The following is a 288,358-nucleotide window of genomic DNA, read 5'->3' on the forward strand; positions in this document are numbered from 1 at the left end:
GATCCATCCTATAGTGGGCCTGAATCCGGAGGTGATGGTTTGGTTTGCCGCTTCACCCCCTCGGACAAAGGTTGTTTTCTGTGCTAAGGTAGTCTGGGCAAAGAGAGGCAAGGCCTTGGTGGCTACTCTCTTTGTTGTTGCACCAGGTATATCTTCCTTAAATTAACTGGTCTTCCACCCGACCACGACGGGTTTGAGGTTTGACCAGTAACTCACAAGAAACAGGCCAGGTCCCCTCATTACTAAATATGCCGGCTGATTGGAGAGGGCAGGACATCAAATGTGGTTCTAATGATAAAGGATATCCATTAGTCTCTGTATTCCACGGCTCGTAATTTACCCTACCTGTGAGGAAGTAGTGGTCAATGCAGGGAGCCTCCCTAAGCCCTCTCAGGCATCTTTTCCTGCCCTGGTGGTTAAGACCCTTCTCTGAAGAATCATTTTCCGGCCACAGATACAGCTTTTGAACAGTTTCCTGAAATAACTTATATTTGTCAGTTGGTGGTCACTGATTTGGACACCAGATATCAGAATTCCCAATAAATAATAAATAATGTTGTTAAATATCCTTAAATAAAAAGAAACAAAAAAAGTTTGAGTTTGAGTTTTCATCTAGGGTGGTTTTAGGCACCAGGGTCATTCATTGCCAGTATCACGACATTGATTCTACATTTTTAAATTTTCATTGGGTCTTTGTGCCCTCTTGATTCTGATGAAGTTGAATCTCTTGTGGGCCACATAAACTGAGCTGGCAGTCCAGATTTTACATTCCCCCAAGAAACTAGATGTTCTTTTAGATGACGTGCGGATGATTGATGAACCCTCCGCAGCTCACTGTAGCTTAACACAAAATCAGAAGTCCTCAAGCAAAATAAGCAAGTGTTAATAACTCTTAAGTGTTAATAACAAAGGTTCAGAATTTCATGTGTTTTAATAGTTTGTACATCCCAGCCACAGCAGTTTTGAGATGTTGAGGTGAACAAAAGAACACATATCCAGGCAGTGTCAGCCGCAGGTTTCTGAGCAAGCTAGCTTGACTGATAAAAAAAAAGAAGTTCCTCCTACAAGGCTGTAAAAAAGTAAAAATTCACTAAAATGCACGTCCACATGCTAAAATAGAGGCTGTTTCGCCGACACTGAGACATCTATGTTTAAGATCACCACATGTGGAAGAACCAGGCTCCAAGTCCGAGTCTCTTTGTAGTTCAGAGGGTGAGTCGGTCGCAGACATAACATGTGTAATGTACCATGACTCGGCCCAGATTAGAAAACACTTGGCTACGGTCTCGATATCAACTTGAGCTTTGCAAAGGTGTATTTATGTGTGTCCATGTGTGTCTTGGGCATCATCCAGACACCAGATCGTTCTTTCAGACTTCTACCGACTGCAGCCTGAAATCATGAGCCGTCTCGGTTAGTCAACAGCAGCTGCTCGGAGACTCAGACGTTGTACTTGTAACATATTTATAGCTCGGTATTTCCCCGCTCGCTGTCCTGTAACGTTTCTATTGTCGTGCTGTTAAGCAGAACTCTGGTGTTTACTCACTTCACAGCAGACATGGAAGATAATCATTGACCTGACAAATGAGACCAGTCAGTGACAGAAGTACAGGCTTTTTCAAATGGAAATAAAAGATTAAAAAAAGTTTGATACACAACATTGTGGTTTGGGAAACAAAGATTCTTGTGTGTGAAACATTTTAGTTGTAAAGACCAGCCAAGAACATTTTGAGTGGCCTAATCTGTACTTAAGCAGAAAAATGATTTAGTGGTCCATCGTTTTTTTCCACCTCTCACTAGTTTTGCACAAAACATAACTGGACAAATTATCAATATTGAGAGTGCGCCTTAGACTGGTGGCAAGAGAAAGGTATAGACGAAACGTTTGTTTATCAAAAAGTTCCAAGAAATCCCCACCAATATTGTCTTGGTTTATAAATGTAAAAAAAAACATTCTACCAGCAATACTATTCTGACACACTACAAGAAGAGAACGTTTATTTGTACTAAACAAGTTGTGTAACTGAGAGGCATGTTTTGAAGATGTTTTTCATTTTGTGTGTGTAAGAAGCTGAAGTAAATAAAAGCTCTTCACCACAGTTTCAGCCACTTTCAATCAGTGGACAAATCCACAAGGCTTTGAAATATTCCACTTGTGAAATCATCAGGAGGAATGTTGCACAAACACAAACTCTGAGAACCCTGAGAACATCATTGAGTTTCTCTGTAGATTTTATTCACATTTTTGATCTCAGGTAATTTATTATTTCGCTTTTTCCACCCAAAATTCTTCCTCAAACAACTTTCCGGCCTCATCAGCTCTCGTCTCCTCTTGACCTGTTGTCCCAGTATCAAGTTCTGTGTCTCATTTCCTCTCGCGGCCTCTCCCTCATTCTGTCTTCCAACGAACTCAGAACAGGACTGATCAGAACTGGACCTCTGATACACACTTTCTTACAGCTGATCCAACAAATTCTTCCATTTATCAAACCCTTCTGCATCATTATGATCCCATCTTTCTTCTTTACACAAATACTTTTGTTAAAAGGGATTCTGTGGTGGTCTAGCAGCTTCTGAATGTGTTGATAGTCATTTTGATCATGTGACCAGCTTGGAATTTTTAGAAAAGGGATAAAATCAGAGATTGAGGTTTTATATCCCCAAAAATATATTCATTTAGCTTTGTTCCTTTGGGACACACACATGTTCCTATTTTGACCAATCTTCCTCATGGTTACTTGAGACTGTTAATTCAATATTTGATACCATACTTATAATGTACTCAGCCACTGTGATAAGCATTCAGGTCAGATTTGATTGTCTTTTTATTGAACAACAAACGTGACTGTGAGTAGTTCAAGAGTCATTTATTGTCTGCAGCAGGTAAAATAACTTGTTTGTGTCCAGACAGGTCATGAGTTTGTCACCATCACAAGTTTACGTTCTATTCTCGGCCTGGAAACAAGTCCTGTACATTTTTAAACATCTAAATAAAACAATATTGAAAATAACTGAAGTCTGGAAGATGACTTCTCCTCATTAACCCTCGGCACTCCAGCACTCGACTGACTCTACTTATCCTGTAACGAGACAAAAACTAAAAATGAAGTCTCTGATCTTCTGTCTCCCTCTGATTCTCAAAATTATACATTTCATATCTTCAAGCTGGTGCTTTGTTTTTGTGTCAATGAAAAAAACCCCATCTCAAAGTGTGTTAGTAAATTAATGTGACACTGAAGAGAGGACTGATTTTCAGTCCACTAGATGGCGGTATCCACTTTGTTTTGAATGATTGTTCTAATGAATTATCGCATCATTTTAAACTAATGGCGCCACCTACTGACCTCTAAACAACATGACACTGCTTCATGAAGCCATCACTGCCTACGAGAGAATATTAGCTGAGACACAGGTCAACAAAGGTCCACTGAAGCCAGTAAACAGTTTGTTTCCAGATGTTCCTTACTGCAGCTGAAGTTAAAATACTTCTCTAGTCATTTGTAAGACTCTTAAACAGTCACCACAACGACACCTCAGGTCAGAATTTGTGGCGCTTGTCTTGAATTATCGAGGGACGCAGTTGTACATTTTGAAGTTTAGCCAGAAGGAACCCTTGAGAGGGCAGCACGAGTCAGAAGACTATTGTGACGGAAACATAAGTTAAAAAAGAGGACCTATACACATGTACACACGCAAACAAACACACACAAAAGTAAAAGCACACACCAACATGCACGTAAAAAAACACACACAAATACATTAACACAAAAGCATGCATTAACACACGTACACAAACACCAACACACATGCATATACATGAACACAAAAGCATGCACTGACACGTACACAAACACCCACACACATTCACATAGATGAACACAAAAGCATGCATTGACACACATACAGAAACACCCACACACATGCACATACATGAACACAAAAGCATGCACTGACACACATGACACATACATGGACACACACACACAAACTCATGCACACATCAACCCACTTACTTAGAAAAACACTCACATACAGAAATACAAAAACATGTGCACACACACACTCATATCCATATACACAAACACAAACAAACACACTCACATAATTGAACACACACATACATGAAGAAACACATGCACACACAAACTTCAAACACACACACTGATGACTGCTGCGTCTTCCTGAATCCAACGTTTCCTCTAATTAAATCTCCATATTTAGCTGCTGTAATGAGTTTACTGTCTTAATGTCGCTGCACATATTCCCAGATCAGGAGAATAATGAAGTTCCTCATCCAGACACGTCCATCCTCTGCTATTGTTTGAACTGCAGCTCAGCAGAGAAGATCCCCAACTGGTTCATTACGGCTCTCACAAGGTAGAGAGGAAGCACGAGTCTGCTGACACACACAGATCCTGGACCTGAAGACACACCTGGAACACTCAGGTCATCCAAAAATGATTCAGACACACTGCTGACACACACACAAATGCACTGTTGAAGGACCACCCCATCAACATTTTGTATATTAAATAAACCTTGGAAACACAACATGGCTGAGGAACCTCTCGTGAGGCTCAGAGAAACAACGTGTTAACTCAGCCGGTGTCAACACTGAACTAAACATTGTGTGTAGAAACAATTTGTAGTAAAGTAGGACAGATGTGTTCATGGTGTTTCTATCTCAGCATCACGTCTGTAGATAAATGGCTAATGGTGGAGTGTGTGTGTGTGTGTGTGTAGGGCTGATAACATCTGTGTTGGTCTGCTGCTCTCTTGTGGTGCTCAGCTGCCACGTCTCTCTCTCTCTCTGCAGATAAGAGCTGCTGGCTCCACAGAGGCGAGATTGAATCTCTGGCTTTTTACTGGATAAAGGATTACGTCATGTTTACGCGCCGCCCGGCTGTGTGCACGAGGTCATGGAAAGATGGGTCAGAGGTGTCAGGAAGTGATCAGTTATTTACTCCGACTCATAAACACATGATGAGACCAACTACTGATTTACTTACCTGAAGCGTTAGTGGTTTACTGTGTAACTGAGTGAAGCAACAGGGATGAGGATCAGCAACTCCATTATTCAATCAAGGATATTATATTTTTGAGTTTAAGGTTTCATGAACACCAGCATAATTTTTCAAAGGCCACTAGATGGCACTCTCTGTTCTATAATCTTTGTCAAAAACCACTTGATTTACACTATTTAAAAAAAAAAGAAAGCTTCCTACTGAGGTCCCGCCTAGTGATTTAATGTGACCCGTATATTTATAAAAGAATGCCAAGATAAGTGATGTAGATGAATTAAGATTAATGATGTCAACAATTATAAGGAAATTTACCAACAGAACTAGCTCAAGCAGCTTGTTGCTAATGCTAGCACACACACAAAAAAACCCACAATGTGTTAAAAGATGCACTTATAGAACGTCCAGAAAACGTTTTATTTGTTTTGTGATTTAGTTTGACCGCCCTGATCCAAACTATTTAAGATTGTCTGAAATCCGAGAGATCAGATCAGTGATAGCGGAGCGTCGGGTGAAATACTTTGCCTGACGGTTGCACACCTCCATGAGGTGCGTTCACACCAAACACGTAACAAACAAGTGACACGTTTCAGGTGACACCTGAAGTAACAAAGCAAGAGAGAGGTCTAAGATTTTCATGTAGAAAAAAGCAAAGAGGAAAGAAGCGTACGGAGTAGATAACGGAGAATCTGATGGACCTGTCAAAGTTTCTTTATACTTCCACATCAGGTTATTCCTTTCAAGGCTTGATTTTCAACTAACTTTAGACCCCTTATTGGCCTACTTTGTAGATGAATGTAATTTTGTCAAAAACTAACAAATTGGTAGTCAGTTGCATTCACATCGACAGTGAACATGTTTCAGATTGAAATATAAATCAATCAAGAAATCATTGTTTGAACAATTCCTCATGTCGAGGCTTCAATACGAGATGCACATTACAGACGAGTACCATAGAGGTATTTAAATTTTTTTAAGTGTCTTCTTGGACAAGGATGAATACACTACATTTAAATGGACCAAACGTTTTGCCTTTTACCTTAAAAAGAAACAAATTACTCTGGAAATAATCTCGACCCTTATTCAACATGAGAGTGAGTAGAAAATGATTTTTTTTTTTGAATTGAAACATTCATTTAACACTGTTCAACAACCTTCACGGCGGTTCCACTGCAGACACAATGAAATAGTATTCTTCCAAAAATGAAATTGATCTACACCTTACAAATGGTTTGTGTCTTCTAATGGAGTCTCCGTGTTAAGTGTGGTCAATACTTCACCTGCTCAGGCCTTTTGTTGTGGTCTCGTTCCCTCCCAGTTGTTGGAAACTTGGCGGCGGTGTGACAGCGACGGTCCTGGAGTCCCCGGGAGGCGACAAGGACAGCAATTGATTAGGCTTAAATGAGAGTGAAGAGGCAGATTGATCGCCATCGATCCGCTCCCTCCTCCGGCAGCCTCCTCCATCTTTGATTAAGACCACTTTACACCCAATCAAGTGTGCGAGAGCCGCGGTTCGGGGAATCCCATCGAGGGGTATTAGCTCCATTTGGACAGGCTGTAATTATGCCAGGAAGCGAAGGCCCAAGGTCAGGCTCAGCAGGTGCTGCGAGGCGGAATAATAATAACAAGACTTCCGTTCGCTTCCCGCTGCTGTTTGGAGGTGTGATGATAGGAGTGTGCACGTGTGAGCGTCACACACACACGCAACACTGCATTTCTCTATATTTTTATTAAGAAGCTTTATTACACAAACACACACACAGGAGAGTTAGAAAGTGATGCAAACAAAAAGTGCCAAAAGAAACCCATGATTGCACAAAGTCATTTTACTTCTTTGATCAAAATTTTACATTTAAGAAAGATGTGTGAGAATATTTAAGAATATTAATATTTAGACCGGGATTTATTTTGGATAATTAATTCACAGTTAAGGGGTTTATAAATGTAAGTTTTCATTTTTTTTACCATATTATTTACATCAAATAAATACATTGAAAGTGCAGAATTTAAGTCAATTTGAATTAATTTCACCACTCAATCATTCAGTGATTATCTGTAAAACTCTGGCTGTCACAATAAATATGTGTCGAATTCACAACAGTCTCTGACCAGAGGAAGTCTGGGGCGTACACAAACAATTCGTCTCTGGTTTCCTGGAGATGGCAGGATTAATTCCGTCCGTGCAGGCAGTTTGAACTGGTGCAGGGCGGCGATGGTTGGCCCAGCTCCAGGGTCTGTGTGGCCAATCGATAGCTCTCATCAAAGGTGAACCCGAGCATCAATTAAAAAGCAGGGCCTCGCTCTTGTGGGGGAGAGAAGGAGCAATTTTCCCACCGCGATGTGTGTGTGTGTGTGTGTGAGATGAGTTATTGAGCTGCACCTCCGAGTGAGGGACGGCCTGCAAGAGTAACTCTGGAACTACTGTTTTTCTTACACGCCTGGATCAATACTGGACGGCTTTGTGCCTCGCGAGGAGGAGGATCCAGGAACACATGACGAGGACCAGCGATGACATGTAATAGATCTAATGAGGCGACTGTGTGCAGAGACGGAGGGAGGCGGTTAGAAAGGCTCACATAATACCGCCTTGCCTTCAAAGGATTGAACTGGTTTAATCCGGAACCGTGGGAGCCATCACAAGATCGGCCTCACTCCGAAGAGACTCAGCTTTTCCACCGGAATGACGTAAACAAAACTGTTGTTTGTGTCTCAACAAGTCGATGACTGTAGCTCCAGCAGGAAGTGCTCTTCACTGCAGCAACAACACAGATCCAAAATATCCTAAGAATCTTTTTAAGCCACCAAACATCCACACTAGATGACAATTTAATCTGCAGGAACTACACAACAATCAGCAAACCACAAGCTGCTGTAAAAGCTTCCTTGTTCCAGTCTGTGGTGTCGGATCATCTCATCCTTTGATTTCTCTGTAGTTTATATTTTTTCTAGATTTAATGCCTTAATGTGTTTATGAACACACACTTACAGCTTCTACCTTAATGCCTTACCCTTGTGTTGACATTTGAATAGGCTAGCATTGTGTTTTTTTCATTTAAGATTTCTTTCCTCATGAGTTTTCTGACTGTGATTATGGACAGTTTTTTTAAATTTCTGGTTTAACATGTGTTTTACATTTGTTAGTTCTGGGTAGACACCACACTCACTTGAGTTCTTACATCAATAACTGTGACATAGTTTTAAAAAAACATTCAATGTTTTCTCTTCTGTCTGATCATCATATTATGTAAAAAGGAGATTGATGACCATTGTTTAAAGAATTAAGAAGCTTCTCTAATAATTCTTTACATAACTAGTGATTTATAATTTTAAGATTCCGTTTTTCTCTAAAGCAATATAATTCAATTGAAAAAAAAAAAAAATCAAAACGGTGTTATTTTTCTTTAATTCTTAAAACTACTGATGTTTTTTATTTCATTTCCAATCGTTAAAATAACTGAACTTTCAGGAATATTTAATGTCTGAAATAAAATCCTTCATTTTCCATGTTTATTTCTGAAATATGTCACACATCCAATGTTGACTCTTTTAGATATTTTTACAGACTCCTCAGTCACAATATAAATGTTATTTACCTGTTCCTGGAGATCATTTCAGGACACAAAGGCTGCTCAGGTTTTACCCCACATGCCCCCCCCCCAAAAAAAACCCCTCACCTGAGCTCTTTCAAAACAAACACATTTATATTCCCATCATTTCAACTAAAGTCATGTATTTTTCTTGACAATGTTCTGAGTCACTCTGATGGAAAAGTTCCTTTCTTTGTAGCCAGCTTCCTTATTTTTCATTTCCTACAACTCCATTAGCGAAATGATATACTTTGTTGTGCATTTGACCACATTCTCTCAGCTTTTTTTTGAGAACCAATTTGCAATAATGCCATTACGTCTGAATCTGAGACCGTCTGTTGTGTTGTTTCGCAAAAAATAATCCACATCAAAGCTATTACGCTCAATAATAACGTCTGGAGAGTTCTGCTCGCCGCACTAATACAAACACTCTGTACTCTGACACTTAACCAAAAAGGCTTTAAACAGCTTTTTTTCAGCAGATGTTTCATCTCAGGACCGTTTCAGCAACTGAGTTAATTTACTTTTGGTTAAATATCAGTAACTAGTGTTCCTGCTGTGGTTGAATCCAACGTGAAAGCAAAGCAGATTATCGTATTTATCGTTGAGATTTGAAAAAATATGAAGTGATTTATTGTTACAATCAAGTGTTATTCCGTTTTTCAGGTATTTGGTGAGCGTGGTGTATCTATGCTAGCTATGTTGGTGCTGTCATTGTATTTACCCGGACTTCCTTGTTTATTTTAATATTTGACCAGTTCTTCTTTAAGCTAACTTTGCGTGATACCAAGACAGACAATTATAGTAAATAGCAAACCATACTGTGGTACCAAGCTTACTATAAGCTAGTAGCTAGCACCCTTTTTGTTTGTAGAATAATCAAGAATTTAGTTAAATTACGCATGAATAAAGCTAACAAATGAAGCCTGTATGCATTATCTAGTCTTGATGTTGAGTCTAGCTTTAATGACGGTTTATCTTTTACAGGGAAACGTACTGAAATAAAAGTCTCTTGATAACTAAAGAAAAAATAAAGTGATGCTTCATCTGCGAGTCTCTTTAAGTGAGCCTTCATTTCTTGGAGAGGTTAGCTATCATTCGAGCAGCATAAACACAAGAGAAGCAAAGAGAATCCCTGTTATAGTTTGGATGTTGCTAATAGCTCATCGGGGACCATCATCGGGTGCTTACTTTCGTCTTCAGCACCAGTTCATCAGCTTTATGTGGAGCGTCACAGTGACTTACACAAGCGTGTCCGGGTGCTTCTGAGGCCCTTATTGAAGCTTTATTCCGTGTTCATCAAAATCCTTGGGTTACTTGACGAGACTGTGATGTCCATCAGCCCCAGAAACACTTGTGTCGGAGCGACTTAGATCAGGAGCCAAAGCTCAATTACAATTGTCACCAAACAAAAACCTCCCCTTCTGTCAGGGGGAATGGGTATTTTGAGGGACACTCAAGTGGATCCTATTGCCCCCGAGGGAGACAAATTGAGACCGTCAAGCCTCATTGGGAGAGTGACTGAAATTGGTTTGTGGTTCTGCTTCTGCGCCATGCAATAAAGAGAAGAAACCTCGGCGAAAGCTTGAGAGAAGTGGAGGGGGGCAGGGCGGTAGGGGGAAATGAGAGCAAAGGATCTCAGCCCGGCCATGGCACATTAATGTTGCCAGTGAAGCTGGAAAAAAGGTTGTTTCTGTGCTTTAGCACCACTTTGGTGGAGGGCCAGTCAACAGAATGCAGCAGACACACCACGCTGCGAGCACACACACTAGCTGCTGTAATGATGGCAGGAATGTCCGCAGTCTCATGACAACAATCTTCAGCGCTGGAGTCATTGAATCCTCGCGCAGCTCGAGGGCAGAAGGACCGGATGAGGGGATGTTTGTGCTACAAACTGGGACATGAGCGGTGGAACAGAGCGCTGATAGCGTTCGTCACAGATGCTCAGCGGCCACGACGGTTCTGAAACAGGTTGTGAGCCCGATCATGTGCAAGAGAAACCTTTTAACCGGGCTTCTGTACCAACGACAAGACAGATGAGATCATTTACGACCCGCCAGTCGGTCGTCACGCTGCGTTTGCTAGAGCCAAACTCTCAACAGAAGAGTCAAAACAAATCATCTCTACCACTTGATCACTGCTTTTGTAGGTCAATTCGTCTCCAAACCTTCAGTCCTCACACGATAGATGGCGTTGGCAACCGCATTTCGCCGACTCGGATAAGTCTGGCCGTGATCTGCCGCCGTTCCAGACCACATCCTGAGTTGGGTGACTCATAGCAGATCTGTTTTCTGTCCGGAGGGTGATCATTTTGGTCTCCTCAATTTGCTCAATCACATTATCCTTGTGAAATTAGGTAGTTTTGGCTTTTGTGGCCACCATTGTTCAATTGCCGGGACATTTCTTTGGGCCTTCATTAACCTTTGACCTTGTTATATTCTGTCGATATAATTGAATTAACAACTTTTTTGATAATTCGTAAACAAAATGAGTCTGTCCTCCATCGATTTTATGGAAAATTGCTGCCTAAACATGATAATAATAAGTTATTCTTCTTTTTAAAATATCTTCAAGAAATTATTTATAATACTATTTTGGAAAGATTTGACAAACATATGTCCCTTATAACTAGGGGTGAGAGGACTTAGGGTTAGGGTCAAACATGTATGAACAGAGCATGAGCCTGCCTAGACTCTGCTGAAAGAAATTAAATTGAATTGGAAACAATTCAAAGTGACAAAAAAGTGTTTTGGTGTGTGTATGTGTTTTTTCGTAAAAATTCACTCAGACGTGGAAAAAAAAGAGCTTTAATCAGTGAACAGAAGGAGTGAAGAAGGATAGTAAAGGACTGGTCCGGCCATTAAAGGTCAAATGTAAAAAGAAAAATGACGACAACAGCAACAACAACAACAATATCAACATTAACATCAACAACAGCAACATCATCAACAACAAAAACCAAACAAAAAAATGCAAAAAGGAGAAAAGTAAACCCTCTGGTTCAGAGCGTCTGTTCATCTTTGGTATAAAAATGGCCATCCTTGGGCTGCATTTGATCCACAACTAGGAAAAAAAAACTACAGAAATTGTCAACAATTTCTTCTATTGCTTTTGCACAGATTGATTTTAAACCGTAAGCTCCTATTTATCTACTGTATTTGTTTCACTGCCAGATTTTTTTGTCTTTATTTTCTCCTGTTTGTCGCAGTGTGATAAGCAAAGCGGGCTGAAACATCTCGGAAAAGAAGTAAAACGTGGCAGATAAAAAGCACGAATGTCAACTTCCTCGTGAAATAATAACATGATCACAAAGATGGAGCAGCTTCCCACAGCGGAAACGCAGCACTTTTTCTTTTGTTGTCTTTTTTTTCCTCATAGTGAAAAATCTCTTCAAAGCTTTACCCCCCTCCCCCCAGCCCCGCCCCAACAGACATTAGTTTTTTTCTCACATAGTTTTTTTTGTATTTTTTCTTCTTTACCTCTGACAATATTATCAAAGTTATCTTCTAATGACAAACAGAAAAAAGCTCTTTCTATTAAACCTGTACAGCGAAAATGATAGATTCTTTTTGTCTCCTCTCCAGAACAACAAGTCCAGTGTCTCGCACTCACCGAACCGTCCGAAAGACTGGATTTTTTTTTAACAGCCGTCAGACTGTAAGAGTTTCTTCCGCCCTTCAAATTAAGGCCATGATGATTCTGGAAAGAAAACACTTCCAAATATATCTAGAAAACTAAAAGACAAAAGTGAAAAGAAACTGTAGCTTAATATCTGAGGAAGACAATCTCTGTGTTTCTCATCTTGACTCCCCGTTTCTAAATGACAAAATAAACTTCATCACCTACCATAGCATTCATCTTTTCTATTTGTTTTTTTTGTTTTTATTTTTTTGTAGTTTTTTTCGATTGTTTTGAGAATTTTCTTCTGCCTGGAACAAAGGCTAGAACATTTCTTCCCGCCTCAGCACTTCTTATGTCCTTCATTTGTTCTCTCCAAAGGCCAGGTAGAAAATGAAAAATGTTTTGTTTTTTTTAGTGCCAGGGCAATCTGGAAGTAATCTTTTTTCGTTTCCTCACACTCACAGTGCAGCTAGCTTCTGTCTCAAGGCAACACTGTCACAGGAACACTTGCTCAGGCCACTGCTATCTGATGAGAGAGGAGACACAGACAGAAGTGTTCAGGTGAGATCACGATGCAGTGTAAGGAACACAGGAAATGTAAGTAAGTAATAATTATTTGTAAAGCGCCTTTCTAGACCAGGGTCACAAAGCGCTTTAACAATCACAAAAAATACACAGTTAAAATATATACTTTAAAAGGTCAAGACACATGTGAAAAAAAACACAAGAGTCCCAGAAAATCAGGGAAAAGGCTGCAAAAATAAAATGGTCTCAAGATGTTTTTGAAGGAGTCAGTAGATCCATCAAGAGAGAGAGATGGTTTTAAATCTCAGGAGCAAGTGTGTGCGAGGAACCATAAGCAGATTCTGATCCACAGACCTCAGAGCCCGAGCTGGGGTGTAAGGCTGGATCGATTTACTGATGTAAGGTGAGGCGTGACCGTGAATAGCTGTGAAAGTAAGAACCATCATTTTAAGTGAAGAGTTCAGGTCAGAATTCTGGCTGCAGAGTTTTGTATTAACTGCATGCGAGACAGCTTCTTCTTGTTTAGACACGGAAGAGGAGTTATCAACAACCTAAGTTTGATTCTAACAAATCAGACTATTCCTTGGATCCGGATCATCTTTTAAGTTAAATACAACGCAAAAGAAAATGTTAACATGGTTGAAAGATCTCAAGTGTCTCTGGGGTCTCTGTCATCTTATTTTAATTTTTATTTGTTGTATTTTATTTCATCAATCTTTTTTTTATTGTATTCATATTATTTAATTGTTTCTTCTTTCTTTCAAATTCTTGTGTTGCGTTTTGCAACACTGGCTATTTTTGCTTCTGATCATTGGTCATGAAGAAAGAGCTGAGCCAAAAGGCATTTACCATCTATTTTTCCTTTCTTATCTGTGGTCGGCAACTTTGTGACTCAAACAACCAAATACTTCTGGAAGCGTCCCAAATTACTTTATCTGAACAGCTGTAGATGAGTTCACTGAGGGGTAACAGGCAGGGGTGAGATTGGGATTGATACGCAATTTGTAGTAAGTTTGGTTATGAGTCAAAAGTAATTTTATTTTCGTAAGAAAGCTGATGAATAAATCAAAGTGCTTAGTAGTAAACTAAACATAAACGACCAGGCAGGAAACTTTCATCATTAGTTTGTATTGGTTAAAATGTATAATTTTTTATTACTTGTGTCAAATTTCCGTTATTACTATGTTTTTTTTAATCAATTATTTAGCCATGAACTCTACAGGTGACCAAAGTGACCTGAAGGTCATGGTAAAGAGTTTATTAGAAGTGAGTATTTCCTGTCAACGGTGTGTGTGTGACTTACTTGGACTGGTAGGAGTAAGCAGGAACGTGATCAGCAGCACTGTCCACCTGAATCTGTTGCTGCTGAGCGGCCACTTCCTGTGACGAGGGAGCCACTGTCTGTGAGGAAGTGTCGGCCACCACACCCTGGACACACAAGCGACAGCTGTATCAGGTCTACACCTCGGACTGAGACCACATGATCAGACTGACAAAAAATAATTCCAGAAACTGACTGAACTTCGTGAGGGCAGCAGTCGAGGAAATGAGTCTCAGACTTATCTGAGGAAGACACAGGAGCACGGAGAGACTACACCCATATAAGTCGGAGACATGCCTGGAACACTTCCTGTCATGTGGGCATGGTCATGTGACCGCCACTGACCTCTTTTTGGATACAGATATTGGCTTTACCCTCACTCCATCATGGATGACCAAGCTTAGTAAATGAGGAAGTGGGTGATGCTAGGAAAAAAGGGGGGTTTTGCCTTTTGGCTCAGCTCTGTCTTGACCAGGATGCCCTTACTGGTCTCTCTTTGGAAACGCACCATTTCCCCCACAATGACGTCAAAGTCTCGCCCGAAAACAAGGCAAAAACACCCCCTAACAAAACCCTCATTAGTTATTTAAATACATAGAAAGAGAAAACAACAAGTTACAATACACAACATGATAAAATATACAGATATAAAAAAACTCCTCAGCAGGTAAAGAAGGTTTAGAAATAAAGGTCATGTGTGGGGTTCTAAACCCAGTTGGGTTCACAGCTGGTCAGTTTCAGGTCAAAATTCTTTGCTAAAATTCTAAAATAATGTAAGTAAAGTTTTATTAATCTTGAAATAATGAGCATTGTTTTACAGCATATAAAAATCCCTTTAAAATAAAGGCACTGTGAACTTGTGTTTGCAATCCACTGTTGAGTCGTGACCCACCAGTTGAGAACCACCTCTGTAGAAAATAAGTATTTTCCAACACTTGACACTTCATTTTGTCTTTTTAAATGATATTCAATGAGAAATGTTTGCTTGTATTCAGGTGTTTTCACCGACAGCGACCCCTAATAAACACCGGTAGGACAGCAAGAGTGACGATAGTTTGTAGTTCAAGTATTTCCGCGGTAACTCTCCCTGTTTGATGAAGGGATGCTTGAATCCTCTCAATCACGGCTAACAAGCGCTCAAGGATGTGACCCGTCTATTTGTCAAGCTGCAGGCACGACTGATTCACTGGAACACACTCGGCTGCTGACGCCAGCATTCAGACGCCGCCGCCTTCACGGAGGCGCTCCGAGGCACGTCTTCACTCTTCCCCCCGACTTGGGGAGGGCGACGACTTTAAGAAAAGGGATACAAGTGATGGTCCTGTCAGAGGGAACTGCCATCATCCGTAGCTGGTGGGCTAACGGGACCTCCGCGGCTGACGGATGTTCAAGTTAACCAGCAGCTCAAACCGGCTGAGAGAAAAATGGCCGCCGGCTCGGTGTCTCACTTCAGCTGCTGTCATCTGATTCACGGACGATAGTCCATCTGAGGGCGAGCGCACCGTCAGCTGCCAGACAGACGGGTTCTCGGGCTGCCTGCTGCTTTATGATTTCTCAGGCTGGACCGAGCTCAGACAGCTGCTGAAGCGACAAAGTAGCCAATGCACTTGAGGAGTCGCTGCCTGGGACGCTGACCAACCTTTGAGTCGGATGGTTTTGTAGCGTCAGACTTTATTTTGGGCACAAATGTATATAAGATACATAAGATACAGATAACTCTGTTTGTGTCCCTTCGTAGGTTACTATGTGTGTGTATGTTTCTGTGTGGGTGTGTATGTTTGTGTGTATGTTAGTATGAGTGTGTATGGTTGCGTCTTTCTATCTGTGTGTGTATTTTAGTATGTGTGCGTAGGTGTGCGTGTTTGTCTGTGTCTAAGTGTATATGTGTGTGTGTCTGTCAGTGTGTATGTTTCTACGGGTGAGTTTATGTTAGTATGTGTGTGTATGGTTGCGCGTTTCTATGTGTGTGTATGTTAGTATGTGTGTGTAGGTGTGTATCTTTGTGTCTTTTTATGTGTGTGTGTATTTTGGTATGTGTGTGTAGGTGTGCGTGTTTGTCTGTGTCTATGTGTATGTGTGTGTGTGTCTGTCAGTGTGTGTATGTTTCTACGGGTGAGTTTATGTTAGTATTTGTGTGGTTGTGTTTATGATCGTGTGTCTGCGTGTGTATGTATGTTAGTTAGCATGTGTGCATGTGTGTGTGTCTACATGTGTGAGTGACCATGAAGGCAAGGGACAATTACAAAACAGTGCCGAAACATAACCCTAATGTGTGCGTCACAGCAGATGCACGGTTCTGCTGTAAGTGAATGCAGTCGTGCTGTTGGTTTGATCTTCAGGGCCACCGTAGCATTAGACTTCAAATGATCTGAGAGAGAGTCCAGGCTTCATAGAGGTCTATAAAAAATACTTGGAAATTACTTCATGAATCTTCCTTGAAAATCATCCCTAACATCGTTCAAGCAAGTTTATTGATTTTTTAAAAAAGGGCAAAAATAGTAATTGTGACGCACTTAACCTTTAAATTCTTCCTTGTTACAATGTGACATTATGAGCAAAATATAGATATTATGGACATTCAACACCCTCACTTTCAGATGTGTTACTTTATTTATTCAACATGAAAAATACTTACTTCGACAGGGACGGCTGTTGGAGGCACCGGAGTGTACTGGGGGATGTAGGTCCCTTGCATAGGCGCTGCAGCAGCAGCTGTCATGTACTGAAACACAAACCAAAGACACATCTTCAGTATCAGGAATGATGGGGAAAAAACACAAGCACAATGGTTCCTGATAATTACATATATATAAAACACAGAAAGTCAACTTGAACTGTGGCGGTAACATGTAGGATGCAATACAGTTTTTATCCTTCGGGGGGCGCTAGGTGAATATTAGTGCTTGCTCAGCAGAGCAGGCGAGAGTATCGGAGGAAAACCGAGCAAAAGAGGGAAGTCAAGGCGTCTTGTTGTTTCACTTCACAGATGAGCAGAAGCATCAAGGCCACACGGAGAACGAGACGATGAAATATGGAAGAGGATAAATGGAGACAGCAAAGGGGTGTCTTGCCGGTGGCTCGTGTTGTGTGGTTGACTCTGATCTATGAAGGCTGTTTAATAGAAGTGAGAGGTGTCCTGGTGAAATTACACACTTATTATTGTTACAGACGAGCATGTATTGATACTTAAATGTTATATCTGTGCACGATACTCATGTTCAAAAGTACCAAAAATACTCAAATAACCCCTCAAAAACTGGTAACACACTGGTGAGTAATATTGAACATGTGGTTCTTTTAATGGTTTTTGCATTTTTCTTATTAATAAACATTTTTTTAATTATTATTATTTGGGGCGTCTTTTTTAATCCTTGTGGTACCCAAATATGAATTCAATATTATATGTGGAGTTAAAAATTTGAGTCTGAAGCTTGTGCTTGAGAAGTTCTAAGGCCCTCCCTCTGATCTTAAATTGATCACTACATGTTTCCTCAACTTCCTGCTGCGTCCAAGTAAGAGGGAAGTGGATTTCTTTCCTCTCAGTTTTACTTCAAAAAACAAAAGGCGGCGTCTCACAGTGCTAAAAAAAAAAAAACAGTGTGTGAGAGGCAGCAATACAGCCGGACTGCCTTCCTTGGCTCAGGGCCCGATGATGCCGGTGAAGTGTCATTACCGGCAGCGTCGCTAATGGATTGGGTCCGGCTCCACCGCACACTGCTAATGAGAGCAGCTAAAGGCCACAGACATGGGTGATTAACTCCCCCGCTGCCGCCGCGAGATCGCCCCTGGATGGATGTTAGCATGTGCAAGTCTGAGCATGTGAAAGGTTATCACACCTTCAGGGCTGTCATGCGCCCGGACAGGGTGAGGAGGCACATCCAGACATCCTGACACTCTTTGTCATCCCTTCATCCTCCTCGACTGCCACCCCTCCCCCCCTCCTCCTCCTCCGCTCCCTCCTACCGCATTTCCTAAAAGAGCCTGAGATGGTTGAAGTGACCTTCTCCCTGCTGAAATGAAACCATGCATACCAATTTTTTCACAGACTTTTTGGCTTCACCTCTCGGCCTCCTTTCACTTATGCAGCCGGCTCACCTGCGAGAGCGCAAATGAAGGGGAGCGGGAGATAATTAGGGGTATCAAAATAGTCCTGACTGTCCATTTGAAGTGTTATATCAGCCCACAATTGGAATTTGAATTAGGCATGAGAAGATTTAATAAGCCAGGGTTTTGCGCTTCAGCTGTGACCACCGACTGCAGGTGACAAACTTAATCTTTTCTTTCAGATCATTTGAGGCCTTTTGATTTTATTCTGTGCCAGGAAAGAATATTTAACACCTGTTAAGTATAAACAAGCCTGAGAAAAACATTGACTTGAATTTTTTGATGCTCACTTTGATGATCTGATGACCTTTCCTGGCGCCCTTCACCTCTCAAACGCTCTCTCTCTTGTAAAACCACAATTTTAAGAGACACTTATTAAAAACGTGACTGAGTAGACGACCTCTCCAATGTGTTTTCCGTCTTCCCACACATCCGTGACGCCCGTGCACGCCTGCTGTGACGGGCGAGACGAGAGAACCTAACCCCTCAGAGCCCTTTATTAATGGTCTAGCTGTGCAGCCAGGACAAGTATTGTAGCGCTTGTCGATATTTCATAGATACGACATAAACACAAAGTACAATATCTTTTTCTATATAGAAATAGAAGCTTTAAGATTAAAAGGGGTGAAAATGTGGCTCTAACTATCAATGCTAATGAGAAAAAAACAGAATAAGAAGATCACTGGAGTGAAAACACTAAACATGGGGGACATAACCAAACCAATTATGGGTGACAAGAAAATGTATTCAATGGATTAACTTTAACAAATACAAAGTCAATAAAAATAAATTATAAAACATTAACAATCACGGCATCAATAACAACACAGAGAAAACAGTATAGTTACACAACTAACCATCTTCTCTGTGAAATTACATACAGTATATGTGAATAATGGTTCACATAAACAGTAAAAGCATTTACAAGAGTTAACATAACTAGAAAATAACAATAGAAAATAGTAAAATTAGCGCTTGGTGATAGTCTGGAGTTCCATCTGGATTAAGGAAGCCTTTGAAGGTATTGTCATGGACTTGTATGGCTGTTTGTTGCTGCTGCTGCACACACATCCTGATCCAGTAAGAATTGAGGAATTAAAAGAATTTGAAAACACTTTACTTTATTATAGGATGCCGGTGCCAAACATTGAAACGATGGTGGTGCTTCACCGGTGCTCAAAGAAAGTTGAATTAACCATAACATTTGAAATACATTGAATGACAACATTTGAATCAGGTACAAAGACACCTGAAAGGAACTGAAATCCACTTATGTTTTTGTCCGGTAACTATGTTTAATTCGGAACTGGTGCCAATTTTGTACCAATTATTGATGTCCCTCACATTTGTTGAAAAATGTAAATTGTTATTTTGATTTTATTGTTGCCATTTTCATAAAGTCACGTAAAGTATGTGCTTTCTCTCTGCTTTTCTAGTTCGACACGAGCCAGAACACATTTCAATTCAGGTTTAAATTCAGTAATGAGTGAAGCAGGAGGAAGTAAACGTACACACACCGATGTCTCCAGGAGTGTGAGCGTCTAGTCAAGCGTCTCTGGGTGAGTAAAGGTTAACTACGAGCGTACACAGCTCAGGAAATGTAACATCCTGTTTGTGTATTCCCCATCGGAAAACCTGAAGAATCCGGCAGATAATAGAGGAAAGAGCTTCACACAAATCTGTCTTTCCGTGACACAGACTGTGTCAATCACCGCTGTCACCATGACAACATGGGCTTGGGTTCTACATGCGATGACAGGAATAGGATGGCAAACACAGAGGGAAGGTCACCTCCTGTCATGTCAAACACTGCCATGCTCTCACACACACGTCGTGGCTGACACGCATGTGTTGCAGAGGAAATAATAGGGCGCACATCTGCACACAAACACGGCGCTGATAGACTTCGGCTAAGTGGCGAGAGCCTAAAGATGATAAATAAGCCAGAGGAGTAAACATCAGAGCCCGTAAAATAACTCAGCCGGTAGCACGGATGGCAGGTTTATGTCGGCCATCAATAAACCACAGGCCAGATGTTCCTCGTGGAGGTTGGGAAGAATTAAACACTTGCAGGTCAGCGGAATGAATGAGTCAGCATCACTAATTTTCTGTCACAACTTAACACGACGGCCCATTAAGTCACCTAAGTGACATGCAGTTATAGTTCAGTCTCGGAGGTCAATAAACTGAATCACTTCTTCAGTCAGTCAATGTACTTAAACTGTGCTCAGGTGGTTTTATTTGTGGCGCTCTATTGGCTGACGGATGAAACCAGACATTCTTAATACCGGCTCAGTATCCTGGGAGTTCACTGAGGTCACATCAATCCATGTTTTTTTTTTTTTATCAATCTGATGAATTGTGTTAATAGCCAAGATCAATCCCTTCCTGTTTACACAACAAAAATAGATCTGATTCAGAGTAAATGTTCTATAATATCCAGAATGAATTGTCACACGAACAAAATCTCCACTTAACTTTCGTTGCTGTTTGAACTTGGCAACATCTCCTAGTTAACTTTAGTATTGACATTTAAAAAAAAAATGTAAGTCATTTTTTTTTACTTTGAAACAAACAAGAATATGTCATGTCCCATGGTGGAAACATGCAGGGTGACAAACTACATTTTCAAAATAAAAAATATATATTTATATTTATTCCTAGTTTAAATTTAATTAATAAAAATGTTAATATCATTTTGCCACCAGAAAATGATGCATTCAGGCTGGAATGTTTTGATTTATTGGAATAATAATATCAAACTTTATGTTTCATTTGGAAAATAATACAATTTCTTAATTTAATAATTTAACAAGAAAATAAATGTAAATTTAACTTCAAATTTAATTGTTGCATAAAAAAAATCCTCAAAACAACAATGAAAAGTAAATAATTACTTAAAATGTTAAATGTAATATTAAATATTCTGAAGGCACTGATCTGACAGAGACCTGATAATCCACCACTTCATTCTGGAAACCTGTTTCCATTTTGCAAAATGAATATTTTTTCTTCTGGTTCCTCTGAAGAAAAACATTTATTTTCTTTCTCTTTTTTCATTAGGAAATGAAGGTTGTTTTAGTGGCAATGCTGTTATATATCGGCCAGTTTAGGAAGGTTGATCAGGTTTAACGTCTAAGGGACTCAGATCTCACTGACTACCTCTTTTCCACGACTAACTTTCCAGTTCAATTGTATACATTTTATGATTTGACACAACCTTTGATAGATGACTTCAGAACATCCCAGATGTGTAGTTGACCTCAGCAGACACGAGACAGGTGGCTAGATTCACATCAAGTAGACTAGGGATCTTTTTGAACCATGGACCAGTTCAATGTAGACGATAAAAAAGCATAATAGGGATAAAAAGACACACTTTAGATACATCAAGTCCTAATTTTGGACTTGTTTGTTTACAACAAAATGGTCTCATATATACATTATTTAAACTTATTTCTACTTATCTAATGTATTTTTTCAGTGAAAAAAAACTTCTTGACGTGTCAAGAGTTACAACCTAATGTTAACTTGGAGAGTTTCTTCAGAATAAAACACCATTTGGACCGTGATAATGAAAAAATACATACATTTGTAAATTATTTTCTCTTTTTCAGCAGTTTGAAATGCTTAATGGGCTTGTACTGAGCCCCAACACTTTTATTTCATCATAACACATTCCTGTGCGCTGGAGAAAACTCATGTGTGTGTCGTACCACAGAATACTATCATGGAAAACATTTCCCTGAATAAAAACTGAAAGTTGATTTTCCACGTGTGGAGTAGATCTTGAAAGAGCGTCTCAAGAAAGCCGAGCAGGCGGAAGAGAAAACCAGGAATGAAAGCGCCGTCACCCACTTTCCCCATCAAACATGAGACGCCATCATTGCAGATTACTCTGTCTCTAATCCGACCTGTTAGCACAGCTGGGGCAGATTAGGGAGGGGTCATACCTGACAGGGCAACGTGGCATTATAGGCGCTGACAGCTCACCTGGAAACACATGGATAACTGTACAATGCAGCACTGTTTCAATCACTCTGACACACACACACACACACCCACGTCGCTGCACATCAAGCACGCCTCAGCAAAGCTAGTGGCCCTCAGGTGTGTGTGTGTGTGTGTGTGGGGGGGGGGGGCATAGAGTCAGGCTCAGCGCTGAGCGACACCTCTAAGTACAACCGATCCTTAAACAGGGGAGTCCCTGGTTCAGAGGGGTGCACGTGTGGAACAAAGTGTGTTGATAGAGCGCGTCTGTGATTTAAGGCTGAGAAAATGTGTGTGTGGAAAAAAAGCGAGTGGAACAAAACGTGGTGTCAGGCTGGTGAGCTGCACAGGAAATCTGGTAAATACGGAGAGATGAGGAAGGAAATATACTTCTCCGGGGAATACATGGAGGTGTCAAGAAAATGATACGAGAGCTGCCAAGTGATGATGGGAAATCAGCTGAATATGTTTTCAAGAATTTATTTTTATATTATGAACTACATCGAATATCAGAATATGTGATGCTTCACCAGAATAACACGTTTGTAACCAAGTGAAAATAAATGAAACATTTGGATCTTATTTTCAAAAATCAATATATTTACTGTATTTTATGAAGTAGTAATTACCTTCATTGAAATTATGTCTTAAGTATTTTGAACAAATGTATGTACAAATTGTTGCATATTTATATGTTAAAAACATTTTTGTATCTGGTTTATGGTACCCATGTGATAAACCATGGGAAAAAAGTCTAAAGAAAGACAATTATTATATAATAATGAACTTTATCAACTTGTAATTTCATGAAAATTACTCTAGAGAACCACTTGCTTTATTGATTTTTCACGTCCAACTACTATGCTGCGTTCAAGGACCCCTAGTGAACATAGAGAAGAAAATTGTCACTAGAAGCAACCATGGACAACTCTAAAGTATTTTTAAGGAGCAAATGGAACCTGAGCACCACCAGAAGATACTAAAAGGGTGAATCTAGAGCAGGCCAGAAATGCCTCAGAAGTAGTATTTATCGCGCACCTCTTACAGTTGTGTCAACACAGTCAAAACAATCCATAAATGCAATAAACCCATCTAACCCACAGTGTACTAGTCAGCACTCCAAGCAGCAGATTGACCTCTTGCAAGCGTCTTTTTGGAGTGAAGAAGAAGAAAACCTTCTCTGTGTCTCTCTTCCACGGATGACTTTCATAGTTCCGAAGAATGTACTCACACTTCCCGTTGTGCCGAGGGACAGGTGGTTCATCTGCTGCGTGAGAGGACCCATCATGCTGGCAGGCTGCATGGACATAGTGTGGTCCATCGCTGGAGTGATCACTGCACCCTGGGGGAGGAAGAGGAGGATACAACATTTATCAGTTAACACAGAAAAAAGAACTCCCGTCAGGTTGGTCATGTGACTCTCAGTATAAGATTATTTTTTGCTAAATGTATTCTTCACAAACCTTTTGATGATGAATTAACTTTAAACTTAAGCAGCTACTTGAGGCAGTAAACCTGCTTGAGAAGCTGCCAGTTGATATTGATGGACGACTGCACACGTGTCTATGCTAATCCCCGAGTTAGCTTGTTGGCCGTGTTGTTGTAACGCCGCAGCACCGTGTTGTTCACATAAGCCAGGGGTCTCAGACTCAACTGGCCGGGGGCCACAGGAGGTGAGTTGTTGTTGACTGAGCAGCAGACTCTTTTAACTGTTATTTCTGCAGATCCTGGATCCAAATTTGGTTTGTATTTTGTTGTTGAATGTATTGTTGTTCTCACTGTGTATTTAGGCTTCTTGCTTTTTATTTATTTTATATAATCAAAGATAAATGAGGAGAAACGAGTAACCTGAGGATGTCTTCATAGGAGTTTTGGACAATAAATTAAACTCAATCAAACTAAATATTCTTGAATTATTATTTTTTCGTTTTTCATGCAACTTTATATAAAATAGAATGTTTATATTCGTTTTTCTAAAGTGATAATAAATGCTGATAAAAACAAATCCTTTATTCCAATTTTTTAAATAATTTATATTTAAAGACTCTTTAATGAATATTATGAATAAATACAAAATAAAACGGTCACGTGACCTCAAGAGGGCCACATAAATACAGTCAAAGGACCACAGTTTGTCCAGGTCTGACTTTTATTATATATTACAATAAGCGTGAAGCTGCACTCACACACACCCATACACCTACAAGGACACACACACACTCAAGCGAGTGAGCAAAGGTAGCAGAACGTGGTTAAAAAGAAGAAGATGTAAGTTTGAGACGAGCGGGACAGACTCTAATAAAAAAAGCAGATTCAGCTAGAACACAGCGTTGCTGGAGAGAAAACAGAAGGTTGAAGAAACGTCAGGCTGAATGCAGATAAAAGAACAAACAGATCAGAGAGACTTTTGAGGATCAATACACTTCTATCTTCCAATACAAGTGGCGATAGCTTTCCGGCGAGGATGCGCCCTCGCTCACTTCCCGCTCTCTTCACCAGTTTGCCTTCAGGTGTTAAACTCGCCAGGTTTCCCCTTAAGGCTGACAAGAATCTTCTCTTCTATGCGGCTGCGAAAGTCAAGGGAAAGTGATGAAACTAAACTCTCATCTTCCATCGCTCTCATGATGGCTACACTTCCCAAGCCGCCGCGAGCTCCGGAGCGACACGCCGACACATGAACACTCTGGTGTCCCTGCTTGCTGGTGTGCCCCCTACTGGTCCAAGAACAAAGAGTGTGTCAGATCTCCTCGCCCCCCCACCAACATTACTCACTCTATACAGACGAGTGTCATTCTATCCTTTCTTCAACGCAGAGGAGCAGACAATCACTGTGATGGAATCAAGAGGGAGCGACGTCACGAGTCACACAGTGTGACATCAGATCTTTCCTAGATCAACATTCAGATGAAGGAATCCACGACTACACATGAATCAAGTGGCTAGCTAAAGCCCATGTGATCTCACTTTGCATTAAGAGCATGGAGGACAAGCCATTAAAGAGATCCATAAACGGACGTTAGACCTGCTCAAATATCTTCCCACCTCAGGAATGAATCCCATAAACATGTATCCTGAAGGACGATTAAATTATCCGTCACTATTCAATCAGCAGTATTTAAGATAAGGAAATTATTTGTTGATATATTTTCTGCATTGATGGTTTTGAATTTGAACACGGGTGAGTCATTATGTTAATGATGCTCTTCACTACTTTGTCTGGATAGTCTGTGTCATGTGACAAAAAAACGACTTAACGTCACAAATACTCTACTGTACTGAAGTGGCACAGAATTAGCAATGGAGAAAATTATAATTTATAACATTGCAGTAACACTACTCAGACACTAAAATAAATGTCTGGCCTTTCTAAACACACACAGACTTCATGAATTTGTGGTGAAGTTTAATCCATGTGTCTTGGTTTGGAGATTATGGGTCAAATTGAGCAATCACAGTTGGTCAAAAACCACCAATCATCATCGTCCAAAAAGTGGTTAAAGGGGGAGATTTAAATGGCGACGAAAGAGAGTGTAGTTGTGGCTTGTTTGCCCTTTTTTAAGAGGACCTTATTAAACTCTTATTTTGAGATTGCCTGAGGTGAAGGATCATCTGTGAAGGTCACGGTTTGCAACTGGAAATTATCATTTATATTGTGACAAAAAGTAATTTGCCACAGGTATTATTGGTTACACAGTAATGAGGTATTTGTGCTTTGTTACTCTCCTCCTCTGTAAAATAGACAGCCAAAGAGGAGCGTTTAATGAAAACTCAGTTCAGATGTGCACACCATCTAGTCCATCATCGTTTCCTGGCGGCAAGAAGGAAAGAAATGGGAAGTGAGAAGTGAAGGTCTTTGTGAGGACGGGAGTACGATGATTAAGGAGAAAGCCGATGGAGGTCACGAGTAAGACGGGAAGCAGGGAGAGTCGCTGGAGGGAGAGAGAAAGGGGGGAGAGAACGAGGGAGACAAAGCGAAAAGGAAACAGTCAAAGAAGGAGAGGAGCAGGAGCTATGGGCTTCCTGATACTGATTCAGCCCCTGACAAGGCTTTTATAATAGGAAAGGGAGAGCAACGGAAAAGCTTAATTCACAGACGTGTCAGGGAGAGTTAAGCCGATTTGTGATTTCGATTTTCTGTGTTTGCGAGACTGAGTGTCTGTGAGAGCGGGATTTCTGTGGTGTGTGTTTTTGTGTGTGTCAACAGATGATAGAGGACAGAAAATGAAAATGGACTGCACAAATAGACAATATCTTTTGATTTGTGTGGCACATGTGTGTGAGAAAGGCAGGAGGATAATGAATGCTGCTGATGTTCCTGCCACTTACACGTGTCCTCATGTGTGCTCATGTTTTAGGGAAGGTGTGTGTGTGTGTGTGTCTGCAGGGACCTGTGTGTTTTGACTTCATGTTATTGTCGCTCCAAATAAGACTAGAATAACATCAGGCTGTGAAAAGTCAGGGATCCAAATGCCTTTCCTATTGTTGACTAAAACACTAAATAGGAATAGTTTTATTTCTACCACCAATCATCAACCTTTCAATGTCCATCCATCCGTCTGCCAAATAACTCAAAAACATTTGAGAGAGTTTCAGTTAGTCATCTTCTGGATCTGGATCCACAAATCTTATGAAGTCAAGACAAGAGCTGTGGCAGAAGCTCAAATCACGCTTACCGTATTTTCCAGACTATAAGTCGCTCCGGAGTACAAGTTGCACCAGCCATAAAATGCATAATAAAGAAGGAAAAAACATATATACTGTATGTCGCACTGAAGTATAAGTCGCATTTTTGGGGGATATTTATTTGATAAAATCCAACACCAAGAACAGACATGTCATCTTGAAAGGCAATTTAAAATAGAAATAGAATAGAGGCAACAACAGGCTGAATAATTGTACGGTTTGCTTACGTTACATGACACAACTGAGAACGTGCCTGGTATGTTAACATAACATATTAAGAGTTATTCAGATAACTATAGCATAAATAACATGCTAAGAAGTTTACCAAACCATCCGTGTAATTCCAAATAACTAAAATCCAATGAAATCTTCATCCTCGGTGTCACTTTTAAACAACTCCGCTAACTCCGGAGGTAGAAGGCGCTTCCTCTTCTACATCAAAATTATCAACACAGGCCTAGAGCGCCCTCTTTCGGTTTAGTGTGAAAATAACATGTGAAATGATATACCAGAAATAATGTGTTAATAATTTCACACATAAGTCGCTTCCCCGGCCAAACTATGAAAAAAACTGCGACTTATAGTCCGGAAAATACGGTACTTACTTTACTTTGTATGTTGTGGAGGCAAGTATTGTAACTCCACTGCCACCTGCTGTCCAAACCAGCTCATTCGAATTTTAACTATTAGTGATTTCTCAAATAAACACATTGGCACATGGATGAAATAAATATAGGGCGATGACATCAGGTGAAAAAAGCTTTCATGAGCTGCTTGGCAGAGGTCTGCGTTTTTCCAGTCGTGAATGTATGTATTTTCAAAACTTGTTAAATAGTTAATTTGACAAAAATGGACACCATATGTGTTTTATAGTAGTTCTTACTCTTTACACTGATCAGTGGTTTGATCATAATTATAACTGTTACAGGTACTAATACCTGTTAAAAAAGCATCACACGCCCGACACCGTCTCCTGCTCTCAGCTCTTGCAATGCTTTTGTAGAGAGACTCCAGCCAGAGGGCAAACAGAGACGCTCTGACACCGACCATCACATGACACAGACAGTTGATGTTTTACTGCCCTTGGTAATGAAATTTACATGAGGAGAGAGGAAGCTCCACACTCTGCCTCTACTGGTAACAAATACTCTCGAAGTTGGAGCTTTCTAGTGCTTCTGGATGGAAAGAGGCGGAACACATTAAAACCCTCCACCAGGGAACACAGCTGGTCCAGACGTCTTCACTCCCATCAAGACGTTTCTCTTGGCAGGAGACAGCTGCAGGCTAGCAGGTAAAGGTTTGTGGTTTAGAAGTGAGCTATAAATCAATCCCTTCACATCTAGGACGACTTCTAACTCAAATCAGGGTAGAGTTTGAAGTCCAGTAAGGTAGCATGGTTGTTCTGAAGCCTTGAAGCACGTTGGTAAAGCTAGTTTTTGTAAATGTTAGGATCTAAATCAAAAATAAATGAATAATAGAATAAATAAAGAACAAAATACAATGAAGAATACAAAATCTAAAAAGTATTATTATGACATTTTTAAGTATATCTATCTATCATTCAAATGGTTTGGGTCAGGTTATTGGTGAGGTTTTGGTTTTGGGTGAAAGTTCTCCTGACAAATACATGTTGGGACCACTGCAACAAATGCATGGAGCTTCTTTGTCCATTCAATTATCCTCAATAATAATTGATGGTAACCAAAATGTTTCTCAAACTCAGACTGCATTATCTGGGCAATTGCTCAAGAACGACTGGCGAAGGAATCAATAGATGAGATGAGACCGACTCACCTCTGAATTGACCTTAATCCATAACAAGCAAATAAATGATCTCTTATAAAACACAGGTTTCCTCCTCAAGACTCATTAAAAAGAAGCTTGTTTGCACAGTTATGATATATATATATTTAAAGTTAAGACTGGAGGTTATGACCCCTGCCCCAAAAGTTGGATGTAACAATTGGATGCTTCATCAGAAAAATTTGGAAGATATTTGCGTTTTTGAGAGTAATGTCGATTTAAAATCGAACACTGGTGGGATAAAAACAAGCTGTAAAAACAATGGGTAAAACAAGATTTACTGGTGTGGTGGAGAAATCAAGCTCCCTGTGTGTTAACCACAAGTCTGCAATGAACTCTTGCGACACAATAAAACAATACAATTATCTTGCATTCAACTCACATAATAAATCTTAGCATAAGTTTAAGTCACCACGGCCGGGACTGTTTCCAGTTGTAGTGTTTGCACGCTCCCATTTTGGTAAACTTGTTACAGTAGGTGTAAGCAGGATCAGAATTTAGTCAGATTCAGTCGTGCAAATGGTTTCTTAGAGACTGAATCAGAATGGGAATCATTTTATTAATTATTTTTTATAAAACTGTATTTTAATTCATTTATTTTCTACCAGTGTTTGCCTCTCCAAGTGGGAGATGGGCCCCCCCTAAATGAAGGACTATAACAAATATACTGACAGTTAGTGAGAAGATCATTGTAAAAAGACAAAATGAAAAGGAAATTAATATAAAAAAACACATCGTCGATTTATAGAAACTGCCTGGAATAGAATTAAGACTCAAAAATGGGAAAAGGTTTACATTGCACACCAAGCTGGAGAGAACAGAGCGAGCCTGACACCAGAAGGATTTGGGAATAAAAGATGGAAAAGGGAGGGACAGAGACAGCCCGGAAAAGCCACTCAAGGGCAATTGTAGCGCCGGCTTAAATTCTGCTTCGCCAGTCAAATCCGCAAGAGCAACAAAACTTCCATTTAAGAAGCTGCAGAGAGTTTTTAATGTGGAGTCTGGAGATGGGTATCACACAGCGCTCTGATTCATGCCCACATGACGGGGGCAGATGGTTCTGGTTCAGGATTAAGATGCCCGGTAAGCACACATTCAAAGCTGGAGTGAGGAAGAACTGGCGAGAGTGCAACACAGAGGAATTCAATAATTCAAGAGCGTGAAGACGGTGCAAACACGAGCTTGTGGAAGGTAAAAAGAAAAGAAGAGGTTTGAGTAAGAAGCTAATGGTGCGCTTGGCTGCTTCTGCTCCTTGACAGTGTGAAGTGTGTGATTGATGATGCGTTTGCGAGAGAGATGTACCCTCATGGAAGTGCGTCTGCACATAAAGAATCAGTGTTTGGTGTGCGTTTATTTTTCATTGGGGCCAAAGTTATTTTTCCTATTTGGAAAGCTTGACTGACTTCAGAAGCGAGTGAAAGCAGTCGTGTTGTTCTGACATCTCATGTCTTTTTCCCAAGCAACGACATGAAAGGAAATCGTCATTTTCTGCTGTTTACAGATGAAAACAGTAATTCTATGGAAGATCCACTGGGTCCAGAGACCACCCACGACCTTCTCCTGTATGTATGTGACGAGCACCGTCTACAATCCTTCCGTGACTCTTTGAAAAGCTTCCTGAAATTACTTTTTGACAAGAGATCTTGGCCTTGACTGCCAGTACAATACCACACATAGGGGTAAACATCCCTTTAACTATTTTTAACCATGTTTATGTTTTTCCAACTGTCATCCATCATCATCGATGTTTGGCTGAACTCTGTTGCCTTTTATTCTTCTTGCACTTATTAAGGCAGACAAACATATTCTGAAGGCTCTGCTTCGACCATCCGTGTTCATTATAACTTAAAAAGTGACGCCTCCGCGGCAGGAGTTCAGTTTCATACTGATCAGCTTGTCAGGCGTAATCTGGTCTGATTAAACAAACTCTGCTGAAGCTGCAATATCACAACTTATCTTCAGAGCCGTCGTGCTGTGTTTTTGTTTTATTTGCAGGCTCTGCTGATATTCATGTGCAACACCAGGAGATTAGCAATGAAGCTAGAATAGAAATGAAAGACAGAATTAAAACAGTTTTCCCAAGTTGTTTTTCAAGAACAAAATAATGATGTTACTTTGACAAAATACAAATGATTTTAAACTACAACTTATCTAAATCTTAATTAATTGTAAATACTATTCAACTTCTTCTAGATTATAGTTTTACTCATATAAAACTCAAGTTGCCATATATACGCAACTGAACACATGTTCAGTTGAATTCTTCTGCTCCCAGAACACTCATCTCTACCTTCTCATATCCTGGACAGCAGCATCACACAACGCATCATTGGTTTAACACGCAACACGATGGGAGCTGCCAAATTGTGACACAATCGATGGAGTTTTAATGTTTGGAGGGCCACCGAGCTCCTGCAGCCACCACGCTTGACTGATCAGGTTGTGCGTGTGTGTGTCGGTGTGTGTGCTTGTTTGAGTTTGTTTTTTTGCGTAGGTGTGTGTGTGTATTTGTAGTTTTGTGGATTTTCGCACGTGTGTGTTTGTGCATGTGTATTCATCGGTTTTTTGAGATTTTCACATTTTTGCCAGTGGGTGTGTATGTGTGTGTGTAAGTATATGCAGTATATGTTTGTTTTGGTGCATGTGTATGAGATCGTGTCAGTGCGTGAATTTGTGTGCGTTGGTGAGTGTGTGAGTATATACAGTATTTGAGTGTGTTGTTCTATGTGTATGAGTGTGTGTGAGTATATACAGTATATGTGTGTGTTAGTGCATGTGTATGACTGTGTCTCAGTATAAACAGTATGAATGTGTGTTGTGTACATGTTTGAGTATGTGTCTGAGTGTGTGTCAGTATAAACAGAATGACTGTGTGTTTGTGCACGTGTATCTGTGTGTGTCCTTGTGTGACTATGTGTGTGTTAGTGTAAGTATGCTTGAGTATATACAGTATGTGTGTGCGTTGATGCATATGTATGAGTGTCTGTTAGTGCGTGAATATGCGTGTGTAAGAATGTGCGAGTATATACATTATGTGTGTGTGTGCGTTGATGCATGTGTAAGAGTGTGTGTCAGTGCATGTATATGCGTGTGTACGTATGTTTTAGTATATACAATACGTGTTGATGCATGTGTGTGAGTGTGTGTGAGTATATACAGTGTGTAGGTGTGTGTTTGTGCATGTGTATGAGTGTGTGTCAGTGCAAGAACATATGTGTGTGTGTGTAAGTATGTATGAGTATATACAGTGTGTGTCTGTTGGTGCCTGTGTATTAGTGTGTGTGAGTATATACAATGTGTAGATGTGTGTTTGTGCATGTGTATGAGTGTGTGTCAATGCACGAACATATGTGTGTGTGTAAGTATGTATGAGTATATACAGTGTGTGTCTGTTGGTGCCTGTGTATTAGTGTGTGTGAGTATATACAGTGTGTAGGTGTGTGTTTGTTCATGTGTATGAGTGTGTGTCAGTGCAAGAACATATGTGTGCATGTAAGTATGTATGAGTATATACAGTATGAATATGAGTGTGTGTGTTAGTATGTTTGAGTATAAACAGTATGAATGTGTTGGTGCACGTGTATGAGTGTGTGTCCGTGTGTGAGTGTGTGTGTGTTGCCCAGATGATGTACTGAGGGAGCACAGAGCTAATAGGAGGGAGGAGCTGAACGTGAGACTGATGAGTAGGTGTGACCAGAGCAGCCAGATAATGACTAGAGTCCAGCTGTCTGTTTACAGAGTCGTGGCTGGAGACGTCCACACGGAGACTTGTGGCAACAGTGAGATATAAACAACAGAGCTAAGTGTGTGTGACAGGAGGCGGACGGATGCACTTTGTACTGGTCACATCACAAAGGGATCTAACACGGCGGACAGACGAGAGGAATGAACAAAAAAATTCCAAATGTCACATATTTTTCTGCTCAAACCTTCACAGTTAATTAATTTTGAAAAAACAGAAAAGAACCAGCACAATTATCTTTCAAAGTCTGGCTCTCTTTTTTTTGACCATTTCTTTTCCCTCAACCTGATGAATACAAAACATATTGAAGTAGTTTTCTTCAGTATAGATCTATTGAAAAATTCCTAGAATATGTCTAATAATGAATTAATTAATTTAATTCGATTTTATTATTTGCTTTTCCTTTTTCAGGTGAAGTCACTTGAATAACAACAATATTCATTGAAAAAAAGGAAGATAATTAGAGTTATTGAAGCTTAAAACCACAATTATGGTTACCAAAGAAAGAACAAAGTCATTTGTATTTTCAAGTAAATGCTATATTGTTTTTTGTGTTAAAGGTGAAAACACTAATTTGAAAAATAAAGCAATTTAACTCAATTTCACAATTATCTAATGATGATTTTGTCATCTTGTAGTTAGTTTAACAACATTTCCAGATAAACATTTTTCAATTCTTTTATGTTTTGTATTTGTTTTGTTACATTGTGTCTCATCGACATATAAATAATAGTTATTAGGTATTTATTTACTCGCTCTATTAGATGCTATTGCATGTGTTTGTTACATTGTATAAAATTATATAAAAAATAAATTATGTTGGGTATTAGTTTAATTATTGTGATTTAACACACAAAGCAAGACATATTTGATCAGAATAGCCTGTAGAGCGCCACCTTGAGCCTGAATTGAGCACTATAATGAACAAGTGAGTAGCAAAATGCATCCACTCCAGCAGGGGTCTCTCATCCCTTTCTACTGCGGAGGAAAGTTCCACTTTGACCATCAGGGAACATAAATCACAGGTCAAATGTTTTTCTTGATATTCTCTACTGGGGGGGGGGGGGCAGCGAGCGAGCGGTAAGCAGCGCTCAAACAGGCGACGTCAAGAAGAAGGTGACCTGCTGTTACTAGATTACATATTCAGTGTCCTGCAGCGAGGGTGGAAATGAGATGAGTGGAAATGGGTGGTAAGTGACCAGGGTTGGGGGGGCTACACGGCTGGTCGTTGTGGATTCAACACACGAGCTGGTTTCATCACACCCAGCTTCCAAAAAGTCAAGGTGAAGGATAGAGAAAATACATTAACAATAATGAAATATAGAACGATAATAAAAACATCCAGAGCATTCTATAATAATGAATGGATTCATTTGTGGTGTGCGAAATTGAGGGACCCTTTCCTTATTATTTATAAAAACAACACTATTTTGTCATTACATTACCATATCTGTTGATGAAAGTACTTAAGTGGTTATTATCAAGAAATCAATGGGAAATGTCTAAAGATCAGTTCCTAAATAAGAACCTGAATGATATATTCTTTTTTCTTCTTATCATTATATGTTTACAGACAAATGTACCTTTAAGAGAACAAGGTACTGAAATAATTTCTAACACGACGTTCGATCCGTACAAAAGGACACTCGTGCTCGGATATGCAGGTAAGTAATCAGTAGAGCAGCGACTTGTGTTCTCGATCGTACACAAGACATCTCTCACATCAGCGAGAACCGCAAGATTAAACACGACTGCTTTCTCTGCAGACAATCTAATGAATATTGTTTCCTCGGATCTGCTGTCTCCGCCTGGTCACCCAGACCGCCAGTGAGTCTGTGATCGATACTTTCTGAGAACTGGTGCTGATTCCGGTCATAAATGGTCGACAGCCCGGGACAGAATGCTCAATACAGACGGATTCAACTTAACTGTCACATGTTTAAATACAAACGCACTCACTGTTGGTTGCATAACATATTGTTGATGAGGCATCCATGATGTGCTCTGGACCTGAGGAGGACAAGAAAATAACAAGTTTAGCTTCATTCACAGATTTAATGATGAAGAACACATTTGTATTTTCCGTGGGGCAGAAGGTTATGGGTTAGGCCTGGGGAAACATATATATTTTTTGTGCACACGCCTGCTGACTCTACAAATACATTAAGACATAAACAAATGTATTACATAAAAAATATATACAATAAAGAACGATCAGTCAAATAAATGTTAAATTAAGCTCTACCTTATGAAAAGTAAACACAAATGAGTACATTTTTCGTAGAACAATAATGGAGCAAATGATGTGACAGTTTCAAGGTGAAAACAAAATGCTAATCCAGCGTTCGTAATTAAAACGTACCTCCACTTAGTGAGAAAACAACGTAAGTAAATAAGGAGGATGAAGACGGGAACAATGGGCGACAGACATGGCAGAAGAAGAGGAACAAACAGAGCTGTGAGATTTGCTGGAGAGACGCATTAGACAGCTTGTAGCAGACAAACACACAGGCTGGCCACTGATCCTGGTAAAATGATTAGATTAAACAAAGACAAACATTGAATAATCTGCTCTAAGAGCAATCAAGCCGCGGAGCCAACCCAAACCCCACATTTGGATTTGCACCCAAACAAGCTCAATATTCTATAATATCAAGCCAAGCACGCTGCTCTGTGACGACAATATTTGTTTTCTCCCGCTCAAGTGGAGAGAGCACACACACTCACACACACACACACACACTCACACACACAAAGGAGGAGCTGATTTTTAATTACCCTTTTTAAACCAGGATTCAACCTGACAGACAGGGAATTTAATGAACAGGCAACAGATCTGGGAGTTCCAATCTTTTTTTCTTTCTCTCAAATAACAACAATGCTTAATCCACTAAATGAGATCTGAGATTAAAAGAGAGTATTTCACATCACTTCAGGACTAAATTTGATTCAGCATCAAACAAAATAAAACAGATTCATTCGGCACAGGTAGACATTGAATAATTAAATATCAAACAAGTACCCGACGTTGCCCGGGTATTTTTATAGAGTCACTACTGACTTACTTAAAAGGATGCTATTGCAACTTTTGGCTAATCGCATCAGATTTCGAAAAATGACCCTGAAGCTACTATGGTAGAAATGAAGGCAAAAATGTTGGAGGACTTGCTGAGTATTAGAGCTACAGAGCTCTGGCACTTGGAATGGGACTTTAAATAAGGGAGTAGTTAGCGCACCACTGTTTTCCACCTTTTTGGCATCTTCGGAAGAATAAAAAAATTAAAATCAGGCCTATTCCAAGCGTTTTAACGTTTAGCTGAAGTTAAAAACACAAGTTAAATGGATTTTTTCGTTTGCAAAACATGTGGAAGCAGTGTCAGTGACCTCTGCCGGATTTGAAGCTAGTCTGTGGTTGTGGCCATCATGGAAAAGCAGTCCTCCGGTACAGCTAGACTCGGCTCAAGAGGCGGGGCTAAGACGGTTTAAATTCTGATTGGCCATAACCATTATTATGCACATGTCTACTTTTAATTATAGATATTTATTGTCAGTATAATTATCGGCTAACCACCAATAAATTATCTGTTAACCACCAAACAGTGTAACAATAACCCTATGAATTAGAGAGACGTGAAGAGTTCACGAGCAAATAAAAAATAAACATTTAGCTTTATTTTGGACTCCATCTTTAAGGGTTGGCTCCTGACAGACAGAGTCCTTTTGTTCATACCTGCCGCCACAACTAGCTCCAATCAGACTCTCTACCTCTGGCTGAACCTCACCACTCGCACCGCCATTTAAGACTGCCTGTTAAACCAATCAACCCAGAAGAACAGTCAGTCAGTTGGCCGGCCACTCGATTCAGACGCCAAAAAAACAGCCAGTTAGTTACTCAGCCAACCAGCCGTGGATCCAAACTGCAAGCTGCAAACGTAGTGGGCCAGAGCGGTGTTCTGTGGAGCCAGAAGCCGGTGATATAAACCAGGCCGTGGTTGGTTTCGCCAGCAACGATCTATGTTCGCGATCTGGCCCAGTTTTACTTCCTGTCGTGTGTATCATCAAAGCTGCTCGTGCGATCGCCAAAACAAATGGAAACCCGTCGAGACTGAAGCAGACATGAGAACATTGAACCGTCAAGTGGACAAAAATCCAGATAAAAAGACACAGTTGAGAACAAAGTACAGATCCAGAATGTCCTGGACTGTACCGTGTGTTAACATCCCTGCATGCCTCACAAATGAAGCGCCCCTGCAGGTTACTGGGACAGTGAAAGCAATTACGCTCTGAAAGGTCGTAGACAGCGACCTCTGCTAACTTTGAAGCCGTCGATACAAACTTTATAAAGGAGTGATTTTCCTTTGTGTGGCACTCTGGCAGCCTGGTTAGTCTTGTCTATTCCTCTTCCCTTTGTGTCTTTGTACTTGAACAGAAGATGAAGGATTCACCTCTCTGCTGTGACTGGCTGAAGGGCAATCACAGTGGCAGAGCAGCTCGATATTGAAACGGCAAGGATTAATATTCCTCAAAAGATCGGCCATTGTTTTTGATAAATCAATTTGGGAAGCCTTCCGAGAGCAGATTAGACGTGCCCTGGCCCACTTCTCTCCCCTCCCCCCGAGCCTTTTTATGCCCCCGCCACAGGTACTAGACCGGTTTTAATCAAGAATACCGCAATGACGGGCAAGACAACCTTCAGAACGCCGCTCCCTAGCTTACCAGAGGCAACGCCTCCACGTCATACTCCATCTTCTGTCGAGTTATCGTTGCTTCCATCATTACTTGTTCAATTCCTTCATCATTATGATGTCTGCATAGTGAAGATGACTGATGGCCAATGATATTTTCAATGAGGAACATTTGTTTCTAACCTCCTGTGGATCTGGATTTTAAGGTTTTTCATGGTTTAGTTTTTTAGTTACAAATCGAAGGAAATTAACTGTGGGAGCTGATGTTCAAAAGTAAATGTGCACTGGCAATTTAGCAAGCTCTCTTCACCTCTTTTAAAGTCTGTATTATCCTCTATCTCTGGGAGAACTGCTGCAGAAAGAGCAGCAGTTCTGTACGCAACCACTTAACCGTATTAAAAACCCTTTTACAACGTCTTTAAAAAAGTACCATGGGTGTTAGACACTCATTTAACCATCAGTACACACTGTAAAGAGTGTTAACTTTCTTTCTCATGTTACCCTTTCATTATATTCCAGTTTCACTGAATTTGCGTGATAAATATCGCCCAATCATAATTCAGCCTCTTGACCACAGTCAGGCTAAACTAGCATTTCTATGATGACCACATCCATGGATTGAATTTAACTGTATTTTTCCCTTCATTTTTGTTATCTTTATATCACAATTTTGTAAATAAAAAAGACCTCAACATGTCAGAAGGTGGCAGTGGCATTCCAGAACATCTCAGATCCACCTGGTTAAATAGTAAAATCAACACTTAAAAAGCAACTAACATGAATACCCAACTCTCCTGACTCACTCACTTATTTGAAATGTTGAAGTCTTCCTCTCCAAGATGCACTAAGTCATCATGAAAATGTGTTAAAGTTATTACTTTAAAAAGTTCTCCTCCCATCTAAAATCTTAGCGAACGAGAGGTTACAAGAGCAAACTCCATTATGACGTAATATTGGATTCACTCCAGCCAGCTGTAATCACAACCTGCTTTGTTCATACAACAACTCCCTTGGAGGTGGAGACTTCCGAGATTGATAAAGCAAGGAGACAAACCTCAGTGTTTGACCAATCACAGCCGACTGGGTGTGGTTATGGTAAACAAGATTCCATCTCCAGAAAAAAAGTATTTTCAGTGGTTAAGTACATTTTCTAATGTAATTTTTTTTATTAAAATAGAGTTTTGTACTAACAGACACATACTGATGAGTACAATAGAGGTCCAACATCTATTTAAGATTTAATCGTCTTAAAAGTTTCAGACGGTCAGAGATGATGACTCCTTGGCAGTGGTAATAACAGTCTCAATATACACGTCTTCTGAGTGGTTCAAGGTCTTAATGTTAAATCTGTGATATAATGGGTTTTAGGAAACTGGACAAGCAGGTCCTGCCTTCACTGTTGGGTGACTATTTTGATAAAGTTACTGCGGTCAACTGGTCTCAACACTCCACTGTATAAATGTACTCTGAAAAATGACGTGTTGGTGTAAGTAAAAGCCTAGAACGATCCGTGGCTGTAGTTGGTACGCTTAAGAAAACCATCAATCTCTTCATTCTCGAAGAGCGACACCCTTTTCTTCTCCAGCAGCCTCGTAAACTCACACATTTTCTCAAGGCTGTTTTGTTCTCTCCCCGCGGAAACAAATGTGAGCACAGCAGGAGCGGCAAGAAGATGATTAGAGCAGAGTCATCCACTGTAGACCTCAAACTGTTCCACAGGCCTCTCCATCCTCCATCTCAACAACCCTGGACCACACAACACAATGTCCCAGCGCTGAGTTTGAAAGCCCACCTGATATGTGGAGACGGGGGAAGCAGCGATGAATGGCGTGATGGAGGTCTGTGCGATCATGCGGTTGGTGGCGATGCTGTAAGGCGAGGAGTAGAACCTGCGACGAGGCAAGAATACAACATTATACAGTAGATCTACAGTGCTTTTACTGGTATTCATAATTCACATTTCAACTTATTTTCCTTTTGCTGTTTGGCTATATCATGTCCTGTTCTTGAGTAGGGCCACTTCACGATACTTGTGAGTGTGTGTGTGAATGGTTGTTTGTCTTTGTGTGTGACAGATTGTCCTACTGTTCAGGGTGTCCCCCGGCTATTGCCCTGTGCAGCTTGGATAGACTATTTTAAAGATTAGTAGTGATTGGCTGATGAAGCTTCATGAAGCAGTATCATGTTGTTTAGAGGTCAGTAGGTGGCACTATCAGTCTAAAAATGATGTGATGTTTCATTAGAGCAGTTAAACAAAGTTTAATAGGGCAGAGACCGCCATCTAGTGGACTCTGAAAATAATGACTCTGCTTCATGAAGCTTCATCAGACTATCTCTACCAATAAGGGTGAAAAAAATGAGTGAATGAAAGTTTAATTTAATGGTTAAGTAGATTATGTGAATTATATTTCCAAATATTTGAAATATAATTCACATAATCTGTGATCAAGATTGGGTCCTTATTAAGTCTTTCATCACAGGTTGAAATACACTCGGCGAGTCAATGAGCAAGACCTGGATGTTGGAGTGAAAGTATCTCACAGATATTTACTTGAACTTAATCGTCACCTCGTGGTGCAGGATTATTAGATTTCAGTGTCATGGGAGAAAATGTGTCCTGGTGGGTTTGTTGATCTCATGGGGATTATAATTTTGCTCAGTCGATGATGCCATTTATCCAGTTTTTGGGCTGCCATTGTCGCAGAGTCACTGAGGGATAATCGGTTTAGTGAGCAGAGAAGCAAGACGCTTCCTGAGCGAGGCCAGAGAGATAGAGGGAGCGTCAGCAGGTCCAGTGTCGTTCCTCAACGCCATTAAAGGTGTTCGGGTGCAAATGCTACCGGACAACTGTCGGGTGGAAATAAATGAACAGAAAATACTTACCCATTCTGCATCGCAGTCGGGTCATATGTTAACGCCATGCCAGTCTGAAAGAGAGCAAATAAAACCCCTGTCAGAGATGTTTTGTTTGTTTGAACTTTAACAACACATTCTTTATAAAACCATTTCTGCATCGCCGTCATCTTTAATTTTGTATTGTCTCTCTTTAAAGTATGTCGCAAATTGAATCAGTAAACTTTTTTTTTGCCATGACGACCAACAATTAACATATTGGAACAACAACTCTTCAGTTCTAATCAGACTTAATATGAATTTAGTCCAAAATGGAGACTTGTAGTCAAACATCTTCAGGCGAGACCAGGACAGTATCAATACCAGAGAATATCCAGACAAATACAAAATGGAAACAAAGGTTTGCACCACTGTCATTTTTGGCTTTTTAATTTAAGTCTAGACTTTTTCAATAAGTACTGCTGGTCTGATGAAGCTTCATGAAGCAGTGTCATTATTTTCAGAGTCCACTAGATGGCGGTCTCTGCACTATTTTCCTTTGTTTTGAACAATTGTTCTAATGAAACATCAAATCTTTTTTTTAAATGATGGCGCCACCTACTGACCTCTAAACAACATGACACTGTTTCATGAAGCTTCATCAGACCATCACTACTGATAAAGCTATAAATATGTATATATTGTTTATATAAAATGTATAATAAAACAAATCCCATGCTGTGTTCTGTTTAGTTGAATTTAATCCAGTAAACTCTTGTTTTTCTGTCCACTTTATTTGACCCACGCTACTGAATGCCCTATAGCCATTTCTAATTTTAATCACCCTCACATGGGTCAATAACATGCTGTACAAGTTTATTCTTGTCGTTAACACATTTGTCTCTTCTCATTTTGTCAATAAAAAGGCATTTAGGCGTAGTTTAGATTTGATTCATTATCATTAATGTTGCCTTCTTTATTCAATTAAAGTTATGACAAGCATTTAAGTTGAGTCTTTCCTCCTTAAGTTACATGATGAAGGCCTGTTGAAGTTAGAGTTAATACAAATAATCGAAGAAATAATCCTAGACCAACAAACTGGGGAGAACACAATTTCAAGACAAGTCAAGACCACGACTAAGTAGTCTTGAGAACAAAACAGGTCTTGAGAACTACAGCACTACAAAAAAGGATAAAATTATGTCAACTAGAGCTTTAGCTTATAAAGGGGTTTTCCACCCAAACATTCAAACAAAAATAATTTTTCTTATTGTTTTTTAAACTTTGATTTAAATGTTTGCTGATATTGCATAATGAAATATAAGTAAACATCAACAGTTCCAAAAAATCATACAAACATTCCTCAATAATCAAATATCCTGCAACAATCAAAACCTTCATATAACTAAACTAATGTTTCACCAAAAATAAAATCAATCAAAAGTTAATTCAAATGAATGTATCTACAGTATAGAACCTGTTGGCTAAAGTTTGCTTCCTGAGCTCCCACTGCTCTGGACATACACATTTGATTATACACAATTAAACACTCCGAAAGTTGAACTTTAATTTATATATTCAATATTTTTTTTAATGATGTAGCCGTGTTCATTGAGTGAACCATAAGGTAGGAGAAGGACATTTTGTTCCTTTTTCTTTTGCCAAACTCTCAGTCGAATCCAGACGGTCTGTGCTCTACTTCCTCCTTCCTCACACAAAGAAGAGCCTTGTGTGATGGCATGTCGCCAAAAGTTGTATCAAAATGGGAAAAGCCTCCAATGACATAATCCATGTGAGAAAGGAGTGATCGATCGGGGACAGATCTTCTCATTTCCGTCACGTACGATCATGTTTTTATGAATGAGAGCAGAAGATGCTCTTTGAGGCCAGGAAGTGAACGGAAGTCTGCTCTCTCACTCCGGACAGCCTTGTGTGGCGGGAAGTGTGCGAACAAGTCCGGGAGGGAAAACCTGTGCACCACAATCCATCATCTGCATTCCTGAAGGTTTCCTCCTGGAGGAGAGCTAATCCGATTTCTGTTCACCGTGGGCTGCTGAGGACGGCAGATTTCATCAGCACACACACACAAACACACACACTACTCTTGTCCTTCCTATCCCTTACTACATTCTTCCAACTACTTTCATAGCGTTTCTTCTGCTCAGTCTTTCTTTCCAAGTCATCCCTCAACCCCTCCCCCCCGCACTTATCCCTTAATCTACCCCCTCTCCATCCCCGCGGATCACTTTTTTGCCCTTGTTCCTTGCAGAGTCCACCTACACAGACCAGGGTTGTTTGGGGAATAATGGCTCGGAGGCACAGAGGGATCTGTGAGCCCGGGTCAATTCTACGAGTGAGCGAAAAGAGGAGATATCCACTGAATGAATAAACCTTTATTGGCACAGGGGTTACATGGAGTTTATGCGCTCACACATGGTGTCCGGCCGACGCTAGCGTGCCACAGTGTTTGCTCGACGACTGAAGCCAGTTACTGAATGTAAATCTGCCAACAGGCGTGTACAGCGTTTGTTCAATAGAAGTGGTGGGCGGCATGACGAAGACATTTGCAACAGTGCTCTTTGCTGTAGGCATTTGCATTTTTAGTCTTTGCAATGTTTCACTCTCATTGTAAAGCCTTGCTGGAGCAAGGGTGTTCACCAGGTAAGTTCCTGCCCAATGTGATACCATTTATCTAATATTCTGGTAGTTATGCAGGTTCTGCCAGGCTCACTTCACCCCCCAGTTAGAAGAAGTCCACTAGATGGCGGTCTGCACCAAAGGTATGCACCACTGTCATTTTTGGCTTTTTAATTTAAGTATAGTCTTTGTCTCTAAGTAATAATGGTCTGATGAAGCTTCATGAAGCAGTGTCATTATTTTCAGAGTCCACTAGATGGCGGTCTCTGCACTATTTTCCTTTGTTTTGAACAACTGTGCTAATGAATCCTGTCATCATTTTTAAACTGATGGCGCCACCTACTGACCTCTAAACAACATGACACTGCTTCATGAAGCTTCATCAGACCATCACTACTTATCGAGAACTGATGACTTGCGGATATTGATTACGGCAACTTGAATTATGTCCATGTTTGGATCAAAATCTCTTGATATTTATCTTGAAGAATCCAAACTGAGGTCAATACAGCCTGACATCAAACCAGTCAACGTAAAAGCTTGACCTGGTTCAACGGCTCCTCTCGGTGTGACAGTGAGGGTTCCTCCTGGTCATCTGTCACTTTACTCCCTGCTCCGGGCTCCACACATCACATCCATCAAAATCTGTCGCCATTCACACAAACTCCATCTAAACTTTTCCCATTTCAGATGGCCTCATGCATCATCTCCTAAGTCCTTCACAAAGGTGTCAATCATTCCCTTGGTGTGTGATTGTGACGGCCTTGAAATGCACCAGGTCTAGTGTCCGTAAGCTGGTGTGTGAACCAACTACTACAACGAGTATCACAGTGTTTCTAATTAGAAATAAATAGACTTTTACCATAACATTATAAAATGTAATTTCTTCTTTGTAAATATCAAAATCTGATCCAGTGATTTAGACAAAATACTGTACTGTAGATTGAAATCGTTTTTTTTATTTAACTTGAGTATCTTGGATTTAGTTTTAGTGTGTAAGTGTAAAGTTTAGCGTGTGTGTGTGTTTTTTTTAACACTAAGCAACTGACAAGTGTACACTACACAATGAAATGTAAAGTAACACACTCAATTAGAATTTAAAATTTAGAAATTGATATTAGTAATTGTATTATTATTAGTATTGGTTAGTTTGTTTTAGTTTAACTCTAGTGCGTTACAGTTCCCTTATTGTGTTATTGTTCACTCAAATGTGTTAATGTTCATTTTATTGTATTAATGTTCATTTTATGCTGACTTAAATGTGTTAATGTTCATTTTATTTTGTTAATTTTTACTTAAATATATTAATGTTCATTTAATTGTGTTAGTGTAGACTTACATTTGTTATTGTTTATTTTATTGTGTTAGTGTACACTTAAATGTGTTAATGTATATTGAACTGCATTAGTGTACACTCTAGTGTGTCAGCGTAAATGTTAGCGTAACACAATAAGGCAGTGGTTTGTTAGAATGCCGCTGAATCTACTGATGGTCATTTCCCTCACACCGTCAGAGGCTCTGCAGGAGGTGAGAGGTGAACTGGAGGGCTCTCTCAAGCTGAACCAGATAAAAAACATGGGTTTGATAAACCACAGAGTGAGGTCACATCCATATGTAAGGACACCTGTGAAGCCTCCTCCTGCACACTGACCAATTCCCTTGTTGTATTTTTTAACGAACACGTTCTCTCCATCCCTTCGTCCTGCCTCGTGGCCACACACACACCGGCTCGGACATCTGTCAGCCTTTCACATGGAGAGGAGAGGAGCCGGATGTTTTTTTCCCAGCTACATTCATTCCCCAGAGAAGGAGCTGGAGACGTGTGACTTTGAAAGTTTGTTCAGGAGTGTAAGAGGGGGAAAAAAAAGAAGAGAGAAGAAACTGAAGCACACTGACTAATATGTTTATCAGCTCAAACGCGCTTAACAAGACAGTCTGTCACAAATTTTCCGCTGATCGGGCCTGTAGCATCGACCCAGTGTTCCTTCTGACTGATCATTAAATGTGTTTGCTCTTCTTGTTTCGCTCCGTCTCTGTTAATCACACGCTTCCCTCTCCCACCATATGTTGCAGGTTCAAGGAAGACGTGAGAGAAAAAAAGACGAAACCATCAAACAGAAGGAAGAGTTGATGAAGAGAATGAAGCCTGAAACACTCTCCTCATTCATGTGACCACAGATGTATTTACTTAAAGAATAATGTGGCACATTTTTTTTCTTTCTTAAATAAATAAAAATTGGAATTGAAAACAAAAAAGGAAGGGGTTCCAAAACGCTCTCAAAACAGGCAGATTTATGAGAGCAGTCAGACCAAATACATTTTTAAGATAATATATCTTAAGAAAATAACCCTAAACACCTCATCACATGAGCTCTTCTTCAAGATGATCTAGTTCGCCCGAGTAAGCAGCCTTAACTTGCAGATTAAATGCTACGTTTACTTCAGGATCTGGGCTCTTAGGTGATCCTACTGACTAATGGAGTGCAGAAAACTTTACATTTTTGTAATCACTGTTCGGCTCCGAACTTGAAAACCTTTAAAATGATATTCATTAAAAATTCATGTGGCTATGACCATGATGGAAAAGGTGCTTTCTCTCTAAATATCACTCTCATTCTTCACTTCCTGTCAGCTAATAAAGGTGTGGAGACGCCACATCTTCAAACTGTGAGCACTCCTGAATCACTCCAGGGACGTCAAGGAAGGGTATGCGCTGAGTGTTTGGAGGCGGCAACACAGACCTTTGTCGTTTCAGCACATACATCAGCCAGTTTGAAGGTGTTTACTTGTGTCCACAGCTACGGCATATATATTTATATATATATATATATATATATATATATATATATATATATATATATATATATATATATATATCTCCTCCTCCTCGTCTCCTCTACATGTCCTTCCCCGCGAAGCTGCTTGTGGGACTAAGAGTGTAACCTTGCCTCCACATGTTGCTGATGAATCTGTTTCCAGAGCTGAGTATCCAATTGCAGGCTTCCCAGCATCCTGATGTATGGCGAGAATTTACGTACTCAGTGAGGCGTTTGTCTAGGGATGCAATTTATGTGACAGCCGCGATACATCTGGGAGCACTTTGATCGATATGGAGAGTATTTTTTTAGCAGCTCCGTGGCTTAGCGTAAAATGGCAGGAAGTGACTGTTCCTAAAAAGAGGCTGATCGAATGGCCAACCTTTCAAAGTGTTCTCAGAGGGATGGCTCATCTGAGCATGCAGAAAACCTCGGCAGCAAACGCCAGGTTGTACACATGTTTGTGTGAAGAAGTGCTTTGATCTTTGAGGTGAAATAAGCATGACATCTGTATAAATAACAATAGAAACACTCAGGTTTGACTGAGGACAAATATCACAATAAAGTTATCAACTAGGAAAGCACTGAGAAAGCCCGTACTGCTGCCAATGACCACATATCACTCAACAAGATCACTTAAACAATTGAATAATAATTTGAGAATTGTTTTGATCAACACAACAAGGTTGCATTTGTGGGATTTCAAACTCTTGATCAGGCAGATTTAACCATAGCCTGTGAGCATTGTAGAGTCCTTTGTCCATTACTGTCTTTGTAACATAAAAAACAACCTATTTTAAGATTATACGTTTTTGTTTCTTGTTTTTCACCATATCGGAATGTGATGCATTGAGGCCAACTCCGAATAATACAAAATAATCCCCTAAAATCTGGTCAATTTTAGACGAGCATATTTCTTACAAATCCTACAAATATAATAATAATATTAATTAAAAATGTTTAAACCACAGCCCCCATAAGGAATTAAGCAGCACAGAAAATGAATGAATGACAATATTTACAATAAACAATAACCTTCATTTAATAGTTTTTCTAAGTTAAAATAAATAAATTAACAAAACAAAACAAATGGAACCCCCTTGTTGGTGGAACCACAAATATGCCTTTCTAATTGGGATTTAAAAAAAGGAAGTTTATGACCATAAACAATTGAAAATTATAATTTCACAATATAATTTTGCAAAATGTCCTCTCTGGGTTACTTCCAAACTAATGGCTTTTTTCATAGAAGAGAGAAACACAATAGTATAATAAGTGAAATAAACATCTTGAATAAAAGAAAGAATGCCCCAAAACTCAGAATTAAACAATCTAATAGCACAAGGAATGAATGAGTCCCTGAGTCTTTTAGTGTTGCATCATGGGAGGAGCATTCGTGTACGTCATCTGCTTCTCTGCTCACTGATGACAGTGCTCAGAGGATGACTGTCAGAGGATGACTATCATGATATCATGATATAACTGTCCTCAACTGCTTCAGAAATCATTTCCTCTACTACTAGAGAAGGCAAGGACAATCCAAATGTAATATCAAAATCATTTACTACGGTTACTGTCGTCCTCACATCAAGTGCCAACGTGCGATCATGGACATACCTCCCCATCTCGATGCCACGGCCTGCCATTCTGAGGGTACTTGCTCTGGCTCTGGCGCTTCTTCTGTCCTCCATCCGCGAATTTACACAGCAAGGGCTCCGTGGGAGCTGCAGAGAAAGATAGAGAAGATCAGGTGAGAAGGTTGACATCTGTAAAGCAAACAGCCGTTGCAACTTTGTTGTAGTCCTCCTCATCCGTCTCTGTGCCCTCCTGTGGAGCTGCACAAATTCCCAGACGGTGGATGTTGGCAGGCCTTCCCTGCCACAGCCCCGGCTGGCAGCTCATGAAAGAGCATTGCAAGGTATTGTTGAAATAATAATCACTGTAATCGCTCTTGTAAATACCTCAGAAATGATTATACAGCAGCGCACCGTCAGCCAAAGCTCATTTCTAGAAGGCGTTCCTCTTGCCTGCTCATAATCCGTCCGTGATTTACTTCACAACCATCTAATTTTATTTGACATTTTACGGCTTTTTTTTTTACTCCGTGACCATCAAAGAGGATATCTCGGTGGGCTGTTGTTTGAATAGAGGGCTTTCTGGGATTTCAGTGTTCTCTGGGTCAACGCCAGTGGTCGTGTAAGAGCTTCTGTCACGTTGATAACAACAGAACAGAGGAAGGAAGGAAAGACCTTTTGAACAGGATTTTGAATGGCACTTGAAAAAGCAGCCATGTTAACTTTAAATAACATCTCTTATGTTGTCATCCATTTCTTGTGCTGTTCAGGAAAGAGCTGCGTAAACGAAGCTAAACTCATAGAAGAACAAGTGGAGTGTGTTTCAACATTACCTGGAGCACATTTGAACCAAAGTTTAGGGACAAAAACCTGATTTATAAAAATGTAAAAAACAAACATTACACGCGTTTACAAGGAAATTTGCAAGCGAGACAGATGGCTAATCTGTGACCACACTCAGTCATGATTTTTGCTCATCACAGAATCTTTTTTTAAGGTTTAGAACCACCAACTGTTAAGGATGGTGACATTTGAAAACACTGGGAAGAGGCAGGGAAGCAGAAAATGAAATAACATTTGAATAAAAAATTCTGTAATTCTGTAAATGACAATATAAAAAATTGTCACCATGCCATGATTTTATACGATATATATAAATTGATTTTGCATTTGCTTTATTTTATACATTAACAAATATTGATTAAGATAATATCCGGTTAAAGACATGATATGTCACTAAATACATTTTTTTTTAAACCAATTCATTTAACACATAAAGAAGAATATCCTTCCATAAATAAGTTATGTTTGTAATTAAAAGGGAATGAAAGAAAACAAACAGCAGCAGCAGGGCTTTGAGTTTTATTGTATTTAACTGAATTATTTTATAGTTTCACCTTTAACAAGAGCATCTTCATGTTAAAGAGACTCAACTTGAAGTCTGAATCCTTCTGATTGGAATTCGTACGTTCTCCCTGAGGGTCTGTGATATTATGGAAAAAGCTTTATTTTAAAAAAAAAACCTCGACAGGTCCAAAAATAACTACAAACATGTTTCTCACGATCAAACTTCATGTGTTCTATGGGAAAATGGTCACGGTAATGAAGACATGACAGAGGCGGAGAAGATCCCAGGAGAGATCAAAGGACGGACTCATCAGAATTGGAATTGCTGGCTGGGAGTCATGTGTCAGTCCTCCATGGGAAAGTCTCCCAGAGAAAGACAGTGGAGACAGAAACATGGCACAGACACCCAGACCTGAGATGGGTGAAAAGTGAGGTATATTCTCAGAGGCAGAAACAGTGGAGAGACAAACGAGAGGAAGTTAGATTGACCGGACTTGAGCTCTGGTACAGGACAAGCTCAGATATTGTCCAACCATTGGAGCGATGTCGTCCAGCAGCTGCTGCCTCATAAAGAACTTGACAGATCTGCTGTCATCACGTTCGCATTACAGGCAGGGCACTTGGTGACACCGGGGCTCTGTGACGACACAAATCTGTGATGAGTTTGCCTGCAGGAGGTGTGCAGCAGGACCTCTCATCGTGATGTGCCAGAGAGAACACCCACAGTGAGCCTCCACTCCGCCTCCCTCCTATAAAGAACATTAACTCCACTTTTGCAGCAGATGCTTAAATGTCGTCAATGTGGGGAAAATAACGGTTTAACAAATATACAGAAAAGAGTGAAGTATTTGGAAATCACTATTAGCTCTTGATTGAACTGTCTCATTATTGAAGAAAACAAACTTGATGAACAAAAAACAGGAACTACATTGTTTTAGGCAGAAATGAAAAATAGCATTTTCCGTAGGATTTAGGTAGTTAATAAGATGTTCTATAAAACGTGTGCCTTTTTCGTCTGGTCCGTTTCATGAACTCTCCCAAAGGTAATACAAGTTTCCAACATGTACATTTTTGTGTTGTGTATGATATACTTGATGTTGCAATGTCATTCAGGAGAGATTTAAAGTAGAAACCCTGGTCCTCCATAAGGACGAATGAATAGATAGATGATGCATGGATGAGAGATGTATTAATGACTGGATGATGGATGGATGGATGGATGGATGGATGGATGGGTGATGGCTGTATGGGATGGAAGAATTGATTGGAATATTGATGGATGGTTGACCTATGGAAGGATGAAATGATTAATGGATGGATGATGGCTGAATGGGATGGACAAATAGATTGGACGATTGAGCAATGGATGGATGAATTGATGGATGAATTATGGCTGAATGGGATGGAAGAATTGATTGGAATGATTGATGGATGGTTGAGCGATGGATGGATAAATTCTTTAGTGGATGAATGGTGGCTGAATGTATGGAATAATGGATAAATCAATGGATAGATAAATGGGTGAAGATTGATGGATGGTTAAATTATGGGTGGATAGATGGATGAATGCATTAATGGATGAGGGTAGATGTATGAATGGATAAATGAATAGAGATGGATGGATGAGTGGGGGGAAGCTTGAGAAGATTATCTGAATCTGAAGAGATTGGGGAGCTGGTCTTGGATTTAGGGAGTACACATCCAGTGTCCATCAGAGGTGACGAGGTGGAGATAGTTCACAACTATAAGTACCTCGGCGTGTGGCTGGACAGTAAACTGGACTGGTCCTGCGACACAGACCATGTATATAAGAAAGTTCAGAGTAGACTGTACTTTCTGAGGAGGCTCTGATCATTTAACATCTGCAGGAAACTCCTCTGCATGTTCTACCAGTCTGTGGCGGCCAGTGTTCTGAGCTGTGGTGTGTTGGGGTGGAAATGTGTCCAAGAGGAGTGTCAACAGGTTGGACAGGTTGATCAGGAGGGCTGGCTCTGTGGTTGAAGCTGGACTCACTGGTGACAGTTGCTGAGAGGAGATCTCTGGACAAACTACTGTCCATCATGGACGATGACAGTCATCCTCTCAACACTGTCATCAGTGAGCAGAGAAGCAGATGGAGCACGAATGCTCCTCCAATGATCCAACACTAATAGACTCAGGGACTCATTCATTCCTCGTGCTATTAGACTTTTGGGGTAGAAGTGGAGTCAAAGTCTGATGTTATTCAATGTTTGTATCCATCTGGGTCATTGTGCTTTATATTTGCACTTTATCTCTTTTTTATCTTTTTTATTTGCATTTCAGCTCTGACTCAATGTCTCACAATTTTATTGCTCTTTATTTTCTTTACTCCTAGTGTATAAAAACTTACAGTAAATGAAAAGAAGAAAAGGTGATGGTTTTGTTGAATCAAAATAGTAACTGTTTCATGAGACATATAAGGATTACAATTGATGCTGCTCCATATGAAGAATTATGGCTTTGAACACGATCAGTCAATGTTGTCATGTGAACACGGATGATGAAGTCTCACAGCTACAAGGAGGGAAGAGTCTCTACTACCCACAACACTCCTGTGTCAGTCACTGAGGGAGTAGCTCAGTCGTGAGAATGCAGGTTCTCCACGAGTCTAGCTAACCCTCTGTATCATGTCTGTGTCAATCTTATTTGCATTACACTGTATTGTAGGCAACGCATGCAATAAGACGAGATATCGCCTGAAAATGACATGCAATTAAAATTCTTCACGGCATGTTGTCCAAGTCAACAGATAGAGAAAGGCGTTAATGAAGCGAGATGCTAATCCTCTTGTTTATTTGTTTCAACTTCCTGCTATAAGACCATAAGACTTCACCAGGGATCCTGGCAAGAGAAGAAGAAGCCAAGGAAATTGTTCGCTACTGCAGCCCAAGATCAACAGCTTAATGTCGACCACCATATCAACATGAAAGTACAATGGAAAAAGAGACTTTTCATTTGCTTATATCAAGTATGATTTTTCCCATTGAATATGATGATATTTTTGTATCTTAATGCTTTATGCGTTTGACTTTTTTTTACCAAGGTTGTGATCATTAAACACATCAACAGCAGTGGGTCTGTGACTGATGTTGCATTTATTTCCATCAAGGCTGAGGTACTGAAATTACTTTTTGAAGCTTCCAGATATAGAAAATGTGAAACTGATCCAAAAAGCGATTTAATGGTATTTGTTTTAAAAAAGAAAATGCAGTCTTTGGCACTGGATTTAAAGACCTTCAAGAGCAATAGAAAAACATTTTCAATCCTCTGAACTTTTGCCTTTACATCTTTACACAAGCTCACATTATTCTGCGCCAGTGATCTCCAACCAATAGGCCTGTGTGTTTCCTGGACATACAAAGAGGAATCATTTTGGTTGAATTTATTATTCCTGTAGAAGAAAATAACAAAAAGATTTTCTAAATCACATTAGCTTTTGAATCTCAATACATAAAGACACTTGTTTTGTTCAAGTTTATTCAAAATGTTTACTTGCAAACTAGTTAGGTTGAAGTAAAACCTCTTCTTATCTTGTTAAAAAACTATATATATCATTATTGAAAATAATTTTTCTATGTTTTCTATGTACAGTGCAATTGTGTAAAAGATTTGATAACAAACCCATCATGGTGGTTAGGATTCTGTGTCATATCCATCGCTTCCATGTCCAAATTTCACAAGCAAGTCTTTTCCATTAAACTCAAATTCAGCTACACAGCCACAACTTCGCCGTCAAGGATGTTGCGATAACTAGCCCTCTAATTACCTTTAATGTGTTTCACACCAAGGACGTATTTGAAAGGGACAGTAAAAAGAAAGCTGAGAGTGTTTTATTGGAATTCAGCTCCTCTCCGACATTGCTGGAGGAATCCTCTAATTGGATCAGCAACTGTCTGATTCCCATCAACCAGCTTGACCCGTCTGCCCGCACCGGGGAGGCCGTGTCTTTGGGGAAAGAGAAAAAGAGATGTGGTGACACTCAGCGGAAGAGGGAAGGAAGACGAGGGGACAGTATTTACTTAATCCACTTGAAGACGAAAGAGGAGTCTGCGTTAAAAGGTGAAGACCAGAGACTGGACGACAGCAACTCGTACCACAGTTTAGTGTTTTTGTTACTTTTATTCTTATTTAAATTGTTGTATTTGTTTTTGCTTTAGAATATTTGCAGTGCATGTTTATTATATTGTATCAAGAATAAATCCGTTGTCAGTTTGCTGCTGTGACTACTCAAATTTCCCCACTGTGGGAAGAATAAATGAATATTTTATCTTAATAAGTAAAAATCAGTCAGTCAGTTAAAAGAAGTCAGTTCACGATACTAGGTAACCTTTTCTGGATGACTTTTCTACTGTTGTGGAACACGTCTACTCAGAGTCAATGACAGACATTCTTAAAAAAAACAACAATTACCGAGTCTTCTTCAAAACCCAATGTGGTTCTGAAGAAATCAAAGTTTATGGTCTGAAGTAGCAGCTAAAAGTTAACAACCTCTAAAATCCATGAATACTGATGAAAATAAAAACGAGAACAAAGATAAAGAGCTTGACACGTTCAGCAGTTACAAGTTAGTTCCAAAGAGATTGACAAAAAGCTGAAGTGAGTTTTTGTTTTACAATTTCTATATGTATATATATAACCCAAAACAAGACCCTGCGCCAGAATCTTGCTTCTGATCATGTTTCATTGAGGGTCAATTCGAAAGACGATGTATTAAATCACTTTTTGTTTTACAAAAAACATGAACCATATTGAGAACATCCAAGCCATTGATGGTTGAGCCTCATGTCCTGAGAGTTAAAAGCTTTGATGATAAAACATTTTTTCTTCATAACTGTTAATAATGTTGTTTTGTTTGTAACTGTGCCGTCACTGGTACTGATCAAAGACATAGAAACCCAAACAGAATTAATTTGTTGTATTGATTTCAAGAGTAAAAAAAGGATTAAGATCGGCTGTTATCTCTTACAGTCAATTTAAATGAAAATACATAAATAATAATAACTTGCTAAAAGAAATGTGTTATATACTTGTTAATGCGTTTGTATTTTTTATGCCCTTTTTTGCGGCGTCTTCTATCCGCCACATCTTGAAGGTCAGTCCTTGAATAATAATGCCGTCATTAAACCCGCCCGTGGTACAAGAAAGGTCAGGGACCCCTGAAATAAATAACTCATCAGATCATTTCATCTCTTTGATTAAGTCTAAATTGTGTGACGGTGGTGCAGCAAAATACAAGATTAGAACCATAGACTGAATAGGATATAGACGTAGTATCTGTAGGCTTTGGCGTTTAACCCCTTGTTTTATCTCAGGGTCAATCTTTTTGACAACACAAGTGATACTGAAAACCCTTTTTTTTTTCTTGACCCTGAAATAACACAAGGGTATAAATACGCTCTGACTGGTAAGTCAAGGGTACATGTTAAAATGATCAGTGTAGTATTAATACATATAGATTCATTCCTTTTGACTGGGTTTGTATGTAAGTTCCGATTGTTATGCAGCCAAGTGGACACTGGATGAACTGCAGCTTTTTGTACTTATGCACTGCATCTCTAATAGTGGATTTTGCCCCTTAATCTGAATTTGTGAAAGAGAAATCTGATTTTATGAAGACAACCATGATGGCATACACGATTTTCCAACTGTCCGCCACACGATGAAGAATTCACTTTTTGGTTGCAGCTGAAAGACTCAAAACTACGTGGCCAGACTGCAGGTATCAATGGTCCAGCCTAAAAAGCTCTAGAGGCAGGATAGGTACCATATGGTGTTTTCATCTTATTTGACTCTTGCTACTTTGTACAGCATTTTGTCGGGTGAGGGAAAAAAATGTGATTTGATCTAATATTAATTATTAAAAAACTTCCCACTCAGTTCCAACGCCAGCAGGCAGAAGGTCCCTCACAGGCAGGACTTTGACGGATCACAGAGGACCGCTCCCACAGCTGCCTCTCTGGCCTCTCATCCTTCAGCATGGAAATGAAGACGGCCTGCCAGCAGTTCTGCTGACAGGGACAGCACACATGACTCAATGCCAAGGCCACATAAGTGGAGCAGGCATCGAGGCAGAGGAGAAGAAGAGCGGGACAGGATGGAGGGAAAGATACAGTGTCAGGGACAGACGTATGCATGGCGGGGACAAAAAGACATTGAGTGACAAGTTGCAGTCAAGTTTGTCCTCTCATGTAATCCCCACACACACACAGAGGCCAGATGTATGGCGGTCGGACAGGAGGGTGGACGTCAACATCACTTTCACATGCTCGATATGACTATTGATTTGCTTTAACTCAGACCTTCCATCGCACGATCCTCCAGCACACACGCCCGGATCGACGTGAGATGATATCGGGGATTACGGGAGGAGAAGCAGAAGAGCTCTGGATGCGGGTGGTGGACGCCTGATCGATGAGCCATCGCACACTTCACATGAGTAATGTTATGTAGAGGCGGCCTGACATGCTAATCCATCTCTCCATGTCTGCCTTCATCTATAACAAGGCAGCTCCTCCACCGTCCACCATTGCTGTTACCTCTCGCTGAGAAATGTTGCTTCATTAGTGACACTTTTCATCGTCGGATAAACAAGATGGAGAGTTTCATGTTCGAGAACTAAAACGTTTAACCCTACATATCAACTTTGATCAAAAAAATCGGCTCATTTCAGGGACTTGTTTCCGCTCTTTGGACCGGCTGCAGCACTTTAGTTGCCATGGTGAGAGCAAACCTACAGACAGCCAGGAAAATGAAAGAGTGGGAGAACGTCTGCCTACTCTAATGAAGTGCTCCACAATGCGTGGCAAATTAAAACAGCATTAATGAAGCATGCTATATAAAATGGCATACTTGAGTCTTGAAGCAATAACATCACAGGTTGATGGAAAGTACTACTGAAAAGTAAAATAGTTTTAAAAAACTACTACTGAAAAGTAAAATACAACATTCGTTCTGCTGCATTTAATCAAAGAGCATCAGCTATTTGTCACTTAAATAATCACATATTAAAGGCTTGTTACAGCAGTTCAGCTCTCCTCCACAAACACCACATCACTCATGTTCTGCAGCACCAGCCCCTAGTTCAGCACTACCTTCAAGGTCGTGCACAACTTCCCCCGGCTACCCCTTTAAATCCTTTAAGAAATATTGGCTGCAGAGTCAATGACATAAGGAAACAAATACATTTTACATACATTTGTTTGTCCTCCTATTTATTTACAAGATAGTTTATCACACAATTAAATTCTTTACTTATATTTTAAGCAAAATAAAATGCATAATATTCAAATTTTTCGATGTGTAAAATAATTCTCAAGATTGTTTCAATAAAACAAGTAATAAGTTAATGCATTTATTTAATAGGTGGTGATCAACATCTTCATTTTTACACTGTTTTTGTACAGCTGGTGTGTCCATACATTTTGTTGTGTTTCCTTCTCTTTGCCCATTCTTTCTGTGTCTCCCTGGAAAGGTTATTGACAACCAATCACAAGCATCCCGGTTCCAGTCCGCAGTGTCATGTTGCAAATTGATGCTGATGAATTTGACCTAATTATTATGCCAAAATTGGATCTTTTTTCCCTGGTGGATTTTAACTTTTTTTTCTGTTTCAATTTTTTTTTCCCCCTTTCATTCAATTCAATTTCGAAATTGGCAAAATAACAGGCGTGGTTAACTTGACTGACAGCTGAGCATGTATTAGCCACTGTAGTTTTGACTGAATGGGCATGATTTTATCTCCGATCAAAATTCAGCCCATCCTACTACATTCATATTATATACAATCTATGGTTGACAGCTATTATTTCCTTTCTGGTTGATCTTACAATTTTCTTGTGTGTTTTCTCACAGTTCATAACCACTTTTTGTTCCTTATTTGGATTTATTGTTTATGAATTAAAATGAAATGCAACAACTTATTTTCTACCTTGAGTGTGTGGCATCAAAGGTTTGGAGCGTCATAACACAGTTCAACTCTTTATAAAAACTTTTTCGAACAATTGATCTAGAGCTAGCATGACCACACACACACACCCACACATTAAATAAATAACGTTAGAATAATGCATTTGTCTTCATGACGGTTTTATCTTCTGGCTCGTCTGAACTAGTGTGGTTAACTCAGGGGAGCAGTTCTGCTGCCTGTGGGGGTCGACCGGTGCAGCAACTGTCTGTGTCACTGCATGTGTGGGCGAATGCTGGAGCACACTGTGTCGCTGTTAGCAAGGTATTATAACTCTGCTGGCGCCGTCAGTGACCTGTGAAAACTCCCATCTATAGGGATGAATCACACCGGTGGACGCTTTGTAATTCCACATAAACTGCTCAACCACCTGACCTGCAGCAAACACCTCCAACGATATATGACCTGGACGCAGAATAAATCCCATCTGGAGGTACAACATGAACAGAAGCACAGACTTTATTGTTCTTGGAAAAGCTGAAAACAACCTTAGAACTGTTGTTGTTATTGAAACTGAGCACAGAAGGATACTTTAATGGAGAGATTTTGGTCAATGATGACAAACAATCCATGATGTCAGAACAGTTATCGTCACAGTTAAACCCTTTTGCCTTCAAGAACAACGAGGTAATGTTAATGTTCAGGCCTCACAAAAACAATGGTTTGATTCCAGCTCCAGGAAACTCATGGGGTTCGTTCAAATGTCAGCAAAGTAACCTGGGGACAAAAATTGAATCCTAAATTGGAGCTGGGAATATTTTCATTGCTGTTATGTTCTCATAAGTTTAGTTTGAGTTGACATATCCTTGGAGAAGTCCTGCCTTATAGCAGCCCTGGTGAACGTATGTGTCTGAGTCTATGTTGAGGATAGATGGCAGCGTAATCCCTGAGACCTGCAGCAGGAGCAAGAAGAATGAAAAATAAAAATTGGATTCTTTAATCAGGCAGGGCTCAGCTTCTCGGAGAGAATGAAATTAGGCAGTTAAATAGGAGATTTACAGTTTGAGTCCATTTGTATTCAGAACTTTTGCCTCCTTTAAATGTCATAAAGTTACTCACCGAATAAATCAACTTTTGGACGCAACGTAAATCATATTCTACATTCAGCCAGCAGAATCCAACACACAAAGGTTGTGCGTCCATTTAGTCGACAACATGAAGACTTCCAGTAACGACGTTATAAATGAAGGAGAAAATGAAATTACAGCACAATAAATGAATTATCAATAAAGAGCCCTTGATACTGTATCTGAGGGGTGATCAATACGCCACAGCCGGGTTACGATGTGGACTCAGGGCAAGCTTGTAGCTAGGGAGCGAGCCGGATCAATAAAGTCTCCGAGAATGATTGACGATCAATGTTGCCTCTGACGTTGATGTATAGTCAATGAAAGCGGGGCGCCTGCCTAATAACGAGGGGCTGGACGTGCACGCGAGGAGGGATTTCAAAGTGTTGTCTTTACTGTTACTGATCCGGGATCGAGGAAGAGGGGCACGCTGACCTGTTACGGATCAGGTGACCGTGAGTGGGAGGAACTGGTCATGTGAAGGCCGGTCTGTCTGAGCTCCACAGTTGGTAATTAAGAGTGTGTTGAAAGAAGCCTTCCACTGGTTAAAAGAAGCTGCAGGTGCAGCTTTACTGCTCTTTCACCCTGCACGCTGCAGACGTATAACCCACACACATACATACAACAACACACAAATACTTGTGATAACACATTAACGTCATTGTGAGAAGACTTTCCTGTAGCTGATCCATGTCAATGAAAAACATCTCAGATAATTTCAACCATTAATAAGAAACACTGGTGGCAGATGTGAATGTAATCAATCACAAAAGATTATTTTCAAATATGAAGTTCAGAAAACAACCGACAAATATGGTAACTATGGTCTGTACTGTACACATCATTTTACTGAAGACACTTTTGAAGAGTTATACAGGAATCTTTACATAGTTTTTTCATACAAAAACTTTGGAATGACGACCATACCAACCAAACCAACAACTCAATAAGATGTCAAAATAAAATCAACAAAACAACAGAGCAGCAACAGTGTTGGAACCGAAGTTTTGCTGTGCGATCAAAGTCAGTGTACACATGAGATAAACAAACAATTGTGTGTTAAGTTACAAGTTGAAAACAAGAGACAAATGATGGATATATTTTCCTTATCATTGGCTCTATAGCTTTAAGCTATTGATGGGCTTATGACGCTTCATGAAGCAGTGTCATGTTGTTTAGAGGTCAGTAGGTGGTGCCATCAGTTTAAAAATGATGTGATGTTTGATTTGAACAGTTGTTAAAAACAAAAAAAAATGCAGAGAACGCCATCTAGTGGGCTCTGGATATAATGACACTGCTTCATAAAACCTCACATCACAACCTGTAAAGCAGGTAAAAAGCACTCTTATTTGTTTACCTGCTTACCTTAAACTATCCTGTTTAGGTGAGTTTAATGTACATATGGTTAATGTAAACATTTCTTCGGTCCTTTGTTAGAATCATTTGGTTCTTTTTTATTACTACAACTTTTTCTTCAAGAGCGGTCCACAAATGGCTCAAATCTTCACTTCAATTTCTTCCTCAACTTCACTTTACTCAGAAGCACTTGCTGACACCTGTGATTCAGTCCTTACGTCGCAAAATGTTAGTCACTCTTATGACAACCTAACATTGCAATGCTGCATTATGATGTAGTTAAGGGTAATACCTTCTTTTTTTTTACGTCAGCAATTTCTTCTTTCTTTTGTGTATTCGTGACCGAGTGTTCTTCACTCCGTTATTACTCACTGGGATGTTCAGCACCTCTGAGCTCCAGCTTGTTTCAGTTCATTTGTCTCAGCACATATGTTAGCTGATGAAACAACGCTGCAGTCTTACTGGAGCTGATAACGCCGTTATTTGGGCCTAAAACTGAAAAGGTAAGGCAGAAGTAAAATGGCACTCATCTGCACTTTGTGAGACAGACTGTTCTACTTCTGATTCACTTCAAAAGAAGCCTGAAAACTCCCAAGGTTCATAATTCATTCATTCTCAGGTATTCTCTTTGTTCTGGGGCCGCATTGACAGTAATTTCTCTTTGTCTTTAAACAAAAAAAACAAAAAACCGCTGACAACAAATCAGTGCCTTCTTTGTGCTTGCTGAGTAAATACACAAAACATTTCCAGACTGGGAATTTGACATAACAGCAATCAAGTGAAGGTATACATTTATAAGTTATCTATTGTTCAGAGACTGAAATTACAGAAGACAAAGGTGACAAAAGTAATAGTATGTTCTCCGTATTTCCATTCATCTCGCTCTTTTTATCAAGTTTGAGGTCAAGGAAACCCTCCTGAAATAGCACTTTCCTCTGCCTCTTGCCCCAAGTAGCTGGGATTTACTAAAGCCCTGCAATAAGGAACTGAATAGTAAAAAAAAATGATCGAAATGATCTACAAGCACTTATTCAACTGCGGCTGTTTGATGCACTTCATTGGCCTTGATAGAACAAATATTCTCTTCTCTCCACGTTTCAGACGTCATAAAAAGTCTTTGTTTTTCTCCGTCTGCATTAATGGACCTCAATCAATGCTGGAGAGCCATGTTTCTTTCCTTCATGCCTCTCTTCTCTGGGGGAAACACGGGGAGGTAATACGGGAGGGATGAGATATCGACACATGACATCAATATCTGTGGCGATCCCAAGTATCAGCAGGCTGAGAGTAACTCCTTCTGATTTAAGAGCCGGGCTATCAGGGAATCATCAATAAAGCAACAAGGACAATAAAAAGAGTGTGAACTATGTCTCAATTAAAGGGTCTACGCTATGTGTTGGGGAAAAAATGTCCTCTAAAACCTCACGAGCAAAGGTATAGTTGAAAATTAAAGATAGCAGGAAACAAGAATCATTAGATTCAGGTGGTCTGCAACCTTCAGCAAAAATACATGGATCGTTACAGAGAACCTTATTCACACCGAACACAGCTTGGTATTACATTTATACAGCCATTCACAACAGTCTATCACATCGTGCAAATAGTTGGACTAAGAGTAAAAATAGAGGCAATAAATATTATTAATCAATTACAATTAAAAAAAAGGTTTTGTCTGACTTTGTTTCTGCATAAATGTTACGGCTATTGATGCAAGAAATAGTGGTTACTATCAAGAAAACATTGAAATGTGTATCAAATCATACAACAAATATTTGTACCAAGTAATTGAAGTAAATTGTAGCTTTGCAAGTTTGCTAAATTGCAACTAAAGATGACTAAAATTATACTGACTTGGTTGAATTAGCTAAATTTAGTGCAACAAATAAACTAAAAAACAACAATATTTGGTATTAAATTAGCATTAAAAGGGTTATTTAATGTCTTCCTTCCCATCTGGTGACACTTAACCCTCAGCACTGGTTGAGTTATTTAAGAGATGAATGTAAAGGACACAGAGATATTCAACTGGGGGGAACTACAAAGTAAGTTACTGTTAGCCTGAAAGCTAATAATGTAATGCTAGATACAAGTGGATTTACAACAAGTTTCATTATTTGTCTTTGTTTGCTCATGATCAATTTTACCAGCTTGTTTACCCAAATATGCATAGAAATATAAATAACCCTATATAAATAAGGCAATGTGATTACAAAAAACATTTCACATTATGCACAGCAACTCGTCTTTAGTCTTACACAGCCTCTTGGACCGGGTTGTGAGGGCACCACAGGACTCGGCGTCTCAGATTTGCTTTTTATCTGTCACCAACGGCAACCGTTCCAGCAGCCGTCATGACAAGCAGCTTAATTGGGGAGCTGATGAGGACCGTTGGTTATTGAATTCCTTGCTCTGTTATTAAGATAATGCTGCAAAAGAGCTCCCTTCATTCTTCTATTTATTCTTCTCCTTTCGCTGTCCTCAGTGGGGGTCCTAGTTAATACACCCCTGCTTGGAAATTTTCTTCAAGGCAAAGAATGTCGGTTTCTCTTCTTCGCAGCTTGGTTTTAACAAGTCCCACTGTTGACTTTTGCCAGTTATTGGCCTATTTGACGTGTTAAAATAATCCCGTGGCAGCATCGGAACCATTTTTTTTCGCCTACTTAGGGAAAAGCACCATTCAATCATTTATTATTCATCTTGAGGACGTAATTTCTTTTTTTAAATCCGGCAATAGCACAATTCAAGAGTGATGCGGTCCATGGTTGACAAGAATCTAATATTTCTAATCATTGATTATGGCAAAAAAAGGATTGGATGGTGCAGTCTGCGTAGTTTGGATCCCACCAGTAAAAATCTATAAATAATATGCCTTTAAAAGTACTAAGGTGTTGAAACTACTTTCAATGTGGATTTCTAAAGCTCCTACTACTTTCCTGATGTGTTTGTCTCGATACAAGCTGCTCTCAGGGAATAACAGAATGTGTGATATTGTTTTGAACAGATTGTTTTCCTTAAATCTAAAAGCACCTGATCAATAAGAAACTACTGCAAATGATACGCCAACTCACACCACACTCAGATAACCTTCAAAATAAATACATTTCCTAAGCATACACATTTTTGTTTGAGTACACAAACATGATAAAAGTAAAGAAAGTTTTACAACAGATGGTCAAATGACAGACAACAAACTTCTCTCTTTTCGCTGCCTCACAGCAGCAGGTAGATTGCGAAACCACAAAGTGCTCTACAGTGTGGAACAACACCTCACCAGATATTAGAAGTGATTGTGCGTCTAGTGATTACATCACAGAATGTGAATCTCGAGTGTCGATGGAAAACAGAATATCAGTGTCTGGGTGGCCACGTTCATCAGAACCAGCTGCAGTGTGGAGAGAGTCCAACAAAGCCTATTCTTTGAGACAAAGACTGCCAGAGGTAGAAAAAAAACATGTAAATAACAGACTATTGTGCTGATGGGGAAAGATGTCTTCAAAATATCCACGGAAAACAACAAGAATTGCTTCTCAGATAGTTTAATTGGTAGTTTATTTTAGCGCTAGCACTGGACCGAATCCTAAATCAGTTTGTTTTCTAATTGAGAGATCAATAATCCTTTTTTTGGTCCGTACATTTCCTTCCATTTATTCCCTTAATGGGGTCACTGGGGGGCTGGAGACTATGCTGGCTACTTAGGGCAATAGTCAAAGTCCCTCTGGAGATCATAAGTAGCGTAAAAACACCATGTTTATCAGGGTCAGTTGTCACAGACTTGTGTAGCACCGGTGGTCCTGACGAGGCAGCACCATTTAAAAGCTTACATCCAGAAGGTACAACACAGGGTTCACCAGGGGCAGAGCGAATCAATACCGGCTCGACTCAGAAATCTGCTGTATAATCCTTGATCTCCAAGGCCATTTGCTTTGCTGCTTGAAATTGGATACACCCTGACGGCAGGTCTCGTTCAACCCCCCCCACTCATCCCCTGCTATTGCGAGCTTGCCGCTCACTCTACAAATAAGACATCCTGAAAAATTGATCTGGATGCATCAGTGGCAGGATTAGGTCTACAGCTAAACGACAGATACGACTCACTCGCAGTAATTCATAAAAATGTGTGTGTGTAAGTGGATCAAGTACAACGAACAGAATTCAATGACAACTATGCTGCTTCCTCTCAAAAAGTAGCTTTAAATGCATGGAAATAAACTTTTTTTTTTTTGGTAAATTCTGCTACAAAATCTTTGTAATTATTACTTGGTGTAAGATTGTAACAAAGTTATAATAAAGTGTAACACTAATTCCAATTATCAAAAGTCATAACTAAAGTAGCATGCTAGGCTAACTAACACTTGAGCTTGAAATGATAAAACTAGCATTAGCTCAGAGAGAAATTTATGGCGGTAGACCATCTCAACTACCAACAAACGTACAGTACAAGTGAGTCTCAAAAATGCTAAAGTAGTTGATGTAGTATAATTGATATAGCCAGGTGCTACAGATGCTAGCTAATGTGATGTATTATCTATGGAATAGAAGAACATACCTTGTTTGAAGGAAAGGTCCAGCATGATGTCGGAGAAGATACTTTACTATATGCCTTGAAACTTCCTTCACAACTTGATAAACTAATGAATTGAGAGGTTCAAAGCAAACAAACACATAATTTACATTCAACAAACAATCGACAACTAGTAACTTGATCTTTGTAACAACTCAGCACCAATTTCAGAGCATTATATGTGAACAAAATGCAAAACCTGATATGGAAAATGCTATGTTTGTCTGTTTACAATTAGTACTTTCTTTAACAGGGCCAAGAAAAGCCCCTGTGGGTTGAAACTGGCCATTAAACCCTGTAATAATAACAGCAGGATATGCTGAATACAGTTTATGAAAGTACCGCAAACTCACATCACAAGTGATTTCAGCATGTGGAATAAAAAATATTAATGGTTTTCACGGAACACTGCTCTTGAGGTAACACATTCATCTAATACACACTAGTACATGTAGCTTGTTTATTGCTGTTAGTTTGCTGCAGCTTTACAATTGTTTAATGAGAAAAAGATAGTGTTGCTTAAGTGGTACAACTGTTAGGAGGAGTGCTATACTTAAATAAAGAGGTCTGATAAGGTCTAAGAATGCAGTAAGGTAAGGGAACGATAAGGGTAGCTTACAGAGAAACTAATGTCAATGTTAATGCCAATAGTTAAGGTGCTTGAAAAGGTACAAGTCCCGTGCAAAACCCAAAAAGTCCTCAAGCGAAACCAAATTGAAATAGAAAATTACTTGTTATTTATTAAAGCTTAAATTGTTTTTATTTTTTTTATTTGTTTAACCTTTATTGAACCAGGAAAGTCGCATTCCTTTTCCAGGAATTTCTGGCCAAGAGGCAATTTACAAACAACTTAGTTTCCTAGTCCACAGTTCATGCTAAATTAAAATACTAAAAAATAAGTTCTAAGTTCAAATGTCAAATGACATATTATTTAAAAGAAACATTTCCACATTGATCATTTTGATTTCAGGTCGTTATAAATCTGGAAGTGAAGATCTGAAGAGCTAAATGAAACAAAATACTGGTCGAACTTACACAGCGTTGCATGTGGTCCATACGATTGCAATATATTTTAAATATATATTTAATGCACTGTATCATGGGATTTTAATTTCAGACATAGGTTTTTTGCTCCACTTTTGGCCACTTCCCCTTAACTTGACAGAGAGGTTCTCCCTCCTACAACCTTGACTGAGAGGTCAATAGTCTACATGTTTATTTTCAAGCCATTTTGTTAAACTGTTTAAAGTCTATAAGACATAAATATCCGGCAGACACAGAACATACACACGCAGACACACATACCCCTTCATTTAAATGTATGGATAATGGAGTCAATTCAATGTGAGTAAATTGTGTTGATTATTTATAAAACAGTTCTATTTTTGGTTGAAAAACTGAAGGGGTTAATACATGTCAAGGAAAAGACAGAGTGAATTTAAACTTAATATGTTACAGTACTGTGACTGCTATCTGTGCTGTGATCCAATGATATCATTCACAACCAGCTTCAACTATTTTTGCCATGCTGGTCTTCTTCATAACAGTCTTCTTCAACTGAGAGCCTCTCTGTTGTTGGTGTGAGCGACATGTTTTTTCCCTCACTCCCCTGGTGGTGTGTATTGTTTGAGTAGCAGTTGTTAGACTATCTCAGGCCTTAAAGCTCTCTGTTTTTCCTCCTTTTACTTGTGCACGGTAGGGGTGAGGGTGGGGGGGCAGTTGTAGCGAGATGTGGCGCGACGCAGCAGGGGTGGTCCCCCGGCGCCACAGATTCATACTTTCCACCTGTCGCCTAGGACAGAGGGAACAGAACTGGCAATTACCACACTTCCCCTGCTATATATACTGCGGCTCCGGCCCTGCTACGCTGTGCTCCACTCCGACGCCTGTCTCAGGGCCAAGCTGGAGGTAATGAAAGCAACACGCTCCTAATGGACTATTGATGCATGAGTATTTTCCTGTGCATATGAGGCACTGGAGAAAAAGACTGACTATGATAATCTACAGTCTTTTGGTGCAGTGCACATTCACTTGTTTGTACATAAATAATCCATCATCGCAGTATTAATAGTTTTTAAGTGATCCATTCATCTATTTTACCCTGGTCTCCTTCTGGGATGCAGGGGTTGGATAGTTTCCCAGATACTTTGCGCAACACGCCGGGACCCCCCACGGTGTTGCCACTGATGGCTATTTGTCTGATGGTTTCTTTTAATTATAACACAAAAACTTATTATTTACTGTGAAAAACATGTTTTAATTAAGTGCTTTGGATAGGAATTGATAGCGAATTCAGGTGGACGTTAACAACAAACCAAATTAAGCTCCCAGAGGCATCATATCTGACTCCCAACAATTGTCAGGGCATGGAAGTGCGTATGCATTTTTCTCTGTTTGTCCCCTGTACTCTGGCAGGCTATCAGATGAATGAATGGGCGTTCATTCCTGGAGGTCTGGTATTGCTACCGAAATAACTCGTGCTGACCACGGTGACCTCCACTTGTTCCCACACAGCCTGTGTCCTGTTCTATTGGAAGTGTTGCGCTCTATTTTTGGGGGGCAGGATCTAGATTTATCTCCCTGCCCTCTGTGTCCTGGGATGGCGACGGTGACATGACTTAATGTTACTGACGTCCTTAGTCTTGTGACATCACCGACACAAACACAGGAAATGTGATATCTTTGGTCTATTTTAGGTAAGTCATAAGTCAGTGAGCCTTTTTTCCTATTTCCTTTTTCTGTTGATGTTAATAACTGTTTTTCGTTCATGCGTTTAATTTTGCTTTAATGTTGAATTTGTAAAAGATATGTAAGGGAAAAAAAACAGACTATCTGCAGATCCTCGCAGTTCAACTCTGATCGACAGTTTTTATTGATGTCGGTGTATGTACAAAAAGGGTTTGGTGAGTTCAATGAGTCATAAAAAAATGTTTCTAAAAGATCTTTATTATACAATGGAACCTTAAATAATGGAATTGAGGAAACTTTGTTTCCAGACATCAGATAATTTATAACTTTTTTCCTGATCTGACAACATTTTGTAAGCACAGTCACAGAACTACCAGATACAAATAAGTCAACATTAATTCCAAAAATCAATCCATCCATCCATCCATCCATCCATCCATCCATCCATCCATCCATCCATCCATCCATCCATCCATCCATCCATCCATCCATCCATCCATCCATCCATCCATCCATCCATCCATCCATCCATCCATCCATCCATCCATCCATCCATCCATCCATCCATCCATCCATCCATCCATCCATCCATCCATCCATCCATCCATCCATCCATCCATCCATCCATCCATCCATCCATCCATCCAACCATCCATCCATCCATCCATCCATCCATCCATCCATCCATCCATCCATCCATCCATCCATCCATCCATCCATCCATCCATCCATCCATCCCTCCATCCCTCCATCCCTCCATCCATCTATAGTAAGGATAATTATTTCCTTTATTTGAAGTATCACAACTGTAAAAATATCTTTACATAACTGCAGGATGTAACATCATTACCAGTCGACACCCTGTAAAAAATACTTCATAGTTTTTCCTCAGTGACTTTCAAATAAGACACGTTACAGCTGCAGTTGAATTTTATTTCACTCATCGCTCAGAATTATTCACCTCAGTCCAGTTTAATGGCAAAAATATATTCTTGGTAGTACCGTAATGAGACTCGCTAACACTATATAAGCCGATTTCAAAAAGGGCCCCATTCCTGGAGAATCTCGAAACCTAATATCAGTCAGAGAACGTAACAGATCAAATTTCTGGCCTGGACTAGCTGCCGCTACACTTCAAAGAATAAATAATGTAGTTGTGAAAAACAAGAGAATAAACTACTGTCATTACTCTTAGATAGCCAGGCAGTGTGTGTATCTTCAATATCAAAGAGGAGGCGTACTCGGAACAGGCGGAAGAGTCAAACAATGAAAGGAAATTGTTCTTCATAAACAAAAGCAGCCTCAGGTGCTTTGCACTAATAATGTGTGCACTCAGCTATAGTATATCGAGCTACAGAGAAGAGCGCTGAGGGGGGTCGACGGAGGAACTGAGCCGTGGGTATCTTCAGGGAAGATGTGCAGAGATAGTGGGGGATATCTGCCTATCTGTCCCTCCATCTGTCCGTCCATTCAAATTGACTGTGGTTGTATAAAAGTGTGACCCTCAAAGCCGACAGAAAGAGGAACCTCTTGGTGCACATCTGGGTGAGGTGGACCAGGTCGCACTCAGGAAGCTGGTGTGAGTCAATGTCATCCCATATGATCCTGGCAGAGACAGTGACACCTCTAAAGTTAACCTTCCCACAGAAAAAGATGATCAAACATTCTCTCTCTTCTCTCCCTTTACTCAGTGTCGCCTATCATCCCTCCTTTCCTAGTTGCAAAATTCCATCTGTTCTCCTTTGACTCCTTCTCTAACTTAGCTACTTATCAATTTGTACCTTACAGTGACATTCAAAAGAAAACTGGTTGTGTTGTTTGTATCAACATAAGCCTTCAATTCTGATCACCAAAATAAATCCAAGCGCACAGCTCTAAAATGAGTCATTATGTCAAGCCTACTTAACCGCCTGGACAAACTTGGAGAAGAGCCGATGAGCTTCTCCGTGCACGCAGATGCCAGCAGGTGAATCCTTAAATTTGCCTCACAGATCCCCTCAAAGCAGATCCTCTTCCTCTATCCTCTTTTCCTCCTCTGCTTACCGCGGGTCTCGCTCATGATTGATACAGTTCAGTGGCGAAACAAACAAAGCATGACAAATCCAGATTATTGTCTGTGGGCGAGATAAGGTTATAATGAGAAAGTGCATCGGGGGAAATTGATCCTTTTTCAGGAAGCTGTCTGATTTACTGGGGCCTCCAATAACGGCTTCCTGTCTCTGGAGACTCTAACAGGAGGTGCCTCAGTCTGACGCAAACATTTTCCTATATGATGATGTGTTTATATAATAAATTAATATACATTAAAAGGGTACCTTTAAAAGCTGTCTGATGGTAATTGAATTTTTTGGAAATGGCTGACCCTAATGATTTAAAAAATAAAATAATAATCTTTCTTCTACCTGCTTCTAGGGTCAAAGAACAAAAAAAGCACTGAAAACAAAGTAACCAAAACTAGAATAATACATTGATTGTAAATAATCCGCCTTTAATATGTTTTAAATGTGGTATTAATTGAATTTGAATTGGACCTATGTGACTTTTTTTAGGATTCTTTCTCCACCATTCGCTACCCCTTACAATTGAAAGAAGGAGCTACCTTTCTGGAAATCACTTTGTATTGAAAATATATGGTTTTAATTTAATTAAAAATTATACATATATGTATTTGTGCCCCTTTTCCCTTTACCTGATCATTTTACCCTCCCTTCTAAGGCCTTCACTGAGAGGTCAAAGTTGGTTTCGGAACGGTATAAGACATAAAGAATCAGGGCAACACAAACCTACACACGCATGCAAGAACACACAAAGAGCTACTTATGTATATATATATTTACATACTTGGCTACACCTCATATATGTGGTCCACCAGGGAGAGAAATGGGCTGTTTGACAGACCCGATGTGAGCCAGGGGAACGTGGGAGAGAAATGAACATGGATTACTCAAGTATGACTGACAGTTTCAGAAGGGCTTTTTCTGACTTACCAAGTAATTTGTGACTGGCTTTAATTCATCAAGGGACGTTTTAATACGAAGGCCTGTCTTTGCTTTGTTGGCACCGTTGCCTTGGTGAGGATGCCAATGGGGGAAGAAATCGTTTTCTGCAACAGCACCCCTGGCAACAGCTCCCTCCACAGAAGTGGCTGAGCCCTCGTGACCGGCAAATAATGGTGAAGTGGCCATGGGGCAGCCCTGGTCCTGAGCCCCCTTTGTTGCTGCCCTCAAGTGACATTTGCCAAAGCTTAGATGAAAGTTTGAGGTGGGATGAGGGGATTGTTGGGGAGAACATTGCTTTTGTCGTGTGCTGCTATGAAGTCTTCTCAATTTATAATTAATAAAAAATATATATTGGCAAAATTTACAAAAGTGACACATTAAGATACTAAAAATAATAGCCAATAACCATAAATCAAACCATTTACTGTAACAAGACAGTAAAGACATAGATGACACTATTTAAAAGCGATTTTCAAAAGAAAGCTAATTATTTTGGCATGAAACCTGATTGATTGTGAAGTTTAAATTACACCTCTGACTAATCGTACTTGGTTAAGTTAGTCAGATATCCATGTATCCATTTAGAAAGATACTTTATTCGGACATTCACTCAGATACAGGAGTATTAAACACAAGATCAGAAGAAGATTGTTTATGTTGAAGGTACACTTAGTGATTGAACCATTCAATAAAAAGAAAGAAAACATATTCTGACCTTTATCTCCAAACAATAAATACAACTATTTTAATAGAATCAATAAATATAAGTTCTCTAATCCAAGAATTGTGTTGTCTCACGGCACAAAGGGAGTATTATGTGTATTACTATTACTAGGTTTTAATGTAGTGGCGATGTTCAGTCGCGAGTACGACACGTCATCAGTTTTTTCAAATTGTCGTTATGCTATTAAAATCATTAATGTTTTGAAGGGTAATCGAGCATTGGGCAACGGGGCCGACCTAAAAGGAAAGTGGGTCATTTACTCGTCCTTCTGTTTGACACCTAATAGAGGATGTCATGTTCCTCTGGCTTGTATTACATTTGCCGCGAGATGCCATCTCTAAGCTGGTAAATGCATAGTGGGACACAAGGCTTTAATCAGCAGAGCTCCGTGAAGCCGGAGGATTAAATCGCTTTTTATCTACGCTGCCTTTGACTTTCCCAGAGTTGCTGTGTAAATCATAAAGTGTCCCTGTTGGGTTCACTTCGGAATGCTTTATAGCTGGAGTCACATTTCAGAGATTCCATTTATTTTGTGAATTGAGTAAAGCCACATTGACTATGTTCTCGCCCAAACTACGCTGTTGCGTCGGAGATAGTGAGTCGGCTTATAAAGCCATCCATCTGCCGGTTCTGGTGCTTCTAAGGTCCACATGTGGATGTGGGTTTAAAGTCCAGGTGCGGGGACAGACGGCAGCACCCGCGTATGCATCATCCAGACATTTGCATGCAGCTATTACATGTAAACACTTGTATCTGGGCGTAAGTGTATGCACGCTCACGGCCCGGCAGCAGCAACATGGGGAGCTGGTGCCGCATTGCATAGAATTGCTAAACAGCGGTAGTGCTCCATCAGGGCTATCGATCATGTCCCGCTCTCTCTGAATCACAATCAGACGTGGGCAGAGCAGAGCGGCTGGAGCAGCTTTCAGTGAGAGCTTCTACTCTTCTTTTAAAGCAAGCAGGCCTTCACAATCAAAACCTGACCTGGATGGATGATTGGACGCATCTATTTACGAGTCCGACTCAATTCCACGGAACCTGACTGATGCGTATGCTCCTCCAACTATCAATCCATGGGTTTGACTGGTGCTAAACCTTGACACAGTACTTTCAAACCTTCTGTCAGAGTGGAAGTAGATTACTGTCATGTCTGACCTAAACAAGTTTTCAGGTGACAAATGTGCATGTTGTATCACAACCTTTGTCGTCGATTGAACCTTTTTTTGGTTGTTTTTTAAAACACCATTGTAATAAAAATCAGGTTCTTTTAACTGATTTTCAATTCCCAATTTGAATCAAATGTTTTAAGTAGTGAGGGTCTTATCTGGACTGCACGACTTATACTTTAGAATTTAGAGCGCTTATTTTACGTACGTATATTTTTGGCAACATTCTCGCTAGGAGGTGGTAACACAGGGGTGGGAAATTTAATTTCCCAAGGAGCCACATTATATACTGTACCTGTTGTGAGGGGCCGTCAAGTCAATGAAAAGAGGATCGCATTATGCAAGCACCACAAGGACAGTATAGAGGACAGATCGAATGCTGTAAATAACTAAGTTAATATGTGTAAAATAAGTTTACATTTGTATTTAATGTTAAATAAAAGCTATTCATTTATACGATTTGCATTTTTGGAACATGAAGAAACTCAACGATATACAAATAAATAAATAAAACACAACAAACAGAGTTATATTCATAATAAAACTAGTTGCCATAGATAGGAATTAATATAAAATACAATAGATATTCATTTTTCATAAGGGTTTTTACATCATTTGTTTGATAGTTTCAATCTGCCCACATTAATATCAATACAGAGAAGGTGGGCCACGGGCTGCACTAATGTAGTGTAACATGCAACATCATTGTGCAGCTTATATAAACAGAGCTGCCAACTGTCACGCATTGAGTGTGACAGTAACGCAATTTGAGCCATTCTCACGCCACTCTTGACATCTCTCACGCGTATATTTAGCCATTCATTAATATTTATTTTTTTCATGTTCTGAAAATTTGATCTCTTAACTTTGTGCTAATTTCCACAAACGGATTTAGGGACTGAACTTTCAAATTAAGAGCAATTTATTTATTATCGTGGTCAATCATCGGTACTTATGAACATGCCTCTTTGTTATTCATTATTTTTGCCATATCTATTGATTTTTAAGTCAATATGTTTGAAATCGTTTTAATTGTATGAATAGTAATAAATATAAAAATATTAGAACATTTTAATGCAGAGTTTCAGAGTAATACATATTTAACTATTGTGCTTTCTCTGGGTCAAGTTGAAAGACCTTAAGATATGTATATATTAAAGGCAGGGACATTGACATTGACACAACACAAGAGTTCAAATTAAATGAGTTGATATTTTAGCAGTGACCCATAAATAACAGTTTTATGATCTATTAATCCAAAAAATATCTCAGTTAGCATCCATTACTGCTAAAGATACCTGTTAGATGTCGACTATTATTCCACAAACTACCAAAACAATTCAAAGTAGACTTTGTTAGAAATTATTAATTGAATCATAATAATTTAACCATCTTAGTCATATGACATTGTCAAAGATGACAGGTTCATCACATTATAGGTCGAATGGAGGACAAGAGTCTCATAAATAAATGTAAAATAAAAGAAAATCATGAAAAAATCTTTTCGCATTGTGCGTCATGACAACCAAATCACACTCTTGTGATATTCAGAAACTTGGCAGCTCTGCATACAAATGTTGGAACCCATCATTGGTTTATCCATGTACATGCATAGAAATGTGTCACTCACACTTCTGTTACTGCGCTAGTGAACGTTCCGTTGCCTTCTTTATTCTCCCCCCTTTTGACAGTTCAGCAGAAAGCCCGGGAGTGGCCCTGACACGCATGCAATAAGCAATAGTGTGTGAGTGAGAGCATGTGTGTAGATCTCCTTGTGTGACAACCGTGACTGTTAGCCTTGACACATGCACACACACATGCACACACACACACCTACACACATGCACAAAAACCACATAAGCGCAAATGCAGTCACACATGGCTGACGCCGACCTGAGTAGAATGTCAACATCCATATCATGCTAATGAGACTCCCATTTATTCACCATTTGTAGCTCGGAACATCATTCTGTCTTATAAACAAGCCACACACACATGTTCATGAAGATTTATCACCAGATCGTTCTTGCTCATGCTTTTACATATGAGGCGTTCATATAGCTGCGAGATCCCATGCAAAGAATCTCAGTAATGTTGCATTATATCTTAATAATACCTCATAACACACTGTTGTCCATGTTTATGTTAGTATGATAAATGATATATACACACTTTGTACACTTCACATTGTTGTACTGTCGACAGTTAAATTGTTAAATTGTACTTGTTTGTCTTCCACATTTTAGCCTCTATTAGCTTTTTATTATGCTGCTTATTTATCCCTAAGACACCTTTTCCTCTAAAACTACTTCGCATATAGTGGCTGGTTAGTGCAAAACTAATGTACAAACTGCTGAAACACATTAACAAACTATTGAAAAACATCTACAAATTATTGAAACACATTTACAAACTACTGAAACACATTTATAAACAATATAAACACATCTACAAACTACTGAAACACATTTACAAACTATTGAAACACATCTACATACTACTGAAAGACATTTACAAACTATTGAAACACATTTACAAACTACTGAAACACATTTATAAACAATATAAACACATCTACAAACTACTGAAACACATTTACAAACTATTGAAACACATTTACAAACTACTGAAACACATCTACAAACTACTGAAACACATCTACAAACTACTGAAACACATTTACAAACTATTGAAACACATCTACAAACTACTGAAACAGATCTACAAACTATTGAAACACATCAATAAACTGCTGAAACACATTTACAAACTATTGAAACACATTAACAAACTATTGAAACACATCTACAAACTACTGAAACAGATCTACAAACTATTGAAACACATCAATAAACTGCTGAAACACATTTACAAACTATTGAAACACATTAACAAACTACTGTAATACATTTACAAACTATTGAAACACATCTAAAAACTCCTGAAAAAACATCTACAAACTACTGAAACACATTTACAAACTACTGAAACACATTTACAAACTACTGAAACACATTTACAAACTACTGAAAAACATCTACAAACGACTGAAACACATTAACAAACTATTGAAACAAAAGTAAAATTTTGATTAAATTAGATTAGATTTACTTTATCTTATCTTATTTACTGAAATACATTTACACACTACTGTAAAACATTTCCAAAATCATAAAACCATTTTTTAAAATAGTTAGTTACTTTGATAGTTTGTTTCAATGGTTACTATTTTATTTGATAGTTTGTAAACTTGTCTCAGAGTTGATTTAATGGTGATATTTTAACCAGATTCCCTTCTGTTCGCCCCCATTTCTGTTTACTTTAAAGAAGTTAGACAGCTGGAGCAGTCCGTCACCTTCTAAATCACGTTAGCATGATGAGAATCACACATCAGAACTCGCAGAGAGTTCACGAGGTTAAGGAAGAAATGATCATTTGCAGACGTCACAAGGGCATTATGTAAAGTAGAAACTACTACTCAAGCTCCCATAATGAGGATTTTCTGAGATTTCTGTTCCTGCCTATTTAAAACATTCCTGAAAAGCGGCGAGAGATCGCTACTGGCATATGTCCCTGCTGCAGGTGCAAGCTGTGAATACTCTTAATGAAATTGCCAAGGGGGTGAAGGGGAGTCTCCACAGAACTGCCCCGTCTGGCCTACGCTGCCTGCAGGAGAGTGTGGCAGGGATGTGTGAACGCTGCTGCGCCCTGGCATCCAAAAGTGCAGAGCCAGCAGGTTTCGTCTTTCTATTTTTGACCTGACAAAGTCTCTTCCCCTCACTTTTCTCTGTCATTGCACAGCAGCCAGGAATTTCTTTTACAGCGAAGAATTTAGGTGTGAAAACTCTTGGGTCTTGTGCATGTCTCAATTGGTCGCTCAGTGTGTGTGTGTGTGAGACTGTATTTATATGTGTCCTGCAATAGTCAGTCATTTCCACGGTTTTCCTCTCTATTCTATTTTTTTCTGCTCCTTTTCTTATCTTAAACTTGTGCATTATCTAAGATCACCTTAGCAACAATAATCTAATGTTTAGTCAATCTACCTTTTGAGCCAACCATCTGGCGGACCATATAAAATGACCAGGGCGGCCGGATTTGGCCCCCGACCCTTAAAGAAGGGAGATTGTTTCATTTAAAGAAATGTTTTTTTTTATTCTGTATTTCCTCGATCGCAGGAGGTTCAGGAACTGCAATAATAATAGGTTTAATGTAATTCAAAGAATCCCAACAGTCTCCCTTCATTTTCCATTTCACTATGTTATCCCCACTTTCCCTTGTTTAATCTCTAGGTCACTGCAAAAAGAAAGAAAGAAAAAAATGGACACAGAGAGCAGCGAAGGAAAAAGGGGAGAGTGCAAGCTCTTAAGTAGATTGCTAAGAACATCAGAGAAGCATGAGTGTGAATATTAAGAAGCTTCTCTTCAGATGAGAACCTGTAGAACCGTCTTGGAGAGTCAGGTTCGACCATGTACACAATCTATCAAGCTGTCTGGTCGCAATATCTGCATGAAAGGTTTCTCCATTCCAAGGTGAAGTTTGAACTGGGGGGGAATGCTTGTGACTCACCTGCAATTCCAGGAGGAGTTTTCAGGTATTTCCCGTTAAAATGCTGGATCACTACTTCACATTTCTCTGTGGACTCCATCCTGGAACAAAAGGAGACAAAGGTGTGAGCACTTGGCGATGTTCGGTTCAGCTTCTCGGGTCAACACAGGTTAATATGGTACAAGGGAACAATTTGGACTCTCTTGTTTTAGTTTCTTGGATACAAACAGTCCAAAGAACAAGATAAATATGCTCTGAAAGTCATCGAGTATATATCAGGGAACATTCTTTGTTTATCTTGAAAATCCCTCAGGAATCTATAGTTCATTTTTTTCAATTCCACACAAAAAACAGGTTATTAAGTTGTTTTACTCACTGAGACATTCACTGCCATTTTTCAGTTTGTTAATTTAGAAACATTTCAACATTTCAACTCTAACTTTTCTCTTGAGTAGAAACTAACGAAAAATATATTTTAATAGGATTCAACAATTATAATTATTTCAATAAAACATGTTTTATTACTTTTTTGTTGTTGTATTTTTACAAACTACTACAAAAATTGTAACAACAGATAGTTAACACTATGGTTAATGAATATATATATTTTTTTTAATCCAAAAAGCTTGCTGGGTTAAAGAAGTGAATTATTATTAGCATCATACATTCATTTAATGACTATAAACCAGGTTCTGATCAACTCTTTTGTAAGTCTTCCTGCATTTACCATCACACCTTGCTACAGCCGCAGCCGCCACATTATCCTATCCTGTGCATCAACACACTAGTTTCATAAACAGCATCCCACAACTTTCTTACTTGATCATTTTTCAGGCTTAACTCGCTTCTGGCTCCAAAAATATTCACATCTCTGCCCCCAACACTTGGGTCGTCTCTCACATACCTCTTGTTTTGCTCTTATCTCCCCCCGGATTCTTCATCGTCCCATCCGTCTTACTCACACTCTGTCCGCACCTCTTCTTTCTGACATCTCTCTCTATCCTCCCTATCCTTCAACTTTGGTTATTTCCTACATCTTTCACTGTTAACCCCACTTTCTCTCTCACCCCATTCTTCTCTCCTTTCTCCTCTTCCCCAGCTCATGTGTTCCCAAGTTCCATATCAATGTCTCCACATTTTTTATCTTTAACCGCCTGAAACATTTTTCTTTCTCAAGGTCTCATCATCCTCTATTGACCTTGAATCCAACTTAAATCACTGAAGTTGTCACATCTATAGCTATGACACTGATAAAGACTGGAGTTTTAGGTATTCCATGTTTTCCATGATGCACTCATGCACTCAAAAATGTCGATACTGAAACGAGTTATTTTAATTTTGTTTCAGCTGTTGCTAGCATGTCACTGTATGTTTGTATGTCTGATGTCTGTATGTTTGTATGTCTGATGTATCCATGCTGGCTGCTCGATGGTAATTGGTTGTGTAACTAGCTTGCTAACTCAAAGATGTTGTCATCTAATAATTGGTTAAGTACATTTACATACAAAATTGAACAATTGAAAATCTCTTCCAAAGAAAAAGGACAAACCAAAAGGGTCTTAGTCAGAGTACATAAGTGAGATTTTTATCAGATTATTTATTATTAAAATTATAGTTCCTTGATAGTATGTATGATTAATATACAAGTTAGTATTTTTTACTAGTTATTAAGTGAAAACACTGTCTATCCTTTCTGATTATTTAATTTAATAGATAATTTATCTTTGAATCGGCTTTTCATGTGCATTTATAAGAATAAAACATTAAGTATTTCCCTCTGTATCCAATTTTTCTACTGTGAGAACCCTACTTGATAAAAAATATTAGAAAAAAAACGGTCCAATTGCTGTTGACTTGTTTATTCAAAGATAGACTAGAACTGTCATCTAATGGAAAACATAGCTGAGTTAAAAACAATTAATTGCCTGTGTTTAAAGACAATTAATTGCTTAAAAAAAATTGTAATTAAAATAAACAACATCATAACAAATGATTGTTTTTAAGTTTTATCATCTTAACCATTGAGTATTACTGTATGAAGTAATTATTTTCATTTATTTTAGAATTGAAAAAAAAGTTCTTACAGGATTAGAAAAACACTAAATAGGGGTTTACATTAAACAAAGTACGTCGTTGAAAGCTAACACCAGAAAAAGGTTCAAATAAATCTTGCTTTCTGTGAAAAGGTGATGTGAAGGTGGAGTTAATTGTCGCCTTAACTCATGACAAAATACAAATAAGGTCAGAATGGAATAAAGTTTTTTTCTACTTATTATCTTCTATAAATCACTGTCCCACTGGTGTTTCGTTATAATCTGGTTGTATATTCTGTGCCATTTTCTGTGTTTTCCCGATCGTCCACTGGTCAGCTGGACAGAAAACATGAGAACGGACAAGGAGCAAATTAGGCGGAGGGTTGTTGGTGCTCTCAGCCACACCACTGGTCAGTGGGTCTGCTTTTGTGTGCTGCTGGTTAATGGCATCAGGTGCTGCTGTCTGCAACGATTAGTGCTCCAGCTGGAGTAATGGCTTCTGATAACGGTAATGGATCGGCCCACAAACACTTAGCTCAGTTTACTTTCTAATGCCCCTTGTTGTCCTCCCCTCAGCAGCTGTCAGTCTTCGTGTTTACACAAGTTCAACTTCCTAGTTTCACTTTGAATAATCACCAGACTGATGACTATATCAAGCGTGTGTCTGAGATAGTGATGATAATTCGTTAATAGCACTTTTTCTGGAGTCTTTTCTAAGATTTATTTATGGTGTTGATTCACAACACAAACCTCTGGAGAGAATATTTTAGCTATAATTCCTTCTAACTGCAGAGTAGGGGACGATGAAGAATTTGATACTGTGGCAATATTGTGCTTTGGGTCCACCTGGATACATCAAGGCATATTACATTTAAAATAAGAAAATAAAGCTGGACACATAAAGTGCCTGACATCACTTAAATGTTTTGTGTAAATCAGGACAATGATTTAGGATGTAAACTTGTGGGCGGGTCTTAGTTTTTTGTTAATTGTATTTCCAGTATGTTTTGTATCTCTCCTGTGGTTCTTCTTCGTTTGTTCTTAAAGTCGTCTTCTTCACCAATTGTACTAACGCCTAATTTACCCACATTTATGAGACTAGCGCCCCCTCATGCACAAGACAGGAGAGATTAAGTAGTGACGGTCACAATGTGGTAAATCGGCGTGTTGTAATAAAATATTTATCGGCCGAGAGCACACCAATATATAGTAATATTGTATTTTCCCACCACTACGGAGTATTCATTTCTTTTATAAACAATAATCCAGATTTAGTCTGACTAGTCGCTGGACTCGTGTTTAAGTAATATTTTGGTTTCAATAGCCAGTTGTCTTGTATTAGTTCTCTGCGTTATACTGGTAGTTACTGTATCATAATCGACCGTAATCGTTTTCCTCTCTTAAATTCGCATTGGCCCAAAAACCAAAGGAATTATTATATGTGTTTGTATCAAAAAATAAACTTTCACTGCATCGCATCAACACAGACAATGTGATGCGTCAGTGGTGTAGAAACGGCTATTGTAAAACAAACTTTAACTAATGGAACTTTTTTTTATTTTTTTTACATAAATTGACACCTCAAAGCAAGCCATGAATAAATGTATACTTTAACATTGAATTGTTTTACATATATTTATGTTTTGTCTTGTGTTTGGTCTCAGTATAAAGGTGGAAGGATGAAGGATCTTTATTTGCCATTTGTGTAGAACCAGCTGGAGAAGATGAAACATAATAAGCAAGTACAAGTTGTAAAATATATAACACTAAAGGCACCTGGACACAAGCCTGATGGCAAAGAAGTATAACACATTCATATTTAGTATATTGCACATATCTAAAGTATTGCTTAAGTAGTTAAAGTCTGACAGTGGTCGGGAAGAATCTGTTAGTAAAAGGATTTATGCGGGTTGTAGGTTGTATTTGCAGTGGTATTATTCTTGATCTAGAAAGTCTTGGTCTTGTCTTGGTCTCAAAACTCTCCGGTCTTGAATTGTGTATTTGCTTTAGCTAAAGCTTTATACTCCCAGCATGCAACTTTTCTTGTCTTCCAAACTTTGTTTTCACTTGAAAGGATTGATTGATCTATACACAATGTGAGTCTCAATACAATGCTGGTAATATTTACTATTATGACAACTGAAACTGACACAGAGATATAAGAATGCATTTGATAATTGTTTTTGATGCATCACAAAGTAGAGTTTGATCTATGTCTGATGTATTGCTCTCTCTCTCTCACAGCTACCTCAGTGTCTTTATTTCTGTCCAGAGAATACTCTACTGAATTTCTTTCTCTTTTTTTTTGTCTGTGCAATTCCCTTATTGCAGCCCCGATATATCATTTCTACAAACTTTTAATGCAGTATTCATAACGTATTCCCACTGGCACACACACTCTTGTACAACTTTCCCATCACCTTCCCGATCTCAGAGATTCGTTTTTCTCCATCATGACATTCTCTCCCCGTCCTGCTGTCTCAATCTCCCTTTCCATCATCTCCTCGTTCCTCACCTGGTTGAACAGGTGGCCTGGTGAAGGTTGTTCGCGGTCCCCTGCTAACTGGTCTGCAGGTGGCTGCCAAACTTCTGTTGTGTGAGTCGCTGTTCACGCAAACATGATTGGGCACAAGTGTGTGCTCGACTTCTTGGGAGAGTTCTCCCGCTTGTTCGGAAGTGTGTTTGCTTCCGTCTGTCCTGCTGTAACCCGCCGTAATAGAGCAGGGAATAGGAGAGCAAGTGATTAAGAAAAAAAATCCCTGAAAATGGCTGTTCTGTGGCCTACTTCATGTAGGCGTGTGGGAATGTGCAAAGTGGAATGAGAGTCTGGCGACTGCCGAGGACAAGGACAGAGAGGTTTATGACTTTGGGGGATTAACAAGCTGAAGTGGAAACTTTCTTAAGTAGAAAAAATAAATAAAGCGGGATTGGTGGCTGCAATAGTCAAGTGTGGAAATGATGCGGTCCATGAACCTTTGTGAGAGAACAACTAGCCTTTGAGCAAGAACCCGCTTCACTGACTTACTCCACACTTTGTTTTTGTTTCTGATGAGGACAGAGAGAAATGAATGGCTTTTTATCCCTCAGAGCACTTCACACTCACACGATTTAATGATGCAGTCTACAACTTATTTAGCATTTGAAAGATCCAAATATTATTCAAATAAACTATCATAGACATAAATATTGTTGCGCTTAGACCTATAAACCTGTATAAATATTTCTGTCAGTTACAATGTCATAGCACTGTTATAAGTACACTGCACTGAAAGAGCACACTCCTCTGCCAAAGGCCTCATATTATGTAAAATAAGTAAGTAAGTAAGTAAGTAAGTAATTTTTATTTGTATAGCGCTTTTCCAGACCAGGGTCACAAAGCGCTTAAACAATCAAAACAATATTCAATAAAGTATATACTTTAAAGATCAAGATAAAACTGATAACACAACAGGAGTTCCAGAAAATCAAGGAAAAGCCTGAACAAATAGAAACGTCTTAAGATGTTTCTTAAAGGAGTCAGTAGATCCATCAAGCGCAAAGAGATTAAAATTATAAAAAAATAACCTATTATAACAAAATTTGAACCTGTCGTGGTTATTTGCCAGGCCCTTATGAAAGCACGTCACATTTCGTCTTCACCGGATTTTGACCTTTGTTTTCGATCTGAAACTTCAGCTTTTAGAATCCTGGACCTTGGAAATATTTTCAGCTTTAATCTATTTTGTCTGGTTTCTCTCCTGGTGGCCTGACATCTCTCTCTCTTCCAGTCAGCCACGCTCACCACTCAGTCCCTGTTTTTTGATTTTCTTTCCTTTGACTCCTTCACCTTCTTCCCGTCCACCCACCCAGCACTTGTTAAGTTTTTGTTTATTAAGAATAAACATCGTCTGCATTAAGATTCCGGTGAAGTTCTTTGAGCTTACGCTTAAGAACGGCGTCTGGTTTATTGCTCTGCATCGTTCCACATCTCTAATGAGTGTCTTGAAATAATCTTGGATGTCAAACATTTTGTCTAAATAATCTCAGTAGTTTGGATTAACAGTTTATATATGTTCATTTCAACATTTCTGACATGTACTTAACTTTAAATGAGTGCAGACAAGCTCCGGTGTAAATGTTTACATTTTACAAACACACTCATTAATGCTAATACTTTATTAAAATATCATTTTTTAATCATTTGAAACGTTTTAAAATGGTTAAAACTGTAAATCTGTAATTTAAAGCATTGAGTAGTGATGATGATGATGATCATGGCCTGATCGTCTGAGCTTCAACTGAATATGTGGTGCAGCACCTTATTATATTTATAAAATAAAAGCATTTTGTTTACAAATTACAAATGAACAAACCATGTGACCCTATATAAGTGTTTTTTTCAAGGAGATTGCGCCGATAATGTGATCACATGAGGGAAACTTTAGCTGCTTTCATTCTGCATTTTCACTTTGATCAATCGGACATGATGTTGTTTCACAAGAACGTCTGTGACTCTCTTAGAGAAAGACTTGAAGCGATCAGACGCTGATTATTTTTAAAATTATATTATAAAAACAAGGGTATAATTCCTTTACATTTTTTAAATAGCAGATTAACATATTCAGTATAAAACGATCGATGTTGCCTAAATAAATACAGATCATCGGTTTGTCAATAATTTAATATGCACTCACTACAAACACTTGTATGTGTTAATTTTTGATCAAAATTGATTGTTTATGTAACTATGATGTGAACATCTTAACGTGAAAAGAGAGGCTGACATGCATCTTAGCAGCTGATCTGTAAGTACGCGACCTACAACCGGTCGGGAATTCCAACCTTTTCAACACTATTACTTATTGATACATATGGACTTTGACGTGGAAAAGCAGATCTGTGCATTTTGTTGTACGTACGACCCCTTAGTACATGAGGCCCCTGGTTCTTGCTATCAACAATTCCGAAAAAAATGTTGAAGATTTGTTATGGTACAGGCTCAGTTTCTAAGATAACCCTATAGCAATTCATACCTGATCCTAGATTCTTGGTTATGTCGGCCAAAATACATTCAATTTTACTTTTAATTTTATCCCAATATAAGTTATATAAAATATGTTTATAGATGTATTGACTAACATTACTGATGGGTTGATGAGGCTTCATGAAACAGCTGTGGAGAGACACTGTATCATGACACACGATAGACCACTTGATGGGGGTCTCTTTATAGTTTCCGGCTCTAATCTGCTAATTCAATGAAATCTTTTTCAAATTCAGGGTGCTGTCTAGAGGCCTTTCAAAAATACTGTATCATGATGATACAGTGTCTCACTACACTGCTTTTTCATGAGGCCTCATCAACCCATCTGTACTGAGCAGTGAGGTCCAGCTGTGATTGGACCAGCCATGTGCTAGTTAGGAAATTAACCAATGGGTCATGTGGTATAAGGTCCGCCCTTGAGTAGGAGCTAAGAGAATTCATTGGATCAGCCAATTGAAACTGCTGCTTTTGAACGTTGGGGTAAATTGATCTGATCGACTCAAATGTGCAACTGATTACCAGCCTTGGTTGTCGTACAAAAGTGGCAACTCTGTACCTCCGAAGTGAAGTGAGTTATATTAGAGATCAACAATTAAATGCAACTAAAGTAACTCCAACGCTCCATTTTAGATTTGGGCAGAGCACTTGTATTCATACAATATGAACCCGAGGCTGCAGAACAACAGACCGTCCTTGAGGACAATCGAACGACTCTTTCTGTATCGCATTGATTTTGAAGTACCTGGCAAAGCCGACTCCTCTGCTGACCCCGTTGGCGTCTCTCAGTATCCTCGTGGAGATGACGTGGCCGAGGGGCTTCAGCATGTTCTCCAGCTCCTGCTCATCCATAGACACGGGGAGGTTGGAGATGTAGAGGTTGGTAGGATCTTGCTCTTGTTGCTGCAGGTCAGAAGAAGAAAGAAATGTGGTGAGCGTCAGTTGTTGATCACAGTCTCGGTTAAACTGATACATTAGCGTTTAAACACTCGTTCTTAAACACCACGATCATAAACAATGAATGCAGATGCAGGAGAATTCAGTCTGTAAGTCTCTCAACGTACAAGCGTGTTCTGTGTAGTGCCCCGAGGCGGACGCTAAGTCTGAAATTCAGCTGTGCAGCTGGTTGTGGGTTCAGGCTGAGGTAGCAGCAGACCCAAGGGGCTGCAGAGACACACACCGAGTGTAGTCACACAGCCGAGCTGCATTGTGAACCAGTGTTGCTGAGCAGAAGTTCATCTTGTTCAGCAATTTACACTGGATTCTCCACACAAGCGTTGGATAAGAAAAAAACAAGTATCCCTGAGAAATCCCTTCAATTATTCAGCTTATGGGAATAAATTACTTTTTTCAAAAGGTTAACCTACACAGTGTGAATTAATAGACGTTCTAATGAATTTATTAATTTTTGAATAGCTGAAAGGGACAACTGCAAAAATGGAACACATCATTAAATAAATATAATTAACATAAACGTGGTAATAGGATTATGAACGAATTAAACTACAATTTAACTTGTAAAAAAGCTTTTCTGAGACCTATTATTTTATTTTATTTTAATTTAATTTTACTTGAAGGACTAGATAACCAATCATATGTCAGCAGAGTTTGACAGATGAAGATTTGTCATGTTGTTTCTGTTTAATTTCATACTTTTAGAAATATTTAGTTATGTGTGACATAACTTTTATTTTTTATTTTTTTTATTTTAGACATGTGAATTCATATTTATATTCAATTTAATGTATTGTATGTTGGTCATACTAATAAGAATACTACTAATATATTTATGTCTAAAAGTCAGTTATACATCTATCTTAAAGTAAAATCAATTATTTTGCAGAACAAGTCGAACATATTTCTCTATAAATCTAGAAAACCACAGAGATTTGGTGGAAAAAGTTAAAGCCCTAAAATAATGAACAAAAGAGTCAAGCTATTAAAACGCTAAGAAAATAAAACATGATGTAGTATTCATAGGTATTGGCAACTATACTATACAACCTTTTCAATTCCAATTCTATAACATAAATTCTAACAAACCCATTTGAGACAATGTTACAGGGATTAATTTAGTTCATTTGTGATTAAAGTAGAGTTATATTCATTAATTTAGGGCACAATAACCATTCCTGTGCTACATTCACCTACCAAACTATGTTTTATTCGTGTTGCTTCTGAACAATTTTAAATAATGTTTCGTTTTTTTGGTCAAAGTAATGCATTTTGTTGCGCCTTGACGTTTTTTGGTACGTGAGAAAGGTTAGTTAACGACTATTTTGTCATAGTCTCTGTTGATGAAAGCAGAAGTAGAAAAAAACAATGAGTAGTGTGTGCATTTTCACTAAAATGTCCGGCTAAATAGTTTAATCCAGGATATTTTATCTGCATGGTCAAAAGGTACATCACATGCAACATTATTTTATCAAGAACACATGATTAAACTTAGTGAGTACTTGGACGAGACGTAGTTTTGTAACAGAAATGAAGTTCAGTACATAAAACCCTATGTTTGGTAAAGTCAACTCTCAAGTGGTTTTATGAACTTTCGTGTCTAAATATGTTTCAACGTTGCTTCTAAATGATTGATTCAACTCTAGATCCCGTATAAACACTGTTGCTAAACACTCCCCTCGCCAAAGGCATTTCTGTCTTCATCTGATTTGATTTTTGTTCCTTGTGAGGAGGTTAAGGAGGTGGTGAGGAAGTGCTCCTTGCAGCATCTCACCTCCATGTCTCCATCTGTCAGAGGAAAAGACTGGTCCCTCCACTGATTAATTAGCCGTCTTATCTGACAGGGCATGTTTGATCTGATTAAAGCCTTCGGGAGAATGTCGATGCTCTATGTGAAAAAGGGGAAGCTGGTGGGTGGGTGGTGGGGGTCTTTCTCTTCTAACCAGGAACTCAATTACCTCTGCTTCAGAGCCAACCAAACTCCTCCTTCCTCGGCTCGTTCACATCTTCCTGTGAGCTGGTAGAGTTTGTATAACGCAGGATCTGGTCCTGAAAGGCTCTTAATTAAATCTGCCTGAGAAAATCTACTGTACACGTGTCACTCTCCAGCTAAACCCCGGTTTGCGAGGCGAAGCCCCCACAGCTGTGCGCCTCTTTCCTTCGGTTAAGCAAGGTGATACGTTTGAGGATTATTTAAAACAGGATCTAATTGCAATGCAGACAGGACGTTTGGATCAAAGAGTTGAATCCGCTGCTCTTTTATTTGGCTAAGCTAATGACATAAGTAAATGTGAGTGTGAATGAATGAAGGCACCGAGAATGTGACAGTTCATGCGGTAAAATACGGTGTGTTAATATTTGGACTCGGTTTGTAGGGGGATTATCACAGGGAGGCCTCATCTTCGCACGGACGCCTTCCCAAGTTTCTCCTTTGATGACGTTCCGCACTACAAAGCCCTAAATACCCAGATTAGCAGGTTACAGGGAGGAGTGGAAATGGGAGCGTTTGGACAGGAGGTAAGACGGGGCCGGCCCATTCCACGACGATTTAATATAATGTGCCTCTCTGCTTACACAAGGCTGTCAAGATAAAAATGAAGCAGTAATTGATCCGTGCATGCACGTGAGTGTGAGGACGTTTACAAACCCGCCACGGGTAAACTAGCTAGCTTAATGCTACATACACAATCTTTTTACAGACAGTTTATAAATAGCTCACAACTTTTAGGTTAAATTATTTTAGTACTGCAACCCAATAAAACTATAAAAACACTAAGGCAGCACATACCTCAGCCAAGGGCCTAGTTTTACAAAATTTTAAAACAAATCATAGAATACAATCGAATGAATAAAAAAACTTTAACGATAAAGATAGAAAAACAATGCTGTCACCAGTGAAACACAACCTAGAGGAATAAAACACAAAATACATGGTGATAGATGGCTGGACGATGGATGGATTTATGGATATTTAATGGATGCTGAATGGATGAATAAATGGATGGATGGATGATAAATAGATGGATGAATAAATGAATGGATGGATGATGAATGAACAGATGGATGATGATGAGTAGAAAGATGGTGATGAGTAGATTGATTAATGGATGGATGGATAGATGAATAAATTGATAGATAGATGATAAATGAATGGATGTATTAGGCATAGGATGAATAGATGGATGAATGATGAATAAATAGATGGATGATGAATGATTGGATGGACTAATGTATGGGATGATGTGATGATACTGATTATTGATAAATATATCACAAATTAAGTTACAGTCAACCAAGGGATGTTAATTATTTTGAACAAAGTCATGTTAAAAAATGTAATGATCTTGTTTGCACGGGTAGATGTTCAGCCAGGACTAAAGTAGTGTCGGCTACTCCATCTCTGTTTGCAAATTATTTACAAATTTCCTGGCAACAGTACAGAGGGATGGATCAATGTTCTTGCCTCAGTTTTCCCCCTGTACGTGTGCAATTACTGTTTGTCCTCCTGCCATTGACCAGTGTTGTCGAAGGTTAATGGAAAGCCTCCGGGCAGCATTGGGCCTTTGATGAGCATAATTCCTTCACCTTGCCGCGACTAAGACAGGAGGATTCCAACTGTGTGTTTGACAGCAGAGGGGGTGGAGGTACCCGGCATGTCATTTCCCGCTGACGAATGGCCCCCTCGCTGAAGCTGACAGGCCCGTGGCAGTTATTTCATTCTGACACACTGCTGTTTACCTCACTGTAATCCTGGAGAACATTACCATGCTTCAGAGCAGGGATGGTTCTGGGAGGAGGTGGAAGTGGTGGGGAGGTAAGTAGGGAAAACAGATTTGAAGATTGTTGCAGAGCCTGATGTCGGACCGACACACAAAGGTGGATGACTTGGCAGGCAGATGTGAGACATTAGGAGGACTCATGTAGGTTTCTCAACAGCGCCTAAGGGAGGACTCAGTTAAACGATGTTTCACATTCTTGTACTGGGCTCTCAGGTTTGTATCCTCTTAGCAGGTGCCGTCAGATGGAAATGCAAGTTGACTCCAGGCTTTGTGCGCCTCGCTGTGATGAGGCTTAAGGATGGCCTCCTTTCTTTCACCGAACCTTCTATTAGCAGCTAACCTCAAGACTGGTTAGACTCCTGAGGATCTACCTGCACGAACAAACAGGTGATCTTGCCCACCCAGTATTTCCTAGTGGCCTGCAACCGCTTTCAACCCCAGCTTTGAAATAACAATTATATCGATCATTTGGTGACCGATGCATCTTGACACCATCGTGAGGATGTCGCTAGTGATATTTACCTTCTTTACTCAGCGATGACGATAGTTAAAAACAAACTAACCTTTCTTTAATACCATCTGAAATGTATTCCAGTCTGTGTTTGTGAACTTTGTTCTCATCTCCCGGATAATAAATAACATTCAATGGAGTATAACTTGTGACTGAAACAGTTCTTAAGTCAGAGTGAAAATGGGACATTCCATGACATGGTTCTGTATTAAACTCTCCATGCAAGTAAAATGGTTGTGAATTTAAACCAATTCTTTTCCCTGATATCTCTTCTCTAAGTTCACAGCCTGAAGTCCGATTCCTAACCTGACAATGCCACTTGAAGGAAATGGATTTTCTTTTTAAATGTATAAAAAAAATGTTAAAAAACAAAGACAATTCTGAAAAGAAATGTGGGTTTGCCAATTGGCTAAACAAGCTGAATTATTGGAATCTTAATTTTCTAGTATTTAATAAATTTAAATATTATAAAAATGGAATGTTTTTAAATCTTCATGGGTGTGTTTTGCCCCCTGCGTGCCCCCATTCCCTTTATCGTTCACACACATAGACACCCCTCTTCTACACCAAACCAATCTCCACTTTTCCCTGAAATCATCCTGCGTGTCATTTTCAAGAAGACTCTCCTGTTAAAGCACAATTAAAGTCAAAAACATCGGAGGCTTGTGCGCCTGGTTTGAGAAAACTGCAAAGATGCTGCGTTTGCTCTGCTGCGAGGAAACATCGCTGACATGTTTGCAAAAGCCAGAGGGATTGTTTCTGTTCTCCTGTATATAAGTTGACTATCTGATCTCAGATCCTGCTGTGGGAGTCTGAGTTGGCACAACGCATCCTGAAAGACAAGCAGGCTAACCGAGTGGAAGGCAGAAGAACGGCTGGTGCGAGATCAGGGAGTTTGAGAGGCGCGAGGCATATGAGCATATCAACTCACTTCAAAAGAATCTCTTTAATTCGCCGGGATCTGGAGAATTTGGAGACAAAGTGGCCAAACAACAAAGGAGCAATCACTCAGTCGGACAAGGAGTCAGCTGGTCAGACAACAGCAGGAGGGAGTCAGCCAGGCATCTTTCAGTCCTTTGATGAGCACTTCCTTACATTTTTCACTTCCACTGATGAGTGGATGGCAAGATCGTGCCGCTTCTCTCTTTGAAGAGACTGTTGTCAAGTGCTTCTTCAACTCGCTGGCTGTTATCAAACCTCAAATGACTCCAGACTTCAAACTCACATCCAAGCCTTTGCATGACATTGTCAGCCAATTCCAGATCTGACAGCCAACTGCTACCAGGACGCTCAGCGACCTCTTGGGTATTTTGGGACAAACTTCTCCGGCATCACGTCAAGCATTTATCCCTCCTGGATGCCCTGATGGGTAGCCATCGATTTCCTTTTTGTAAGGACCTTAATTCCTGAGTACACAACCTTGCCAAAGCTGCATACTGAGCGATCCAGGTGTGTTTGATTATGTGGCCTGTTTGATTTTTAAGCACAACTTTTTGGCTTCTGGCATGAAAAGTACAAGCAAGTGCAATATGACATCATGTCCAACAAACTGTGTTGTCATAGATTGATCCAAAGTACAGCAAACAACATGATTTAAGAGTGAAAAACTAATTGTAAATTAACATTTAAAGCTTGTATTGACGACAGATGACACACTTCATCAAGGTCTCCTAACTCTTACATCAGATACTGTCAATGAAACAGAAATACAATAAAAGACAGCTACGCAGAAGGCATAGGTTCACCTTGCTCAATTGTTGTCAAGGGAATGTGTGCAAAGTGATTAAATAAAAAAAATCAGACAAATCATGGTACTCTGCTGTTTAATTAATGACATCATTCAGCAGAACAGAACTCTCCCCTCGAGTACCATCCAAGCCGATGACAATGCTGCAGTGGCCCAAAGGCACGGAGGTGTTTAGTGTGGCTTTAAGATCAGCAGTTAGTCAGTCCCTTAATTACACACCCTACACATCCTCAAACCTGTGACGCACGGTTCAGCTTACAGCTTTAGGAAATTGACTGTCTCGCTACCTCGTTGCGTTCAGACGATAGATAGAAAGATAGATGCGGCATTTGGAACAAAAGTGGGTAATACATGATATAGCCTTCGGGGGTGCTAATACGGCAGGTGATACATCTTTGTTTCGCTTTCTCTGCAAGTCGCATCTCTGCCAGGGAAGATGAACAAAGAGCCAGGAAAGACAATGCATTTATTTGAGTTTTGATTTTTGTGAGTAGATTTGTGTGATCTGGAGTTTCAAATATAAAAAAAACAGAAATGTTTTTCTATTGTGGATAGATAGATAGATAGATAGATAGATAGATAGATAGATAGATAGATAGATAGATAGATAGATAGATAGATAGATAGATAGATAGATAGATAGATAGATAGATAGATAGATAGATAGATAGATAGATAGATAGATAGATAGATAGATAGATAGATAGATAGATAGATAGATAGATAGATAGATAGATGCAGTTTACATTGAATTAGGTGTTTTGAGATTAATATATAGTGGTATAAATAACGGTGTGAAAAAGAGTGAAAATGACAGTAGTATGCACAGAGTATAGTAGTTCTAATAAATACATATTATGCATGCAAGTATTTAAATACAAGTAAGTAAGTAAGTAAGTAAACGTTATTTGTAAAGCCTTTCTAGACCAGGGTCACAAAGCTCTTTAACAATCAAAAACAATACACAGTTAAAATATATACTTTAAAAGGTCAAGACACATAAGATAAACAGAACAGTCCCAGAAAATCAGGGAAAAGTCTGCATAAATAAGAGTGATATATTTATATATATTTTTTTATATTTAATTCCAGTACTAGATTACGATATTGCTAAAATTGTAATGCACTTTTGGAAGATCACATGAAATCCTTGCGACGTCTACGTCCACTGATGTCCACTAGTTTTTAAACATTTTAAAACATTTGATTTGATCACAGCGCACCTTCTGCCAAAGAAGAGGCAACATCCACAAAAGTTTTCCAGGTTTCATAATCCATTTCTATTACCATAACCTTGGTATTTTTCCATTATGATGTTTGCAACTGCAGCTTATTGTGATGTCGGCAGGGTAAATGCATTTTTCCATCTTATGCATCATTCATGATATCATTGCTGAGATTGAATTTCTCCTGGACGACATCATGCAACGGAGGAGAGATCTGGTCGTTTGGCTTTTTAGAGGATTTGGGAATTAAATGGAAATCAAGATCATTTCATCTTCTGAATTGACCAGCAGTGACAACACTAACACGATGAGGGAAATCTGCTCCTGTGCATTACGTGGTGACGCCACTTACACGCCCACTGGGGTTTTATCTGTGTGTTTGTTTTCCATTGGTGATCTTAAACTTGTAATGACTTTACCTGTAACTTTACCATTTTACACACAATAGTACTTGGAAACAAACAAATGAGTGTTTTGCAATTACGTATATCAAATTATCAGACAAATCAATGGTATTTTTTAGCTATAAAACTCGTTTAGGTTGCATACTGAACTTGCCTAGCCTAACTTAAACAGTGAAAACATACACATTAACGTTTGTCTTCAATACACAAAAAAATTTAAATGGATAACAACTTCTCCCAACTGGACTCCGTTGAGGCCGCTTTATCATATGTTTGGTTTCTCAAAGTCCAAGTTAAATAATAAAATGCTTTAATAATTTTACTGGCCATCCCACTACTATCACCATTTGAAACATAGATATAACAATATGGCCCCTGGCTTGGCTTTCAAACCAAGTAACACTTCCTGTAGCACAATCCTCATTCCACTCTACCACAACCCTCATCCAGAAGCTGAATTATTCCTGAGAGTGTTCATCAATCACACTTGTGCTGCCCTACGATGGCCATCCTACTTCTGACACCATCTGTCACACACAATCAGGACCTTTCACATACAGATAAAATACGTTCCAGGCTCATCTTTTACATTCTTTCAACTTCAGAGTCACGGAAAGCTCTTGTCAAACTCTTGACCACATTCAGTTCTCTGGGCCGCCCTCGCCAGGGCTCACTGCTTCGTAAAATCGTCACGCATGTTAACTTCACAGTCTCTGTGTCAAATGAGCCGCGGCGACGGATGTTGAGTAACTTCAAAAGGCTGCTTCCATATGCCTCGTGAACCGTCTGCACGTCTGGGAGCAGAACTGACCCACAAGGGGGGCATTTGGGTTAAAAGATCCAAGTTGAAGTGGGTTAGAAATTCTTAGTAGAATTCATCTCCTGTTCCATAATGAGGTGTGTATGAATGCTACAAAACTCATGGCTGTGGTGCCAGATTAAGCCTGCAAAGTCATTTAATGTGGCACTAAAAGTACGTAAGTCCAGAACAAAAAACAAATGTGTTAAAGCAAAATAAAATTGGTTTAGGTTTTTTTACTCTAAAGAAAAGCTTATTCACATCCATATTAAGAAGGATGATAAAGTGCATAATTATACATTAATACATAAATATATTACTTTTTTTTTTTTTAATGCTACAGCCACATTAAACAGGAAATAACCTGATTATTTACCTGTCAACATGTAAGAACACAATATTCAGTTTTGCACAATTTTTCTTTCCAGGGTGTTTTTTTTTATCTTGTCAGCGGGGTTTGTGTGTTTGTTTATGCTGCAGACCAAAAAAAAAAGTGTAGACAAGGATGTGTTGACAAGGTTTGGTGTTTAGATGACAGACAGGATGTGGGACTCCGTCTGAGGATTGGTGCTTCATCACAGAGAAATAGAAGAGTGACAATCTCTTTGTTTTTCCTCCACACTTCATCACTCACTCTCCAAATGGTGGCACAATGCAATTTTCACTCATGAATGTACTGCAAAAACAAATGGCATACACTGTTTCCCAGTTCCATAAACACACCCTGAATTACTACCCAGGGTCATGGACTCATTTGTTATTCCTTAATGTGCCACTACTCACCAGGGAACACTCCGACTGCAACGCAAAACCACACGCCACCGTGAGCATCGTATGACTGACTGCGGCGGAAACACCTCGCTCTAGCGGCGCCGGATCTCAGCGGTGGAATGAAAACATGGCGGAGGCGAGGACGGAAGAATTAATGAAATATATATTAAGGCGTTATTATTTCTCGATGGAAAACAGCAACAACAAAAGTAATAAAAAAGCAATAATGGAAGTGTTTGTGCGAGGGGAAAGCCACTCAGAACAAATCAACATTTATGTAACATCCATCAAGTTCGGATGGAGGAACTGATGCAATGAGTTTCAATTACAACAAGCAGAAATATTAGTTTCCATCCATGAATACTCACAACAGAGCTTCAAAACTGGAATTAAACAACATGCAACTTACACGCTTTATTTGTCATTTCTATTCGTATCGGCTTATCTAGCAAACTCGTTAATCCTGTTTCGTATGCATGTGTGTGTCATTGTGTTTATGCTCGTGTGTGCGTGTGTGTTTGTTTGTCAGGGAAAATTAGTTTTGGGAATTGAACCACATATGTAGGATTTTTTTTACTTTTTCATTTAAAGCTGTTTATGTCAATTTCAAAGCCTCTATAAAACAAAGAAAAACTACCTGCATTTTGTTTGTCGTCATTTTGTTTACTTGGTTGATGAAAAATATTTTAGGATTATTTTAAAATATGTTTTCATTTTGGGAAGAGTTGGCTGCAAGACAAATATTGAACTATTTTATTCTCAGGGTCAAGGTGACACAAAGGTCTGAAGAAATGTTTGTGGTATCCCTTGTATAACAGAAGGGTTACAACATCAAATCTGTAGATAGAGATAAATAATAAATAAACCATGTTTGTATTTCCCATAGCTTAATCTTTACAGGTAATTATTTAAGAAACATTTTAGTATTTCTTTAACAAGAGAAAAAAATATAAAATAATTGTCATTTTAATTTCCCCAAAGTTATGCAAAGCAGTAAAACTATCTTGATAATAACATAACTTAGTTTTCATCAGTATTTTAACATACATGAGTTTTTCTGACTTGTATTCTTTATTAAGAGAAATATATGTAATTGCACTAATAAAATAACTTTCATGCAGACTTTCGAGCGACCTGGGGTGTCAGGTGTGTGACAAAACTGACCTGCTCTAGTAGAAGAACTCACATTTCTCCGATCCCTAAAACTTTTTACTGGCTTCCAGTTTCTTTCAGGATCATCTTTAAAATTCTGGTTCTTACTTTCAGATCTATTCATGGTCAGGCTCCTCCTGACATCACTGATTTTATCCAGCCTTACACCCCAGCTCGGGCTCTGAGGTCTGTGGATCAGAATCTACTGATGGTTCCTCGCACACGGTTCAGGACCAGAGGAGAGAAATCCTTCCAGACTGTTGCTCCTAAGCTTTGGAACGATCTTCAATGATTTTCTTACTTATTTACTTAAACTCTGGACATACATGATCAAAGGAGCAGGTCAGAATATAATCATGTCCATTTGTACTTCATTTTGGATGAGATTTTTTAAAACTACATTCTTAACGAAACCCTAAGAATTTTTTCTACAACTTTAATGGGTTTAACCTAGAGTCAAGCTTAAATATCCAACCACACCTTAGCTCTAGATCATTTCTCTATACTCAACTTTTTTACTTCACATTTGAATTAAATTATTTCGCTGGATGTAGGGCGTCCTTACCTCACACTGATATCAAAAACTGTCACTTTTTAAAATTGCATTTCTCCATAAAAACAGATCAATGATCGCTGGATTGAATGAAAAAAATGTTCTGATTGAAATGACGATATTCCGTACACATGATTACTAGTTCAGCTTCAAACAAAATTGGCAATTCTGGACCTTCCTAAATATAACTTTATCCATGGTGTCCAGTAAGTGCTGTTGGATGCATACTGGTTATGAAGTCATATTTATTTTTCAGGGTAGAAAATGATTCAACATCTATTTGACAGTGTTTCATTTTGTAAATTAACCAGATGGACGTTAAACTAATTCCCTGCCTGAACGTTCCTATCGACATCGGCACTGTGACATGAAGCGGATAAAATAGAAGTCAATATTATTTTAGCAGAAGGGCGAATGAGTCTCCCGACGGATTTGCTTCAGTTCTATTATCAAAGCAGCAAAAATAACAGTTTTTAGTGTCCGGGGTTAATCAGTCAATGATAGAATGTATCTTAAAGTCTTTCTGTAATTACAATCAAACCTCCATACATTTCTGAAGAATCTTTGGATTCATTTTCATCAGCATCAAAAGTTTTACTCCTCAAGTTTTTTTGTTTTTTCACGTGTCATTATCAGTGGATGACCTACATTGAGGGACTGCATGTTACGTTCTAATTATCCTCCTAAATGGCCTGCAGCGCGTGTGCAGGAGGAAATCGTGCGTTTGTTATGGACTCTAATGACGGAGGGAGAGCAAACTAACGACCCACCTAAGGTTCCCACCTTCATTGCAGAGACATTCGTCCATGAAAAGTTGGCGAGAGTGCTTTCATATCAGGCCCAACCGTAATGAGATGAATGATGAAGAAATAAAGTGAGATATACACTCAAAGAAGGAGCGGTAGAATGAGATGGAGGAGATAGAAAGAGGGAAATGAAAAGTCGATTGAAGTTCAAGCTAAATGTTAAAAGAAAACTAGCAGCTGACCACAAACGTTTACTTCATAATAGACAAAATAAATCTATAATTTAGTCCCTCCATCAAGAATGTCCCTTCTCATCAGTTCACCTTGTTTGAAATTGTATATTTTTGACAATAAATGGTAAATTTGTTTAAAAACAGATTGCCAGATATTGTCAGGTTAGGAATCTGACTTAATGCTTTTACTTGTTTAAAACAATGAAGAAATGAGATCTGGTATAAATAGACTAATTTTACTTGTATACAAGTGACAAAGAAACACAGAGTTTACATGTATGTTTAAGTTGCTTCTGTGGCACAAAGATTGCTGTTATATTTCCATCCTGGTTTCACAAGCCATTCATTTTCTCACTTCAAAGGTTCCATACAATAACAAACTTGGGTAATTTATTATCCCCAAAGTCAAAGGTTGGCATTCTGGTCCGGTTCCGGTTCTATTCCCACATTCCTTTCATGGAGTGGTGAAAACACCAGCAGTCATACATTATAATATATTATATGTGGTCAAGTACATTTGACAAGTGGACTTAAAATCAGAAACTTCCCACCACAAATAAATGTCATTGTCTACACCTTTGAGGTCATAGTTGACTTTTAGAAATCCAGGTTTCGTTGTTAGATATTTGTTTTTTCAATGTCAAGGGTTAAGAGTGAACAAACGCAGGTGCACATCTCTCACGTTAAATATTATGATTTTTAGGAATTAGCCTACACATCTGTGATGACCGGACAGCATTAGCATAGATGTACCCCAAAAGATGACAGGAGCAGCGTTCTCTAGAGGTCACCATGAGTGACAGAGAAGGACAAACACAAGGAGAAATCGAGTGATCTGACGTCAACACCTGCTTTATGTCCCTGGATAATGAACTGTCAATGTCCCAGTACGCCTGGTCATCTCCATAATCACTCACTCCATCACCGACGGGGACGCGAGCCTCTCAAGCGCATGATCGCGGCGCCCCCTTTATAGCGGAGCATGTTCGTCTGATCTCGCTTAATTGATAATAAAAGAAACAACAACGAGCGTCAAGAGCGTCCTGCCAAAGCACAATAAACACAACACCATTAAATAAGAAACAACTTTATAAATCCTTGGGCTAACTGTCGGCTCATCAGCGTGTAATCTGGAGGCCATCTAATGAGCTCTTAATTTGGGAGCGTCTGCATCATTAGCGGGGCCAACCGTTTGATGCCACAGCTGTCAACTAAGACTTTCATCTTCTTACGACGGCTGATTAACTGCATGAGTTTGTTCAACATGTGAGGAGGCTACGAGTCAAGTGTTCCAGTTTGGTGAACAACAATTCATCTTTAATAAGAAGAAAAATCACGAATGATATCTTCCACAATTACAACAGCTCGACAGGAGCAGATGCTAAAATGAGTGATAAGTGCTTCAGAGTTGATCGTAAAATTCTCACTGAAGCAGAGGACGAGCATGACAAAGTACAAATACCTGACCTTGAGACGTTTAAATAGTAGCAAGCCATGTAAACCGGAAGTACACCGGGTAATATCGCAAGCGCCTCCAGTGTAGACAGTAGTAGTAGTTCTTCCAGTTTATAGCAAAAGATAGACTTCAATTTTTTTTATTTCCGGGACAATTCTTTTTCGAGGCTTCAATACAAGATGGACATTACAGACGAGCACCATGGAGTTATTTCGATATTTTAAGCATCTTTCTGGAAGGAAGTTTGTCCTTGAGCGCTCAGTCACTACACTAAAATGAACAAGCATCTTTGTCTATAACTCTAAAAAGACTACTCTGAAAATAATCCCAACCTTTAGTCGACTTTAGGGTGAGTAGAAAATGAGTGAAGTTTAAATTTTAGGTGACTATCACTTTAATGTCTTCAAAGCATAATAAGCAACCATGATTTATAATAGTTCATAATTTAGAAACTATGAACGTCAATTAAAAGATGCAAATGTCAGGAACATTTTTCAGAAACTTTTAGAACGACAGAAATACCTACTTCATGGAGGTGGAACAGCAAGAGAACAAAATTAAAATGTAAGGACTTTTGTTGCAATGAATGTGTTCCTGTCTACAGTTTCCAGACAAACCATAAAACAATCTCCTTAAAAACAACAGAATTGTGTTATAACCCCGGCTACATAGACTTCTAAAGATATAATAAAATTATATAGATACTTTTTATTAATCATATTGATTTGTTATAACAATTATTTAAAATACACAATTCAAATCTGACTTTGCTAAAAAACTTTTGTTCAAAAAGTGTAATCCGTGAGCTCCCCAATAAAAACACAGAAAAATGACAACTTTAATGTTGACTCAGGTAAATATATTCACATGAAAAAAAAAGACTTTTCTTGCACAGAAGTGAAGCTACTTTGACGTTTGGCTTTAAGATTGAAGGCGCAAAAGTAATTAACACAAAATGTAAATTCAGGAAATCTAATGAATAATACATGTTGTATACATTAATAAATTATTATAACATTATGATAAATATGTGGGGCACATAGTGGCACAGCGCGACGGTCTAGTGAGTACTAGTCCATCCACAAGATTTGGATTGTTTAGAAACACATGATGGCTGAAGGTAAAGTAATCGATAACATGAGCGGCTCAGGTTCGATGACGTCAGGCATGACTTCACGCGAGGAGAGGGCATCAGTTATACGACATTCTTTTACGAGGCAGACCGAGGGGATTGGTGTTTATCTCACCGGGGCGTGATTCACCGTCGCCCCCCCATTAGCCTGACCTTGTTTAGCGTGTTGTGACTACATGCTCTCCCAATATTACACCTTTAACGAGAACAATGGCTGAAGACTCGGACAGCTGTGACGCCGCAATCAAGGCTTGTTGTTGGCGACGGTTGTTGTTACCGAGGGCGAGCGCCTCGCCTGAAAAGTGAGCTCATATTTCTTGCTGCACTTGTACGCCTCCCTGCTCTCGCGTTCCTGGCTGCAATAATTAGGGTAATTGGAATCAGATGATGCTTGCTTAATTGGAAAGGAATGCAGACGAGGCTGTGGGGCTTTTCCGCGCCGGGAAATCAGCTGGAGGACACGGAGGAGTGATATATCGCAATTTAAAACAAACGTAGACATTTGGATCAACGTCCTTCCAAGTGGCTGCAGAGGGGGAAACTTTGTTTCACTTGCAGTGTAAAAAATTGGACCGGGACACGCAAAGAAGCATCATTGAATCCCAAATATTGACTTGTTGTGCTCGGCAACCACGCAGCATCAATCAGAATCCTTCACATGTACTGACGTACAAACCAACTAGTGACGATATTCTGACTCTTGTTCTGGATGTAATACTATTATTATTACCTGAGGGTTGATGTTCCTGTAGCTCAGTCATGTCCACACAAACAGACTTCTGCAATTCCTTTTTTATCTCAAATATTTATTCCAGAAACTGTACATTTACTATCTTTTCACAGGGCTTCCTCTTTTTTTTAGTTTATCTTTTAGCGCTAAAAAATGTGTTGAACTTTGATATTCTCCGTGATGAATGTGTTTACAATGTATTGTCAGTGTTTTTTAAAAAACAACAACTTTAAATTGCATATCCTCTGTCTCAAATTGGTTTACAGCGAGGGGTGGATAGGGGGCGCAGAAGAGCAGGCTCAGTCTATAAATTCTGAGGAATGAGATACCATGCAATTGGTATACTGTATATACTTCTCTGTTAAAGCGTTTCATGGGGTTTTGTGTTTAAACAATTAAATATCTATTTAATTTACTGATTCATTTATTTTTTTATTTTTTCTATATTTGTGTGCAACTGTCTCTTCCTATTTCATCTCTAGCACAATTTAATAGCTCCTACTTTGTACTTTGACTTTGGTATTTTTATTCGGTTAATACCGTCAAACTGCTGCAGTGAGGTACACAAGTCCAGCCTAGAGGTGAGCAGCCGCTGTCAGTTATAATCTAAAGCAATGAGCTGCATTCTTGAGCATAAGGGTTTCACAATGTGGACATGCACAGTATGTTAGCTGATTGTTGTCAATAAACTCTGACTGTAGGTACTCAGCTCTTAACTCAAGTTATTTCATTTGTAATGAATAGCAGTAGCATTAAAATCTAAATTATTTTTAAGACAAGAGAATGTTAATCAATTTAAACCTCAAATATGTGGACTACTCAAAAATACTTTAAATGTAGAAATACATGTATTTACTGCTGCTTTGAGTGGACCACAGAAGAAAAATACTGTATAACTTCACAAAGCAAACCATGAAAAAGCAGCAAACGATTGTTTTTCTTACTCACCGACACTTTAAGTGTGGTGTGTGAGGAAAAGCTCATTAAGTGGCGAAACATTAAAATAACAGTATGGTCAAAGTTGAAATTCAATCTTCTCGCTGGAAAGTTGCCTGAGCTGCCATGCCGACCGCATCAGAGTAAGGCTTGCAGGGGTGCTGGTGGTAGGGGTGGGGGTTGGGGGGTGGTGGGGTATCAGATGATTGCGATACATATTATATGATGAAAGTTTGATATACACTTGCCAACAAAGGGCCGGAATATTAAAGGTTAGAACCCGTCGGTAAGAGGGCAAGTTTCATTTAAACTGTGCCAGGAGCGAATTCCATCTTTAAAGGGAAGGACGCCGGACGTTTATACAGAATAAGAGAGAGAGAGAGAGAGAGAGAGAGAGAGAGAGAGAGAGAGAGAGAGAGAGAGAGAGAGAGAGAGAGAGAAAGACAAGGAGCTGCTTTTCTGGTTACTGCAGAAAGACCCAGTTGAAAGTCAGCCCGGTTGTTTGCTGCTTGTGTGGTTGGCCGCTGGTGCGTGGGAACAGTGTTAGAGTCCCGGGAGGCCCTTGCAGCTTAATGAAGGAAGTAGACACACACACTTACTTCTAATGCTGGTACTTCCTCATTTACATGGCACTCTGGGGATGCTGCAGTTAGGTACAGTAGGTGGCACTGATGTAACTTTATTGGGAGAGTCACATTATGAATTTAGCCAAACCTACATTTGAGCTAATTTCTCTTGCAGGAATTGCCTGGTTAACCAAACCTCAGAGATAAATGTATCTCAATATGTTGGACCCCCGTCCACTTAGCCCCCCCCCTCAGTAGACTACTGCAGAAGGGGCCATTATAGCTCCTGGATTGAAGCCACATATGGGGCCCTCAAACGCACTTCACATTACTGCTTGCTGGGCACTAATGCTGGTAAAACAAAGTTAATAAGAAAAGGTGCAGCGTCAACTGTAAGAATGCTCAGAAGATTTAAGATTTCTCCGCCACAACCTATATTTCACCAAAGTATTACTGCAGCCCACCCTGTGTGCTCGGATCAAACAAGGGCATAGAACACAAACCACCACTTGAGCTGAAAAGGAAATAATAATATTTTTCAGTTTAGTGACAAGTACACAAAAGATCTCTGAGAAATTGGCTCGGCCACTTAACAACTGAGCTCATGATAGATCGAGTGAATCAGAAAACGACACCCCCGATGACCTATAAGGACAAAATGGTGGAAAGGGTTGTAAACTGCTGTTAGCCCACATAAAGTTTCTAGTTGACACTTTAATGTGATTAGCTTTAACTCATAGCAGTAAAAATCTCTTTAACGGCACCGTGAAGGAGTGGTTGACCATTTATCACCGCAAAGCTCCAAAAGTACACATGTTCTGAAGAAAGACATGGGATGTAATTTGTTGGTTCATCTCTAAATACCATGTACACTGGTGGTTCATTTAATGAGAAATATAAGTTCCTATAATGCAAAGCATGTTTAGGGTAGATGTAGCGTGAATGTAGAAGGGTTTTCAAGCCTGTGACACACCAGTGCATTATTGATAGCAACAGGGAAGACAGTGATTGAATGTAGTGGGAAGATAAAAGAAGACCATGTCCAAATGTCCCTTTCCCCTAATAAAATACTAGCACGGACAATTAAAAACACAAATAAAACAGGATTTCGGAATTAAAACCAGATTTAAATCGCTCCGTCCTCCTATGCAGGGTTTAGTAATTCCTTGTACACCAAAGGACCAAGGTCCCAATGTTCACATTCTTATTGTTTTGCTTCTCTGTAACTATGACTGGGATAGTGGTATTCATTTGAAAGCCCAGACTTCCCTTTCCTGGCATCAGGATTTAATGAATTGTCAGGACGTGGAGTTCAGTTCAACGAGATACTGGGGGAACGTTGGGTCTTATTGGAATTGGTGATAAGGCTTAACATGTGTCAGTCAAACATTTTTCTTAAAAAAGGCACAGGTTACTCGCTCGACTCAACCTTATTTAAAAACAACATCAGTTGATACAAAGTGCTGTAAAAGAACATAAAAGTGTCACTAAAATAAGAACAGTTAAAAACACTAAGATAATAAAATACCAAATAAAACAAGTAAGAGGCTCTAAAATAACAGCTACCGAGCTACCATGCTGTGTTAAAAGCCAGGGAATAAAACCGTGTTTTAAGACGAGATTTATAAATTAAGGTTAAGAATCGCTCTACTGCAAATTCTCAGTTGAAAGAGCAAAGGAATTATCTGTGTACTGTACATACACTGCTCCATCTGTAATTTAAACAACTAAAAATACATATAGCACTATCAATACATTTTTAATCTTTAGCAGGTCCATTATTCAAGTAGTTTGTAGTTCACAAAACATTATCATTTGTAGAGAAGTTTTCTCTGACTTTACACTTAGTGGCATTTATTAAGTGGACCCTTGACTACTTGGAACTGTAAAGTACACGATGTCTAAAGCCGCTGAGGCAGAGAGCAGTCCCCAGTTGTGGTCATGGTTGGCCCAGATCTTTTTTTCCAGAAGTCACTGGTGCTAATAGGGTATGAAGAGAGCCAGTGCACAGGGAAATGCTCCAGGGATTCATTAGAGAGCAAGAGAACTGTTTGGAGAAAGCACTTTGAAGAAAAGTGCACTTTGTACTTTTTCCTGTCTCTTTCCAAAAAAAAAAAAAAAAATCTAGAAAGTGTAACAATGTATCTTAGTTTGAGTAAAGTTGACACCATATGGTGCCAAACTGGTAAATTGTGGCCTGCAGCCTCAGTTTCAAATTACAATTACTGTTTTCAACAGTATAAAGTAGAGTACACAGCTTTTTTAAATTGAAAAAAAAAAAAACTCTACAAAGTGAATCCGTCCCAAAAATTGTTTTTTCTGTCTTGTCTCTAAATTTGGGACTCACTGGTTGAAAAAATAGATGCTTCTAAATGTGATAACTGATGTTACTGTTCACATCTGGGCCTCCGCTCACCTTCACTTCTACCTCCTGGAAAAGGGGTTTGGGCACCTCTGACTTAAAGGAAAGGAGGATACAGTTACCTGCCCAAAGTGAAACGAGTTACTCCATGGTGGAGGAAAGTAAATGGTCAAATTAGACACACTTTTAAGAAAACTTATTTTGGCTGCTTGTATCTGCCACTATAAGAACATCAAATGATCCCTTAAATTGGTCACTGGTTTGTTTTTCCACATTTACAAAATAACATAACTTTATAACACTGCTAAATATTATGATCTAACCTGCAGTTAATGTTTGTGTTAAGCAGATACTTCGACGTGTTGCATCCTCTACACCTCTTATGTTCACCAAAACGACCGTAACCTTTTCAAAAGCTCATGAGCCGTCCACAAATCCAGATTCTCATCCCTATTTTCTTCCCCGCGAAGAAGAGTGTGAGGTGTTCGTTAACATAGTAAGATCACTTCCTTTAAAACGGGCCCCCAGCATTTACAACCCCCCCTAAACTCTCGCCTTTCATGCCGCGCCTGCTTTCAATATCAAAGCCGCTCTCAGAGCCCCCGGTGGAACGATAGAAGCGAGAAGGCGACTTTAGTGAAAATGTAAGATCTTGAAATGCGAGTTGAACAGCGGAGAGGAAGATTGGCGGAGGGATAGCTGAAGAGAGCGTGTCAGCCGCCCCTTTAATGGACACTAGCACTCTGAAGTTCTCATAAATGCTTCTAAACATGCAGAGAATTCAACATGAAGCATTAAAGACGATAACACTTTTACACTAGTCCAAGACAGAGGCTGGGAGTTTGGGGCGATATTAGGATCATTCTGTCAGATTCGGAGGATTAAACATTGTGTAGGGGGGGGTGACTTGTTCAAGGGATCAGTGGCATCTTCTGCTGTCAGCGAGATGACATGTTTATCCTAGTATCCTGTGTGAGGTTGCAAGAATGTGCCAGCTGAGCAACACCTGAGAGCAGTTTGAGATAAACAGAGGCTGGGGATTACTTAAGAGATGTAACATGGATGCCAGTCCCGGAACACGCGCTTGTGTGTGGCCCACCAACAGCTTTCTTACGTGCTTAGAGGTTCTGTATTGAAGGATGAACAGAATTAACAGGAATCACAACTATAAGAATAATTCAAGCGTTTCCAGACGAATCCACAGAAATACTGTACAATTTAATTAGGACAACATTTCAAATAGAGCAACAATCAAGTGATGAATGGCAAAATAAGATACATTCAATAATCTGTTGTGTGGTTCTGGATGTATGTGGAGCATCTTTGTGTTACTGCTTTTGATGTGTGGGCCAAGTTTTGTAGAGTGAGCCATTACGACATTTACTCAGTCACCAACAAGACACACTCAGGTTTATGAGGCGTGAGCCGATTTATGTCTTCAGAAGTTACGCAACTGCTACGTCTCTTTGTTCCTCCCGCTATAAACACACAGACACACAACTCTGCCGGACATGATCACAATCACAGCCTGATTGTTGTGTCCCGACCAGACACATCCGTCAGCACCAAGTCTGGACTCACATGCCACCTGTGGCCTGGCAGGACACGACTGTTTACACAACCACTGGCTGCCTTTCCATGACGACTTTCATGCTGCTTTCCAAACACACGCACGTGGCGGCGGTGACTGATCCTGGGTCTGTCGCAGAACTACTAAATTGAGCAGGAATATTAAGTCAGGCATAAACTGGGGAAACATCGTAAGCCAACTAAATAGCTTAGAAAGAGCAAAACATATAGTGATTGTGTGTAACATTATGACAGGGTTGCAGGAAGTTTTACTGGTCCGTTGGGAGGCAACTATGTCCTGATGCCTTTATCTTGCTGGGAAAAAACACAGTTGGAAATTAGACTGTACTATGAAAGTAAGACAAAGGCATTATTTTCTATCAGTTCTTTTTTTTGTCTGACTATATTAAGATACAATATCTATGCTAGTGATGGTCTGATGATACTTCATCATGAAGCAGTGTCATTATTTTCAGAGTCCACTAGATGGCGATCTCTGCAATATTTTCCTTTGTTTTAAACAACTGTTTTCTAATGAAACATCACATTATTTTTAAACTGATGGCGCCACCAACTGACCTCTAAACCACATGACACTGCTTTATAAAGCTTCATTAACCCATCACTTATATGTGCTGGCTGGTAATGATCGAGCAACATTAAACCCATTTAGGGACAGCAATATGTCATGAATATAGGCAAAATTATTCTACAGTACATTACTAATCAAGATAATGGCCGGGTTTCCCAGATTCGATTGCTCTTAAGGAGGTGAGAAGGCTCTCAAGAAGGGTTCTGCAAGAAGAACACTAAAATACTATAATATGTTATTATGTTATTAAATAAGGGTTATTATTCCTTAAGATCAAGCCCAAGAAGCTTGGTAATAAGCTCCTAGTGAACTTGGAAATGCCTTCTTGAGTTGGACCCTATCTGAGATCAATAACATCTATTTACTTGATATCTTTGAAATGCCACAAGGTTGTTGATGCTCTTTGTATATTTGTTATCAAGTCAATAAACTTTTTATGTTTTACTTGGTTTATTGTAGTGAAAACCTTTAAGTTATAGTGGTCCCTGGTCTAGAAAGGCACTTTCCAAATAACTAGTACTTACTTACTTACTAACTATATATTTATTATGTCTTATTCATGTGTTTGGAATGCTTTATACGTGCATCCTTAATAGAAAGTGTTACCAAATGTTTTTGCAAAAACTAATATCTGTACAGAGATAACATTTTGTTTTATATATATTTACCCAGACAGCAATGATATATACATATTAAAAAAAGGTGACTCAAGAGGTTGAACAGCTGACTGTTATGACTACATGTGTCTACTGCGTTAATGCTGGTAGCCTGTCATAGAACGTTAATAATATATTGGGGATCACATGGTTATGTTGGTCCCTGATGTGCTCTCCTTTCATACAAAAACGCATGCAATTCCAGCTATTTATATTGTAATGAAATGTTTCCTAAATTGATTGCATTCACACATGCATGCATTTCTGTTTTTTAAATTAACATTGATGGAAAATAGACATTTCTCCAGCCAACAATTTTTTGAAGATCAGGCATGTGATATACTCAAAAAGATTGAACAAAAAAACACTTTTTTTTAGTCAACATCATCCCCCGGAAACCGATGGAAAAACATACAAAAAGCATTGTCAAATATTGGATTATTCCCCTGACAGAAATATCCAGGATATACATCATCGTGGCAGGCCCTCACTCTCTGGGAGTAGTCTCCACTAAACAAGGAGTCTTAGAGAACTGCTAGGGGATGCATTTAATACGTTTTTTTCTTCGCCATCTACACCATCTCCCTCCATCCACATCCAATTTGCTTCCCCTCTGGCGGTGGCTGTATAGAAAACTTGCCTCCACCAAAACAAGATGAGCCCACAAATCTCCTGCGGCTGGTGGTGGAAGATGTCTGGTGTCCCGAGTAGGAGGCGACCGAGATTTGATTACACGCAGTCACAGAGCTCTTGGATGAAAAACACAGACCACGATCCAGAGTCCAGATCAGGACTGAAAGAACAAGGCCCATGCTGTGTGACCACACTTATACAAAGAAAAGAAAGCATTGATATAATGAAAACATGTTTCATTCTTTCAGCCACAGAACGTCTTAATGTGTCACTCCATCTAATTATACTCTTTTCAATTTTCTCAACAACTTGAGTGCAAAAACTATGTGTTACCAAAATCACCGTCATTTTCTCGGCTCCTGCTGAGTGACAATGAGAGAGATGTCATTTTTAATGAAATTGAAAAGCTGTGAAAAATTAGATACAAATGGACAGAATGAAGAAAACAATACAAACTGTATATAACACATTTGATTGTGATACTATTTCTTCTATGAAGCTTAGTACATCTTTATTATCTCTTGGTATGTCCTTAGCAAATTCCTTACTGTTAACATTGGTTTCATCTTTTGGAAGATTCTGTACATTTTTTTTATTATCTTAGATTAAACAATGGCCTCTTCACAAGTCACATGGCCTAGACTGTATAAATCATGCAGGTAGTATCTGTAAAGTTAACCTTAAGTTGTACTATGAAGCCACATTCCTTTTGTAATTTACATTGAATCCCTGTGTATTTCTGATCACCACTTCAACACTCACAAAAGTGTCCTTATCGTCTTATAACGATCGTTCATAAAAGCTTGTGAGTCGTCGCTGTCAATAAAGTCTTAAAACTTAATAGACTTTATTGACTATGGTGTCAATAAAGTCTTAAAACTTTATTGACACCACAGTCTCCTGTTAAATGACCAAAACACACGCTTCATTGGTCAACAGAAATTGCTGGAGAAAAAAATGTTTATAGACACTCACTTGTAAATGTAGGCTCTAAAAATGTATTAGTGCCTTGGATTTTTGCACATCTGCAAAATTGTATTAAATTTAGCAAAAAAAAACCAACCATTCACATTATCAAAAAAAGGCCATCATTTGGGAATTGAACAAATGGATGTATTGAATTGAAGGACATATGTGGCTTACTTTATAGATGATAAATAAAGAACTGGCAAGTAAAAATCCAGAACTGTAACCTTCTATTTCCCATCTTAAAATGCTTAAACAATCCTTTAACAGCCCTCTAGTGAGCTAACAACAAATGTAAAGCCTCAGTGATTCATGTCCAACATCGCTGTAGCAACCGTACAGGATGTAGTTTTTTTTTATATTGTCTGCTTTCACTGATCTTTTTCCGGCGGCTGCTTGCTGGCAGAGCTGAGAGTCGCGGCCATCTGGTTTTACTGTGTTTGCTTTTCTCCGGGTTCCGTTTAGGTAGCTCCGCCAGACTTCTCTGGGAGACACCAAAGACAGGCGGGTATTAAATCTCAGCCCTGCAGTCTGTCATGAACACATGTGTGTCACAGTGTGAGCTGTGTGTGTTCAAATGACAGAACCACATTTGATTTAAAACGACAGCATCCTCTATGGTGATGACATCATCTAATGGTAGCTTCATGAACCAGGAACTTACAGTATCTAGACTGATTTTCAAGTGTTTTCTCAACATTTAGACAGCACTTGATATCTCTCAGAAATATTTGAATAAAATAATACACTACTAATCCACTATATATTTCAAGGATTCAAGGATTTTTTATTGACATTATAATCAGAATCAGAATTCTATTTATTACTATTATCCACCTATTAAGAATCTTTTTGGTACATGTGTGCAACATTAGACAGCAAAAAAGAAATTGTAAACATAAATATAAATATAAATATAGAATTTGATAAGAATTGTCATTATAGTCAAAAGAAAATTGAATTAATAAAAATGTAAAACAAAAAACAATCACATCGGCCAGCAGTTTCCTCATGTATGACTTCTATGCATAATTTCTGCTGGGGTTGCTTAGCTTGGCAAATACAATTTAAAAAAATCATATTAAAACTTCACAGAAAACGTTAATGTTGTATTCATAAATGTTAAATAAACAAATGTTCATTTGTTTTTTTTGCATCTGTTTGTAATTAAATGCTCTCTAATATTGATGTATCATTAATATTACAACAAGATCCACTTTTGCTTTTATAAATTGTTGCGTTGAGTTAAATTAGGGACGCAACAACTGATACAAGGAAGTGTGTTGATGGAAGTTGCAGCTAAAACTTTGGTTTGGTCAAGTGAGATTCAAGCACCTGACTTTGACCATGAAAAGAGCATATGCTTCCAGAGACCACATCCACATTAAACACAACTGGAGTGTGAATCCCGGTAAGTGCACGACAAGGTCATCCTGCCAACCTGCCGTGTGATGTGAAGCTTCCACCTGACAGAGGATGATTCACACACAAAGCCGCTCGCCCGGCAGCACGAGCGAGGAGAGAAAATGAGGGATAAATCGGACACAGATTGGAAAACAGAGGCTGGCAACAAGATTAAGTAATTAAAGATAGCCTGGATGGAAAGATAAAAACGATGGGAGGTGGAGGTCGAGGCATCAGCGCTGCAGAGGGTTCAGGTGCGTTGATACAGTGTTAACAATGTTGTCCCCATGACAAGGTCATATATATTAAGGATCCTGACATGATAATGGAGTGCAGAGAAAATCGAAACACATGCACCTATTGGTGTAATCCATAACACTTTCCAGCAGCAGGTCATTTACAGTCCTACATACTGGATGAGTTTGGAATTACTGTCAATACATCTAACAGAACATCAAACTGGGAACTCATTTAAGAGCTCATGAACCCCATTCTTCTCTGTCCAGAGGTCAGACAGAGAGCGTAACACGGAGAAGCGATGCTATTTATTTAGACGTCCAGAGGAGAGCGCTTGATTTTTGTTGCTTCTTCACGATAAGGCTCTACCTCGAGCAGGTAGAGGTAGAGGCCGGGGGTTGAGACCTCACAGCCCTACCAAGTGGCTCTGCCCGGTGGAAAGTCAGGACTAATGCCAGTCGGCCAATGGTGAGGTCATGTGACCGGGGAGTCTGTGGGCAGCCGCTTAGTCATGACTTTGGCTCGTCCATAAAAAGTCATTAGAAGGATGAATCCAACCAGACCACTGAGTTTGAGTGAAAGCAAGCAGCAGTGAAAATGCTAGATTCTTGAATGTCCTCAGTAAATAAAACAATGTGACGATATCTGTAATTGACTCTATAATGCAATATTGATGGCCGATTGTAACTCTCTTGATTTACAAAAATAAAATGAATAAAAACAACATATAATAGGATAACATATAATTTGGATAAAAAAAGAGCACAAATAAACTTAATAAATCAGAAATGTAAACTCTTTCTTGTAGCAAGTTATTATAAAATTCTACATGAAAGACATCACTAACAGGAAAGAGTTCAATTGTAGTTTCTTTCTTAGTTTTGGAATCTTTCCTATGAACAATCAATAGCAAGTGAAAATTTACAATGGTCTTGAAAAAGGTCGCCCAAGATACATTATTTGATTCTCGATTGAGACTTTAGTTGAGTTTTTTTTGTTTTCTAAATTTAAATGACATTTTTTTTAAATACAAACAAGATTTATTGAAGGAAATCTGGAGATAGCTATATGACCTATCTGAAGACGACATGTCACAAATGAACTTTGGAAAAGGAAGAAGATGTTGACACACTCACAACTTACGTCCATCAGTGTGGTGAAGGTAATGAACAGCATTATGAATGGGGTTCCAATTAAAACACTCCCTATGAGCGATTGTAGATGAAAAGAACAAATAGTCAGACACTCATCTCAGCCTGGATCAGGGTGGTTGGACCAGGTTTGAACATGGCTGAACCCAACATGTTTATTGAGGAAAGGCTTGTGTGCAAAAACAACGGAGGAAGATTCCAAATGAAGTGTTCTGGTTCTGAAGTCAACCTTCCAAACTAAACAATAAAGACAGCAGGTCATACTAGCAGCTTTTAAAGAGTGTGTGAAAACGTTGAAGGCTCTATCAACACAAAGAGCCGAGGGAGTTGAACTTTCAACCCTTCTGAGGTGTGCTCTATAGCGTCTGCGGTAAGTTGCGGGCCAAAAATGTCACCCTGCCCTTTCCTGTTGTCACTGAGATGCTGTCACAGTCCTCGGGGCAAAGACTAATTACTGCTCACTTTGCTGGATAGGGAACGCGTGTGTGTGATACTTCCTGAATGCTTGTTGTGTGTGTGTGTGTGGGAAACTTCTAAAATCTCACAAACAATGAAGCTTATTTCAGCTCGAAATGAAGCATTTCAGGGAGCGAAACTCATCCTCACGTCAAATGAAGGAGCTGTGCTGTGGCTATAAAAACAACTTCTCTACTGAGAAACATATCATCTACTCAGAGAGAAATCCCTTCTTCTTATTTAACAAACCGCACCGCAAATTCAATCGACTTCCTGCATCAAAACCTCTCAAGCATCTCAGGATTATACCCATGAGCAAAATGTTCTCATCAATAGTCCGGATAGAAAATCTGCTAATGCAGTCTTTTCTCACCATGTAAAATAAGATTTTGGTTGAAGGAGGAATTTAAGTTGCAAACATCCGAATGACTTTTCCCCCTCCCCAAATAAATCATCATTAACTAAAGTTGGAGGGAAGCAGAAAAATATTCCTGGCGTATAAATAAACAGAGCGGACGCAGCAGCTGCTTCAGTATTCCGCCTGTGTTTCAGACCTCTCTGGCAGAAGTATCCAGTCATCAGCAAGTTATCAGCCTGTGTGGACAGAGAGCTTCATTAGCACCAACATGGTGTGCCAGCTAACGTGGCATAATTTTACACCCCCGCCCGACCTCTGCGTTCGTGCCCCTGTCAGTTCACCTGTGTGTGTGAGAGAGGTGAACCCACATTAAAATATCGGGGGGGAGGGTTGACTTCAGGCTGTTCCTCAAGCCTTGTGTACAAATTAAATTAGCCGTACACCTGCACAACAACACATTATTCCGTCTCTCCGGGAAGTTGCACGGACCAGAATCACAATCTCTATTTTAACATACACGAATAGATTTCATTAAAAATTCAGACTCAGAACGTGTTTATTTTCCATGTTGATAAGCTCAAATGATAGTGGAATGTTATAGATCACTCTCTAAAATTCCTAACCATGTTTTCCAGGAGGAAGAGGTTCCCTCCAGACCTTGGACCATGATGGTGATAACAACAATAAAGTCATTTGTACGAGCTTGTGTTGTCTTTAATCCCCCTTTTTTTTTTCTCACTGAAGATTTATTTGAAGTCATTTAAAATCAGTTGAATAAACTCACCTACGCCGTGTGTGTGTGGGCGTGAGTTTGCGGCGGGAGTGCGAAGAGAGACTTTCATTTGGCAGGCCGAGCTGATTTAGGAGTGTTTGTGTGCGTTACAAGAGAGAAGTGTGTGAGTCAGCAGAAAGGCGCTGAGGTTTGTCCCTGCAATGTGTTTAATGGGGCCTCCACACTCAGCACCTCCCTGGTGAGAACGCTGCTAATTACTGTACTGCACCTTCACACACACACACACACACACACACACACGGTCAAATGATGCAGCACAGATGTTGCACCAGCTATATGACTTCTAAGTAACAAGTTGTTGGCCAAGACTGTTGTTGTTTTCTTTTGTCAATGGGCAAGATGTATTGAGATGAGATATATTGCAGGAGCCCTATTGCGCCCCCAACCCTGTCCCCAATGGACTTCACTTACATCGTCCCAAATCGTTTCATTTTGTGAAGTTAGCTCATCATCTTTGTGGACAGCGGGGTGCTCCATGATCTCCGGGAGTTAATCTTCATGGAATATGATGTTGTTCCCTTATTATTGCAACTCTCCTCTTCAATGCTTCACAAATCACTTTTCCTTTGTCTGGTAATTATCAAACTTGATGACCTCTGGTTTTCACCTTAGATATCTTCGAGCCTGCTCTAGTTCTTGGAGGGGTTGTCATCTTTTTACCAAACACTGAGCAAAATACTCCAGAAATGTAGTTTCCTATTGTCCCTCTATTCCCTAACCTAATATAATACTTTCAACTCAATTTGAACCCAACTCTGCTAAGGAAGTCTCTAGTTCAACAATGTTGAATGCAATAATGCGTCAACCATGATCTGATACTGTCTTATTTTGAACAAAATCCAGCTTCTTCTCAAGGTTTGGGACTGCGTTGTGTAGCGTGCCTGTGTTTATCCAGGAGGCTAGTTAGCACTGCCATGCTAACCTTTGAGTCATCTGTCGTTCCAGCATCGCTTTAATGTCTTTGATGCCATGTTGCACAGTGTATTATTATTTGTATTCATTCAAATATGTGCTTCACTACTTATTCAAAGTTTCTCTTTGTCTGGTCAACGTAATCTCTTTGCTGCTGATATTTGCTTTGGTTGTGTTATGAACTAGTCATTTCAGGTTGTCTGGCTGCTTCCTGTTTTCCTTATTGCCTAATGCGCATGCGTCTCAAACCGGCGTCAAGTTTGCCAAACCCATCATCACAACCCATCAACTTTGACCTCCGATGCCAAACGATCGCCCCGACCTGACACCTACACCAGAATTGCTCATAGGTCAAACACATTTATTGATCTGCTACGTATTAGATCAATATCTTCACTCACTTTGCATTTACTTTTCCACAAGGAGGAGACCTTGAAGTCAAGAGAACCTTTTAGTACTAAGATCGGCGCAAGGGTGAACGAGATTGTGCTTCATCGGTGATACATACCGGATGCATGCTCGCACAAACTTACAGGAAGAGTTTGGAGTATAGACTGCTCATGGTCACCAGAATTTACAGTGTTCAATTCACAAACATTATTCTTGTAACCAGTGATGATCTTGTGTGGGCACATTGGAAGCCTCCATCTGGAGGTGTTCATGTCTAACAGGGTGGAGACCTTGGGATAGACCCAGTCCACGTTGGAAAGACTTTGTCTTCTCTTGACTCAGGAACAATGGAGTGACTTCAGATAAGCAGCAATAGATGTATGGAAGGCAGAGTACTACTGTAAGGATGCAGAAAAGGAGGGACTACACACTCCGTAGAAGTTAAGTCTTTCACAGACTCTAGTCACCCATCAACCCATCAAGCGTCACCAGAACTACCTGGAGGAAACTCCCGCTGGCAAGGCAAGCAGATGCTAACTCCATACACCGCTGCAGCTGTTACGGCAATTACACTTGTTCGCATTAGGTACACTTGTGTCAAAGACAGAGTGGAGGAAGTGGGGAACATGTAAGCCACTGTAGCCTCTGATTCATAAGACCTCCTTTCTTCCTTCCGCTCTCATATTTTCCCTTCCTCCCTTAACGGCTGAATCAGTGAGAGCTATTCCCAGTACTCTGCCGTGCGAGCGGCTCTTAAGTAATTTAAAGTCCGGTTAAGGACACTTTTGTACAAAATGCACAAGTAAACAACCATACCTCCCATGTGCCTCTTGCAGAGTCAGATCCCACCTTACCGTCCATTTGGGAGAGCAGTCCCATGACTCTTGTGGCAGCTTCTTCTTGGTAAAGATGAATCAACCTTTCACATGGACTTAATTGACATTTCTTGGATGCACTCTGGCCTTTGGATTATTCAGTCTGACATTCTCCTGCTCGCCCTGGCTGGAAGACTTTCCGTCTGTCAAAATTCTGCCGCATTTCCTTTGACATTGTTACACGACTTCCTTGCAACAATATCACAAGGCGATTGCTATTATATCATTGTGAATAATAGAGAAACGCGCTATCAAACATGATGTTTTTGTGCCAGCAAACTGTTGTCAGCTAGAGTTCAAGTCACAACCTGAATTACAATTGTGGAATATTGAGCAATGCGGTGTGAAAAATAAAGTCCTCCGAGAGTTATTTATCTTTTTCAGGTCATTGATGTCTTGGTTTAGACATGTTTCAAGTTCAGAGTTGTGGAAATATTTAGTTTAACTTAATCAAGACAAAAACAAAAGATGGTAGTCATTTCTTTATTTTGTTTCGGCCAATATTGCTCCCAACGTGTCCCAAGAAAAAAACGAGCCCCTTTGTGTGTCTGTGTGTCTGTGTGATCACATGTGTGAAGTTCTCTTCTACTATATTTCCAAAATAACTTGACATATTTTCTTCTTACAACTTTTATCATCACAAAATATCTTTAAAAATCTTTTTGTTTTAAGAAATAATATGGGTTATACTGAGAGTGAAACATTTTTTTTTTAATATCATATCCCAATTTTTTTGCCTACTGCCTTCGTCATTGCGCCACAATAGTAATGTATTCATGTCAGGCGGCCATTTTCAGGTTACTAAACTCTAATAGCTTCTCTAGCTAAGCAAGAATAAATTGAAATTCTAACTTCTACAATTGAACCTGACCACGTACAGTAGAATGATGTCAATTACAAAAATAGTACTGGAGTAACAGTGTACGGCTCATATGTGAGTCAGTTTAAAGTCTTTAAAGTCAAGGACCTCTTCAGCTAGTTGGAATAATTGTAATAATCATTATCTTTCAAGAATAATAATTTACAGTGACCTGGGTCAAGAGCACTCACAAGATCCTGTTGACTTTCCATTACTAATGTTTTAACAATAGTATAGATTTGGTTTTTGATGTCTGAGAGGTGTTTTACCATGATTTTTTAGTGTAAATAAACCTGTAAACTAGTAAAGATTATTAAAGAACAACTCTATCTGAGACCATCTTGTTGCATAGAAACCAATCCACATTTATTTTCCGTGCACTTAGCGTTATCTTTCCCCCCCCTAGGGTAGCTTTTTATTTTTTTTGTTGGTCTCTGAAAGTAATGCCAGCAGTGAACGGGTCCGCTGAGAGACTAGGCATGTGAGGCCAGACTAAGATGGTATGAACAGCATCTTCAAGGCGTACTGAGGCAGAAAAGAGGATGATAGTTATGGATAGCTACACGATACACTTTCAAATCTGCCTCATGCTTCTCAGTAAACACATCTTTTTTCAACCTACTAGCACAACCCAAGGACTGCGTTGTTACTCTTAACTCACTTCCTGCTGGCGTGTGATTGACACGTGTGCAGCGGCGCCGGCCATTAGTTGCCATATGTCTGATGAAATGAGGTTATTCATTTGCTGTTGAATTAACCGGAGTGCCGTGGAACCTCTCGAGGGCTGACAAGGTTTCTGACGATACGTCCATCAGGCTTGTCAGGTGGTTCCTCTTCTTCACGGTGCCGTATCGGTACAATAGCTTGAGCCAGTCAGCCATGATGAATGTGTGTGGGAGACACATGACACAACATTGAGCCGAGGCAGATTGCCAGAGCTCCAGAAACCAGGGTGATTGCTCACTTATGGCTTCTTGCTGTGCTTCCACAACAATTTGGCTTTTTATGGACACTTATGTAGCACCCACAGATAAGCATATGGCTCTGAACAAAACAACAGTACACACACACACACAAGAGACATAATTGTTGGTAAATGTTCAAGACTTTCATTAATGATCTTCAAGTGTTAGCCTAGGTTAGCTAGCTATTGGCAGTAGAAACAACCTGATTACCTTCCTCCTCCACAGCTCTCTCTCCCCGGGAAAAGCTGCTCCCTTGGCAGCCATTATCAGCCAAAGTATTTCTCTGAAGCATAGGAGGTCACTGGAGTGTATGTGTGTGTGTGTGTGTTATTGCCCGACAGCAAGACGGTTGCTGTGACAAGGCGTCGCTAATTCAAGACAGACACCACAACATTCTTCTGAAGTTTGGGTGACCACTGTCAGATTTCCTGTTTATTGTGTAGCTCCTGCTACATGTCACGACAGAAGTCATACTTAAGTTCCATTGTTCTTTTTATTTTGCCTTCTGGCTCAGCTCTTAAAATATGTTGATCATTCAAATACATCAGGAAATTGTGTTTTTTTGATGCATCATGAAACAGCTTTGGTGTGAAGACACTGTATCATGATACACTTTCATTTATAATATTGTCTCTAATCAATTTATTATCATTCTAATTAAATGAAACCTGGTATCATGGTATATTATTACATCCTGTGTTAAGATAATTTAAATTATAACTATTGAATACTAAGTGATGGAGATTTCCAGAATGTAATTTTCTTTCTGTAATTTTGCCAGTAATACATAATCGTATTATTTACACTTTTATGTAATGACACTTCCTTAGAAAGTGATATACTTTCTTTTCGGTTTTGCCATCCTATTCATATTTTCGACTTGGTAACAACAGTCCATGAACAATGTTGCCCCTCATCAAATGGAATTGCTTATTCCTGTACTAGAACTTTTGATCATAGCAAACCACCAGGAATCTGTTGGAGCTCAAGCGAAAAGGTTCAACGACAGCCAAGAGGAACCGTCATGACAATTGTTAACACAAGATGAAGCCTTCACTCCTTCACAAGGGCAGACATGTATAAAACATGATGCAGTTCCGTGACTTTACAGTGGCAGGAAAACTTGAAGAATGTCAGGTTCACTTAGAGAACATCCGACTGGAATCTTTTATTCCAGGTCTGAGGGAAAACCTCAGAAGGAGAATCATCTATCTGGACTTGTTACAGATATATATTCACATGCCAAAGCAAGAGTCTGCAGTGCACTGGGGAGTCCACGGGCAGGAAAGAGACACATCATAATCCTCCTCTGTAATTGGGCAAATGAGAGATGCGACCATTAGACACTGTCACTGAAACAGATGGCGACTCACAGGCGATGTACACCTCCTACTGTCGCTCGCTTGCTTTCTCACTTCTCTACACAACAGTGGGGGTGTCATCCAATTGTTGTCTCAGCTTTATGTGCATAAAATTGCTTTTCTTCAAGAATTGCATTTTCAGACATCACGTTTTTCTTTCCGTGTCCCAACTGTACATGTTTGCTCGGAGCTCTTTGTTAGCTGCTAATGCACGGGCAATCACATTATGGCTGTCAGTGTAAGCTTTGAATTACTCACGTTATGACTAGATTGGCCAATAATTTGATTGTACTCACATCTGTACTTCCCCGGCTCCATCAGCTTCTGCCTCAGCCGCGCCTCCCGCCTTTTTTGCATTTGACAACCACAACACACGTCGACTAGTCCAGGATTTGGTTGATGTTTCTGAGTCTCCAATTAAGCCGGCCATCCATTTGATGTCTAACTTTTTATGAGTGAACAGCTCACTGGCTTACTTCCATGGGTAAATAATTTACATTTTAAAAAATAGAAGGTGTGCCTTTCTATCTATCTGCGTGTGTGCGTTCATCTGATTTTAATATCCTGTAGACTCCTGAATCACTCCCCAAATTAGCGTGTATACCACTGACCTCTGAGTGAAGGTCTAGGGGTGAAGGGGGAGCAAAAGACCCAAATGAAATATATACGTCCAATTACAATGAAATTGAATGTATTACATAATAAGTACGGTAGATTTCTAGAGTTTGGATTTATTAATTTTAAGGGGGCAAGAGAGGGAGAAGAACCCGCAGATATTTAAAGTCTAATTTCAATGACATTTAAATCATATTAAATACATATTAGATACATATTAAATAAGGACAATTTCCATGAATTCACGTCCTTTCACCAATCATGAGGTCCATTATCCACCTGAACTTACTCTCTTCCCTCCTCCCTTTCTCTTTTTATATCATCCTTCATCATTTTACTACGCTTTTCTATTTCTTACTGTAGCAAGACTAAGTACCTTACATTGACTGGTTATATGAGGCACACTATCGTAAACACAAATTTAGGACAACATTGGAAACATACATTTCAGTTTTAGGGGCACTTTTTATTCTTTAATTGAAATCCAATAAATAAATGTAGTGAAGCAAAACAAAAATCAAAATTGAAGTTGCGTTATATAAGATATTCATTCAAATATGAATCTTGAACAGCAAAAGTATTAAACCTCTTCATGTGGTCAGGTAATACAAACGGACCTTGAGAAGGCTTCAGCTGCAACAGAGTCATTTACTAATTCAGTAAAATTGAAAAAAAGAGAAAGTTGTTTAAATTATGAAGCCGTCAAGGCAGTAAACACAGGCATCCTGGTAAAATGAAGAGCTTCTGTCAGGCTGGTTATTATTCAGGACGGCAGAGTCAACTTGTCAAACCTGTCTCCTCAGTTTTCTGACAGATATGATCTGTATGTGCCCTGATAATAATTACAGAATAGTGAACTACGCTGCGATGGAGCAGTCGTCTCCACTCGCAGAACGGCTGTACAAACAGTCCTGGTAAGAACGAGGGAGGGCGTGGAGGCCAGAAAAAGGGTTTCCGTGGAGATAAGTGGAAAATAGCTGCATGAAGAGCAGAGGAAGATGTAAATGTCAATGTCAAAGAAGAGGCCACACATTTAGAGCAAATGTGGAAGGAAAGGAGGCTTTAGTAGATCAACAGATGTGCAAATAGCCTGGAGTAAATATTAAAACCTCTCTAGTCTCACTTCCACACGGCAGACGAATGAAGATGATTCTGTTTGACTGATAACTGAAAAGAAGGTTCTGTGAAATGCGTCCGTCTTTACAAGCTAGCCTTGGAGATATGTAAAATCGATGTCACAATCCGAGGAAGGGATTTGGATGGATGGCCCTTTTGGTGAGCTGATGCTAATCAAATTCTGTATTTTTACACTTTCTATCTCATCCAACACTTTTGGTGTTAGCATCAAATTCCTGTGATCTCCATGAGCCAAAGAGCCCATGAGCTTTTCGTAGAAATTCATCTGCAAATGTCACATTTAGTAATAGCAACATAGTTGTATAAAAGCTAACAAACTACACTCCACTCGGAATAAGAGCTCCCCCCAACTGGTCAAATCAATTTCTTTCAAAGTATTTTTTGGCTGAGTCAGCCAATCACAGACAACGGCTGAATCGCAAATGTACAACTCGGGCACTCGTACGACGGCGGATGTGCTTCCGCAAGTGATTTTAAGTGGTGCCCGTCCGTTAAGCTATCGAGGGTTGGCGGCGAACATTTTTTAGCCCTATGCACTTTCTGTAAGTCTGCATTAACGCCAACATTAGAGGATGGAATTACCATAAATTTCCTCTTTAGAGTTTACATGAAGAACGAATAATTCAAGGTGACGAAATGTTCATTAGCATTTACAAATGCATATTGTTATTTTTTATGTAGATATAAATATTTTTTATCTCACACATGGATCAAAGCAAGTAGAGCACAGACCTTCTGAGAGCTGAGAGTGTTGTCAGTGAGAGACCGAAACTTTGACTATTGTAGTGACCCGTTCCAAAACTACAAGATTTATGTTTTCTGGTATAATGGGGACTTTTATTTGCAGCAACAAGACATGTAAAAAACCTGACTTATCCTCTAGAGTGCAACACCATTAACAGCCCCAGCGGTGTGTGTTCAGGTAGGTGGTAATTACTTGTTTGTATAACAAAAAAAGTTTTTAAGCGAGAGGCCGAGTTTGACTAGACCCAATTTAGAATGTATAGAAAGTATATTATTGAGATAGTGAAACAATTAGGAAAGTATGTTGGTTGCGATCAGAGCTTTTCAAATGTAAACAAGAGAGTGAATGTTATTATTTGTGTATACACTAAATATATCGACATCACTGTATTGTATATGTATATGTATAAACATATAAGAAAAAGCAACATGTTAAGATGTGACATAGGTTTGTCAGCCTTTATCAGAGTCTATCATAGATGTAACAGTTCATAAGGAAATAGATCAGACCACGGAGTCGACACAGAGGTGGAAAGGAGAGTTTCAAGAATAAACAACACAGCTTTACAAGGTGCTGTGCACAACAACCTTGTAACCGACAACCGTTTAAGGTTTCCGTGTTTGGAGACACCGGGGTGGAAAAACAAAAATCAGAAAAGCAGAGATCACAGGAAAAGAGGCAATAAAAAAAAAAGAAAAATCCAAAACAGACTTCACAGTACTAGCAGCCAGAATATTGACAAAGTGGAGGCTCAAAGAAGAAAACAGAGTGGCTGTAAATAAAGATGAGTGGAAGGAAACATTTAAGTCAAGTCTGCGGATTGAACAGTTTAACAAAATATGAAGCTGTGAAGTGTTTCAACCTCAAGACGGTCTGGCCCACTGACTAACCATCATTTTTATACAAAGAAAAATCAAGGGGAAATAAATAACTTAATGTATCTTACACTGTAGTAGATGATAATCCGGCACCAAGAGCAATGGTGAAACTATTATTAACCCTGAAGAAAAATTATCTGACCTAATTTATTGATGCTCTCTATAACAGACCCACAGACACATATCTAGATACTCAACTGACTCAACCCGTCTGATTTCAAGTCTTTGAAAAGAGGGAAATGAAGAGTCTTTTTGTGCTCCTCAACTGAGCGTAAAAGGTCAGAATTTATATTTTCACATCTCATTAGCTCTTCCAGATAAGTTGAATGAGCTCCACAGAAATACATTCAGGACAAGAAAGTTGTCCTTTATTGAAGTGTTACTGCTGTTACTCCATCTCTTCTTATTTCTGTCTTCATCTCTTCAGACGTCTGCTCGTGTTCAGCTTCTCCATTGGGCCAGAGAAGGATTCATTATTTTGGCCTTCGCCTCATTAGGCAGAATAAGAGACGATGTTGGTGTCACATAGCTGGCGCGTCAAGCCCCAGACCCCCCAGATCTGCCCTTTTGTGCTCGGGGCTCATGACTTTCTCGACACAGACCTCTCACATATGACTCAGTATCAAAGTTTAGTCCATTACTGAAATTAAAGAGGCCAGCAGGGTAACATTGTGTTTTATTATAACTGGCAAATCACTCCTTTACGAAGCCTCTGAGTTGACGGGAGTGTAAAATTTTTGTATTTTGCGATGTTCATATATGTTCATAACTGTATTCCTTACATTTACTTTCATTGATTCTTTGAGTGTGTTTGTTTGCATGGCAAGTAAATAAATAACAAAATCCCAGAAAGGACCAATATTATCACTTTGTCTTCTTCTTGAGTGTTTAAACATGTGTGAGATAATACGTACATTATTTATATATGATTTATTATTAATGAACAAGAATGAGTTTTACAGGATACTCACAGGATACTCACAGGATACTCACAGGATACTCACAGGATCAAGCTGTGAAACAAACATTTTCCATACATCCACCTGTAACTAAGGCCTGTTCACTGCTAGTCAATACAATTGACCACTTCCTGTAAGTCTAACAGGACTTTTTTCAACTCTAATAATACCATTTGTGTCTAAGCTGACAAGAATGATTTCATGGGTCATACCTAATATAAAGATAAGTACTTTATCCATCTATATTATCTAAATCTTCCTTCTCGTCGCTTAGATGGCAAGAGAAAAAAGATATCATTAGATACAAATATCTCTAAGTGAATTTGACATTTTACCGTTAAAAAAGTAATGCAAAAATGTAGAACCAGGGTTTGAGAAATTGCTATCAATATAAATTAACGATAACATTTTTTTTTAAAGTGCAATATCAAAATAAGGTTTTTATACTATTTACAAAAGTGAAAAAAAGTAATAATGAATGAAAAATAAATAAATACATTTCTACTTTTTTGTATGCTTAACTAATTTTAGTGTATCGGTTTTATTGGCTATAAATGAAAATAAAACCACTTCTTTTACGGGGAAAATTGAACACAGTCTAAAAAGATAAATATATTTTATGTAACCTGAATTGATGCAACTTAAAAGGGGAACAACATTTTTAAATTATGACATGTGTTTAGAAATTATCACGAAGATAAAGTAAATTAACATTCATAAATCAACATTTGTTCATACATTTAGTTGCAAGCGTACATCGGAAGAATCCTAAAACTTTCCACATTTATCACTTAGGATGAAAAGGCTTCGTCATTATACAGGTAATTTGGCAGAGATGGCTTTACTGGATTCCAAGTTTGAAACATTCTTGGATATTCATGTCACTTTCCTCACAGTCGGTGGATTTAAAAGTAATTACTTCTTGCAACATGAAGGGGAAGAAACTTGCCTTCAGAGAAAAGCCGACATTACTGCTGTATATGAAGATGTGTGTGTTTTATTCATGCTACAGAAACAAGCAGAAGTGATCGAGTGATCACTGGATCTTCCACATCCAAAGCAGATGCAGGGAAATGCATGCGCAACTGGGCGGGATGGAGCGGCTCTGATTAAAAGGATGTCGTTTTTTGAAAGCATCTTTCCATCCGCGGTGCGAGAGGAGCGTGCAGATCATTACGCTGTTTACTCCACACCATATGTTTCATCAGTGATGCAAAGTGAGGCTGATTCACATTCTCTCATGGTTCAAAAGAAGAGCTTCATTTGATCTTTTATGGAAATGTAAAACCACAGGTCAGATCACCAGGCGTCCTCGGGAATAGTCTTTGCCCCAGCAACTCTCTGGTGGAGGTACTTTTGGAACATATTCAGTTTAAAACACGTTCATTATTCAAAGAAGATGAACTGATGCTAAGAAGGCTGACTTAGCTTTTACAACCAATGCTGTAGTGATTAGAAACTGGATTGACAGAAATCATCTTTTAAAATCCATACTTTAAATGACACAGTTTATCAGAGTAAACCTTGTAACTACTAATAAGCCATGATATAGTTTATGAATTACAATTATTATGAAGCTTACTTGGAACACTTTGATGGGCAGATTTAGTTAAACAGTTAAAACATAGACCTAGTTTAAGATAAGTTTGTTTTCCAAAGCTTTAAATGTCCTCACTCCTCCCTCCCTACAGAGCTCTAAACCTTTTACCTCCCTCCACGTCCGCCAGCTCAACTGCCCCTGGAGGTCCTCAAAACAAAAAAGCAAACAAACAAAGTCAACTAAAAAGTCAATTTTCATATGTCAACCTGTTGTCCTTTGAGTGTTTAATCAGATTTAATAATCTTCATTATTTTTAAAGGTTTATCTGCCAGCAGATTTATTTTCTGAAATTCCTCCAAGGCTAACAGGTCAATTACCTTTTCCCCCAAGAAGTCAGAAACATCAAAGGAAACACGATAGTCTTGCACCATCGGAATGCCAGCGCGCTACAAATTCTGGTCTGAACATCAAAGCCAAATTATCGATTGACAAATATACTTTTCTGTTGACAAGAACCTCGGCCGGTTTTCTGGTTGGATGCGAGTGTGGCACCAGATCTCTGTGTCCCAGTTGGTCCTTTGAACATCCTCTGTAAGGGCGCGTTAATGGAGGCAGATACGCTCAGATAGAGCCAGCAGATTGGAACAGTTGCTACATCAAAGAGATTATAATAACTGCACACCGCGGCCATTACACAGCCTGAAAGAAATACCACACGTTTATGTTTGTTTCAAAGCCAGCATGGAAACATTATGCATTTTGAGAGCGAAGTCCATAACTGATCTTGTTTACAAGCATTTTTGGTCGTTGTACGTGAGCTTGTTAGGTCTTAGATTGAAAAAAAAGATCATTCATTTACAATACAGTGATTTATTTCTATCAGAAGTTAAAAAAGGTTATAGTGTGTACTCATTACACAATGGACTAAACTGTGGAAGCAGTTTACCATGTTATGAGCTAAGTAAATGCTAACACATACTGATCGAAGTCCTTTATATAAATGTTTTTGGAAAAGCTCTTATGACAGGGATAAGTTGACTGTAGTTGTGATTCCATATGAAAAAATAAAAAGTGTTTTTAAAATTTTTGTAGCTAATGTAGAAGTATTTTAATGACAAAACTATAAAGGGAAAAACAAAAATCTTCAGATGTTGAATTGCAGGAAGTTAGCTTTTTGGAGTGTGGGTAGAAACCAGTGGTTGAAAAAAAGCTCAAGCAAACAGGTGAAACAGAAAAAAATATATGAGATATACTGACATACTGTAAATGATTTGCTTGACAAGTCACCCACCTCAACCTATCTTGATCAGAAGATCCTCTATATGTCCTCATTAACCACATCCATGTCCCTTACCTTTCAAATTCTCCACATGAACCTGTACTTTGAGGTACACCTTCTTGTCACTCTCGTCAACCCAAGTACCTTCAACTCTAACCATCTGTAACTCTTCTCCACGGAAACTCCAAACTGCACATTTTTCTGCACAATCAGCAAATTTCCTTTTAGAATGTGCTCTAGAAAAGGTGTTCTGAAGGTCCTCCATGCTATGGCCAGTCCTTTTGCAAAACACAGCAAAAGCTTCAAATTAAATAAAGAAACATTGACTTTTAGAGATATTTCTTACCTTTTCTTTATTTTTCTATATTTTACATTTGTTAAGCATTTTATTCCATTGTGGCCATTTTTCTGTTTGTCTGAAAAACCATACTTGATTAAAAATTTTAAGGCGCCCTGATACAGTATGTTACCAAGCTACTTGGTGACGAGGCAAACAGTCAGGTGAGAATCGGAAGATCAGGGCAGTTTGTTTGTTGTATATTCAGGGCAAATGGTTAAAGAAACGTCGTTTTTTTAATATTATATCATATTATGTCAAATCCATTCTTCCCTTTCTAATTTCTGAGCCCCCATAGCGCCCCTGTCGGCCCCAACTTAAAAAAAAACCACAGGCTTGTAAACACAAAGAGAAAAAAAACACATTGTCGCTTTTGATTATATTTCTGTTTAACACATTTCCCGAGTTTCCATCGTTAGGTGAGTGGTGGACTTGACTGACAAGTAAGCACTTATGTGCTACTTGAAAACTGTGGTTTAGTAACAAATAGTCTTTGGCTGTTTCTACCTCCAGAACAAAAATACATTGAATCAACGTCGAAACATTGTCAGACAACATTACTATCTGATGAAACAACATTGAAAGGGCTCGCTTAGATCAACATTGAAACAACGTTGGATTTTGAACCGAATCTAACAGTGAATAAACATTTATTCAACTATTTATGCATTCAATTCCTTGATACCGCCACAATTGTCCCCTCACATTTGTTGTATGTTGAATTCATGTTGATTCAACGACAAAAAATCGAATAAACGTTTAATCAACACCAATCTGACTAATAATCAACAATGAACCAATTTCATTGGTTTTCTGGGTCTCTAATTTCATTTCAATTCAATTGTTTTTCTTTACAAAGCATTCAATGACATCACCTTCATGATGGAGGTAAGTGAGTTAAAACATTTAGTGGACACATGCAGGTATAGTCATGATATGAATAAAGTCACATACCGTGCTTTTCCTCACTCTGGAAGACACCAGTAGACGAGGTTTAGAGAGTGAGCCCTCCAGATATCGACTGATTCAGTAAAAAAAAAATATTCAAGGTTAACGCGGCAAAATTAAAGAAGGGGCTGAGTGAAAGTCCATATTGCCAAAAGTTGTGTCCAATTATCTCGCCTCACATTGTTTCCGTATTCAACCCGCGGGCCTCTCCAGGCAAGCTGTTGTCAGCAGCGACTGTAACAGCACTGTCAGCCTTCCCTTTGATTATCGGCCAGAGGTCACCCTGCGTTGCGCCCGACCATGTGGTGGACGATGTCAGCCCGGGCCGAGGCGTCAAAGAAGTCACCTCTAAAGGATAATCAGAAGACTGCTGACTGACTGCAGACCACCCGCAGGGAGACTCCTGCCTTTCACATGAATATAAATGTGATATTGACAGGGAATATTATCCGGGATAGAAAAGGCAAAGAGAAAAGTAAGATCCGGACGAATATTCGCTTCATTTCACACTGATAACCAGTCTGCGGCTCGATATGGAGTCCAACGCAAAGAATATGATAAACACTCGGATTTTATGGAGGAATTTTTATGATGCTTTTATTTCCCAACAGTAATTTAAAGTGAAGGACGAGGAGAATTTGAATGATTTAGTGAGCTTTTACTGACATTAAAAGGAGACAAAAGCTTCAGAGCAGCAGCTTAAATAGACAGAGACTGACAAAAAAAAAAGTGATTAAGCTGCATTTATAGAAGAGTCGGCAGCAAATTGATGCAGAGAATTTCACTGCCTCCTTTTAAAATCTAATTTAATTTAATCATCAGTTCCAACCGAACTGTGCAAGGACTTACTAGTTTGAGAAATAGTGAAATATATATACATACTTTTTTTGGATGTACAAGATAAAGATTTATAACAATAAAAGGTTAAATGTCATATTATAACATAGAAAAATATTAATACTACGAATTTTAAAGTTGCAATGTCACAAGATTAAAAGCCATACGAAGACTTTTGGGTAATATTAAGAGATTTAGGCTTGTAATATTATGACCTTAAAAGTTGTAATGGTATGAGATTAAAAGTCACAATACTACAACTTTTTAAATTGTAATGTAACAGTTAAAAGTTATAATATTAAGATTTTGAATCCCATAATAATACTGCAATGAGGCTATGCATGTCTAGTTATAGCATTTAACAACCTGCTAGTCACACAAGCATCAATTTGCAATTTACACGTCAGAAAACGCTCTGTTATACCTTAAAAACTCTTTAAAAATGCTTGGCGAGCCAAATAATATAACAATAGAAATGTTCTATAATCCTCTAGTGTCTGATCCAATTGGTTAATGCTTCAGATGAAAACATTGGGGCGTCATAAACAGTTACTTGATCATGACACAATTTGATAGTTTAATATTATTAAATAAAAGTGTATTAAGAACATACCGTACTCAAAAATAACTTATTTTTGGTTCACAGCTGATCTTTTTAACTATGTAAGTAAGAGAGCAATTGTGTAAAAATGGCTGAACACATTGGATACTATAATGATTATTTCTTAATTTGTTTATACAAATGACGAAAAAACCATGAGGTATGTTAAGTTAAAAATTGCATTTTCGATTTGAAGTTTTAAAAGAAAAAACAAGCTTTTATTTTGAAAGATGTATGGTTAAACAAACAATCTTTTGAACTAAAAGACAACAAGTGACATTTATTTTTCAGGTTGGCCACCTTACAGTATATTTAGTGTACACTATGAACACAGTCATCTTAAGTGCTGGGATAAGAGAAGAGAGAAAGAGATTCCAAAGAAAAGATTGTTTTATGCCGACTCTTATCAGCAGCAGCCGACTGCAGCCAGATTTCCATAAAGACTGGCTGTTGTCTGAAGGCAAGCAGCTGTCAGGGGGAATTACCTCTTCGACACAGACACCACAATCGAGGGCGCCCTTCCCATAATTCAGTCTGATTGGCTCAAGGGGAAAATGGCAGCCTGCGGAGAGTGAGACGAGTGCCCGGTTGACAGGTTTGAATCTGCAGAGCTCGGCGCTGCATTTACCTGTTATCATTCATGAGGGCTTTCTCCGTCCAGAAAGAGATCTGAACAAAATGACGAGGAGTCTGAGGTGTGATGGGAACAGCTGGACCTTCTCTAGCTGCGCCGCGAGCACACAAATGAAATATTGAAAGGCGAGGGACGGCTATACGAAGAGACTTCATATTCAAGTAAAATAAATAAAAAACTAATAATTTGGAGTGCTTGTTCACGTTGTGCTTATGTGGATTTACTCTGGGCACTCCGGTTTCCTCCCACAGTCAAAAGTAAACAGATGTTGATTGTCTGCAGGTATAAGCGTTTTGTTTCTTTATGTGTTATTTTACCTTTCGAGTGTTTCGCCCACAACCACACTAAGAGAATAAGCGTAATAAATTGATAATTTCTGCTCACAAATCCTTTTTTTTCCAACTAGAATTGACATTATTCAAGAAAAACAATTTTCTCCCTCTTACTGAGAGACTATTTATGCAATTATCCACCAAATGGAGCCAATTTAAAACACACAGTGAGAAAAGCGTGACCACCAATTCCGTCTTAATCACGGCCAGGTAAACGAAATGCTGGGGTTTTCCGGGTGAGTGACAGGAAAGGGGGGCTCAGGAGAGAAGCGTCCTTTAGGTGTCTTAATTATGGCTCCTCTCCACCCTCTCGCTGTCACCATCCCCGGGGGAGCGCAAGACAAAGGGAAGGCGATGTTTCATCTCTACTGCCGCGGTGTTTCAGATTCCGAGGGGAGAGACGTCGGGCTATTACGGAGGAGGAAACAAAGTGACAGTCGATGGTTTCTGCCTCTTTACCAGCTGAGTTCCGAGCCTCTGTGAAAATGTTTAGGGCTGAGAATTGAGCAACGTAATTTTGAACGTAGCCTGTGGTTTTATTATGGCTGAAGGCAGGCATAGTCTGGCTTCATCAAGTGTCAATTTTGACATTGAAATAAATGGATACAAGCTGTACCCGATGAGAGTTTGTGGTATTTCCCAAACAAATAGTGCCGTCAAACCTAAAGGTTTCCGTTTGTCACAGATATGACAGTTAAAAATGGTGCAAAAGGAAACAGATTTTGCTTCAATCATGCAAAAAATTCTAGGAAGACCTGGGGAGAGGAAAGTCTGGGCCACCCTACTGAAGCTGGATCGGAAGACGAACACTACTGACCTCCAAAGGAAAGTTTTTTGAGTGACGTCAGGAGAAAAGGGGCACGATGTGGGTAGAAGCTCTCCATGAAAATGAATGTCCTGCTTGGATTCAATTGAAACCATATGCTTTACCTAATACAAAATACTTTTTTTTTTTTCAGAATTTCAGCTCATTTTGTTAATTGAAAGGGGGAACAAAGGGAGGAAAGAGAACCCTCTGTGAAAATAAAAAGATATTTCAATAAAATTTGACAAAAATAAGACCTGTACCACCTTTTTTTGATAAATATTGCCATTATCATATATGTTTGTCATTTCACTTGGTAAGTAAGTAACTTAGTAATTACATTTATGTTTCCTTAACTACAACAAACCTAAAGCACAAATGTTTGGACATTATCTTGTTCAATTTTCTTTGTTTTCATAATTGTTTACCTAATAAATTCTAAACTTAATGCATCGAAACTATTATGAACTATGAAACTATGAGCCATCCTTTTCTCTGAACACTGCTATGCAGACTTTTTGAATTCTTTTGATAGGCTTCAAAATATAGTAAGTAAGTAATATAGTCACCTGAAATGTTTTTTCTACTTCACAGGTGTGTCTTTTCAGGGTTACTTACTGGAATGTTTTGCCTCATTAATAGGATTGGGACCATTGGTTGTTTCATTCTTTTTATGGAAGGAACCAATTAGCTAGTTAGTCCACTGTAATTCAGATAAATATCTCACTCGTTCTTGTTAAATTTCTCTAATTTCAGAAACAAATTACCAAAGATACATGTCAGCCATTCACTGTGGGTTAAAAGAATGATACGCCAGCTTACAAAATCCCAGAGAAAAAGTCTACCATGACTATATTTCTAGTGTTTTTCCCCCTGACAAAAATAATTAGGTGCATTACAGCTGTCTGACAGAAACTGCTGTGTATTAGATATGTCCACCTGCGAGCACTTTCTCTGCCGTGATCCACAGCAGTTTAGGGGAAGATAATACCACCAGAAATAGAAACAAAGAGCACCACCAGAACTACAACGGCACATTTGCCCTGATGCAAGCGAGACAGGCACTATGACGTGTTGTTAAAAACACACTAGACACACAAAAAGGCTAATATCCTCTATTCTAAGAAGAATTGGACACAGAACAGCAGGAGCCGTCACACTCGCACACACCCCTGAAAAGGTCAGTTATTCAGTACCGGGTCAAAAGACCCCTCAACTGAAAATATTGACAGAAAAAAAAGGTTGGATGATGCAAAGTGCTGTCTCCAGAAGAGATGGGCAAAAGAGCAAAGCTTCTTATCAGTATTCCGAGAGCCTGTCCTATAAATATTGGAAGAAGGACACTGGTGGAAAGAGGAAACGGCCAAATGGTGCATTTGAGAAATGGCACACCTGAGCGGCGCACGGAATATCATCTCCCCCTGTCAGATCTCATCCCATTTCATCACAATAATTGCCACCTTCATCGTTATCATCAATTCTGTCATCTTTACCGGCTCCGGCGCCATTCTCTGTCTCATCAGGGCTTCTTTAGCTCCGGGTGTGGCGGCGTGTGGGGGGGGGGTATCTAGAGCTGATGAAATGCAGACCATCTCGAGTGGGATAATCACTCAAAGTCATCACCATATTCAGCGCGTTAGTGAGACTGATGTTTTCTTCCTGCGCCGTGGATTTCTGAGACTGACTTTTTCCAAACACCTTGATTTTGAGGCTGATGCTCAGGGGAGCGAAGACCCCGCTGAGTCACGCACTCAAGCAGGTTTATTTGGAGGACACAACGTTCATCACAGCTTTGGACCTGCTGCTGACAACAAAGCACAACTGAAGTAGGAAGCTACAGAATCTATATGATTTTTGTTAAAATTCAATATTTTATTTACTAGGTTATTAAGCTGTTTTCCTTTTATTTTTACAAACTGCATCTTACTGAGTAATAAACCAAACACAATTCCTAATATATTATATATATAAAAATAACTTTAGTCAGCAGTGCTTCTAAAAAATACTGTAGATGTGCTTGAATGTCAAAGCAATTTTGATATTTTTGAGTCAGTCCACTGTACATGAACATGCACATGGGATGAGCACGTGCTGAAAGAATCCCACGTGAGAAACATAGAAGTGAAGAAACAGCATCAAGGCTCCATCATAGTCGTCGGAGTATTGACATAGTTTACAAAACAATATCACATCAGACACATGGTGTAGTTCATTTTTGATCTGTGAATACAAAAAACTACAGATCGCTCTTCTTTCTTATAGTAAATATGTTTAATTCTAATATGTTCCCCTTTTTTTTATTGTTTTCACTTATCTATTTGATTTATTTTTGGACTGATAACAGAATATTTAACAGATTTCTTCTGGTTTAACAGATTCAGGACCGGACGACCTCCATATTAGTGCTTAAGCTCAACCAACACAGCAAAAGAAACAAGTGGCATGTTTGTGTCATTAAATATCTCACCACTATGAAAGTTTTATGATATATCAAATAAAAATAAGCGCAAATTAATTTTTCTTTGAATTACTTGAACTCAAAAGTGCTTTTCTTATGAGCGGTTTTACTCAAAATGGTGCGTGAACTAGAGTTCAAATAAACTTACCTTGGCCATTTGGGCCTGAACTCCAGTGGCTTTGAGGGACGACACGGCCTTCTGTGCTGCGGCAGGGCTGTCAAAATCCACAAAGCCATAGCCTGAAGAGAGAGGAAGAGGTGGGGGTAGGTGGGGATAAAAAGAGATAAAACGACAGCGTTAGAGGAGGAAAAGAAAAAATGAAAGTAGATGACTAACAAGGAGAATGACAGTTGCCTGGTAATTGAAGCAGTAATAGGTTGGTTACATGACTACAGAGGCTGCCAGTTCTTATATCTAGTGAGCACTACATTGTTTGATAATTAGCAACACTGACATCCAGGGGAGGCTATGCATCTTAATTAAGAGCACGGATGAGCGATTTAGTAATAACAAACCCCGGCACTCTGCCCACCTCCACACAAAAAGGGCATGTGCACGCACAAACCAGTTCCAGATATACCGTCATCGTGTTCATATTGTTGCCTCACACAATCATTCAGACCGCTGCCTAAAGATTACGACCACCTCTGTCTTCTTGGACTTCGGAGAGAAATGTATGTGGAGAATTCTTTTTGAGGGGTTTTGAAACACTGTCAAAACAAAGAAACACTTTCAGGTAGAGTGGTACCAACAACAAGGACGTTAAATGAAGTACACAAATATCCACTGAAAATGATGCAGTACAACTGGCAGGCCTGTATGTGGCGTTGTAATGCATTGACATATACTATAAAAGAAGGCACGAAGAAGCTTCCACACAACAGCTATTAGATCTTCACGACACACACAAGACAAGTTATTATAGTTTTTGTTATTATGATACTAGAAGTAAAAAGCATATGTTTTACTTTCTGATGCCGACGCTGATGATGTCCGATCACTTATTTGAGTGGTAAGTAAGCCAAGGAAGATACTCGGCCGAATCCCCTCGTGCAAGCATGAACCCGCGCCGAGTAATTCCTTGGAATCATTTTCGGTTTCTTCACTCTTAATTTTTCAAGAATGCAAAGCTGCCTGCTTGACTTTGTGTACTTCAACACCCGGCATATTAACACAAACCCAATTTTGCAGTCTTTTTAATCCTCTCGACAGTCACAAATCTCTCGCAGAGTGACAGCGTCGTCAAGCTTTCGCCATTTTTTTCTCCATTTCCCTCTTAACTCTATTGCTCATACATGTACGTAAACACATATTTATAATTCTCCGAGCAGCGCCGTCCATCTCCTGAGTGTCTCTCTCGATCACGCCTGCTCTGACACACACACACTAAGTCTCCCTCGCTCATATTTTCATGACATTAACAGCCACCAGTCCCCATCTGGAAATTCATCAGCAGAGGAAAGCGGCGGGAATGAAATCTGCGCCTGTGATTTATGAGTTATTGTGATCCCAGCGTTCTGCGCGTCGTGTCGGAGACGAGGGTCACGTCTGTGTTAATTAAAATTTTGTGGCGGATTAAAAGCAGTCAATGGTGCCCTCTGATCCACCATTTCAGACGGAAAGTGTAATTAGAATAAGGATAATGGGTGTGAGAATGGGGTGTGTGTGTGTGTGGGGTGTGGGGTAGAGGGGTGTTCGATGATGCGGTTACCCCATCATGTTAGGAGCAATTACTTAATCACACATTCGAGCACATGCGAAGAAAAACACCTCATTTTCACTCCGTTGAGATCCAAACTGAGAATTATCAGCGTTATTTTATTTTTATTACTGTTTAATTATGTAAATATTGTTTTAGATGTTTAAATTAACTACTGATGTAACATCTTTAAATTAGTAAGTAGATCATTTATTTTGTTGCAACTTGATTCTAGATTTATTTTTCTTGAAATCAAATTAACATATAGACAATTTAAAATTAATTACAATTTTTACTACAATTACTTCATCTTCCCATGTGTTCTACCCTTTCTGTGGTTTCTTTGTTTATTTGACAGACTAGTGAAGATGAAGAAGATTATAAAAATATTATACGTTTTAAAGCAGCTTCATTGGTATTCATGTCTTTACATTAGTGTGTGTTTCTTAAAGAAAACGTGAAATGACAAAATCATGAGTGAAATTCAGAGCTTCTTTCTTTGTAACTGCTTAAAAGGACTAAACATATCATTTTCAAATAATACTGGTGTGAAAAAGGCAGAATATAGATGAAAGTATAAAACTAATGAAGAGCCATAAAAGTAGCAACTAGATGATACATTAACACAACAACCCAAAAATGACATACTGTAGCTAATATCAGAAACTAAACCAAAGTTATCATTACTTTTTTTTTACAGTTATGACAAGATTACAACTAAAACATCGACAAAAACATCACGTATGAGGGAAAAAACAACTGCACCAAAGCACCATGTCAACAGAAAAAACAATGGAGAAAAAACATCTTAATTAAACACATCAAGGAAGACAGAAATAAAAAAAAAAATCATTTGACAATTAATTTAATATTTTGGGAAAGTTAAAAAAAGAGACATAAATAAGAATGATCTTTGTGTTCCTTTAATATCTCTCATCTTCAATAGAATTCTCTTTTGATTAAATGTAAACCACAGATCCATGTAAACAGAGAAGATGAAAATTAAATATAAATTAAATTATCAACAATGAAATCTTCCCTCAGGAATTTCGTCCAACAAACAGAGATGTGTCTTTAATGAGTCAATTAGAAATTCCAATATGCCCCCTCCTCACCTGGAGAGCACTTCCCAAACTCTCTGAGCAATATGAGGATTTGGAGGACGCTGACCTATATTCCGACCACTCTGAGTGGATAAAGAAGCGTCGGCGAGGCCCAGAGTGAGACGGCGAGAGAAAACTAGAGTAAAAAGAAAAGGCTCAGGCCAGAAGAAGAGGGTTATTTGAGGTCAGCGGAATCCACTGAAGAACAGTGCATTGACATCAGGCCGCCTCCAGTAATAGAACCAGATTGTGCTTTCTGCGGCTGATATGAGCATAATGATGCTGTATGTGGAACGTTTCATCTACAACTGGAGGGTAAAACTGTTGAAGGGCTTTCGTGTTGAAATCATAATGGAGCAATATGAAGACGTCAACTTTCTAATTGTGCTTTCAGTTGCCACGAGCATTTTACAGTATAACTCCATATAGTCAGCTTCACCACACAGGGAATTTAAAGAGAAAAAATATACATATTGAATGTTTGAGTTATTTATTTTATGCACAAGAAACTTTTTTGTCAGTTATTTTATGAAGACGTGTCACATGCAAGATCAGTGTGTTATTAAACACTAGATATAAACACAATAATATATATTGTAAAGCTGCATGATATCGGCCAAAGTTATATTTATTATCATTTTGATTGAAATAGTAATCACGAGTATTGAAGTTACAAGTCGCACCACATCTCTGTTTATTTCCATCCTTCTTCCCTGTTCTACTCTATCTTGTTGCATTCAGGTTTATGTCGTATGAACCATGTTGTTGCCCCTGTAGGTTTACTGACTTCTGCTACTACTCAGGGGAAAGAGGCCACGAGAGACAGAACACCCCCATGAAAATTAAAATACATCCAACTTTCAAATTTAAGCATATGTATTATGTAATGTTAAATTTTTCCTAATATTAGCATCTTAATCAATTGAAAGGTCCATGGCAAAGCAGGGTATATTAGCTAGTATTCGATATACCGTTTTACAGCACTACACGGTACACTGTCAATGTATGATCTATTTTCAAGCTTTTTTCATATATAAAGCGCACCAGTTATTCAAACAGTAGAACTTTATTAAAGGCGTTCACTATAACTTTCATCCTCTTGCAGTAACACGTAAAAAAACCCACCGTCTGATACCGCTAAATGAAGTTAATCCACTTGAAATGATGGCAAGCTTGTTCGTGTTTACTTTGTTCGCTTGCATGTTGTTCATGTTCACGTTGTTCATGTTCGCTTTGTCCTTGTACACGATGATCATGTTTACCTTGTTCTTGATCACGTTGTTTGTGTAAACATTTTTTGTGTTCACTTTGTTCGTGTTCAGGTTGTTCATGTTCACGTTGACCGTGTTCACAATGTTTGTGTTCACGTTGTTCATGTTCATGTTGTTCATCTTCACGTTGTCCGTGTTCAAGTTGTCGATGTTTATGTCGTTCCTGTTCACGTTGTTCATGTTCACATTGTCCGTGTTCACATTGTTCATGTTGTCTATGTTCATGTTGCCCGTGTTCAAGTTGTTCACATTGTTCATGTTGTCTATGTTCATGTTGCCCGTGTTCAAGTTGTTCACATTGTTCATGTTGTCTATGTTCACGTTGTCCGTGTTCACGTTGTTCATCTTCATGTTGTCTATGTTCATGTTGTCCTTTTACATGTAGTTCATGTTCACGTTGTTCATGTTGTCTATGTTCATGTTGTTCATGTTGTCTATGTTCATGTTGTCCTTTTACATGTAGTTCATGTTCACGTTGTAACGGTAACGGTTAGTATCGAGAGAATAGCAAGGTCAAAGTTGAGCTTCAGGATCCAGTGTGTTTTGACAGTGATCTGCACATCAGGAACAAACACTGAGTTGTAACATGAAGCCAAGAACACTCATTATAAATCTACTCTACTTCTTGAGTCCTTCACATAACAAAACAAAGCATTCTTGATTAGAAGTCGCACTGTCATTTTTTAAGGAAGTTACATTCTTTTAAGTGCGCCTTGTATTCCGGAAAATTGGGTATACAGACCATCTTTGAAAGGAGCCTCGGTGAGTTCAAGCTGAAGAGATGCACCATCAGCTACACAGACGAACATACATTTCACTTACACATGCTGAGTTCACTTTGAACTGCAAAGTATTCGCTCCTCAGCTACTATCCGGAGCGTCGAGGTCAGAGTGTTTCTTTGAAGGCTTTACAACAGCAAAAACATCAGATCGATCCCTGTCACTTAAAAGCAGCTCAGAGTGACTGACTGCATGCATCGCCGCTGATAACGCCGAGCGGGGGTGCTGTCCGAGCACGCGCGCACACAAATACTGTACACTGACGGCACCGAGGAAAGTAGAGAACATGAGCGGTCATATCTTATTTCCTCCTCTGGCTTTAACAGGGAGCCTGTCAAGATAAAAGCACCATCTTCAATCAGTTACTACAAGATGGAGCATTGCTACCGCCGGAGCTGCACAGCTGCGCACAATGTGAGACACTTTGATGAATTCTATTTTAGAGAAGGGTGCAGAAATGACCATATTAATAATAGTGGCAGGTCACTATCGTCTTAGGGGCCTTTTTAAGGCTTTCCGCCGCCGCATGATATATAACAAACAGCTAAATTCAGACTGAACATGTTGTGAAAAATACAGTCTGATGCAAAGGCTGCTGCATATCTTGTTTGTTTTTGGTCTGTTTATTCATTCGGTCAATCATTTTTCAACACCTATTCCCTTGTAAGGTAAGGTAAGGTAAAACTTTATTGATCCCTCAGGAGGTCTCCTTTGGGAAATTGTTTTTTTACAATAGCCAGCAATTTTTCATAAACAATAAAAAATAATACATAAAAAATAAAATAAGAAGAACATAAAGAGGAAGAACAAGATGACACAATCTAAGTCTAAAGACAAAGACAAAGAACATAGGTCAAGGAAAGAAAAACAACAAAGACAAAGATACAAAGACTAACATGGAACAGAACATCCAGATACTCTCACTCCACTCCTGCCCCCGAACTCAGAATTGTACAATTTAATAGCCCGAGGGATGAATGAGTCCCTGAGTCTATTTGTTTTGCACCTGGGTAGGAGCATTCGTGCACTCATTCTGCTTCTCTGCTCACTGATGACAGTGCTGAGAGGATGACTGTCATCGTCCATGATGGACAGTAGTTTGTTCAATGATCTCCTCTCAGCAACTGTCACCAGTGAGTCCAGCTTCATTCCAACCACAGAACCAGCCCTCCTGATCAACCTGTCCAACCTGTTGACACTCCTCTTGGACACATTTCCACCATTGTAGGGGTTGAAGGAGACTGTCCTCACGATCTTTAGATTGTTCTCCTTAGAATATTCAACAAGACACAGAAGATATGGCGCTACTACGAGTATCTTGGAGATTACCTTGTTTTTAACTGGTACGCCATTGTATCACAACATTTTCATTCCTACTATAGACATCACAGAATCTCTATATCTGAGCTGAAAGTTCCTTCAAATTTGAGTTTAAAATTCTATTTTTTTAAATGCTAACTTCTCCTTTACATTACGTCAGGGACGATTAGAATCTCAACCAAAACTCCAAACGATCTCCTTTCAGCTCGGCAGGGAGATTAAACTTTTCAACGCATGATGAATTTAGATTAAAAAAAACATCATAACAAAGCTTTTGTTGGCCAGTAAACAATCCTGAAATCCCCAAATAAATGAATAATACTTTGGATTTAGTCACTCTGGAGGAAAAAATATGAATCTTAATACATTTTTTAAAAACCTGCACAGGTTCTTTCATACACATATTTTAAGATGTATTTTTCCATTAATCTTTTGGATTTGAAGAGTCAAGAAATCACCATTAAACACATTATTGTTGTCTCGCATTTCCCATCAGGGGAAATATAGTTTAAAGTTATTACAGGATTCCTGACTGCCGGCTTAAGCCTGGTAACGTACAAAATTAGAGACGGGATATCCAAAAGGAAACTTTCTTAATCCATGGTGACAGGTGTGTGAAGTAGTATTGTTCACGAGTATTGTTCACGAGTATTGTTCATCGTGCTGGTCGACGTGTATCAGTTATGAATTAATGACTATTTTTCAACCGGAGGCGTTTTATCACAGGTTTCCATTTGAACAATCATATTGACCTCGACACCGCAATGCAAAAAAAAATGAGATAAAATAAATATCTTTATAACTTGCTGACAATGTGGCACTTGCTTTGGGGTCAACCCTGCGTCGCGGCCTACTGCCATCAATGTGTGAGTTTGAGCTTCAGTTGCTCATTACGCTTTGAAGTGTCATAAACAACAAGAGCCATTTACCGTCAGAATATTCTTTTAAAAACTCAGTCACAAGTGGTACTTGATGTTCGTCGTTACATTTGACTCACGTTTTTTTTTTTGCTGAATCAATTTGCACACCACAAATGCCACCTTGAGCTCCACACTACACAAAAGTCTCGAGCGGAGATAAGGGACTCATTATAGTTATTACATCAACACATCAATCATCCCTTCGTCATTCATGCGTTCGCCATCAAATTATGCTAATCCTAATTACTTCTTGGGAAATTACCATTCTTTATCTCCTAATAGTCGGGATTGTTTAGGGTTTACTATCTACCACCATTTTCTCCCAATAGTTCAATTTTTCACATTCTCATATTAGGCTCTAATGATACTATTTTGCAGAGTGTACAATGGAATAATAAAGCTGTGAGGATGAATAATGAATCAATGACATGTCACGGAGTATGACAATGGTTCTTGGAGCCCACGCTGTAATTATTTACATCCTTATGAGTCATCAGCGAGAGTTCTCAAACTGCAGTTCAGAAGGGACAATAAGTCATTGTGCTCATACCTACGTGTTAATAATTCATATTTCGCATGTATGAAGGTACTGGCGGCTAATCGAGGAGACAGATGGGCCACTAAGAGAATAAATATGCAAGTGAGTATTTAAAATTCTCATGGTGCACATCGCAGCTCCTTCCATTGGAAGTCTTTCATGCCCCTCATTTTCATTATTTACCAGTAAATTGATTTATTTAAAAAGCTCTAAAATTAGTACATAAAACCAGAGATGGATCACTGTTGTTGAGTTTCATTTTGAAATATATCAATCTTACACAATAAATAGATAGGATATAGCGATATCACATGTTTGTGTTGTAAATAAAGTTCAACCAAAGTTGTTGTTAAAAACACATCAATCATCATTAAAGAAGATATTGGCTTTACTTTTGGTACAAAAACAAAAGTTGTTTTAATTCAATTGAGTCTGAATAAATTATCAGATTATTATACCCTAGCATTATTTATCTCTGTAGCGAGTCCAATTAAATCAACAATTTAAAAAAAAAGGATAAAATACCAGCATCAATGACGTCCGGCAAACAAAGAATCATTATAGTAACACCACTATAATCTTCCATTTCTTGTCTGCAAAGAGAGAAGTCTGTGATTAAAGGGGATGGTGATGTATTGGTTCAGATAATGGACTAAATGGAGGATTTATGGAGAAAATCAAAATCATGAATCACTTCTTTTGGCTGTAATATGTTGTCTGTCCCTCACAGGTGTAAGAGTGTCCTTGTCAGAGAACTGCAGTGAGATTTACAGGGCAGAGTGCCAGGGCTGAGGGCCAAGGGGAACACTGGCAGATCATTGTGCCGCAGAACCACCGAACAGACGGGCTGGAGGGAGGGAAAAAAAACCTCTCCCACTCTCTCAGATAAATGGTTTTACATGAATTCTTAGAGAGTTCTTATTGTGGTTTCGTTTTTTTAGGAATGCTGATACAAATAAAGTCCTTTTTGGAAACAACCACTTCATTTGTAAATAATTTAAATAGTCTCAGAATTTAGAAAAGGATATAATCAGGTACATTTAAAAAAAAATGAAAACCAAACATTTCCAAATAGTTTATTTAAACAAGGTGAAGGTTTTTTGGAAACGAGTCCTTGATGCATTTTTGTTTTCTGTCCACACAGAAACAAAAAATCTGTCGTATTGATTATTACTGCCTGAAAGATGTTTTATTAAAGAAAGAAACACATTTTCTCTGAAGTAACATTAGCCTGCGACCATTTATCAACAGTCCGGAACTCCTGCTTATCTTCAGATGTTTTGTGTTAAATAATTTTTGCCCATCACACCATTTTCATCTGAAGGTTGGTCTGTAAACATATTGCTGCCATTAAACGATGGCAAAAAGGTTCATGCTAACCAATGAAAAGTTATACACAATGCAAGACAGGTGTGTGACAGAAGGGTGGGAATCTCTTCATTACTATTAAGATAGAAATTAACACGTTGATCTCATACCATATGTAACACCATATGCCTGATTCACACACTTCCAGTTTCACATGATTTATTTGCGTATTTCAGAAGTGTAATTTTCTCAACCTCATCACCGCACAGCGTGTTGATCTCAGACTTGCTGGAATTTCCCACTAGTAGCAGTGGCTGTACTTTGAATATCTCTTTGAAAAACAAGCTCCAATGTTGATGTAAACAAGGATTTCTTTGTAAAATGCTTTCTAGCAGTCTCACATGAAATACAACTTCTGCAGAAGCATCTCCTCAGTCAAGTGTGCGTCTTAAAGGCTGTTTTATTGAATTGAGCTTGAGTGAATTTAAATCGCACATGACAGTTTCTTCTCCCTGCTGTTATAACTCGTGCTGCTTTTACATCGTTTGCATCAACTCTAGTTCCTTCTATTTGTTGTGATGCTTTCCATGACAGCTTAGTTTTACCAATAGAGGATGTATTTGTTTTCATTGTCACACAAAAATGTCAATGTTAAAGCATCAAACTAAATTTTTGGTTTAACTTATTTACAAGTACTTTTGTATAACTTTTTTGCTTGAAGGGAAATAGTGTGTCTACCCATTCCTACATCAATCCTTTCATCCATCCATCCATGAACCCATTCATCCATCCATCCATCTGTAAGTAATTAAGTGAAGTAAGTAAATTATATATTTATAGCGCTTTTCCAGACCAGGGTCAAAAAGCGCTTAAACAATCAAAACAATACTCAATAAAATATATACTGTCCATCAATCTCTTCATCCATCCATCTATCTGTCCTTCAATCCCTTTATCCATCCATGCATCTATAAATACCTTTGTCCATCCATCCATTAATCCCTTCATCCATCCATCCATCATCCATCCAACCATCCATCTACCTATCTATCCATCATCTGTCTATCCACCAACCCCTTCATCCGTCCATCCATCCATCCGTCTATCCGTCTATCCGTCCATCCGTCCATCCGTCCATCCGTCCATCCGTCCATCCATCCATCCATCCATCCATCCATCCATCCATCCATCCATCCATCCATCCATCCATCCATCCATCCAGCCATCCATCCATCCATCCATCCATCCATCCATCCATCCATCCATCCATCCATCCATCCATCCATCCATCCATCCATCCATCCATCCGTCCATCCGTCCATCCATCCGTCCATCCATCTTTTTATCTCAAAATGTAGAATTTTCAATTCACTTCCGGGCTGCTAGAAATGTTTCAACAGGATAAGATCACTAGGGTAGCTTAGTCCATTTAACACCTGGTACGCTTCCTGCTTTTCATTCAAGTTAGGCATGTTTTTATCTGCCGACCCATCATCCTACAAGAGGCTGCCTTCTGATGGTCAGTATAATCAGGGAAACTTTGGATCCAACTAATTCATGTCCATTGGAGTCCCATGACCAAATACCTAGACGACTTATTTATAATACATAAAATGACAGGAAATACTTATCCCGGTAATTTCTGTGCAGTGTAGAAAGGAGGTCAGACTATAATCAAATTCTTTCATTTAGCCAGGCTAGAGTATCCATTTCAAAAATCTGATCTTAGCCAGAGTAAGGCAATAATTTGCATGCAACCGGGTTCAATATCACATCCCTAAATTCAGTTCAGTCTTTCCGCTATTGATTCAGCTTCAATAAATCTCGACACACGATATTGAAGCCAACAGTGGATGCCAAAGGGAAGTTCATGTGTTCAAGCAGAGGTCTAACGGAGGCCACAGCACAAGGAACGGCTTGTTGATGAGCAGCTCGTTCCCATTAGAATAAACCTGGCCAATCAGACGCCACTGTGGAATTTTTCAGTTCAAACATGCAGCGATGGGGTCGAGATCAAGGAATTTAGAAAGAACAATGGATCTGTGAATAATATATGTGTAATTATCTGCTCAACTTAAAGCATGGGTTTCATCCTCTCGTGCTCAGTCTGTTGAGTCAGCCCCTTATCAAGGTGATTACCCCTCAACATTCGCTAATTAGGGTCATTAATACGAGGAACGATGACCCCCCCACGCCTCCCCCCTACTTCAGCCACAGTTTCGTCTGGCTTGGCTCTTAGGGAACAGAGGCATTTAGAAAAGGTCTGCTGTTGGCCTCACTTCAGTTGAGATTCTCATCTGCACATAATTCACTTTCAAAGGGCAGAGGGGACGGCACAGAGAATCCTTAATTGCGCCAGCACAATGTACAACATAGACAAATGTTTATATCTCGGCCCTCTAATGAGAAACCGATAATGTATGCAAAAGCCTCTTGTGCCGCAGTTGCCATCAACCTCCTCGTCCGCCCACACCCAAACACACAGATATACACTGACGATGAATAACTGGCCTTTTTGGAGAGCGTCACCTCATTCATCAATGGCCTTTATGCCCGGAGTCATGCCGTACTTCATTTAGACACTGACACAGCAATAAATCAGTTTCTATATCAAAGACAAGCCTTTTTCAGCGTTATTAGGATACTATGGAGGACGTCACTGGTATAAGCTAGAGTTCAACTCTTGACAAGTGTACATTAAATTGGGGTTAAAGTGGTATTTACAACACAAAACCAAACACTTCTGTGAAATATTTTCACCAACGCAAACTTCCTCAATCATTAGTAATAATAAATACTGATATTTGGATTGTTTTAAGCCCCGCCTCTTTGGCTTTAGCGTGATCTTTACACCCAGTAAAAGTTAGGCAAATGCCGAAAGACATTCTCCAAGCTCAGCTGCACTCATTTTCAAGCAGACATTTCAAATGATATACTGCTCAAAAACCACTCGTCTTCGAAGAAATGTCTCGTAGTTGTATGGCCGCGGACCTTGACAGCACAAACAGACCAGTACCATCATGTTCAGATGTTCTGAAAATGGAAAATACTCTTTACACTGCTGGCTTGCACTGCTCACGATTATGCAATATTCGTTTTTGTTATTAAGAATCATTCAAACCCTCAAAAGAGGAAGGGATGGCAGGAGGCCAACTATATTGAGCACAAAGTCCTGTCAAGGTCTTTCATTGGATAATACAAGGATATGAATATTGGACAATACTTTAAAGACTTATGACACACAAAAGTGTTAGAATGTAAGTTTTAGAATCTTTCTTGCTTCAGGGATGCGGCTTTTTGCCGTAAGCTCCGTTTTGCTTTTTGAAGTCCAAGTAAGTCTGACGTTTACTTCTATATGCAAAGTTAATATCTCATTCACTGTTTCATGTAGTTGCCCGTGTGAAGAGTCTGTTACTTCCATTATAATCTCCGCTGAAATCCTTTCCGAAGTTCATTAAAACCTTCTCTGTTTACTGTTAGTGTTAGTTAGGCTTTTAAACATATCTAGGCATTTTTTGCTGTTATTTTCTTCGTGGAGATGTTTATTTTGTCTGTTTGTTTTCTGGTGTATATCATACTTGCTATTGACGCGACGGATGTCAGTTCTATGCTGATTAACTCTAATATGACGAGTATCTGACTTTGATTTATTGAGATTTATTATTTGTTATAGTATATACTTATACTGTGTTATAGTACTTTTCATCTATATCATATCAATGGAGTATATAAATAGTGTGAGCTGGAGAAAATAAAAACATTGTGCTGATTAAATAATAGTAAAAAATGAAAGGTAACAATAAGGTATCATGGAGGAAAATGAGAAAAGTAGAAGAAAGAATTGACTGCAACTATATTCAACATTTACAATAATCCATTAAAACGGAGCTGACACTCAGGCGCCAGCACTGAATGAAATGAAAATGTTCCAATAATAATTCATTTCATCTTCATCTAGAATTGATTGGCAAGTTACGGAGCAACGGAATGAACAACAACAAACTCAAAACACAGAGCCACCAGAGACTATCTTCACATCTCATCTATCTCCCACAATTCAGTGCAGTAGGCCTTTGTGGCGGAATGCCAGTCAAAGCTGGAGAATCTCAGCGCATCCTTATCTCCTAGCAGCGGAGGAGGAAGCGGAGGTCTTTTAGAGGGTTGAGGTCATTTCCTCTGCCCCGGGGCTATTGCTGGGAAAATAAAAATGTCTATAGACAGTTTGACTTGATTTCAGCGGCTTTTAAATGGATTTTTAAAGCCCAATTCTTCCTTTTGTAAATACTGTGTGTGTGTATTTTTCCACGTTTTTATCATTCTTCAATTGATGCAGGAAACTTATAAGTTTGATCCATTTTAGGGAATTTATTGATCTTCTTAACTGCAATTAATTTCCAAACAAAACCTTTCTGACTTAGTCTTCTGTTTCATATGTTGAACTCTTCCTCTCCAAAATGTTAGTCCCTCGTAATGACCATGTTTTGAACTTATTACTTTATAAAGTTCTCCCCTGTCTGAAATTTCGGCGAACGATACAAAAGCGGAGTGCATTATGACGTTATAATGGTCTTCACACCTCCTAAAGCCAGCTGTAATCACGCCCTGCTTTGTTTATACAACGAGTCCCTCGGAGCTGGAGACTTCCTCGATTGATGAAGTGTGGTGAACAACCGCAATGTTTGACCAATTACAGCAGAGTTGGTATGGTTACGGTAAACATGTTTTCATCTGTAGATAAAGTGTTTTCAGTGGGCGGGGCTTAATCACATTTTCTAATGTAAATATTTCAATGAAAGGAAAGTTTTGTACAAACAAACACATAATGATGAGTATAATAGAGGTCCAACATCTATTTAAGACACACTTAGTTGCCCTATTAAAGGTTTTTTTGATGAAAAATGTTTTCTCATAGCCAGACATCTTTTTTTTCTTCTTCTTTTTTAAAATTTCATAATATCATTCATTAATGAATATATTCTTGGTAACTGTGAGGTGACAGAATCAAGCAAGGCCATCTGGTGAATTTGTGACATTTTGAAAAGTGAGATTTCATCAGAGAGGTTCAAAATCTGAATGTCAGTGATCAACCAGGTTGTCAAGTTTTGAAATTAAGTCGTAACAAAGTGATTATTAAAAAATTGCTCTGTTGTCACGTCATAAAGTTTTTTATCAAATGTCTGGTATTTTCATTATTACCGTCTGAACGTTCAAGTCTACTCAAAAAACAAGTCTCTAAACTAATAAAAAATGAGTAAAACCCAATCTCTATTTGGAACCATGTTGTTGAAAAGAAACTAGCACCTGCTGACTCAACGTTATGGTGTGAAGTATTTCTGATTTTACCAATCATGGCATTTTTATCCCTGGGTCGGTCAGTGAAAACAATGCTGCCGTTGAACTCAAATTTAGTACAAAAAAAGTTGGATTGCCCTCGTGGTAAACCACTAAAAAAATTGTCATCACTTTATTTATGCTGTTTTGATCTGCCACACATTAAACATCTACATTTAACTGGTTTGTGGTGCAGTAGAGTTTGTGGGCCACAGCTGCAGAACATCAACCAACCACATTATAATTCAGCAGAAACATTAGGAATTTTAAATGACAGTGGTACAGTACTATATAGTAGTTTTATATCTGACCATCAATAAGTGGACAGTATGATCGAGTCGAGCGAGTCCATGCTGGAACAGCTTCTGTGAATGACCTGCTGGTGCAGTGCCAGAGATGAGCAGCACAGATCGGGCAGACATGCAGACAGTCATGCTGCCATGATAAGACCAGAAGATCTGTTGCACACTGCAGCAAGTGTGGAAGCCTCGTGCACCTCTGACGGACGGTTGTCGACGCCCTGCAGCTTTTCATCTAAAATCGTTTTGTATCCTATAGATGTGTGTATAATAGACAATGTGTTGTCAGTAGCCTAAACTCTGATTTATTAGTCTAGGTTTCAAAATGAGAGGTAAAACTACTTTTTATTTTTTATTAACCAATTTAGAAGTACAGCGATTTAAACATTTTATGAGATTGTGGAATTTTGTTTGATCATTATATGCCACACTATTGTATGTTCAGTATTTGATACATATATTAACATCAATACAATGCTTATGCAACATCTTTTGCAAACTGATTTATCAGGGTTTAGAAATAATAAAAAACAATAATCAAGATTTTATTAACGTGACTTTAATAGTGAACGTTGTAATAACAACTGTGTCATAGTTAGATCATTTATTTTTAACAGAAACTTCCATCATAACTAAATCAAATGATCACGTGGAGTGCTAACAAATAAAAAAGGTTCTTCTAAGGGGTTCTAACACGCAACTTTCTTTACCGGGGAAAGGGTTCAGGACATGTCCCACCAGTAGGAGACCATGAGGAAGACCCAGGACATGCTGAAGAGTCTCAAATAAAGACAATATACTTTGGCCATTATTGCTACCATGAGCGAACCAACCACCATGTAACAGTAACAAAATAAGGAACAAAAAAAAAAGAGAAAAGGAACGGAAACAAAAGTAAAATAAACACATCAACAAATAATTAAGCTGACCAAAGAAAAAACAAAAACACTTTGCAAGTCTTATTAATGAACACATATAGAGGAAGATACATCTTCATAGTAACCCAGATATTTGTTTGTAGCAAACAACTTTGATGACAACCGCTTTGTAAAAAGTGATTTAAAAAAAAAAAAAACCTCAGTGAATAAAAATGGGCCAAAAGCCCTTCATGTTGATGTTCATACAGACGTCGCGAAAAACGTCCCCTCAGAATAGTCAGATGTTTAATTTATCACTCCCAACTTTAGAAAGCATCTCCAAAAGAGAAATGAAAGACTCTCCTACACAAGTCTGGCTGTCATTGAGGCATTCTTTGCAAAGTGATCTCCATGCTTTGTGGATAGTAATACTTCCTGCAAACTCGGAATTAGTCCTTTCATATGTACGAGATAAAAAAAAAGAAGATTCCATTTGATTACAATGCAAAAGAATAAATCATAGCTGTGTAATTTGCATACCAAAAGCCATCAAACTGACTGAGAATCAGATGCCAGAAATCTGTCAGGTTCATAATAACACCAGCCAGGATTTGTCAGCGCTCGCAATGACACTTTCAACATAATCTTGCCAGGATGTGCGCCTGTGTATTTGTGTGACATCACAATACACTGACACGGGTCTTATTTATTCACAGGATGTGATTTTCTCTTGAATTACTGTCTTCAGAATCGCTCACACCTTCAGGGGCGCTGACTTGAAAAACGGGTAATTGTTGTTTAAGCAAATCTTTGCAGGTTTAGTGGTTATATTAGATGGAAACTTGTGATTTGACTCTGCAGGGTTGGGATTTTTTAGGCTTCTTTCTGTTATATGATTGATAAATACAGACATAGACTAAATGAAATATGGATGTATTATCTGCGACGTCACACAGATGTTGCTGAAACATGGTTTTACGGCCAATCTACAGTGGCGGCCATCTTGGAAATGTACTAGTCTTTGTTTAGCAAGACTCAACCACTATCCACATTCAAGAAGAAAGTAAAATTAAAACATGATCAAAAGGAAAATCTGTTGCAGTACAGTGTGTGTTCACAGTATTAATAATGATTATATATTTAATTTGTATTGCACTTTACATTTGGACAACACATTTTAAAGTGCCAAAGGTTTAAAGCAAGACGAAAACATTTAAATCAAGAATACAAAAACCATTACAGTATTAAAAATGTGCTGAATTCTTTACTAAAAAATGTAATATATAGTGAAATTAGTGTTTAACACCCTATCTGTTTTTTTAAGTATAAATATGGTTAACTTAATTCAAATAGCTAATGTTGTCTAAAATGCAGAAACTACACAATTACGGAAAACACTTTTTGTATGAAAACTATTGTAAAATGTGACAAGGTTTTAACGATACATGTTTCAATTGAACCAGTGTCACGTTGAAAATGACCTTTCATGTGTTTTCTGTTTGCTAATGACACCTAGATGAAGCCAGGAATATCTAAATAGCTCCAAAGGTCACACTGAACATGATACAGTTTTATAGCCTCTTGTGCAGAAGTAAAGGGCAGCGACGAACACTTGAAGGATCATGGAAATCTTCATCAGAGCTGGTGTTAATCTATGAGCCGCGTCATTTAAGAGAAAATAGACAATTCAATCGACTTGTACACAGAGCTAAAATCCATGCATGTATTTTACTAACATGATTTGAATTTGACAAGCAGTTAAAGAAAGGGCGGTTCTGAGCTGTGTAGGGTTTTGGTTTAAGATGTCATCGTAAAAGAAACAATGTGAGCCCAGGCTGAGGCAAAACGCTTGAATCTTGAGTCAAGATTTCCCTTTATGGACCTCACCCCGGACCACCATCCCCACTAAACCACCAATAAATTATGTCTGCTTATATTTCCTTCCCTCTCAGCAGTGCAGCATTCCAGGAGGATGACTTATGGAGAACATAGATTCCCAAACGCCACTGTAGATTTGTGAGAAGTTGAATAACCGGCGGTGGACCAATCGTAAAACAAACATGTCAATTCCATAGAGAGGGTCAAGGTAAACCCTTTTCTATCGACGCGCCGCTTTTTTCTAACTGACCACTAACAGACTAGGTTCGTCTACACGTTGGAACTAAAAGGTTTCCACAGGTTTCCACAAGGACACAACATTGTTAGTCATGGAATACGCTCTCCACTTGTCCCCTGACTTCCTTCCGGCGAACATCCTTTCAATCATCCAGACTTGTCGCTCCTGTGTGGCTGTTCCTACCGTCTAATTGAAGGAGTTCCATTTCTTGAACATTTTGACCCTTCCGTGGATAAACTCGAGTGTGAAACAGGGTTAAGACGACGGCCAACCTTAGAAATGCTTCAGAGCAGCACAAAAAGCAATTATAAGTATTGATGGAACTTCAATAGCTCTTAAACAGTGCTGGCAGGTACCTCGGGGCAAGTAGCAGGCATCTTTTTTTTTTTACTTTTACATTTTTATTCATTACTTCGAGAGTCTTGTGAATGAATAAATGCACTCATGTATGCATCATATATTAAAGGAACCTAGAGTTCAACTATCAACACTGCTGCTAGTTTAGAAATTGAGAAGATAGCACAATGAAACAACATTTTATATGCCGGATAATGCCTAAAGTACTGGTTTGTTCACTTGATAGTGTGTTCAGGGCACCGTGGGAATCTTTTAAGATTGGCCTTTTTATGTTTTCCTTGTGATTGGACGGTTTTCCTCCGGGCACTCTGAGTCCAAAAACATACAGCGAGGTTAATTGGCGACTCCCCGGGTGTGAGTATGAGTGATAGCCTGTCTGTAATGGGACATCAATAGCTGCCAGGTGTCCTCCAATCCTCCTCCCGAGTAGCTGGGACCAGGAAGAGGTGGGAATAAATGAAAAGATGTGTGCCAGTGCAATATAAGTTTTTTTATAAGCTTTTTGGATTGTGGTTCTTTCAATCCAAAAAGCCATACAAAGACACAAGATTCACTTGGCATTTGCTTGTAAGTAAAAGGTGACACAAAAAAAGTGATCTACCAAGGAAACGTCACACAATACAACTTCTCGATACACACATCTGAAACAGTTGCTACTCAAAAAAATAATCTGCAGCTTAATTGTCTAGAAACCAAACCTTCTCACTGAACAAACGGAATCAATAAAACTCACCTTTGCACTGGTTCGTGTTCTTGTCGAGAATGGCCTTGGTTGACACTATTTTCCCGTACCTGAAAGAAAGAAAGGGAAACAAGTCAGTGGTTTTACACGATCATGACGGCTCATACTTTTACATTCTTTTCGCCAGAGCAGAACGACAGATAAAAGCCATTGGAAAGAAACATTACTTAAGGTTATTAACATTATATGGGAGTCTGACTTCGAATGAACGAACAATCCTCTGACATTTGAGCACATCACTGAACATTCTTTAGGAAGAATTTGGAGCATATTATGGTGGAACATAGTCAGCGATTGGTGCTGAAATACTCTTTACTTTAGAGCCTGACCCTAGAAAATTCTATTTCATTGCTATTCATTTAAGTCATACTTATAAATATTATCTTAGTTCAGTCACTGAATACATGAGTTATTCTACAGACCTGGTGCCATTTCTACTTTATTTAAAATTGTAAGCAAAGTTTTAGACATTCATTTGAGGTAAGACACATGTATTTTATTAAATATATTATATACATACAGTAATTTATATTTACCTGTTTTGCAAATCTGATCGTAAAATGAATAGCACCTTCATAAACTAGCATGTTTTCCTAACTTTCCGTACCATTCGAAACGTTATTTCATCCATGTTATCGGTTTTACAATTGATTGTTTGTAACTAGGTTGCGAACATTAGTGTAGCGGACAATATCTAAAAAAAAAGAGAGTTAATCAATCATAACAAATTGTGGGGAAACTGCACATGCATGTTCTTCTGGTTATATTTTATATTTTCTTTTGTACAGTATAATGGGTGATACATTAATCTGGAGCAATATACATTTTAAATAAGAATATTAATATATGTAATTACGCTTACTTTGAGTAAATATATGCATGAATATAAGGATGAAAATGAGTTTCTGAGTGAATAAGCTAGGTTCTAGTATTATGTTGGAGTTGGGGAAGTAAAAAGCTCAGATTGATATTTACACTGACACTAAAATGTAAAATGTGTACTTTGAAAGGCATTGGTTTTGTAGAATCATTAAATAACTAAGAGACAATTTACTGCAAAAAAACAAAACAAACACTTGTTTTCATTGGTTAACATAACATGATTGACTTTTTAAACAAGGTCGAACATGTATGTGCAATTGAAATACAGACTGCATTGACCCACTGATTGTACACACACAAACACAAACACACACGCACGCACGCACGCACACGCACGCACGCACGCACGCACGCACGCACGCACGCACGCACGCACGCACGCACACACGCACGCACGCACGCACACACAGTACCGGAGAGGCAGTGGTGCATCCCAGCCCATAATTCACCAGTGGGGGATAATTGTGCCATTTCTCAACGAGCAGCAGAGACTCTATTTACTGCACAGTGTGGTGGGGTGGGCGGTGGATACGAACTGATGAGCTTCAAGAGGAAAACTACCAGCTAGCGTACTCAAATATAGATCCTGCATGACTGTTCGCCTGCACACACACGGACAAAGCTGCACTTACACACAGAGATACACTCGCACACAGAGACACTTACACAGGGAGACACACTTACACACAGAACAACACTTACACACAGAGACACACTCGTACACAGAGAAACTTTCACACGCAAACACACGGAACCACACTTACACACAGAGACACACACACACACACACACACACACACACACAGAGACACTTACACACGGAAACACACTTACACACAGAGACACACACACACACACACACACACACACACACACACACACACACACACACACACACACACATACACACACACACACACACACACACACACACACAGAGACACTTACACACGGAAACACACTCACACACAGAGACACACTCACACACAGAGACACTTACACAGGGAGACACACTTACACACTGAACCACACTCACACACTGTGACACACTCAGACAGACACACCAATCAGTGAATTGTCTCTCTTCAGATGATAAACAGGCCATTTTAGCTCTGGGGATCCTCGGGCTCCTGTAAAATAGCAGGAATAACGTGCAGCACTTGATTACACCCCAGCACACTCAGGCATAAGTAGTCGAGATGAACACAAAGCCGAGTGTGTTCATTTGATTAAAAATGAAAGCGCTCGGTTAGGAGCTGTGCTGTATCATCCTTTTTTTAAAAGAAAGAAACACTTGAATGAGGTGTGAAGATGACAATATTCGAGTCAATGGATCAGCATCGACTTAACGACAGCTAAACACATCAGTTTACCTTCTTTCTGTACAGAAACGCAGCAAGATAGTTATTCCTGATCAATTTCATCCCATTCCCTGCTTGGATATCTGGGTCATGACCAAATTGAATACAATCAGAGGAAGTATTGCAAAGTGTTACCTGAGTAAAAGTACAATTACATTCACAAAAATGCACTCTGGTCAAAGTAAAACTGCTCAAAATATACAGTGTAACAAAGGTTTTTATCTTGAGTTTTACGGGACGTATGTGTGCAATACACAAGAGATGTCACATTAATAATGTTGTCTTGTTTTAATAATAATGTAAAGCTATAGTAAAAGGCTATTTGTTTTTCTTTACAAAGTCATGAAATACTTTTAGGGTTACCAACAAGTTGCCATTTGGACAACGTCGTGCCCTCAGGGGCCATGGGAGTAGCTGGAGGACCATTTCTGAAATTATATAGTTGACAATAAATAAAAGTGTCAAATTAGATTTTATGTTTAAATACACTGAAATTGTTGTTAATTATTTAAAAAGCCCAAGAAACAATATATGGTTAACTTTATATATATGGTTAAGAGTATTAAGAGTATATAACCATTAACTTTTGTTTCTTACATAGCGTTTATCAAAATGTTAGTAGCCCTTCAGGTTAACTGTATCTTGTGGTACCAAAAGCAGTCGATGAACCCTGGTCTATATTAGGGAACCTAATCATTGAAGGTACATTTCGACCACCTCACCCAAACCAATATTGGCCAAAGTATTGGCTTTATATTTGTCGGTTAAGATTGATCAGTCTATCATCTTTGGCTATGATTAATAAGGCTCATGTTCAGGTCTCACTGCAGAACTCGCAGGGTTTCTGTCAGTTATGCACAGATTCATGAGGACCGGGTAAAGCGCAGCTTACAAATGCAATCTAATCACCGCCTGCCTCATTAGATGGAAGAGATGGAACATCCCTGCATCCCATTAACTCCCCAAATACATGCTGAGAAGATGTTGACTGAGATGAAACGGGAAGTTGGACGAGGTTGCTTGTATTGGAGCAGTGTTTGCTGGTGTTGCTGGAGTGTGTGTGGTTGCAGTGACCCCGCTGTCGCCTACTCTGCCTCACAGGCCTGCCGAGGCTTTGATGTGACAAAGTGGGTGCCGGCGCAGGGTAGCTTTAACACTGTGGTGCTGTGGCCGGATGCAGACTGTATCTCCACTAATCCTATTTCAATCACTCTCGCAGCCTCTTATCTGTGACCCCCCCAGCCCATCCCAACCCCCAACCCCTCCCTCACACATCAGATCTCTTTAACGTCTTCTTGGATTGCACATACTGTATCCTTCATTAGGCCTTTGTCTCCTCCTCTGCTCGAAGAGGAGTCCCACGGCGGTCACACTGACGCAATAACAGATCATATTTATCAAGAGCGCTGGACAAAACGGAATTAGCTTTTGATAAATGATGTATTCGAGAGTCTTTTCAAGATGATGAAATGGTGAAAATTGTGTGAGACATTCTACCAGCTTGACAGCTGTCAGAACACAGACTTGTTAGGTTTGCACTGAGCAATATCCCTGTTGGATTCTTGATCCTCCCCAGCTTGGTGCATTAAATCCTCCTCCATTTATTTTGTTAGAGCTTGTGTGAGTGTGGGCAGAGGGTTGATGGGTCACACACACCAGCTTTGATTCACTTCTCTTTGGGCGGAAAGTTGAGTCACAAAGACACAATTTTACCCAAAAATATAAGAAAGAAGTGCGTTGTTTTTTTTTCATTCAGCATCAACATCATGTCCTTCAAATTGAAATACAACTTTTGAATTGTCCTGCAGCGTTTTACAACAAGTTAACATGTCAAATAAAAGCAGCTAAAAATAAAGCTGCCAAGTGTTAATGGGAATTCGTAAATTCTGGAGAAGTTTTTAACTTAGATGGATCTGAACAACAAACAAACAATAGATCAAGCTTTTCCAGACAAAACAAAGTCAGCAAATATTATTGTTTTAAAGATACCTTTCAATATCCAATTAGCTTGGCCAATTGTTGAAGTTGTAGTTGCAATAAACAGTAAGACGCTATTTTCATATTTAATGTATTCGTATATTTATTGCTGACATAGCCAATAAAAATATTTGAAATATTATATAATATATTTGGATCAACTGACTTTTTTTCTTCAACTCCTAGTCTTCAATTTAACATTTTGTATTTTACAATTTCCTCGATCGAAAATTCTTTGTAATTATTGTTTCATTTTTATAAAATCATGACTCATGTAGTATAACTCTACATTACTTTGTAGAGTCTGTGAGTGTGAAAGAACCTTCACACTTGCTTTACAGTAGTGGGTCAGAGAGAGATACTTTTTTTAAGTTGCCAGGAAGTTAAAACCAGGCAGACCCCAACCTTTCTTATGTTTTTTAAAAGCAAATGCATATGGGGTATGTGGCAGCAGTGCAACGGAGGTTCCACAAAATTACCGTTACATTGTTCACACACTTGGATAAGCCAAAAACTATCTGTTTAATCTTACATATTTCTACTTTAAAATATCATTCCTAAACAAATGTGACATAATAGAATAGAATAGTTTTTGAAAAGAAAAATTCAGCTCAACAAAACCTTTTTTTTCCAAATAAAAACAGTTAAATCAATAGCCCTGACTATTGATTACAGTGATTACAGTGTTTTGTTAACAACAAATCTAATTGTGGGTCTGTTTATACAACTTTAACTCATATACATCAGTTATACTTCGAGGACAAACCCAAACGGATAACAGCTTCTCAATTTTTCGAACAAGTTAAGAGCCAAGAAAGTTTGCTAACTCAATTTGCCTTATTCTGTTCAAAAAACAAAAATAGAGTGAAACTAAATCAAGCTCCATTACAGCAGGACACTGAGTACTGCTACACCCTATATCTTCTGGTGCGCAGGACATTTAATAGCATTAGCAGACTTTAATTTGTCCCAGAACAGAACAGCCAAAATCACTTGTGCTCAAATATTTTTGGTTTATATCCACAACAAACGTATGTGAACATATCAGGAGATGCATTAAAAGTGCATAAAATATATCTTTATCGAAGTTGATAAACAACTCTCTTCAAACCGTCCATGTGTGGTTTTATCTCCACATTCAAAGAGGAAGATAGTGCAGGTGCAGGAACAGGCTGGCTACAGGGAATTGTTGAGCTCACTTTATCACTACTTCTATTTTCTTACTAATTGATAAAAAATACCGTATCCAGGTGCAGGTACAGGTGCAGATGACCCTTTTTTCAGAAAATAACTTAACACTTGTGAGCATAAAAACATGGCTTCGGTTAATCATGTCAGTTTTCATGGGCTTAACCTTGTTTATGTTCTGATCAATGATACTGTGTATTTTTCAAGCTTTTTCTGATCTGCCATTTCAACACTATAGGCAAGTTGGAGTCATCACTGTTCTATTATGGACTTCCTTTTAATTAAAGTTAAACCAAAAATCGAATATCATTCATTTTCTTCCATTTTTTGCTAGGGGTGGAGTCTAGCCCAGTTGCTAGGGCATTCTTGATAGTTTGAACCAAAACTAAGCGTAAGACTTTTTAGCTAAAACTGCATTTTTATTTGTGCCATTCTTGGTTTGGCTCTCAACCGGGGGTTTTTACTTCGGTGATACAACTTTGGTTACTTCTGTGCTCGGAATCAACTCAAGTCTAAGATGCTCGTGACTAAATATTTACAAAAGGACGTGTCCTCTTACTGCATGATTAGGATGAGAACAATTTGGCAGGAGCATGCGGGTGTGGTGGCCCGTCGGGATCTGTGTTTGAGCCGTGAATTTTTCTAGTGCGAGCACTCCATTTTCCTCCCGCACTGCAGAAACAAGTGTGCAGGTGTCTGCTGACTCCAAATTATCTATAGGTGTGACGGGAGACCTTGTAAGGGGTTATCCAGCTTCTAGGGAGGTGAGATAAATTATTATTGAATTTTAGGTCAAAACTGAGCCAGTGTGTCCTGCAAAAAAGAAAGTACAGAAAGCCACATACTTGGGTACAAAGACTACAGCGCCAAGATAAGAAAATCTCCCAAAAACATAATAGCTTTGCATCGGCAGAACTGCCACAATAGACACTTTGACAAAGGACAAAGAAAAGAGAGTTTTAAGGCTCACAAAGGATTTTGGATTTAATGAGCTCACACTCTCACTTTGTTTAAACAATTTGGGAACGATCACTGACAGGTGGACACAGTGATGTGGAGAGACATATTTCCCAAGAAAGATGTGGTGGAGAGAGGAGCAGCTGTTCCAATCACTAACAAGCCGCTGATGTCCGGTTCCTTCTTGGCCTTAGAGCTGCTGTGCCGACTATTATCGAGTCACAGCCAGCATCTGTCCCCAAATGAGCCACCTCGTGGGTTGTAAATATTCATCTATTTTGGTGACAACATGGTTGACCTTCAACTCGGTTGTAATGTGAAGCATAAACTTATGTGACAGCGTTTTATCTAATGCCTTCAGTAAGTGTTTTGCTCCCCCTGTGTCGCCGAACCGTTACGTTTGTTTGTGATGGAGATCAACAGCGACTTTTCATTGTCAAAACATGTTAAGGGTTGAGAATGGACTAAAGGTTGGAGCATATAACAGATTATTTTTGTTAAGATTGAGATTTTTTAATCTAATTCGGTTATGTAGTAGTGAAACTGGGTTGTAAAAGTCTGCGGTGGACTGGTGTTCGGGGGGTGTCCCCCGCCTCTCGCCTGAATTAGCTAGGATAGACTCCAGCATCCCCGCTACCCCCAGTAAGGGAGAAGCGGCAGAAAACCCGGACGCCCAAAAGCTGGTGATGGTCTGTTGAAGCTTCATGAAGAAGTGTTGTTATTTTCAGAGTCCACTAGATGGTGGTCTCTGCACTACTTTGTTTTGAACAACTTTTCTAATGAAACATCACTTCATTTTTAAACTGATGACGCCAACTTCTGACTTTAAACAACATGACACTTGCTTCATGAAGCTTCATCAGCCCATCACTACTGAAAACAAATGTGTTTGTGGTATCCCTTTTGTTGTCTCTGGGTAAAGGTGAATGACCTTCCTGACTACCAGAAATAAATATGAATGTGGTTCATTTTGACCCGATGCAAAGAAACTGGGGTGTATGTGGGAGATGTAAGGGATGGGAGTAAGAATGGGTATATACAGCTATATAATGGTCGTGTGAAGGACTGTGTGGAGTTAATGTGTATTTGTACACATATACACTAAAAACAAAAACCGGCTAGTTTAATATTTCCACTCATGAAGCCCCGAAAAATAAATTATAATAAATTGGTAAAAAGATAAAGATAAAAAATGACTTTACAATTTTAAGAATGGAATAATATATTAAAAGGAAAAACAAGATATAATAGAACAACATTTTCTTAAGTAAGGATCATCAGTTCATACAGTTATTCTGCCCAGAAAACTTCTTCAAAGTGGACCAGGGTCGCTCAGAGGCCACTTTTGAACCGTGAGAGCTGTGAAACTTTGATTAACTGACCAAGACGATAAAAAAAAACCTGTTAACACACCCAATAAAGTGGAGCGACAACAATCCCTCAGACTTAACTCTGGCACTAAAAGTTGATATTTAGTCAACAGAAGTGAAAAAGAGGGCAGCCTTCCTTTCCTTTGAGCCATAAAATAGGCATACTGCCTTCGTGTCATGCACTCAGTAATGGCGGATAAATATTTAAAACAAATCGGCCCGAGGCTGCGTCGACGTCTCTGCACAGACTGTTTCTGAAATCGATGTTTGAGTGGAAAAACGCCGCTCTCGTCAGTTTGACCCAGAGATTGAAATGATGCCATCACTTATGCTGCAGCCAGGAAATGGGGGTATCAACATGATGAACAGATTTCGATGATGAAAGTAGAGAGAGGATAGTGAAATGAAAGGAGAGTTGTTAGGAAAGAGAAAGATCCATTTAGAAAAAAAAAAAAGAGTTCCAGGAACAGCAGATGCTTCTGATCATTTCAGTGGGAGTCGTTTAGTTTGAACATTCCTTCGGCTCTTTACAGGTCCAGCACCACAACCTCATCATGAGTGACGCACAACTTGCCACTGTTGATGTTCTAAGTCAGCGTGGGAAGGAAAGCAGCGAGAGTCCACACGTCAGTATTCTGATACAAATGAACCAGACAGCCGAGTCAAGTCTGACATACAGCCATGACTAAGATTTCCTGCTGGTGAGTGCAGATCAACCTCCTTTCTAGTTGTTCCTTCCCGAGACACAAACCACCTGCTCAAGAAACTCTTAATCCATCTATAATAGAATTTGTTGTGTGAAAGTGTTGCTGGCAACCACAAAACTCAAAAGCTGACATCATCACTGACATCTGTTGCTACTGAGATGTTTTTTTTTCCAAAGACTGAAGGAAACTAGATGTTCACTTGTACCTCAAGTTTCTCCACCCATCCTTCCATTCAGTTTTTCTAAGGTCAGGTCTTGGGCAGCAGCTGAAGCACAGAGGTCCAGACTATCCTCTCCCCAGAAACCTTTTCCAGGTCTTCTGTGAGATCATTTAATTGTTCCCAGGTCAGGCAGGAGACATATTCTCTCCAACGTGTCATGGGTCTACACAATGGTCACCTCCTAATTGCCTGGAAGACCTGCTGATGCAGGCGTCAACGAGGCATCATTGAAAGGTGCAAGAGCCAACTTCACATATTGGAGGAGCAGCAGTTTTATGTCGAGTCTCTCCTGAATGACTGAGCTCTTTAGGGAGAGTCCAGAAACCCATTATCGCTGCTCCGAGTCTTCAGTGAGTGCTGAATGACCCCCACTTCATCAGATGATGTGGTGATGAAGACATCCTGTGGTGACCAAAGCAAAGCCTTTTCCAACGTGGCTACAGCAGGAAAACATCGTCATTTCATAAACATTTCAAAAAGAACAATGGAGCAGATTTCACAAGAACTTCTGAAAAAACAACAATATTTTTACCATTTATTTCACTTCATAAAAACACCGCAATCATCGAATCAAAATTATTTGGCTGTATAAACATTTGCATATTGGTTTTAACCACTAAAACCATTTGTAACTACACATTTTGTAACCACAGTCACATGAAGGTCCATTTATTTTATTTTAGCCATATTTGACAAGACACATTCTGTGGTTTCTACCAGACCTGGGTGATGAAGGCTGCATGAATCCAGAATGAATGACAAATCACCAACAAAATCAAAAAAAATAAAATAGCCTCTTTTAACCAATCCAGAAGGGTTATTAAATAAAAACCTAGATCCAATTCTTCCCTCCATTTTCTTTCAAAAGCTAAATTATATTTCAATATGTCAATGTTTTTCTTTTCACTCACTTGGGTGGTGGATAGTAGAAAAAGAACGAAAAAAAAACCCGCTGTAATTTTGGTGTATTTCTTTGTCTGGTCTCCCACAGTCTGTGGTGAGCTGGTTCTTGGTGAGGTTGGCAGCATCTGCCAGCTCAGATCTTACAGCGAAGGTTTTCCAAGTTACTTTAGACCCGAGCCAAAGACATTTTTCTCACAGAAACATCTGTTCCACCGTTTCGCCAAACACTTGCTCAGTCTTTCCCTTTTACCAGACATGAGTGTGTCAATAGCTGAACTTACCGTCTACTAACGTCGATGGCTGTGATTCAACTAACATAAATGTTGTGGAAAGGCAACAGTAAGGGAAAATCTAAAGGATGTGGAGCTTTTAGAGGCAACACAAATGTACGAGTGCACTGAGTTCAAACACTTTAACAGTCGTGTGCACACCCCCGAAAAGACTAGAAATCAAAACCTTCAGTGGAATAATGGAAATCATTGATCGCCACAAGAAGAAAATATCGAAGTTAGACAAAAGAAAAATGGCTTCCGATCTGCAGGAGCTTCATCTGAGGTATTAGGCTGGTTGACCTGAATGTCAATCTACTAAATGTGATAATAATAGGTATATAAATGGGAGCGCTTTGTCTTTTACTCATCTTTTTCTCAACCATGACAGATGATACAGCGAAACTGCAATGCTCCACATGTCTATCTCACGCACCATCTTTCCTTCACTCGTGAACAAGACCCTAAGATACTTCAACTCCTCCACCTGAGCGATAATCCTTCCACCAACCTAAACAGGACATTCCATCCTTTCTCTGACTGAGAACTAGCCCTGAAAAGAGCTGATTTCCCTCCCTGCCACTTTACATTCAGCTGCAAGGACCTGAGGGAACCAACAGCACCACATCATCTGCAAAAAGCAATATTTTGAGATCTTGTGGTTACCAAACCAGGGACCTGAAGAAAAGCCCACAATTCTATTTCTCACTGGGAAATAATCCACTTTATTACCAGCTTGTGGACCAGTCTCTGAGACCGGTTTACAGAGAGCAACAAGCCCATGTTACCCCATACTTCAGGGCCGCCCCCACAAAAATGTAAAGAACCTATTCTTTCCCTGTTACCAGGATGAGAATCACACCGCTTTAAAGATGGACCAGGGAGGCTAATAACCGTGATTCCCTTGCTTAGCCTTGAACATTATAACCCCACCATGTGCCTCAGCACTAATGACCATATGGACACTACCCCCTTTAAAATTCTTACCTCAAAACTGTCGTTTAAAGGGCTATCTGATAACTTTTCAGTGATTCTGGCCGAAGGTTAATGAGTTTCTGCCAGGATCTTGGCAGTGAGAAATCACTGATGATAACAACAGGGTTACAACCACAGTCCAAGGCTTATTTTGGCAACACTCGGGCTGTGAGCAACAACCTTCATCAGCTACAGCATGGCCGGCTTTCAAGAATCCATCAGTGTGGAGTGTTTGCTTTTGAGATAGCAGTGCGCTCAGAGCGGTGGAGGGGGGTCTGGCAAGACATATTCCTAGAAAGAATGTGTTAATACTGACTGAGGTTTTTACTCCCTAAATTACGTCACGTTTGATGAGCATTTGTGTTGAACATGGTGTCACTGGGGGGTGGCTGCTGGCTCAGGAGGCGCCTAATGCTTGAGGGGGTGTACAACAAAAAAAAAAAGCCCAGAGAGCTGCAGCTGCAAGTAGAGTTGCATGACCTTTTCTTGACTGCTGCCAACCGACTGCCATTGTAACACAGTACGGCTAATTAAAGTTTCAGTGGCAATGGATTTTCTCGGGCACAGCACACCCCGGGCAAGCCCAGGAGCACTTAGAAAGAGAATACACACATTTAGGACATAAAAAGCAGACATTGGAGATGTTTGAGGAGATGCTAAACCAGTGAAAACAATATCTTAGCATAATGTGACGTCAAAGGAAAACTTGTTAGTTAGAGGTGACACCGCCTTTTATTATTTAAGGAGGCGACGCTTCTCACTTCATCTCCAAAGCCTGACACCCTGTTGGTACCCATTCTCTTGTTCATTTGGTCGCCACCCTCTACTCGTGCCCATATATAAATGTAGCGACATATATGGACCAGTTTTACCTTCAGCTCAATAATCTATCCCTCACTCGTGAACAAGACCCTGCCCTGTGCAACTATAATCTGTAAGAGTGTTGGAAAATGAATGAATGCAGATACTAAAAGTTTGCACAAATATTTTTTCTAAATACCTGACCATGTAAGTCACAAAAATCCCGAGAAGGGGGATTTAGGAAAGAAGGATCAGTGTGATGGGTGCGCGTCAAGACTGATGGCGAGGTCGGACATGGTCACTGGAAGACCGGTAAGTCTCTTAAATATCATTGCATAATTGGACGGGCTCGACCGGGACATTTCTGGAAATATGGCCGAGGAAAGGTTACGCAACTCAACGGAGTCGCTCACTGCCTGTATTTCACAATCTGCTGGTCTTGTCTCCATTAATGATGCTGACCCTCTTTTCACCATTTTAGAAGTGAAGGGACCTAATGGAGCCGAACAAAGCTTGTGTCGGTATGTGCTCGAGTGTCTGTGTGTGTGTCGAGAGAGAGAGAGCGAGAGAGCCCTTGTGACTGTGTGTTACAGCTTGATGAGGTCTTGGTCTGTGATTCCTGAGGGAGGTGGTCCAATCTAAGCTTTATTAGGCCTTATTGAGCTGTGGGCCGGCAGGTGTGTGTGTGTTTTCTCTGTCTGGAACATTTGGCAGAACTTTATGAGCACCTATGAGAGTGTCTCTAAAACACACCGTCGCCAGCTGTTTAACAGGGTGTGTGAGAAATTGTGCATGGACATGATTCATGCCAGTGAAGTTCTTCTCTGCTCCTTTCTTTCGTTTTTAGATATATATGACATTTAAGAGCTTTATTAAATCACATATATAAGTGCACTGGTGATCCATCATCACTGAGTCTCAACCATATTCTCTTCCCACAACAAAATACATGAGTTTTAAGACTCTTATATTGGTCTATTTTATATTTGCGATTCTTGACTTCTTCCACAAGCATTTTATTTGTTACTTATATTATAATAATCTTCTCCGTAATTAGCGTTTGACTTTCACAATAAAATGGATCGTTTTGGGAAAATTATAGTTTCGTAATAAAGGGCTTTAAAGCATAACAATAATTCGAATATTGCTCTTTTATTGAGGAATTTTATTTCTGAAATAATATTATAACATTTTAATTGTATTTTTCATCTGTTAAGTAAGCGGAATGTACTCATTATTTTGTAAATTAGTTTTGTACCTTTTAGCCAACATACCATTATAATATTAAAAAAACCCATCATATTTCTTTGATCTTTGACTAGAATAGAAAATAATAATGTACTAAAAATTAAAAGGATCATGTCTTATAAACCATTTGACAGCCCCTGAGGGCAGTCTTGAAAACTTCCTCCTTCAGTTTATTTACCTGGAAATAAATAATATACTTCGCTTCATTAACATATTATCATTTCCATGTAAGAGCCGAAGACACAACAAGGCAATCATCGTTTCAAATTTGCACCGGTGACAATCCTGACACAGGAACTTACGGTTGGCAGAGTTTGATGAGGTCCTGGTCCGTCGTCCCCGGAGGCAGACCCCGTATATACAGGTTAGTCTTACTCAGTTGCTCAGCCCCTCCCTGGCTGCAGCTGTTGGTGCTGGGGCTGGGGGGCGCCATGGGGTGAGGTGGGGGAGCATAGGGCTGCTGAAAAGAGAAGAGAAGTGTTAATGGATGAACAAGAGTTTTATGATACATACATTAGGTAGAACATCACATAGTTCGTTTAAAACCATCATACATGACCTGACATGACTTATGACAAGTTTGAGTTGTGACGTACACTTGGTGATAAAAAGTGTTCATTTGAGTAGCAGAAGTCTCCATTGCTCGTGTGACACATTCACAGAAGTGCTATTTAAAGCTTTCATGATCAATAAATAAATGACAATAATCAAAAAACTTAAATTTTGGGTTCATATGGGGTCAACATCAATCTCTGAACAGTGACAAAGTAGTGTCTCGTCTTGTTGAGTATAAACTTAATTTCTCTACTCATCTTATTCATGAAGAGCAATTTTTTTAGTCCATTTTTCTTTTCGTGTTTCCACATCGTTTTAGATATTTCCCTTTTCAAATATGGTCTTGTGTTGTGTGTCTTGCTAGCAAACATGTTTCAAATGCTAAAAAAAAGATATTCAATTAAAGGGATGAAACAAATATATTGTAAATAAAACATTGTTTAGTTCATATAAATATAAATGTTAGTATCTTTATCCATGTGAGTGCTTCTTTAAGGACGCACCACAAGAGTTTGGTAAATATAAAATGTAGTCGTGTGGACTGGATAATCACATGAGTCTTTCTACTCAGCCCTTGACAGCCCTTCATGCAGCCTGCTATATTACCGGGGCCCCGCTGGACTCATTTACTCAAACCATTTTATACATTGAATACAATCTCTGAGGTTTTTCCATCATTTTCTCAACGCAAACAGTCTGCTGATGCTTGAGCTAAATGGAGGGGGAGGAGGTTTCCAGCAGATTTGGGCAATTTAAAATGATGGCAGACTCCTGATTGCTGCTCACCCCCTCAGAACCAATTTTATTAGACAGTAAAACAATTTACACCTCCGAGGGTGAGCAATATTCTGATGCAGTAATCCATCTTGGCCACTTTTTTTCCATAAATATCGCAACATGAATCTTAAATATAATCTTCATTTTCCAAAATGTATTAAATATTCCCTCCCTTCTCTCATTCTTTCTCACCCGCTCCCTTTCTTCCTCGAATTGTGCTGTTAGTGCAGATTTATGGTGCTGGAGTCATGGCCCCCTGCTCACAGCCCATTTATATCTCTTTTGCATGGATGGCACTCAGTCTCACGGTGAGACCCCGGCCCTCTGGGCGAGTGACGAGAGAGAGAGAGAGAGATAGGAAGAGGAATATCGGGAATGCTTCTCCGTGTGTGTTCCTCAACGCTGCCATGACAGCAGAGCCTCACTTTGTAATCACATCACCGCCAGTTCCTGGGTGACCTTTGGCTTTTAAGATCTTTAAAATAAATTGACCGATATGTTCCCTATAGGGCACACAGTGGCGCAGTGGTTAGTGCGTTCGCCTCGAGGCAAAAATGTTGCCGGTTTGCTTCCAGGTTGGGAGAGAGCCAACTTGTGACCTTTCTGTGTGGAGTTTGTATGTTCTCCTTTTGCGTGGGTGCACTCCAGTTTCTTCCCACAGTCCAAAAGGTTGATTGGGCACTTTGGGAAATTGTCTGGTGTCCTGTCCAAGGTGTCCCCCACCTCTCACCTGAAGAAACTGGGATAGGCTACCGTCGAAAGGGAATAAGAAAATGACTGAATGTTCCCTATGGTTCTATAAAAACCTGGTCTCTTGATTATCATCAAAAAATCCCAGCATGTTTCAGGTTAGGGTCTCAGTGACCCTCATGTGTTCTTGATTTTCTATTCATAAAAGTTTTACGAGCAATGGTGGAGGAGTATCTTGGGGTCTGGTTTACGAGTGAGGGAAAGATGATGAGGTCTTTATATCATCTGTCCTAATAAAGGAAGAGCTGAGCCAAAAGGAAAGTTCTCAACGTTCCTACTCTCATCTATGGTCACCAACTTCGTGACTCAAAGGACAAGATCTTAGACAAAAGTGACCTTTCTCTGTCTGGACTCTCTCTGGAGAGGAGGTGAGGAGCTCAGTCATTCAGGAGAGACTCACAGTAAAACACATTTTTAATGCCTCTTTGACGCCTTCATCAGGAGGTGTGCCAGGCAATTAGAAGGAGTCCATGGTGCAGACCCTCCTTGGAGAGCCTTTGTCTCCCGATTGACTTTATAATTGACTTAAAAACCATACAAAAAATGATGTTATACTTCAGATTACGTGCTTTGCTACCCATGGGTGTATTGCTACATGTTTTGTAATGGTCACAAGTGCTGTTTTTAGTTCTTTGTTGATAGAGTTCCTAAAAGAAATGGCCAAATCTGAAGTCTAGAGGTGACAGACCGACATTCAACTGTAACCAATGGCTAAGGAAGTGACAAAAAGGTCAGAGTGAGGCGAGGGATGTGACTAAATGCCAGCAGCCCCGCACTTCATTGAGTCCATGCAGTGTCTACGGCCCACCGTAGAAAGCCATTCGCATCCAGTTAAACACGCACACCTCTCCATTCTGGCCCACACGTTAGCACTGACTGTCAGAGCATGGCTGATTTGATGCGCTATTTTAAGCGTGTGTGCCATGCCAGCGTGTCGCCTCAAACTCCCCGCACAAAGAGCCGGGGTCCCTCAAGCGTGAAGAGGGAGTTACGTCCATCAATGGAGGCCAATTACCACGCTGAGCTAAGTGGAACTGATGGGCAGCGACTCACTGTGCTCTACTGTACAAACACACACACACACCAGAGAGAACAGATTTTCTGACGCATCATAACCGTTATAATGAGCACCGCCATCATCATCATCAAAATTTCACAACTTCAAGCAAACACTTTTACCTGTCTCAGCTTGTGCCATGCTTTTTCTGCACTGTGCTGAAAATGCTTTGTGCGACACTGAAAGTTCGCTTGATTTAAATTAATATCAAAGATGGCAGAACTAGGATCATAATAAATGGGGGTCAAACATTATAAAAGGTTTTACCATTATAAAAAATACTCAAGTTAGTTTACGTTATCTTTGTTTTATTTTCAGTCGCCAGCAATACAGTGTATTTATATGTGTATTTAATTTGTGTTAACACACAAAACTGTTTGAATTTGTATTTAGCGATAAGCATCACAGTTTGCAGCATTGCATTGTGGTATTTGTAGTTCAATTTTTTTTTTTAGAAATGTATGAATAATGTTACAGAATAGAATGTTGTAAAATTAAGGCTTGCATACTTTTTTCTGCCTCATAGAATTACACTATGAAATAACTGACAAGACCAAATCATCAATATCAGCCCATTCATTTTTCGATAATAAAAATATTTAGCTATATTTGTATATTTATCTTTGTAAGAACAGAACCAACATGGAGATCCTGGACGTCACTTTGACTGTAAATCTTGTGTATTTTCATGCCGACCTAAAACAAGCCCTCATTCATTCATGTGTTCATGGCTGTGGTACAGTGGAATCTTAATCCCCTGAGTTCTCCACAGGGGCGACTTCGGTTTACTCAAAGTCACTGGGACGTGCACAGCTGCAGCTGGCTTCAGGGCTTTTTCACCTCACAGTTCCCTCCTCTTGCCTCTTTGCTCGGTTCTTCCCCTCAGTGTCCACTGCCTCCTTAATTATACATACAGTGCTTAGCATAATGTGTGACATGGACAGATTCCCCAGAACAAACAGCCGAATCAGCAGAAAGTTTGTGTCAACAGTGAAGGTTAATTGAAAGCTTTTCTTCTCGTTCCCACACTTTTGTTTCAGACCTTTACTGGGCACAAGCGTCCTTCTCCTGAGCCACAGGCTTGGCTTGCATCCTGATCTTGGAATTCATGTGTCCCGCCCTATTGATTTGCTTTCATTTTTTAAGGTCAGAAGCTGAAATCTTACACAATGAGGCAGAGAGGGTCAAAAGCAGCCCATTATTTACAGTGTTGGGAGAGAGGCGGAGAGTGAGGTTATACAAGGTGAAGGGAAGATGCCAGAAGAATCTCCCAGGATGACAAATGGAATGGGTGCCGGAGGTCTCGGAGGAATGGTAACAATGCGTGTGGAATGTGAAGTCACCATTGAAAGACACGTTTCTTTTTAAAGTGCACATTTTATTTGTTCACATTAATCCTAAAGCATCTTTTGTTTGGTGTGAGTAAATTCTTCATTAGCTCTGATTGAGCCGCACTCTGACATTCCAAGCTTGGCTTTTAACTCTGTAGACTGAGACTCTGTAGCTGTTTTTTAATGCCTTTTGATTATTGATTTGCTTTTATTTTATTATCTAAGCATTGTTAACTCTTTTAATTTTGTGCTATATTTTATATTTTGGAACAACTTTGTGTCAACTGTTGTTGTTTTAAAGCGCTACTTAAATAAAGCTGAGATGAGGTTTGAGTTATGAATCTAACTCTGGTAAAATAAATGTGGCTGATTTTCATATAACATCAACTCATGATAATTAACCCTAAACTCACCTAGTAATGACCAACTCCTGACATGTCTCACTGAATAAATCCAGTATCAGAAACATATACCTCCAGCTATAAAAGCTTATTTTTAGACTTAGCGCTTTCTTATTAGAATAGGGCTGCACGATTATGGTTGATTATATTAAATGACAATGTAATAACGATTTATTTATTAATTATTAAGATTATACACAATGTTTGGAAGAAAATGTTCATTTTATCGCTTTAGAAGAAAACAAAACGTTAACAGCTTTAACTGCAACATTCCAGAGTGAGTTGCCTGAGGTGATCGCTGCGACTTCACTCCGCTGGTCTTTTCATTTAACTTTGAACTGGAGCGACGCATGTGTTCGAGCATGAAACAAGTGAGTATAGGTTCGTCGTTGATTACAAAGCGTCAAGCAGTAGAAGGAGTTTTGATTTTAGAGTTTGGCCATTTCATCCTGATCTGTGTGACTCAAGTAAAAAGCGATCACCTGAACATACAGACCACTGTAGGGCACAATTACAAGCTAACAGCTGTGAACGAAGTATGATGTGTGGCTCGTCGCAGGCGGACGGCTTTTGAAAAGTTTAGAGGTGATAGCAGCACAGAGGGAAGAATTAATCAACATTAAAGAGGGTTGGAAGTGTGATTCATGTCCTTTCTACTGAGAAACAAGTTATAGAGATCTTACCTGGAGCAAAGTGAGCTAAATCGTGGGCTTTCTTTGATTAAGTTGAGGCGTTTTTATAATATTATATCTTTTTTTATTGACAGTAACCGCAAACTACGAATCAATGCTTAGTGGCTGTTGATAAAATGAACGTGTGTAATAAAAGCATTTATATCTTGTAAAAAAAAAAAAAAAACATTTTTTGTTCTTGTAAAAGTAAAAACCCACATTTTAAGATGTAATTTCCAGGACTACCAATGATTTCTTAACATGATTCCACGACTGTTGAGTGTGCATTTATAAACCATCAACAGTGGCAGAAACAAGCAACAAAAATTACCAAAAAAAAGGTCAGAAACATGTGAAATTAGAGTTGATAAGAAGGAGGAACTATCGTCGAACAGAGCAGGTGTGAATGACTCCATCAGTCATTCAGTATTCTTTATCGTTTTTGGCAAGTCCTAGCACTTAAATGTCCCCATTTTCCCTTCCTTCAATGAAGCACTTTTAATGTGCGTGGAAGACTGCAGACTGGAAACAGGCTGACATTTAAAATGCTGCGTTGCTCTGCCCGAACTCTTACCACTCCCCACGATCATCGGCTAGTTTACTAACTCACCTTAGAAAATGTTGCGTGATATTCTTCTTGATCGTCTTATCAGAATCATGATCAACAAAAGATTCTATACCCGCACGAATCTTGTGAAAATTAGACATTAAACAGACGGTATGCAAGTTTTATTTAAAGGCAACTAATGCGTTGTATAAGTGTGTCTTAAATTAACCTCTATTGTACTGTATTATACTCAGTATGTGTCCGTTTGTACAATTTCTACTTAAGCCCCACCCACTGAAACCCCTTTTTTTTCTGGAGATGGAATCTGGTTTACCATAACCACACCCACTCTACTGTGATTGGTTGAACATAAAGGTTTTTAAATGTATCTCCAATACTGGAATTATCCAACTCTAAGGGATTCGTTGTATAAACAAAGTGGGCATTACATCTGGCTAGAGGAGGAGTCATAATGGACATTACTCTCGTTCACAGGAGCCTGACCATTATTATTTCTGAAAGTAAGAAACAAAACTTTAAAATTGATCCTGAAAGAAACTGGTAGCCAGTAAAGTGTTTTAAGGATCCGAGAAATGTGAGTTCTTCTACTAGAGCGGGTCAGAATTCTCGCTGCAGAGTTCTGTATCAACTGCAGGCACATTTTCAGTACTTTCTGTTATGTTACTTCGATAATCAACTTAATGAACAAATAGACAATTTAATTTAGTTGGAAAGAATGTATAGCATCTACAGAATACTGTATGTAACAATCATTTAAAAAAATTGATTGAGGTTGATACTTTTAAAAAAGTAAACAAGCAAACACAGTTCCCTCCAATAGTTGGGAAACACCGAACTTATCTATAGACACAAAGTATAATATCCTCAGCTTCAAATACTTCATGAAGTGTGATAGCGGTACATTATATTTCTTCACAGACATTGAATGTATGGCCACTTCCCCCTGATCCTGTCCTCAGTTCTTATATGCTTTCGAAAATTGCTCCTGGCACTAATAGCTTTTTTATTGTTGACCGTTCCCTCGCTAGAGTCGGCGACCGAATGCAGTGACAACAACCTAATTTAGCCGAACAAATTTATGTGGAATTTATGGGATGTTTAAAGGAAATCTTGGGCTGTAAAACAGCTATTTCTCTTAAAAGGTATGAACCTTTATACACATTAAATTTCCCACACAGATGTGTCTCCCTTATTCCCGTCGCGCTGCAGGGCAGAACTGTGACTGCAGGAGATAACTGTGCTCCAACGTGGTAATTGGCTTTGATTTATTGGAGGCCAGTGCAGCCAGTGAAGGCAGACACCATATTAGCAGAGGGCCACACGGTCAGAATCAGTGAACTGCACCATTTAGGCCCATCAGGACCCCCAGAAATGAAGGACTGAATCATCCAAGGGCTGCCAAATACATGGGTCTACGTCCCTGTGTGGATGTGTCTTCCTGGCTCTCCGTGTATCTGCTTCACATGTACTTGTTCAAAGGGTTAGACTCCCAGACACAAAAACTGGCACAAAATATGACAAGCAGTCTCCTTAAATCGACGAAAAAAAAAGCCTTTGAGCTCGTCCTCGTTTTATTCATGCTGGCAAAGTCTCGGCAAAGACTCTTAAAGACAAGCGCATTCCCAGAGGCTTCCCTTCCAAACTGCCAGAACTAACAGCACGCTCGGCGGTCGACTACATTCACAGGCAGCTTTGAGCACGAGTGGAGGGGCGGGGGCACAAATCCCCCCATCAATTCTAAATAGCTGCTTCCAAACCTTTACCCCTTGAACATGTGTTTTGTGTCCACAGCTGCGTCTCATCATCGAGCGAAAAAGCGAAGACGGTTCAAAGTTATCTTGATTTCTCAGTATCAAGTAAAACAACTAGCGGTGGAGAAAAAAAAGCTTTTATGTATGCTAACGTTAATTTAGGACAAGCTTGATCCAACTCCTATATATACATGTCAAATAATTTGAAAAATGTTAAAATATCTGATTCCAACAAGTTGCTTTATGAATTCAAAAGTACAATCCCCTTTCTTCAGACTCCCCCCAGAGACTTGCCTCCAGAGCTGTGTTGCGTCAATGGTAATGTTTATTTTATTTGTTATTTTGAAACACATTCTGAGTTTTCTCACGCTTGTAAGTCTGACTTCACTCTCTTGGTTTCATTGCCATCAAAGTAGGAAAGGGACTCAAGCGTTGCGCGTTCAATGGATTCCTAATTTAGATTTTGGCACAATTTTTCAAGGATATTCTTTCTAGACATATTACCAATTCAAAACTGCTGTTAACTTCCTCCATTGGATCTCAGACTAGAGTTTGTAACTATAAGAATATTCACTGCGTGAAACTGTTTCTACAGTAGTTCTTCTTGACAGGTAATAAAACATTGTGTCCTTATTTATTCAATATACCATGTAATGGAGTTTAAAATGATGCTGTTATTCCTATAAGTACCTGTTTGTTAGAGTGTAAAACGAACTGACAACAATGCAAAGCTAGAAACAATGTTATTGCTGTGGCTGTGTCACCATGTAAATGATTTTTCCTGAATAATTTTATGTTTCTCTGTTAGTTACAAGAAGAAGAACATGTATCCATTTCTACAGTAAAAGTGAAACACCGTTTCTAAAAAGCCTCTCTGTATCAACTGGATCAGCTGTTCTCTCTGGATCCTCTGACCGTGACTGAACATCAGGATTTTGACATGTTCTTTGATGTTGTTATCACTATATATCATCACACAATAACTACTGACCTGTTGTTAATAATTGTGAATTAGTTACACAATCTGATCCTCTGACATCACAATCAGACAAGAGAGAAACACATGCTCTCTCGATTTACGTATATTTCCTCCCCATTTTCTTTTTATTGATGTTGTTGACAACATCAGGAAACAATAAACACATTTGTGAGTCATGGGTTTAAGTTGCACAGAATCCTGCACTGAGGAATCACTGGCTTAAGTTTTCCTGCTGCACATTTTGATTAAACGATACAATCTCTGAAACTGATCAGTAATTAATCATGTTTCATATTGTTCAAAATGTATCTCATATACATGATATTTAATGACATTTGAATCCCTCAGCCTTGCCTATTGATAGAAATATTAAAAAACATTCAATATAAATGAACGTCTATACTAACCATAAACTTACTGTAATAAATCAGAGCCAGACTCCCGTTTAGATAGTTTGATAAAAGTGTATTTTGGATTTAAGGTTCAAGTTCCAAGATAGTTTTCTTTACAAAGCAAGGTCAGTAGATCGTGTACACATCAGGATAAGTTCCAAGTTCTTTGTCTGACTCTGATAACTGAACACTTTTCACTTTTGCTCTGGACTTTAACAGCCAACCTGTGTTTAGGTGACAAACTGGACTATAAGTATTTTGGAGTCATTTTAGCTGTTTGGCTGCGTCGTGCACCACATAGGGATCCATAAAAAGCGAGCGCAAAGCCTGAGGTGGGCAGAAGGGCATAAATATTTGGACTGAATTGTCATCATTACAGTGAGCCTGCTTAGTTTGCAAACAAAGTATGGAGTGAGAGCGACAGGATGAATCATTTAATGTGGGATGTTGCCAATGGCTTTGGGGAAACAATCCAAGCCGACTTTGATTTTATACACCTAAATGGATATTAAGTGAGAGTGTGGTCTCACAGAGGTAGGAGTTGATGGGCAGTTATTTGCTGTTAAGCCTACGGGAGTGACAGTCGAGGGTAAATACATTTCCGGGTGAATTATGAAATTAGGTTTGGAACCTCTAATACAGGATGAATATGTGTTTTGAACCAACTGTAATTGTAAGAAGTCATCTGAAGGGGGAACATCACAATGAATGTGTCTGTTTCTTGTCTATGTAGCATCATCTAAAAATGCATTTTCTTGTTTTACTTGTGCTTTAATTTTTTCCCAATTTGATTGCTATCATATCACGTTGTTTTTAGGTTAACCTGAAAGCCGATTTATTTTTATTTGAAGTAAAAAAAATATGTCAGGAAAAATGTTGTGCGTAATTATCCGATTCAGTTCATGAGATAATTAGTTGTTCATTATTTTTTGAAAATGCTCCCACTTTCAATGTACCACACAGTGTATTTTAAGTAGTAATGAGGTAATAATCTGTTTTTGATCAAATGATAGCAAAAGTTAGTGGGGGATTTTTTTCCAAAGAAACAGCATATTGATTCACAACTCCATCTATATTCATGAATGTTGACTTTATCAACATTAAAACAAGTGAACGTCATTCAGAGAATAAAAGTGGTTGATGAATTTTCACTTCTAAATCACTACAACCGCCCAGACTATGAAAGTAACTGCCCATTTGCAGGAAATGCCAGAAGGGGAGAGAGGGACAAGGAGAGCGGACAGATTGATGGCGAGGAACATCGAGATGTCGCACAACAGTATTTGTTACGTTGTTCTCCAGGCAAACAGATTTACTTCTTCCCCCGCGGAAGGTCAGCCGGTCTCAAATTCATAAATAAGGCAGGAAAGTGGTGTAAAACCAACCAGGAGACCAGTCCGTGAGTAAACGCCTCCCAGTGACCTTCGTGCAGATACAGCAGTTTGCATAACTACTCACTTTACTTTCACTAATAGCCAAATAATGTAGAGACATTTTTCAACGAGAATCATGCTTTTATATCACAGAGCCACATGCTACAATGCTCATGCTTAAGATATCTTACAATAGTAGTTTCATTCAGAAGTTCAAAATATAAAGCTTCTATACCTTCATCCAGTTCAACACAACATTGAGAACTTCTACAGGGACATTCTAATGAAACGTTCAAAGCTAATGTAAAAGCTTTATTTTGGAGTTGTAGAATTTATATCAAGGACCAAGGGCTGCGCTACACAGTGGCCATGACAAAGGTTTAATGAATGTTCCGCTATTGTTCATAAATAAGTGTAAATCTCTGAAACTCACCAAGGGAAATAATGCTTGTAGACCATCATTTTTAAAGTATAGGCATGCGGGGTATTTGTGGCCGATGAGGAGATGTTCTGAGGCCACCATATATGAATTCTTAATTATATATGAATATGGGAGGGGCAAGGGTCTCAATCTTTGTTTAATAAAAGATGTCTAAGAAATAAGGAACATTTGATCCTTATTTCTTAGACATCTTTTATTAAACAAAGATTGAGACCATTTATAGCATTTAATAGTTATTATTCCATGTTGCACTCACTGTTCTATCACTATATCTTTATAAAAATAACACAAAACATATATTGTTCATTTTTATATTGATTCTATCCTGTATGAACAAAAACATAAATTCCTAAGGAAGACTCAAACAGCCAGAGAAAAATGGTATATTGGTACATTGATTGTATACTTGGCCAATAAAGCTAATCTGATACTTAGTTAGATGGAACCCATAGGAATAAATAGAAATGGTGCAAATTCACAGTAAACCTAAATAAAAATCCACAAACAATGACATCTAAATCAAATAGGATTCCAAAGTATGAAATAGCAAGGGCAGCAAGACCCAGACTTTTATGTGCAGATGTTATACGTTTCCATAAAAATGAGACTTAAATAATTTCTGGAGAACACAGTTTTAAATGTGTGGGATTCTCTGGCATCATAACAAGTTCTACCATAACAAAACATTTACATGTGCGGATATATATTTAGACTCTTTTTGTTTAAATGCAGTTTCACTTTTGGCCTCTCAGGAATAAAATCCACTGAAGCGTCTCAGACGATTGTCAGACTAAATAGTGGCACTAAACATCAGCGCTGTCGCGGCAGGAAGACTTGAAACAGCCATAACAAATCATCCGTGGATTGGTTGACTCTGAAAGTTAAAGGGTTATTTTACAGCGCCCATCTGAAATACATTAGGGTTTAGATTTTTGAAGAGTTTCAAGATTGGTCTTTTTTTTAGGTATAATAAGAAATGGTCTTTAATAACAAACAAAAATAAATAGAGAGAATAAAGAGACTCACACATGATTTAAGTGTACAATAGTTTTTGAAGCCAATTTCATATAAATGTCAGACTCCAGTCAAGAGGTGAAGTTTGTTCAGGCTACATTATAATGAGCAATTTAATCAAGATATTAAACCTCTTGAAAATAATGTAGTAACACATTATCAATGTCCCAGGGGCCAAATCCAGTGGGCCAAGTCTCCTACTGTATGAGCTTTTACTGCATGAATCGGATTCTCACTCAAACTAGAGCAAAAACAAGTTCCTTTCTAATGTGTGTTCCTGTCATGACCCACAGAGATTCAAACATCGCCCTTTGACAGTTGCATTGAGTATAATTGTGAACATGAAATCTGTAAATTCCTGAGAACCGAGAGCTCATAGTGAGAATTCAAAGTATGAACTAAGCAAGCGTCAAAGGTTTAATGAGAAACTGATTTTTCATTTAGTTTAGTTTGTTATGAACCAATATGGAGTTTCTCAACTTGGACTAAATAGTTTGCCTTTTTTAGGTTTGACACCTGATCTAATGTTTCTCCACTCGTCATCACCTGACTGCTCATCACTCAGAGAATCTTTTGCAGATTTTCTACTGCATGTTGAGCAACTCGTCCCTCCTGAAGCAATGTTCTTGAAAATCTCTTCTTCTGTTTGGAGAAAGCTGGAAGGGATGAACCGAGGATCGTTCTGTTCAGAGCCCATGTTAGAAATATCTTCACCCTAATACCCGAAGGTGAACCCTTCAATGCTTTGGCGGATTTCAACGTGATCTAGGATTTGCGGAAAGACCCCCGACTTCATACATCAGATGAGGATTTGGATGGAATCGGTGGGTTGGCATATAGATATGTCCAGTGATTTAGCGACCAATCTGAAGCATCTCTTTGAGTGATTTAAGGGAGCAGAGTTGCTCTGTTCTTGGCAAACCATCCTCGCTTGTCAATCCCTTGACTTACGGGGAACCAAAAGAGAATGATCTGCTGCTTCCCAGCTCTTGCTAGCAGAGTTCAATCATCAGGGGTGTGGAGCTTTATCCAGACGTGTCACAATGAGCGATAAATAAAGTGAGCTCTGTCGGCCGGCCAGCGTGAGAGATGTGCAGAAGAAGCAGGAAAGGCTGAGAAAGAGCAGGAGAGATATCAGCGAGTGGGACGTCTGCTAAAGAAGAGCTGCAGATGTCCAAGACCTTGGCGATGTGATTTATTCATGAGATAAGTCGCCATGTCTGTGGAACAGGTGAGTTTGATGGTGTTATGTTCTCCTTGCTTCAGTAGCTCTGGCCTGCTGAGATCCTGACAGGCTGCTGGGAAAGTTTAATGCACACGACACTTGGACATTGTCAGGGATCAGTGACAGTGTAGATAAACAGAAGCCATCTGGGCTCAAGCAGATCGTAACAAGTGCGATCCTATCGGTCTGTCGTTAGCCTCAAAGGGCATTCAACTTATAAATGATGCCTACTTAGCGCTGCACTAAGCCAGAACCTTTCCCCGAGAATAGTTCCACACATCAAAAGCCAACTGAGCCACATGCTGCTGCTTATCTTACCAGGAAACACAAAACATTTTTGTTCTGTTTATTTAATGTATAACCTTACAAAAATATCTCTATATAAAATAGTAGGTCTGTCTGTCTGTGTCGTTTGCATGATCTTAATAGGTCTTTTAGGCTTTCAAACTGCTCGACAGAATTCTTGAAAATGAGCATGTAGACCATGAGCTCCAATACGGTCTCATGAGTTAAAAATTTTCAATTTTTTTTAATTACTTCATTTTTACCTTGCTTATTTTTGAGTAAACTTGCCCGTAATAGCATCACATTATGTCAAAAGTCAAATTCTTACATTACTTTAAATGAGAAAATCTGTTCTTTTTTTGCCAAATAAAAACACATTTTAGACGTAATCGACACAGAATAAATAACATTTGATCATTTATTTTACTATTCTCTTCGGACCGATAACGAATGCCACACAGACCAGTACTGGTCCCCGGGTCGATGGTTGAGGACCACTGGTGTAAACTACCGACCTATCATTGAAGGTTTTCCGAGGGTCAAGAGAAAGGGGACTCAAAAACTCAAATATGTCCTAATCAATGACATTTAAACCATTACATACCATGTAAGGGAGATTGTTTAGTATTTCAGCTCCTTTCCGCAATTACTAGGGGGAGTAATGAGCGTCAGAAGACCCTCCTGAAGATTGAGGTTTGTCCAATATCATCTAATTGTATAGCATATTAATATTAAATAAGGAGGATTGCCATCATTTGAGCTCCCTTCTACAATTACTAGGTCAATAATCCACCTGAACTTGTTCTTTTCTCTCCTCCCCCTCTTTCTTTTGGGGTTTATTAATATTTAATATACTGTATGTAATGTTACTCTAAGTTTCTTTCTGACCATTAGTTAAGCAATATATCCAACGTACCTGGGCAATGAGGGTTAATTCAGCCAGTAAAGAATAAAAAATAACATTGAAACATGTCACATTGTATACACAACAACGTCACAAACATTTCAAACTGGAGTATTTGGAATTGTCTCCAGGCAAAGTCGCTGTGAGAGACTTTAAGAATGGTTCAGCTACTTACTCTCACATAAGTACTAGCTGAGTCACACACACACAGTCATATTTGTGACTGAGTAGAGACACAACGACACACACACACACACACACACACAAACACACACACACAAGCAGAAGTAAAGTAAGAACGAAACCTCAATGTTGAGTATGTTAATTGTCAATGACTTGAACTGAGAAGTAAATTGAGGAAACTTTGATTCAATGACAACAAGAGTGAAAGAATAAATAAACATACATATCCTGTTTAACTCAAGTCATGTCAAATTTCTCATGAAAGTACATGGTGAGCAGGTTTAATGAGAATATCTGAACTTTCACAACCTCAATGAGTGACACCAGAGCCAAGAATATCATATGACTGCCTGACTTCTGGCTGCATCACTTGTTGTTAATGAACTGATACAAACTGAGCAACCATAATGTTCAAGCATCTGTGAGCTAATGTTATCTTAATGTAACACTTCCTTATAAGAACTTGGCATGTATCCAACGTTTGCACAATTCTTGTTCTTTTGTACTGGAGTTTTTCATCTGGATTTATGAGTCACAACGACATAATATAAATTTAATGTTTCAGTTATTAAATATAAGATCCTTGAAAGGAGGGATTGCAAAACCTTTTCTTTTTTTTCAACACAGACCAGTGAGATGTTGTCTCATAAAGCGACCTTTAGATAAAACATTACAACTAAAATAACATGATCAACAAATATTAGACAAATTTATTGAGTAAACTTTGTGGAAACAAGCACATTTCGACGTGTAAGTAAGTTATTTATATTTGTACAGCGCTTTTCCAGACCAGGGTTACAAAGCGCTTATACAATCAAAACAATACAATAAAATATGTGAGGAGTTGCAAGCAAATTTTGCTTCAGAGAAAAGCTGGTTATTCTTAAAGACACTGCACATTGATGCTGTATCATCATCAACCCATCACCACCATTTACCAATAGTAGAGCATGTACAAAAGGAGACATAACTCTTGGTAATACACATTCATGGATGTTTCCAGTGCACATTTGCCACATAAGAAAGTCGTGGTCTTTGGTGGATTGTTTCCCACATAGAATTATACATTTCTAATTTAACTGAATAATAATTGATTTCGTAAAAGTTAGGGTCAATTTTATTAATGTCAATCGTGACAGTAACTTTCACAATATCCCTGGGCATTTTTCAGTGGAACAAACACTTGCCGATTTTATTAAAAAAGGAAACTAATCTTTTGCTTCGGCCAGCACAGCCTTCATAGTAACGTTTATATCAGGCTGATTTCTCCTGCAGTAAGCTCCACTTATTTTAGGGTAGATAACAAAATCAAAGGTGAACCTTCCCATTGTGCTGGCCGAAAAACGTGATCCATATATTTATTTACACCGCAGACGTTTCCAGGGACTTCTATTGTCGCGATGTTGCCCTTCATTCTCTGGCTGAATTTGCGGGGCCGAGCTCTGAGAAACAACTGCGTCCGTTCTATTGTAGCAGCACACAGATTACCACACGAACAGGAAGCTGTTCGGCTCAGCTGCCCGCCAGGAGCAGACTGGCTCTTGGAGAGGAGACGGCGGAGTCATTGTGGAGATGAATACGAAGGACTCTCCCACAAACAAGCATTAACATTACAATGAACATCATGCTGCTTTTCCCCCTAATTTTATTCTCATTATCCAGCAGTGAGCTGTGCCACACACACACACAGGATGACACACAGACCGGGTCGCCCGGCCAGGGTGGCATTGCTCCACTTCATGTTATGATAGATTGTGCAGAAAATGTATAATTAATAAGTTCCAGTCTGATTCACATCCCACACTGAGCTGAACTTATCTCACTAAAATCCCATCAGCTCAATGATCCTGTTGTAAGTCGCGTCTCGACTAGTTTGTGGCCAATCTGTCTATGAAGATTGACCTGTTTCATTGAAGTCTTCCTCTCCAAGATGCAGTAAGTCCCTCATCATGAACATGTTTTAAAGTTATTACTTTATAAAGTTCTCCCTGTCTGATATCTTGGCAAACGAGAGGTTACAAGAGCGGAGACCATTATGACATAATAATGGCTTCACTCCTCCTCCAGCCAGCTGTACTCACACCCCGCTTTGTTTGTTCACAACGAGTACCTTGGGATTGATGACACTGCGTGAATTTTTTTTTTTTTTAATTTCCAAAAAAACTGTGTTTTCAGTGGGTGGGGCTTAAGCACATTTTCTAATGTAAATATTTCAATGAAAAGAGAGTTTTGTACAAACAGACACATACTGATGAGTACCATAGAGGTCCAAGATCTATTTAAGACACACTTAAATCAACATATTAGTTGCATTTAAAAAAAAAAGACTGACCCATTAACCACATTTATTGCCATTACCTGCACCATTTTACCAATTACTACCTATATTTATATACTGTACTTGTGTATTAACAAGATGAAAAGAATATCAGAACAGTACATCTAGAGCAGTTAACAAACAACTACCATTACAATTCCATCTGAAATGTCATAAAATAAGAGTTAATGTGTGTAAAATTGTTTGTTTTTTTTGAGCGTGTTCTACTTTCAATGCACCTCTACCTGGGTTGTCTGCATCCGTCCATCTTGAATTTCTTTTACTACACTCCTGCACTCTGATGTGTTGACAGACTCAATGTGAGCACAGGTCAGCATGTCAAGTATAAGGTAGGAATCAGGAATCGATTTTAAATGTGAAGATATAAATATTAACATTATATCGTTTAACCTTGTCTACATTTTTTAGACAGGTAGATACTATCAATCAATTTAGTCTGGATAACATCTCCTGATGCTTTATGTTCTCTGCCTCTGAACAGCCGAGTCTCTGGACTTGTGTTCCTGATTTGTTGCTACTTTGGTGTTGCTAAGACAGGTCAAAAGACTCGGGGCTATATCTTTCAAGCCTCATTCACAGACAGTCGGAGAAGTCAAGAAAAAAAGCGTTCAAACTCAGCGAAGCACAAGACAGTCTGTAGTAGGAAGTGTGGCGAGGGCCACAGCTGGTTGGCAGGTGTAGAGAAACGAAGGAAGATAATGAGGCTGAGTCACGATTTATAAAAGTAAACAAGTCATGACTGAGGGAAGGAAACAGCCCAGATCTAACCGCCGTATCAGTGTACGTCTGGTTCTAGTCGTGCTTGTCATGTGTACTGAAGTGCGATCGCCAAAGTGTTGTCTGATTATGGTCGGGCTACGAAGGAAAAAACAACATGACAACGGCAACTCACACACAAGAAGACACACACCATTAAAAGTTCCGCTTTATCTCCGTGTCCCAAATCTTTCAATGTGACTTCAAAGTGGCTCTATTTCTGTCTTTCTCCACTAAATTTAGCATTTTATTTTCTGATTAAGAATAAAAGATCTTACGGATCGAGTTGTGTAATCGAAGTGGATTTGTTTTTTTAACTTTTATTATTACACAAGGCAAAGGTCAATTTATTTTAGTTTCTATTATGTGATTAAATTGATTAACTAAAGAACAGTTTGTAAAAATGATAAAAATCGCACTTTTAAAATGTGATTAAATTAATATATGGGCATTGAGAGAACAGTAATTAAAAATTTCATATTTTAAGAAGAAGAAAAGCCTTTTTTATAGTGAAATATGAAGCCTTCTGTAGAGGTTAGTTAGCAATATATCTAGGTCATTACAATTCCAAATAAAATTAATATATTTAGTTTTTTCATGAACTGTGCCGAACTTTCAAAAATCATTGAAGCATTTGATCATTAAATAGCATAACATAACACACACAACAAAATCCCTCTATGTTAATCTTAACCCTAGTCTAGAAAGAAATAATATTAAAAATCATTCTTTTCCAGCCAAGATAACAACCACAATAAAAGTGTTGCTCCTGGGTCTTTGGCAGGATGTTGAGCTGCATAAATATTTAGAATAAAATAAACATATGTAATCCAGAATGGGTATTTTATTTATTATTTATCCACACTAAATAAGTGAAAAATAATTCAGTAGTAAATTTCAATTGAATTCCTTGTTGCACTGATAGACTTTCCTTTCGCTGATGCATGTCTTGTAAACAACAATTCAGCTTGATGAGGGACTTACATTTGTAAGATAGAAAGTTGGAGTTTTTCTTGAGTTCCCCTTTATATTAAGAAAAAAAACAGAGTAAGGACGTGCATTCTCAGGTCTGTGAAATGCTGAGGTGGTTTGAATGCAGGATATCTTGCTGTAGAAGCCATTAAACCACTCAGTCCAGATGTGACTCCCGAAACAAAGCAGCAACAGAGATGATAGCTCCGTATCAAAAGACAGCTTTGGGGCTCTTACGCTCATCCACTGACAAGCAGGACCGTAGCTAATGTATATTACCGAACCCAGATTGAACAAGCCATTCTCAGTTGAAGCGAGCCGACCGGGTCTCTATTTAAAGACATCCGAGAGACTGTTTGTGCCCTTGTTCCCTGCAGCTAAACAATAAATAAGTAAATCACAACACAGTTAAAAGCTCTGCTGTGCCACAGTTCAAGTGTATCCTCCCCAGTACGGTCCCCATCCACTTTTAACAAGTCTGAATTATTTCAACTGTGTGAGCTATTTACGTGACTCATGTTTTCATTTGTGGCGCAATCAAATTAATACAGCCAACTCCATTTCATGTGCCAGTCACTCTGACAACTGAAACATTTAATAGCTCACCAGTGAACAGACAGCGAGGGAGATGGAAAGAGAAATACATCTAATTAATACAACATAATGATCGCGCTGCTTTCGAGTATCGCAGAGCTACCACAATTATCGCTGCCAAAGTGAGAAATGAACAACACATTAAAATTAAATGTTGAGTCAACATCTCTTCGTTGGTCCTTTATTTTATGTGTGGTGAATTACGGGTCCACAACCTTTTTTCCGCACTTTCATGGACCGACATTCTGCTCTCGGCTGGTTTCTCTGCAAGAAGATGGTCCGATTAAGAGCTTCTGTTTCACTCATTTTCCGTAGATTACAGAATAATTCACACTCTTGATGTGTCAATGGCTTATGTCATTCATGTGTTTATTTTCTAAATCAAACACTGTGTTAACCAGGTGACCCGAAGGGCTACCATCAGTTTGTTAGACACCTTGTTTTGTATGAATGATACATGATATCTGTGTAATACACTAATTACATTGTGGATATTTAAATAATTACCAAGAAAGGAAAAAAAGAATCAAAGATAATAGGATGTTTATTGTACGAATAATATTTTTGAACAGGCCCAGGGGCTACTCCTTAGGCTAGTCTGGGGCTCTGGGCCCTTTTCACTAATCAGTACATAAATAAATAAATAAATAAACTTTCTTTGTGTGCAGCTTGTTAAGAAATGCATGGAGACGATGTTTTGATATCATTTAAATTTCTTAATCATTTATTGTGTCATTAGAACTACATATCAATTATTTTTAAACTTCAGAGCAACATTGTTTTCAAGATTTGTTGTAAAAAGGACATTACTTGCAATGTTTGTGTTGAGTTTTTAGTGCTGCTCAGTCGAACTTCTGCTCCTCGCACAAACTTTGCAATGACATTGTCTCGTCGAAGTTGGCTGAAAAGTTTAACTTACATTTTTAATTCAGGAATAGAAGGAAATTTCTCATGAGCTGTGAACTCGCTTCTCCTCGCGTCCGTATAAACCACTCGTCAGCACTCCAGCGGGGGGGCGGGGTTTAATATCCACTAAATCTCCATATATCGCAGAGTGTGATTGGCAAGAGGAAAAGAGGGATCAGGGAATCTCCAAGGAGGAAATAGATAAGCAGCTAAAAGACCAATGAGCGAAAGAGTTGTTAAGATACGCTTTTTGTAAATGAAGCCAAACCAAATTGGTTATACATTTCTTTATTTACATTTCTGTGTGTATTTATTTCCCCTTGCCCATATAAATGAGTGTATTTATATTTCTTCTATCTATATTCCAACCGCTTTTTTATTACCTATTTATGGCCCTCCTAGCATTCCATAATAAAGGAGTTTTTTTTGTATTGTAACAATAATATTAGCAAGTTAGTGTTTTTAGCAACCACAGAAAGGGTTAAAAAATAGATATATATATATAAAAACCCTCTGTGTATGTCGTCTTAACAATAAGGCAGATAAATTCCTCCCTGTGTTTGTCTTGGCTGAGCATAAATTGAGCCCCCACCGGCGGAAACATAAATCAGCACGTGTGAGTTTTGACAACTGCCAGAAGTCATGTTTGACATGCACCTAATTTCCAGAGCCACCGTCCATCCACATGAGTTACAACCCGCCGCCTTAAAGACCTGCAGTATTTATGGCGTGTTGATGGTTCCAGGGACCATTGCCTTGGTATTCTCTCGACAAAAAAGGCCTTGGCCGACAAAACCGTGGGGTCATGTTTCAGGCGCGGGAGCAAACAGGCGCCCTCGATAGAGAGTTAACAAGCAGAAACCCCCACAGAGTATACGACAGAGAGGACCTTCTATATAGACATGAGCCCAAGGTTCACAGCACCTCATTGCCCCGCTGCTATCAGGCAATAAATTCTGTGGCAGGAATGAATTGGTTGACCTTGAGGGTCGTTGGTATTACAAGCTGCAATCTAATATCATATATTATTCCGACTGTCTCTCTCCCTCATGCATCTGGACTATCTAGGCTGAATCATAGGTTCACCGTTGGTGCCGACATAATGGGTTTCCTCAGGCTCGACACACAAACAGACATGCTAGCAGCTAAAGTATCACTAGAAATGAACCCATGTGATACTGGAAATATCTACACAAGTGAATATTTGATAAAGAAATAACCTTATTGTGATCTCTACTGGAGATTTAAAAAAACCTTTGCTTGTGGACATACATCAAGATCATGTATGTGTAGAGTTCAACTATTGTTAACACAGAAATCTATATTTTTGTATGCATTTATTTACAATTAAATGGTGAAAAACCAAGAAGAGACAATCATCAGTATCAGTCCACTAATCTTAGGTCCGGTTGGTTCGGGAAGGACCCCTATCCAGGAATCTACAGCTCTTCTGTGTCACCTGGCTTCTTCTAGGGCACATGTGCAAAATCTTGCTGGCGAGGTCGTTTATATTGTCGGACGGCTGTCTCAGAATCAAAGTAGATTAATGTTCATAATGATATGTTGACAAAGACACTGATCTAGAAAATATAAAGAACACAAATGATGGATGTCAACAATTATACTTAAACTTCCAACAAGGGTAATGTTTAGGAGAAGGAACATGATGAGAATGTTTGTAAAAGGAGGACAAACAGAGAGATAGTTAGAAACAAAAAAATGGTCGTATAAAATCATCAATATTTTCCGCGCATATGTGGTCAAATTAGACATGATAGGGCACCTATTAATCAGACAAGTCCACCACACTGAGAAAAATATACAAAAATGATTTTCAAAATTCATATTATATAAAAATAAGTACAAGACAAAGAGTCACCAGAACTCTATTCCAACTACATGTTTGGTTAAACTTGTGCTACATGAATTTTGTATTGCGTCAAAGAAACAAAATGTATTTTACTTAAAAAAAACCCCATTCTTTTCACATTCTGTCACATAGATCAGATGTTTTTTTCTTGTGTAGCTGTCCGTAATACATCTTCGGCAACAGTTACCAACCAACCATATTTTATCATTTTGATCATTCTCTTTTTATTTTGTTTTACAGTGCCCTGTGTAGGACGATGTGGATCCACTTACTTCCCATCATATTTTAAAGAAAGTCTGTAATATGTGCTCTTCAGTAGCAGCAGGTTAAGACAAACCTGTTTCTATGTCTATCTTTCTAATTTTCCTGATAGAGGAGGGTGTGTTTGTGCTCTAGATCTGGTGAAGTTAAACTGTTTCTATCTTCTAACAATAGTCATATATAAAAATGTTCCGCTCTGATTCCCAGTTTTTTGACTAAGGCTGCAGACGCTATGTCACATACAGCTGTGGTAGCTAAGGCGGCTGCTCGCCTCTCTTTTGCCTCAGTCAGTACTCTGAGCCGATCTGCTCTTAATAATTTATGGGCTGTAAGAATCGGCATGTCCTAATTGGTGGGCAGGCTTAATACACTCAGCGATGCTGGAAGGAAAAAAGAAAACAGTGAGTGTTCAAATGGAGGGAAACGTAACAAAAGCAAACAACACAAGAAGAACCTACTTCCTTTTATCTGTTTTGTCGCTCTTTATGTGGGACTTTAGGAAACGCAACATTGTATTTGAAGCTGTGACATTGCTTCTCCTGCTCCTCTTGATAACTCCTGGTTCCTTAAGGTCTTGTTCACAGGACAGGAAGGAGAAAGGTGAGTGGTTTCGGACATTGGAGTGCTGAAGCCATGCAAGAGTCTGAGAAGATTTCTAGGTGAGACTGAAAGTCACCCCTCTGACTTGGCCTAAGATGGAAAGCAAATTGATGAAAGAATAACATAGTCTCAGAAAGGTTGTTTTGTTTCACTCTAAAAATGTTTGTTTTTCTGTGTAACATGTATTATGTTTTGGTCTCGGCTAACAAGTATCCGAACAAAAACACTTCCCTTTGAGCCATCAATTTCTCTCTTCTAATCTTTTCTGCATTTGTGTCTAATTATCTGAAATTCTGGAGATGCTAACCATGATGGAGGAAGTAACTTGCCGCTCTGAATAGAATTAGACTGAAGACTCCCAGCAGGTGGCTGATGTCTGATGATAATATTCCAGCTTATCTCCTTTCCAAAACTCCAAGCGCAATTTCTCAGACTAGCTTTTAATTGGATTGCCCATCTCAGTAATGGTGATGAATCTAATATGGATTTTTCATCAACCTTTCAAATATCTCCATTTTGGTTCCCTTTGTGTTCATAACTGGAAACAAAATGTCTCTTTTGTGTGTGTTTTTTTTTTAGACCAGAGTGGTTGAGCAGACTGCAGGTGAACACAAAAGGAGCTGTATTACACTGAAGATGAAAGTTGAAAAATACAGGTTTGTCACATGATATTTCAGACTAGGTGGAATGTTAAATAAATCAATTCTTAATCTGCCCTCAGGTTACAGGAATGATTTAGGACTAGTTCACGGCTCCCAATCTTCGCAAGACAGATGCCATTAGGAATTAGCATAGCAGAAGCACTGTCCTAGGTTAATTACTTTTACATCATTATGCCTTTATCAAACCAATTACTTGACCTTCAAGTGGAATCGTAGAATAGGCCAATGAAGTGAAAAGCTTTAAATGTGCTCATTCATACTCAGTTACATGAGTATGGATGTTCATCTGGAATATACCATCAAGGTTTCTGGACGATCTACAAGATAACTTTTGTAAATGTGCTACACATTTGTATTAAATCTCTGCAAGCAAGTAGTGGTTTTGTTTGATAGCAAAATAGCTTTCAAATGTATCAAAATCAAATGTCTAATAAATTTTAATAATGGAACGAGAAAGAAATATTTTGGTTCTGTTCTGTAGTTGCATCCATATAGGTGAAAGAATCATTGATTTATCTAGAAAACTGTCAAAATAACAATAACAAAATAAAGTTTGTATCAATTACACAAATAATTCACATTGTGTGTGAACTTTTGACTAAATCTGTTGTTATTTTTCATTTAATAATATTGTTTATTGGTTAATATAGACTCACAGAAAAGCTAGCGTAACCGGTAGTTAAGTGGATAGACTGTGATGATATATTAAATACCTTGGATTTCATTGATTGAATGATTAGATTCAATGTAAAAGAAAGCTCCTTACAAGAATCATTTGTGTTCCATAAATCCTCTTATTTCAGTTTAACAAAAGCAGCGATTTGTGGCGCCTCTTGTGACATTCTTAAATAAACACTAATGCATCACAGCATGATGGCTACTAACAGCGTTATTATCTTTGTGTTCCTAACAATAGAACACCTACTAGGCGAGCAAAAGATCCAAATGGAGGGGAAATGAATAGCTGTGGAAAAGCACATCTCGGGATTATTCATTGAACTAGCGGGCTGTTACCTGCTGTGTTATTTCAGTACCGTTTGATAATACCATATCTTTCCGTCGATCGATTTCACCCCGTTTTGATCGCATTGAAAGATTTCTTGGTGTTTTTTTTTCAGCATAACAAAAAATAGTCGTCTTATTTTTAACCCCAGTGACCTTATCAAAGCATGAAAAAGGGTGAGAAACATGAGCCAATCGGATTTTAAAAAGCATGGTTGGTGCTGGTGAACCCCACAATTGTCTTCCGCAACCGGGGTCATCCCTGGCGAAAATAGAGCAGGAGCTACGGAGGCCAACGTTATCAAGCCCGACTGCTAAAACATGCGCCACATCCCGCGGTGGAGATTGGATTCTGCGTTGAAGGCTTAGGGCAGCACCATGAGGTCAGTCCACAATCTGCACAGGTCAGAGTCCAGGCAGCGCTACAAGCCTGGTTGACGCCGTCCATTAACCCTTTACTGATGCTGGCACACACATCTCAGCCACTAACAAGGAAGATGCAGCAAGAACATGACATGACAGACCAATACAGAAAGAGGCCACTATAATATTAATGTATGTTGGGGGAAAAAACATTTCCATGAAAATAAAATGAAATGTAAGTACCAATAAGCTCAGTATTTTAAACCCACTAGACAGATGGTCTACTCAATCAGGGAAAAAAGTCAAACTGTTTCATAAAGCTAACATGATGAGATCTATTTGAGGACCTGTAGTTGGAGGGATTAACTTATCTTTGACCTGAAAGCCTTGATATTAAAACTTGATAGTAATAAAATTGTTAATAAATACACAGTTAGTTATTCGTCTTAGTGAAGTGTTTCCTTCAGGAAATTCAGGTTAATGTGAATAAAAGCCGCCTCACACTAGTTGTGCCAATGAAAGCTAATATATAAAACCCAAAGTTTAAAATCGCAGCTGCATTTCTTAGAACCTCAAAGGCGTGGTTGAACCTCACATTCTTTAATTTCATTTGGTCCAAACATCGACTACATGTTAAGTCTGTGTTTTTGTTTGGGAACATGATAACGACAGTGTCAGTCTGCCAAACGCCTGTGCCACACAAAACTAACTCCTCCACCGTCAGCAACGGTTTCATTTAAAGCCCGACCCAACCTCAAATGACACATGGATCTAAGGTTAGTCACGGCGGTTACATGCTTTAAATACCAAAGAACTAGCCAACATGATGCAGTTACAAGGAGGGAAATGAAGACAGACGAATGCAAGTGGAAAGAAATTGTGCTTCTTTTTTTTGTGTCTGGTATGAGAGAAGAAATATCACACAAGAGTGATATAACACAGTGCAATATCATGAGTGTCTTTCATTTCACGTCTTCAGATCTTAGCTCAGTGGGGGGTTTTGGTTTTATTTGAACACTATTAATTAATGTCCATTTTTTTTACAACTTCTTTCAGCAATATTTTCTTTTATCAACCCCAAAGGCAGGACTTTTGTTGGCCCAACACTCCAACCTCTTAATCATTATTGGTATTTAAAATAAGAAAGACAGGATCAATGAGGTGTAAGCTTCAAGGAATTACAAGATGAAATCATAGCAATGTTCCCCCTGTATTCTGTCTTTTGTCATAATTGGTTGTTTTGTCACACACCAACAAATTCATTTCACTTATTAGGAAATCATTGTCATCTCAGCTTGAGCCTATCCCAGCTGTTTAGGGTGAAAGGCGGGGTACACTGTTCACACGGAGACAAAAAAACATCTCACACTATGGGCAATTTAAACACCACCATGCTAAATATACTGATAAAATGCTTGGCAGGGGTCTGAGAGTAATTTTCTAGTAAGGTATTTTAGCCAATCAAACGGAAGGAAATGTAAATTTCTTTAAATGAAAACAGTTCAGAACATTGTTATTTTAAACTGGGCACAAAGATAAACAACTATCAAAGACAATTACAATACAGAAAATCGTTAAATCAAGAATGATTGAATACAGCCAACTACACAAAAACACATGATAAAGAATATAAATGATTTAAACAAATCTGTAATGAAAAAGGAAATGGGAATATTATTTTAGTGTTTATTGGTTTCCCTAAATTATTATGAGGCCGTGGGTGACTTGACTGACAGGTGAGAACTTATTAGCCGTAGGCTCAAGTAAATTGTCGCGGTTTTACCACCCAATTATAATTCAGCTTGAGCAAGGAAGGTCAAGTTTTGAGATGAACAGGGCCGAGGATTGGCTTCTAAACTGTATTTCAGTAACAGACGTCAACCGATACTTTGTTGTTTATATAGTCCTTGGTAACAGTTGAGGCTCTTAGATCTTCCACTAAAAAAGAAGAACTGAACAAGTTGTACTGGTAGATCATATTTACAGTAGGAAAGTAAAAAAACAGGAAAGTTAAGATGTTAAGAAATTAAATAAAAATCCAACAGCCTTTAAGTGAAAGTTGACCTTTATTTTTCCATTTTCTGCTCACCCTAATGTCCACTAAGGGATGGGATTATTGTCAGAGTGATCTGTTCCTTTTTAGAGTTATAAGCAACCCTAAGTGGACATGATAGTGTTGAGTAGAAAATGAGTGAAGTTTGAATTTTGAGTGAAATATCACTTTTAATAATAACCACAGAATTTGTTGAATAGTATATTTGTTGCTGACATGATCAGAGTATCTCAGTAAAACCATCGTTGTGATACGAACGCCAGCTCCTTCTTATCCTCCACTTAAAAGTGTGCGCTGAAGTTGGACCAGACCTCACAGGATATGCATATTTGGGGTTTGCTGTGATGCAGATTTGCGGTTGCGGCAACAATGTTCACCTCTGTCAGAGACATTAAGGGGGCTGATGACAAGCGCCAACAAAAACAATGAACCCAGCCAGAGCAATTATGCACGTCCATTTTAACATAATACGGTTGAGAATATGAGATGCGTGGGAGCAGCAAGAGACCACTGTGTCATATGGGGGTGGGACGTTTGTGTGTGTGTGTGTGTGTGATTCAATTTTGTCTCCACACTGCATACTTTGTGCATCCAGAGAACAGGAGTTAGGATCTAAGGAACATATGTTTATGGTCCTTTAGAGACCGGTGCTTTCAGCCGACAGTGTTGTTTGGGTTTGGGCGGGTATTTCAAAGGGATGTTTGGGATAAAAGCCAAGTCTCTCCAGCTTACAGGCTGTTGCACATTTTCCATTTTAAAATTCCAACCTGTAATGTACATAACTTTGAAAGGTCGCAGAGGTACCTGAATGTTCTACTTCCTGGGAGACAATATTTTCATTTCCAGTTATTTTAAATGTGAATTTATTCAGTTTAGCTTTTGAATATTGTAGTGAAAAATACCCCAGTAAAAGCAATTAACTTAATGGGTGTATTTATCAGCATAACTTGTTAACAAAAAGGCAAACATATCCTTTGACTAAACAGTGTTTTATTATTGTCTCATAATATTGAAATCTGGAACCCCACTTTAACTGAAGTAAGTTTGACCAATAATTTCAATTAAGTTGTAATAATTGGAGTTTTTGCTTCACCCTTATTCGCATCATGGAATGGAATAATGTTCCTCTGTTTAATCAATTACATCAAAAATGAAGGCTGCTTTAAAAAAAGAAATAGAAAGTTTTGTTTGTAGCAAGCATCTAAACAAACTCATTAATAATGCCACCACACAAAACAAAATTTGGAGTTGATTTCCTAGAAGATGAAATCTGACAGCAGTGAGATGGAGGGAAGCTGGCAGGATCAGTCACTCAGGTTGACCTCATGTGTTTGGCACTAGAAAAGCCGATCAGGTTCCCCTGTGTTTAGATTCCAGCGGGCTCACTCACTGCACCAGTCCACGAACCCGACTCAACCCCCTAACCAAGCCTGTGTGTGTGTGTGTGTGTGTGGACGGTGCTAATTGTCCGTGTGTGTGTGCGTGGATGACATCTTGAGGTGCAGAGATGAATTATATGTGATAAATTATTCAAAGCAGCGAGGACTTAAAAAGAGGTGGAAACAACGGCAAGGTGAACCGTGTGTCACTCTCTTCCAGTGAACTCGGTGAACTCAGCCAGCACTCCCACCCTTCTTCACAGACAGCCCCTCTCATCGTCAACCATAAATGTCTCTCCTATTTCCTCTCTCCCTTGCACATAAGCAGATGATAATGTCCGCCACTGGATTCTGGGGTTCTAAAAGTGTGTGTAACAGATTTAAAGGGGATATTATTGAGGTGATTCTTTTACATACTGAGTGTGAAATCAGACGGTCATGTGGTTGCATTCGGAGACACAATTATTTGCTGTAGATGTGCTCCTACATAAATCAGTCAAAACATGTTGGCGCAATAAAAGAAGTAAATGAAAACCAGAGTTTTGGCAGCGTTTTTTAATACCATGCATTATTCAGAAAGAACTTTCACGACCAGCTGAAGATATATAACGTGTCTGTGTTTGCTTGAATTGTAGTCTAGTCCTAAACCCTCAACATGGATTGGGACCCTCAACCTTATTCTTATGAGGCTGTAGCACCTTATATTGGTATGTATTTACTGCATTATATTTTGCTGATCTTAGATGAGTTCTAGAGACAACCGTAAGAAATAAATGTATCCAAGTATTGATAGTATTATTTAAAGATTCATGAAAAAATTAACATCTTCCCCACCTCTTACTCTCATTGGCTACCATACGCAGCATTATAATTTACATAGAATGGAACCAGAATCAATTAAATCAAGGATCAATTTTAAATTTACACCTGACTGGAAAATCAGAATTGAATCAAATAATCGGTTTATATCCCTAATAAATACGATTTATATGAATCCTTTATTAGTGATGGTCAGATGAAGCTTCATGAAGCAGTGTCATTATTCTCAGAGTCCACTAGATGGCGGTCTCAGCAGTGTTTTCCTTTGTTTTGAACAACTGTTCTAATGAAACATCACATCATTTTTCTAACTCAGAATTTGCAGATTACAGATTACCCCAGCGCTGAGTTTGGGAATATCCAGTTTATCCAGTGTTTGCTGAATGGTGTCGTCGTGTCAACCTAGTGATTAATTGCCGTAACAAAGTGCTGAGGACACAGAATCTTCTGTGAATGGTGGAGACTGCAGCTTCAACAAGGGTTTATTGCTTTATCTGCTGAATCCTAATGTGACCCTCTTTGCTATGCTCCCCCTGACGGCTCCTGTGGCGTTACAGCAGCTGAAAATTCAGGGCAAACTGCCAGCACGGTTAATCGCCCAGTGAAGCTTGAGTCACAACGTAGTGGGCTCTATTATCTGTTTTTTCACAGATATGGGCATTTTTTTTAATATGATCTTGTCATATTTACCTTCAAGCCTGTTTTTCTTTAAATGGCGGGACCACCAGGTAGTGTGTGCAACGCGTCGAACTAGGGGTGGAATTCATCGTCATGATCGCACTCACGATACACTGAGGAATGATGGCAAATATTTATCCATTAGCGCGGATACTATCAACAACGGCAGGACCACAAGGAAACACGTAGATGGTCCGAACTTATTCAGCTTGTGTGCTGCATCTCTATCACAATGCTATCATGTCCTTGTTGTGGCCATTTTTAAGACAAAATGAACTTTGTTTATATTCAAGTCTGTTGCAAAATGACTTGAAAATAATATTTTTTTAAAATAAAATGTTGATAATAGTTTTGGACTCTTGTACTGTTGCTGTTGTACTTAGTTGATCAGGAAAATGGTTTATCGCTAACATTTTCTTTGGTATAGAAACAAAACATATTAATTATTACCTTTATTTATCTCTTGTTTGTAGGACAGAAAGTCTCAGATCTACTGCTAATACCGAGAGTATTATATTTTTAAGTCAAGCTTGGAGACGATACATACAATGATCAGTTGTCAGCAGTGAAAGAAATGAAAGCATGGATGAAAATAATAGTGCATAAACAGTAAGAAAAAAAGAGTGAAACATATACTAATGACTTGTTATTAAAGCTCTAAAGTTTTGGCTTCTTCTCAATATGTTGGAGGATGCACAACATATGGCGGATACAAAAGCAGGCAGCTGTTATTTTTAAGGCTGGAGATAAATAATGGATCGAATTCTTCCACAGGGCACTCAAAACAGCTAATCAGAGAGTGGGAAAAAAAGCAGGCAACTGTTTTTCAAAGCCACTCTTTCCAAGCACTTTTACAAAGCCCAAAGACAAAATATGTTGGCAGATAAAACATCAGTATTCATGAAATGAATAAACAGTACAACGTTTCCTAATTCTTGCATATTTTAAGACGAGTAATGCCGTTTTTTTTACATGCATAAACTACTTTGTACCACTCCGAGAAACAAACTGGCAAAGCCTGAATTGATTTTGAAATGAAGAGAAAATAAATATAACTTTGGATTTGTTGGTATAATCAGCACTAAAATAATTAGCATTTATTCATACAGCGGAATGGCACTTAAAAACAGGTTAACTTTAGAGCACTTTAGGTTTTGATTATGAATGTTCCCATTAATTGTTTCCTTGGACCAGGTGGAAAATTCATCATCTTCCTCTTATTCACAAGTGAGGGAAAGACCACTAGATGGCGGTCTCTGCACTATTTTACTTTGTTTAGAACAACTATTCTAATGAAACTTAACTTCATTTCTAAACTGATGGCGCCACCTACTGACCTCTAAACAACGCGACACTGCTTCATGAAGCTTCATCAGCTCATCACCTTGAGTTGTCATTGCTGTGTTGTCCGCCTTGGTGAAGAAAGAGCTGAGCCAAAAAACAGAGCTCTCCATTTACCATCTATTTTCCTACTCGTTCTTTGTGCCCCATAGAAAGAAAGATGGTGGATAAATGCGTCTCAAATACTTGTATTTGTCTGGACTCTCTGTTAGAGATAAGGGGAGGAACTCAGTCATCTAGGAGAGACTCAAAGCAGAGCCACTGTTTCTCCTCTTAAAAAAAGGATGATGACATTTTTAGGACAACTACTATCCTACTATCCATAAAATAAATACAGGAAAAGGTTTGATACACAGGAACTTGGTTTAACATGATTTTTGAATAGTGTGGGTGCATGGTTTTAAACAGTTTATACCAGAAACCTTCGCTCTCCATGTGCGCCCGGAGTGTGTCTTCAAGGCAACATGATTTACCATGAAGAGGTGGAGGATCAGCTCCTTACATGGAGGCTGCATATCAGTGTGTCGCCTTTTAATTCTGTTGCCAATGGCTGTTTATGTGCTACTAATTACTGGCGAAGAAGAATAATCTCTCCTTCAAATTTGCCCCGGCGTTTCCGAGGGTTCTCTCGTCATCGCTGCCTTTCTATTAATCCTGGTCTGTGACTGCTGGTTCTGCTCGCTCGCCGCCTCAGTGTCCTTGTAATCTAATTCATGCCGCCTACCTGTCCCACTCAGTGTTTTTCCACACTCTGACTAATGCAGGCTCGCTCTGGCCTCCGAAGCGGCTGGAGCGGCGGAGGGGTCTGCCATAAGAAACCATTCGGGCAAAATCTAAGAGGGCGGCATGAGTCATTTAACTCAAATAAAGCCAGCAGAAAGGCTTGTTTGCGCAGAGTAATCCTCCACTTGCTCAACAAGGCTTCGCCAGGGTTCATCTGCCGCGCTAAATTGGTGCACATATCCTTATTTGTATAGGAGCTCATTGTGGTCGGGTGAGAAGGGGAATCTGACAGCCCTGGCAGCTATTCAAACCCTCATGCCTATTTGCTTATCCTCATTCATGGCAGAATTGGCCTCTTCCTGAGCTGTTTTCCAGCTACACACGACACTGTGTTTTCATTAGCCTTGCCACAACTAATACAGCTGTGCAGAGTAAATGTTGCAGCGAGCCATTGAACCCTGGAGCCGAGGCCAGGATCTTTAGTGATCAGAGAATAAATAAAACAATTTGCATGGAGATATAGTTGTGGAGGTCATTTCAGTTGATGAAAGGAGTTCATTGTTGGACAGTTTCCAAGTTGATAAAAAAACAAAAGGCTGAAAGAAACGTATGGCATTATCCAAGGGATGAAAGAAAGGTCAGGAAATGCATTTTCTTTACAGTCAGAAGTGTTTGATATTAAACAGACTTTCAATATTTCTATAGATGTATAGACATTTACAAAAACTCAAAAATCAACCGAGTAATATTGTACCAGCAAGCTCTTCAATTCCTTGTTTGTCATACACACACACACATGCATACACACACACATATTCAGATACATTTCCACTTCTCTGAGACATTAGCAACAAATTGACGAGGTAAAAGGGCAAAGTCGAATGATATGAGATTAAAACTGGGACAATAAAACTAAAGAGTATATAAACTGCAGCTATCACTGAGAAGAAAATTTTACTTTCCCTGACCCACTACTGTGAAGAAGATTGGTGGTCACATGACACAAACTCTCTGAGATGCTCCAGACAAAGTTATGTAGTGAAGAATATTTTTTTAACGTTAATATGTTACATATTGTTGCTTTGAGTTGATAATCAAAGCTATACAAAATGTAATTTAATAAAGAGGTGGTTTTTACTCCATTTTTATAACATACAAAGTCCCTTGCTCGGGCCACACTCATCCTATACCTGGATGTTAAATGGAGGGCCGAAGAGCATCCACAAGAATAAGTGACAAATGACGTTCAAGCAGGATTTTAGGCTAGTGATGGTCAAGTGAAGCTTCATGAAGCAGTGTCATTATATTTAGAGTCCACTAGATGGCGGTCTCTGCCCTATTTTCCTTTGTTTTGATCACCTGTTCTAATGAAGTTTCACATTTTTAAACTGATGGCGCCACCTACTGACCCCTAAACAACTGCTTCATGAAGCTTCATCAGCTCACCCCTACTATTTTGTTCACTGCTCTATGATCTCACCGGTGAATAAATGTTTTTGGTGGTTTTGCACACACACACAATGATTAAGAAAACAATAAATCCACATCCATGTTGACATGAATACAAATAAAAGGGCCGTCATTGTCAGATGCGCTCCACCAGGAAGCAGGAAGAGCCAGAGATCCTCTGGTGAGCTGCTCCTCAAAGTGCACGCAGCAGCCGCTCGTTAAAAATGCAGGAGCAATTACAGCGGATGAGTCTGAGTCGGTGAGCGCTGCCAAGCCGAGCCGCCACCTCCTCCCACCTCCCCTCTCTCCTGACCGCTCACAAGCAACCTGAGCGTTCCTCATGTGAGTCCACATGCCAAAGGCAGACGAGCAGATGCACTGGACACCACCAGCTTCAGTTACACAGTCAAAACAAAAGCCGGGCTTTTACCGACAGCTTGTCCGTCTCTCCTGAGATGCAGTAAACGCTCTTTCCCCTTTTTAAGCATGTGATTTGCTGCCAGACATCCTTCACTGCCAGCTCAGACTTCTACCCTCAGGGTCTCCTCATCACTCACCTCATTAAGAAATCCTCGTCCGCATACACCACCTTGGATTTTTTTGGTTATTTTAAAGAAATTGAGTGAATGAATACACTTCATGTTCAATTTTCTTCAATGTTTAGTGTAAATATTGTTGAGGTGATAATAATAAAAAAAGGATCTTCAAATAAAATTAGACTTCGAGGAAAGTACGATTTTTTAAAAATAATATTTAAAATCACAATCAATAAGATGGTTGATTATAACTGATCAGCAAAAGTTGCTACCCCTCCTTTCTACTACAAATAAAAATGAACACTTTATTCTAAATATGTAAACAGATTTGTCAATGTTCAACTTTTAATTTGGTAGCTGCTGTCTTTTGCTGACGTTTACAACATTTTCTTTTCATTAAAATGGATGTTATGTGGTCTTAAGGTCACCTTGACTGGCTTCCAGAAATACATATGCAGTGATGGAGGTCGTTCACCTTGACCCAGAGACAACAAAAAGGATAAAACAATGACATTTGTTTTCGGGTCACCTTGACCCTTAGATAATACAAGGTTTAAGTGTGGTTAGTGTCCCTTAATGTTGATTATAAGTCTAAATGAAAAAATGAAAGTAAGATAATTGTCAGCTATTTTACTGACTTAAGAATTTAGATTTAAATGTTGTTTCATTCACACAAGTGGCCAAAATACTTATATTTACTGCACACGACTTAACAAAATGTTTATTTAACAAATGTTCTGTTAAAAAAAGGAAGAGTCATTTTTTTAATGTTGTTATTCCTGGATGCTCAATCTATCTTAATTATATCTGTGTCTGCGCAAACATTCCCATCAAATTCCTTCAACATCCCTTTTACTCTCATTGTTAGTCTCTGTATAATTGTTGACAGCCGTAACACATTCAACCTCGAAAGAAATGGATTCGTTGAATGGCTACTTCCTGGCTAAACTAGCTGCTGCCAACATGAGACTCAATTCATCATTGGACATGTTTTAAAAGCTGCTCACACATTATAATTTATGACAAGCCTATTTCCACCGACGGTCACAAAGCATGCATTTATGTATGGGTAAACATTGACTTCAGGTTCCGTCGGCGTGTGCGTGGTCAGTGACAGGCGCTCCATGGAGCCCCATTGCTAGCCTGCTATTTGCAGCTGCATGTGGTCCGAGAACCATCATCACCGACAACCGTCATAATGTCTTCGTGGTGAAGCAAGAGCTGAGCCAAAAGGAAAAACCTCTTTATTTACCAACGTCGTTTCCACTAACACCTATGGTTTGTAATTCACCTCTTTACTGCTTAATCTTCACAGTCAAACGCTAACTCAGCTTTCCCATTTTTACCAGGTAGCGTCTCTTTTTCACAGCGCGTGACAGTGACTGAGCATTTTCTTTGTAAGTTGTCACTCTAACTGACGGACACTTCAACGCAAGTCTATTGTGAAAAACAAAATGTGACTTGATTTTCAGACCTTCAATTTGCCAAGTACACAGTCTCTCGCAATTCTTCTCACACACTTCACTTCCCGTGACTTCAAACTCCAGTGAGTAATTGAAAGATCTCTCACGTTCCTTTCAAACTCACAAACACACACACACACACACACACACACACACCTTTTGTACTTGTAAAAAGTGCCTTGGAATGAAAACACTCGTCGTAACTTGTGTTACATTTATAATCCCTGGTGTATTACTGAGCTTATTAAATAAAATAAGGAGTGCAGCTTCCATTTTTTTTCCTTCTTCTGAAAGTCTTTGCATCAATGTTGACAGAGCTCATGGTAAAGCACTTGTTATGGGATGTGTGTGTTTTGTTAGCAACGTTTGACTGACAAGAGGCTGTGGAAAGCCTTAATGCAAACACTATCTTCATGCAGGAGGAATTCGGGAGGCGGTTGATACACGATATGGCTCTTAAGTATCCGTTAATGCGGCTTCTTCATGTTCCTGCATGTCAAGAGACGTATATCTGGTTATTCTGTCCGATAGAAAGGGCAAAGTTAAACTGGAAATGGCAAAGGGTTAACATTTGATCCTGCACAATTCAGTAAATTATTTTACTTGATTATCAAAAATAGGAGCAGTTGTGATTGAGGGTGCAAATCCGTGACTTTAGCTTGTAGTTTTATTTTCCGTCCATGTGTCTTAGAAATCTACGAAACCTCTGAGAACAGGATGTCGATTCTTCTCTCCATCTTCACCACATGTTGGCTTCTTCTGACCCAGATTTCTCCTGAGGTTTTAAGGATCATCCAAATAGAAAGAGAACAATTCAAACAGATTCCAAGTGACACTAAACCGAGTGTATGGACTTTCGATGCAAAACGATGGCTTACATATAATGAATTATTATTATTATTAATAATACAGCTTTTTATATCCATTTACATCTACAATCTTTTGAAACTACAGCCCCAGGAGTCTGTGATTGGATCAGCCATCCCCTAGTTAAAACTGTCACCAATGGTCTGCGCTCAAAAATATGTCATTGGATCAACCAGCTGTTAATTAAAACAGATTGATCTGCTGTTGCAATGATCGCCGGATTTAATTGATACAATGTTCTGATTTCACCGAGCCAAATATAAGCCCGCCATGCGGTGCCCAGCACTCTTGATCACCAGTCCGTTCCAGTCTCAAACATAAATCGGCTTGACCTTTATTTTTTGGTGATTTAGGCAGGACACTGATTTCCTGCCTAAACAATCCTTGACATCGACAAAAAAAATGTAGCACCTGCTTTTCACATGACTGCTCTAAACCATTGGCATCAGTAACATTTATCATGCGACCAAAATAACTTCACCCCGCGACTGCTTTGAGTATGAGTCCGGTGTTTGTAATCCTGACGTTTTAATAGGATTCGTTTTTGTAGAAAACTGCCTGTGACTTGAATAACACCGAGATGTTCAAAACCATGTTCCTTCCTAAGCACCATCATGCAAAACCATAATTGATCTCCGTGTTCTAACAACTCAGAGGGCCAGGGCAGGGTTGAGAGCAAGACATCGAATGTGATGTCATCTCATTTGTAAGGAAAATTGCCCATCCATCATGGATGTTGACCGTAAAGCTGGGAGACCATCATAGAGGCCGATAAAGAGAGAATATCAGCAAACGAAAGGGTGAAAAATAGAGAATTAAAAGCACTCAAGCTTTCTTCTCCAGGGACACCATGCACATGAACACACAAACAAATCCTCTTTTCAAGAATCAATAAGTCAGCTAAAGAGAAGCACATGCTACGCCCCACTGAACTAATCAATAGAAAGCCAAATGTTATTGTTTCATCTCGTTCTGACTTTCACATTCTAATCTGCTGAGCAGCATCAGACGACTCCATTAAATTACCACACAGAGAATACAACAAAAAAAAGGTATCCTTGCTGCACCAGAGGTTCTCTTATCTCCTCTTGATGCTTCGGAAAACAGACATATTTTGTAATTGTATCGCAAAGGAATTTAGAGCCTCCAACAAATGTATTGATGGCATCTGAACTTGTGAAAGAATTGTCTTTGAAAGGTAGAAAAACAGACGAGGGGAAACACAAAAGCAGAAATGTTTTGTGAGCCGGCAAAAACACCGTTGAAGTGATCACTAATGAGAATCGGAGGTTGTCTCATTAATGACCAGGTTTCTGCTTTTTCTGATAATAAAAATCATTTGAAAATAGTTTTCACTACAAATATTGTTTCAGAACCTGCTATAAACTTTATAGAATGTGTTGTTAATTATTAACAGGGGTGGAGGACAGCAGAGGACGATACTATAGTCATACCTGTAGAGGACAGTGGACCAGCGCTTCACCCTCAGAAGGGTCTTTGATGGCTCAGGGGAGTTTACTCAACCAGGTTTTGCATTGTGTTTCTCCAGAGCCCAAACCAGAAGTAGAAGATATATGAATGGATGGAAGGATGGATAGATGGTCTTGCTCTTTATTTAAGTATCATTTAGTTTTAAAATAGTCCTGATGCTTAAAGAATGAGCACAAAACTTGTCCAACAACTTTTCCAACTTATGTTCTATCATTATTATTTTGGGTCTAATTGTGTGAGTCTTCATGCATGAGGAAGTTTACCAGGCAAGTTCTGATGAAAAGTGAGCTCACTGTGACTTACTGTTTCAAACACATGTTGAATGTTTGTATTTTAGATACAAAATGAATCGCAACAAGAACGAAGTGGAGCATCGAAAAAAAAGACTACTGTTTATGTCGCAACTTTTTGTTATACATTTTAGATTTTATTTTGCCCACTTAGTGTCAAACACATGTGGATGATGGAAAAAAAAACATGAATTGTTTTAATCAAGAAAAGTTCATGATTAAACGATTTAGTAAAAAAGTAGGATTGAAAATCTGACAAAAGTAACAATATTTTCATGTAAGACTAAATCTAAAAAAGCATGACTATTCTCAGGGTGAGACAACCTTTCATCTATAATAGGATGGGCAGATGTAGGGTTAGTATTTTATTTTATTTTTTAACAACAGTGCTTTTAAATAGATACAAAAAAGTAGGAAGTTCTTCATCTCTGCTGTAGAGCTATTCGTCATTTGAAATGCTTCCATTAGCCTTTGTGAATAAATATATATTTGGTGTAAACATACGCTGCATGTTCTCCGCCAACATGAAAGTTGGCTGCAGATTTCAAAACGGAAATGCATTCTTCACCCCTTTGCTCCCTGCGCTGTTCTTGTTTGCATGACACCAGACCCTTGTGGCTCATTCAAGGATAAATTAATCGCTGACAGCCTCAAGATCAGGTCAGCGCTGACCTTGGAAGGGAGGCGAACGTAGGCAAGGTGGACTGGGTGGTGGTCTCGGACAGGATGCCATTTGAGGGAGAAAGATGAAACAACTTGAGTAGAAAGAGGAGGGTGGAAAGAGAGGGTGGGCCGGCCCTGGAGATGAGCAACTCGGGGACAAGACGCAAAATGTAGGAATAGAGGCGAGCTGGGGGAGGGAGGGGGTTGCAGAGAGGAGGGAAGCCATATGGCAGCAGCACAAATGTATTAAACTATAAATCAGAGGGAGAGCAAGAGAAGTGCCAGCTCGGGCTGGGAGCAGGTCCATCTTCCCTCGAAGTGCACTGACCCATGATTGAGCTCAGCAAAGATCGGTCATGGTGTTTTTGCTTTCTTCTGCTCTCACTAAGGGATATCTTACATTAATGACAGTTTTCCTTCCGTAATCTTCTGTTTATCGATCTGTGACACATTTAAAGATATGAAGTCACTTAAAGACGACATCGAGACCTAACAACAATAACCTGAATTACTGCATATGGAGGCAAAAAATAGAAATTGCTTTAAGGAACTGAAATCTTTTTTATTCAATATGATTTAAATATGGTAGGAATTCAATGGAAATTGATCCATCCTTTACCAAGGGTCTTTCCCTCTTAACAGTTCACAAAAGGAGCTAACATTTTTTGGAATCTATCTCTTTCGTTCGATTTAAAAATTGGAATTTTGTTTTTTTTATTGGGGTTCCTCTTCCTCTTGTGTGCCCACTGCTTTTACCTGAAACAGTCCACCCGACCCAAATCCCTGCTGACCTATGACCACTATGCTTAATTTTAAAGCCAAAGCTAATTGACTATTACATTTTTAGACACATGAACGAGGCCTTTAATTATTTTTTTTCTCAGACTATAATGTGCAGTTTAAATCTCGTATTCTCAAAAGGTCGACAGTGCGCCTTATTTATTATTTCTGCTTGAGCTTATTGACCTTTGACTGATGATTTTATGTGGTACACTGCAGTAAAAATCTTTAAGTACAGTTTTTGGTAGGCTAGTACCGCCTAGTATTACTGTGTGATACATGACAAGTACATAATATTTTGGTGTTTGAAATAAGTAACTTAAGTAACTTTCAATTAATTACATAATATAATGGTGCACATTATAGTCCGATAAATACGGTAAACTAGGAAAAACGTCTTCTAGGGTTTTGGATATTTTTGGTCTAAAGCAAAGCGACCAACCTTCAGTCACGTTTGTAATGCTGAGAGATGAATATTACGATTGTATTTAAATACAATCCAAAGTAGGTAAAAGATTCATTAAGTAGATTGAATTATGGCCGGTGTAAGTGTCATGCGTGTGCTGGAGAAACAAATAGACTAATCCTCAAAATGCTCCCGTTTTAATCTCTTGATGATGTCTGGGTAGTGTGCCCAGCCAGTAACCTGGCAGCCGTGGAGGGGCCGAGGCCTGGGCGCAGATCCCAGAGGCACCGGCGCATATTTAAGCCAGAGCAAACACAGGCAGCGTTCCATGTGCCTGCTCCCTGTCACAGTCGTATCGAACATCAGCTCGGAGGGAGACGAGGATCATGTGAACCACTTGAATGCGAGCGAGGAGAGTTAGCAGCTTCATAATTATTGCCTGATTACGGCTCTAAAACATGGCTGACATTTGGCTAATTAAACAATATGTCACTTGTAAACGCTTTTTACAATTATTGAATCTGTTAAAGAACTGCAGGCGCAGGAGCAAGTTTATTTTTTACGTATTATTAATGTTTTTTTATTGCCGCACTTCAAATGAATATTTTAAACAATGAATGGAACCAAAGGTTTATTACTGCTGCAGCCAGCAGCTTCAAAACACACTCACAAATGGACGTGAATACCGACTCTAATTGGAGATAATGATGCTCAGATTAAGAGGCGGCAGAAGATATTGTTTTTAAATATTTCACCATGGGCAAATCACTGAACAAAAGAAGACATTGCAAGGCTTTGTTTCACCTAAACTAGTTGAAAGAAAACATTTATTTTAATATTATTGTCTAAACTAGAGTCAACACTAGAGGTTAAGACAAGGAAAATATAACTTTGAAGTATTATATAATAGAGGAAACTGATGTATTAGCTATCAAGTACACCTTAAGACAAAACTCATTGATATCTGTAGTCAGCCATCCACCAGGGGGCGACAACATGAATCATACTTCATTAAACTAGCTATAATAACTAGTGAGTATCAGAGCAAAGTTCAATAAGTAATCATGTTCTGGTGAGAAAAGCAAAAATAAAGATGATGCTGTGAACGCTTCACTTTGTAATCACGCTTGATGTCATATTTATTCAGTTGGTTATTATACTAGTAAACAGTTTTTTTTTCTTTTACTCAAAATAAAATGTGATAAAGCTTTTTGCATTATTTTTCTTTTATGTATAATAAAATGTGATGAAGTATTTTGCAATTAAAAGGGTTAAAAATTGTATCAAAATCAATCAAATAATTGCGATTATAATTTCAAGTGCATAATCGCTCTGTAGAGTAATGGTATCCTGGAGTCAAATGCATTTCTGTTGGATTCTTTTACTTCTGTATTGCTTTAAAACCGCATTTAACAGACCTAAAACACTTGTTTTAATCATGTGATCCTATTTTATAATACTGTCAACGCCTCCCATCCTCGAATGTTGAATTTATAAATGATGAGTAAACAAAACACCTACCATTTTCTTGAAGAAATTATTATCCCAATATAATAATTGATACAATGTATCTCGGAGGACCGAGCGCTCTGGTGTCTTATGACATCTGACAATATTGTAGATGTTTCCAGTTGCTGTTCCTAATAGAGATCTACATGCCAACAACCATCCATGCACACACACACACACACTGATATAGATACCCAAACTCCAACCATCCACCTGCCATGTGAAACCATCACAACCAAGGCCGCCTATCCATCAACTCCCTTCTCGGCTGGAGGATGGGAAGAGGCTAAAGGGGAAGTGTGGTGGGAGGAGAGAAGGGGTGACAAGTGAGACAAGTAGTCGAGCAGCATACCTTGGTCTGGAGATAGTGGGGGTAGTAGTAGGTGTACTGAGGGTACATTGGCTGCTGCTCCAATCGCTTGCCCATGTAGCTGGAATCCTTAGCACTGAGGCAGGGAATGGTGACACGAGGGTGGGAGCCAAGGAGCTACACACGGGACAGAAGCAGAGCGAGGATGGTCTTGACTTTGTTGCCGCCGGCCGGTCCTCCAGGATCTGTCAACCGCTGGGAACAAGATGATCGGGGGGGAATCTCGCAAGAAGTCTCTCTCAAATGAAAAATATTCCCACAAAAAAAAAAGGAGGTTCAGCCGCTGAAAGTGGATTTTCAACTTGGTGAGGTAGAGGATGAGAGGAGGGTGCAGGTGGCAACCGCTCGAGTCGTCCGGGGGACAGGAGGAGGAGAAGGGATGGCAAAGGAAAACAGGAAAGGATGTGCAGCTTCACTTTCCCTCTCAGCCTGTTTTTTTTTTCCTCTGGTCTGGTGCGGGAGCTTTAATCTGTCTCTTGGAAACACACTCTCCCTCACACACACACTCCTGGCGGTGACAGACGGGGGGGGGATATCCTTGGTACCGGTTGCCGAGAGATGCACCTTGTGGCAGAAACACTTGAGCCGAAGCAGTCCCGCCTGGAAGAGTCTCGCACTGACTAGTTATTCCAGTTGGTTCAGAGGTCGTGGCACATATTGGGTAGATCCGAGGCTTCAGTCCACTGGTGAAGTGGATCCAAACACTGTGGCCAAGAGAGCAAGAGTCCCTCGTCTGCGATCCTCCCGCTTCCTGCTCTTGGAAAATGTGCTCCTTATTTCTTCCTTGGCTCTAAGCAGCCTTGTTCTCCTCCTCTGTCACACACACTTGCTCTCTCTCTTTCTCTCTCTCTCTTTCTCTCGTGTGCTCACGCTCTCTCTTTCCGTCCCTACACTGCGAGGGGGGCTCGTCCGTGGCTGCGAGCGGAACTCGCCGCCTCCTCCTTCCTCGGCCCAGCTGGTGGGAGGGTCCAGAGCAGCCCCCGTGCGCCAGGGATCCAGACACAGACCAGTGGGCTGCAGCGTTTTCCACAACCCGGTGGAACGCCGGGAAGAGGAGGAGAGTGGAGGAGCAGGATGGCAACAGCAGCGGCAGTCGATTCCCCCTACTGGCTGCACTTGGAGCTGCTGCCTGAGACAGCACTCCGAGAGAACGTTTGCAGGTTATTAAAAAAAGTCTCTCTGCTTCCGGAACAAGAGAAAAGTTTTCTCAGATGTAATTGAACTTTCGCTTGAGGTCAAAGTTTGCCACCTGCTAATCGACAAATATCCTGCAAGTACACCACTGGAGCACAGTTTCAGTTCAAATCATAACTTCATAATAATACATAATACAATAGATATGAGGAGATAAATACATGATTTAGTTCTAAGTCAGTTTTAGTTATAATTGTATCATTTCACAAGGAACATTTTGTGTTTTGTTTCCAGGGGATGCGAGAATCGGTTAAAGGGTACATAATGTGCAAATTGAAGTGTCTCTTAAATTGTTCAAGGACCTCTATTATACTCACCAGTGTGTTTCTTTTTGCACAAAACTCTCGTTTAATTAAGATATTTACATTAGAAAATAAGCTTAAGCCGCGCCCTTGGTTGCATTCAAGGACTCGCGGAAATTTCAAATTCACCCCTGAAACTCACGTTGTGTAAATTAAAAACGAATAGTAAAAATAAGGTTTGCTGATAAATGTGCACATTACAAAAACACCCAAAGGCAGAAGTAACTCTCAACATGTTTACATAAATATTTATTTTGTTCACGATTAACATGTAGGTTCTTAACTGATTTAGGGCTTCTAGGGGAGACACCTGCACCAGAGTGACGTCAGAATGTTTAAATTAAACCGTAATCTTATTTGGCAAGATTTCAGATGATTTATTAAGTAATAACTTCAAAACAGAGCAACGTCATGATGAATGACCTACTGCATTTTGAAGAGGACGACTTAAAAATTTACAACATGTGAGTAGGTCGGGAGAGTTGGGCTTTCACTTAATGCAACTTTTAGATGTATTATAGTATTTATTACCCTAAAAAATATTTATGATCTCTTTATGTTCACATGGAAGCCATTTTTATTATTATCATTTTAGCTGTAGCATAAATTCATAATAATACAATTATTCTACAGCTTATCTAAAGTCGGGTCATGGGGGCAGCAGCTAGGGCACAGAGGTACAGACTTTCCCTCCTTTAGAAAACTCTTCCAGCTCTTCTGTGAGAACACCAAGATGTTCTCAGGTCAGATGTTAAACATTCTGTAGTCTCCGAGGATATTCTTCTGATTCGCCTCTCGATCTCACAATCTTTCCTTGATTCAAAGAAAAAAAGAACCAAGATACTTGGAACTCCTTTACTTGGAGAATTATTTCTTCTGGACAATCCATCTTTTTTTCAAACTGAGAACCATGTTTTATTGTTATAGTTTTATTTCTCCTTCATGTGATTTTAAATGAGTTTTCATGGCTCAATGTAATCTGTGAGCAGAATTCCATTGAGCCTGTCTTCACATCTTTAGAGGAGGCTTTGATTGCAAGAGGCTTTTTAAAACTTGAACCAACTAATTATGAAAGTTAAATTCCATGATCCATTTATGTAAAACAAGGTCTAGCATTTATAATAAAAGTGCAACTTCTGTGGCTATTTTCCAATATTTACATTGATGACTGCTCACAGTTACTAAACCGGGAGCATGGGTGAGTCATTTTGGTGACTTTAAAGTGACCATAACACTGAGAATGTGTCAATATGAACTGAATGTCAAACCCAAATGTGGTAATTTTCATATTTGTTTTGTGACCAGAATACTTACACTAGTTCAGGGGTCATTAAAGTTTGTGAATTATCCCATGGGATGAGCTCATGGTTCTTTTTGGTCATCTATAAAAAAGGTCCTCAATCATCGGCCCAGCAGTTGGTACTGATTTTGGTCAGGTTGACTCAGAAACCGTTAACTAGTGAAAAGGTTTAAAACACAACCTCTTTATGCGGCCATCTTGTTTTAGAGAAACCCAACTCTCCTGACCTTCACTCATGCTCAAATATGCAGTAAGTCCCTCATCATGACAATATTTTGAAGTTATTACTTTATAAAGTTCTCCCCTGGCGAAAAGGACGGCGAACGAGAGGTTACTAAAGCGGAGTCCATTATGACATTATAATAGTCTTCAATCCCCCTCCAAACACCTATAATCACGACCTTTGTGATTATATATTATATATAGCTTTGTTTATACAACAAGTCCCATGGAGCTGGAGACTTCTGGGGTTGATGAAGCTTGGTGACATTGAAGCATGACCAAACGCAGCAGAGTGGGCATGGTTATGGTAACGAAAAAAATTATCTCCGGAAAATAAAACGTTTTTCAGTGGGCGGGACTTCAGAACATTTTCGACACAACACATACGAATGAGAACAATAGAGGTCCAAGATAAATTTAAGAAACACTTAAATCAACACGTGTTGCCCTTTAACGTTCGCTATTGCCGGCCGTGTTATTTTATTTTTGAGGTACAAAAACGATTTTACCCAAACTGTATGAGGAACAACTCATCCAAAACATTTCTGAAATGAAAGAAGTGTTCAAAGTTCACTAAAGGCTTCAGAAATCTGCAGTATTTTGCAAAACAAACCACCAAAACAGAGTAGGTACATACCTGAGAACCAATTCCCTACGACTTTGAAAACAAATGACAACTTAAATGATTTAAAAGTATGTGTTTGCTCTTCGGCACTTAAATATCAAACTTGTTTTAAGTGCACATTCATAACCACTAAACCAACTCCTGCATTGAAACTACTTTGTTCTGGAGTCATTCACGTTTTACTTTGCAACTTTAAAAATGTTAAGCAAAAAATGAATTTATTTTGCCAGAGAACACACAAAAGAATATTTGAATATGTGAAGAGGAATTATAAGCCATATAAGAGGCAATTGATTTACATTTTTCTCAACAAAATTCAGAACACCGCTAACAATGGTTAATAACTATTGACCAAGCAGATAAAAGCTAAAAACATAACCTCTTAGTGGAGGCAATACTAATTTTGTTAAAAGACAAACTTGCTTTATTTAAAAAAAAAGTATTTTTTACTGTGTTCATTTGCCATTAGTAATCAACAGAATATGTCAGAGTTGCACCAAAATGCTATTAATAAATAGCTGTACATGAATAAGCAAATCCCCACAAGATGTTTTGCTGTTTTTCATTTCCTTCTAGGCAACTATTATTGAGTCACAGCAGTTCCCGTAAGATGAAAATACTGCATGTTTCCAACATGAATTCCTGGAGTGACCTTATCCCCGACTTAACCCAGAGGGAATACAGAGGACGCCTTCAAACTCTCACAGAAACGACATAGCTTTGTTTCCTCTAGGTTGGCGGACAGTTCACTCACTGGGTGTTTCCCAGAAAGGGCCAGATGCATGGAATTCTAGGAAAAGCTGGAACAGGACCAAGCGAGGGGATTGGTGGAAAGAGGAAGAGTGGAAGGAGTGTGTTCAGGAATTGCTTCTATTCTTGTTGTTGCTAAAGTGGAATAAATGCTCTGTTCTATTTTTGGCAAGGAATCAGGTTTGATGCTTGTAACGTTGAACATCAACACGCTAAGCTTAGTTTAAGCCAGGTTTAAACCAAACACCCATTTTCATCGAGCACATTCCACCAATTAAAACTGACGAAAGCAAGCCTTACAGGTCTGCAGGGACGAACAACAACAAAACACGCTTAATATATCGCAGAAGTACTTCACAATTGTCAAGCTCAGGGGCCAGCGGCCCACCAGATGGAGAATTAAAAAAATATATAATCATGTAGAAAATAGAATAAATACAACTATAAAGTGTAGAACATAATCTGAGTTCGACAGAACCGTCAGTTGTCTGCAACATAATGCGATTGTTGTTATAGTCCAGGTAAGAAGAGCAGGGCTAGGGTGGGGAGAAGAGCCACGTTTGAGGTCCACAACCACAAAGAGATGGTGATAGCAGAGGAGACAAGAATGGAGGAAGAGCCCTCCAAGATCAAAGCTGTGTCGCGGGTGGACAGGGAAGCTGCAGAACTCTAGGGAGTTGTCAATCGAAACGTCACCTGGTCAGATCTGTGGAATATCCCACAGGCACGGCTCAGCTTCCTTATCCGCTCAACCAACGTCCTCTGTACCTTTACCAGTGGTTTGGGAGTGAGGAATGTTGCACACTCTGTAATAATCCTCATGCAAGCCTCCAGCAAATCTAAGCAGGCTCTAAAATCGTTCTCTCCCAGGGACGCTACCGATGGCGCCATGACCAGGTCCTGAGAAAGCTAGCTGAGGTACTAGAGGGACGTCGACAGGGTAATAAAGAGGTACCACATCAGCTTCTAATACATGAAGGCCAAGTACTCAGAGGTGGCTGCCGAGTGCCGGGATGCTGGCTTGGAGACCACCATCTATCCAATGAATGTTGGTTAAGAAATCTATGTAAGGAGGTCAACCACACGTCTTCTGAGGGATGTGGGAGTGATCGAACCCACAGCCGCAGAGGGTCACACCTATCATCTGTAGGGGGTGGCAGGGAGAGGTCCGAGATTAAAGGAGCGAAACATTGAGGAATAGTGGTTACTTGCAGTGAGTCGTGGACAACAAAGCGGGTGCGACAGACATCAATCACTAGTAGGTGTTCCATCTACCTATTTCACTAAAAACGGTTCCAGTACAATTCATATTGTAACCACTACATATTATGATGTACAAAGCATGATCATTTCTTTTGAATACTTTCTTGATGATGATTTAAAATAAGCATTTATTTTTTTAAAAGGGGCTGTTATCCAGGGGATCCAGCTGTAGATAATTCAATAAAAATGTGGCCTTTACATAATAAAGCATACCTCAATTAGAGTATTTGGACATGTGCTCACATGCTCAGGAAAAGAAAGAAACACTTGCAAATAGCAAGCATTTTAAATGTTTAAGAGATTCCAGCTGCTTTCTGCTAGTTTCTAGCCCAGTTAACCCTAACCCTTTTTTTTTCAAGATTATATTTTGTTGAATTCTCGAGAAGAAGTAGAGCTAGACCTAGTAGAAGTGTATTGTATTTTAGAATCTCTTAGTTAGAATGAGCAGCAACTGCACATCTTCCTGGAAAGAGCAGTAATAGAGAGAGTATGAGCCCAGGTATAAACAGTGGCGATGGTGCAGAGAGAAAGAAAACCATTCGTGGCTCTAAGAGGAATATTTCTGGGTGCTAAATGGAGCAGAACTCTATTCTAGCTTCTTTCTGAACATCTCCTGGTGCGTGGTGTGCTGCATGCAGAACCTTTATTTTTGCCAAAATATTGAGAGATTTGAGGTTGTGAGGAGCAAGTAAACATCATTATGACAACAAACAAATTGATCACTTCATCATTCACATGGAGAAAAAAAATAGTTGCAAAAGTGTGTTTGAAAAAATTGAAACAAGCGACCCGATCTAGAAGAGCTTCTGTGCATACTACTTCTACCATGTTACCACCAAACACTTTGTCTGCTGAAGGTATCACTGACTTGCATCCCATATTAGCATTAAGCTAACTGTGACTGAGGAGTCGTGACCTTGCCCAGCACACCTCTTCCAGGTTCCTGCTGCTGAGATGCTACTGAGAACCTGACCTGACCATCCCCAGCAGCTCCTCCACTCCGATCCTTCAACATAATGAAGCCTACAGTGTATACACTGAAAAACTTAAATTTAAACTACATATTAAATTAATGCCTGAAACAAAAATTACTACTGAATTATTAACATATAGTTGAAAAATCTGCCAATAGGGTTTGAAATATTTTCTTGAATAGAAACTAAACAAGCATTTTTTTTCTTTCCCCGTACAAAGATTATTTGTTTCCTTTCAACAAGCAAATCTGGTGCCATTTATGGGATAGATTTAGGTCAACATTATTTTGGCCTTTACCCGGTCATATCCATATTAGATATGAGATTATTTCTTAAATAAAGAAATCATTTAAAGGGAAACTAATGTGTTGACAACTAAGTGTCTTGAAAAATCTATAATGGACCTCTATTGTACACATCAGTATGTTTTTCTTTAAATTGAAATATTAACATTAGAAAATGTACTTAAGCCCCGCCCATTCTGCTGTGATTGGTCAAGCATCAATGTTTGTCACCACGCGTCATCAATCCTGGAAGTCTCCACCTCCAAGGGACTTGTTGTATAAACAAAACCCATGATTATGCCATTATGGGCACTGCATCCCTAACCTCTCGTTCACTTTGATTTCAGACGGGGGAGAACTTTCCAAAGTAATAACTTTAAAACATAGTCATGATCGGCGATTTACTGCATCTTGAAGAGGAAGACTTGTAAAACAACTGAGTGAGTCAGGAGAGTTAGAGTTTGATATTAGTTGCCCTTTAAAGCATCTGAGGTTTGTTAATGGAACTCTTACTGCTGTCTATCCTGAAGATGAAAGACAAGGCTTTTATGTCTACCTTCACCTCTGGCCAGATGCTTTGGGTAGACACTTAAGAAACAAGATGAGTTTTCTCAATGGGGCGTCTGGAGTCAACCTTTCAGTCAGGGGGTGAAGATTGCTAAGTGTGGCCTTGTCAAGATGTTTTCTACATTACAAGGTGCCATAGGAATGTCCCATGAGAGGCAAGATAAATAACAGCTTTATTGTGCTTTGAACATATCAGGGCTAAACCAGCCTTTAGACAGCACGTACATGTAAAGGCTTCATGTTGTGTTTCATTGTGTCCCTTTTATTTTGTTCTGTTACTTCTTAGCATTGTGATTTCCTAATAGAGGCTGGCGGGGCTCCCAGCTGGAGACAATCATGCTGATTTCTGAGGCACTTTTTCCCTTCAAGCAACATCCTGCCGTGGGACCAACCCCCAAATGATTGCATCTCTGACCCAGTACCACTCTCCTACCATTCCTCATTTCATCTTGTTACATTTATTAAGTGACCTTGTAAACTTTTCCGGACTTTCCAAGTGCAGTTCACTATTGGAAGTTCTTCATTTGAGTTCTGCCAGTGTTGAAACCATTACTGATTCCACACAATATCAAACCTTGTAGCCATAACTCATGGCTACAAATCCTGATGTCCAAAGTTTGCTCTTCACAAGTAAGTAAGTAATTAAGTAAGTAATTCTTATTTGTATAGCGCTTTTCCAGACCAGGGTCACAAAGCACTTAAACAATCAAAACAATATTCAATAAAGTATATATTTTTAAGATCAAGATAAAACTGATAACACAACAGGAGTTCCAGAAAATCAAGGAAAAGCCTGAACAAATAGAAACGTCTTAAGATGTTTCTTAAAGGGGTCAGTAGACTCCATCAAGCGCAAAGAGAGAGGAAGATTGGTCATGAGGCATCAGTTGTGTGAAGCTGTATCATGTTGATGAGTGTTTGATGCTGTATCATAATGCAGTGTCTTGAATTTGAAAGACCACTAGATGTCACTCTCTGTATTATAATATTTGACTCTGCTCTATTAACTCAATAAAACATGGCATCATTATCAGACCTTTTCAAAATGAAGACACTGCATCATGATACAGCATCACACAGCTGAAGAACTGAAGTCATTTTAACCAATCAAATGGGTTATACTGTGAGATCACAGTGTTCTGCATATCAACGTTTTATATAAACAGGTGAGACAAGAATACAAACTATATTTTTGGGGTTAGTAACTAAACCCAGGGCTACACATATATTTTGTAATTCTCTCTCCATCACGACTGGAAAGAACAATTGATTTTTGAGAGAACACTGTGCTTTTGCTCTGCGTGCCTTACTTGACTTCTCATTCATCTATTTTCTCAGTTTAGATATAAAGGCGTTTAATTTGGGACCTCATTAAAAGCCTTGCCGTGATTAAATGAAGCACACTGTGTTTAAAAGAATGCTATTTTTCAGGCTTCCAATGCCTAAACTCGGCGCTCCATTCGACTCATGTCAAGAAGCATGTTGATATTGCATGATTGCACCAGGGGATCAGCATAATAAGCTATAATGCTTTACAGATGTTATGGGTCTTTTAAAGAAAATATTGTTGCCCCTGGCAGTAATAAATGAAATCCCATCTGTCAGGCTGTTTCTGTGCATACGTACAAACCAGCCTTGATTCATTGACACGTTGTCAATGGAGGTTAAATTAACAGAATGTGTTTGCTTTGGCAAAAAAACGCATGAACTAAAAATAACAATTTTGCTGATGAAACAAGAAATCTTCCAACGTATGGCGCATTTAAAAGAAGGTATCACACCCAAACAAGCGTGTGTAGTTTAAAATAGGGCGACACAATTATGGACATATTATTATCTAGATTATCATTCCTTGTTATATTTGTGGAAAAAATATATATTTATATTTTTTAACAACATACCAACATATCGACACCAAATGACATTTAATGATAAATACCAGAAGAAAAAAAAAGGTAAGATAATGTTATAACCAACTGAATATATGTGCTCAATATCAAGGTAATTCCTTCTTTCTTCCAAGATTTTTTATTCTTTTTAGACCTGAAGAGAGTGAACCTGAGGCTACCTCTGTAACTACTCACTTGTTATTTTAAGGCAGTTTAATAAACTATGGTATATCTAATGTTAGGCTGACTACTGGTTGAATCAATGCCTGATAAGATGCTGCGAAGTCTCATTTTAAAGGAAATATCTCAGACGATCAGAGTTGCCTAATCGTGAAAGCCAAAATAGAACCTCAGAAAGTATTAAGATCTTTAAATGAATTAATAAACTCAACATTGGTCACAACGAAAAACTGTAAACACTTCAAAGCTAGTCACATTTTTCTTGACTGTATATATCTTGAGATTTGTCAAAAAATCCATGACACCAGACCTAAGAAATGATGTGAAAACCACTTGCTTGACAGAAGTATTGACAACTATACGTCTCCCTACTGCACTGTTTTATCAAGTATGTATGTTGTCCTTTCGTCCTTGAGTGGATTTCAATATTGTAGCTGGATAGCAGTGCAAGAGAATTGAAGATTAATTCATAAAGACAACTGACAACCAGTCAAAAATGTTCTGTGTTAGTTAGAGTGACCTGCAAAATGTGCGACAACAACCCTCTTTTAATGAGTCTTTGTAGACAGAGCTCTCTCCACGTCCTGTCCTCCAGGCTAAATTAATTACCCAGACAAAGCCCATCCTTGCTCACACTAAAGATGGATCATTGCAGTATTTGGGGAATGAGCAATGCTCTTCATATGAGGGCTGGACACTTTTATGTTACCACAAAAGACATGCATGAACTAGGGATTTCAGCTAATAATTGTTGTTTCTTTGCGCCTAACTATGACTTTTAAAATGTTGTTCGTGAAAGGCTTTTGATTTGAAATTTTACTGCCGTTACTTATGGCTTTCAGTTTGATGACTTTCGAACTCATGAAATTGAAATCTTGTTTACCATAACCACACCCACTCTTTTGTGATTGGTCAAGCATCAATGTTTTTTAGTGTTATCAATCAATCCAGGAAGTGACTTGTTGTATAATAAAAGCAAATTCCATTTGGTTTCAGTAAGAAATACTTTACTTTTTTTATAAAAAAAAAATTCTGTCCGTCAAACACAAAGAAATTGATGCAAAATAAAGAGAAGTATTCGAGCGTTAAGGTGTCCTGCTGGGGTCTATGGAGGGTTCAAGAAAACAACAGGGATCCAATTTCCATTTCATATAAGGTGAGGGAGGAGTCTCCATGGACCATGATGTTTGCTGATGATATATTGATTTGAAGTGAGAGAAAGAATGTCACGAAAGAGAAGCTAAAGAGATAAAATTGTGAGCTAGTGCAGAGAAAGATGAATATGGATAGAAGGAAGTAGAGGGAGTGAAAACAAATGAGAACTCAAGTACTTGGGATCGGTCATTCAGAGTAATGTACGAGATAATAGTAGTTGAAGAAGAGAGTAAGGGCGTGATGGCGGGAAGTAATCTGTGGGAGCATTAGTAGCCAGAGTTCAATAGAAGCTTTAACGAAAGTAGTGATAAAAGAAGATACATTATTTAAAAATAAAAGGAAGTGCAGGTTAAGGGTTCCAAAAAGGAAGCGTTGCAAAATTGAATTGACCTGATGCAATATTTTTGGTACGTGATTAATACAACACAACATTTTGAACCTCAGACAAACTCTGAGACACAAGATTGCTCCAAAAACAGTTGGTAAGATTCCATTTTTCTAATGCAGACAGAAAAGGTTGCATGTGAGAATATCATCCGTCTCACAACACGGTTTGAGTCAACCCTGCTGCCCTGCAGCAAAGATGCACAGCAGAGAAGTTGTGTCCTCTGCAGCACATGTGTAGGTGTGCGAGTTGATATCCTTTAGATATGAAGAGCGATGAACTCTGCAGCAGCGCTCCGGCGACGCAATGCGGCCTGGCCCTCCAGTTCAAAATTCCTCCCTTGACTTTTCCAGAAATATCTTGTCAGAGCCACAGTGAAGGACAAAAGAACGTCAGCTCTTACTTTCTCCCACAAATACACTGTCACTGAGAGAAACACTTGTAACTACACCAGCTAGAGTACACCGGGGTGATACTGGTATTCTTTCCAAATGTATATAGTCTAGTAAAGTGGAATACTTTGGAAGAGTTCTGCTAGCAATTTAAAATAAGTATTAAAAATATCTGGACATCACAAACTTCAGGGATTTGAATGGGAGAATTAATTGGTTTGGAGATTTGAAGAACCACAATTATATTTAACCTTTTTTTTTACAAGCCCGAAAATGATCATGACCCTCAAAGTCTTTTTGTACAATTCAAGTTGGCAATTATGCCAATAATCAGTATTTAATGGTTTATTTGTCCTCTTTAATAAAAATAGGGTTCTTTGATTTGATAAAAGAAATCACCCAATTTCCTCCGCAGGACTAGTATCCAATAACAGTCACAGAATGCACTGGCACAAATCTCATACACCAATAAAAAAAAGAAAATTGCCAACGCTTACTTCTTTTCGAGTTCAAAAAAGGCAACAGCTTATTCCAAAAAAAACCATCACTGATGTCTCCCAATGGTCAGTATCGACCCAGACCTCAAGACTTTGGACGCATTATAGATGTTCATGTGTGTGTATGCGTGTTTGTGTGTGTGTGTGTGTCTAAGAAACAAATGGTGAAAGGTAGGAACATCTCACGATAGTGAAAATGCAAATTCAGCAATTGTCATAAGCTCATTTTAGCAAAGCTTTATTGATCTCTGTTGGATTTTGTTTTGTGTTATTCCAAATGTATATATCCTTTAAATGTAGTGTTTGTGGATTTTATTGGATTTGAACACAAAATCAGCGAAAGACTAGACATAGAAATTAATGTAAATAGACTTCTGTGTTACACTAAAAGATATTCTGAGACCCCTTTATGACATCATGAGACTTTCCCGTCACTGATTCATGTCAATGTAAACAACAGTTCTGCTTCATATCAGCCATTAAATGCAAACCATGAGTGACAGTTTTATGGAGTCGCTGCTGTACAAGAACCACTGCACCTAAACATTCATAAAAACACTTCTGAAACGACGACTATATATAGACTTTTAGAACAAAACTAACAACTGAAAAGGATGTGAACATAGAAGCAACAGAATAGAGAAGCAACAGTGTTAAAACTGAACCTTTGTTTATGTTTTATGGTGAGATGGAAGAGTGTGTACACACCTGACAGACAAACAATTGTGTGTTTCAAGTTCCAAGCTGAAAACCAATAACTGTATTTTAGAATCTATTTATTTGAACTGTAAACCATTTTGTGTATCAGTCATCATCACTTAATCGTCATCATTCCATCTTCTACCACTGTACTCAGTTAAAGATATTAAATTACAGTATCAATTTAATAAAAATATATCAATATTTGATATTTGAAATTAATCCAACAACTGTTCAGATTGTACATATTACTGTACATGTCACTAAAACACCGTGAAACAGTTGTTTCTTTTGACTTCACTTTTGCAGTGGTGTGTTTTTTAGAGATTTTCATTAAACGCTTTAATGATCCTATAAACCCTACTCCTAATTGTTGAGAAGTCGCCAAATCAACGTGCTTAAATGGGAAATGTCAATAAACAAATGGTTTGGCAGAACCTCTTGAGAACTGATCATTAAAGGAAGAAAGACAAAGTCAAATCTATGTTTTCTTTAACTCTAGAAATATGGCGGCAATAAAATCTTATAATTTGGCTCTTGTCTGCGTTTTCGAAACACCCCAAATGTACCATTAAAAAAACAGATCATGCCAATGAAGTCAAATCTAATGGATTGTAAAACAGCAATTAATTTCAAGGGTAATGACAAGGGAAGCCATCCAAGTCTGTCTATTTCACTGCAGCGTGTAAGAAAGGATAAAGCAAAACAAATCATCTCACGAGGAGCTGAGTGAAGTGGTGAGACGTGGTGAGAGAAAGATGGAGGGATATGTGCAGATGAGAGAAGTAGGACAATCATTCTAAAACATCAAGAAACCATTTATTTTACATTGAGCTCAGAGAACAAATACACCCATGAAGTTAGCAGAGCTTTTCTCTTCAACCACTGCATGAGTCACTATTAACATACATGGATCCTCACAGCAAGAAGGTTGCAGGTTCGCTTCCAGGTCGTGAGGGAGCCAACTTGTGACCTTTCTGTGTGGAGTTTGTATGTTCTCTAAAATCATATCTGAGGTGCATATCTATGTCTGTTCATGCCAGTTGAGATTTTTTTTACCTACTTGGGAATACAATTTGGACTAAAGTAATATGTTTTACTTGTCTGCTTTTTGGTCAGCCCTACACACCCCTTATCAACTGCACTGTGAACTTAGTGGTTCGTTCTCCTTACAAGGCGGTCATAAGTCATGACTAGAAGACCTCACCAGGTAGTGAAACTCACCAAGCTTAGCTTAGAGTTACTCTGAAGGGTCTGATGGACCAGCAACAGTTTTTTCATGATTCCACATTGGACGAAGATAGAATTCTGACTCCCCTATCCCCCAGCAGATTTACTTTTTTAGATGAGACTTGTGAGGCTGCAGGAAGTGGTTTAGGCGCTGTAAACCAAATTTAGTTTGGTGTGAACCCAAAGCAATTCAGATCTATGGCACCCTTAGTTGAACTACAGCTTCATTCCCCAATCATCCTGGAACAATACACTATAAAGCTTCCAGGGATGGTCCTCATCTCCGACTATAATCAGTGCAGTCACGTATTATGAATTTATCTACCTTGAAGTAATTTCCCATGAATAAATTAAGTTTATGCTTTTAACAGTAAATAAAATGAACTCGTTTTTCTTTTGCATAGCAGTGTTGATTGATTGCGTCTCATTTATCTGGTAATAAAAATCATTTCAAGACACTTAAAGTCTTCGCGTCAGGCCAAGTTGGTATGTTAACAGATTGAAACAATCAGGACTTCCTGAAATTAAAATCCGCTTTGGGTTGCACATATTAGAACGTTCTCGATGATGATAGTTGGAGCATTTCAGAGAGAGGCATGTGTTTGAAGGAAAAACTGAGACTGGGACAAATGTCTCCTTCTTACATGAGTGGTGTGCATGGAACGCCCTCCGACTGCAGCAGGCAAGTACTGACAACCGACTGCCTGCTCACTGACCTGGATCCCTAGTGAAGGCGAGACAAGGTGTTGATCTCCCATTTCCATACCAGAGCATCTAGATTGTTGTCACACATCACTTTCCCCTTCGTCTTCTCGTCTAAAGCACCAGATGTTCTGAAACCCCCTTCTGTCACAGCCGAGATGCGTTCTTCTTGATTGCTTTGATAAGCCTCTGAATTGCAGGCGGGCACCGCAGTATTGTGTGTTGATATCAACAAAGTTCAGGAAGCAGCAGACTTCATTTGCAGACAGTCGAGCTTTTAGATCTCAGCCGAGTTACTGAGCCTGTCATGGCCGCTGGACCACAGAGAGGAAAAAAACGTGGGGAAACTCAATACTGGGCGCAGATTAAGGAGGTTTAGGTGAGCGATAAGAAAACACCTGCATCCGTTCTCATTTATGTTTTGTATAAGAGCCATTGACACAATAAACGATTCATTTGCGTTTAATATTAAACTACGTCAATATTAATTTTGATGTTAAATGATAAAAACCTAACATACAAAAATACATTTGATTTATTCAGAGAGCATTTCTTGCAAATTTGCTTCAGCAAATCATGTAGAACAAGCAGATTTTATGTGGCCCATCATCTCTGATATAAACTGCATTTTCCAACTGGTGAATGCAAAATACACATTTTTCAACTTGAGCTTAAAGCTTAAAAGACTGCGTACTATACATTCACCATGGCTGGAGTAGGTATAACTCTGGCGAGCAAGCCGTCCCAATCAAGGCCTGTTGTGTTTAAAACAACTCATTTTGTAAAAAAAAAAAAAAAAATACTACAAACCTCAGAGCCTGTGCTAACGTTAGTGTCTGACAACAAAGACAAACAGAATGAAAGAGAGAGAAGCACTCACTCTACCAGCTGACAATTATTGACAATCAGGATAATGGACGTTGAAATTATGACTGTTTCTTTAGTGGAGAAAGAAGACTTGAAATGGCTAGTTTATGGTTCTAACTACACTACAAAGTGGTGCAACGTAAACATGTGACTGATACACTTATTAAAAGGATTTATGTCATTTTAATAAAATGCATTAAGTAGAGATAAATTTCAATTTTCCCATACAAGAATCCTACTTTTACGCAATGAAAAAAAAGCCAGAGCCTAAAGTTTATGGTTATGTTTATGTTCACATTTTTTTTTTTTTTTGTTTTTCTTGCACTTAAAACTCCCCAGACAGGTGGCAGTTGTACCTGTGATTCTACGAATGCAAGCTCAGCTCTACAGGCTGTCGCAATAGTTTGTGTCGGGCAGGCTGTGTTGGACGGCCTGTAGAGGGCAGAGCATGCATTAAGTAGAACTATCCAAACTTTTGTGAAAAAAGAAAATACATTGCAACACAGTTAAGCATTTCAAAATGAGATTTGAGTAAATCGAAATGTATGAATTGGGAACCTTATCAATTGTGATCAAATCGATTTAGGAAACAGCCAAACTCAAAATAACATGTAAACACCCAGAATTGAAAACTTAAAACCTTTACTCTTTATTTGTTGGTCTCTTAAGCAAGAAAGAGAGCTAGAAACATATTTCAATGAAATTCTCAGGAAATGTTGATCATTGAATAAAGACAAGATTGCACAGTTATTGTGGTGTTCCAAATGTCCATCTGGATCCAAATATATTTTGAAGATTCATCACACTGGGGTAGACCTGCTGTCCTGCTTGTTTCTTATGTTTATGTTTCGAATCCTAAACATTTTTATCAATTAAATTGATAATATTTATTGAAGATATATTGATATAATGGTTGAAAATAGCTATAAATTACAGATTTTCCAGTTACAAAATAGATTTTCTAGGATACAGATATTTGTCATCTTAACATCATTAAAAAGATGCACATGAATCTGATATTTCTCAGGGGAATACTGTTTATTGGATAAGATGCAGTGAGAATTGTGTTATCAAATTGGGAAGATATTTAATGCAGACCATCTGTCGAGGGCTATATGCAAAAGCGGTGCTCCATCACTATATTAGCATGCTACAAACATCAGAAAATCTATTAACTTCAGACTCAAATTCAAACAAAAATTCATTTTTAAGGGTTATTTTCCACCTTGATCTTCATTTCCTAATGAAGGCTCAACGTTTTATGTTACTCTGCTTTTAAAATATTTTTCCCACACAAGATTATCCTTAACTTATTTAAGCTGCTCTACATCCGAACCCCTCAGAGAAAACACAAGATGTGATTCAAGCAGAAGACATTTAGCATAATGTGATTACCCGCGTTAAGAAGGTTATATATTTTTTACGTATATGAACAGTATCTAGAGCAGAGAAGAATCACCTTGAATGAAGCGCAGCTGTACATCACTAATGCGCATTAACAGTCCTCTTTGTTCTCTGTAGGATATTCAGCGAGGTCAGAGGGGATCCCACGTGGGATACTTGTGGAGAGCGATGGCAGCAGTTTTCACTTGCAGCTGTGCTTAGAAAGCCTCATATTCTTCATCGGGAATGAACTGGAGCAAGGGAGGGAGGAGAAGAAGCCAAAGTTCAGGGTAACACTCGCAGAATGCAATGATGCCATTGGGGGTCATTTTGATATAAAACAGGAGGAAGCCATTCAATTTAAGCAGAATGATGCATTTATAAAGTCCAGTGCAGAGGGTCATAATGAAGCATGAAAGAGGCTTCTGAGTGTAGTAAAGCCACAGGTCTCAATTAAAAGACGAAAAACAGACAAAAATAAGCTGGACAGAATGGAAAATAGTAAAATCTTCAACATGATAAAATCGATTTAAAATAAAACGCAGTACTTATTTTCTTTAAATAGGTGTATGTCAAAATGTAATTTGCAAGATTTAACACTGCGATACGTCATGGATTCACTGGCACCAAATATCGATATTTAAACAATAAAAATACTGCTGTTCTCAAATGATTCTGAAACATTTCCCACCATCTGATAGTGGCAGCCATGTCTAAGAGTGGGTGCTGCGCTACAGTTAAGGAAATAACAGAGACAAACATCTGATATTCCAACCCAAGACTATTTCAACTTCCCAAAACTGATATTGTGGAAATAACGAACGTGTTATGTTAGAATATCCGTAGCTGTGTTGCCAGTTTAAAGTATTGAGTAGAGGCAAATTCTGAATTACTTAAGCCTTTTGTCATCTCACGATCAAGGTGACCCGAAGGCCCGAAAAAGAAAGTGTTTTTAGGTATCCCTTGTGTTGTCTCTGGGTCAAGGTGAACGTCCTCTCTGGCTTACAATAAATGACATACAGTGGTGGAGGCTGTTTACCTTGACCCAGAGACAACACAAGGGATACCACAATCATGATGTATCGTCATTTTATCGATAATTGCAGGATCATTATAATGCAATTGGTTCAATAGATCTGGATGTCTCAATAAATCCAGTGGCTCCATTTAGTTCTAATACTGACATTCACATAAGCATCTTCAACCCGTTACAGTGGTATGTGTCTTGTGGCTCAATGCTTGTTTTTTTTTTTAAACCATCCTTTGCCTGAAAAGAAGAAAAAAAAAGGGAAAGACCTTCTTCAAGCCAACCTACATAATAAAAACTCCACTTTATTCACAAGATCGCAAAGGTTAAGTGCAGTCCTTAGCAAAGCAATAACCTGTCCTAACCTTTTGAAGTGAGCAGTCAGAGAAATAGAGAAATAGCAAATGCATTTAATAGTTCCGTAAAGTGAGGAAAGTATAAAATAAAAGATACTTTATATACAAAAACACCAATTATAATGCAGTAGCTCGGTGAAAAATTAAAATGCATAAAGAAGTAAGGACTAAGACACCTTTAGAAAACTGACCATCTCATTTTTTTTCTTTGATTGTGAAACTGTGTGTTAACCTGTGTTTTATCCCTAAATAAAGGTGACCCAAAGGGCCCCAAAAGGGGGGTATCCCTTGTGTCGTCTTGGTTCAAAGTGAACAACCTCCCTGGCTTCCATAAATACATATGGTGGAGGCTGTTCACCATGACCTTGAGACAACACAAGGGATAAAAAAAAATCCCAAATGTGTAGTCATAGAGTCACGTAAAATTGTATATTTTTCACCAAATAGACTGCCACAGTCCCAAATTCAAGAAATGAAAATACATACTTTCCACTTACAACTCACTCTGATCTCTAAAGATAAGCAACAATTGTAGTACTTTGCTTTAAAAATATTAAGTCGGACCTTTATTTACTTATTAACTAACATGTAGACAATAGAGGATCATTATTGTGTACAATCAGAAGGAAATTAGTTTGGTATTCAACCCAAGATTTCAGTTTAATCTTCTCTTATGTAGCTTTGGAAAGGTGTTTTTGTCCACCAACTAGTAAAAATCCACAGGCCAACATCGCTTTTAAATACAATGTAGAGTCTCTTCTCCAACATGGACACGCCAACATATTCCAATGGCTTAAGAAGAGCTGATTCTCATCCATGTCGTGTTACAATCCGTAGTGCATACACCTAGTGAGCGGATAAAGGTAAAGCCAATATCACCACAACAGAGAGAAGTGTACGACCTGAGTCGAGACATAAAGCTGGTTAAAATTCCCAGGAACAAGCAGCAGTATAAGATTGTCCAAGTCAAGATCAGGAGACACGCATCATTCTGTAAGCAACATTCATGAAAGAATAAGAGAGTGAAAGGTTGGCAGAATAAAAAAGAGGGGATGTTGAAAATATTCATGCATAAATCAATAAGTTAAAATTGCAGCTTCATTCCACACAAATTGAATTGATTTCAAGTTGGTTTTTTTTCAATACTACACTTGATAACAAGTAAAGATATAAATACATAAGGTCTAGATTTTCATTTACAAATCCACAATTCCACATAACAAAATATGCACGCAGAGGCAAGATAATGCTTCACCTTCTACTATGAAATAGTGACTGGAGGCTGTAGGTCCATTAATACGCAGAGATGAACTGGAGCGTAGCACCTCTCATGGGTCCATTTTTCACTGGTTAAGTGATTTTCTACCCTCTCCTCCCATTCCCTGACGCCTACAGTTAGGGGTTTGGCAGGATAGACCTTGGTGATTTTCAAAACTCTGTGGCTCATGCAGCCCATAAGAAAATTACATATAACTACTCATTATGTCAGCCTCCATTTAATTCATTGGGTCAATAGTTTTCCTTCCATGGTGCACACATGGATGTGAATTATTTCAGTGTTGTAATTTAAGAGAATTTTCCAGGGTCTTATCCAATGTACTCAGGTGAAAGTAACATGTACTGCATGAATTCTGAATTGCTCCCTAAGGAAGATTACAAGACAACCCAATAACTCTTTGGTTAAATACATATTTTGTTCTTAAGTGTTAATGTGATTTCCATAATTTCCAACCCTTTCCACAGTCGTAAGGCCCACAACATGCATGAATGTACTCCTTTGCTGCTTAAAGGGTTCGCGTTTTTAAAAACATTTCTATCTCTTATAATCAATTAAATATGTATTTGTGCTTTCCGGACATCCTAGTGGTTTGGGATTAAAGTAATCATGTGACAGTTATCTTATATAAAAGCCTATTTATTGAAGAGACAAACAACATTAAACTGTCTAGTTTAAACATGGGCAAAAGGTTCCTGGGCCATGGATCCAGCTTTAGAATTCAGCCTGACAGACTAAATTAACTGCAACAATATATATATACATATACATGATTTTAATCTAGATTCATAATAATAAATGTCTACATTAAACCAGTTCAAGTAAGGAAATAACAGGTCAGTTTGTCAGATCATTGTCAAATCAACAACCGCACACTAACTCACAACAACGCTTGTCCATGGACCACAATGGGAGGAAACCAGTGTGCCTAGAGGAGACAATACGCCAAGCGTGATCTGAAGGAGGAACCCAACCAGAATCTTTCTAGGTGTGATTTTGCAGAACTCACCACTACAATAACTGTGATGCATGATCCATCACTTATTATGAATTGTACGAAAACAGTTTTGTGCCTGTGAGCAAGTAAGAAAATATTAGCCAAAATTATATGAAGGGCAATAACAATATTTAAAAAAACAAAAAAAACATTTTAAGAACGCTCTGCTCTCTTGAGTGCTTTAGTAGATTATTTTTTATTACCGCAAACCTCTCTGCTCAATCTCATGTGATTCCGTTGTAACAAAAACACATCGTTGTACAACATTTTAACAAAAATATATTCTTTCTTGATATTAACCAACATGGACAGGTTTTAAACATAACATTTTATGTTCCCAAATAAATATATGAAAATAACGTTTTGGTTTATATTGCAGGATTGTTTCTAAAGCTATAGTACAGACCAGAGAAGCAACAAAGCTTGAGAAGCTCCAGCACATCTGAACAGACGTTCCAGGTGGCTTTTATTCAGGATTACTGTCTTTGGGACAGTCTTGCTCGCCTGGTTGACCAGTTTGTTCATCTATGAAAGAGATGCAGCTCAAACGTGGCATCTCTGATAACTGACATCCTTGAAGCTTTGTTGCGTGAAATGGCCTCCTTGTACCCCTCGCTCCCATGTGTCAATCCCTCCCCCAACCCCGCCAACACGAGTCACCTTTCTCAATGGTTACACCGCTGGCTTTGACTGTCACTCCTGGTGGACTACGATGGTTCTGTGGGTCAACAGCAGGTCTTAACAACAATTCCAGACACCACCTCTGTTGAATTACCACATCTTCACACAAATCTGAAAGACTGGCTTCAAGCGTAACCATGGCAATGACCCTTAACCTGCAACTGGTTGAATCATTGTAGAACTGATTCAATATTTTATAGTCTTTTCTTCTTTTTTTTTAACAATTAATTTTTTCCAATTATATCAGTAGCATTTATATTTAGGCTTAAGAAGTTAATATTAAAAATATATATACACTTGTCCTCGTTAATTGTGGGTTTTATGTTCTGAAAACTTCGTCTAGTCAAAATCTAAGGGAAATAGTGTTCATTTTCTCCAATAAAAATACATGTAGAGGCCTTATAATCCATCCTTGCATTCTTTTTATACCTTTCCCAAACTTCCATTAACATGTTCCACATTCTCACAGTTTACACACTCTCATAAAACTTCATTTTTTTAACAACATGAAATTCTTAATTATTACTCACCCCGTAAAATACTTTAACCGTGGGGTTCTTGGTATCTTTAGTTTTAAGTTCAGGTTATATGTAGGTCAGAGAAGTTTTCACGAGGCCGACTCTAATTGGCTGAGTTGAAGGATGTGTGTTTGTTTGCTAGTTTCAGGGGAAAGAGTGAGAGTTACGCATCAGTTAGAAGATCAAGTTATAAAAAGTACAGACCGTCTTGTAATCTTGTAAGTCTTGAACGGTACAATTTGTAATTATTTTGTTTTGTTGAGCTGTTCTGTAGAACCAATTCTACCCAGTATGAACTCATTGCTGGTGGTAATAATGATAATAATATATATAATATAATAATATAATATATAATCACTGACCCAATCAGTATCCAACACACAGTCTGCTAATTCATAAAGTAAGATTTAGATATAGTATCATAGGAACAGATGTCAAAATATTTAACTATGCAGAAATGTGTGCATTAAAATCTGCTAAACAGCAAAATCTCAGATGGTGAAAATTGCAACATTGAAGGGTTTTCAAAAATTGCAACTCAAACCAACAAACACTTACAGAGATGAGGATGGGCCAATCAAAGTTCTGACAATTTAAAAAATGTAACAATAAAAAAAGCAGTTTCCTGATTAAAAACACACTTCATACACGAATATGTCGTAGTTTCATACAATTGGCTTGCAACCAATGAAACTGTTCCAGGTGACATAATGCCCAGAGTGGCTGACAACCACTCGAAACAAGCAGAACAGTCGTGTACGTGGGGTCATGGAGGCTGCGCTGGATGTGAGTGTGGTGCAAAGTGTTTTAAGCATTGACCCAAGTGTATCTATGAAATCCCAATAGACCTCTGAAAAAAAAACCTTGCGCTGCTGCCTGTAGAGGTTTTGTCTAACCGCACAATATAACCAAGGTATGAGTGTTCTTGCACCAGGACTGTTTTTAGGTTGTTTTCTTTGTTTCTTCTGGAAGTTGGACTTTCATTGCTCCATCTTGTGTGTGATTGTTTAAATATTTGCACTGCTGCAGTTAAAATGTAATCTTAAAGAACATTGTTTTACATTCGATAGAAATCAATTCAACATAAATGTCCAAAACACAGGGGGGTTAGATTTCCTAAAAAATGTTGACTTGCGAGATGTGTAAACATGATAGGAAAAGCGTTCCAAGCTCGTTTAAACAACAAAATTTAGATTCTAAGAAACTCTGTAACTCTGCCCTGTAAACACGCCATGACTCATATCTTAGTTTGTCACTTTTCCTCTCTTGTTCAGCCCACAGTCAGGAGAGAACACACTGTTCTGTTAAGAAAGCCAGAACTGGATTCAATGTTTATTTGTTGGTAAGGTTTTTCATCCCAGACCACACAACTTTATTTTAACGAGTGACAAATATAGGATATATAAAAACACATTGAATTATATTCTTAGTTCAGAGTAAATATAAATATAGTTATTTTCTTTTAATACAATTAGAATGTTATTTTGCTCATGCTCTAATGAACCGTCAGTGAAAGGGTAACCTGATAAGAAATGTTTTTCTTTAAATTTGCATTTAAGTCTAATGGGAAGAATATTGAGTGTGTGCATGTGAGTGTGTTTGGAAAGTAAACATAAATCCCTATTTAGAGCATTACAACTGCAAGTTATTAGAGGACAAAAAGTGCATAATAGTAGAAAAAAGTGCTATTTTCTGCCTTGTAGTAAACCTGGACTTAAGGAATCTAAAGCTGTTAAGATACTTTGAATACAGTATATAACACCTTGCTGGTGGTGCATCTGTTGAGTTGAGTTGAAAAAACTATTTGAAAATGATAATGATTCAATGGATCTCCCAACCTGCCTCAACAAGCCGCTCTGGTCTGGATGGACGCAATCACAAAGTGGTCAGTGACTAAAATAGAAAACTAATAGTGTCAACGGACACAATACAACGTTTAAAATGACGGTAGACAGCTTGAGGAAATGTAATGAACGGAATAAGGAAGTTTGTGGTCACATATTGATCATTGTTTATGTTAGGGTGATTACTGAACCATCTTAAGTTATTATTATCTTTGGCATGGTAATTAAAAACAACTTGCAGTTCACTTATAATGGTACCGAAACCATTCACACTCAAGCTAGCAAAATATAAAGGGTCAGAAATACAAGTAACATTTGGGGCAATAATAATTTCAGATAAAAGAAATTCAAGTGAAATTCAAGTTTAAAGTAAAACCATGTGTTATTAATACAAACCTGATAACAAAAGAGGTGAAAAATAAAAAGCTTTTAACGTCGTCTGCCAGCAGCTGTTTACACATCCAGACAAAGTGCCGGTGTCTGAGTACATCACACCTACAGAGAACTGAGTCTGCTGTGACATTTCAGACCTCTTCTTATGTACGCTCTTTATACACCCACTACTGAGACTCTGTTGCTTTTACACCGTGGCTCACTCTATCATTGTCTCTCTTCCTCTTTATGTTTTCCAGCCTCCTGTCATTTATTTTGCCATCACAGCTGCACTGATGATCAATGCCTTCTTTCGCTCGTGACCTCTCCGTGTCAAATATCCGGTGTCATTGAAACAAAACTCGACCAGTGGCCTTGATAAGCCAGCGAAGTCTTGACAGGGCAAAACACTTGAATAGATTCTGTTATACTTGGCATGTTATGAACTCATCCCTTATGAAATATGTTTTAACATACTACCATTCTCCTTCTATACACATAGCACCATAAGTTGTTATTTGTAGGTACAGTACTGATACTACATACCATAATAACACCGGTCCTGACATTAACAAGACCAAAAAGCAATGCAGAATTCAGTTGCTTACACCCAATTCTTTAAAATGTAAGCTATTGAATAAAAAATGTAATTGTGTATATTTACATAGAATCGTTTACTCTGTTAAAGTAATAGTTAGCGCTACCATAACATTGCAAGAGGTTGCTGGTTCACATCCAACTTGAGACAATCTAAGTCTATTCTTTGTAGATTTTCAATGTTCTCCCTGATTCTATGAATAACTTAGCTCTGATTCTGTTCTCTCCTTGTTTAAAGGAACTCCAGTTTCCTCCCAAAGCCAATAAAAAGAGAGGTTGATTGAGTACTAGTTGTTTGTAGGTGTGAGTGGTTGTTTGCGACAGTTTCCCTAAGCAACTGGGATGGGACCGACCCAACGTGACACAGAAAGCAAAATAACTAAATGGAAGGAGGGAGAAAAGTTAGACAAAATAATTTAATAAAATACTGATGAAGAAATCCACAGATTAACAACATGAAATAACATATGAATATAAATTGTATTTTTAAACACAACCAATGGGTGCAATAGTCTCATAAACAACCTGTTGTCCAAGAGAACAATATTTGAGAATTGGTTGGTATGATCAGCTCACTCCAAACACGATTCCCACAATTTCAGTAGATGGAATGTTATGAAATCTGTGGGCGACACTTGATCTGATTGCTCTGCTCTTTGTTGCAAGAAAGCTACCACTTGTCTGCTTCTTGTACAGTTCTTACCACCCAAAATAAAACACTTTATTATATTTAAACAAAACAAAAATCAATACAAGTACTTGACTCGTATTATTTGATAATCAAGCCAGAGTGAGACTGGTTAATACGAAGCAGTCTGCAGTCGAGTCAGTCCCCCACTAACAGTTTTTTGTTAAAGTCTATATTTTCTCTCTTCAGTCTCCACATGATTTTATTTGGTCCTTCTTTCTTTCTTTTTTTCCGTCAGCGATTCAATAAAGTGAATCCCTGTGCCAGGATGAAAAACAGTATGGTTTTGAAAAAGGTCTATAGATTAGTGTGGGTCTCCCATATGTGTCTGCCCACTGCAACATGAGCGGCTGAGAACTGAGAACCCACTGCTGTGAGCAACCATAAAACACACAAACCAGTTAATGAAGCAAAGGCCAAAGTGTGAGTTTCAGCAATAACATGCAATTATCTACATGGTTGACTCTGAGGTACTTTGGGTTTTTAAACTATCATATTGGTCACTGATTATTCCTTTCAAACTCCTGTAGGAATTAACATACATTTAGAAAACATGGAATATTTCCAGCCTATAAAAGAGTTTTATGACATTCACTTGTCAGATAAGCATGAAATTACTGCATATTTGTGCTTGTATTCTATTTAAATGTAATTACCATATCATATGTGGTAGATATTTACAGAAAACAGATTAAACTAATCAATTAAAAAAGGGAAACGTTATCAATAAGCTGTATAGTACGCAGTCATGCATCTTATCGATTATGATGGTTCTATATAGAGAATAAAGAAGATATAAGAACAGAATTAACAGAATCTGAAACGGTTTTGTAATGGTAAAACTTACTATTGAATGGATGAATGGATGAATGGCACACGGTGGCACAGTGGTAAACGTGATCGCCTCACAGCAAGAAAGTTGCCAGTTCCGTTCAAGGTCGGGAGGGAGCCAACTTGTGATCTTTCAGTCTGGAGTTTGTATGTTCTCCCCTGCGTTGTATGGGAAATTGTCCTTAGGTATGAGTGTGTGTGTGAAATGGTTTCTGTGCCCTGCTACAGACTGGCGTCCTGTCCAGGGTGTCCCCCGCCTCTCGCCCTAAGAAATTAGCATAAGCCCTCTGCACCCCCCCAAAAGTGAACAAGCGGCACAGAAAATGAATGAATGAACGGATGTAATATCAGTTGGGTCTTTTAAATCCAAGAGCCAGTGTTCAAAACATAAATAACCACTTTTCAGATAATGTGTAATTATTAATTTTCAAAATGTATTTCTTTGAAGTCACAAAAATCAGGTTACACACAGTTTTTCCAAACACTTCAGTTAACAACATGAAACTTGCAAAAATGTTTATATTTGTTAGTGAAATTCCAGATGTCTGCAAAATGAGTAATTATCTATGTCACAGCAGCCAAATGTTGGTCCATATGTGATAATAATCACCACTCTGCCTACACAACAAATGGGTTTTCTTGTGGTTATGATTTAATGATCCGGTAAAAAGAGGTGAGAAAATTATTGGCTTGGAATTTTTCAAGTTTACTGTCATAGGTCCGGAAAAACTGGTTTAATATTGGCCAATTAGCTAGTTTGACATCGAAAAAGACTATTGACATAAGACAGTTTTTGAGACAATACTTTTGGTAGTGAGAACAGGTTAATACGTTCACAGCCACCACCAACGTGTGACATTTTCGGTCTGATATGAAGCTGAACTAATGTTTAGGGTGGCTCCCAACTGATGACCCCGCAGCTGGTCCAATGGCACCCCCAGGGGTGCGTCATGCAGTAATGCCAAGCGGTTTAATCCATCTAACCGTGTTACATATTGCAATTCTGACCAGTCAGTGACAACTGTGAATAGAGCAGTTGGCGTCCAGGAAAGACTGGAGGGCTGCCAGGGAAGACTGGCTGGCAGCGGGGAAGCTCATACTAGGGGCGGGAGGGCTAGTTACCCACTCCACAGGTCCATGTAGCACTGATACTTGGTCACCCTAAGCTAACTACAAGCAGTATAAGGAAAAGACAGCCCGATGGTCCACCGAGAGGCGGGATGAAAGATGGACCTTGACCGATATAATGGTACCGACTAATATGGAAACGGCAATGACAAAGAAACAGATAATCCCTAGAGAGTGCAAATGTGGGTGGAAAAAATTCATAACTTACCATGGCCTGCGCATTCACCAGGGCCAGTACGGATGCAAAGGAGGTAGCCAAATGCAAACTTGCAGGTCAGACAAGAAGGAATCTCAGCCAGGTTGAGCACCACAGTGCTGGTGATTTAATCAGTGCATCTGGAAAGGGAGGGGAAAAGCAATCTTTGTAGCAAGACGGGCAGCAACACTGGCACAGCCCCCTGGAGAACTTAGAGGAAACACCAACTACAGCACCCACAAGAGAAGCAGGATAGAAACCAATCAAGAAACCCAGGAACAGGTGGCCCAAAGCCAATGAAAAGAAGACATGGAGGAGCTTCTAAACAAGGCTCATCCCTGTCTTGCAGAATTCCCTCAAAGGCAGCGAAGTATTGAAGGTGAACCTGTTTGGATCATCCATGAAGAGGGGGCCCAAAGGTTTGGGGAGAAGCCATGTAGGAGTGCCAAGTCAAAACAGAGTGGGAGACGGGAATGGGAAATCCATCAGTTGGTAAAGGAGCACCGCCTTCTTCGCAAGGCCTGGAGGAAAGCTGAAGAAGAGGAGAAGGAAGGGCTGAGGAACCTCAGGGAGCAGATCAAGGAAAGGCTGTCTTGCCTAAGATGTGCCGAGAGGATCAGAAACGCAGGGCCAGGTAGGAAAAAGCCACGACAAGCTTTCTCATTCAGGTATGCCTGTAGCCTCCTGGAGGAGAATAGACCTGGAGGGCTGAGGACCACAGAGCAAGAACTTGAGGAGTTCATCTAGGCCCAGCAGAACGACAGCCAGCGGGCGGGATACATCGACCCCCAGATGGTCAGAGGTCTGCATCAGCCTCTTGCCCCAATCGCATCCCATATAGGGTATATAGGAGCTGCCATGTGCAGCTGAAGCTCCTTTGGAGGCGGATCTGCGTCGTTTGAAAGACTCAGGCCTTTCCACCAGAATGGAGCAGGGCTGTCACCATCTTCATTCCCAAGGAAATCAGCCAGTTTAGAGGCATATCCCTTCTGAACGTAGAGGGGAAGATATTCTTTGACCATGCGTTTGACCATGCAATTATGGTCAAACGCATGACCAGCTTCCTCCTGGCCAACAACTACGTTGATGCTGGCTTTATCGAGCATTCGACCATGATTTGGGATAACATTCAGGCAGCAAGGAGAAACAAGAGAGAGCTCTATGAAGTTTAGCAATCCTTTTCACAACAGTGTTTGAAGTTACCCTGGTAGGCAGCAGGCAGGTAGCGGAGTCAAGACAAAGTCAGCGCAGCGCCTTTCCTTATATAGATGATATTACCACCCTTCTCCAGACAGCCGCTTGTACCTCCAGACTCCTGAGACAGCTCAAGGAACTTCTTACTTGGACCAGGTTGAGATGCATGATCAAGTTGAACATCCTATGGGAAGATTGAATAGAAGCTACTTTCAAGTGGAAGAAGGACAAATAAGCGGAGCTGGACGCAGAGTGCTCACAAGCTGAATGGAGGGCTTTCACCTTCCCAGTGGAGATCAGGAGCAGAGGCTTTGTGGGTGATTTTGCCCAATGTCTCCTGAAAACTCTGGGCATTACATTGACTATTAAATACAAGAGAGAAAAGTCTTCTCATGATGTCATAGAGGTGTCTCAAGGTTTCTCATAGTTCAACAGAGAAGTAAATTTTCATTCACCAATGAATAGTTTTTCGTGGATATCTTTTCGGTTTATGTTTAATACTAAATATTTAATGCAGAGATCAACATTGTAGCACAGCTCATTAAAGGGAACATCGAGAGTATTCCTGAATACGAGGCAATGATGAAAATGTTGTCCATTTGTGGTGACTCAGAAATGTGTCTCAAAAGAAACAGTGCAATTGAATTCTAAATGGCTAAAAGAAAGCATTTCTTCCTTTTTTTTCCACAACCTTGGGTGAGAACCACATTAATAGGGTGACTCACTCACAGAGACACTAAAATGTTTGCAAGGAACATGAAAAGACCAACTCGTCACTTTATCTTCACACTCTCATATTTTGGTCTTTTATACGCTCTTTGTATGAATGCATGGAACCGTCTTTGTCATTGAGGAGACTTCTAATGATGTGACATGTATATTTCTGCAGTTATTCATAGCATTTCTGTCATGCAGTACATGCATGACCAACGTAAGGAAATTGAAAGCATGGCGTTCCTGTCACTCTGCACTCTACTAGAGCACATAGGGATATGCGTGTATAGTCATGAATGCATTCCCAGTCCTCTCCAGACCGCTGACACAGGGACATGTCAGAACACTGGCTCTTGCCCCCCTGAGACCTCCAGGCAGCTAAACTGTCAGTGTCTGGAAAGACTGTACCCTGATGTAAAGCCACTTGTCAGATGCTGCCTTCTTTTTCTTTTGGCCTTCAAGTCTGCTGACCTGCAGGACATGATGGATGGTTTTGACTGTTGACACACATTTAAGAGACCAGATCTTTTATGGATAATCAAGATATGGATGACAAACATCAACACTGCCTGTTGTAGATGCAGCAGAATTGGGCATCTCAAGTGATGAAAATGTTCTTGACTAATATTTAAAAAACATCATTGGACACGCTGCTTAGATTAATTGTATTTGACAGATAAAGTTCAAACTTGGCATTCTCCCTCAGTTATAATGCAAAAGTACACTTTAAAGAGGAGAATCGATTCATTCAGTAGCTCTTAGTTGAATCAATGTGTTCAAGGCATTTTTGGATGAATGTTATGAAATTAATTGGATATTTTCATGGCTGAAATCAATGGAGCAGTCGGCCAATGCAAAAATGGAACTTGTTATTCGGGCTGTAAACACGTGATTAAGGGGATAATAAAAGTAATGTTGCAAGTTAAACTAACTTCACATGATGGGACACGTTAGATGTCGGAGACGACCCACACTCTGCTGAACAGTACAATCCATTAAAACAAACTGTTGACCAATTAGAAGTTGTACGCTGTTGCAATGATGGCAGGTTAAGACACTCACGCCATCTCTATAATGAACATGACACACAAAGAACCTTTTGAAACAATAACATCGATCTGGTAAGTGTGGAGTTCCTGACATGTTGCAGGAAACATGCACTTCATTTTAAAGTCTTTATTTTCAGTTTGTATTACCAACAGATTTAGCATTAATTGTGAATTTGTCTTCATCCTTAACACTTCACTTTATTATTAAAGGATGATTTTTGGAAGAGGACCACATTTAATGAAGCAGGAGCCAAATGTAATGACATCGTACCAAGAGATATCTCATATAAAAGTTCAAAATAAATCCTTCTGTATCATCAACCACTTCAACACAAGGTTGTGCACGTATTCACTGACAGACAGTAAAATGTATTTTAATGTTCAAATATCAACATCAAAACTTTCTTAAATGTACTTGTCATTAAAAGGTTATGTGACATTTTAAGACAAATGTGTTACTTGTATGTTCTTTTAAGATTTTTTTTAGAATTTTTTTTATTGCATTTTACTTAATCCAGTTGAATACAATTTATAACTGCGAAAACGGGGGTGCAACGGTCATGTCTGGATTAAAGCGACCTCTCTATGTTGGTTTTCTATCAAAAGCTGAATGACCTGACACTAAAAAGGCTTTGAAAGTAAGATGCTTGCAAAAAGGTACTTTTATTGGATGTACTGTTGGCGATTGAGTTGAGCAGCACATCGGTCAATAACACAACTAAATTGATGAAAACTGCTCAAATATACTTTCACTTTGTGATTGAAACGAAAATGTTTCTCCCTTAACAAGTTTGTTCTGCACTCATTTATTTCAACTCTTCAAATGTGTAATTCATTCCAGATTCGCATAAGTGTATTCAAACAGTAGTTTACTTTGTACGATCTTGATGTCTGCAAATTACATGACAAAAGCATCAGAACTGTTTGATGATCACTTCACTCCATCACTGGCTGATTCTCTCGGGGTCAAAGAAAAGATGCTGGTCAGAATTCTCATCAAGTGCTGTGCACAGAAAAGCGCTAAAGCTTTTCCATAAAGTCTCTATCTGTCCTGAGGGCCCAATACAGCATTGTTATAATAGCTCAAGCTGTAAATTCTGTTTTGCAAATGACATTTTAAGACATGCGGTTTATTACACAAATGAAGTCTCATTACTCCAGCGTATGTTTTCAGGGATCCGAGGGATATGTAGGAAAAGAAATGCAGACGGAAGATTCCACTTTAGATATTCCAAACCATGCTTTATATTGTTTTAAGTGCAAAGAGATGCCCAGGGAGGCTGTATTTCTTTCAAAGCATCTATGTCCTTTATACAAGGTTGGAGCTTCCATTTGTGGATTGTATAAATAAGACTTTAACAGACAGACAAGAAACTGAAGAAGAAAAATACCTGGAACAAAAAATATTGATACTTCAACCAGATGTTGCATCTCAAAAACAAACGTTTTGTGTTCAAATATAGAGCAAAACGCATGATAATCATTCTTAATTTTTATTACGTAAAAATGTTAAGATAAAATAGTTGGGAAATTATTGTTTGGTTTAAGAATCTAATCATTGCTAGTTCTAGCAGTAAGGGGACACAGCTAATGTGCCTGTACTTTAACTTAAAAATAGTGATGCATGGATGAAGCTTCATGAAGCAGTTTCATGTTGTTTAGAGGTCAGTAGGTGGCACCATTAGTTTAAAAATGATGTGATCTTTCATTAGAACAGTTGTTCAAAACAGAGGAAAAAAGTTCAGAGACCGCCATCTAGTGGGCCCTTAAAGTAATCACACTGCTTCATGAACCTTCATTTAACCAGGCAGGTAGAAAACTTTATTGAATCAATATTTTGCATTTTTCAGATGAGTAAATGATCAATACAAATCTCAGGGAAGAGATTTTAAATTTAGATTTTTATGAGGCGACATTAAGTGTTTTATAATTAAAATCAAGTTGGCATATATTTATTTAAATAGGGCCACATTTGACGAAGTAAGACAACTAGGGGCCACATCTGAACAGGGACATCATATCAGAGTTATTTCATTCAATAGTTATTAATAGAAAGTGTCTACATCTTCATCCAGTTTAACACAATATTGAGAACTTGTTCACAGAGGGAGAAAAAATATTTTCCTGATTAAAAAAATCCGAATGAAAAAACTTGGTTGGTTTAAAAGGTCAAGGTTTAATAATACAGTTAGACCACAGGCCAAATAAATCTGCTCTGGGACTGAAAAAAGCTACTCTTTGGAACTGCCTGGTTTTAATTTGATAAAAGCCAGCCTAATAAGTATATTATGATACAATATGTTTTTCTCTCAAAATTATTTATTTCCGAGCTTTCCTCCATTATACTGCCTCAAAGCCAACACAGTGAGCACCAAAGCCTCACTTGGTAGATCTTGGATGTGTGATGATAGCTGGGAACTAGTTGAGAGGCATGACTAAGGAAGACGGGGATGTCTAATGTGACTTTGGTTAATGATATGCTATGGGCCTGAGGCTGAGGGAGACCAAACCCAAATTGAAATGTGCTGAAGCTGAACCGTGTCAGATGCCTAGTTTCCTAGCCTCACAGTCCGACTGATTGAATTCCAACCTCACCCAAAAAGGGAATTTGAGGCGTATCTTTTTCCATTATTAAAAGGATGGGTGGAGAGTTTGTAATAAAAATGTCAGAGACAGAATTTCCTCATATTCATGTGCGCATGTTTTAATAAGCAGATGTTGAATTATTTTTGCTGTACCACCATAAATAAGTCATATGTGAACTCTTGGGTCCGAAGTTATTTTAAAAAAGCAATATTTAAAAAAAGGTTAGGTCTTGGATTTTGAAACAGTTCCTGACGTTTAAAAATGTCAGTTATCTTTTCTAATATGAATTGATTGATCTGAACTTACTGACCGGAACTAGATTGATGACAGTTGAACTATTGTTTGATTACATTTAATAGTTGTTCGAATTTAATCATAAAACGTTTATTATAGTTTTAAATAATTTGATTTCAGTTGAAAATTGTTTGATTTAAAAAAAAACAAAAAAACATCGGTTTTCAGTAAGAAAAATGTTTGAGAACAGTTGTACATTTTTTATTTTAGTTAAATATTTATTTGATTGAAGTTGAATATTGTTTTATTTCAGTTTAAAATTGTTTGACTGAAGGTAAATAGTTTGATTTTAGTTGAAAAGTTTTAGATTTTAGATCAAAAAATGTTGGATTACAGTTAAAATGGTTTGATTTTAGTTAAATATATTTTTTAAATATATTGTTTAATTATTGTTGAAAATTGATTGATTACAGTTGTAAATTATTTTTACTACGGTTGAAAATGTAGTTTTTAATTTATTTATAATAGTTGATTAATGTTTGGCAAGATTTGATAATACTAAGATTTTATTAAAGCATTGTTTATCAATTTCTGATAACTATTAACAACTTGTTCTAATTACTTTGATTTTAGTTGATTGTTAAATGTAATCATTTGTATAATTTCATTTGATAGTATCTGAATTTGATCAAGTTTTTTTTTGTCTGACATCATAAGGTATTGTGTTTACAACTGTATACAGCTACTGAGAAATGAAGGTAAACATTCCCATCCTGAATGTGTGGAGCCGTCGGTAAAAGCTATACGTGGAGCATCGTGATGACAAGGGACTGCGAGAGCTCTTGAGGAGGGTTGGCTCTCTTCCTTCATTGACACAGATATGGGCTCCACAGGCGGGTGAAAACAATGGTGTTGACATGCAGTATCAAGCTGGGAAGCTTGCATGCCGGGTCAAATGATTCCAATTCTTCAGCAACTCCATTATCAGGATGCACAGACTTTCCTAATGTTGGCGAACAAACAATACACAGGCATAGTTCTAATTAAGCCCTTGAGGATAGTGCTGCTTAGTGCACCCCCATATCTTTGCTGGATGTCTGCAAACAGGCTGATTGGATTCATCAGCACTTTTAATGTGCTCGTGTTTCCTCTCAGAGGCCACTACAAGATGCCGGAATGGATTCAATGGCCCATCCAATTGTTAGCTAGAGGTGCCAAGAGGCTCTAGCTGTCTGTTCGTCTAAAGGATTTCAGATACAAAATCTGACGATAGAAAAAGAATCTTGTCAGAAAGAGAAATACTTTTGTGGTCCATATAACAAGCTGGTATTTTCATTCTTCTTAAAAAGAAACAATGCTTCAGTCTATAATCTGATTGAAATAATTTAAAATAAAATAGAACAAGACAAATGTTGCTGGGAGAGTGTTCAGAAGACAAAGACATTAATGACCTAGGTGCATGAGAGATGGAGAATAAATTGCCTAAAATGGTCATTATTGAAACAGATGAAATTGAATTAGACTTTCCCGACCCGGGGTGGTTGAAATTAATTAAAAGTGGGACGGAAACGCCAAATCATTCCTTATTACTTTTTAATTTCAATAAAAGAAAATGAATAACCTCAGAACATTTCCTGCTTTTATTTTGGATGGATTGTTCAATTGCCTTCTAGATATAATGTAAGTCAATGGCCATGCCTTTTTTTTTGTTTTTTGAAAAATGATGAAGCACATCGTCAGTTTACTTTATTATCATAAACATGTCTTTTTCACCTCGACTTCAGTATTTTATACCATTGATTTAAGTACTTTGACAACTTCATTGACACAACATGGCCCTGGATGTGTGTCTACTGCTGTCATTTCCAGACTATAAAGCGCACCTGCAGCTTTTCTTTGTGACAAATACAAGTAGTGACACCAGGATTCAATCGCTTATCAAAGGACTTTGTGAGTGCATTAACTTTATGAACGAAGTGCACGGTACTGCTGTGCACTCGCTCAGAGCAGCCCAATATCACACGAAGAAGAACGGGTAGTGCAGATCTACGGTCATAAAGACATTTCACCATAGACAGAGCATTCTTGGACGCACCGTGCATCATCAAATTCACCTGTTTTGAGTCCCATATCAATATCTACGTCTTGGCTGGTCATAACATGAACACAGAAGTTTTTCGTTGTTGTTTTAATTAAACAGATATTGGTGGACATTCGCCGTTGATCTGTTCTATTCATTGCGCGTCAGTCCAGCCTTTCCAAAAATGTTGGCAAAAGTTTCTCTTCAATTAACAGCTGCACCATATGCATTTTTTCACATCCATTGTGAGGTGTCGGTCAGGGTAAAAAAATCAGAATCAAAACTAGTATCTTCTTCGGCGCATAATGTTTCCCCACGTCTGTCACACTGTTTTGTTCCCTGCTTTATTGCGCAGTACTTGGGTGACTTAGGCCAGTCTGTCAAACTGAGCCTGAGAAACCTGGGTGTTGTATTTGATAAAGACATGTCTCTAGTTCAACACTGCAGAAAAGAAAAATCTTAAAAGAAAATCTTGTCACAACATGATCTGGAGCTTATAATCCATGGGTTTGTGTCTTCTCGGCTGGACTATTGCAATAGTTTGTTTTCATGTCTTAACAAGAAGGAGCTGTCTCGCCTGCAGTTGAACTCTGCAGCAAGAATTCTGACCTGCTCTAGTAGAAGAACTCACATTTCCCTGATCCTTAAAACTCTTCACTGCCAGTGTCTTTCAGGATCAATTTTAAAATTCTGGTTCTTATTTTCAGATCTATTCATGGTCAGGCTCCTCCTTACATCAGTGATCTGATCCAGCCTTACACCCCAGCTCGGGCTCTGAGGTCTGTGGATCAGAATCTACCTCTCTGCATTTGATGGAGTCTACTGACTCCTTCAAGAAACAACTTAAATCTTTTTATTTGTGCAGGCTTTTTCCTAATTTTCTTGGGGGCTGCTATGTTTTTCTCTATGTTGTCTTGACCTTTTAAAGTATGTATTTTAACTAAGTATTGTTTTTGATTGTTCACTTTGTGACCCTGATCAGAGAGAAATAACGACTTCCTTACTAACTTCCTTACTGTTGGAGGGGCATCACTAGCAATCTATAAATATGCGTGGGGAAAAAAGCAGTGGCTTATAGTCCGAAAATTATTAAATTTACACTTTTATTGACCAATACGTAAATGATCTTCTCCAATTAAACCTGACATAGAAAGGTAAAGACACTGATATACAAACATATAACATATAAATGTTATATTTCTCGCACTGCAAAAAAACAACACCATAGCTTACAGTAAGTGGATTTAGAGTGAGTCCAGGGTTAGACTTCCTCCACCACATAGCCCAGTTATCATGCAGCCAGAAGGAAACGCCACTCCCAAAATATACAGTACTGTTGCTGTAGTGCTGAAGTTATTCTTATGCAGACGAGTGTCGACATAATGTTGAAGACAAGATCAACTTTTCTCCACAGTGATTATAATGCACCAAATAATCAGTAGGAATGTGATACTTCTTCCCAATAGATCTTCACAACAACACCAAATGTCTGATTTCATGTTCACGCTCCCTCTCAGGTCTCCTCCTTCATTTAAAGCGGGGGTTTTATGGGCACATCTGCATCTTTTCTAAGCGCCTCGTCGGTCCTCCCTCTCTCCCTGGTCCTGGAAGTGTAGATGAAAGAGATTGCTTAAGCTCTGCCAGTTGTGAAGAGGTCTCATCTCCAGCCTCAGGTGGTGTTCTAGTGCACGACGAAGATAGAAGGCGAATCACACACACCGCTTTAGGCAGAGCCGCTTTTTACAGCAGTGCTGCAGCTTGACACCTGTCTGCTCCCAGGCACTCTGAGAAGAAGGAGTGACAAGAGAGTCAGGGACACACAGAAAGGAAGAGAAGTTGGAGGCTCAAGAAGAAGAGAGAGGAGAAAGTACATTTACTCTTCAAGACATCGACAAAATGCTTGTACAGAATTTGACAAGCTGAGCTCCAAATGATGTGAGCGTTGTTTTATAACGTTATTATGAATAAAACCTCACATTCTATTTGAAATAAGTTCATCTAGCAGTGTCTTAATTAGTTGGTTATTACATCCAAGGAAAAATACTTTTAATGTTGTGACAAGATATCATTAGTATGAAAAACAACCGTTTTCATTTTGTGTTAATGTAGGAATTACATGTAGGTTTTCTTCATCAATGATTTTAATTATTCTTTTGATGATTACAGTGTTCAGTTGTCGCAATTGTGTTTAGTGATGTAGTGAGTGAAACCAGAGATACACTCTCAATTGTTGCTACACACACTTGCACCACTAAAAGGCTTAGTTTTTACACTTTTGCTTCTTTGATTTGTTAACATCTACTTGAGCTGTTGGTTTGTGTCGAAAAGTGAATCTATGTCTGTTGTTTCAGAATTGAATGAACGTTCAAGTGTTAAGATGAAATGAAGCTGCATCATACATACCATAGTTACTATATATGACTCTTGTTCTCTGAACTTGCCTCATATTTTAAATCTGTTGGGAATGAGCACAGGTTTATACGTAACAACGTTTAGTTACGGCGCTAAACTATTTACATTGACATGAATCAACGACAGGATGGTCTTCTCAAGAAAGTTGTCTGTCTCAGGATATCGTAGTGCAACACGGAAGTCAATTTCCATTCACTTCTAAATTGTTTTCATCGTTAAAAAATATAGAAGAAACTTTGTTGAGGAGGTAAGACCCTTATTTGATTATTCCTAACTTATGTATATTTGTTTTTACTGAGAAACAACACTTTGAATTCTAAATACAGATCAGATCATCAGAGTTCAAGAACTCTTTCTGCCCGTCTGCTGTCTGAAACATGAATATTGTTTAGATGTAAATGTTGTAAATGTAATGTAGATTGTATTCTATTACAAAGAAAATGAAATAACATATTAATAATAATGAACTTAATTAAAGCTTTTGACTCTAATAAATACATAAAGAAAGCATTCCCTTTTTTTTTACAACATTGTGGTCTCACTTTTTACTTTGTTCTAACCCATTATTATTGCTTAACCTGCTACATATTCAAAGAGTGATTTGGTTTAGCTCACAGCTGTATGTATGTTGGTGTTCCTCCCCCATCCTCCAACGACAAATGTGTGATCTGAAGCTGCCAGTTTCCTGCGTTTTTTGCTTACTCACTCTCAAGTCTTCATCATTCCTTCGTATCCATCTGTTATTAGCGGTGCTTTAATAATGAAGCCGGCAGGCGTCCTCTTCATTAGGCAGGCAGGGAAGAGAGGCCACTGAGCCGAGCTGACCCTGCTACTCTCTTCTCTTTGGGGATCTGGCACAGGAATTTTAATAGAGGAGAAACGCAAGCAGGCAGGTCAGTCCAGGAGACATGCTGTGCATGCCAATCTGAACGGACCAAGCAGCGTGAACACAGCGAGCCTGACAGTTTGTAACAAGCACGGAGGAGGATGGAAAGATGAGTATGGGATGAGGGCGAGTGGTAAATGGATCAAGAAGAACAGCAGTGAAGCATTGAGCTGCTGTTCAGGTGAGAAAAGAATTAAGAGATGAAGCAAAAACAACTGGTTGCTGGGGTTTTACTTCTAAAAAATACAATTAAGTCTCATCCATCTTTGTTTTGTGAATAACAGCGAGAGCCGTTGTTGTGCAGTCTAATTTCATCACAATTATAAATGAAACTCATGAAAGTAAACATAAATTACTCAAGAGAAAATCTAGATTAACAGGAACTATACTCAAAGGGTTACAATAATGGTGGTGTGTCTGATCTCATTTAGTTCAGAAGAAAAGGAAACTTGTTTTTATGTCTTTTTTTTTTTTTTACAGAAAACAAGCATCAGAGACTCTTGAGGAAATGTTCTTTTATATCTTTTCTTTTTCTATTTGGCAGAGACACTCACAGATTTTTTTTTTACTCACCCTGGTGTCTACTAATGGTTGGGATTTTTTCCAAAGTTTTAGAGTCAGAGGCAAAAATGTTAATTTTAACAATAAATTAATACATTTTACATTTTAGCGACTGGGGTCTTCGTGTTCAATTTCATCCAAAGAGACACAATTAAAAACATCCATATACCTCCACAGTGGTCTTCTGTAACATCCATCTTGTATTGAAGCCTTGACATGAGGAACCCCAAAAATTAAGTGTCTTTTTGGACGAAGACGTAGACTACTGAGCTCCAGTCGCTACATTGGCATGGAAATACATTTTTACCTAGAACTCTAAAAAGGAACAGATTACTCTGAAAATAATCCCAACCCTTCATCGACATGAGGGTGAGTAGAAAATGAGTCGTTCTAATTTTGGGTGAACTTTAAAACTAGAAACACAAGATTCCACCCTACCCTGCACAGGTCCGAGTTGACGCTTCCTTCTGGTAGTAATGGGCTGATGAAGCTTCATGAAGCAGTTTGATGTTGTTTAGAGGTCAGTAGGTGGCGCCCTCCTTTTAAAAAGTTGTTCAAAACAAAGGAAAAATAGTGCAGAGACCGCCATCTAGTGGACTCTGAAAATAATGACACTGCTTCATGAAGCTTCATCAGACCTGTGCTGTGTCTCAAATCGCATACTACTCTTAGTATACTAGAAGTTAGTATGCATCAGTTTAGTGCACGTACTAACTAGTACGCAAATTCTCCACAAATAGTATGTCTAAAATCAAACACTGCTGCTACACACTAACCGGAAATCACATGACAGCTTCTTCTTCTACTTCTATTTAACGATGTTTCAACCAGCTGTTTGAACGCTATCGCCGACACCTGCTGGCAGCACGTTTTGCAACTTTGAAAAAAAAAAAGGAAAAAATATGAGAATCTAAATATTCGCGAGATATTTACGCCGGTATCAGCACCGAAGACGTGTCATCCTTCTACTGCTGCTGAAAATGCACCTGTAAGTATACGCATATATATGCATTTATATATGACGTGACTTCCGTTTAAAACGTCATTAAGATGGCGGCTGTTTAGGGTGGTTAGTGTCCATCAAACCATGCTCAGTTTTGTGGGCGTGTTAGTACGCCAATTTAGTGTGCATGGCGCACTCAATTTCGTATACTAAGAATTGAGACACTCTAACGCACTAAAAATACTAACTTTGAGTACGCTAGTATGCGATTTGAGACACAGCACAGCTCTACCCTCTGGGAAGAAGCTCGGCACATCCAGAACCACCAGTCTGAAGAACAGCTTCTGTCCCTTAGACTGTACAGTAGATCATTTATTATTTGTATCGTTTATTGTGTTGTTACCTCCTTCAATGCAAACATTTGTGGAACGTCACACACATTCATTGCATTTCTCCAGTTTGTCAATGTCATAACCCAAACCAGCTTGGCCATGTTAGGAGGACAAAGATTTTAATGAAGCGCACCAGAGTCAGATTTGATAGTGTTCTAATTTCCTGCCCCGTCAGCTTTCCAAATTAAGAATGATTTTTCTATTTATTTTTGCAGGGGCGCTCACCACGAATTATCCGATTGTGTTCAGCACAACAGTCAGCAGGTAGTTTGAGTTTTAGTTAATGAGGTGGGAACATTTTTAAATAAACGTGATGTTGGGTAATAGAAAGCATGAAACAGACTTCAGTTCTTCAGGTGATTGTGTGGATGGATAACTAACTTCCAAACTGTTGTTTTATATTTAATTTAATCTGTTTTAAATGAGTCCTCCAGCCTTGAAATTGCATTCTCACAATAAATGTGAAATGTTGAGGGGACTGCAAATGATCTGTGCCGAGTGTGAACATCATTCCACAATGAAATGTGTAACTAACTACGATAGAAAAAGCAATACTCTAAGCATGGGAGTTAGCAGACAAGAACGGAGCCAAACCAGAGAGATTGAAAAGAGCTATAGCGTTGTTTTTTTTTAATGACCAACTTCCTCTAGGATGTCAGGCTTTTTGTAAGGACATACCTGAGTTTGACTGGGTGTGCAGAAGGTCTCGAGCGTGATGCATTAGATTACCCCATCAGAGGTAGCTGATCCAGTGAGGCTATCAGCCCGACACTAATCCTCCTTTGATGAGTCCAGCTTCACAGGAAAAGCACTGACATTTCACACTAAGGCCTTCTGCCATTCCTGCCGCTACGCATGGGAGGACCCTTGCTCTGTTGAAATGCTCTTTCATCCCGACCTTGGTGAGATGAGTGTCTGGATTCAGATGACTGGCGGATCCGATGGCAGCACACATGAGACCACAAGACTGATGTTTGACAGAGACACGCTGTAGACGGGCCTCAGGGAGCAATCTGGGTCAGACGTGGTCATTATTATCGATGGCCACTTAGACCAGTTTTAGAAGTAAATTGCGGAAATTATTAACAGACCTTAGCCTACGACCAAATGATAACTTGACGTTCCTGGACTTTCTTATTGTTTTCAGATGTTTAAGATGATATCTGGGTACTGAAAATGTTGAAACTGTCGTTTTTAAGAATTGAAAAATTGATTGCGAACATTTTTTAGTACGAAAAAAGAACCTCACCACCTCTCATCGACACACACTAAGGTCAGCAATGGTGTCCCACAAGGTTCTGTTCTTGGTCCGATCCTATTCACAATCTATATGCTCCCACTAGGGGACTTGATCAGAAGACACTCTATAAACTTTCACTGTTATGCTGATGACACCCAACTCTACTTGTCAATGAAGCCAGATGATAGAAAACAGCTAACAACTACAGTCCTGTATTACAGATATCAAGTCCTGGATCTCGGACAAAACTGAGGTTCTACTAGTTGGTCCTCAACATCTCAGTCATCATTAACTAATGATCTAGATGACTAGGAGACGGAAACACCCCCGTCTCCTGTGCTGTCTTCTTTACAGTGGCTCCAAGTAGAATTTAGAATAAAATTTAAAATCCTTCTCTTATCCTATAAAGCTTTACATGGCCTAGCACCAACATACATTATACATTAGATCTAATCTAAACTTATCAACCCTCTAGGACCCTACGATCTCTAAACTTTGATCTATTAGTTATACCACAAATCTCTAAATTTAGGTTTGGATGCAGGGCCTTCAGTTTTCAAGCCCCTCTGCTGTGGAACAAACAACCGGCTTCAGTCCGGAGGGCAGACACCCTCTCTATGTTTAAAAACAATCTTAAAACCTTACTTTTCGATAAAGCCTATAACTAGGACTGAATCAGCCCTTTCTGTTTATCTTAGCTGCTATAGGCTTAGATTGCTGGAAGAGTTTTAGACACCGAGCTAGCCTTGGGGCTCCTCCAGTGCTGCTGATCCAGGACCTCCACCACATCATCGGATCCAGAGTTCTCTCCAGCACCTCCATGGAGCCTCTTATACTCTCCCCCTTTTTTCTCTCACTGTATCCTCCCTCACTCTTCTCTCCATCCATCTTTCAACCCCCTCCCCCATCCTTCCTCTCAGCCGGTCACAGCAGGAGGCCGTCAACAATGGGTCTGGTTCTGCTCAAGGTTTCTGCTTTTTAAAAGGAAGTTTTTCCTTTTACTGTGTTTTACTCATTGTTGAGTCGCTGAGATCTGTTTTTCCTTTCTCAACTATAGTCTTACTTCAACTGTAAAGTGTCTTGAGATAACGTTGTTATGATAAGTCGTTAAGTGATAAGACACTCTAAATTAAATTGAATTGAATGCACAAGGAAATCTGCTGTTACTGGAGCATTTTTCTTTAATTTTAAAGATTCCACTTAAGATGCATGTTATGTGTGTGCATGTTTTGCGAAAGCTACAGTATGCAAGAAAGACATTCCTTTCAACGTGTGCCTTTTTTTTAAAGTTCTCTATTTAAGTCCTTGGCCATTGTCAGCTCCAGCAAGCTTGGCTATAAAATACTTCTACTTTTTCCACGAGCAGACCAACACAATATTGCACGTTAACCTTCTAGCAACAAAAGATTGATTTTCACAGAAAGCCTCAACATCTTAGTACAGACAAAAGTATATGTTTACACTAGGTTACCATGCCAAGGTCCCTCAAATCCCACTACCCCCTTTGCAAAACACAGCAAATTCTTCAAAATATATGAAGGAACTTAAAGAGTGTATTTCCTTACTTTTATTTACTTACTAGTTATTCATTTTTTAACATTTTGAGCAATCATGGCCCTTATTATTTCCGGCTGTAAAGACATACTTGATAAATGCTGCTCCATACTTTCCAATTATGTATGGCCTTGAGATCTTTGATACTTCACTCGAACCATGTTCTAGGAAGATCTGTTGGCCTTCTCCTTTTTCTTTGAGAATCCTGTCCATTTCGTACTTAGCTACAAGCTTCTAAGTAACGATGCAACAGCCAGGTCGACACTGAATGTTACAGGTGGTGTGTTTAGGTACAAATGGAAACTTGAGAATCCCAAGATCAAGGGATTGTATTTTTCCCTTCCTTTAAAGAGCCCCCCTAGCGCCCCCTGACGGTCCTACGTTGAAAACCACTGTGATAGACTGGGGAAAATGTTTGTAAAAGCTTATGAACTATAGATAGTGGAAGAGACAGACTTTTGGACGAGAGCTCTACATATTTCTGATGAACATCAATCGTTACTCATAATAAATTCAACCTAAAACCACGGTTAAGTGTATTTGTTGAGCCACACACGAATGCAGAAATATATCTCGAGTGCCGACGATTCATTCAATGAGCAACTGAGGCTCCAACAAGATAAACAAAATTATGTTTTGCATAATACAAGATTGACTTGCTTGGTTCATTAGACAAGAGAAAGAACAAATAGGTAATTAATTGAATGGACTAACAGCTCAGTGTTGTGGAAAGAATCCTCTGACAACTTCCAGCACTGCGAGGTGTGTCACTGCCTCCCTCTGGCACAGTGTGGAAACACACGGATCAAACCCACGATATTCGGTAAGAGAAGCTGAACGTTGACGGGTATTAATAACTTAAGCATCTACTTGTGTAAATCGCATTTTTAAGATTCTAAAAAACGAAACAAAACTGAGCTGAATAAAATGTAGCCACAACTGCAGGAGTCAGAAAATAATTAAACATTCCATTTTGAGATTATAAATCATGTTGCACAAATCTTCTTCAGTAAAATAGAGGTGCACAATAACATAACATTTAAAAAATGTTTAATCACATGAATAATAGGAGTGGGTACTTGCCTCTTTCTGAGCCACCCAGAGGCAAAGGGAAAAAAAACTAATTTCCCCAGATAAAATGTGTGTAAACTACAAATGTTCAGTATGTTTTTAGAAATATAGTCATGAACGTAATTCACAGCACTCTCACTCCACATCCATACTTGCCTGGAGACGCCCTCATGCATGCCGTCTCACACACTAACACAAACACACAGAATTCATTCCCAAAACTATACAGTAGACAATACGCAAGACAAAGTGTACTTCTACAGAAACAAGTTCAAAGATAGTTCATGGATCTACATTTGAGAAATGTTTGCATCCAATAAGTTTTGGCACAGTTTAAGCAAGACTTCCATTAGACATTGTTATCTTTTAAAACCATAGAATTGCCATAAGGCCATAACTTGCCTCATAAAAACACAACTCACTTTCTTCATTTTTTATTTTATGAAGACTTATTTGAATCCAGACGCGATCATGATGCTAAGCATCCGAATTTAATTGAATCTTGACACGGCAAATCATTCAAATCACTATTAAATAATGTATTTCTGTTTGATATATATCAGAGGAGATGTAGATTTCTAAATATGCAGGTTGAAAGGGCACAATATGAAATCTTTTCAGTGAAAAGCTCAGTCCCAAGACTAAAAAACAATAATGGTCGGAGCACAATTCACTGCGCTCTGTCTGTGCGCCCTCGATAAGAAGGTCCACAGCATCCTGAATAAATTCCCGCTCCACTCTCTTCCTCCATCGCACCCCCCGACCCCACACTCCACTAAGAGTATAATGACATTTGGTTATTGTAAAGAGAGCCGTGATGGCACTGGAACTGTGAGGAGGAAGAGGTGGTTGTCACAGTTACCTGATACGGCATGGTGCTGGACCATCTGCCATGTCAGAGAGAAAGCTTCCTGCTAACTGTTGTAATTAAAGAAAACCCCGAGCAGCCAGCAGAAGCTGGCACACGTGAGGAAGAACAAGAACATTATTACAGCGAGCCACGAGTGTGTGTGTGTGAGTGTGTGAGGCAGGGTGAGAGAAGGGGATACTGAATAGGAATGAGCTATTATTTTTACTTGTTTACACATAATCGTGACATTTATGGTCCGACAGGATGTCCAAATGGGATCCAGGCATATCACATCACTTCTGATAGAAACCATCTGTTTGAGCTACAGTGTCAGATGCCTGTTTCATATCTGTGCCTTTGTTTGTTTGACCACTGAGCTCTGTGTATGTCGGCCCCCAGAACACACCCCTTTGTGCTTTATTAAAACAGATTGTGCAGTATCCATGAAACGTATTATATTAGCAAACTGGAAAATTTAAAAAATGCAAATTAATTCAGCCCAAGTTCATAACCGCTAAACACTGTAGTCAATTCTCTGAATTTACAGTATAAACTGATATTCATGTTGATACTTAGTTACGCACTGGCGGTATGATAGTTGATATATGATTGTATGCAATACACAGATGTAAAGTGGCAAAATTAGATATATAGAAATAAACAAAATGTCTTGGATAACGAATGAGAAAGTGATTATTTGGGAATTTTTCTAGAAGTACTCAAGCATATGTTTTCAAGGTTTAATGGAGAAATATAATAAATATCAAGTACGACTATTGGCATCAGCATCAGTCTCAGCAATACTACAGCAATACTCTGGTAGGGCCAGTTCCTAGTGATGTCATGATGAAGCTTCATGAAGCAGAGTCATTATTTTCCTTTGTTTTGAACAAGTGTTCTAATCAAACATAAAATCGGTCCCATCCTCATGATTTGTAGATGTTGGAACGCATACAGTGGCTTGGCAAATGCTTGTGAGGGACATGAGGGAGGGGTAGGCTCTAGTCCAGGCGTCCAAATTGAGGTTTTGATGTCCCCATTCTTCTGTGGGTCTTTGGCGAAACCAAAGTAAAGCTAGACGATGACTAAATGAGCAACAAGGAAGACTCAATAGTGTGTAAACTATTTCACACACTGTAATATACAGTATGTTAAGTGGTGTTGCGTAGCTCAGACGGAGGTCATTTAAGGTCGTCATGTAAAAGATGCAGAAGTGAGATGACTTCATATGTCCGACCCTGCCAGCGTGTCGTCTAATCTCCCTGCATCAGCACTTACAGATTGAACTGGACACTACAGAACGCGGGTCACAATCTGCCCCTGAAGGGACGGTTGCCAAGGACGACATCCTCTTGAAGGTCGGCAGCACGAGCTAAAGAGATCCTCTGACAATGTCATCCAAAAAAGAATCAGCGGTGGTAGATCTAATTTGAACTCCTTCTGGACAACTGTTAGCTGCTGATGAGCCACACCAGACCAGAACTTTATAGTTTTTTTTACAGTGAGCAGGAGCACTTTCAAACGGCCGTGCAAAATAAATATATTTGGAGTAATGATTGCTTCCTAATTTGCTGAAATAAACGTACCAGCCAGGAATGGAGGATTTAATTTAAGCACTGACTGCAAGCCTGCATATTAATGATCTCATTTGCATAAACCATGTCACTCCACTCAGGATTCCAATTAAACCCTTGATTAATTGCTCGGCTGACCCGTTAAATAGAATCCTTTAAGTGGTTCAACAGGCCGGCGAAGCTTGTTGACACACACAGTTGCACACCTCGAAACGACACCGGGATTCCTTTTAATGAGGAAAAACAGGCTTTTTTTGGAGGATCCCTTTAAGACTGTGATACCATTTAAATACAGCGTGGATAAAAAGCTCGACATTTTTACCCTGCAATACTTGTGCACTCCATGCTGTGTGTGTGTGTTTGGATTCTCTTCAGACAGTCAGACAGACGTATTCCAATATTGCAGTGTAATAGCATATTTTTTTCTCCCTCCATTAAGGCTGAGTATTGAACATTATTAAAACTGTGAACTCAGACATTTTAGCACTTTCAAAGTGTGCGGCTCCAATAAAGCTTTTAAAATGAAAATATTGCAGAGGCCTCAGGGCCCTTTTTTATTTTTTCCTTGTTTAATTTTCTTCTCTATTGCCTGCTGAGCAGTGGTTGGACATCAGCATGTCTTTGGACAGTAACATTTTAACCAAACATCTTCAAGGGCTGACAAAAACTCAGAAAATCCTTCAGAAATAAGGCTGACTTTTGATGAAAAAGCACACAAAGAAAATGTATTAATAATCCCATAGAAATACAATAAAAATGATTGGCTTTAATGTGAAAAGGAAACTATTAAAAGAAGAAGACAGAGACTACATGTATATTCCTCTAAAGATACGTTGCTACACTTCTTAGTTAGTTACAGTTAGCCTTGTTTCATGTTTAAAAGCCAAGGGAAACCTGCAGTATATATAGTACTGATGTCACCATGTCCCAAACCCCCTGCTGTGGTATTTAAAGTCCATGCACTTGTCCTGTTGACCCAGCCTTCTATACCAAGGACTAAGTAGACAGTGATTAATATAATGTGAACTTTTTGTCTCCTGTGACAAAGGACAGAGGATCTGGAAAGTATGATCTACTTAACTCACATTAAACACACATACACATGAGCTCATATTAAACACACATAAACTTATATTAAACACACATGAGCTCATATTAAACACACATAAACTTATATTAAACACACATAAGCTCATATTAAACACACACATAAAAGATTATCCATTTAAAGGACGTGATTAGTTTTTTTCTGATCCATTTACTTACAAATCAAGTAAATTAGCGACTCCAAATGTCATTAACCCTTGTTTTATTTCTGGGCCAAGGTGACCCGGTGGCCCAAAACCAAATGTGCTTGTGGTATCCCTTGTGTTGTCTCTGGGTCAAGGTGAACGACTTCCCTGGCCCAGAAATACATATGCAGTGGTGGAGGTCGTTCATCTTGACCCAAATACAACACAAGAGTTAAGACATTGCTGTTTTAGAAGTGGGAGAAAGACTTAAAAAAGACAGATGTGTAACTCAGTGATTCTTGTTTTTAACACGATGTGTGAGATCTTAGTTTGCCGCCATGCTTGTATCTAATGTTGTTAAAGTAGCCAACATGTACCGTCCCTTCATCGCAGTGGTCCCCAACCTCTGTACTGGTCTGAGTGGTACACGTTTATCGAACGCACTGAATACATTTTCTTTTTTTTCTGTTGAATTAATTATTATTGTCTGTAATCAGAGTGACTATTGAAAAGTCAAGACCCTAGTTTCAGGCAAAAATAAATGTATAAACTAGTAAAAATGTGTAAAACACAAATTCTAAACTCATCTGCTGCGGATTCAGCGTTATGTTAATATACCTTTTTTTAGTCACTTTTTGTTTTGTGTTTGTAGTGTGTGTTTTTTATTTGATCTATTTTAAGGTCGATCTGTGAAAAAGTATGTCGACATCAAACTTGTCCCCAATACAAACCTCTGTTGTACAAAAATTGAAAAAAATTCTCTTTAGTATTAACTAATATACAATTAATTGAGAATGTATGAAAATTATTGAGCAATATCTTATTCAAACTTGTTAGTTAGACTCATACAGAATATTTCTACTTATTATAAAGCCTTTCCAAAACAAGTGAAAATAAATCAAAGGGCTTCTGTAGTTAAGTTTAAAACATTGTTGTTGGTTTTATTGCCTTATCTGTTGTCGTTATTTTAAACTCATTCCAATTAGCAGTAATTACACTGTGTGTTGTGCAGTTATCATAAAGCACTAACGACCATCGACTTAAATATACTGATCATCCACCAAGCATTGAAACAAGTGAGATGTGTGTCCTACCCTTTAATTCCATTGTCTAATATCACGGGTGGAATAATAACAGGTGAGAAATAGCTTTAATTACAAGTCTCGCTGCGTGGCGCTCTTATAATGGCCTCCACAAAAGAGTAGCACGTTTAAGCATAATGGGGGTTCACATAATAACACCAATCATATGAACACGCACGCGCTCACGTGCACGCTAACTTTTAAACTCTAATTAGCGGCAGCAAAGAAAGCCGCTGGTGTTTTTCTCCTACGTTCCACCGCGTGTTGACCCATTTGTTTGCTCACGAGCGATCACAACAAGCTGCAAATGTTGTTATGAAGACACTTCTTGATAGAAGACTGAACGAGAAAGAGCAGCTCGTCTTTAACTGATCTGTATTTCAACATGATCTCAGTGGTGTTAATGAGTGAGCCGGCGCGGTCCGACGGCAGCAGCTAATAGAGCTGCTAACACACTCAAACAAGGTGTGAATCTTTACTTTACACACTCGGAAAAATATAATAGAGGTGTTTGCCCTCATCACGGAGCTGCCGTTGAGCCATAATGATGCCCCGGCGAGCTCACCAATCCAACTCACTAATCACAGGCAAACTTCTTTGTTTGAGCACTCACTCCGACTTTCAGCCTCTTTATGTTTTATAATGATAAAAATAACAACAGTTTATAGATTAGAATACATCTAAGATTGGGGTTAAGGGCTTCAACAATTACAATTAAGTTATTAATCAATCAAAGTAGTTTGCCAAACTTCTGAATATGTGAAACAACTGAAATGTGTTACAATAAATATCTCTTGTTTTGTAATAGTCTTGTAAATTACCTTTATAATTAAATGTAAATCATTTGTCATTCTTCCTTCTAATAAATTCACTGAGTGATGTGTATCATTTTTAAATGACATTCTGTGACCACATGAAGGTGAAAGCTCTCACAGAAAGAAGAAAAGAAGACAAGAGCTACTTTAAATATGAGTCACTAAGATGTGCCTTCGAGGACAGTTGTTGATTCTAGTTCCCCCTCATGTCTTCATTAGCAGTGGTGAGCAATATGCTTGAAGGTACGGAGGAGATGTTGACATATGCTGTTTACACCTGTCTATAGAATAACAGCTGTGCACCGTAACGACGTGATTATCACAACAATATGTGATTATTCTTATCACTGGATTCAAAGAGTTTATCACAATTTCTGGCTAAATACTACAAACATTATTATACATCGAGGACTGGACCGATGTCTGTGGAAGTGTGTGTAGAAGCTGTGAGCCAAAGCGTGTGAAATGTGTCGACGAAATTGCTTTAGATGAATTGCTTTAGAAACTGTATTAAAGATACAAGAGAGGGATAATGTAGAAATATGTGGAGTCACAGAGAACAATAAATGCCTTTGGTAATATTAGACCTATCAGTTCTCACTAGGAACGGTTGAACTATTATCAAAATAACTGGGGGGCAACGATTGGAAGACTGGCTTCATCTGTGCTTTACAGAGCCCCTGAACTCACTTGTAGTCTCTGAAATGTTGGTGTGTTGGAGTGGGAAAATAATATTGTAATAATATAATGGTATAGAGATAATAATGCAATGAAGCAACTGATTAAACTGTAGTTTAAGAACATATGATCAAGGACCACAGCAAAACACAATCCTTAGCTCAAAGTCTGATATGTTTATTAAATCCAATGAAATACTTGGGGAAAAATAAAGACTTAATAGGCTTTAGAGGTGAAATATATTTTCTTTTATTTGAATGACTGATTAAAAAAAAAAATTGCATAAGAAAAATATTAAATATGTTGTAAAATTGTAAACTGTCTCGTAACGCTCCATCCAACCATGATCCTTACTAATGTCCTTGAAGTCAGTCCAACAAAAATAGCAACACGAGACAGTTAGGTGACATGCAGTATTTGCATCGTTGAAAAGGTTTAGTTATCTTAATATTTCAATAGAGCACATGTGTCAAAATGAAGGCTAGATAATGTTCATTTTTCTATGGTAACGAAAAAGACATTACTGATGTCAACAAATATATAATTTGAATTTATACAATTTATCCCATAAGAGTAAAACTGATGTTAAAGGAATGTGCATTTGACGCGCTTGATCACGGTTTCTAATTCTGCTCCACAGATTAAAGGGTCATGGGACTGAAATACACCAAGACATATCTACAAATAGCAAGTGCCTGTCAAGGATTCTAAAACATCTGATCAGCTGTGTGTTGATTTGCATTTTTAAGGAGTTTAAATATAACTTACTGCCATTCATGATTTGAGAAATTAAAAATACACAAAATAAAATATGAACAGCTTAAACTTTTAGGTTTATTGGGGTGCATCGTTGTATTTACCAGTCATGTGTCACAGGTGAAGAGTCAGAGGACCTCGAAGCAAACAGGGTAGAGACACACCTGGTCGAGAGACGCAATCCACTGGTGATCTCTTCCTGCTTTGGAGCTCCTTCAGTAGGGAAAATACTGCCACTGATCAGCTCAGTGCTACCTTACAGAAATAGTAAAAGATAATATACTAGTTTAGGACTAGTTTGCCTTTTTCTTAAAGGGCAGTAACTGACTCACATATTTCAAATGTTGAAGTCTTCCTCTCCAAGATGCAGTAAGTCTCTTATCATGACCATGTTTTGAACTTATTGCTTTATATAGTTTCCCCCGTCTGAAGTCTGGGTGAACAAGAGGTTACGAGAGCGAAGTCCATTGTGACAAAATAATCCAGCCACGTCCACCTTGTTTATACAATGAGTCCCTTGGAGATGGAGTCCTCCGGGATTTATATCACGACACGTGGTGACTAACCTTGATGCCTGACCATTAACATCAGAGTGGCTGTGGTTATGGTAAACGGGGGGCTTAAGCACATTTTCTAATGTAAATATTTAAATTAAAAGACACCTACTGAATTTATCTTAACTGAATTGAGGTCCAGAGACACTTAAATTAACACATTAGTTGCCCTTTAAACAAAACCATCCACAAAACCTTGTATTATTATTTTAATGCCTCTTTATCCTATCATTGTCTTCCATAAGCGAAAAACACTGGTGCATGCTTTCCTATTCCGGTTATAAGGTGAAGAGTTGCATGTGTAAATATCAAATTATGACAGACTTATATAACATACCACAAACTCTCTTTAGGCTGCTGTGGCTGAGCATACACTATCCAAACACTACCAAGTATTCTCTTTTCTAAATTCTCCTGGCCACCCAAACAAGTGTAAACATTAACCGTAAAAATGATCCTTTGTTTAATCAGAACCAACGGAAAAACTATTGAACTCTTTCCCAAATGAGAAATCTCCAATGATTTACTTGAGATGAATTCAATTACCTATTATTCACGCGAGAGCAGATATTACTACTCATTATCGTAACCTGGTGCCGTGATTAAAGAACGATTACCGTGCGTTAGCAAGTTTTACGGCTTTCAACGTATTCCACAGGCTTCACTTCATTTGTCACTAAGCTCTTCCAGGTTGTTACATGAATATGGACGAATAGAATATAGTTTTGGAACGGTAAACATTTATAAAAGGTTACATATCAAAAGATAACTCAAAAATGATTGGTTTGAATCAAACACATAATTATTTGTGTCTATTAGAATCTGTTTTTTATGGGGTACAGAATTTCTTATTTTATATTAATTTAATAAAAAAAACATTATTACCTTCTTAAAGTTTCCAAAAGGGGGCTCGATGACTGGAAACCTCCTCTCTTCTCATGCCACTAGAAATATGCTGGAGTGGTCAATAAAAAAAACTGCCAATTCATCATGGCAATTACCTCCAGAGCCATATTTTTCTCTTGCTTCCTGTTGACAAAAATGTATTTAATGATGTTCATGAAGTCCCTGAAGTAAAAGAAACTGAAGGGAAGTATAAAATACAAATATAAGCTTCCTGAGCAGTTAGTTATTTCAGTCCCAGTAAGTCCCAAGAGGGTCCCTAGGTCAGACTGACCTCCTTATTCTGTGTGATATATAATTAATAAATAATAAAGCCATGCCAGAAGCCTGCAGCTTTTCTACAAGGACGGGAACTGATGACAACTTGATTAATAAACTCTCCACACTAATCGATGGGATCACAGTTCACCACTGATAGAGTGAGAGGTGAATTGAAAGGGTCAAAGAGCCTCTGCAATAATGATGATGATACAATGTAAATGCACATACACAGCAACACACACACATATGCACACCGTACACACACTGTGCACACACTCTCCCCTCTCTTTCTCTCAATCCAGGCAAGAGTTTACAAGCCGACATTAAGGATATTTTGGCAAAAGATTTATTCTCTGTTGACCTCTAAAGGTTTATTGCCTGTCAAAGTCTGGTTCCACTGCGAGATTAAAGCTTGAGTGACATGCACGACATGATAGACAGCCAGTCGGAATTAGACTGGCACCATTGATCATAGAGTAAACAGATTTGTTTTGGAAACAGGATGTATGAGTACAGCAGTAAACTGATTTCATAAATAAATGATTATTATTAATTATTTGGATAAAACCGTTGTTATTGTGTAGAGAGTTACATTAGGTTTTATTGTGACTTCAGTCAAGCAACACAGTCATGACGTTGTATGACCCCTGACCTGAGAAGACTACTAGCCAACACTGCCTAAGGCTCTTGGTGAGGCTGTAGAGACTCATCGGGGTAATAAGCGGTTGAGTCATGCAGAAGGTATCTGGATATCAAAGGAGGAGGATGCCAGTGGCATCATTCAGTTTCGTAATCGATCACCTTATTGTGGTCGACAAGATCTTTTTGTATATTGACAACATAGTGGCGACGGGTTGAATTCCTCACATGCCAGGCAGTTAAGGGCACACAGGAATGGTAACACACTTGATCAGTGAGAAAAAGAAAAACAAAGGAAACATGTCAGTCGTCTGGCTTTACCTTACCAATGCCTATGGGTCCTTACCAATCACGCTACAACGGCTTTAACAACAAACCTCATTCCAGAGCGGATCAAAGAGGTCATACAGGACAACTACAGCAGTTCCAGAGAGTTACTTCTGGGAAGTCACTTCTCTCAAAACAACTTGTAGTTGAGTTCAGTAGGTTTTGGGTCAACCAGGACTTGATATCTGTAATACATACACATAATACTTTGTGTTTAATTGATAAGATTTAAACCATTTTAAAGCAGTTCTACTTACCTATTTTGTTTTCTAGTCTTTGTTAAAGAATTTGGTGGTCAACAGTGTCAAATGAGGTCCAGAAGAACATGAGCTGAAACATGGCCCTGATCAGAGGCATTAACAGGTCATTGACGACTTTTACCAGAGGCTGTTCCCTAAAAGCAGGCCGAAACCTTTTAAATTGACTGTTATCATGGAGATACTTACACCTGGGATCGAGAGTAAGATAGTTTAGCATAGGTTGAAGTCTGAGGGACATTACCTGGCAAGTTAATAAAGTACGGATCTGGTAATTAAGGGCAATTTAGAGAAGGAAATAATAGAAGACAATTTTTGACGACTAACTGGTAAAATTAGTCAAAGTATAAATCAGGCTAGGTGTCTATGTCCAGATTGTGGTAGAGGATAGGAGGTCTTGAATCCTCTAATTACTTTATTATTATTATTATTACTTTACGATTTTTTTGATTAAAAAAGTTCATAAAATCACTGTTGTTGAGATGTGGAGGAATGGACTGCTCAATAGAATTATGGTTGTGTCTGCTTGGATACTGTGCTGATTGATAACCTGGGGTTATTTCTATTGTCTTCGATAAGTGATGATTAATATCTGGCTCTGGCTTTCCGAAGAGCTGCCCTGTGTATCCTTAAACTATCTTGCCAGGCTAGATAGAATTCATTCTTTTTTGTTGAAGACCATTTCTAGTTATCTTTAATTCTGCTTTGACTTGCATGTTTCCAGAATCTGTAATGGCGTCAACAACATTATCAATGTCATGGTAAGAATGGGTGGTGTGTAAGGGACACATTAAGAGCAGGAATTCTACAGAGAACTGAGGGAATTGCTTCTGTGTCTGTGACACTTTCAGACAGACATCTTTTAATGGTGCTTCTTCTCCATAGTGCTGGGTCAGCTACAATGAATTGAAACTGTTATAAAGGCTGAGGCTAGGCTGACTCATGATGTTATAGTAGGAGCTGTGGCATTAGGGCGAGCATAGCTACTTAAGACAAAAGTTCAATAAAGCCCACGGGGGTAAGAGATTGCAGCTTGTTCAGGAAGAGGTCCATGCACAGGTAGAAGAGGAACAGCGCAGACATGCACCAGCAAGATGCTTGGACAAAATGGGATCATACATCTTCCAGAAAGAGAACCCAGACAACACTGGGGAAGTTACAGTATCAGCTAGACCAGGGGTCGGCAACCTTAACAATTCAAGCCATTTGGACCCATTTCCTACATGAAAGAAAACCCTAGGAGCTTTAAAAATAAACATCATTCCATGACGTTCACTTTCTCTGTTTAACTTTATGCTATATATATAAATAAACTATAAATAAAACGTTAGTTAGTGATCGTTCACTCAAAATACAAAATCAATTAATTTTCTACGCTCATTTCAACCGAGAGTAATTATTCTGTTTAGGGGTTATGGAGAGAAATGTTTGTTAATTTTAATGTAGTGACTATTGGCGGATGTTTTAAAGTGTCTTTTTGGATGAAGATGAAGACGAAAACAACTGAGCTCCATTCGCTACATTAAAATGAACAAACATTTTTTTTCTATAACTTTAAAAAGAACCGTTTACTCCCAACAATCCCAACCCTTAGTCGACATGAGGGTGAGTGCAACATATGTAAAATTTGAATATTAAACTTTGACTTTAAGAATTGACAATTATCAAAAAAATGTTTTATACTGTATATTTACTGCAGGTGTTAACTGAGTCATGTTTTTTTTTCCCTTTCTTATTTAAAGCAATACTGAGGCCAGGTGACTCTGAAGGGTTATTTATATATACATTCATATTGTCATAATTGTATCATCATAATCATCATCATTATTATATTATTATTATTACCATCATTTCAACAAAGCAGAATACAAAAATAAAAGGACATTAAAAATGATTTGATATCAAACTTAACTTATTAATAAAAATGTTCTCGTTTGTAACTGACTGATTTGCTGAAAAATATAAAATATTTTCTATGTAGGCTGAAAGAAACTATAGTTAACCAGATCTTTTTTTTTTTTTCAAGGTCAGAACAAATTTGAGTGGCACAGGTGAGGGAGGGGGGAGTGAGGAGTCAGAGTTCTAATGTCCGTAAATAACTAATGTTGTTCTTATATCAGCAAAGTTACATCTTACACTAACAGATTTGGTTAAATCAAAGGTAAAGTGAAGGAGATGTTTGCTCGTTTTTCAAGCATTATTGGAAAAACGCTATAAAACATTAAAATAAAATTCCAACATTTATACTTACTTATTTTCCAAAAACATCAGAGGGCTGAAAGAACCGCATGCGGCTCCGGAGCCACGGGTTGTCAACCCCTGAGCTAGACTCAAGTCTCTCATCCAGTTAGTGTTTGTTGTACTCCTCAAAATACAGGTCCATTGTCCACAACATGAGTTGCTGCCCCAACGCCCCTGGACGAAGGGGGACACCATGGCTGACACCATCTGCACAGGGGTCCATCAGAAAAAAACCTGCTCCCTGTGAGGTACTTTTAATCAGGGCAAGAAAGAAATCTCAAGCTGTGCGCAGGGTTTTAACCAGGTTGCTATAGCCTCAGCTTGCTACTGGCAGCAGAAGCTGGACCTGGGATGGACAGGACCATCGCAGGAAAAAACACCTGAAGCTAGTGGAGGCATGCAGGGAGAATGGCTGGAGGGCCAGCTGCAAGCCTTTTGAGTTGGACTGCAGGGGTTTCCTGAGGCATCTCTACACAGAGCTTCCTCAGGGAGCCGAGGTGGGCAGGAGAAAAAAGGCACCAGAACTATCAATGAGGCTAAAGAAAAAGCTCAGTGGAAGTAAACAAGGACATACCATGTCTTCTGTCCTCTGTGATCCATTGTCTTTCGTTTGAGGGAGGTTTATATTTTCTTTCAGGGGCAGATGGATAGTCACTAAAACGGTGCATCGGACAAAGTGAAACAGACCAATAATTATATATTTTTTATCCTCTGAACAAAACACGTTCTCAAATGTAGTTTAAAATATGTTCATTTACAAATAGTAATGCACGGATGAAGCTTTATCAAGCAGTGTTATGTTGTGTAGAGGTCAGTAGGTGGCGTCATCATTTTTGAATTAATGTGATGCTTGATTCAACACTTCAAAACAAAGGAAAATAATGCAGAGACCGCCATCTAGTGGACTCTGAATTTAATGATACTGCTTCATAAAGCTTCATCTGACCATCACTATTCCCAACTGCATATTCAGCTGCATAAACTGAAACATGATTTAACGCCCCAAACTAAATAAATAAATAAAGTTCAATATTTACCAAATACAATTCATTTACTTTCACAAGTAGTTTCAACTTTACATGTTTTTTACTAAAAGTAGGGTCTATTTATTTAGCTTTGGTAGTATTTAATGTTGTCCTAGTCATACAACTCCCTTAGTAGAACTACACTTCTTATGTAAATACTACGGTTGATTTTTCAAAGTAAACATGTTTGTGAACACACGTGTGCTTTTGAATTGATTTTTATTCTTCAATTGAATATGGTCAGACTTCTTTTTATCATAACCACACATTTTAGACATTGTATGAGATTATGTTCACATGTTTTCAAGAAGCAAAATTATAATAGTTTTCTCCACTGCGGTAACAAAGTTACCCACCAGGTGGCAGCATGAACCAAAAGGAAAGATTTCCCAAAAATGTGAAACGTTTTCCACGTCAAATTCGATTGAAGGTAATTTCTGATCCATTAGATTAGAAGTCTTAACTTAACAGGGGACGGTCAGGGGACGATTTCTCTCTGTTGGATCAGATGACTAAAGGAATGCTGGACCAGGAGGAGAAACCCGTCCAAACACACGCGTCATCTGCCAGGCTGCTCCTCGTCTGCTCGAGCCCGGATCCTCCAGCCACACGCACAGGAATCCAAAGAGGCATGTGGATCAACAGAATGGACTGCAGGGATTAGAATCTTCTGAGCGTCTCCAAGAGGGCATGTGTCCTCCACAGAATGTCTGCCAGCATGGACACACAATGAGCTATGTCAGCAGATGTTTTCCTGGGTATTGTTGGTCCTCCTTTCTGGGGATTGCTTTCCTTCTCAGGCCCAGCAGGAGGAGAGGTGCCAGGGCCCAGGGACTGGAGGAGAGAACCAGACCGTTTATCCACTTAATGTAGTGCTTATGCTCGATCAAGATGTAAGTAAGTCACTGTTTTTTATTTGTAAAACGCCTTTTGCAGACCAGGGTCACAAAACAATAGACATAGTGTGACACCTTCGCCATAAATAGTATTTTAATTTAATATATTGAATTAAAGTATACTTTATCTCTGTAGGGATAACAATAAATTAAAGAAAATACTTATGCCTCATGGCTCAGCTCATCTTATTGTTTACGACAGAATTTCTTCTTCTGCTGTGACCCTACAATCCACTCCTAGTATTCCTATAGTGGGTGAAAAAGTATATAATTAGATTTGTATTTTAGGTTTTTGTATTATGATTATAATAGTACATGGATTTTTTTTTTCAAAATACTGATTTGTTTTGTTTTTAGGTATTTACTACTTGCGACAATAGTATTGTGTGTTATCTTGTTGTGTGTAATATCAGTACAAATTCCTATATTGTGTTCACGCCATTGGAAATACAATTCGATTCTGAACAAATAGATTTCCAGTGTCAGTTACAATGTCATAACGCAAGCTATACACTAGGGGGCACTTTGAGACTTTTCCTCAGTAGTTCAAGTCGCGTCGGTATTTTACTAAACTCTATTGACGGTTAATGTAATTTAATCTACTAATCTTTATAATCCTCGTCGTTTAAGCAGCTTTCTTTGTCTTTTCAACGAGACTCCCCGATGCATGTTGTCGTTCGGTCAAGAAGTTGTTTCTCGGAAGAAGCTTCTCTCAACTTTCCTGTAAATGACGCAAGATCTCAGTGATTTGATCCATTCATGTTTCTCTTTAAAACAAAGTTGAAGGTGTTAAGAGCAGCGTGACATGCGACATGAACGTTTGAACTGATAATCTACACGTTGTTGAAAAATAATTACAAACGTCGAAATAAAAATAAATAACACAACAGTATACTGCTGGCTTATTTGTTGATCATTAATCATAATGATTGTTTGTTTATTTTTTATCATTGGTTTGTTACTGAAGCTGATATTACATAAAATAATCTAACTTATTTTAATATATTTTATAAAACAAACGAAAAAATTGCAACACTTTAAATTCACAATAATTAATATGATGTATTTAATCACAAATCTGTAACGGAATTCTCAAGATTTCTAAATGAATGTGATTAATATTTTGTCAAGAGCTGGTAAAGAAATCTGGCCTTCTATGAGCAGAGGATGCACAGTAGAAGATGCAGGTAACACAGGGTACACCTGAGAATACACAAGTTGAAATAACAGTTAAGTGTGAATATAAAGCTGCTCGGAAGTCTGCCATATTCCTAACACCTCGGATGAGGGAGAGTCTTGAGCGAGTGCGACCGAGCCTCAGCGACGGGAGTGAGATGCTCTGAAGAAACATCAGACGTTCAAAGGGAACATTTATATAAGTTCAGTTTCCTCTTTTCTTGATCAACATTAAGTTGATGAGTTCACGGCCCAGCACGGCTGGACCACACCTGTCAGAGTCACATCATCCGTGAGTCAAATCCTGCCCGCCGTCTTTAGAATTGACAGCTTGTGAAGTGAAGTTCTGCCTGGTCTAGATGGTCCCGGAAGTACAGCTGCTGCCGCTTCACTGGAAAATAAACACCTCTGAGTCAGAGCTTGAAACAAACATACATTTCTGTCATCATTGTTTATCTCAAAAGAAATGAGGCATTGAAATTGTTGTTTCATTGAACTGCTGTTATATAAAGACACACATATATTCATTTAAATGACAATTTCTGATTTATTTTGTTGAGTTAAATAATCTGTTCATTTAAGGACCGATCAAATATTAAATACAAAACATTTAAAGCCTTCTTTAAATGACAAGTAATAACTAAATATTTTTAACTGTAACACACCAACATGCTTATATATATATATAAATATAAAGTTTTCTCCCATCACCTGTTTCCCATCAGCCCTATAGATCAGACCTGGGCACCTTTGACTGTATTTATGAGGCCCTAGTAAGAAAATGTTTACAGAAAAAATGCTTTGGACAATTTATTTTTATTTTTCTCATTATCAATCTGTTTCCAAAAGGTTACTTTCATTTTTTTTTTTTTCATTCTTTTCATTCCCCCTTATTTAAAAAAAAACACTTTCTCTTTTTTTATTTGAGGCCCCTCTCGAGAGTATAATAATAATATATTGTGTATTTAAATGTATACATATATTTATATAATTGATTTAATTTAAATGCTTTGAAATGTACATTCATTACACCATAAACCGTCATGAAAGAATCTTCATGTTATTAAACATCAACATTTAAATATATTTAAAAAAAAAATTGTAACATTTATTTATATTGGAAAATTGCTTAATCTTTTATTTTTGAGCTGTGTTTGATTGTTCTATTAAATAAACTGAAACTGAAACTGAGTCCAAACATGCCAAACAATAGATTCTTTTCTATCTTCTCACAGCTTTGATATGAGTCGAGACTATTGATCTATTACTCACGTCGTCGCACCCTCAGCGATGTCAGCTGCTGCTTCTTCTTTCTTTCTAGCAGCACATCCAGCTAACCACGACGTAAAAAGGCGGCACGGCTGAGTGTTACTTTGTGTGTGTGTTGATGTTTCCAGGCTGAATAATTAGGAAGTGCTTCTTTCTAACGAGGGCTAAGGAGCTGTCAGGAGACATTCACAGGCAGGTTCCGCCATGGAGAGTGTGAGGAGTCTTATCAGGGTCTTTGCTGTTTTGCTGCGTCTGTTTATAAAGAGGCTGCTTTATTTGGATTCAATGCCTCCTAGCAAGGTCTCTACTGTTGCTGTGCGGTGATCAAAAGTGTTTTCTCGATTACCCATATGAGTCCATTCCAGCCTAACAGGGTTACTAGCAGTTTTAATGAAGGGGAATAATCATTACATGTAAAAAGGGGGTTGTCGGGGTCTCGAGCTGCCTTTTTTTCTTTGATTGTTCGCGGTGAAGGAAATTATTTTGGAACAGTTACAGAATCCACACGTGATGGATACAGTCTCCAGTTTCATAACTTTTTAAAACTAAAGTTAAAGCAACATAGCTTGACAATTTTAGCTAATGTTCCGAACAAAATGTTTTTTAAATCTAAAACTGTGGCTCTCAAATACATTCATTCTTTTTCATTAAAAACAGGGTTTGTAACTAAGAAACATCGAAATGAAAGTCTTTGGAAATCATGAAAAATGGCAGGTCCAAACTTTTATTCTGGAATTTTGAGCAATTTCACCCTCCAGGGCAGCAGATGGCGCTCAAAAAAAGTTAATTATTTATTGACTGACGTTTCTGTATTCCATTGAGTATTGTCTTTATCTGTTTTTTGAAAATACTTTATAAAAATGCAAGTTTTTGAAGCACTTGTAATAAAAATCAAAGAAAGTACAATATATTCTCATTTTCTTTTTTTTACATAAAAAAAAATGCCACTACAACAATAAACAAATACATTTGAATAAATATAATAATATTAGTTATAATTATATAAGATAACGATGCTTAACATGTATAGGAAAATATAACAACTCTCAGAATAAAAGAAGTTAAATAAATTAAATATAATAATAATAAATTGTAATGAAGTGGAAAATTGTAGAAACATATAACAGTCGATACTGACAACTCATCAAGTTAGATAAAAAGAAATGTGAGAAAATTTACTTAAAAAGTAAGTGTTCTGTCTTACAACTAAACAATTTAAATACAAATAAATATAATAATAGGAAAATAAGAAAACTTAACTCAACAAGTGTGGAAATACAGTGGACTCTTTTTTTTGTATTTAAATTACAATTCAACAAGTGAATAAAAAATAAATATAATAATAATAGTGCAGGATAACTTTACTCAACAAGAAAAATACAATATATACACTTACAGTATGCAGTGGCGGAGTCCCAGGGAGTAGAGCAGTTATGGGCTAAAGAAATACATACACAAAAATTGGTAAGAAAACAGAAATAAACAACTTGAAGTTATTTTTAGTATTAAAAGCAGGGCTGCTAGTTAGCTTACATATTTCTCATGATCAGTTTTAAAGTTGTACATCACGAGGGTCAGCAGGTCAGCTCGAGGTCATGACTTCATGACTGTTGATTGGAAAGTTCCGTATGGAAGGTCGGATCATAAAACACCAGGTTGGCGTCAGGGGAGGTGAGAGAGGTGTGCAGCGCTATTAAACTACGTTAAATGAAAATGAAACTCTGGTAGGTGGCAGCAGCTATACTAATAACATGATAATATATGTTTACATACCAGCCCGAAACATGTGAACACAGTGAGGTACCACCTCACCAGCACATTAACACACCAGCAGGAAGTGGCTCAGACTCTGTCAGTACGCTATGCTAATATAAACTGTTGCACGCTTCATCCACATGAACATAAATTCAATTATTTCATCGCTTACGACATGTGGTTGAAACACGTTTTTTCCAAAAAGGACTAAACAATAAATAGTATAAGGCACATATCTTTATTGTTTGATTTATGGCAGATGTTTCACAACATCAAGGATTTATTCTTTTGGTGAAACGTTGAATTTCCTCTTCCTCTCAAGTCTTACTTGTCTAATGTGGCTTTTTTTTTTTTAACCCTCCCCGGTTTGCTCTGCTGCTCGTCATTGGCTGCGGTCAGCTCGTGCGTTTGCTGGTGTGATTGAAATTCTCACAGCTTCTCTTGAACGTGTTTTTTGAAAGTCCTGTTCAACATTTGGTGCAACTATAATCGGCAAGAAGCCACTACGCTCATGCAGACGTGTCTGTAGATTCACACATTCAGGGCCTTCTGAAGTGTTGCGCCATGTCTTCGGATTTTTTTTTCAACGGCTTCAGTTGCAACTATGATTATTATCCCTTTTAATTGATTAAAAAGGGAGTTCTGGACGACCACAGACATGTATTTTATTAATTAATCAGGCAAAGAATGTTTCAAAAAGCTTTTCCTTTGTCCTGCCCTCCGGGAAGAACAAAGAACAAACCACTTCTTGGTTGTTCATTGAGCACAAAGGCATCAAATGATCACCAAAACCACAGATTATTGAGAGGAAATGAGGCAAATCATTTAGAAAATATTTCAAATATTTCATACTTGCACTTCAAATAATCTTTTTTTAAAGCTTTAATGTTCATATTTTCAAATTAATGTATAGTTTGAAAATAATACAATTTGAAATTTGAAATTCCAAGTGTTTATTTTAACTGTGGTTCAGTCAACAGAATTATTGTTATAAATGTGTAATTAACATTTGTCATCCCTGTTCACAATACTCTCAAACATTGTATATACATGCAGCTAATATTAAACCTTTAATTTTAAGATAAGATGAACCAAATACAAACTCCTTTTTTTAGCACAAAAAAACATTAAAACATGTAATAAAATAATTATTGCTTGTAATTCTATTCAAATGAATAATATGCTTTTTCATTATATGATGATATTTAAAATAAGGTCTGCACATCCTCAGTACGTCAATAGTTTCATCAATATTATTAATATCTTTTTTTTTATATTTCAAAAGAGTGGTCACAATGTTTTGCACCACAGACTGGTTTCATTTCAAGCATTATTTGAACATGAGCCAACCTTTAGATTAAAGCTCCGCAAAAATAAACCAAACATTAGTTCTTTATAAGTAATCTCACTGTAACGTTGAATCAGCGGAAGCTCTTGGCAAGATTCTCTACAAAATGATTGTCTTTTTTGTTTCACAGATTTTTACCTAGTTTAAAAAAAAAAATTCTTTAGTACTCTTGACCAAAACCAGTATCTTGATGTCCCAAAAGTCACAGACTAATGTTACGTTGAAGAAAATCATGTTTTTTTAAACTAAAATACATTTCAGACATTAATAATCAATAGAACAGAAAATAAAGAAATATTTTTTTTTCTGTGCCGCCAGTTTAATGCCTCATGGGACATTGGTTGGGCACCAATGATTTAAATTAAGCACTTTAATTTTCTTTTCAAATTGTATTTTATTTTAGCATTTTTTATTTTTGATTACACAACTCTTGTATCAGGTAAAGGTTAGTAAATCAGTTTAAAGAAAAACATTTATTTAAACACATGCATGATACATACGCACAAATACATCCACACAGTAAATCATGTGCAGGCTGGAGAATTAGCAGTGAAGCCTTCAAACATCTCTCTGTTCTAGCTCCCTGGACACATTATCATCTTTTCAAATCAAATAAAAACAATGACATCTCCAGCCCCGGCGCAGAAATTACATCCTGACACAATGATGCGTCTCTGATTAATATTCCGAAGCATCTGACTGCGACATTTTCCTACAAGGAGGACGGTTAATAAACGGACGACTTGTGAAGCTGTAATGAAGTGACTGTCTTGTTATTGACAGGGGAGACTCCATCGCCGAAGAGCCAGAGCCTCCTACCGAGGCCCCGCGGTATTAGGCCAGCCGTTTAAAAATGAGCTGACGTTCTGCTGCCAGAGCTGCACTCCGAAGAGATGGGAGCTCAATTCCCATCTCGCAGTTGCAGAAAGGAGGTGTAAATTGAAGCAAAACATTGTATTGAAATCTGAAATGTGAATTCCAAACAGAGAAAAAAAACTTACTTGCTGTTATTTCTGATATATTTAACAATAGCATCACCTAAACATATCATTTTAACATCATTTATTGATATTATTAACAAATAAACAAGTCATCCATGCTTTTAAATAAATCCATTTTCAATGTATTATGTGTAATATTTTATTTGAATAAAAGAAAAATCTAGCAATTTTAGTTTAAATTATTTGTATTGAGAATAATAAATATAGAGATGAAGAAAAGTAAGAAGTTTAAATATATTTTCCTTATCATTTTATAGTATATATACACAAATGAAAATAAATACATTTATCTTTAAAATTATGTCTTTGTTAATCGTTGGTTAAGATTATGTATTGATTTTTAGCATGTAGCCTTAAGCTGCAAATGGAGACAAATAAAAAGTATCTAAACTTGTATATGGATCTTTAAATATCTATGGTATGGTATGTTTTCACAAATTAGCTGTTGAACATTTGGAGCGACATATAAAGCACCAGGGTGATTGACACATGTCATGTTGTCAGGGAGTGGTCGTGGTGGGAGGTGGGGGGGGGAGATAATGATAGAAAAATATTTCACTCTGAGAACGTGCAAGAACTCATGCAGTTGCTTCTCTCTCACGCTCTATCCCTCCTCTCTGCTGGCGCTAAATCACACGTTAGTACAGCCAGTGGATGTGTTGACAGTTTTACAAACAGAAATGTAAAACGCCGTGCTCAAGGGGGTCTGAGAGATAAGGGGGCAGGAAACAGGGAAAAAACAAGGTGCAGGAAAGCAAAGACTACCGCGCTAAAACACCTCGGCCCGGGTTATTTTAATTACATCCACACTATCGGTGGCGTCCACCAGGGGTTGGCTTATGGAGAGGAGTCACTGCTGCCTCACACTGCTGGGACCTATTGGAACAAAGTGTAATAAATATCATTATTCTTTTAACTTTTTTGGCAAAATGGACAAAACGGACAACATTTTTGGAGCTGTGATGCCTCGCTGATTTGAGGACACTTGAATTGAGTGGTCCGTGGAAGCGAGAGACGATGCCCATGGGTCGTCCTGCCGAGTACAGCGTGGGGGGGTTTAGTACGTACAGCGGTGCACGCGAGCAAGGTGGACTCTCAGTAGAAGCAGGAAGAGCCAGAAACATATGAATACCTGCATTTGCAATATTTGATAATGTTACCAAGATGACAGAAAAGAGGGCGTCAGATATGTTTCACACCTTACTTAGATGTCGAAATGGAATTTCTGAGGAAGAGAATAAATGATAATGTAGCTTCCCTCAGGATATCAGTACAAACATATTTTTATTAGAAGCCTGACTGCATTCCGCTTCATGAGGAGGGTATAAATACATTTGGAATTGAGTTAGAGTTCCTCATAGTCGGACCAAAATACCTCTATAATCTAGTATATAGCTTGCTTAGGGATCCATGGAACCTGGGTTAAAGGATAAATTCACAAAAAATTCAAAGTTCACTCATTTTCTACTCACCATCAGGTCGACTAAGGGTTAGGATTATTTTAACAGTAATCCGTAAACTCCGGGTAAATATCGTGAGCGGATAGAGATTACTGTCTATACTGAAAGCGCTCACAATATTTATCCGGAGTATTTCCAGTATATAATGCTCATTGTTCTTTAAACTTCTGCAAATTTGGTATTTGGAAGTTTTTATGTGAGTTGTTTTGGACGAAAATGAAGATGAAGACAACTGAGCGTCATTCGCTTCGATTACCAAATAATCCCAACCCTTAGTCTCTATGAGGGTGAGTAGAAAATTAGTGAAATTAAGTGAATTAAAAATGTTGCTATTACTTTAAGAACTGACCGACTGACTGGAGTGTTCTGCTTCCTTTTTTGAATTAAATCCATAGGTTATGATTTGGCCCCAACCACCTTTATGTTGTCCATTTTTAGGTGTTGGTCCTTCTATTTGTTTGTTATTATTTCCCAAAACTATTGGGGTGAGCGTGAGTAATCGAGTTAACAAGCGTAAGCTGTGATGCTAATAAGCTTTCACTCGATCTTTCAATCATATTTACAATATTAACTAAACAGACCCAATTTTCCTGATAAAGATTTCCCGTTAAAACGTTGTTATTCTGAAACAAGCATTTATACAAGATTATCCAGACTAGGAGTTTAAAAAAACTTGCTAGATAAATTCTCGTCAACACTAGGCCAGTCATCAGTTATTTCTGCATGTTTTTGATCGAAATTTGATTGAAAATTTGTTGTTTTTGTGAATTTGGTTTGGTTACACTGATAATTTGGCCCATTTTTTCAAATGTTATGTGTTATTCTTTATTAGAAATGAATGAAATTAAAGCTATATAATGTACATAAATAAGCCGGGGCTCCTTGTTCTAGTTCTTGTTTGAAACCCACCTTCGGTGATTGAAACTGAGCACTAATGCTAAAATATCGGGTGTTGTCCTATCTTGTCAGGGTTGTGAGTATCTTGTGTGTTAAATCTATATGTCTCTATAGGTGCAAGACTGCACTTGTAGCTCTGAGCTTATTATCAGATGGATTGGCATCAGGATAACAGTTGGCCCCAACTGGTCGTGGTGCTGGTAGGACACCGGCCGTGTCTCTCATTAGAGAGTGACAAAACTGCCCGGAGCTAAACTGGCCTCGCACAATGATCAATTGGGCAGACTGGATTGAATCATTGAGGCAGGGCGGGCTTCAAGGAGGCAGTTGGTATGGTACAAGACCCCCTACTGCTTTAATTACTGATGTCTGCGTCTCCCTATTAACACACCTTTGGTCCACCCGCCACTCTGGGCCCGAGCAAAGCTTTAGAAGAGAAAGAACAATCTGCGGCGATTTGGGGAGCGAAGACCACGGCGGCACAAAAACGGGGTACTCATTAGCAAATGGTAATCAGCGGTCGAGAGGTTGTGCACCTACCACACAAAACGCCACATGTCAATTTGTCCTCTTCCATTCATGGGCCGGCTTTCATTCTTCACGCTCCCTCGTGTTCCCTTGTTGAGCAGAATTGGATGCAGCACCATGGGGGGAAACACTCGGAGGGAAATGTAAACACAGGCCTGGAGGAGGACTCCAGCTTGGTGGGGGAGACAGCACCTCTCAGCTGAGGCTCCTCGCTCGTCCTTCTCCGCGTATGTCCTTCTCACAGTATATGGTGCGAGTCACCATCGCATGAGGTTTGGATTGAAAAGCAATTCCATTTAAGAGGATATTTCTGATTCCTTGTTTATGATGAACATAATTTAAAACTGTTGAGTCCAATTTTTGCAGAATGTTTGTGTGTTTCACTTTTATTTTGTTGATCCCCTTCCTGTTCCTCCCCCTTTATCAGCTTGACAGGTGTCACACAGCTTGAAGTGATCATCAATCAAGCCCCGTTCTGCTTAGTTTATTTTGAAAACCCACCTCTCCTGACACGTGTTTGTTTCAAATGTTGAATCTTCCTCTCCAAGATGCAGTAAGTAACTCATCATGATGATTTTTTGTTAAAGTTTTACTTTATAAAGTTCCCTTTTCGTCAGAAATCTTGGCAAACAAGAGGTTATGCGAAGTCCATTATGATGAGGTGGAGACTTCCAGGATTGATGATGTAAGGTGAAAAACCTTGAAGCTTGACCAATCACAGCAGATTTGGTGTGGTTGGAGTAAACAAGAGTTAATTATCAGAAGAAAGTGTTTTCAGTGGGGGGGGCTTAATCACATTTTCTAATGTAAATATTTCAATGAGTTTTGTACAAACAAACACACACTGATGAGTACAATAGAGGTCCAAGACCTATTTAAGGGAGAGAAAAGTTCTTCAGTTCAAGTCTTGTGTACCAGATTCTGTATTGACTCTTTCTTCGTTAACGTGTGTGTGTGTGTGTGTGTGTGTGTGTGTGTGTGTGTGTGTGTGTGTGTGTGTGTGTGTGTGTGTGTGTGTGTGTGTGTGTGTGTGTGTGTGTGTGTGTGTGTGTGTGTGTGTGTGTGTGTGTGTGTGTGTGTGTGTGTGTGTGATGTCTGGCTGTTGTTTCCAGTTTGCATCCTTGTTTTCTTTGCTTGATCAAAACTTTAAGTTCAAACTTATCCGATAGTTGGCAACCCAGACAGTGTGTTCCAATAGTAATACACAATTTGGGAGTTATGTTTGTCAACTGTATCACACATTAGACACACAGTAGAAATAGTAGAAACCAAAATATTACACCAAACTACTATTTATTGTTTGGTCCTATCCAAATATGATAGAAACAAACAATAACTACTGGTCGTACCAATCCAATCCTCATCGACGGCCTACATAGCTAACATGTTCAAACAATCGTAAGAGGATTGTTAAGAATCAGTGTACAGAGTAGGTATAGCAGACATGAAATGTCCAACCCTCCTGGTGAATAGTATGGGAAAACTGTGTAAAATCATTATTTGTATAAATATTCATTATTTTTCCCCTCAAACTAAGATTAGAGGATGAGAAGATTATTCTCATATGGAAGTGTTGAGCTCACTGATATCTCTCTGGTTATGACCGATCCTTCTAGAAGTCACTGTGCTGTCATGTAAAGCTATGCCCCCGAGCTTTGAGCCTCAAGCCTCACCAGCGACACTGATCATGCTCCGCTGGTCACCAGTAGACGAGCTAACGCACCAGAGCCAATTCTGTCTGAACCGAAACCTGGAAGCGCACGTTCAAAAACCACATCGCTCTGTCACGTGGAATGAATATGTGCGTTGATTTTACTTTGAAATTAGATGCCGCCTTTCTTGTGGATTACTTATCATGCGGTGAAAATCTCTGGGGGATTCACGTCTGTGTTTTTCATTTCTATCTATATATTATTGTGGCGTATCCAGACAACACTGTTGCACATATTTGTACGAAAATAACAATAAAAAGAACAAGCAAACGTGAACTCCTATTTCATTTTCTCATCAGTGCTGCATCAACAAGGTGTAATTGCTATGAAAAGTGGTGACACATGACAAGAACTACTTGGCTATTAAGACCCTCTATTATTGTATACTAGCCTTCAACCAATTATCACCAATCTGCTGCTCGGTAACCCCCCACGAGCCGCCTCCCTCATGGATTTGCTGAACTCCACGCAGCTGCAGCGAGACAGAAGTGGGTCGATTCAAAGAGCTCGTCGTCCACGGTGGTGTAAATTGAGTTTTTATTGGACTAACTTTTGTATAAAAATAAAAGAGACAGAGCAAGGGGATGATTCCTATATACCACCACTTAAAATTGTATCAGTGATTTCACTCACATTGAGTCACAGTTTAAAAATCATTGATCAATTTAAATTTGACAAAAATATGTATAATGTCCTAGTTTAAATACCCAGATTTTCCCTGGGTATAAAAATAATATATTTGAAAACCAAAAAAAAGAGATGAGAAAATGAAGTAAGTACCTTAAGGAGATGACATTTTAGAAAATAACCCTTACTTAGTATGTATTAAATATGCTATAAACTGGATGAAATTGGATGTATTTTAATTTTTATTAAAGTATTCTGCCTGCCTATTCCCTCTTTCTCCTGAGAAGTCGGTACTCTACCTGACAATTTTCAAGCTATTTTCTTGAACGATCAAACACCTTTTTTTTGGTGGATTTTGAACGAGAATTTGTGTCTGAAATAAAATACAAACAAAAAACAGTTTGTTTAGAAGCGTTAGCTGAGTTAAATGAAAGTGAAATCCTTCACTTACCATCCCAACACAATCTTTTTAACAACGTTTCAGTGTTTGCTTTATTTGCACATGGGCAGGAAATGTCACCTTGCAAAGAAAATTCACAGCTCAAGCTGAGTGTGTTTGCCACATAACGGAAAATGACTGGACCTCCAAAGAAGCAGATAAAAAAGATGAGAAGTTACATCTGCACGAACAGATTACTCCATCATATTGCTAATAAATAGATCTCCCAACACTTTAGAAGCTGTTTGGTGGGAAGTTCCAGTCAAATATTTTCTGGGTTAAAGACACAAACAACAGCAAGAATCCTGCAGTAGATTGAGCTGCTTTTCTGAAAGAATGTCCTGTTTGGCTCAGAGTGTTCTGAACCAGCTTGTGGTTTGGACCATTGTTAGCCCAGGAGGCCGGGACCAGCCCTCAGGGCTTGGTCAGCATTTAGGCAGGGGGAGTGGTGAGACACGGGTGAGGAGGGGAGACATTGAAAATGGGTGCAGGCCAAGGCTGGGCGAGGCTCAATGCCAGGGTCTCAGTGGGACGCCCTCAGTTTTTTGGGAGCCTGCTCAGTTCCCTCCCGGGGCCCCAGCAAGGCGCTGGGATGTATGGTCAGTGCAAGACAGGTCCATCTGCCCAGCTACCTCTGCCCGCTCGTGCCAGCACCCTCCTGTCACCATCGGCACCTTATGGAAATCACCTGCTGCTGCTGACCTATCTGACATGCATGGCTCACCTTCAGCAGGTGTCTTGTGGATTCTCTACATCACCCTGTGTTAGCTGTTGTTTGTTGCGGTCTGCCCTGGAAAATATGACATATTTGTTTTATATTTCACACTATATGCTGCTCCCAACCTCACAAATATATATATATTTTAAATGTTTACATCCCCCACAGGTTTTGACGTTTAGATAAACTCCTGAAATTGTTATACTATATAATACCAGATTTTGTCCAGTGTTAATTGAGTTAGAAAGTGAGTTGGAAAGTGTTTTATTTCACTTAAAATTAAAGTAAATAAGTCATTTATGTTTGTAGAGCACTTTTTCAGACCAGGGTCTGGCAAACCATGCCCAATAAAATGTATACTTTAAAAGATTAAGACACATAAGACAAACGAAGGAGTCTCAAAAAATCAAGGAAAAGTCTCCACGAATAAAAATGTCTTCAGATGTTTCTTGAAGGAATCAGTAGATCATCAAACACAGAGAGAGAGGAAGATTGTTCCAAAGTTTAGGAGCAACAGCCTGGAAGGATTTCTCTCCTCTGGTCCTGAACCGTGTGCGAGGAACCATCAGTAGATTCTGATCCACAGACCTCAGAGCCTGAGCTGGGGTGTAAGTCTGGATCAGATCGGTGACGTAAGGAGGAGCTTGACCATGAATAGCTCTTTAAGAAAGTAAGAACCAGAATTTTAAAGTTGATCCTGAAAGAAAATGGAAAACAGTGAAGAGTTTTAAAAAAAATCAGAGAAATGTGAGTTCTTCTACTAGAGCAGGTCAGAATTCTCGCTGCAGAGTCCTGAATCAACTGCAGGCCGAAAATGTACTTGTGTTTTGTATCGTTGCTTTGTTCTTTTGATGTGTCTTATCTTATTTTAATATTTTATTCTGTAATGTTGTGTTTATAACACTGGCAATAAAAGTTGATTGTGCTTCTGATAGATATTAACGTTTTTTGAGATTATTACTATAATAGCCGTTGTATTTACGACAATGTTTGCTGACTTTATGTATGTTATTTGTGATCATTTGCTCTTTGTCTGACTATCCTCTTACACCTGATGGAAATATGTGACTGAGTTTTTATAGAAAATGATATTTGTTTAAGTAAAATCAAGCATGGGCCAAATGTTTACTGTTAAATCCTACCAAGAGTTAATTGATCTCAAGTTCAAAGTTAACATTGTCTATATCTTCAATCAGTTAGGAGTCGCACCGGAGCTGTCATGAGCTGTGTGACGTATAAAAGTTGGATTCTATAAAAATAATTTGTTTATACTGTGTTTGAATAGGACAGTTTATAGTGGAGACCACGTGCCACATTCAATCTACATGCTCACTGACTCTCAACTGTCCTCCGAAATACAGGTGTGTATATAGCACACAAATAAAACAAAGATGTGGACTTCAGTATTCAGTGACATAGGGTTAATCTGAGCTGTCATATATGCTTGATAATAGGTCTGCTCGTAGGTCTCTGCAGGACCTGCAGCATCCACTTCAAGTCTTCAGACTAGACAGACAGAATGATCATTCTCTTACATAAGAAGTCTAACCTTATTTTTCGGTATCGCAAAAGCACAAGGCGCTCCTGCAATATGAGTTTCAATCCAAAAATAAGACTGACTGCATTAAAAAAAATAACACCTTCAATTAAAGATGAGGTGTGAAAGAAAGAATGACACTTCTAGAATTGTAAGTCAGCAGTAAATGTTCCAATGACTGACACAGAATCTCTGCCAGGAAATCATGCAGCCATTTTCAATGATTGACTAAAAACTTAAAGAGTATCCAGCAACGTTTCAAATCCTTATTGAATTTAATCAGTTATTGCTGTTCAAAATTATTTTATTTTGAATACTTTTTAGATTAGTAACAGGGTTGTAGGTAGAGGTCCTGCTTGAGGTGACTGGCATCCTTTCCTAGGGTGGGTTTACTCACGGCACTCTGATTTCCTCCCACAGTCCAAAACATACAGAGGTTGATTGAGTGCATTTAAATTGTGCCCTGTGACAGGTATTCTGTGTATGCTGTCCCTTGCCCCCCGCCCTAGACAGCTGGGATAGGATATTCGACCATATGTAGAGGCGGAACAGTGTCACACCAGCCAACCTGTAAATACATTTCTATGATCTGTTGTTATTCCTGGATGTATAAAAGCTATGTAAAGGTCTAAATGAATGTATGATTTGATGTCATCCATATTTTTGCCAACAACAGCTATATTTTAAATAAAAAATAAACTTGTGACACCCCAATGAATATTGTTTAACAAAATGTAATGTAATGTATTTTATTTTATTTTTATTTTTTTGTATTTTGCATTTTATGGTAATGTATTTTATTTATTTTTATTTTAATGTATTGTATTTTATTGAATTAATCTCTTTCTATCCCATTCATTATAATTCATTTTTATGTTGTGTAATGCCACCAGTTTAAAATCAATTGTTGAGTTTACAACGCTGGTTGTAGTTTTCTGATTCTGAAACGTGCAATTTTAATCTTTATATTATTAAGACGTTAGGACCTGAGAACCAAACTTACCCTTAAAGTGAATTTTTTGCACATAGCAGCAAAATTCATTACCTACTTCTGTGTACCACAAATATAAAATTGCCAGTCTTAGATTTAGTAACAACAATTTTTTGTGTAAAAAGGCAGTATCAGAGGTCAAAACAGACTAAAAAGTATAAACATATGACTCTAACTATAGTTCCATATCATGAAATTTGAGTTTATGATTGATCGATGATGATTAAAACCACATTTAAATAGAGGTGGTTGGACAGTAATCTCATATTAAAGTGCATCAAAAATGCTCGATGAAACAAGGGTGGGCTCTTTTATTCTGTTTTTCAAGTGCAGGTTTTTTTCAGAGGAAGATAAATAGAAGGAATTAGCTCATTGAACACTCAAGCAAATGGTGCTGCCGCGGAGACTGCCATGAGCTGAACGTTCTGAATAGCGAGCAGCGCTGACCTCTGTACAGCCCCAGCTGTCTCCGATTGATAGTACTTAAGAGGGGGACGACAAGGTGTAAGGAAGTTCAGGAGGCTTTCAGATTTACAACAGAAGTGAACAGACTGTCACGTTAGTCATCTTTACTAACGGAGCAGCCAAGCAGTGGGCTGCTGCATTAACACCCGGCTCGTCGGCTCGGGGAAAGCTAATTAATGCAGCCAAATGAGATCAGCCGTAGAAGCCCGGGCCAGTGCCACCGTGCCAAATAGCTTCCTTCAGTCCGGGGTCTGTGTGTTGCAATTAATACCACCGGGCCGCCCCACAATACCGCCTTTATGTCGCGCTGAAAGTGATTTCATGAGGGCAGCGAGCGTCTTTCAGATGCGATGAGCGGAGTCTGTCAATGCTTATCATGTTTGTGGGAGAGAGTGCCGGTGTGCTTTGGACTTAATGGACAGCTTAGGAGAAAGTGGTGAAGTGGGAACAGTGCTGTGATGAATGGAAGTCTGCAGCTCACCAACTCTTAATAACACACTCGACAAAACAAACGGCTCAATCAATCAATAAAAACGAACTGTCTTCCATTTATTTGTTGGTCAACATTAAACCCATCGAGAGGTTTCAAATCCAGCTTTCAAAGTAATTTTATATTAACCAAACTGACTATTTCTCTCTTCTCACTTAAGTGCAAATTGTGATGTTCAGTGATCACCTCGGTCAAGGTTATACTTTTTTCCGTCACCAAATTGAACGACCAGATTTAAAAGAACATTTCAGGAAACGTTATTAGTGGGATTACGAACAGATGATGCAACTCAGGTTTTCTTCCTAATTACAATCTGGATCCACAACTCTTTTGAAGGTCGTTCGTTGTTGCCACCTGCTGTCCCATTGTCTCATTGCGACCAACGATGTTTCAAACTATAAAATTAACATTTAATTATAGATCAGATACATGGCTTTTAGTTATATTAGGTTTAAAATCATGATAAAAAAACAAATGCTCCAATTTATTCTTGGTATAATAAAAAAACATTTGATTTGATCAAGTTCATAATATATATATATTTTTTTTATTTTTATTTTAGCTGGACAGTAATTACTTGTAGTTTCTCATTCATCCAGTTCTTAGTTATCATAGCTATCATGAGCTTACTTGGTGCATTTGCCTTGAATTAGAACCTTCTGGTTAGCCTGACAATAACTCATCTAAATAATGGAGTTACCAAATGTGAGTGAGGTTACTGCACTTCGCCTGGTCTTGATTTTTCTCATATTTTTTTGCAACCGAAATATTTGCAGCATTGTATCCAGTTTCAAAAATGAGCACAACATTTACAAGAAAAGCATCTCACACGACATATTTCCCAAATTGACATTTGACCCCTGGTACTAAAACTGGAAGTCTGGCTTGTCAGTAACAGGAGTTGAGTGACATTTACACTTTTGACCTCATACAATTTCATGGCTGTTTACCAGCTTATCTGACCAAAATGCTTGGTTGTATCAAGTATGAAAACGTGCTCTGTTTTCCGTTCCCTTGTTGCATTACCTGAATGTTATGTACACTAGCAAAATGCTTCCTAGTGCGATGTGCAACAGAGGGTAGTTAAACCTCCGGGAGCAGGTTACTTATGGATCTCAGAAGGGTCTCAATTTTGGACCCCTCAAACCTCCACAACAATAACCCATTAAGACAGGAAATGCTCCACACTTCCAAGATTCAAATCATCACTTCCACTAGAGGGCCGTGAAATATACAGGAAATATCTCTAACGCAGTCGTTCCCAAACTTCCAAAAAGGTATTTTAACTCTTTTGTTTTGAGGTGAACTATCACTTTAACTAACTGGAGTGTTTTGGGTTTCATTGTACATGATTGTTGTTCTCATGGCATTTTGTGGCAAGTTTTTGGGAGTTGCTACTCAGCCTAAAACCTTAACCTGACATCATTCTATCCATTTTTTAAATATATATCTGAAGCCCAATTGTGCTTTCAAAAAACATTAACCGTGAGTCATACTAGTTGTTAATTTGTTTCTGTCTGAAAATCTGAGAAATGAAACAAACACTTACAAGTGTTAATGAGAGGAAGTTAAGCTTGACGTCTTTTACAGTTTATCAGAGAAGTAAGTTGGACCTGAAAACACCAAGAGCGCTGATGGTAAATGCAGAAGAGCAGGCTGGTTCTTCTCATGCAGAAGAGCAGGCTGGTTCTTCTCTCTCTGCCGGGCCACTTGGATAAGAGGTGAGAAGTCAGGGTCAAGCTACGACATGACTCTCTGACTTCTCATTTGAAAATTCTCATTTTCACTTCTCTGCACCAAAGTAAGAAATCATACCTGTGAGAAGCCTTCATCCAGAACTGAAAGAGGTGTTGAAACCCCAAATCTGACCAGACTGGCTTTTGGGCTGCGGCTGGAACTTTCAGTGTAAATAAAAGATGTTGCAAAGGTTGTCAGGGTCGGAATATTGTATTTGATAATGTCACAAATGTCCATGTTTATCATGAAGAAGCAACATTTAAGTTTCCTGTTTCCGCATATCAAACAGGAAAAATTTGAATGCAACACATTCTTTTTTACAATTCTTATACATGTTTTAAAGCCATTAAACCCCTAACCTCACACTTTTATACACTTTTCTCAGACAGGCATTAACATTTTCTCACAGTTCTCTCTCATTTAAACACTATCAAAGTTCAGCATTTGGCAGATAAAAAAAAAAGGTAAATAAATAAATATTATTAAATGAAACCAGAAATAAAAACCTGTTTTCAAGCCCAAACATTTCTTACAAATTGAATTTGAATAATTAACGAGGTTTGACACATAAGAAATTATTACCAGTAACTTACGCGTATTTACAGTTCCTCTGATGCCACTCTGCTGTAACGTATTTTTTCTCTGAAGGCCTTGGTTCAGGTGTTTTTCTCCGTGCCAAACATAGTTATGGGTAGTTGTTGCAACGTTTCTTTCCATGAACCTGAATATTCTTCTAAACAGACATGCCACATTCGATTATATTTCAGAACTGTAATGAACGGAACATCAAATGGTCCCATTCTTGCACAGCTCTCTGAAATTCAGTGGTATTACTCCACGAGGCTCCGAGGTATTACTCTGCGAGGCACCATGGTATTACTCCACTAGGCTCCGAGGTATTACTTGGTAATGGAACCGTGGTATTACTTTGCGAGTCACTGTGGTATTACTCCGCCAGGTGCCAAGGTATTACTTAGTAAGGGGGCATGGTATTACTGCACAAGGAACTGTGGTATAACTCTGCGAGGCACCGTGGTATTTCTCTGCGAGGCTCTGATGTTTTACTCAGTAAGGTGCCGTGGTATTACTCAGTAATGCACCTTGCTATCTCCTGTGAGGCATCATGGTATTACTCCACTAGGCTCCGAGGTATTACTTGGTAATGGAACCGTGGTATTACTTTGCGAGTCACTGTGGTATTACTCCGCCAGGTGCCAAGGTATTACTTAGTAAGTAAGTAAGTAAGTAGGTAGTAATATTTATTTATATAGCGCTTTTCAAGACCAGGGTCACAAAGCGCTTAAACAATCAAAACAATACTCAAAAAAGTACATACTTTAAAGATCAAGATAATACTGAGAACAACACAGGAGTTCGAGAAATTCAAGGAAAAGCCCGAACAAATAGAAACGTCTTAAGATGCTTCTTAAAGGAGTCAGTAGACTCCATCAAGCGCTATTAAGTTATTAAGTTATAAGTTAAGCTATTAAGACTCCATCAAGTGGTATTACTCAGTAAGGCACTGTAGTCGCCAAGGTATTACTAAGTGATACGCCCTCCTTGGTATTGGCCAACAAAAACTAACTCTGGGTTAACATTACACTTTGAAGCCTTGCCCTGGTTAATGTGTGCAATAATCTAGTGCACCCATGGATGGATGGATGGATGGATGGATGGATGGATGGATGGATGGATGGATGGATGGATGGATGGATGGACTTTATGAAATTATAGACGTTCATGTCTTTTTTGAATTTCCCTTCCCTTTATACGTCACCAACCAAATTTAAATGTGTATACTATACTATTTTTTATTTGTACTATTTTATACTTTAGGCTTGACTATGGCTGTCATGTCTTAAGAAATGCTTTGAAGAGCAGGTCCCCCCAAAACAGTTCCCATATTGTATGTTTGTTTTGGAACATCTAAATTGACTTTATATGTATATCAATGTCATGTTTTGAGTGAACGCCCTTTGGCAGTGTCTGATGTTGTCGTGAAAATGAACCGTTAATTGTTTGATGAAGTGTCATGAGAAAGACAATGTTGTGCTGTCTCTGAACTAGGAAACTTTTCTGTGATCAAACTGTTATTTCAACAGTTCTTGGGAATTTCTATTTCAATTTCCTTCTGCTACAGTTTGCTCATTTCACAGCTCTGTATTTGTATGTGTCCTATCTCCCGTTTTTGTCTCTCCAATCACACATTTCTAAAGAAGGGACTTATTGTCTCAGAAGGTGTCAGGGGATTTTGTTTGTCTTACGCTTTCTGAAGACCTTCCTCTCTGTTAGCCCTCGGCAGAGTTCACTGAAGCAAGCACATCCTCCTCTCCAGCGAGAGCGCAGGGTCCCTCCATCAAACATCGTGGAGGAGACACACACACACAAACACAAGCAAATCCCCACTCCCCCAAATCACACACTCTCTGACCCTTCCACCCTGAGTCCTGCTCCTTGTACTTCCCACTCCCCAACATTCTCCTCCTCGCGGCCCCTGAGGAGAAGAGCGGTATTGAGCGGAGCTTGAAACCCTGCTTGTATTATCAGAGGACTTGCCAGCACTTACCTCCACTTGAACATTTAGTGCTGTCTTGCTGGGCCCGGACAGAGAATAGCACTATAGGGTCACCGATGAATTGCTTTTTCTGGACAACGGACAAACACGCTGCTTTGTAGGGATTATCTCTCCAATCTGTGGAGGCAGAGCTGAGATTTCCAGCCACTACTTTTAGGAGAAAAAGTATTGTGTGGAAGATGTTTTTAGATCAGCTAGCATAGCATGTTAATGATGGGTCAGTGGGTTCCCATTGTCGTACTGTGAGAAAGTAAAAAAATTACAGGTTTATTTCTAGAGTAAACATGACTCAAACAAACATCTTATCTGGTCGAAGGTCAAAGGCTTCTGTTACATTTTAGACAATATTAACCAATAGAACAGACAGTTTTTTAAACTATTGTGTGGGACGCAAACACATATTCATGGACCGGTTCCAGTGCCCGGACCAGGGCTTTGGAGCCAATGAATTGATACGCTGTTATGTGTGTGTGCACTTGGATGTCGGAGCTTTTTTTTAATAATAAGGTGTTGGATTCTGCTCTACAAGGTTCACCCATGAGCAATCCCAAAGGTCTATCTTCAGTCGTGTGCACAAGTCAGTGAGTGTACATGCCCATCTGCGTGTGTGTCTGTGTGTGTGTATGTGCCACTTTTGGAAAACACATATCAGTACAACATCTGCCAGAGGCTGTGGCTGTTTATGACAGAGGCTGTGTGAGCCAGAGAAGGACACCATGGTGAGTCGCCAGTGCCACTCACACACACAAACACTTTTTTTTGTAATTGATAAATGCCATTAGTAGCATCAACAAAGCACCACGACAACATTCTCACATCCACACAAGGCAAGTAAAGAGCAGAAAAAGCCTTCGCTCTCCACAGACAGAGAGCTAAAGGTAACGGCATCGGGGCCAGCATGTCTTGCTGGTGGTGCAGGTCCCCAGCAGCTCTCATATTACAGCGGCAGGCGGGGGAGCCTGGCAGAACAGCCAGCCTACAAAGTTCAATATAAACGAACAGTAGGATCTCCCAGGGACCTGGCAGGAGAAAGATTAGCAAAGTTAAAGCTTCAACAACTCTTCCCTGCTGCCTATCACTGAAGAAACTTGTGTAGCAAATGCATGCTTGAAGGAACACAGAAAATAATTTGTGTGAATAAAACCTATTGTTACTAGTTTGACATTTAACATCGTGACCTGTGATACCATTTTATTCAACAGGCATGTTCTTAGAAGGTAAAAATAAAGTGTGTTTTGTGATGAAACAGTTGTTGCTTATTATGACATTTTAAGATCAGACAATTCACATTCATATTTTTATTTGATTCTAACCACAGAGATGCTCCATCTTAAAATGCTCTTTTGGTTATCAAAATGGAGACTGACATTTTTTGTCAAAATGCTTTATCATTTATGTTCAAAATAGAAGATGCATCTGTTTCGTCCGTCTCTCTGTCCTGATTTTAATGTCTTGTAGACTCATAAACTAACTCAAACTAACTTAAAAAAAATAGCTTGAAAATGATCCCTCAGTTTTAATTCAGACCATATTGAAGAAATAGTAAACAACGTTTATCTCCATATCCCAACTGTAAGAACAGTGAGGTTTATTTGGTGTTTAATTTTATTTTTTACATTATCCTTTGTCATTTTCGATTTAATTGATTATTATATATAGTGAAAAAGATATATAATATATATATATATATGGCTATATATAAATATATATTAATTTTCTTCAGACCTCTACCAAAGCACACCTGAATGTCTAATTTAACAGGGTCAAACCATATATTATATATATATATTCTGTTCAATCTCTGACTTGGTTAATATTTTGGCTCCTTGCTGGAAGGCGTTTGACACCCCCGCTTGGTATCGAAAAGGATTCAAAGAAATATTTAAAAAAGCCTTTTTAATTGAGAGTTGAAACATTTTGCATTATTAAAATGGAAATAAATTTGTAATAAAAAAAATGAATAGCATGATTTGACATCAGGAGTCAAAGATAAAAACAATTCTTCCCATTTGTGTCCTCTAACTTTCCTGGATGTGTCCCCAGGTTTCTGCGCTCCTCAGATGGCTGTGGAAGCAATAATGACCCGACAGATGGGTTTATTAGAGAGCGGTTAAGGCAGCCAGCGGGTGTTCACCCAGGGTGCACCAGGAGCTGAAGACAGAAGCTCCGGGTGAGAGGAAGCAAAGTGACTCTTCCTCTCCCATCAGTTGTTGATTTTAGGTCGGGAGTGTGTTCGGGGTCACACCCACACATATGTGCAATCCTGCTTACGTAATGGTGCATTTCAGTACATGTGCCTCCCTATCAGGCACTGAATGCCTTTTCAGATGTAAATCAAGCAGGCTTTGTTACCTGGTAATGCTTGTTTAAGATGTCATCTGTCTGGCTTTGCCTTCAAGAGGGGAGTGGAGAGCTTTTTGTTTGTGGCCCCCACTTGTTCCTTTAGTCCTCGTTAGTGTCCTCTGAGTGTGTGTGTGTGTATGTGTGTGTGTGTGTACATGTGTGTGTGTGTGTGTGTGTGTGTGTGCAGCAGGCCTCCGACATCTCGGGACAATATGGGCTGCATCAGATCAAACAGAGACCTAATTTTTCTCTTTGCACTTCTGGCTCTCTTTAACACTTGTTAACGATCGCTGATCAATGGAGTTGATTAGCGGGAGAAAGGAGACAAGTGTGACTTTAATTTAAGCATTGAGATTGATCCGTCAATACATATAAAACGGACAAATTAAACGGTCATTAACACGGTAATATGGAATGTAGATGACGAATCTCACTCATGTAAGGTTTTATCAGATTTACAGAAAATATATATATTTTTTAAATAACATTTAAATTCTCTTATATATTTTTACTACTGGACCATAAGGTGGCTGTTGTCATTTATTTATTTATAATTATGATATCACTTGAATCAAAGTTTGATGTCACTAATGATTTTGCAATAAATTAATGTGTGTATAAATTATTATTTAGCCATGTTTATATTTATGTTTTTTAAAATATGTCTTTGCTTGCTTTAATCATAACCAAAATAAATAATATGTGGGAAAAAGCCAAAAATGCAGTTTTAGCAATTAGTGTTAATACATTAAAAATACACAGTCTAAATCTGTAACAAAAAAAAAAAAAAGGAATCCATAAAAGCATTTTATTCAGAACATGATTTTTTTAAATTTTACAAATTAAATTAAATAAATGAAAATGAATGAAAAATGCTGTTTGTTTGTGACATTAAAAAAAATGGGTCTGGGTATACTCAAATTCACTGAACACTTTTTTAGGCTAAAAAACACAAGAAAAAGAAAGACTCGTCAAAAATCAGCATACCATTATCATTTATATAATCAGAGGTGAAAAGTGAGGATAACGTGATGTTATGGCTGTCAGTTTAAGATTAAGGAAGAATATGACTGAAGAGATGAATAAAAAAGTCCCAGGAATTATGTGATTAATACATAATACTTAGAGTGGGTGAAGCTCTTAAAATCGTGTCTTTAATGCCCCTCAACTGTAACCCGGGGTGATCCTAGCCTCACATTCATCTCGGCCGCGAGAACACAGAAACTCCTGGACACGGTCCTCCGGCCTCCCCGCGGCGCCACCTTCTCCTGCCCCGTCTCCAGCAGCCGTCATCGTCTCAGCCACATCTTGGCCCCGAGCCGACACCACCCTGATTCAGGTGGCGTTAAAAATAGCCCGACCTGACACGGAGACGACGCGGCGCGCACCTGAGATGTAAACAAACTTATGCATCAAACCGTCAGCCTGCAGCGTGGATCACAAGCGCTTACGATGTCCACCTCTGACGAAGGCTGAAGCCGGGATCTCTCGCGCCGCACTCTTTGTTTGTGGCTTTGCGTGACACGCGCGTTTGCACCAGGCACCAATTATCGTGACAGTGTGACCCCCAACCTTTTTGCTTCTTATGGCCACGGCCCATATCTGCTCTCCGTGCTGTCCTTGTCCCCTCATCACCCGTGTCAACCCCCCTATCTCTCACCCTCTCCCCTCCATGACAATATCCTTGTAATGGTGGCCTTTGTTTTTTCTTGGCCTGACTGCTTGGATTTGTCAGGATGCGTTTCCTGCCTGCAGATTGAGGAGGATGCTGCTGTGTGACAATCTGGGCTCACTTCTCAGGCAGCTAAACCCTTTGACACTGTGCTTTTTAATTAAAATTACATTATGATTAATCAGGCAGAAGCAGGGGCCCTCCCCCTCACTTGCACTCACCCCGTCTCACCCCACCTCCTCCTGCTCAGTTTCCAGGCAGGTTTGATTACAACCTGTGACGGACTTTGATAACTGCCAAGTCGCTAAAGATGTGCTGGCAGATGCGGCGGCCCGGCCAGCTTGTCGAGCCCCGGGGCGTCCGGGACGAGAGTGACAGGACGGTCTAGAGGAACAGAGACACGTAACCCAAAGGTAGCGTCTGCCAGCTAGACTAGGTTTGTCAAAGGTAGTTGGTTATAGAGGACAAACTGGAGGGCAGGGTTGAGCGGCATTACCGTTTAAAGAAAACGCTCGTTCTGTCGTACACTTGTAGTAGTTCTAAAACAAGTAGTTCTGAATCTAAACAACCTATATCACATGTTTGACTCTAAAGGGGATCACAGAAAACGAGTTGTTGTGAGCGAATGGATTACCAGCTTCATAGATAAGAGAAGAGAGATGGATGTGGGTTTAAGGGGCGTTAAGGCTGAGCTGAGGTATTTATTTAGTCCAAGCTATAGCAACATAGCAATGGACTCCCATTCACAGAGTGCTATGTATGCCAGATCTAATACTTAATAGTGCAGCTTGAGTTTGATTCATGGAAATAGTTTGATTGAGTTTACACTGAAAGGAAGTAAACTTTAAGTATAACAAAGACAAACACATGAGGGGTGCAACAGCGGGTTGAAGCTCTATAAGGGAATTTAAAAACTCATGAAAGGGGTTTTAATTGTTGCAGTGCATTATTAGATAAAGTGTCTATGAAGAGCTAAAACTAAATTAACAATAGATGCTCTGACATGATGAGCACACAAGGTCGAATGGCCGGATGTTGACTTACTTTTAAATTGGTACACACATTTTAGAATTAATATTAATTGGTAAAGACAACATTTTTGTTGCTTGTATAGAAGAAACATGTAAGATAGTTGGATGGATACTAATACAATGTTACTACTGGTGGAACGT

The 288,358-nt window shown here is 38.8% G+C and overlaps 1 protein-coding gene across 4 annotated transcripts; it reads right to left on the reverse strand.

The window, feature by feature from the left end:
- Positions 1-12,629: 12,629 nt before the first annotated feature.
- Positions 12,630-205,204, reverse strand: rbms3 (RNA binding motif, single stranded interacting protein). 4 transcript variants are annotated; one of them, XM_087787709.1, is made up of 14 exons: positions 204,052-205,204; positions 162,573-162,727; positions 149,404-149,462; positions 130,919-131,010; positions 83,177-83,334; positions 75,400-75,479; positions 46,985-47,091; positions 39,966-40,009; positions 38,875-38,971; positions 34,357-34,407; positions 23,390-23,511; positions 16,711-16,789; positions 14,058-14,182; positions 12,630-12,751 (listed from the first exon to the last, which is right to left on the reverse strand). In XM_087787709.1, exons 1-14 carry the CDS (start codon positions 204,124-204,126, stop codon positions 12,688-12,690), a joined length of 1,308 nt encoding a protein of 435 aa, XP_087643835.1. In that variant the 5' UTR covers positions 204,127-205,204; the 3' UTR covers positions 12,630-12,687. The 4 variants fall into 4 exon arrangements, with proteins under 4 accessions (XP_087643835.1, XP_087643834.1, XP_087643833.1 ...); XM_087787708.1 differs by having other exon boundaries at positions 16,711-16,797; positions 23,401-23,511; positions 162,573-162,730; XM_087787707.1 differs by having other exon boundaries at positions 162,573-162,730.
- Between the last annotated feature and the right edge of the window lie 83,154 nt (positions 205,205-288,358).

Source organism: Callionymus lyra, chromosome 3 (genome assembly GCF_982586985.1).
Source record: "Callionymus lyra chromosome 3, fCalLyr1.hap1.1, whole genome shotgun sequence".
NCBI classification, from domain to species: Eukaryota; Metazoa; Chordata; class Actinopteri; order Syngnathiformes; family Callionymidae; genus Callionymus; species Callionymus lyra.

Coding starts and splice junctions, on each gene's coding strand:
- rbms3 (XM_087787707.1), bottom strand. CDS start 204,126: ATGGGCAAGCGATTGGAGCAGCAGCCAATGTACCCTCAGTACACCTAC. Junction 149,463..162,572: donor CTCATCAAACTCTGCCAACC/GTAAGTTCCTGT, acceptor TCTTTCTTTCAG/GTACGGGAAAATAGTGTCAA. Junction 23,512..34,356: donor AATATGTTATGCAACCAACA/GTGAGTGCGTTT, acceptor TTCCTCCCCCAG/GGTGCAGTGATCACTCCAGC.